The sequence below is a fragment of the Cyprinodon tularosa genome, unplaced genomic scaffold (assembly GCF_016077235.1).
Source record: "Cyprinodon tularosa strain WSP-4 unplaced genomic scaffold, ASM1607723v1 ctg313, whole genome shotgun sequence".
In the NCBI taxonomy this organism is placed as follows: domain Eukaryota; kingdom Metazoa; phylum Chordata; class Actinopteri; order Cyprinodontiformes; family Cyprinodontidae; genus Cyprinodon; species Cyprinodon tularosa.
Genome location: NW_024039023.1, coordinates 180,526 through 450,000, shown reverse-complemented (window position 1 = coordinate 450,000; position 269,475 = coordinate 180,526). Strand labels below are relative to the sequence as shown.

Here is a 269,475-nt window from a genome sequence, read left to right as displayed (position 1 = left end):
ACAAGAAGGCCTACAAACACACTAATGGAATAAAAACAATTGTGTGTGTGTATATATATATATATATATATATATATATATATATATATATATATATATATATATATATATATATATATATCTCATGTCCCCTCTAATTAAAAACTATTGTGATTTTTCTCAAACAAATTAACTAAATAAAATATTTAATTTGTTGTAGGCTGTAAAAACCTACTTTTTACTTGCAGAACATCCGTCACCCCACCCGTGACAACATCCTTTTTTATTTACCAGCTGTCCACACTGATATTTAATGAGGCACTGACTAAAGAAAACACACAAAACTAAGGAAAAGGATATTTACCTTCGTCCGTCTGAGTCCAACATATCTGCGCGGCTGAGAACAGCAGGAGAAGCTGAAGCCATCCGTTCCTCAAAGACATGACTGTAAAATCAGGTGAAAAAAAACCTCAAATGAAGAAAATGAGGACGGGCGCGGTCTGGACTCCGCTCGACGCTTCGTATGTATCCATCTACCGGAAGTACCTGACTTACCTGACAGGTTTCGCATCTGTATGATGTCACCAGGTCATGTGACCAAACACAACAACCGTTTTATTCAGGGGCGGAGCTAGATGGGGGGCCACCCCTGTGGTCACCCCTACCATTTTTCCACTTCTAATACAGATATTGGCAGCAGTAATACTCTTAAGTAGAATATTCAAAACATTTTAATTTTTTAATACATTAACAATTACTTGACAACAAAAACACTTTTGTTAATTATGCACATCAATGTACTAAAATTAAAGACGATAAGTACAGAATTCATGCTCTTTTCAGAACTAGATTTTGTGTTATATGGTGATCATTTACATGATTAGAATATAAACAGAATCAAAGCAAGTATGAAACAATAAATAAATAAAATAAAAAAGAATATTAAAAACAGTTGGACTAAAGAAAATAAAAAAGTTGAACTAATGATGTTTCACTAGAACTGTTTATCTAGAACAGTCGAAGGCTATCCTAAACAAATGTGTTTTTAGTCTTGATTTAAAGGAACTCAGGCTTTCTGCACTTTTACAGTTTTCTAGAAGTTTGTTCCAGATAAGTGGAGCATAGGAACTAAATGCTGCTTCTCCATGTTTTAGTTCTGGTTCTAGGTATGCAGAGCAGAATGGAGCCAGAAGACCTGAGTGGTCTGGAGGGTTGATACACTGATAGCAAGTCTGTGATGTATTTAGGTGCTAAGCCATTCAGAGATTTATAGACTAACAGAAGTATTTTAAAGTCTATTCTCTGAGATACAGGGAGTGTAAGGAGGACTTTAGAAATCCTAGTTAAATAACTATTTCAGTAAAAACGTAGTAAATAATCAATTTATGTAGATACTTGTAAATATCAATTTATGCATAATGATTATTGATACAAGTTGGTAAGTAATGACAATGGAAAGGATTTTTGCCCCAGAACTCTAACCTGAAAGAAGTGTTTCCACCATACCTTTAATCCAGAAAGAACGGATGTTGAAATATATGCGTCTATTTGTTAGGAAAGGCTGTAGGAAAGTATAGCTAGTCTTTATTTAGTTCATTCGTTCATTTTCCTGTTGGAACAGTGTAAATTGACCCTGAGGTTCTGGTGCCTACCCACTTTCGGCCACCCCTTAGTGTACATTGGTTAACGCCTGGCCACCCTTTTAAAAATGTTCTGGCTACACCTCTGCTTTTATCACCTCCTCCAACTTTCCCTTTTTAAGTCGCTGACCTACAGTAAACTTTTTATTGTTTCGTAGTTGTGTCTGCCCCATTGGCTATTTTATTCATTTTATGTCGATGTAACAAAAAACTAAAGTAAAAAATAAAATGAAGTTATGCAATTTCATCAAAGTTTGGCAGCATGTCAGATGAGATTGATTCATTTTTGTATGATTTAAAGGTCATTTTATCTCCTTAATTCGTCGCAGTTGGATTATTTCCCAAATTGGGAGTGTTTATGTTCTCTAAAGACATTTGGATAGGATTTCTGAGGAAACAATTCTGTCATATGACATTCAAACTAGGTCTATTTAACTACCTCCACTTCAGGGCATCTGTGTAAACAAGGAACATGTTTCTGCACCTGAAAAACAGTAAAACAGCACCACCTAGAGGTAATATTGAGAAACTGAACACGTTTGATTCTCAACAGCGTCTCGGACACTTTGCGTCCTTTTTAACTGAAGGTTTTACCTTTTTACACTCAAAAGTTTATAGGTGAATTAGTTTTAATTTGTTGATATTTTTGTGATGCTCCTCATAATTTTTATTTTTTGTTTTGTTTTGCATTGCAGGCTAGTTGATTTGGTACAATAAATGTGTTTAGTTTTAATTGCACAGAGTAGTTAACGTCATTTGATTTTAAGTCATTGACTATAATATACCTACCATTACATTATAGGAATGCATCTTTGCAAATCAAAAGGCAAATCTCTTCTTAAGTTGATTTATTCCAAAGATAATTTTTAAAGCTGGTCACCCCAATGGGTGGTTTATAGTAAATAAAAAAAAAACTCAATTAATATATTAGAAAAATGGAAACAAAACCAAAACCAGCATATAAATAGAGGCCCAAAACTGATGAAAAAAATAAATTAAATAAAAATATTTTGTCCCTTCTGCACAAATCGGCTGTTTTAAGCCTATTGAGAATGTATAACTTAAAGAACTGAGAATAATGTTTTTTTTTTAAGCAATCAAAGTTCTTCAGATGCATCTTTACTTTCTATCTAACGTATTTACTGTAAGTAAAAAGCCATCCGCCAACATATATTTGACCAGCAGGTTTCAGCATCTAACTGCTGTTCGTTTTTAAGAAACCACTTCCTAACGTACATATGTGAGTTTTATTATCTCAAATATATATGTAAAGAGATAAAAACACAAAATCTATATTTGTATATAAGAGAGAAGCTGTGTTTAAAATGAGGCTGATCTTAAAACCATAAATATTTGAAAATGCGGCATTAAATGTACCCGTCTGAGGAATAAATGCAAATGTGGCATGCAAAAAGTAAAGCATAATATCCTGTTGTTTTAAACCCAGTTTATACAATATTTAGCTCAATGTATGCCACAGTTGCACCATCTTGTGAAGATTTCACCTCCTAAAAACAAAGATACCTCAAATGTTTCTAGTCGTACTGGAAGTTTGGTTTCCTGCATTTTAAGGAAATCTTATAGTAAATGCACAACATGCTCGACTTACGGATTAGCCCCAACTTTCAACCTTTGTGTTCAGTTAATGGTCAACTAGCTGCTAATTAAGAAGACAGTCATCAGACCAGCAGTTCCTTGTATTGACTGTCGAGATCTTTTTCTGGATGTAAAACAATAAATTCAGACACAGAATATTGACGGTGACAGGGAAAATAACTTTATTACAAGTTGATTAGACTGAAAATAAGAAACATAAATTTCCTTTCAACCTTGGAGTTGTTATTTTTGGACTGACAGAATGAATTTAATATCATCCATATTGCATCAGTGACTGGTAAAGAGCAAACAGAAGCCGGTAAGGGAGATGGAGGCATCACCTGAGGAGCTGTTCATGATTGGCTTTAAGTTCAAGGTAGCCCTGCTTTGATGATGACTGGTAGATTGATCACCAGCTTTTGGCAGGTGTGGTTGATGCAAACAACATTGGAGACAATTGCTGAAAAGGTGCACAGACATGTTTAGTCATTAAGGAGTCAAGGAAGGTAAAAAGTCTCTGATGCCATCATAGGAAAACAAGCTGAAATACCACAAACAGGCTTAAATTTGAAGGCAACTGAACTTTCGCTCAGCTTTTTTGAAGACGTTTCAATGCCTCTCAAGGAGTCATTGTCAACTCTGTTGGCTCGCACCACAGTTGTCCCCTGGACAGGTCAACAATCTGTCACAGGGCAACTCAGAAACACACAAAGAAATACAACCATGCACACACACACACACCTTAGGACAATTTAGAGATGCAAATCAGCATAACAGTCATGTTTTTGGACTTTGAGAGGAAGCCGGATTATCCGGAGAAAACCCACACAACAGAACATGGAAAGAATAGAAAACGGAACATGCAAATTCTGTGCAGAAAGACCTGGTACTGGGAATCAAATCTGGAAGCTTTTTTCTGCAAGACCACAATGCCACCATGCAGCCTTTATCTAAAACCTTTATAAGTCAATGTGCTCAACAAGTACTAGTCATTAAAAAGGACCTTAAATATCACCAAAACATGACTTACCTATACAAAAACTTTAGTTCCAACACAAATGTGTTGTGTATTCATCCTTTAATTCACACAAAAGCAGGGCACATGCATGAAGTTCAGACATCTATGATAATGTCAAAAGAAAACAACAATGGCCCACTGATATTTTCATTATCCAAATCTCTTATCAAAGACACTATACACAATATCTAACACAAGCAGTGCTGTAAATGATGAAAATATTTTTGCATGTTCCATTACTAAAGAGGAGGACCTTTGTATAACTAAACATAGGAAAATGTTTGTGGAAAAAATGACCATGTCTTGATACCTGTTCAGTGTACTGTAGAGCCTGGCTGTACAGTTGTTTATGTCCCCACACTTAAGGTGATCGAAAACTATTTAAACATACTGATGTTCAGGATAAAATAAGGGAATACAAGCTTTCAAGATGGGTCATATTTACAAAAAATGAATTAATAATAATAATATAACATCACTGATCTTACAATGGATATATTCACATCTGTATCTTAACCTATCCCCTTGGGGAGCAGTGGACTGCCACTGTGCGGCACCTGGGGAGCAATCTGGGATTAAGGGTCTTGCTCAGGGACCCAGAGTACAGGCTGTGGGGATCTAACCGGGTACTTGCAACCTTCTCAGAGCACAAGCACACTGCTCTAACCACTAGGCTGCCCACTTTCCTCTTGAAGAATAACTACAAACGCCAAGGATTTCAAGAGGTCGGTTCTAGATTAGACTTAGACAGATTTATTTTGTCATTTTGTATACACAAGTGTAAACAAAAAGAAATTTCATTTAGATAAGCACCAGTGCGGCCTTGATAAGGTAAGCAGCAGTTGTTGCCAAGTTGCTCCTATTGCCTCCAGCTCCTGAAGCACTCGCTTTTCCTGGCTCAGGGGAGGAAGAGCACAATGCTGATCACGCACTAGATCGAGAGGTTTTTGGACAAGTTTGTCTCACTCCAAATCTGACAGATCCAGGTGGGACAGAGTTTCTTGCTCGGACATATCGTACTATCATGAATCTGAGGGACGAACCCACAGGGGTTCTCCACGCAGGGAGAAAAGACGCCCCGCTCCTGCGCCGAAAGAACCCGTTAAAGTTCAGACACAGGAAAACAAGGACTAGTGGCTCCAGCAGGTCGTCTAACAACTCCAGCTCACTAGAAAGTAGAGATAATTGTAAAAAAGAAAAAAAAAAGTAGAACTTAAAAGTTCGAAATAATTACTCCAGTAAAGTATGGATTGGTAAAATTTCTACTTAAGTATGTTAGTAATTGTACTTGGCACCTCTGCAAGCACGTTACTGAAGCTTCAGAATGTTTATCTGGTGTTCCTTGCAGCTCTTCCCAGGGTGGATTCCCTCACTTTAGCCACAATAAACAATTAATTAACCTTCTGCTTGAAGCTACTTTCAGACATTAAATAATTTTTTTGAAATGGTCTGAAATAACAGCCTGTACGAAGTGTGAGACCGCCAACCGTCCTGGATGATGTGGTTGATATGACCATTGCACCAGACTTTAAACACGTTGCCATTAGCAATTCTCCCTTTGTCATCCCCCTACTGTGGCTATTTTTAACTCTCCACCTCGCTCACCTGTTTCCCTCCCCCTTGATATAATAGTTGCCATTGTTTACCATGAAACAGTTCAAACCAAATACATGATTGTAGCATCCAGTTAATACTGACAAGGCCAAAATTGGTGGTTAGATTATGATTTATTAAAGCCATTCATGTCATCAACCAACGTAAAAGCTACACAATAGCAAATAATAGTATTCATTTTGTCATCTATTTTCATGCATAGCTCATTATATCAGTGCATTTATTTCCATTAACACAACTATTGCATGTTTTCTTTTTAACATTTGAAGTTATTCATATATACTTTGATTAAAGTAACAAACCTTGTTTGAAGTTCAGCTTCGATCGAATGAAGCTGAACTTTAAACCCTATAATCTTGTATCTCATTACATATAAACAGAAGTGACTTTATGCAATGCTTTACATAGGTCATTTATGTTTTCATATGTGTATATACAGGCCTCATGAGGTGGAGCCTTGAATGCAAAACTTGAAGTACAGGTGTAATTAATGAAGGAAATTTCTCGGTTTTGTTTATGTGCAGGATTATATAAATCAAAATGTCTTTGGGCATTTTTATAAAGACTTCCCTGTTTACTACTGCTGAATCTTGAGGTTAATTTTCTTTTAAACCTATGTGTAAAAATGACCCCTCAGCACTCCTTGCCCTGCGTGTGTGACGTACTGGAATTACATGTGTTGTCCTTGGAGAACTTCAGAGCACTGAAGGAGACCTTGCTCCTCTCAACCGTTCTCTGACTCCTGCAGAGAAACGTGTTCTTCACGTGCTCCCTGAAGTCCTCAGAGATGAAGTAGTAAATAAAAGGGTCAATGCAGCTGTTCAGACTTGCTAGGCACAGGGTGGTGATATAAAACCCATACATGTTGTTCTCAGCTTCTTTAAGCAGGAGGATATAGTGCACCAGTAGCATCATGTTACTCGGTGTAAAGCACAGTAAAAACATGACCAGGACGGTGATGATTAAAACCACGGCTTTGCGACGCTTCTGGGCAATGGTAGAATCTCCCATATTGCTCCGCAGAGCCTTCAGCATAAGGATGTAGGATATGATGCATACAACTGCAGGGACTACAAACCCTAGTGTTCCCATTGTCAAAAAGTATCCAGCGGCAATTTTCTTTTGGCTGGGCCTGGTGACATCATGGCAGGTCTTGATCTTCATGTTTGTTATGTTTACTTCTTGATCATACAGGTAGAGAGGGATGGTGGTCAGCCATACCAACATCCATACCGCCACAGAGATGGAAACTGCTAAAACATTGCTCCTTTGCCTCTGGGACATTGGGTAGACCACAGCCCAGTAACGTTGCACACTAATGCAGGCGATGAACGCCATGGAGCAGTACATGTTGGCATAGAAGAACGCCACAAGCACTTTGCAAAGCCCCTCGCCATAGATCCAGTTGTTACCTTTGAAATGGTACGCTATTTTCAAGGGTGTCCAAATGACATAAAGCAGGTCAGCAAGAGCCAGGTTGGCCATGTAGATGGATGAGGGGTGCCTTTTCTTGGTCCTAAAGAGGAATACCCATAATGCCAGGGTATTGGTGGGTAACCCAATGGCAAACACGATGATGTAGATGGTAGGGAGGAAGACTGTTGTTAATGGGCCTTCCAGGGCTTCCATGGTTTGAGCGTTGACTGAATCACCTGCACCTGTCTCTCTGCTAGGGTAGCCGTACACCCGAATTATGTTTGTGAAGTTAACGTCTGAAAAAAATAAACAGATGAACAAACAATAGTTTAGTGGTTGTGCTTAAGTGCTTCTAAAACCTTCACTTTTACACCTCATAATGAGTTTTAACCACAAATGTCAGTGTACTTTATTGACATCTTATGAGCTAGAACAATACTAGTAAATTCATACATTTTAAATTCAACACATTTGAAAAATTAGACAAATACAACCTGAGGATATATAAGACTAGTTTGAAATAATGATTTATTTTAGTCAGGGAAATAAAGCTTAACCTACCTGGACCACTTTGAAGAAGTAACTAACCTCTTAACAAGGTTGGTAAGGTTCTAGTTTGTTTGAGCTAAGCTATGCTTGGCAACAGCAACCGACTTAAAAGGTTTGCAATAACTGGTCCTAAAGACGGCGCTGGGCAGAGGCTGGCCACTGTCTGATCTGGATATAAGGAAGGATGACGAACCGTCCTTTAGGCTTAAATTAAAAAAGACCTTAAAAAGCAACCAGAAACCTCTTTAGATCATTCTTTATTTCATCCTTTGACCACATTATTTTCTCTACAGTATTACATTCTGAATGAAAAAAGCTTAATCTTTGCTGTACTTTTTCAACCTGTTTCACAACCACAACTAGTCCCTTATTAGTTTTTGCTACTTCAGGGTTGAACAAAACTTGTTTGAAAAAGGTGGATGACCTTGTGATCATCTCTGGCATTGCAGAAGCCCAAGTGGGGAAACCCGGAGTTCACTCCCCAAGAGGTGAGGGTGGACAGGCCTGAGGCTGTCCAAGGCAAAACAGGATCTTTGATGGAAGTGGACGAAGTAGGATCTCTGGCAAAAGGCACTTAAAGGAATAGTACACCCAAAACATGATTAGCCTTCATTTTCTACTCACCCCCATGCTGAACAACACTCTGGAGTACTTTTTTGATATCTCAAATGCATCTGGAGATCTGGGAGGCTTCTTGCTGTCTGCTGACATTCAAATAATGGAGGTCTATGGTGCCCGAGACAGAAAGGTCCATAAAAGTCACGACGCTACGGAAGCCGGCAGACCAAACCAGATGAAAGTGTGCATTCAGCGTCTGCTCTTCCAATAATGCAAGCGTAGAAGAAGAAATGTGCCGTTTACCTGTGCAAAGAAAGAAACAACGAAAGAAAAATGTCTGAGGACTTCAGTGTTGAGGAAGAGCATGAGTTCTTTGCCGAGCTGAATGCGCTGGTTTGGTCTGCCGGCTTCCGTAGCGTCGTGAACGCGCATGTGCGCGCTTTCAGGAAATCCTATACACTACTGTTTATGCTCTAAAAACATTCTAAATGACTTCGTTTCGAGTCAATTTTGGATGCTACCCACTCAGGAAACTTGGAATACATTGGACGAGCAGTATGGAGGAATATTGACACGTTTTTTGTGGACTTTTATGGACCTTTCTGCCTCGGGCGCCATGGACCTCCATTATTTGAATGTCAGCAGACAGGAAGAAGCCTCCCAGATCTCCAGATGCATTTGAGATATCAAAAAAGTACTCCAGAGTGTTGTTCAGCATGGGGGTGAGTAGAAAATGAAGGCTAATCATGTTTTGGGTGTACTATTCCTTTAAGGTTCCAAAACAAAAGCAGCTGCATGATGAAAAAAGATCTCTCTTTTTTCAAAATGCTTCATGTAAAAGTTTCTGAATCCCCATTACTGTGACATCATGTCTGCAGAATGTATGTGATAACTCCAAATTTGATGCCTCACACTGCCACAATGAGGCTACCATTTTATATATAGACAGTTTGGGGTTAAGATTAATTACCTGACAATAGAAAACTGAAATACAAACTAACCTTAACCATTATAATGAAAATATATTATAATTTGAGGACACCATAAAAAGAAAAAAAGAGGATATTAGACCTGTCTCTGCAGTGCAAGACATAAAAAAAAGTATTTCGTATAAAATGGTGCCATTTGTAACAGCATCATAATTGTTATTGCAGGTCCCCTCTCATGCTTTTGTTTTACTTAAAGATGTTTTCTGTGATTTCTTCAAATACTTGAAAGCCATTGGATTTTACAGTTAATTACGTTCCTCTTGTAGCCCTACATGGAGAGATTTGCAGGTGAAAAATACATACAGTATATTAGGCTATCTGGCTGCTTCAATTCAATCGTCTGATTTCCAGAAAACATTTCTGTTCAAAACGTTTATAATTTTTTGAACAGAGCATCTTGGTAAACTGCACAGATTAATCAACAAACAACAGTGAAATGTATAAAGCCAGAGTTTTCTTCAGAAATATGAGCTAATAGGGGAAGAATTGTGAGCCGACTTATGAAATATGTACAAAGTTGGGAACAGGAAACAGGTTCATGTTCCAGAACTCTCTATCACATAAACCACTAACAGATTACAGCCAGTCGCGGTCTGTAAAAAAGAAGAAAAAAATAGAAATTTCTTTCAAACAGAACAGCTGAACCATTTAACTTAAATAAACAGGGTGTCGCGGGAAAAAGTATTCAACTATTCATCCTAGTTAAATAAACGGAGATCGATAGATTTCACTCAGTCGGCACATTTATTAATATCTTTGCAAAGAGAGAACAGTCATCATGGCACAGCATTCTGCTCTGTTCTGATCTGGGCAGCGTTCGTTCCCCCCACTTACAACAATGGAAAGTAGTCAGAGTCATAACAAATTACACACACTTTGGTTAACAGTAACATGTGATGAATAAACCTTGAGAAAGAATCTGATTTGTTATGGGAAAAAGCTATGGCTGGTCTACAAACACCAGCCTGTTGAGAAATGTGTGACCTTGAGAGAGAAACAGACTGAGTGAAAACTTTTATAGTGAGTAAATAGGATAAATTAATATATAATAGAAGACAAAAATTTTCTGACAACAGTCCACCCTTTCGATTATAAAAGGATATTATCCTTGAGTAATCGATATTATAAAAAAAGGAAAATTTATGAATATAAGAAAACTAAGAAACTAAAATTGTAAGTATATGTAAAAAAGCTAAAAACTACAAAACTAAAATTGTGAATAAATGTAGAAAAGCTAAAAACTAAAAAACTAAAAATCAAAACTAAAATAAAAAAAAAATCAAAAATCCATAACTGCATTAAGTCGGTGGACAATGTTAAATGATTATATTAGATGCAAAAGATTATGATAGCTAAAATATGTTGCCAATACAAAGAGCCCTGGAATCACATCTTAGTTGGCAAAAATATTTACTCTTTTTCCCCATGATGATACTTTTTATGGTAAAATATCTATTTGCTGAAAATGTAAATTTTTAGTTCTTATCATTTTCAGTTACCCTTTTTGTTTCCCTGGAAAGAGAAAAGTTCAAATTAGTCAAAACAATAGACCCCTTCATCTCTACGAAGTGTAAGTCAAATTATTAATCTGAGTTTCATTAAAAGTAAAAAAAGGACCAATCTCTATGCAAAATGTTAAAATCATAACACAAAGATGTTTCACGCAGATGACGAGTTCAGCTCTTCAGAATCAGGGTCAGTCAAAGCACACATTGAAAAGTTGGAGGATTTAATCTCAGCGCTCCTCTTTCCCAATGGTAGCCAGAGAATTGGCAAAAGTACTCACTTTCCTACTTGAGTAAAAGTACAGATACTTGTGTTAAAAAATACTCTGGTAAAAGTGGAAGTACTGATTAAACTTCTTTACTCAAGTAAAAGTAACAAAGTACAGGCTTGTAAATTTACTTAAAGTATAAAAGTCAAAGTAGAAACCACTTTTTTCATGCCGTTGCCTACATTTTAAATGGATGTCTGCCAATAGGACTAGATCTCCGTTGTGTTCATTTTCAATCATCTCGTCGTCCATGCTACTATGCTAACGCCACCGCCACCAAGCTGCAATGATTTGCCGCGAATGAATACCGCCGAATCTGTCGATTCATCTTGTAGCGGTGCGTCAAATGCAACGTAGATTCCCATCCAATTAGATTGAATTTGGCATTGATGACGTGAAAAATAATAACGGTAACTCCATTGAAATAATTCAAAACTAAAGTAACGAGCCAATTTTTTTAAAATGTAAGGAGTAGAAAGTACAGATATTTGTGTAAAAATGTAAGGAGTAGAAGTAAAAAGTCGCCATAAAAATAAGTAGTAAAGTAAAGTAAAAATATCAGAAAAATCTACTTGAGTACAGTAACGAAGTATTTGTACTTCGTTACTTCCCATCTCTGATGGTAGCTGATCATCAGTGTTAATTCTCTATTCCAGAAATCTCTGCCAATACTGACCATCAGCCATCAGGTGCTCATCTAATAGTTGGACTTTCTTTTGTATTAAGAATCTAATAAAAAAACACTCAGATACCAAAAATGTTCACCTTTCATTAAAATATAACACATTACAACACATTTCCCTTCTCATTCATGTTGTATAATTAAAAATCAAAAAGCCAAAGCTGATGTCAGACATCTTCAGGTGGGCGTCTTCATCTTTCTGTTGATGTTGGTCCCTATGCAGGAACGTGGTCTGCAGAGCAGCTGGTCCTCAACACATCAGGTGGACTACTGATGTGTTAATTAACCAATCAGAGGGGATTATTCTGCCCCTTTATTCTGATTTGCTTTGTTGAAGTTCGTCCTGGTTCCTTCCTGATGAGCTCCGATGAGCTCTGATCACTTTCTTTTGATGACTTTGAGCCACACCTCCTCATGCTGAAGGATGGAAGGACGGCTGAGATGGTCCTCCATCAGGGTCTCCAGGCACCTTGGGATGTGTTATGAAACTCTAAATGTCATGATTACACATTGCTTCTATAAGAACACTCCACCCTTCCTGGCATATTGAGGCATACAGAAATTGAAAAATGAAAAAGAAAAAATAATAGAGTGAAAGAAATAAATGGAGTGAAAAATACAACAGTGAAAAAATTATGCATATACTAAATAAATAAATCAGAAAAATAGGTACCTAAAAGATAAAGCTGCAAGCCATTGATTACAAAGAATTATTACAAAGGTGAAAAAAGGTAAACCATGCCTCATTTGCCAGTTAAATTAGATTTATTTTTATTGCATGATTTAATTACTACTTATATATATATATATATATATATTTTTTTTTTTTAGTCGATTTAAGTGTTTTTCTATTTATTTTTCTATTGAGTATGGGCAACTATCAGTCATACTATCCAAAAAAATCTACACTTTATGGAAGGGAGGCTAGAATTAGTTGTCAATAAAGAAAGCCATTCTAAAAGTTAATTTATCTTTAGTCGGGAATGGGAGAGAGATTTGCCTTCTGACAGGACAATGAATCAGAGGTGTTTCTAATATTTTCAAGTAATGCTGCTCTTATGCTGACACACATACATTATCAGAGGGTTGCCATTTGTAGTACGTCAAAAATTTGCACCCATTTGTTTGTTTATCAGGCCTTTCCCCGGAGAAAGAAAAGGGTAGTTAATTTTTTCAAACTTGTATTTTCACCATGCAATTTATGCGTTTACTAATGTCAAATTGAAAGACTTAATATTTAAATAACAAGTTCAACATGTTGGACAATGAAGGGATTTTCTATTCTATTTTTTATTAAGTTAAAAATAATATTTAGTTTGTTTAACAAAGACTTAAATATTCACTTAAAAGCTAAGGCTTTGCTTGATAATTAAATATTTAATTTGAAACTAAATATTTGATCTGTAAATGAAATCTTTATAACATTTCATTTGTAAATGAAATATTTAGCTTGTCGCGACCCCAGCTGGGATAAAGCATTGTGGAAAATGGAATGGAATATTTAGCTTGCTATATATAGACATTTTTTTTTCTAGTATTATTAAGTCTGCTCTTCATTATCCCCTGAAAAAAAAATAATACAATCTAAGAACAAATTTAAAAAGATAAATCTGGCAAAAATGCAAACTGTAAACTTTTGAGTGAAAAGTTCTTAGTAGAAGTACAAGTATTAATGTTGAAAAAAACGTCTTCATACTTTAAAAAGAGAATACAGCTCCAACTTCAACAAACGTTTTTTATTTCTGACAAGCAATTGAATAAAGTTTGTCCAGCTTCATTTATTTAGTTTATAAGTTCACAATTCTCTTTTTACAGTGCAATTTGAGTCCTATTTGGAAACATGTTCATTGCTTTCAATACATAGATAATCTTCAACCAATAAATCTGCATAATTCAGCTGAATTGACTCAGTAAAGCATCTTGTGAGGACATCCATTGTGAATTTATTTTTGTAATTTATTCTTAATTAAATTGAATTGAAACCCTTGCCTCTAAAAAAAAAACAAAAAAAAACAATAAGTTCTGCACAATATATTAGTGGAATTCAAAATAAATAAAAAGACAAACTTACATATTATAAAAACATATTATAAAGGTGAGTTAGTGGTTGGTTGTAAGAATCAGCTTTTTTCACTTGCAGCTTATTGTAACATCCTTGTTTATGTAAGGCTAATCAAACTCACGTTTTATTGAGATAATGACAAACCTAAAGGAAGGAAAAGGAAAACTATACCTTCGTTCATCAGACATGTCTGCATTGCAGAGAAAAGCAGGATAAGCTGAAAAAATCCCTTCTTCAAAGACATCACCATTAAATCAGGTAAAAATCTTGACTATAGAAAATGAGAATGAGCGCGGTCTGCGCTCAATGCACATTGGTGTGCGTGTGATAGGATCTGATTAAACTATGGGCGTTATGTTTGGATAAGATCACATTCTTAAGACAGATGTTTACAAAGAGAGTTCATAAAAGGCAATGAATACTTCCCTGACTAACACAAGCAGCAGTCTGATGAGCCATTTATGGGGTGTGCTCTCTGCAGCTGTCCAGTAGGAGCTTTAGTCATTGTTCCTTCATCTGGCGTTAGGCTGATATAAAACATTTAGATGTTAAATGATGTAAACCTAAGGAAAATATTAATACAAAACTATGTCAAACACCAAACAGGTGATTCGGTGCTTTGAACTAGCCATAGATTCTGCATTGGAATATAAACCAAACTTGTGTGTCTAATCAACATAATTTTATGTAATTTCAATTTCCTGCTATTTTATTGTTAAGATCTGCTGATTTGAAAAACAAAATGGCAACATTAAGCCGATAAAACTACCTGGTGTTGATTCAGAGTGCCTCTATGTCATAATACCAGCTAATTGGCTTTGATTCTCCTGGATATTTGCACCAATCTGAACCGATATGGGTTTAAAGTATTCAAATGTTAAACTAAGCCTGTAACAATCAGGGTGTTTGCTGAGGATGACTTCAGTAAGATATTTTTTTAAACTGGCGCTGTGAAACATAGGGCAGTTTTGGTCCTGCATACCTGTCTTACTGCCTTCCTGCAGGTGTTCAGCTGGTTATTGACAGGCAAGTTTTCTCTCTTTTTCTGCTTTGCAGGGGGGCTGCAGGCTAAGCTTTTTTGTTTTTCAAGAATAGCAAGACGATGAACATTTTTTCTCTGCTTTCCAATGGAAAGCTTGACATAAGTTCATGTCCAATTTTCTTGTCGGCTTTTTGTGTTTACCATAATTACGATATCATATGAAGGTACAGTGAGAGCTAAACCTTGTTGTCCACAAATGCACTTCTGGAAGTATATTCAAAAATTCCCATAAACACACTCCTAAAGCTTGTTGGCAGCCTTCCCCTAAAGAGCTGAAGCTGTTCTAACTTCAAATGTTGGAACAACATCATATTGAACCTCTGTGCATTAGGAATGGGATGTCATTTTATCTGAGTCAAGGCAGGTGAGCGAATACTTTTGACCATAAAGTTTATATACCTGGCTGTCATCCGATGCATGATGTAACAGTGGACTGTGTTTTTAGTCAGATTGTTGTGTAAAAACTGACAGCCATTTAAGATTAATTGTACTCCTATGCTGTAATTTTTTACTTGTGATATTAATTTTTACTTATAACTGAAGCTTGGGTGCATTTCAATGCTCAGTTTATAATGGTAAACTATCCTGACAGATCTAAAGCTTGTCAGAGTAGAGACCATGGAAATGTAAGGGTTTACAAACTTTACAAATAGATTTAAGGCTGCTTTTGATCCTTCTTTTTGGTGGTAAGAAAAAAAAAATGCTGTACATGCGACAACAAAGAAAAGTACATTGCAGCGGCATAAGAAAGACAATTATACAGTGTAAAAAAGATTAAATGATTGAGGCAAAGTAAAAATAAATGATTAAGAAAATGGATTTAAAGTTTGACTGGGAAATGAACTAGTAATGTTTAGATGACACAGTAAAAGGCCCCTTTAAATAAATGTGTTTTTTAATTCAAAGCAACTAAGCTTTAAATTAAAAACACTACTGAGCTGAACTTCTTTCTTTTTATGCAAAGTCAATCTTAACTAAAAGACCTGAGAGGTCTAGCCGGCGGATACACGGACAATAAGTTTGTAATGTATTTTGGAGCTTAACCATTACTTATTTAAATACTAAGTATTTAAAGTCTATTCTCTAAGAGTCAGGGAGCAAAAGTAATAACAGGCATAAGATTTAAAACCATTTCAGTTTCCTTTGCAATTAGTGCAATCTTCAGTGCTGCTGGTAATGTCAAGACATATATACAAATTAAACAGATACAGTGACTTATTACTCCTGTTCAGTGAGGAGCAAGTGGCTCTTTTTCATGTTTTTGTTCAATTATTACAGGTAATATGTTACATTGTCAAGTTTTATTGTGATTTGTGATAGTGCAGACAATATGATAGGCTAAGTACTGTCTTCTTTCCCAGATATTATTTGCAGTTGTCTTATTGATTTTCAATGATAATCGCTACCTTGATTAATTTGTGCATCTTTAAGTTGTCAATTTCAAATTTTCACCAAAAAACTTGTCTTGCACATGTATTGTACTGTGTTTTTAACTGCAAAATATGGGCAGCTGTGGTTGCCAGGAATTGACAGTGAAATTTAGCTGGTAGAATTAAAATGTTACAATTTTACAGTGTTTTTTTTTATTATTAACTTAGCCTTTAAAAAGTTTTACCACATTGCAGTTGTTTTAAAAGTTTTTTGCTGTGATGTTTTTTTTTCCACATTGTAAAATAAACAAGGAATTACTGTATAAAGAACTGTAATGTATCTGTTGTTTTACAGCAGATATATGTAAAAATCTATGGGCAGGGTTTTTCCTGGCAACCACAGCTGCAAATAACTTATGTGCAAATGTGAATCAGAGGACTTAAGGAGTATAACTTGGTTAAATTTGTCTCACGTATGAAAGGTTCAAAGGAATGTTTGTGTGTTCCTTATGAGGAACTCTGAGCTGCATGCAAGGAGAAGCAGCCATAGGCCTGGTTGATTTAAGCTTTAAGCTTGCACCACCTACAGACAAAACTGAGAAACAGTTTCAACACTTTAAAAGTGTCCTGGGACAAAGAGAGAGCTGTTTTCCACTATAGAGAAATTAGTTTTAAGTTTTTGTTTTCAGGAATTTTGCCAATGTGCCTCATTCATTCTCATATTTTGAACAATATGTGAACCAGAAAATAGATTTCATTAAAGGTATTTCTGATGAAAAGTCATAACCGCATCATTACATGGAAGCATTTCAGTGAATTGTGAAGTATTTTTTTGTTTTTATAAAAATGTAACTAATAATTTATAGCTGAAAAAACGTTTCAAAATCATCTTAGAAAATGTTTTATTACATTAAAAGACAACAATATTAAGACAGAAACCTCAATAAGGTAAAAACAATACATCCATGTACAGTATTCCTTCCTTGGTGCCATGAAAGCCCTCAGCCTGTGGCTCTGCTGAGTTTTTACAAGTTCAGGTTTGCTTTAATTCTTGGCTTTTCCGTTTTTCTCTCATCTTCTTCTGGACAATAACCCAAAATCTGCAGGGTTTAGATCAGAGCTAGTTTGCTAGCCTATAATTCCATTTATCAATAAAGCTGTGTATTAAAGCAAATGTTTAGCAATGTGTGGAGCCGCTGAGTGTCCAGAATTTGTTTAACCCTTTGTACTATTTAGATTATTTTCTCATATTCCCTTTGTTTTATATGCTTGAATCATTAACTTGATTATATTTTTTGCATCAAATATGTTGTGTTCATTTTCTATACCCACTTATCTTTCCAGGGTTGCTGGCTCCCGTCACCTGAATGGTCCTTGTGCAAGAGGGACAAAATTAAGAGTTTTATATTTGTTTCATTCCATTGGAGGCTTAGAAATTGTATTTTTACTTTATTTTCAATTGTTATTCACTACAAATAAAAATCTGACCAGAATGGATCATTCAATTTATTGTTCATTCGGAATTTCCAAGTGAACGAGAGTATGCCTCTTGAAAAACAAATGTTTATTTCTTTGGTTTCTCTAAAGGGGTGAGGTTATTAATACATCTCCTTCTAAATATTGTTTTAAATGCTGTTAAACCAAAGTCACAGCTAATCCATTCTGCGATATTGGTGTGCATCGACATTTAGTTTTGCTTAGCATTTGGACATAATTAACCCAAGTTAAGCGAGTGGACAAAAAAAGAAAGTTTTTCTCGCTTCCTTTTCTATTCAAAAGTACCTTCTTTTAACTTTCCAGTTATTAAAAATTTTCTGACATTAATTATTTTATCAGTGAGTTTTACCAATTTAAATCAAAGTTATATCAAGATATTTTTACATAGATTTATTGGAGTACTATGCACATCTAAGGAACTGTTCTAGACAATGGGATGTGAGTATTCAAGGAAGAGATGGGATTTATCAACCTACATATTTGACCAGCAGGTGGCAGGACTGAGCCATTTTCCGTTTTGTTTTGTTTTTTAAGGTAAAGCTTTTTAATGGAAATATTTTGTATTTGATCAATTATGGACTTTCAAAACAAGACAATGTTGAGTCTAAAATATTTATTAAGAGACACAAAAAACAAAAATCTATACATGCATATTAAAAAGCAAAAAAAGTGTACATTTCTGAAAAGATAAAAACTCAAGGCTGATATCTTTGCACTGTTCCTTAAACTAGACTCATCTTAAAAACTAAATACACAAAAATAAAGCATTAAATGCAACAGCCTGTTTACAAACTTAAAGAAATAGTAAAATTGTATGTACAAAAGTGAATGTAGAGTGCAAAAAGTGAAGTGTATCATTCTAAAGATTTAGCTCTATATATGTCACAGATATTATATCTGCATGTGTAGCTTTCTCCTCCTGAAACCTCAAGTGTTTCTAGTAGTACAAGAAGTTTGTTTACCTGCCATTTAAGTAAATAACTTTCTACTGGCAGCTCAACAAGAAGTGCTAATTTTATACTTTAACTTTACAAATTTCTGTACAGGTGAGATTCAGTTACTAGGGCTCACAAACTGATCATATCACCGATCAGACCAGCAGCTTCTTGTACTGGCTGTCTAGGTTTGCTTCCAACGAGCTTGTTTTGCTTATTGATGAGGTTATTTTGGAGGATTCAGTGCAGCTGGATTTCAGAATGGGTCTGATGCTGGACCTGCAGGAGTCAGACGATGCATGGGTGATGCTTCCACTCCTCTTCAACTTTCCACACTTCAGCATGTTAGACAGCTGTCTCTGACACTGGGAAGAGCCGAAGTAGTAGGCGAGAGGATCCAGAAGGCAGTTCAGGCTGCCCAAACACAGAAACATCAAGTAGAGTCCGTAGAAGCCGTCTTGGGCCTCGCTGACGTCCTTGAGTTCCTTATTAAGCATAAAGTAGTGTGCTAGCAGGAGGCAGTTTGTAGGCATGAAGCACAGCACAAAAATCACCAACACCGTTAAGGCCATCATCACTGCTCTCGTTTTTTTGCGTATACTTCCTGTAAGCCCGTGTGGCACTCTGTTTAGTGTCCAGATAACTTTTGTGTAGGAGCCCACCGTGACAATAAAAGGCAGGAAGAATAGGGAGAAAAAGACGGCAATGAAATACATCTTCAACCAGAAAATCCGCCCAAAGTGTTGGACGTCATGGCAGGTGATGATGTTCAACTGCGGGAGGTAAACGGTCTGGTCGGAGGTGACGAGAGGCACAGAGGCAGCGAACGACAGGACCCACATGGTCACACAGGCTATGATGGCGTTCTTTGGCTTCCTCCAAGTCAGAGATTCGATGGGGTAGACAACTGCAAGAAAGCGGTCTACGCTGATGCAGGCTATGAGAAGGACGGAACAGTACATGTTCCAGTAAAAGCTGGCGGTGACCACTTGGCACAGGTACGGGCCGAATATCCAGTTGTTGCCCCAGAAGTGGTAGATTATCTTGAAGGGAAGCATGAGGCCGAAGAGCAAATCGGCACAGGCCAGGTTCAGCATGTATATCGCTGCGGGCTTCTTGGGACAGATTCCCCGAGCGAAGGCAAGCACAGCGCAGAGGTTGATTGGCACACTGATGCAGCACACCAAGGTGTAGAAGGAAGGCATGATCAACGTGGAAACAGGACCAGTCAGGAATTGAAACGCTTCTTCAGAAAGATAAAGTCTCAATTCTGTTCTGTTCTGTACTGTACGGTTTTGTGGAAGGTCCGGTTTCCCATCTCCATCTATATAATCGGTTGGCAAAGGTATTGGCTCATCTGTGAAAGGACCAGGACCAAGGATAAAGGTTCGTGGTCCCGTGGCTGAAGAAAGAAAGAAAAAACAAATCAAGGACCAAGTTTCATCAAACTGTTTACAATTAAAATAATGAAATATTTACAAGACTCTTCAAAGTTCCGTACATGAACAAACAAAATAGGAAAACACAGAGAGAAAAGTACATTGCTTAGAAGGAAGAAAATGATACGGGAAATGCAAATTAATAATCTAAATGATAAAATCATTATGCTGGCAAAGAATTTTGGGCAATAAAGTAAATTTTTTTAACCAAATTAGTGGAACTAAAAGCTGGTCCTGCATTTTTGGTTCTAGGTATGCAGATAAGCTTGTGGTTGTTATAAAATAAAATGCTTAAATAGTAATATATATATTTTTTAAGAATAATAGGTCTCAACTGAACATAAATTGTTTAATAATCAACAAAAGATTCAGAGGCATTTAGGGAAATTAGTTTCCTAACACATTGCTAATAATGTTTTCAGACAAAATTACAGTTGGTCGTATGTGATTTTACAGTAGGTCCTTTCACATTGGTCTAGATCATGGGTCCCCAAACTAAGAGCTGGAGGATTCAGCGTTCACCTGAACTTTAAACATAGTAAACAAATTTTTATTGTTTCATTTTCATTTCTTTTTTTTTTTAGAAACTCTTATTTTGAAATCTCTAAAAATGCCTAAATGTCCTATATGAATAATATGATGAAATGATCTGTAATTGTTTACTAAAGAACGGCAACATAATCAAATTTCAAACTCTGCTCACTGGTGAGTTGTTCTGTTTACAGAAGATGCTGAGGGCACCCCATGTGGTCCTTAAGGGCCCCATGGTGCCTGCAGGCAAGGCGTTGGCGACCCCTGGTTTAGATGAAGGATGTCAGATCAGTTCTTTAGCACTGCTTTCCTGCACCTTTTCAAACCACCTCGGTTTTAAAACGCCTGAATAAAATAATTAGGTTCCTTTGCATACTGACCATGATGGATATGAGTTTGGCATGATTTTGATTTTAAACATGTTTTGCTGTTTTCTTCTTGACACATTTTCATGCAGAAGCACTTTAAGGCTTATGCTGCGTTCACACCGGGGGCAGCTGGCGCGACAGAAGCAGCGAGTTTACATGCAAAGTCAATGGTTGACGCGCGTCAAGGCGCAGCAAAATGTCCCGCGGCGCGTTTCGAGCAGCAAGCGCAGCGCGTCTGAGCAGCTGAAGCAGCGCGTCGGGCGCGTTTTGGCATCTGACGCGCGCGACGCGCCGCAAACGCGCTGCTGCTCGAGATGGAAAAATTGAATTTTTGCTGCTCGACGCGCCGCGTCAACCAATCAGAGAAGCTGATCTGGGGGCTGGCTGGGAGAGAGACACAGCGCTGATGACACAGACCGCTCTGATTACTCCTCTTAAACAGTTTATTAACGCATAATTAACTTAAAATATATACATCTGCCGGCAGAATATGTTCGCTTTTATTATCCTGATGCCTGCAGATCGGATTATTTAGATGAAAAACACCTACCAGCTGCCTACGTGAACCGCGAGGAGGCGACCCAGCCAGAGGCTGCTGATGAATGGATTCCTTCTGTCGGCGCACCGCCGGTATGTGGGGGTCTGAGCGGCTCCGAAAAGAAATAATATTGGGAGGCAGGATTGTAATCTGGATGAACTGACTGCACTGATGAAGTTTTCAGGTGTATTTTCTCACTTAAAAACATATTAAAACTACTTTATTCCCACTGATCACAGCAAATATAGCTGCAAGGCAGAGAAAGGATAGTGAAGCTCCGCCCAACGCGCGTCAGACCCACTTTTGGACCGCGCAGCGAGAGCAGCAAAGCTGCTTCAGACGCGCGTCAGAATTCACTGGTACAAGCAGCAAAAATGAAGCAGCAGACGCGATTTTGCTGCTTTTGCTGCCCCCGGTGTGAACGCAGCATTAGCCACTAGTTAGAGCTTCTGGCAAATTCTCTCACCATGGTGCTGCTCATCTCACCGTATCACCTTTATGGGAGGAGTCTTTCAGGTGATCTAATAAATGTTTTGTCTACAGATCAAAGTTTTTAAATCAATAAAACTGATGGATATAAAGAACATGATACTACACGGTTTGCAAACAGACATAGTGGTGTTTCAGTGCCTGATGGATGACGGTCTTCTAGGACACGGGTTCTATCACAAGTGGCTCTTTACACTAGTAGTTCCCAACCCCGGTCCTCCAGGAACCCCTGCTCAGTGCTTTTCCAGCACATCTGATTTTAATAATTATATCACCAAGGGCTGCAGAATTCTTTGAATGACTCATTTATGTGTCACCGAGGAGACATCTAAAACATGCAGGACACGGGGATTTCAGGAACAGGATTATGAACTTTTTGCTTTAGACCTTTTTTTATTCATAGCTTTGGTCAAAAATAAATAACCAACTGGTTTTATTTAATAAAAATGTTTTTATTAGTTTTTAAATGGAATAATTGTACAATATTTATTAAACAGAATGACAAAAAAGGAATACCTTTTAGACTAAGATAAAAAAAATAAAGATAAAAATCCACATGCTCTAAAGCTGACGTTCCCAAACATTTTAGTCAGTGACTCTAAAAAAACAACCAAATACCCCAAAATAAATGGAGTAACTTCATAGCAAGTTAATTATATTTGCTTTTTTCAAATAGTTTACACTTACTAGACAGACATTAATTTATTCTACAATTTAACTGTATTTGTAATGATTAATTGATTTTATTAATCAATTGTTCATTTTACATTTTAATGATGCATTAAATGTTTAACATGGGGGAATCGCATCAATTCTTGCAAAAACTTTCTCCCGACCCCAGATTTTAGGAACTTCTGCTCTTGAAGGTGTTGTCAAACTCAGAATCAAATCAGCTCATTAGCCTATCATGTTCAGCTGTAGAAATTAAACTTTTAATTTAATCCTTTCCTTTACAAAGAGCACACAGTTCTTCAATTATGAACTTAATCCCACTTTGCATTTTTATAGCCTCTGTAAACTTTAAAGGAACATAAACATTTAGATCTTTTTTGTTTCTAGGGAGCCCAAAAAATTGCAGTTTGATGAAACCTATTCATCAAACAAACGTTTATTTTAAATCTAAATTCTAATTCATTAATTTGAAATTTAAACTAATAGCCGTTTTTTTTTTTTTTTTTTCAGAATTGAAGCCATCTTATAGTAAAAATCTGGACTAAAGGACAAAAAAAAAAAAAACAGTTCTTGGACTGCAGGTCCCCGACCAAGGGCCACATTCAGTCTTGGAGCGGCCCTGCTCTAATATTAAATACCAAAGGAGAAAAAAAAAAAGAGGGAAAAAAGACAATTACCGATTTAAACAGTGGAGTAGTTTTAATTTGCCTAAGGAGACTGGTTCCTACAACTGTTTTGTTGTTGTTTATTAATCTTTTAAGCAAATAGACGCCAACAATCTAAATACGTTTAACTTTAGTAGAAAACAAACTTTTCTTACCGTTACTTTTTGAAGGCAACGCAGCAGCAGCAGAAAGGAGATAAACAAGAACCCAAAAAGCAGATTTTAGTTCCACGGAAAACATTTTGCTGCTGAATTCCTCAAAGTGAACCTAAACGCCAAACCAGGCTCCAGTTAATGATCGTTCCCAGCGCTCTGCGCTCATTTCCTCGGTGCGTTATCGCTCTCTCTAAATGCTGCAGACGTGTTTAGTTTCCGCCCCGAAGTCCGTCCGGTCCAGAACGCCCTCTGTCCCAATAGACACACATTCCTTTCTAATGATGTCACCTTTCCCGGAACGTAACAAAACTCAGAAGAGAACGGAGCCATTAACAAGACCAAACAAATAATGAAGAAATAAATAAGGCCATTTTCCCCTAAACGCCCTGCTAATTTTAAGGCATTATAACCACAAACTTAGAGCTACTTTGTGTTGGTAAGTGTAGAATATATATATATTTTTTTGTTGTTCCTTTAAGAAAGGACACAGAGCTCCAAAGAGAGAATTTTTAATAGGTTTTCTGGCTATGCACAAAAAAATGGAAAATACTCAAGCAGAAGTCAGAAATATGTTTTAGATACAGCTTATAGTCCAGTCAAAAGCCGATCCTCAATGCAATTCAGAATCTGAGATAGTTTTTATTTGTAAAGAAATAATAAAAAGCTGCATATCATCTTCCAGGCATATGTCCCTCTGTTAGAGAAAGCTCTGTGTTTCCACATTAAAGTCATATGGAAATCATATTTAAATGTCAAATTATTATGGTTTAAACATGTATATAAACAGTGTCGTCCCAAAATTTAGAAAATTTAAAAAGCAAAAGTAAATAACCCAGTCCTTCATTTCACTGTAGACAAGCCATGATCTCCTTCTCTGTTCTTGATTTTTCATTTGAATGAAATAATAGCTGCATGAATCATTACAGCAGACAAGATAGAGGAGAGCAGGAGGCGGGGTTACCAATCTACTTGCTCTGGAGATCAGAGTCCGTTGCTTTTATATGTTGTCACCAAAGTCTCCAGTAGCAGAGAAAAGTAGTTTCATTTGGCACTAGTTGTTTTTTTCTGAAATAAAAGTGCTAGAAGGGTGTGAAAAGTTCCTAAATATAGCAACAAAAGTGCTAAGTTGCAACAATGCTCTTTACACCGTTTATTTTCTGATGGTTTGCTGCTGTCTGTTTGGACCTTTCTGAAGATGTGCAGCAAATGGACTGATCCAATGTGGTGGGCACTGGGGGGCTGAGACACACTTAATATTATAAGTCTTGTGATGGCTTTTTAGCAAATAAAAAAAAAATAAAAAATTAATCTGCACAAATAAGGAATAGTTTTATTAACCACACATGTCATGTTTTATGGGGACCCCAGGAACTTGGGGCCCTAGCCAACTGCCTAGTATTGCCTAATGGTAAATCCTCCCCTGTAACCAGGAAACATGACAACAGATTTTGCTACAAAATTGTAATCTGACTCAGATCAGAGAAGTTGCGTAGAATTACAGAAAGCAGCTGCTTACCAACCAGGCTCACATCTCGTGAAGTGACCACAATTCACATAGAGAAGCATTTTATATAATTCTGGTATGCCACATCATTCCATCATTAAAACATACACATATGCAGATGAGGAGACAATGGCTCTAGCCGTATCAAAATATTACACTTTGTTTTTAGATAAAGAACACCACTCTCTTTCCATTCCATTTTTATGTATGATTCATCATGATATGTCACGTATCAGTATCAATATCGGTATCAGCCAATATTTGAAGCTGTGATATCAATGCAATTCATTTTATTTATATAGCGCCAATTCACAACACATGTCATCTCAAGCCACTTTACAGTTCACCAGATCTTACAATCAAATTGATTAAAAGTTTTCTATTTAAGGAAAGCAATCCCTCACACTAAGCATGCTTGTAGCGACAGTGGAGAGGAAAAATTCCCTTTTAACAGGAAGAAACCTCCAGCAGAACCAGGCTTAGTGTGAGCGGCCATCTGCCAAGTCCGACTGGGGTTCAAGGAGACAGAAGAAAACATACAGAAAGAAGCAGAGAAACAAGAAAAGACACTGTAAAATGCTGACCCGTCTAGGAAACACACAGCCAGGCAGACGTGCTCCCATTCAGCTCTGATGTCAGAGTAAGAACATCCAGCCAGTCACAGTCAGAGAAACAGGACTACACTGAAAAGCAGGCAGATCTTGAACATCTATAAAGAAATGTGTCGATGGCAGCAGCACAGCTGATATTTCTCTCCAGGATGGTGTCACAGCCAAACAGGAACAGATGAGGCAAAGCTACTCTGAGAAAAAGCAGAGCGAGCAGAACGTTAGAGATTGAACTAACAGATTCTGCAGAGTGGAAGAATAGAGATGGTATGAAGCATCCAGAAGTCCTCCAGCAGTCTAAGCCTTTAGCAGCATAACTATAGAGATAGCTCAGGATAACCTGAGCCACTATAACTATAAGCTTTATCAAAAAGGAAAGTTTTAAGCCTATCCTTAAAAGTAGACAGGGTGTCTGCGTCACAGACTTAAACTGGTAGTTGGTTCCACAGGAGAGGAGCCTGATAACTAAAAGATCTGCCTCCCATTCTACTTTTAGAAATTCTAGGAGACACTAGTAAACCTGCAGATTGAGAGCAAAGTGCTCTGTTAGGAACATAAGGAACATTCAGATCTCTGATGCAAGCTGGAGCTTGGCCATTTAAGGCTTTATATATTAATATCATACTGGATATCAATATCGTATCGGAATTTTAAAAGTTGTATTGAAGCAAATACTTTAAAATGTTCTTTGTGTTGAAATAAGATTTATGTGGGGCATTATGTTTGTATAAAGGAGTGCCACATGTTTTCTTAATCTATTTCACCATTAATCAGGACCTCCTGACCTTGCATCAGCAGGATTTTAAGTGCATTCTCTCACTGTGGTTGCAACACTATCCAACATCATTAATATTAAATTAGCAGAGCATACTGTGGGTCCTGCTTATGTTCTGTTCCCAATTAAAAAGTTCAAGATGCTGATAGTGGAGTAAAACACCATTTATGGTGTTTTTAAAAACCAATTATATGTCTTTGAAAGAGGTTTTCCTCTAGTTTAGGAAATTAAGTTTAACACATATTTAGCAGGTAAACTTATATACTTTTCTAAATCCAGATTACATCTCTTCAGACTTGATTTCTGCCTTCAAGCCTCTGATTTGCAGATCAAAACCTGTCATTAGATCCATTTAGGTTTGGACTGAAGCATTACTTTAAGTTTAAGCAAGAGAGTTTTCAAAAAGAACGCTTACCTGTAATAATAAACTTCTTTGTATTTCTCCAGAATGAAGTGAAAATAAGGAATCCAGCAGGCAAAGAACTTGCGTAAGCAGGAAGTCGAGAGGCACTACAATAACAACAACCCATGTAAAATGTGGAAAGACATCAGGGCTATCATGGATTATTCTTTCGCTTTGACTCTCCAAGCATTAGAGAGACTGAACATTTAAAATCAGAAACGCAGAGCAAAATTATTCATAAATGGACAAATCAGTGAGCAAAAAAGGTAGAAGCATAGTAGGATTGAAAGAATATCAAGGTTTCTGACAAATGATAACCACACATTTAATGCAATCTCTTACTTCATCTGTGATGCCTCTGATACACAAAGCAGCTCACTTTACACTTAGATGTGCCTTTAGAAGAAACAATAAACAGATTGTTTTGGTAAATGTTGAATATAGATTTTTATTTTAAAAATATTGAAGCTAAAATTAGATCTATTCTAAATGGCTTTTCAGTACTAATGTGCATCATAATCAAACTAGATACGCAATTAAAATTAGACAATTCAAAGTTCATATAAGATGTTTGAAAATATCCACCTAATACTGAATTATGCATACAATGAACAAATTAGCTAATTAAATTCAAAATTTCCTCAGCTAAAATGAACAATTTAGACACACATATGAATTAATGAAAAAATATTTTATTGTGAAACTCATTCAATCCCATAATATTTCATATTGATTGTATTTGTGGGATATACGAATGTATTTAAATTTATGTAATTTTTGTACAAAAGGTATTTTAAACAATAATGTTAAGGTTTTTGAGCTATGAATTTTATGCCTTTTTTTTTCTTGTTGTTTTTCAGTTACTTCAGCTATATTTCATTTTTTATCTTGTGGTGTAATTTGCTCATGTTGCACTGACAGCTTTTGACTTCTACTCCTTAAATTTATAATAGAAAACTGAACTTTATTAATCTCATATTGGAAAAATGTAACTCTGCATTTAACCCATCCCATTGGGGAGCAGTGAGCTGCCATTGTTCTGCGCCGGATGAGCAGTGTGAGGTGAAGGGTCTTGCTCAGGGACCCAGAGTGGAGGCTGTCGGGGTCAAACTGGGTACTAATCCAATAAGCCAACACTCCCCAACAAAATTATTTGCAATTATCTCTTCTACTACTCCTACTAATTATCTCCACTCCTCACATTTAAAAAAATGACTCATTAGTTTTGTTTCATTTAAGCTCATTTTCGTTATGGCTTGTTGGTATTAAAAAAAAAAATGAAAACCATCAAAATAATTTGTTTCATCCAAACAACTTCTTTGTGGTTGGACTTGGTGCTGCACTGACTTGTTGTTCGCGACATACCACATAAATAGTTTTTGGAGATGATGCAAAAATAAATTTGACACTGTTACCATTAGTTACCATACAGAATTGTAGAAAGATGTTCCTTTAATAGTATAACATTTAAAGCTTCTGTCCTTAACACATTTTCTTGCATTACTTTTAGTTTTATACTTTAAGAAGTTTTAAGTCTCGTATATTTACAATTTTTCTACAGTAAGTATATAGCTTAAGTTGATACTCTAACCTCTTCTAAAGTGTTTTTAAACAGTAGAATGTATACTTCGACTTGAATGGTAATGAGACTTGCTATGATTTATTTTATTTTATTTCATTTTGTTTCTAATCTCTGTAATCTCACAGTGGATGAGATTACAGATAAATCCAACTGGAGTTTAGCTTAATAATGTAAGCGTCATTTCACTATTTCTTTCTGGGTATTGGCGCTCTTGGCCTTTAGAAAAATGTTTTCACAAATTAGCTACCATTAGCCTAGAGTGAATAAAGTTGATAAAGTTAAAGTCTACATTATATTTTGACCGACATCAGAGAAGGGTAAGATTGTGTCGTTATGATATACATTTTTGCAATGAATTATAGTGGCTGGTTGTAGCGAAACACAGACTTTATTCATTTTAAAATCAGGATATTGCCAGATGGGATTCCATCGTTCAATCCAGTATAACGTTATCCATAGATTTCACTACACGAAACACATAATTTAAAATGGGCTTCATTTCCAACATTTGTTCACACTGTATCCAGAAGAGGGCGGAAGGGCGCCGCCCAACTCATCCACTGACCTTGATTAAGACATAAAAAGAAAATAAAATTAAAATGTTTCAAAATATATTAATATATATTTTAGATGTGCAAGATAAATATTTAATCTGTTAATCTGTTTTGTTCATTGTCGGATTGGTGACGTATTTACACCTTGGGGCGCAAAAATCTTTGCGCACATACTCTTGTTAAAAGTTGTACATACACAGTAGGTAGCTCCTCTGCAATGGAAAACACAGCGCCGATGTCACAGTCATCTGTTATGAAGGGCGGCTGATTGACAGGTTTATATACTCATTTAGCTACAAGGCTTGGCTAACTGCATGCAGTGAGGCTAAAGCTTTATTCTGCTTTCTCTGCCTCCTTTTTTTATAACTCAGGATCTGACCCAGCATGGATTAAGGTAAGGTATAACCGATTTAAAGCACTTTTCAGAAAGTTTTATAATGTTGTTTTGGTGTTTTCTTGTGTTTAATTCTGTTGCTCTCTTTGGCTCTTGTGTTGTAACTATTCTTTAGATTTATAAAGAATGATGGAACTGTAACTGTGGGAAATTAAAAGAAAATTAAAAAACAGTCTTAGTGCCGAGCATTTAAGTTACTGTAGAGCTTTCTCTTCTGATAAAGCAAAAGCAAAAGTAGTTTTTTGGTTAAATTAAGGATGAATGACTTTGGTTCCATAAACACATCATTATCTCAGCTACATTTGTAAGACACGTCACAACTTATCCCTGGAGGCCCTTCAGGGATTCCTCTATTTGTTGCAGACAGATAATCATATCAAAACAAATGCTTAAACACAGAGGGACATTTAATATCTTGCAAATTACCACTTAAGTTTATGATTATGGTTTTGTTTGTTTAACCCACAGGGGTATTTTTGTATTTTTTACTCTATATCCCTGTTACATCATGGAACAAGGATGTCGGACCAAACTGTGCTGTACATTTAGTTTCAAAAATGTGTTTATTTATGCTATTGTCACAGGAACAACGTCACTGGACTCCTTCCTTTTTTGTCCATCAAAGTAAAGTGCTTATTTATAGTCTATATAAACTAACTGCCCTCTAACTCTAAACATTTCTAATTATAGCAAATAACTTAGCATGATAAGGATCCCTTCCACCCCTAAATGAAAATCAAGCCCCAGGTCATTAAAAACAGGAGATTTTTATCCTCATGAGTCTGTAACGTTTATTTATCTAAGCCACCAAAAAAACAACAAAAAATGAAAGTGTAGTTTTTTTGGATCCTGAGAAAATGAGGCTGGTTGTTCTCTTTATGTGTGAGAGGAAACATTATTTTCTGAGAGCAGTCAGACTCAAACAAACACAACGGCTCATTTCCCCTGAGAATGTCTCTGACGTTTAAACAAGTACATGACCTCCAAAAAAACAATTTTCTCAAGGCCGCCTGTTGTTTAATTCTTTTTTACATTTTTTTATTAACCTGTTTTTCCCTGTTGCTCCTTCTCACATTCATCCTTATGTGAAAGAAAATACACAAAACCAGAACTTGTTCTGCTCCTTCATAGACCCCACTAGAATCCAGACATTTGTTTTGTCTGCTTTCTCCCTTAGCGTGACAGACTGATGTTAGCCCTGGTGATTGCTGATATATCACCCATGTTACTCATCACTGCAATCCACTGTTAAGTCATTGCATTTTCTCATCCAGACAGGGCATATTCTGGAAACCTATATTTGCTATAATCTTTCTGTTTTGAATGATATTCCCCAAAAGACATCCTCTTTTTGCTTTGTGTGCAAACTCCACTTCAGCCAACTTGACTGCAAACTAATTAGGATAAATTTTACAACAGAATTGCTCTCACATTGTCTTCCCTCTTTCCATGCACATGTTATTAAATATTAAGTTATATTAAAGATAAAAGTTTTTAATGAAAAATATGTTCACATCACATGTCATCTCAAGGCACTTTACAGAAACAAGTCAACCAGATCATACAGGCAGGTTGGTTCAAGGTTTACAATTTATGGAAAACCAGCTGATTGCATTAACTCGTTGACTCAGCAGCAATCCTGCACACCAAGCATGCTTCAGCGACAGTGGAGAGGAAAAACTCCCTCTTAACAGGAAGAAATCTCCAGCAGAACCATGCTCAGTGTGAGCGGCCATCTGCCAAGGCCGACTGGGGTTCAAGGAGACAGAAGCAGACAAACAGAAAGAAGCAGAGATACAAAAGGCAACTGTCAACCAGCTCCACAGGCGCCCCTGTCCAGGAAACACACAGATAGGCAGACAGGCTCCAAGCCATCTCCCATATCAGAGGATGAAAGAGAGCACATACAGTTAGTCACATTCCGAGGAACAGGACTACACTGGAAAGCAGGCAAAGCTCACATATCTACAAACAAAGGTGTTGATGGCAGCAGTACAGCTGATATTTCTCTCCAGGATGGAGTCACAGGCAAATATAAAAAGACCCGGTGTAGCTACTCTGAGAAAAGAAGAGAGAGCATAACGATAGAGATTGACCTTTGAATTAATCCTCCCCTATTTTGCATACCCAAATGGAAAAGCAAATAACTGAGGAACTGTACTCCCAAATTACATTTGTTATACATTATTTGAAAGCGAACACCTTCTAGTTTGCCAAACTGCATCAGCTCAAACATGACTCAAAGTTGTTTTTTTATTCTTGAAAATACTTGGTCTTTTTTGAACAGCAGTAATATAGACATGCTTCAGAATAGGCGTCTCATTGTATTACATTTGTTCTACATAGTGTCAACCTCAAATGCAGAAAATCCTCATTTCTTCTTAAAATAGGTGCATTTGTTCTTGAATTGAAAAAGTAAAAGAGACATTTTGCCAATGGAACAAGACAATTTACATTTAAAACAAGAAAACGTAATTGCATTGTCTTATTTCAAGTGCATTTTATCTAAATATCTTATTTTAAGAGTAAAAATACTTATTGCATTGGCAAATTATCTCATTTACCTACTCAAAAAAGGGTAAATACACTTAATTTAAGAGATTTTTACTTATTTCTAAATCGTTTTTCCAGTGTAAACCTGCAGACTGAAGGCGACGTGCTCTCTTAGGGACATAAGGAACAATCAGATCTCTGATATAAGATGGAGCTTGGCCATTTGAGGCTTTATATGTGAGAAGGAGGATTTTAAATTATATTCTGGATTTAACAGGAAGTCAATGAAGAGATGCCAGGATAGGAGAGATAAGATCTCTCTTTTTAATTTTCATCAGAACTCTGGCTGCAGCATTTTGGATCAGCTGAAGGCTTTTAACTACAGTTTTTGGACCTCCTCATAGTAAAGAATTACAATAGTCCAGCCTTGAAGTAACAAATGCATAGACTAGTTTATTAGTGTTAAAGATAGGCTCTGTGTCAGGGTGCATACACAGATCAAAATATTACACTTCGCTCTTAGCTGAAGGACACCGCTCTCTTTCCATTTCCAAATCTTGTACAGAATGAAGATTCTAACTGCATATCCTGACAGGGGAACTGTCAGGATATGCATTATTGTGGAAAAACATCAGTTCTAATATGCAGCAGCCAATACCAAGGTTATACCAAGGTGTAATAAACACACATCTTCAATGATAATTATCCTAACATCAGCATCATCATTGGACTGGATAAGTTTTCTTTCATTTTGCAATATTCTGCAGATGAAAGAAGGAAATTCTAGAAACCTCTTTGATATTGGATATAAATGACGTCCTGATCAAAAATAACAATAAAACTGTTAACATTATTGTCTGAGATCAGTTAAATCCTATCCAAATGAAGTGACTGAGTTTCTCTGAAAGCAGCATTTTCTGTAGCCGAAAACAGTGAACAATGAGATAAAAGAGCGCTCAGGAATTCATTTCCCGTACACATGTGTGACCTCCTTCCTGTACATGCTGATCCCATGCTGATATGAAAATAAATGTTTTTTCTCTAATATTTGACAATCAAAAGCACAGCTGCTAATGGTACACACCCTGGTGCTCCTAAACTCCCATTCCCTTGTGGGAGGAGGCAGGATACAGAGTGAAACATGAGGTCAGAGTCAAGTTGCAGACACAGCTCCAGTTAGAGGTAAAACCAGTTGGAGTTTTTATATGTCATTACTGAAATGCTTTTTATCCTTTTGGGAAATTTCTTTTTATGTTTCTGCATTCCTGTTTTACATCCACAGAGTTTGATAATGGCCTAGCCCAGGGGTCAGCAGGCAACGGCTTCAGAGCAGCATGCAGCTCTTCAGCCACCGCCTTGTGACTCACTGGAGCCTTTTGAAAATGTATGAAAATGGAAAAAGATGGATTTTTTTTTGGGTTGTTTGTTTCTTTTAATATAGTGTGTAGTTTCTTTTAATAAAACATTCTTTATTTTTTTCTAATGCTATAAAACGTTGTATAATAAAAACATTTAAACAATAAATATAAACATTTCTGTCAATAAAGATGTGTGTCATAGGATGCGACACGTGTCTGTACGGCAAGGTTTGTAATCAAACTGGCGGCTGCATCGTAATTAAATTATAGTGGCTTATTTTCGTTTACATACCCTACTTACCTTATCAGAAGGCTGCAGCTGAAGGCTGCGTTTTATTGCACTGTTTCCCCGATAAGGGTGAAAAAGAGGTTTGTCTTGTTACTGTGGGTTAAAGAGGACTGCATTTTATTTCCATGTGGAGGTTTGAAATAACATGAGTCCTATTATGCACATTGCATGTTTTTTCAAATCCTATAAATAAAATTAACACAAAAAAAAAATCTGTTTTCTGTATTGTATTTCTATAATTCCATCGACGCACGAACACATAATACTATAAAAATGTAATGGAAGTTAAACTTAAAGCACCAAATATCGTACAGCAGATTAGTCACATGGTGTGTCATTTTCTCCAGGAGAAACTGCAATGAAAATAAACATTTAATCACGAATGCTTATTATGTATTTAAGCTTAGTTAGTTATTTTGATAGTGGGATAATATACACTTAGAGCCCTTAGGAGGCTTATATAAGACTTATAATGTTTTTGCGGCTCCAGACATCTGTTTTTGTGGTCCAGTATGGCTCTTTGAACATTTTGGTAAATAAGAACAAAATGCATTGCTGTGTGTTTAATGTTTAAGGAAGAATGTATTTTTACATATTACCAGCTTAACCCCTGCCCTCTTCTGTCTGGCGACTGTTAAAAAACAAACAAAAAAAAGACTCACAAAGGTAAGTAGGAAATGGTTTAATCTCTCTATCAAACATATAACAGATACTGACACCTTTTAAAATAAAGCCAGCTAAGGCTGAATTGTGCATTTTTAATGTGTTAGTTTCGAGTTTGCTGTGGAGTTATGGTAGCTGGATGACTATTTGCTCTCACATCTTGCGAAATGCATTTATCATCTCGTGTATATTTTTCAGGACGTTTTACAAATTAAAAAAAATTCTTTTGAAATTATTTTAAATAACCATTTCCCTGAAAAGTCTCTTACACTGGAAAAAAAATCTAGATAGGTATTTTTTTCTTAAAATAAGTGCATTTTTTCATGAATTGAGGAGAACAAGAACAAGACATTTTAGAAACAAGACATTTTAGATGTGAAAAAAGAAAACACAATTGCATTGTCTTATTTCAATTGCATATTATCTGATTATCTTATTTCAAGAGTAAAAATACTAATTCGATTGGCAAATTATCTAATTTACCTATTCAAATCAAGAGTAAATGCACTTAATTTAAGAATGTTTTTGCTTATTTCTAGATATTTTTTCCAATGTAACACTAAGAAAATCTCACTAGTGGCAGCAGAAAGCTGAAGTTGTCTTTCCTTGCAGTGGACAGAGGAAGACGAGCACACTAAAAGAACAAGCGTATCTCAGCAGAGAGTGTGGCCTTGCCAGCAGCACAGTAATGTTCTATTGACTGAATCAGATACACAAGAAAAGACAAAGTTGCATGCAAATGTTTGTGCGCAAGGAGAATTAGGCAAGCAGAAAGAGAAAATATTTGTTGAACATTTAGTATATTTGAAAGATAACAGAATTGGAACGCAAACATTAAAGCTTTTAGCCCCATTTACACTACCCTTGAAAAACCGATCCAGGCCGAGACCGGTCCGAGCTTGGATTGGTAACCAGGCCAAGCTCAGTTTTGACGACCGTTCACACGTCACACTTATCTCGGTTATCTCAACGCCTCGACTCCTCGCCTCCTAGTGACGATGTGCGGTATTACTGCTAGGATTGAAGGAGGGACTCAAGCAGCTGGTGGCGGTAATGCACCAAACGCTGTTTGTCAACCGCCGTAAAACCCAAGAAGAAGAAGACGAAGGAGGAGGGAATCAAGCAAATCAAAATGGCGGCGCCCGTCACATTCAGAAAGTTATGCTTGATTATTATTGCTGTACTTCCGTGTTTGCGGTGGGTCAGGCGAAGACGGCAACCTTGCGCGGATGTACTTGAGAAAGTCGGCTTTTGGGAAGCCGACTTTCTGGAATGGAGTGTGAATCGGCATGTTCAGCCAGTCGGCGATGACGCGTTCTGCTCATGCGCTCTTGTTATCAGAGAACCGAGCCAGGAAAAAACCGAGCCGAACCCACCTCGGGAACTGGTCTGCAGTTAGCGCGGTCCGGTTATGTTTATCTCGGTTCAGTTCAGGTTGTTTCCGTTCACACACGACAAGTTATCTCAGTTACTGAGCTCGGACCGGTCTCGGCTCAGTTTTTTAAGGGTAGTGTAAACGGGGTAAATGAGTGCAAACAGAAGGAACGCCTGCTCATAAATTGAAAATCTGTGGCCTTAAAGGGATAGTTCGGGATTTTTGACATGAATCTGTATGGCATCCCCATCACCAGTGTCATGCAATCACACTGACTTACCCCTGGCAGCGTCCTGTGAGCAGAGTTCTCGTCCAGCTTTGGTCAAGCCGAAAGTAGTCCAGTAGGTTTGCTAGACCCAGCGAAATAAAACGTTTCTCTTCCCAAAACATTATGTGTTCAAAAGAGTGATATTTTTGCATCCCAAAAACATTGTAGTAGAAAAAGTCCCACGTTGTTATCACTTGGTCCTATTTTCTCTCTGTTCGTATCAGTGCGCGCGACACCATGACCTGACAGCTAGGGCCTACTAACCTGACAACAGCCAGATGCATGTCTCCCTCCGCCCAGCTAGGAGCTAGGCGGAGCGAGACATGCATCTGGCTGTTGTTGAGCTCGCTGTCAGAATGACGGCGCGCACTGATACGAACAGAGAGAAAATAGGACCAAGTGATAACGACGTGTGACTTTTTCCACTACAATGTTTTTGGGATGCAAAAATATCACTCTTTTGAACACATAATGTTTTGGGAAGAGAAACGTTTTATTTCGCTGGGTCTAGCAAACCTGCCGGACTACTTTCGGCTTGACCAAAGCTGGACGAGAACTCTGCTCACAGGATGCTGCCAGGGGTAAGTCAGTGTGATTGCATGACACTGGTGATGGGGATGCCATACAGATTCATGTCAAAAATCCCGAACTATCCCTTTAAGCCTCTTAAATCCACCAAAAAAAAACATCTTTCACTTTACTTTAATAGTAAATTCGATGTTTGGTGACACCTCTATGTTAAACAACTAAATACATTAATGTTTGCGGTATGAAAGATTGGTTATTATTAGATACTCAGCCATATTGTTTTTGTTAGAAAAAAAAGATCAGAAAATATCGGAACAAAATAATTATGATATATTTTTGCTTAAAATGTATTTGAGTAAATCCTTATTTTAGATTTTGGATCCATATGGTTTATACTTTTATTGTATGTACAACAAAAATATGATAAATTTACTAGAAAGTTCTTCAACTTTTGTGGCATGTTAAAGTGGAATGACAGAAAATGGGGTAGAGAGAGGAAGTGGAATATGTTTCAACTGCATTTTTGCACCATAAATATCTATTTATTTTTACACTGCTCTGAACCTTGCATATCAATGCCTTTTGCACCATGTCTCTCCTACACCGTTTACATTTTGATCACTGCTGCACGTTATAAATGGAAATGTTAATTTTTCACTGCAAATCTGCTGCTTATTCACTGTCAGAAAGCTGTATAAACAAAGTTCTGCTTTGTATACACTCTGTGAATACAAAATGACAAGAAGTTTGTCTAAGTATAAGGGAGCACACTGAATATTTATTTCCCCTTTGGGATAAAGTATTTTTGAGTAAAATTCAAAGGTCACTGGACCAGAACTCAAGCTCGGTTCGGCCTCCACTTGGCTTGCATGTGCTGCCCGTTCACAAACCAGGGTTCGTATGGGTGCTGGAAATCCTTGAAAATGCTTGAATTTTGACGTTGTGTTTTCAAGATTTGAAAAGCGCTTATATTTTGGATGATATGCTTGAAAATGCTTGAAATTGTAACTATTTATTTTGCAAAAAATACCTATCTAACTGAATCGTGTGTTTATTAAATGGAGAAATAAAATGTTGGAGAGCCCGAAAATGAAACCTGCGCGCTTATGTGTGACTGCGATCTGCCAGTCTATTTCCATGTGTGACTCCGCCCCCATGAAACCACTACTGCACCATGCCGGGAGGTTGTCGTTGCAATGAACGTTGGCTGGAAGATGAAAAATACAAATTATGGATTAAACGGGGACAAACCCCACGAGTTGCCTCTTGTAAAGTCTGCAAAAAAGATGTGCAGCTTTTCACAATAGGCGAGAGTGCGCTCTTGCGTCACATGAAGAGTAAGTCATAGACTCTTTAAGTAAGCCAACTGAAGTAGCCTAGTACACGTTAACGTTAGCGCCTATTTGTTTACGCTAGTAACTGCTAGCTAGGAATTCACAGGCTAAGTTACTGAGGGACTGAGAGTACGGTGTGATAATATAATGTTGGTATTGTAGTGTTTCCCGCAGCACTATCTTGGCGAGGCAGTCGCCTCGCCAAACTTACTCTACTGCCTCGCCAACGTTCCAAAAAAAAACAAAACATCATTGATAACTCTACGGCTCATAATACTGAATTGCGACACTCTCTGGTTGGTTATATTACTACGCCATGGCAGAGGAGTAATCCCCACCCCCCCCTGCAGTCATCCGCACAAAACTGTTTCCGGCCGACAACTGGTGGTGGTGTAAGGTGCTGGAAAAAGTTTTGAAATGGATCTTGAAAGTGCTTGGAAAGTGCTTGATTTTGACTTTGGAAAAGGTGTACGAACCCTGACAAACACTCCACTCAACATTTATCTTTCAAACTGTACTTGATCCTTTATTACATGCATCCATATTTATCGATCCATGGGAAAAGTATTACAAAGTGCCATATGTATATAACTTAATTATTGTTAATATTGTTATCTGTTAATAAACACTATGTTAAGATACAGTATGATCTACTGTAATAACTTTGAAATCATACCCCAAACATGATATATTTTCTGTCCTACATGCTGTAAAGTGATTGCTCTATGAGAGCTATAATAAACACAACAGACTTATACATTTTCTCGATGCCCTTAAGCAATTGTTTGAATTGAATGAATACCTGTTCTATAGAAAATGATCCCTTCTGATTTCTCAAAGATATCACCATATTGATACAGACTACACAGAATGCTATAGAAAAAGATTTTAATTTAGGGAATCTATATCTTGGAAAAAATGCTTTATCTTAGCTTCTATATAATTTGTTTGCTGAGAATCTATTAGCATGATTTTTCCTTTGATACTGGCTAAAACTAATGTATAACTAAAGTAAAAACATAATCATCCAAACTCCACATCCTAAACAATGAAATGAAATGATAAAACTAATTAAATAAAAGTTACAATAAGATAAAGAAAAAGAATTACATTGATTCCTCAATTCTTGACCTGCATAGAAAAACCTCCATGACAAAATAGAGGAATAACTTAGCTTCAGACATGGCTGCCGCTATTCTAACCCTCTGCCTGGTCAGCTGGATTACATAGATTAAGTCTTACAGGTCTGATCTTACAGGTACAATTTTTTTCTAGGTAACAGATCTTTGGGCTCAGCCTGTCTCAAGAGTGTCCATCGCCTTTGACATACGCATTGTCCATTTTTTAATCAGTTAATGTTTCTGACTCTCACAGCACTGTATCCGTAAACACAGGCTCGATCCAAGTGCATCAGCTATTTAAGGACACATAAGCCCCAATGAAAGTTTGTCCGCAAACGCCATAAGTCCTCTCCAAAGAGTGCTGGCAGTTAAGAAGGAACTTGGACCAGGAATCCAGGATTCTTCCTGCTGCAAATGCAGTTAATATAGGGATCTTATGACATTCCTAGCTGTGCTAGGAGCGATAGAGTTTCCCACGATCTGTTATGTGAAGGACACGTAGGTAGAGCCTGCCTCACGGAGTCAAACAAAAATCTATGATTTCATGACAGGTATTGTATGTGACACATGCTTATTTACACACCTTAATATTTTGGGGGTTTTGTAATGCAGTGTGTCAGCTATTTGCTACATTTGTGCAAATTTTGTTCTTTGTTGTTCTTTTCTAGAAGGCTGTAGTCCAGATTTGACCAGCTTCATTCATGTGTGTGTCTGCCGTGACATGCTAAAGGCTGTCTGGATTCAGCACAGCGGTCCCAGACCTCTTTCTTACCCTGGAGGGTTTTTTAACTGTTGACCCCACCGAAGTTGCTGGGAGCTAGGAAGAGGAGGCAGTAGTTGCTATTTGAGGTATTCGGATCGAGCCAAGAACTGTTGTTTGTGAAAAAGTAGACCAAGGCCCATGATGCATTGTGGGATCACATATAGTTTCAAGTCCCATTTAGTTATTATTAGTCATTGAAATATATGCAGGCAATAAACTGATATTTTCCTTTTTTAAATGGAAGGTTATGTAAACTTTAAAGTACAATTGTATACATGTGGCTAGACTAGGGCTGAAACAATTACTCGTTTGGATAGATTATTGAAATAATCATCAACTAATTCAGTGATCGATTAATTGCGAACTGGAGTTTAGAGACTCTAAAACATTCCTTTAGCTGACAGAACACACTAAGAGCAATAATTATACAAAAATTGTAAAGAAATATATAAACATTTTGCATTTAAGATTTTAAAATGTTAATTTTTTTGTTTGTCAATATGCTCTATCCAGAACTCCTTAACTGGAAAAGATTTAGGTTAACCTCATTTAACATCGTAAAAAATTATCTTTAATAAACCTTTGGCCAAATTTTTGAAAAAACAATCAACAGATTAATCAATTAGGAAAATAATGGTTTGTTGCAGCCATAGGCTACACCATTGTTATTTTTGTTGTTTTTTTTTACCAACATTACTTCCAAACAAATGGCTATCATGTGTGCTAACCATTTGCTGCTAGGAAGAGCTGTTGACCCACAGCTGCCACTTTTTTAGAAGTGCTCTAACAGCAGACATTTTTGACTGGATGTCAAGTAGCTAGGAGAAAGAGATGTCTGTATGTTATACATGTTACCTGCAGGCAGAACCCGATCGAACCCTGAACCTTGTTGCAATGCAGCAGTTCTACCCACTGCTCCACTGAGCAGCCATGTTCTGAACAGTAAAGTATAACTAAGAGAAAATTTTCACGGTTTCAGCCATTCGACATCGGGACCTCACCCTCTCTGAAATTACTCCTCGTCCATTCCTCCTTCATGACTTCTCCTGCAGCATTTCTGCCGTTGAACTTTAACCCCTCTCCACCCGATATCCTCCCTCACTCTCAGTCTCATACATCTTATTCACTCTAACCTTTTCCACCTACAGTGTCAGGGCCCCAAGGGAAAGACTACTTTATTAGTCATGTAAATTCACAACAACAAAGTCTTCTGCCGTAGTTGGAGCCCCAAATACCTTATTTCTTTCATGTCAATAAAAATCTTTCTAATTGCAACTTTGTTTAAGTCTCTCCAGGTTGCATTTGAGTGATGTTTATTTTGTGTAGAAAACATTTATAATTTACAACAAGTGTGTTATTCCCATTGAAATAAGAATCCTTGAATTGAAAGTTGGTTTTGTCTTAAATTACATTAAAAGGTATAATTCTACTAGGAGATGGATTTATTTTAAGACTTCTTACAAATATTAGCAGGATGGCAGTTAGGTTGGCTGTAGATTAATAAGACCTTAAACTGTACCAAAAAACTCTGATTACCTCTGATTTAGAAGGAAGCAGATGCTGGACTCGATATGTCTATTATGTAAAAACTGTGCAAACCTCCTTTACCCACAATGAATATCTACAAAAAACATCTGTGACAAAAAGCCTTGAAGAATGTTTTCAAAAGAAGACTGGGAGTATGAGAAAGGAGGGCGTTTAGAGGCATTATATCTTAAGTAGGAGGACATTTCAAGTAAACATTTCCAGACATTGCTGGATTGCTTTCAGAAAGGGGAGAAGAAGCATCTGTTTTTTGTGGAGCAACACCACCATTAGTCCTCTTCAGCTCAGTGTGTCTGGGGCTGGGAGAAACCCTACAGAAGCAGTTTTAGAATTTCAGAAGCAGCCATCATTGACTTGATGCATTTGTGACAGTTTCAATTAATTAATAGTGTCCTTCAGCTCAGGAACACTACATAATCTATTAGAAAATTAAATTATTATATTTTCTTTATAAAATAAAATCCTTAGCTTTAACTGAGGCCCATTTAATTAACTGTATATGCATTCAATCAATTTTGCATTAATTTCCAGTGTTATTGAATCAATGATACATTTAGAGGTATAGAGGACTATTGTTTATTTCCAGGTGGATCATCTAATTAAGTGGTCCTCCTAATTGTCAATCATTCTGGTGATATGTTTACGTAAGCCCGTCCTATGTGCCCATCCAGTTGGCTATCTTTTTGTGCAAATGCACACTTTCAGGCATATATCTATGGTGAGCTACGATTTCATTGAAGCTCACCTTTCACACCCTCGTTCTTTGAAAATGGCAGAAGGTTGTGAGAGAAAAAGTGTCTAAAAAGTGTATGAGAAGAAAAGAAAGGTCTCAGAAGAGGCAGATATATCCCAGAATGCTTTGCACAGAGAGCTCTCCTCACTAAGCATTATGGGATTTGTCATCAGAGTGGCCCGCTGTTGACATAGGCAGTCGCTACCCAGCAGCGGTGACTAATTACAAAGATGGGGCAGGCACAGCTTGGTGGAGGATCAGTTAAGTGACCAATGGGTAGCAAAAAGCAGTGATCATCTGTCCAAACGGTCAGTTAACTGAGTTGTCTATAAAGTCCACTATGTAGTCCCCACTCTATATAGTGAACGAGGGATTTAGGGGTTAAGGCCGACATTCAAACACAGTAAGCTTGTATGAGCTATTAGAACAGGAACTTTTAAAGTTGCACAGGATGAAATGGACTCCTGCAGGCTCTCACACGAGTTTCATAGGTGTTCCCTCTTGGGAGCGGGTACAGGGTTATGCATGTGCATGTTTTCTAAATGGGCTGAGAAGAAGTTTGTGTTGTGAACAGGTGAACAGATCTTTGGATTGCAAAGCTGGACATGCCAGAAAACCCACAAAATAAGTCAGCTGACTGTAAATAGGAAATTATGCTATCTGATCATGCGCTCTTTGTATCAGAGAACCGAGCCACAACTGAACCGTGCCAAGTTAAACTAGTTCTAGATTTAGCGCAGTTTGTCTGTGTCTGATCATCTTCTGTCTGCCTGTAAGGTTTTTTTAAGTGGAGAGGGCGGGTCTTTTCAATAACTCCCAAAGAAATTCCAGCATAGTGCTTTTATAGGACATTCATGAAAAACGCTCAGAGTGAAAGAAACTAATTCCTTTTTTTGTTGTTGCAATATAACCTTAGAGGCGTTAATGCTGATACAGGCACATATTTTTTAACTTAGCGTATGAACTTTATTTTTTAACTATTTATTTCAAACTTAATTTACAGTAGGGAATATATATCATTGAAGGGCTCATCATATTGGTCAAATGCCAAAATAACATGTACAGAAATGTAGCAGTATCTTGTGCTTCTTGTGCTTCTAGACCTCATGTAGGGATAGGGGAGATTCCATTTGTAAAGGGTTTGCAAGGGATCAAAAATGAGATCTCGCCTTATGAAGGGTTAAACAATTTCAACATAGACATCTTCTGTTGTCCTGTCTGCATTCTTGTCAAGCACCTACCTTGTAAATCATAACAAGAATGAAACTTATCTCATAACGAGGAAAATATCTCTGCTAAGCAAGTCTTGGATGCAATAACATCAAAGAGGTTTGTGTGCTGGGAACATGAGCAACCTGGGTGGGACATAAAGGCCAGGACACTGTTGGTGGAGTAGGCTAGAGAATGAATGAGACTGAGAATAGCCTGATAGTGAGGGAGGAGAGGGAGCGGAGGTAGGTGGTTTGCACCATAAACGTTGGACGCTGGACGTGGATATCATGAAGAAGATGTTGGACAAGGATTAACTTCAGAGGAGGTGCGGTCATGTCATCGATCAGCTGGTGAGGCTGATTAGAGTCTTCCGGTTGTAATTTCCCTTCCAACTTCAGTGCAGTAACTGACAAGTCAAAATTGTGAGCAAATGCGATGATCGCAAAATCAAAAACAACATAAAGCTTTGCAACCAAAAGCAAAACTGAAATATCAATGCTAATTCACTAGAAACCATTCAAAATGTCCCCACTTTCCTTGATGTGCCCTTGGCTGGTCACCTACAATTCTTTTTTAAACATTAATCTTTGTACAAAAATATTCTTTCAGTCATGATTTTTGGACATTAGGATCAAAACAGAAGTGTCACCTCCTGGTCACACCCTGTAATTCAGTGAAATGATCAGAGTTAAAAAATATGGAAGAGGGGTTCACTCCAGTGGCTGGAAGTTGGAGGGGATATTGCTCGGAGTTGCAGGGAAGTGGGCGGCCATTCGGCAGGCATTTGACTGGGAAGGGGCATTTTGAATAGCTGCTACTATATAACTTTGAAAGGCAAAGTTCTAAAGAGTAAATGTAAACTTGTAAGATAGCTACCCTGAGAACAGTAAAAATACTACTGCTAATACTAACAAAGAATATAAATGAAAGTATAATTAATATTTACTATTACAGTTTTTTCTGATTGCTTAAGCACATTTTTTGTAACTATTGGCTATTTTTGCAAAACTCTACACACAAATAAGAAAAACTTTCACCCAATTATCAAAACATTGCAGTTCTCTTGCAAAAGCGAACACAGCTAGATTAACTCTTCACACCTTTGTAAAAATTGTGTTTTCGTATCAAACAGTAAACACAAGCCATCATCTACTAAGCACACAATGTGCCAACTACACACTGATGGTATGAATACAAAACACATCTGGCTTTCTCTTTCTCTGTGTACAGATGTCAATTTGAGGTCATACTTTTGTCATAGTGTCATGTAAACATACAAGGATCCAAATTTCAAGTATTGCTGTTTATTCACACTCATCAAAACCAAGACAAAGTCAGAACACAAAAAAGTAATTTCACAAAAAACAAAAAAACAATCAGCCTACATCATGTCGTCTTTCTGGGTCCGGCCACAAAATTTCGTCCACATCGCATGCGACATCCTCCAGTCCAAGGCACCGGGGAAAATATCTCCTTGAATGCCGTATCCAGGCCTGACATGATGCCTGGTCAATATCTCCACATGCCTCCTCCATTGTCTGTAAAAGGGCTACCTGTTGATGAGGATGACGGTCATACACTTTCCAGCGCCAGGCAGAGAAAAACTCCTCAATGGGATTTAAGAATGGAGAGTATGAAGCAACATATTCTTATTATCAGTGCGTATGAAATCGTACGAAAAGTTAAGCACACTATTTCGAACGTTTTGGACGTTTTTCCTCAAAAAACCACATCAGTGCGCATGCGCTGGCTAACAGAAGAAAAAAGCAGATCCGCGGACGGACGTAAAATTGGGAAAAACAGTGCAATCATCACTTATTCATGTCTCTAACTACGTTGCTTGCTGTTTTATATCTTAGGGTTAGGGTCAGGGTTAGGGCTAATTGTAATTTATATTCTATGTTCGTGAATGGTGCGTCAGATGCGCATGCGTAAAAAACGTACGAAATTACGGTGCATAACTTTTCGTACGATTTCATACGCACTCATAATGAGAATAGGTTGCATGAAGAAATGGGTGGTCTGTAAACCAGTTGCGGACCAAAGCAGCCCTATGGAAATTAACATTGTCCCATATGATGACATATCGGGTATGCTCTGGTCTCTGAACAGTGAGCATGTCATGTAAGGTGTCCAGGAATGCAATAATGTGTGCAGAGCTGTATGGGCCTATGGTTGCATGATGGTAAACAACACCATTTTGGCTTATAGCTGCACACATGGTTATGTTATGTATTGGTTATGTCCAATAATGTTCCTGTCACGTCTCCTGGTTTTACTGAGGTTAAAACCCGCTTCATCTACAAAAAGTAGCTCATGTCCCATGGCATCTGCTTCTAGTTTCATCACTCTCTGGACAAGACAAAACAAATGCATCACATCAGGCCAATGCACAGCACTACAGTATGCGCTTCCAAATTCAGAATCAATGACACTATAGCTTACCTGCACATAGTCATATCGCAGTTGCTTTACATGTTCTGTGTTTCTCTCCAAAGGAACTCTGTAAATTTGTTTCATTCTTATTCTGTGGCGTGCAAGTACACGACTTCATGAAGAAATGCTTATTGCCTATTTTGAAAGATGGTGTCATTATCAATTATTATTATTTATAGTGCTTAGGCTGATTGCAAAGTGAACTAATTATCTAAAACAGTTTTCACATGTGAAAGTGTGCCAGACAGTTGGCAAAATAGTGTTAATGATAGCCATACATGTGTATAATTTTACTAGGAGTGTGTTGGAAATGTGGTAATAGAGCACTGTTGTGCAGTGTATTGTGCCTACAGTTTTGCAAAATGTGTATTACAAAATTGCAAACTAAGTGCAATGCAGTGTTTGTGCTTTTAGTTTTGCAAACTCAGCGAGTGGTGTTGCTATACATATTACAGTTTTTCTCAAATGCTAAAACACAAAAGCCAATCCTCTAAACCAAATGACTAGTTGTCTAAACACATTTACTAAATCTAGCCATCATTTTCCAGTATCATAAACACATTTCACATGAAGACACAATTCACAAAACACAATCCTCCATTCACATAAATCTTAACACATTTTTCCTTGCTAAAACACAAGTTGCAAAAGAACTCTGCTCATATTCTCAAATGAAAGCTTATGTGATGCAAAATGCTTGCCACAGTCAGCAATATTTGAACAAAATGAACACACCTCGCGTCATTCATTACACACAATGACTCAAATTTGAAAACACCTGTTGCTAATGCTGTGACCACATGTATAAAAGCAAGTTCAGAGTGCACAGTTTGCTGAAGATTCCAAACAAACACAATGGATGAAGGCAGAGTCAGGGGCAGAGGTAATCGCGTCAGAGGAGTGAGAAGAGCTGGCCAAGGAGGAAGAGGAGCAGGCCAGGGAGGAAGAGGAGCAGGCCAGGGAGGAAGAGGGGCAGGCCAGGGAGGAAGAGGAGCAGGCCATGGTGGAAGAGGAGCAGGCCAGGGAGAAAGAGGAGCAGGCCAGGGAGGAAGAGGAGCAGGCCAGGGAGGAAGAGGAGCAGGCCATGGTGGAAGAGGAGCAGGCCAGGGAGGAAGAGGAGCAGGCCAGGGAGGAAGAGGAGCAGGCCAGGGAGGACGAGGAGGAGGCCAACAAGGGAGAGAAGGTCCAGGAGGGAGAGCAAGACAACCTCGTACCATCATTACGGACGAGATGCGAGCAACAGTCATTGACCATGTCATTGTCCATGGCATGACAATGGCTGAAGCAGGACTAAGAGTCCGTCCAAACCTGAGTAGGTTCACCGTGGCCACCATTATCAGGGCATTCAGACAACACAACAGGTATTGTACTCTATTGCTTTGTTTGTCACAATACAATTTTACAAGCCTGTGAAAGTAGTCTATTACAGTAGTTTCAAATCAGTTGTTACTGTATTGTAAAACATGTCAATTGACGACAGGTTTCTTTCTTTAGAGTTGAAAGAGTGCCACATAGAGGTGGGCGGGTTGCCATATTTACAGCGGCATAAGAAACCCCCATTGTGGATATGGTTCATGAGAAAAACCTCATCAGACTCCGGGAGATCAGAGACAAAGTCATTGACGATAATGTAAACTTTGAGGGCATTGATGATGTCAGCTTGGCCACAATAGACCGAGTTCTCCGGCAGCAAAAGATGCGGATGACACAAGTCTATAGGGTTCCCTTTGAGCGAAACTCTGCACGCCACAAAGACCTACGTTACGAGTATGTGCAAGTAAGTATAGATCCATGTTCACAGTACAGTTAGTAAACATACTGTGTTGCTCAGTGGCCTACATTACTTCTGGACAATACAGTACGTAATATGCTACCGGATTGACTGTTGCTCTGAACACCTGTGCACTTTCACATTTTCACAGAGGATATTACAGCTGGACGTGATGGCCAGACCTCATGAGTACCTCTTCCTGGATGAGGCTGGCTTCAACCTGCACAAACGAAGGCAAAGAGGCCGTAACATCATTGGCCAAAGAGCCATCACTGAGGTTCCTGGCCAACGGGGGGGTAATATTACTCTTTGTGCGGCCATGGGTTTGGAGGGGCTTGTCCACCGGCAGGCTGTCCTTGGGTCTTACAACACCCAACGTCTCCTAACCTTCCTAGAGGAGCTAAAAAATATCCTCCTAGACCGCCAACAACACCATCCTGGGCCCGAACATCCCATTTATGTGATCATTTGGGACAATGTACGCTTCCACATAACAAACCAAATCAGTGAGTGGTTCACCACCAACAGTAACGACTTTTTAAACGTCTGTCTGCCACCCTACTTCCCTTGCCTGAACCCTATAGAGGAGTTCTTCTCATCGTGGAGATGGAAGGTTTATGACAGACAACCATACACTAGAGAAAACCTCCTGAGGGCAATGGAGCTTGCGTGTATTGAGATCCCAGTGGAGAACTTCCAAGGATGGATCCGCCATTCCAGGGCGTTTTTCCCATGGTGCCTGGCAAGAGACAATATAGCCTGTGATGTGGATGAGGTGAAGTGGCCTGATGCAGCTCAGCGACATGATGCCGCACAGTGATTGTGGTGTAAATACTGTAAAATGAATAAAAAAAAACTTCACACCCCGATCATGTTTTCAAGTGTACTGTTGTGTGCAATAGATTCTGCTTTTGCAGTGAGTTGTGTTACAGTAGTGTACAGAATTTACTATAGATTTATACCCTTCATATGAAACTCACAAATCTAAATGCCCAATCCTCTGCAGAACTCTAAGAAGATCCATAATTGTAAAGTTTCTAAAAATATGCATTGGCAGTAAAGAAACAAAGAACCCTCTCACAAATTGAGCATTGTGTTTTCAATTGTTTTGCTGTAGTGTGTAATGATGTGTATAGTGTTTACATTTTTGAAAGCTTCGAGCTGCTCTTTTGGTGTGAAAGTTTGAGTTTTGAAGGGAGAAGGTGTGGTTGTGTTTATGTAGCTTTAGAAAAGTGTGTTGTGTTTAGACATTGAAGAACATGGACGAAACGTTTGTGAAATGTGTTTTAGCATTTGAGAAAAACTGTAATAGTTTTAGAAATTGTGCTACAAGAATCACGATTAGCGCTTAAGCATTCAGAAAAAACTGTAAAAACCACACTTTGTTACCATATGAAACACACACGTTTCAAATTACTATACTCTGTTTGCACGAGTTACACTCTGCTGTGATAAACCTAAAACACTTTTAGCACTTCTACTTCCCTATGATTAGAGTTGGCTACCATCAACAAAGTTCAAATATAATGTAAATTCACCAAACACTACACAAGATGTTGCAGACTGAAGAAACTCATTTATTTCTCAACACGCCCAAAATGTTGACATGGAGATTCATAATACTGTAACAAAATGTCACTTTACGTATTGTACTGTAAGTTTACTGTAAAAAACAAAACAAAAACTAGACATTGTCTCTTCGCCTAGCTGGATCTGGCCAGAGAATTTCATCAACATCGCAGGCAATGTTGTCATTAGCAAGACACCTTGGAAAGAAACGTCTTGAATGACGGATCCATCCTTGCATTGCTGCTACCTCCATCTGGTCACAGGCCTCCTCCATGGCTTGGATGGGGGGTACCTCAGCCTGGAGACGGAGATCATATACCTTCCACCGTCATGCCGAGAAAAACTCTTCTATAGGGTTGAGAAATGGAGAGTATGGTGGAAGATATAGGACGGTGAAATGTGGATGTTGCTGAAACCAGTTCTGAACCAGAGCAGAGCGGTGGAAAGACACATTGTCCCAGACAACAATGTATTGCATATGATCGATTTGATTTGCTGCTGTTTGTTGTGCAATTGGTCCAAGAATATAAGTATGAGTTCTGCATTGTAAGGGCCCACATGGGCATGGCGGTGGAGGACCCCATTCTGTGTAATGGCTGCACAGAGTGTTATATTACCCCCACGTTGCCCTGGGACATTGACTATAGCCCTGTGGCCAATGATGTTTCTTCCCCTCCTTCGTGTTCTCTTCAGGTTGAACCCAGCCTCATCTACGTAAATGAACTCATGCTGGATCTCCTCTCCATCCATTTGTAAAACTCTCTGAAGAACAGTGTCAGGCAAAATTATGTTCAGTTTAGATCTAGTATACATATTACAGTACAGTAAAAGATTATGAGACAGTATGCAAGATCACAATGCTTAGGTGAATACATACCTCTGCATAATCATGCCGCAGTCGTTTCACCCTTTCGGAATTGTGCTCAAAAGGCACTCGATAAATTTTCTTAATTTGAATATGGTTTTTTATTAGGATGCGTGCCAGTGTTGATGTTGAGACCTGATGGATATTGTTGAAACCGACGTGGTTATTGACAATGTTAGCTTGGAGCTGATTGAGGGTTATATCATTGTTGGCCAAAACCATGTTTACTATCTCCCTCTCATGCTGTTCTGTGAACATAGGAGGCCTTCCCTCCTACAATAATTTCGCAGGAAAAGGTAACAGAAGTGCTGATAGTGCATAGAATACAGTACTGTAGGCAGTTGCTGAAACCGTGCAGATGTTTTTGATATGATGATATTTTTACAATACCTATTTTCCAGTCGAAATGTTCTTATCACACTTAGATTTGGCCGTACTCGCAGTCCAGCCTCCCTCAGCGTCAGGCCGTGGTTGACAATGTGATCAACCAGTGTTGCGCGGATCTCATTTGTCAGATTCAGTCCTCTTTGAGCACGTTCTTGTCTTCCTCTTCCTCTACCTCCAGCATGGCCTCCATCTCTTCCTCTTCCATTGATTCCTCCTCTGTTGATTCCTCTTCCTCCCCTTTCTCCTCTTCCTCCTTGTCCTCCTCCTTCTCCTCCACCTCGTCCTCCACCTCGTCTTACTATTTCTCTGACTCTTTCCATTGTGCTTGAAGACCGATGAACTCACCTGCTGCTTTTTATAGTGCTTATACACCTGATTGGTGTGTCTACAATTAAGCAAACAAGTGTTTGCACACCTAATGACTGTGTTGAATCAATTGGTTGGAAGGTGCGGTAATTTGACAGTCAGTCCTTTGGTATTGCAAGGAAGTGACTTCATAATAGATTTTTGTGTGTAATGTATGTTAAGTGTGTTTAGTGTTTTGCAAATCACTGTGTGTAGAGTTTTGCAACAAGTGTGAGGTTGACAATGTCCTAATAGTTGTGCACATATGGGCTGATGTTTTGCTTCTTGATTGTAAGGTTTTGCTAATAGTGTACTACTTTTAACTTTAGTGTGTAAGCAATCCAAAAAAAACTGTAATAGTTTTAGAAATTGTGCTACAAGAATCACGATTAGCGCTTAAGCATTCAGAAAAAACTGTAATATTTGCTATCTGTTTCATCCTTCAAAGATTGCAAATCCTCTAACTTTTAAACCGAAAAGTTTGTATGGCTAAATTTTCTCCTTTTCATCCTTCAAAACAGTTTCAGGGACTTTGAAACCTGTCAAAAATAGCAACAACAAAAAAATGTTTTGTTTTATCGTCAGCTGAATTGAAATTAGGTGCACTACAAATCCTACCCTACCCTAGATTCTAGAGCTGCATGTGGCTCTTTAGTGAACTATTAACCAAAATATTGAAACTTTTCTATCAACAAAGATTATAGCTTAATCTTTATAAGCAAAGCATGTGACACACGTTTCAGCGCGGCACAGTGCCAGGTGTCTGTTGTAAACAAACCATGAGGTGCACTGTAATTAAATCATACTTGCTTATCATGGTTTACATAGTCTATTTCAAAGGCTGATGTTGCAGGCTGTGTATTATTAGGTTGTTACCCCGATAAGGGGGGAAAAAAGATGCTCATATTGTTATTGTGGTTTGAAGAGGACTGCATTTTATTTCAATGTGGAGGTTTCAAATTACAGGAGTCCTTTTATGCATACTCCATTTTTTAATCCTCAAAATAAAAATAGCACAAAAAAATCAGATTTCTTGTTGTGTTTCTATGATTACATCAATGCAACTTCAAGTTGTCATCTTTTCTGATGGCAGAATTTTTGAAATAATTCAGGGTGTGTTATCTGCTATATGAAAATGACATTATTGTGTAAATTTCTGTGGAATTAGTTTCATAAATGCGGAAGTTTCATTTCAACATTATTGAGAGGAAAACAGACACAAAACACTCCTCCTCCATCCTATTTATATCAGTGCAAAGTCATGCTTTCCTTATTTGGTGATAAAGCATTTTTTATGATTCATTTAGAGTAAATCTTGCTAATGTATAAACTCAAAACTGCTAAAAAAATTATTTTAACTTTGCCAAAACAACATGTATTTTTGGTCAGTAGTTTTCTCTCTCTTTGATTTATGAATTGCTTGAAGGAACTTAGCTGATCACAACACAGATAACCGTCACCCCAGCAGTGGCAGCTGGCCAATAGATGGTCATTGGGTGTTAGGGCGCCGCCCTACACCCAATGACCCTGATTAACGCATTAAAAAAAAAAGAATTATTTTTTTTTTAAATATAATTTCCCTTTAAATTAAAATGTAAAGTATTTTGGAATATATCTATATGTATTTTAGATGTGCAAGATAAATATTTAATCTTTAATGACTCGTGAAGCGTTTATCCATTTTTCATCGGATTGGTGACGTATTTCTGCCCTAGGGCGCAAAAATCTTTGCCCATTGACAGTTGTTAAAAGTTTTACATGCAAAGTAGCTTCTCTGCAATGCAAAGGTAATGGAGAGCTCAGGGTGCAGCTCTCTAAGTACCCGTAAGTAAGTAATGTTTATTTATATAACATCTTTCACAAAGAGGTCACAAAGTGCTTCACAAAGTTACAATACAAATAAAAATACCTTTACAGCCACAAAAGACATGGTCATAAAACAATCTTTTATCTACTAGAATTAAAATTATTTCTTAAACAAATACTTTTTTAGTTCACTCTTAAAAACATCAACAGAATCAAATGAGCACCACTTTTATGTTCAGTACAGGAATTACATGTAATGTTATGCAATAACTTTATATCGGGAAATGAGCACATCACTACCGTCTGCTGCGATGGTGTCATCATCGATGGTGGTGTAATTAAAAATAATTCTATCTTAAGCACAAACGATAACTTTACCTGCAGAAATAAAGTAGCACAGAAAAAGTAGACTAGATCATTTTGCTTTAATTCAGAGCTTAATGGGGTGGTATTTGACCACTGGGTGACCTAAAAATAATCTTTAATATCTCTAAAACAACAGCAGCACTCATTATCTTTTTTTTATTGAATTTTTTCAGTTTTCCAAATAAGCATTTTAAATGCATAAACCTGAACTATATAGGCAATAACTATTCACTCTATTTGCTGAGTTTGTTTCACGTCAGTGGGGTTTCAGCTTCATGCAACCGAAGCCCTTCCTATTTGATGATATGGTCCAGGATGCAAACACTGTGCATCTGAAATGCAGAGTGGTAAACTACCTGCAGGACTCGCTAAAATCACCGCCTTCACTGCATGCGGTCTGAATGCACCATAAAGGCTTTTGATTGTTTTTTGTTTTTTCCCCCCGCTGTTTATAAGATCATAGAAAGGAAATTTATAAACTATATATCCTATTCCTTTTCAACTATGTAGAAAGTCATTTTTGTCTATCATCAACCCCCTAGAGAGAGAGAGAGAGATAGATAGATAGATAGATAGATAGATAGATAGATAGATAGATAGATACATCACTTTCAGATTCAATGTTAAACAAACTTAACTACAAGACCCTTAACTACACTGACATTTTAAAGAGTTCCCATTAAAGGCAGCAAATCACATATTTTTATTCCATATAAACCAAAGAAATGGTCCTAGGTTTCTTTCTCAATATGTGAATATACTGTAGTTCAAACCTCTTTTTGATGATCAGCCTTCTAAATATCTTCAACCACAACTTCTGGAAGGAGATTGGACAGATTGAAACAGAAGGTAATGTTTACTCGTTGGTCCAGGGGAAAGCACAGGGACAGATCCCTGAGAGCAGAGACAGGCATACTGATGAAAGGGACTAGCAAAGGTTTGGAATCCAAGAGTCAGTCCAGATTCAAAGCCAAGGTATCAGAGATCCAGAGACAATCCGAGAGCACAGGTCAGGGCACAGAAAACAGGTTAGAGATCCAAAAACACACTATGAAAGGTCAGATAGGGTTAAGGCAGAGAATGAGGAGGCAGATTCAGGTCAGAATCAGTCAGGTAAGAGGAATGCTGGAAAAAACTCACAGATGGTTCGTAATAATCTGGTACTAGTGACCGGTCTGAGAGCTGGTTATATAATCAGGTGAGCAGGTGACACGGATGGGGCTGATTGGAAACTGGGCAGAGGTTACAGATGTGTAGCATGAAAACAGCACTGGTGCCAAGAATCATAACATATATATACTAAAATACTAAGGGGAACTATTGTATTCGCTGGTTCTTGCACACCTATAAATCTGACATGCAAGGAGCATCACAAGCATGAAGATATTCAAATGCCCAATCCAAATACCTCAAACTGGTAAGGGCACCTAAGTAATGTCGAAAGTTGGTCCGTGGTCATCATAATAAATGATATTGGCGAGAGGAAGAGTCCCCAATTAGTTTAGCATAGGGACCTCCTGATGACGTTAGCCGTCACTAGGAGCTACTCAGTTTCCCAGAATCCTTTAGGTTAAGGGAGGTATACGCACAGTCCACCTCGCAGAGTTATACTGAGTAATTCTGTAGTCCCAATTTTACCAATGCCATTCATGTGCGTGTCCATTGCAGAGTGATGTCTGTAAGGCTGAGGGCTGTCAGAAATCAAAACAAGTCTCATTTTAGACCCAGCAAAAGTTGAAGGAACAGGAGGTTGGTCCACGGAATATCTACACAGAATATTTATCATTTGAGATATTCCGACTGAGCCCAGCTGAAAAGCCTTTTCATTGCCACTCATGTTGCAGTAAGCACAGACATTGGCAAAGCTAATGTCAGTCTAGAGGACAAGCTTTTCAAAGCCAACATAATAAGTCTACTTCTGATAAACTAAATTCTTTGGTAAAGTGGGTTGCAACATGAATTGTTTGTCTTAGTGACTGCTTTAAGAAAAAAAAAAGTAGCCTCCACATTATACAGTATGTGTTTTGGGTGCACTAAATGTTGAATGTTGAAAAGCAAATGTTTAGGTCTGCATAAAGCATGGCCTTAAATGTCATATTTCTCCTGTCAGTTTTAAAAATAGAAATGTATCATCTCTTTACAGCAAATGTTAAACTCTTTAGGGGCTATCTCCTCTTTCTTTCATCTTTTGTCCTGTTTTTTTTCTTTTTCTTTTTCCTTCTTCTTCTTCTGTTTTTCTGCTCTACTTACATTGCAGTGTCCATATGAACTGTAAAACTCCCTGCATAATTATAATAAAGCAATTTATATACATGAAACAAGTGGAGCGGTATGGCAATTGCGATACCGCTACACTTGTGAAAGTAAAATCTGTTGGGCTCCTTTTGGCATCAAGACAATTATTCTTATTGCCACCTTGCCAGACAGGACACTGTAAAAAAAAAAAAAAAAAAAAAAAAAAAACTCTTTAGGGGCTATATTGTATGCCCTGTTAATATTTGCTTTTTTATTTTACCAAATTAATTGGAAGGAATTTTGTTTTACCTATTACTCATAAACTATTTGCATTTCAGAGGAGAATATAATAATCAGGGTTTTCAAAAAAACAAAAAAGGAGTCTTTCTGATGATTGAGTTACATGAATAATGGATTAAAAATGAAAAATATTTTTGTTGTTTTGCTTATATATTTATTTATTTAATAATTTTGTGTCAAAAAGTAGTTTTTTTTTTATTATACAGTAAAATGGTATTTTGTTGTACTTTATTTTTTAACTGATATGTCATTAATTGAAATCGATTAACTACAGATCCTTTCCCATCAGTGCTCAAAATGTTTTCTATTGTTGTTGTTAAATACACACATTAGCATTCTTTGTGTGCTCTACTTGAATATATATTTCGAATACCATGACACTGGTGCTATAAACCAGAAAAAATCATAAAGCTGAGGATCCATAAATTAGCATGACATCAGTTCAGCTAACAGTAAAGATTGCATCAAGACGCTTCGGTGCAGAGTGGCAGTTTTGAAGCAGAAATTAACAGGAAACCACCAGATTATCTGTAATCTTCCGTGAAAATCTTCCGTCACTATAAAGTGTTGCATGTATCAGTTTCTCACTTTGGGTATGTAGATCAGAATTCTATTTTTAGTGTACAGCATCATGAGAAAATATATAATCAATGGTTTTATTCAACATACAATATTAAAAAGAAAAATATCCTGCAAGGGTCATAAAAATGTTTGTCTTCACAAAAGGGAAATGTTGCCATCTCCTGTAAGAATTTAGAAGCTCTTCGTAATTTCAATGTACAACGGAGAAACTAGAAGTAATCATTAAAAAAAAGAAAAAACAAAAACCAAATAATGTTATTGCTAATACAGTTGGACACAATTGATGACTCACTCAGTGCAAGCTTACAGAACTGGCAAAGAGTCCTTGATTGGTGTGGAAACATAACGACAGTTGCCTCCTGTTTTGTGGATGACATGATGTGGATGACTAAGAATTTGCACAGACATGTTCACCAAAGAAATAATAAAATAAAATAAAAATTCAAAATTAAAGGGTAGATTAAAAAAAATGTTAAAAAGACTAGATTAGTCTATCTGAAGGAAATGCGCCTTTATTTGTCGTTTTTGGAGGTTCTTTTTGTTATTTTCTCCATCAATAGCCCCTGGATAACTGTTAACGGAGCTAGAATAGACACCCTGTATGTCTGATGTAAGTGAAAGGTCTAAAATGATCTATAAGAAGACATTAAGATGTTAATTGTGAGATGTGACAAGGGCGGGCATATGTATGTGTTGATATAAAAATTGTTATTGAAAAAAAAAAGTAAAAAAAAAAAAAAAAAAAAGACTAGATTAACCCTGTGGTTCTTACATGTCACTGTAGCGGACAGCTACTAAAAAGTAAATATCTCTTTAATTCTATGGTTTCTATAGTAAAACTGCATATTAGTGTCTAGAATGCTCTCTGCTGCCTGTCTGGCAATGTAGCAATAAGAATAATTGTCTTGATGCCAAAAAGAGGGTGCAACAGATTTTGCATCCACAAGTGGAGCAGTAGGGCTATCGCCATAGTGTTCCACTTGATTTATGCATAAAAAGTCTTTAATATAATTCATGCAGGGAGTATTAAAGATTATATCGACACTGCAAATTAAATAGAACAGGAAAGGAAAAACAGGAAAAAAATGAGAAAAGATGAAAGAAAGAGGAGATAAAAGGGAGATAATGATAAAACATTTTCAGTCTGCTTCATCACCTGTAAAGAGATGTAAAAAGAACAACACAACCAACGGATATAGTATAAGAGATACAATAAATTAACACCTTGATACTATCGCTGAAGTATAAATAGTATAATTTAATCTGACATGTATACTGTGGTAGCTGAAGATAAGAATATTGTTAGGAATCCCTCTTCTCTGGATTAACCCCCACAAGCTGGATTCAAGGATTGACAAGAGCCCCTCAAACATGAGTCCCTCTCCAGTTATATTCAGGCCTCAGTCAAATTTCCTACAGTCCCTGAACTGATCACTGTGATCTCCCCTTCAGACTTTCCAGTTCCGGTTCACCAGTCCAATGAATTCCAGATCCAACTTCTGTTATTCATCTACTTTTAATAAACCTTTTCCCTTGGTCTCTGAGTTGTTCTCTGCATGTGGGTCATATCGCTTAAATCTATAATGACAAATATGGGCTTTCTGTATGGAGGTGAATCTCTAAGTACCTGGAGCCAAGCACCTGTAGTTGTTTGTGAAAGTGCACTTGTGCATGTAAAGTTTATCCGAAGGAAGAATGCTCAATAGTGGTTGTGAAGAACCAAAGACGCATCCCTCTAGAGCAGGCATCCCCAACCTCGGTCCTTGAGGCCCGCTGTCCTGCAGGTTTTAGAGGTTTCCTTGCTCCAGCACAGCTGATTTTAATTGAAAGCTGATTAACAGGCTTTTGGTCTACTGCAGTCATTATAATCAGCTGTGCTAAAGCACGGAAACCTCTAAAACCTGCAGGACAAGGGGCCTTGAGGACAGAGGTCGGGGATGCCTGCTCTAGAGCACCTAGGCGAGCGTCAGGGGACCCAAAGCCCCAGACGCCCAAAGGAACCCCAAGAGCAAGGAGGGGCCAACCCAGGAAATCCAACCCCCACCAAGGGAGGAGGAGGGACTCCCCTGAGGAAATCCCCCGGCCACCGCAGCGCTCCCCTAGGGGAGCCCCACCCCGTGGAGGGAGCCCAGCCGGGCCGCAGGGGGCCAGGCACCACGTTACAGCCGCCCAGAATAAGCCAGTAGCCGCCCGGGCATCCACCCCCAAACACAGAGCAACACCAGTGTACGGGCGAGTCCAAGCGCCAGCCAGCGGAGGGAGGCAGAACAGGGGGAATGGGCTCAGCACTGAGCAGAGACTTGAGATGTTATTGGGAGTGGGAGCAGTTCAGACCCCAACCTGACAAATACAACAAAAACAAAAACAAAAAAACAACCCGGGATTAACAGATGACCCAATAGGTGACCCTAAATTCTGGATGAGGGGGAGGGGAGCGGTGTCACTGCCACACTACTGTTAGCCATCTAGTTCCTGCTTTGGGTGCGGGTTTGGGGGCCGGACCAGACGATCCCCAGGAAAAGCTCCCCCAGGGACGGGCCCCACATGTCCCGCACACAGTGTTGGGCATGTTACTTTGAAAAAGTAATTAGTTATAGTTACTAGTTACTTCTTCCAAAAAGTAACTGAGTTACTAACTGAGTTACTCCACAATAAAAGTAACTAGTTACTAGTAAAAGTAACTATTGCGTTACTTTTGCATTTCTCACCCTCACCACCCAGCCCCCACCTTCTCGCCTTGTGTTTCCAAAGCCAGCTGAATAGAGTGGACAACAAAGACAAGAACCTGCAGAGAGTTTTGCATTTATTGCAACTCAACGTAAATGATATATGGGGGGAACGCTATCTGATGGGCCTCTAAACCCCGTCAGATAGCGTTCCCCCTGCTTAACATGGGGTTTAGGTATCTGATGCGGTGTCAATATCATCAGGCTGCATTACCTCTACTCATGGGTGTGAAGTATTTTGACAGGGCGTTCAGATCTGGTGAGTGTATGAAATGAATAACTGGGGATGTCTAATTCTGAAATCCTGTGTGTTTGGGTTGTCATAGATACTGCAACATCTATCTATCTATCTATCTATCTATCTATCTATCTATCTATCTATCTATCTATCTATCTATCTATCTATCTATCTATCTATCTATCTATCTATCTATCTATCTATCTATCTATCTATCCATCCATCCATCCATCCATCCATCCATCCATCCATCCATCCATCCATCCATCCATCCATCCATCCATCCATCCATCCATCCATCCATCCATCCCGATTTCTCCCTTTCTCCATATGGGCTAACATTTGATCGTTCACGCGATGAGGATGAGATTGGCTGTTAACACCCGTAACAGCCAATCTCATCCTCCCATCTCTCACTACAAGGCGCGCACAAGTCCTATCATGAAAAAAAGGTTCATTGTGCGACCTGAGTAATGTGCAGTAATGGGGTGTCGGCAATGGTAACTGCGTTATAGTTACAGTCAAAGTAATTAGTAATTAGATTACTCGTTACTAAAAAAAGGCAACAGCGTTTTCAGTTAAAGCTGTATGGAGTACATTCTATTCACTTATCACTGCAAGCAAAGAACAAATTTTGTAAATGTAAAATTTAAAACCAAACAAAATATGTTTTGCAAATTTTAAATAAATTGAAAACCAGAAACGAAACTTTAAAAAATGTCTTTATCATAAAAGAGTAATGAGAGTCAAATAGTTTTGTTTTTTTCCAGATCAATTTTTTTCTTAATTCTTTTTCATATTTCTTTTTTTTTATTTAAAGTATTCTTTTTTATATTTTAGTTTTTAAGAAGCCTATTACTATTGGCTTTCCTCTGTATGTTAGGGTGTCTGGGGCTTTGCTTATTTTCCTGTTACAGAGAGGATCTTTGCTGGTGGCTGAGTCGACCATGTTGATGGTATTCCAGCCAAAGAGCTAAACCAGTAAAATCCTTTTTGTTGAAATTTGTCTTCTTGTAAATGTCGACTCTTATTGTTCCAGACAACCAGTGAATCTAAGTGTGTCTCTGATCTTCATGGAAAAGATCTTACCTGTGTGCTGCAGTTTTCATTCTTCATTACCTGCCTGCCTGCTCTCCAGTGCAATGTTGCATGCAAGTACCAATGCTCTCAGATCTCACTCACATTCTCCTGGACCTCTGGGGTACAGTTTGCAAAGCCTGCTGAATCAAACTCCTGCAGATTCATCCTACCTCCCCTTCATCCCTCAAGTAATCAAATCAATCAGTCATCAGTTGTCACTAACCAGCTCCTTCCTGATCAGTCTGCTTTCTCCCCTAAGACCAAACAGAAAATACATCTGACTTCTTGTAGTTCTCTGCTTCCAGATTCGTGTTGCTTTTTGTAAATAAACTTAAAAATTGACTGGGTCTCTCCGTGTTTCCCTGCATGCGGGTCATAAATTACTAAAAAACTACAAACCAATATAACACTGTAAAGAACAGCATTGTGCATAAATGAGTTTAATGAAGGACGTTCACTGAATATGTTAATATTTTTAGTGAACGGTGAACTGAATGGATCAGTTTTGAGAAGAATTAGTGACACTCAATCGTATTCAATAGATAACGACACTTTTCATTGGACAGTGTCAGGTTTTACGGCAGTTATTACATCAAACAGCACGACAGACCATCATCATGTCTACTGCTAGTGTGCATGACTGAGACTCATCTGCTGGTATTTCTGATGCCAGTTTTGTAGCTTGCATGGCAGAGTCTTACAAAGGAAGACTCAGACAGAAACAAAACTCACGTTTTGTGCAAACTGTGCCGACCGGGACTTAATAAACAAGTGCGTATGTCTGCCATGTCCACTTCAAATTTAAAGCGACACATCAAGTTAAAACATCCAAGCTATGTTGGGAAATATCTGCTACTCGACGAGTAATGTAAGCAATAATTTTTTATCCAGATTTTTTCAGCAGACCCTGAACGTTTCTTTATGTTTCTCATGTTCTGTGTAATTTGGCTAAATAAAGGCTTCAATGCACATGACTTATCGAGTACTCTACATTTCTTTCTACATCTTATCACAAACATTTAAAGGGTGAAATATGAGGTTCTATTGTGTAGGCTCAAATTTACTAAATTAACTGGAACTAGCTCATTCATACGTTTGTGAACTTACAGTAGCAGCCATTCAAAATGGCCCTTCCCATTCAGACGCCAGAGTAATGGCAGCTCACTTCCCTCCAACTCCCAGCGAAATCCCCTCCAACTTCCAGCCACTGGAGTGACCCCCTCTTGCCTATTTCTTTTTACAGAGTCCACCCTGTCACTGAATTACAGAGTCAGACCAGGAGATGGTGCTACTCTTAAGATCTTAATGCCCACAAATCATGACAGAATATTTTACTACAAAGATTGTGTTTTCAAAGGAATTGCAGGGGACCAGCCAAGAACCAGCCAAGGGCCCATAATGGGAAGTGGGGAAATTTTCAATGGCCAGTACTGTAGTTCATTTTTGAAAAACTTAACAAAGAACTTGAGATAATTCATTTTCACCTGTGTGAACTGACCTTTGAGCTCGTTCTTTTTTATAATGAACTCGCACAACGTTGGTAACGAGCATAGAAATTAATCATAAAGAGGAGCAAAGATGTATTTGTATTGGTCAGCATGTAGCCTATGCTGGTCGCATTTGTATTGGGCTTGAAGTGAACGCAGTCGGAAAAGAAAGCAATTGGTAAGACTCAATCTTTAAAAAACAGCAAAATTAATTACAATTTAAAAATATAAAATCTTTCAAAAAAAAAAAAAAGAAAATCTGAAACCCAATTTTTCTCTCAAAAACTGTTGCAGTTAGTATTTCTCATGGTCAGGACACTTTTAAACACCAATTTCTCTTGATAAACCCGCCCAGTTTACAAAAAGCTTCAACCACATTTGTAGCCAACCTTCTCTTTATATGCCGTCTATGAAGTCCAGTTTCCTCTGATCTGGGGCCAAGGTTACCTAGGATGGTTTACATTTATCTAACAGGGCAGCTGTTCTAAGAAGTTGTCTAGAAGGACACCACTGGGCCCGAGTGTTATAATGCTGACTGCATCAGTGAAAATCCCAAATTGTTAGGAGATCAATGCTCATAAGGAGTGGATGTGTCTATGAAGTGGTTTGCTTTGGGAAATATATTTAATTCTGCAGCACTGTGTGAAAACAGAACTGAGAGCTGGTAATAAAAAGACACAGGAAACAGATGTCAACAATAGACTCCTAAAAAAAAGAAAGAGCACCACAATAAGTGCCTGCTTTGGAATTTTTGTTGTACTACAGTACTGTAATTTTAAAAAATTTATTTGTTTCTACACAGTTCTTGCATTTATATGATATCAAAGCAGAAAGACTTTATAGTAACAGCCAACTTTCTCATTAATAAAGTTTGACTGTGAAATTAAAGGCTAAGGTTTTTGCTTTCCTTTTGGTATGAATATAAAAATCATCCTGCTTCTGTGAAACAACCTGTTGGAAAATGTGTAACAAAAACAATGCGGTGTACATGAAAGGCTTTTGTTTTTTCTTGAACGATCTTAATAGCTTGACGTAGGAAACAGAAAGTTCTGTCAAATCTGCATGTTTTGTGGTTGAGGGGGAGTTCAAATCTTAGTCACTGTGAGCACACATATATTGGACAAACAGCTTCAATCAAAACACTGAGACATCTGTTACCAGCAGGATGTTAGAGCTCCAATAATAAACTGTCCTTTGATTAGAGAACGCACTGAAATGCAGTGCCTCAGAAAAGGTTTCACATCGCCCATTTAAAAAAAAAACTTTTTTGATGAAGGCAAAGAACAAAGAAGACATAAAGTTCTGAAGAGTTCTACAGATGGGTTAGGTTTTGAATGCATACTCCATGCTTTCAACAACCCTTAGAACTCAATATAAATCCATAATTAGAGTGAGAAAAGATAAGTTGATGTCCTTTATGGGAAAATGGCAAGAAGAAAGATGTTGCTGATTCTTGTCCTCTAAGCTGTAGGAGTCACGACAGAAATATAGAGGAAGGATCTGAAGTAAGATTAGACCAAAATATTCCCTTTTGACCTACAAATCTCAGTAGATAGCTAATACAGCTCATCCTGATTAGACCAATCCTACAATGAAACGGAGCATCAGACTGTGGTGATGCTTCTCTTTACAAGAGACTGCGTGGATGGGCAGTGTTCAAACATTCATAGTGATGTTATAGGACATTTTTTAGAGTTTATACAGCAGTATAAACTCTTATTGCAGAGAGAATTTTTATCAATACTTGCTGGTGGGTAATTTTTTTGTTATCATTTTGTTTTAGACTTTATTTTAGCCAATTTGTTAAGAAAGAAAGCCCCTATCATACATTTACAATAACAATATACTGTAGGTAAAATACTGTGCATGTGTGCAGAGGATATTTTAGGAAATACTAGTGCTAGAAAACCAGAAGCATCTCTCTCACTACCCGATCCATACCGGAAGCACTCATTTGCGCAAGCAGATATTTTCATGATCTTGGCACTGATGACTTACTTAATGGTTCCTTCCATTCACCTGCCTATCTCCTCCCAGTTTCTCATCACTTTTTAGTTTATCCACCTGCTCCTGCCTCTATCTAAGTTATTGCTCTCAGTCATCAGTGCCAGATTATTCGAGCCTTCAGTGAGAGTTCACTAGCATATCTGATGTTGTTCTGATTGCCTGATCCTGACCAGTTCTGCCCTCAGACATTTGAGCCTGTTCCTGTTTCGGATTTGTTTGCCTGACCTGTCTTCTGATTCCTGCTGGTTTCTGCCTGTGGACTGAACCTGGATCTGCCTCCTGATTTCGACTTGGATTCCCCTCAGTATCTCTTCGGATCTCTGATCTTCTGGTCTGGACTCCTGTTAACATATTCGACACTGGCTTGGACTTCGTTTTCTAAAAACTCTTTAGACTTAGACTTTGACATCAGACAACTTTTATTGTCATTTTGTATACACAGAGTGTATAGATGGTATAATGTATTAGACAGTAAATGAGCAGCAGTGATCAAATGTAAACAGTGTTGGAAAAAAAAAAAACATGCTGCAAAATGCATTGATGTGGAAGTCCATCTGCTTGGGTCTGATCGTAAGCCAGTTCAGTTCTTCAGGGTCCCGCTCCTGGAATTCTCTGGGCTGCGTTTGCTGCGTGCTGTTGGTAGCCATCCGGCTGGATTCCACTTCTTCTTCTGGGTACAGATTGAACTCTGAAACCAGGTCAGTGATTCACACTCTCATAATCGCCCTCCATCAGATTAATAATGGAGGGCAAAAATCAGAGATGAATGGGACTCACGACCTGAGCTGCTGTTCCGTTAATAAACGTTTTTTTTGAATCACACTTTTCTGTCTGCTTCGAATGAACAGATATTCAACCAGTTCATCATAGATAATGTAATCATAGTACTAAAAGCATTTATTTCTATCCTTACATCACTAAAGAATGCTAATACAAATATTTAAAACATTTTATGACTTTTCTGAGACAATTCGGTGCTTTTTACTTTTTCTCCATTAAACAGCCTGTCTGGCATCATCTTCCGACATGCTCTGAGCAGTCCGGCAAAATATGATTAAACCATGTTTATTTCTCTATCTAGATTACACACTATGTTGTGTTCACATTATGGAATATATATATACCATAATGTGAACACGAAAGGAAAACATTTAAACTCAAAAATATTAAATCCAAGGCCGAAAAAGTTAGCTGCTGGAAGTAGCAGAAGTCCCATTTCCGGCACAGACAAATTACAAAACAGAAAGGATTTTAATGTATTAATTTTCTCAGGAAATACATTAATATCATGTAATATATAGTTTAGTACGTTTACTGTTTTTAAGGAGGGAAAAATAACGTTATTTATTTATTTTTATTCAAATCAAGGGCGACCCAGATGTATATCTGGTTGCACATGTGCAAATAAGCTGATGGAACAGATTGTGCTTCCGGTATGGATCGGGTAGTGACTACTTGCTGCCTATGATTCTGAAGGAGCTGAACATGGTGACTGACCAAGTTGACCACACTGTGAAGATGATGAGAAATTACTAAGTTCTGGTACAACCAGGGAACAGCCGGGCTCAATTGCTGTTCTGCTGAGGAGCTGCTAGAAGCCTCTGACCCGTGCCAGACTAGTTCTGCCGCTGTCTTTAACTCTAAAACCGGCGGGCCGTGATCCATTTGTTTGGCTGCTGTTCTGACTGTTCTGTTCTGGTATAAGCTATCCTCTGCCTTAAGGGGACACCTGTGCTAAGGATACTGTAAGTGACAAAATTAAGCCCTGCTAGGTTTCCTTATGTTGTCTGCATCAGAATAACTCAAATCTCTTCGAGAGCTGACTGTTGCATGAACGGACTGTATCCCTGGGACTGAACAGCAACTAAACCGAGTTGGATTCCTGAATGACACCAAATCCCTGCCCCCTTCCATGCACCGAGCCAACAACTAAACATCTTTTCCCCTCATTCATCTGATGCTTAATAAATACTCTGCTTGGCTGGAAGATATGTAGAGTAGATATTTTTACATGTGTTTTTTGTTTTTTATCTAAAAGAAGCTTTCTGATTAAACTGCTGATGGTTCTTAAGTTCTGAACATAATGCTAATTTTCACTGAACCTGACTGAATAAATCATGCTGTGTGTTACTATTTGCCTAATTCCCCTTTTTCCATTTGTTTGCCATTAGGCTGCTACAGTTGAACTGCTAGCATTGTTAGTTCCAAGCTGCCCCTATGGTTGTGAAGCCTCCAACCCCCAGAACCGGATATCCTGTGAAGCGGAACTAACCCATTGTGTCCTTTGTCACTACATTTTGTTGGTTTCCTGTGTCACTGTTCATCTTCCACTGTAAGACCGAATGAACTTTATTGTTTGGATTGCATTTGTCTGCATCAATGTTATTCACATTTATCTGCTGCTATTTTAGAGGGCACTTTAAAAACATTAAGCCTAAATGCAAAATGTTTAAAAGTCTTTGAACATTCCTCAGAGACTCTTGAACTGACTCTTAAAAACTCCTTACCCCTTTTTGTTTGCTTTTATTTGCTTTAACTGATTTTCAGTATTGTTTAGAGTTTGCAAAGTGATTAGCTGCAATAATACTGTGATGGTGATTATTGGCCAATAAAGGTACCACTGCATTTAACATTGGCTTTTCTGAATCAGAATTGCTTTATAAATCCCTTGAGGGAAATTATTTTCTTGCAGTGCACCCATTTACAGAAGAGAGAAAAATAAGACTGTAAGTAAAATAGAGTAAAATAAAATAAGACAGAATAAAATAAGTAAAATTATAACCGACACAGTAAAACTACAAACCTCCCTATAAACAGTGTATTACAACCCATCCCATAAACAGTGTAAAATAAGACAAGACAAGATAATATTTGTGGTTATTTTATGCAGTGAATGGAACATTACTCAGGCCAGATGCACCCTACTTTGGTTAATAATTGAATGAACAGAAACAATTTCTGTGCTTGGCACCTACCCGTTCCAGCCGGTGAACAATACCTCCTTAACCACCGACCCTTAACAATCATAGACAGGTTTCAGGTATTACAGGAGACAATCCCCCCCTTTAATGACCGACCCTTAACACACTGCATGAAAAGTGAGATTTTCGTCCCCGTAAACCCCCGTAAACTCCCGCAGATCTGCCTGATTTTCGTCAGTTTCCGAAAATTTGCAACCCGTGCTTGTCCGCGTTTGTCGTGCCACAAATTGTCGGAAACGTACCATGACGTATGTGGAGAGCGATCAGCTGTACTAATGGCCCTAATTAGCATATGAATGCAGCAAACCCGCGCGGCTGGCCAGGTCTGGCTTGAATAACCTACTCAGTATTGGCTGAAACCACTATTCTCAAACAAATGAAATCGCTCGTGATTGGCAGCAAAACCACACGTGGCCACGCCAGGCTTTAATTTTCTTACTGAGTATTGGACGGAACCACTTCTTTTTAAACAAGTAAAGTCGCTCGTGATTGGTTGGCATATATATATTTACATATAAATTTACATATATATATTTATTCATATATATATATATATATATATATATATATATATATATATATATATTTATTTATTCATTCATATATTTATTGATTCATATGGTGTGTATTTATGTTATCCTACACTACTACACAATTATTATGCTACCATCAAGGACATGAATTAATTTATACAGGAAATGAAGATTTGCCAGGAAGCTGTTTATGCAAAGAAAGAGCTTTATTGAAACACACACACACACAACTATATACAACGCATATCCAAACACATGCGTATCTAAAAATTACAACTCCGTGAACGGTCCGTTTGCTTCCTCGGGGTTGGAGGTAACAGGCAGCATTCCCTCCGAGGCAGGTCCGATGTGCAGACGCCTACTGTGCGTGGCCCTGTACTTCGGCATCGCTTCTAACCGGGACTGCAGCTTAACACAGAGTTCAGTGAGATCCGGCCTACGAAATGGCGGCGACCGTACAATCCATCCAGAGACACCGCCGACGACGGCGGACTTCCAGAGTTCCACTTCCTCATCTGCCAGCACACTCTGCCTCGCTTTCAGCAGCTGAAAAAAAAAACAATGAATCAGCGCACTGCGTATGGACACAACACATCTATCAATGCACCTGAAAAATAGTCACCAAATAAAGTCTTACCCTCTTTCATCTGGCCCGACTCCGAGCAGATTGCCTCCGCACGCAGCGTGCTGGCTGGCTGCGTATATCTGAAGCTCCTGCATACCGTCTGAAAATACGTCTTACAGGCAGCTGGAAAACAATTAAATGAGAGTGGTATGAATAAAAAATCAAACGCAAGTCACAGTAACAAGGAAGGAGAAAACATTAAAACAAGTCACTTACACACAATGTCGTCTTTATCAACATCGTGCAAATCTGGACTTGCTGTATGGCTCCGAGCAAATAGGAGGTCTGTGAAAACAAAATGTAAAGCTATGATCGGTATCCATCCGTATCCATTTCCTTTTACCGCAGAATGAAAGCATATTCTTTAAATCTTACCCTTGCTCCGGTTCATAGCGCCTGCAATTAGTCTCCGAGTTGTTAAGACGGCGTACTGCTTCCTGTGAATCACAAAAAATACACTTTAATAAAGCTTGTTCTTGCAAGGCTACTATTAGCCGCTATTAGCCGTAGCTTAGGCTAGTCTGCTTTTAGCTTAGCAGGCAGTAATCGAACATATATTTACCCCTAGCATCTCTTCTTTGAGTTCGTCTTGTTCGATGCAGAGTCGCCATCGGTCCAAGAGGAGTTTTACCCCGAAATCCCCCATTCTCCGCTCCAGACTGCCTGCACAAAGCAAAGCATCCATCCTCCACTGTGGCTGCACACCGCGCCGCTCTGAGTTTCTTGGAGATCGTACAGAGCATGCGCGAGATGAACCAGAGTTTCCGCGGATCAATAAAAATAATTAAAAAATCATTCTTTTTTTTTTTTTTTTTAAATCAAGGCCTTAATTGGCACTAAAATTATTTAAATATGTTTATCGAAGTATTTATAATTCTTTAATAAAAAATGCTTATAAAAACAATTTCGTCAGATATATTATATCGCTCCAGGCGGAGAAAAAGATAGAGGATATATATATACGTATATATGTGTGTGTGTGTGTGTTTACATACATACAGGAGTCATGGAACTGTGCTTGCAGCTCCTTCATATTTCATGTACACTAATAACTTGTGTACATGGTTCTTGTTGATGGCATTAAAATCATTTCAAATAGCATTAAAATAGCATTAAATTAGAGTCACTCATTCCTGTATGAACCCTGTGAGCGCTTAATTTAATATGACATATTAAAAAAATCCCACCATCATCCAGCATATGTTCAGTTTCTGCCCAAATATATATATATATTTTTGTAGATTTTTGTAACGGGGATAAGGATAATTCAAAACTGCTTTTTTTTAATGAACTTGTTCACTACTTCCAAACTAAGCATCTCTTTTCATTCCTGTAATAAGAAGTTTCTTTTGAATGGATTTGATTAAAGTTTAAGTCCCTCGATATAAAATAAATATTTTGATGGAGATGAGAAATCTGCTTCCTCGTTGGTGAATAACCAATAGTTTGGATCCAATCATTTAAATAAACGGTGTTAGTTTTTTGTTTTTTTTATATATATATATATAAGAATTGTGCTATAATTTCTAGTCACCGATCTGTTGCTGCTATATTTTAATTTGACGAACCGGAATTTGTCGATGTTCTTTTTCCTGTTTGGTGCGATTGCAATTGCGGATCTTGACCTGGCCGGACCTTATGACCACAGTGTACCAATCTTCTGATGGCTACTTCCAACAGGATAATGCGCCATGTTATAAAGTGAATCATCTCAGACTCATTTCTTGAAACTTTTCCACTTAAGTAATTGTGAATTGAGCATATTGACAGACAACATTTTATTTTTTATCTTAAATGCAATTTTTTTTTATATAATTACTGCTCTAAATGTATTGCTCTGTCAGCTAAAGATCTGTTTTGGTCTCTATACTTTAATTAAATAAATCAATTCAAGCTAAAATGTAAGAGGCTATACTGAGCCTGATCTCTTTGTATTCTTACCTGTCAGAAAAATGTCACTTGGTGTAAAACCCCCCCTGCAAACCTGGTTTGCATTTGTATAGCTCACAGCATGTTCATTTACATGTTAAAGCCTCCCCTAGAATTCCATGGGGGGGAGGCATGGGGGGAACACTGCTTAAGAAAGTCCACGTCATTTTCTGACAATTTACGGGAGTTTTCGGCGAAGCCTGCAAATTGTCGTAAACTGCCGCTAACCTGAAGTTCCACGACAATCTACAGTGCCGCATATTGACGAAAATCCCACTTTTCATGCAGTGACAATCATAGACAGGTTTCAGATATTACAGGCTAACAATGGAACCAAACGACCCACTCATCGGTTTCCATTTGCATGTTTCCAAGCAATACAAGGCCTTGTCCATATAAAGACTCAAACTCACTGTGGATCCAGACATTTGAATTGAGAAAGCTTCCTGGAGAGGTGGCGAAACGTCTTCAAATCTTGGAAACCAAGTCCAGTGGATTTTTTTTTTACTTTAACGGAATTCTCCTGGAAATCTAAGTGGCAGTCCGCTACATTGTTCCTCAAGGAACCAACCAAACCAAAGCCTGGAATTATATTTAGGCTCATAAATGATGGAAAATTGCTGCATAAATCTTTATTTTATAATGATCATATGGTTTTATCCTCTCATGGCTGCGCCGGGCAGGAGGCGATCCTAAACATCTCTCGACAATTATTTCGACAATTCCAGAATATATGGGGTTAAAAACGCTACAAACCAGGCGACCCCAACGCCTGCTAGACCTACGGTCACAATATGTTTTAAATATAGTCACACTGGATTGTTTAAAAAGCTGCAGAGTGCTACGGACAGAAGAAAACAAAACAGCGGACAAGCAGAGCAGGCCAGGCCGCAGGAAGCGGTGTACTAGGTGGCATAAGATGGACTGCAGAGGCGGGCTAATGGCGAAGCTAAGAAGGAAAACCCACGAGGGGGCATTTTGGACCTTGTTTACTCTAACATCAAAGATGCATTCAGAGCAGTCCCACCTCGGTTCTTCAGATCATCTCTCTGTCATGCTAATTCCTGCAAACAAGCCCCAGCTAACCAGGGCTAAATCGACACAGTAATCAGAGTATGGAGGGAAGGGGCCATGGAGAAACTCCAAGACTGTTTTGAATGCTCTGACTGGAATATGTTCAAAGCTGGAGAAACCTATGACAGCAAAATAGATATAGATGAATATGCCATGGCCCTGCGGTGGAATGGCAACCTGTCCAGGGTGTACCCTGCCTCTTCGGCCATTGACAGCTGGAGATAGGCACCAGCATCCCTCGCAACCCCAATTGGGATAAGCGTGTCAGATAATGGATGGATGGATGGATGGATGGATGGATGGATGGATGGATGGATGGATGGATGGATGGATGGATGGATGGATGGATGGATGAATATACAATGACTGAGTCAGTCTGCATCAACAATTGCACTGAAGACGCCAGCATCACAAAGAACATCACCACCTGAACAAATCATGGATGAATGGGAAGGTTTGGAAATCGCTAAAAGCACTTAAACTCAGCTATCAAGGCTGGTGATAGAGAGGTACTGAGGACAGCACCTGCCAACTTAAACGGTACCATCAGATCAGCGAAGCAGAACCAAAGCCAGAAAATTCAGGATCTTTACCAGCACCAGGAGGATGTGGCAAGGCATACGGGCGATCACAGACTACAACACACCCTCCACCCTGTAGATACAGCAAATGCTGACTTCCTAAATAAACTAAATGAACCAATTAGCACACCAGCAGTGAAAGCTGTTCCACGCCAGGGGGAGGAGACACTTAATCTTGACATAGTTAAAGTCAGAAAAACTCTGAGGAGAGTCTACCCAAGAAAGCCCCAGACCCCGATTACATACCTCTGCGGGTGTATAAGGGGTGTGCACAGACATCTTTAACACCTTGCTGGACCAGTCCATAGTGTCAGCATGCTTTAAGTCTGTCACCATCATTCTGGTCCCAAAAAAGCCTAAGATCACCTCACTAAATGATTACCGGCCTGTCGCACTGACTCCCATAATGATGACGTGTTTAGAAAGGCTGGTTAAAGAACACATCTTCTGCAGTATCGACCCATTCCAGTTCGCCTACCGATGAAACCACTGCACTGACGACGCCATCTTCTGTGCTCTTCACCTGAGAAGAGAAGCACAGCCATGTGCAGATGCTGTTCCTGGACTTTAGTTTAGCTTTCAACACCATCATCCCACAGCATCTGATAGTATAACTGGAACAGCTGGCTTTCAATACACACCTCTGCAATCGGCTGAGTTTTCAGAAAGAGTTTAGTTTTCAGAAGCAGCAAGCTGAGGGCACACCATTTGGTAATTGAGGACCCCTTGGTGTTGGTGACCCCTGGTGTAGAGCATCCAGTTTGTATTACTGTAATTGTGTTACAACTAAGCAAAAAAAATCAGTGTTTAGATGTGCAAATTTGGTACAGATTCATCATGAAAACCCCTCCAGTAGTTATTGCTGCAAAAATGATTTTGCAAATAAAATACTATATATGTATTTCTTTGTTGTTTTTTTTAAATCCATGCGGTGCAAATATTTTTGATGACCTGCAACAGTTCAATAAGTCACACTCTAGCTACAAAGCTTTTGAGAAAATGTTCTATTTGGTTTCTGACGTGCGTAGGACACCTAACACATAACCTAAGGACGCCTTTTAACAAGCTTATCTTCAAGAGGCAGTCATTTTTCCTGTGCATTATGTCATGTTTCCTCTCACAGAAACCGTTGCTTCCTATTCTGTCATTGTTTCCAGTTTAATTTTAAGTTTTGCACTTCACTTCAGAATAGTATTTTAAGCTTTTGCCTAACAGTAAATTATACTGTAGAAAATATATAAACATAAACGTATTAAACTATTGTGAAGAAAAAGATAAACCAAAGAAAATAATAGTTTTTATTTATTTTTACTTCGGCTTAAAAATTCAGCTCTTTCTCAGAGGAGTCACCATGGGTGGAACAAACAGCAGAACAGAAACCAAGAATATAGCTAGATCATTATTGCTGCAGAATCCACATGTATGCTACAGTTCTGTGCATGTTGAGGGGGTGTTTCTCGGACTAACACTCCCACGGGGAAACAGCGAATGACACAAAGAGCAGGGAACTAACAAACAGAAAGCAGTGACATTCCCTTTTGAGAAGAGAGCACTGTTTGTTCTACCGCTAAGCAAAAACATGAGAAAACTTTGGATTCTCCTTCTTCTTTTTGCTCTGTTTATACATGGGACGCTTCAAAAAAATGGTAAGAAATACATTTTTGTTTTAAATTCATTATAAAGTACAGTTTGATTGTGAGGGAAAATATTACTGAATGACACTACCAATATAAGATGCATGTTGCTGATAGACTTTCATGTTAAGAAACTACTTAAAGATATTAACGCATTTACCAGCTTTATTTAAAAAAAAAAATAACAGGAGTTCAGAGTAAAAATTTTAAGTAAACTCTTGGTTTAGACAATTATTTTATAGTTTCTGGCATATTCTGTCCTCTTACCTATTTTTTCTGAGAATAACATCAAATGTAAATGGATCAACCTTTAGTAAACTTCTGTTGTTCTTAATAACTCGATCTGTCTCTATTTATACAGCACTTCTCCTTTAAGGGCAACATAAAGTACTTCAGGTGAAATAAAAAGGAAAGTATGACAAAGGAAAACAGACAACGACTTATGAGAAAGACAAGCCTAAGCATGAAAATAAATATTTTCTGGAATGTGTAATAGAAAAGAATGATGTTCGTGTCATGAAGAGGCTACAACTCCTAAGAAGCTTGGACTCTAAAGTTGTCATAGGACTGATAAAACATAAATCAAGAAGTATAAATAGATACATAATCTATGTATTTAATTCAAATAGCTGGTATGGAAATAATACAATAAAACAAATTATTCAGTACATCCATTTATTTGAATCAATAAAAAGTGAACATCAAAGTTACATTTAATTTCTATTATAGTTAAATGAAATTACCTTTAAAAATCATTTTAATTTCTAATAATCATTTAAACACTGAGGGTGAAAGGTTTGCATTGAAAAACAACAGCAGCCTCTAGAGACGATATCAGCCATCTGCAATCTTATAAGTTATTTTTGTGTTTATTTTTTGAAGTTTTAAAGCAAATACATGTTAGATAAAGCAAAAATTATTATTGAATGTCTGAACAGAAACTCGTTTTGTTGCAGGGAGAAAGACATCAAAAGCCAAGCAAAACAAAACCAAGAGAGATTTCCCCATGCCCAGAGTCTTTAAAGGAGTCCCTCTGACAAAGTCTCCCCTCCAAGGGACACAAGCTCCTAATTCAACTATCTCTCCAGCTCTGGGGTCCATCAACGAAATTGCTGCAGGGTACCTCAAAGGGCCCCTGAGCACCAGAGCTTTCCCCATCATTTATTTGGGGCTGGTAATCGTCGGCATCCCAGCCAACCTCACCATCCTGTGTTTACTCCTGACCAAAGTCAGAAAAGTGTCGTCGGCCATCCTCTACTGCAGCCTGGCTGTCTCTGATCTATTCCTCCTCGTCTCCCTCCTTTTCAAGTCTCACTACCATCTCCTTGGAAACCACTGGGTGCTCGGAGAGGCTGCCTGTCGAGCCGTTACGGCCTGTTTCTACGGTAACCTCTACTGCTCTGCCCTGACGTTGGCCTGTATTGCCGTCAAGCGCTACATGGCCGTGGTGCACCCGTTCATATACAAAACACTACCAAAGCTGAAGAGTACAGCCTTGGTCGTCCTGGCTGTGTGGGGGGTGTTTGTTGCAGCCATCATCCCTGAGCTCTTGGTCCAGCAGACCTTTTGGCTTCCCCAGCTGAACCGCACCTCCTGCCATGATGTGTTGCCTCTGGATTACAACTCTCATGCAGTCCTGCTGTTTTCCAACCTGATTCTGACGGTTCTGTGCCTTCTGCTGCCGATGGTGGTCACCTTCGTGTGCTTCATCAAAATCTTCAGAGCTCTTAACCAGTCACACTATGACTGGGCCATGTACATCAAATCCAGTTCGCTGGTGTTTACTATCTTTCTAGTGTGTTTCCTTCCTGTCGGGGTTCTGCACTTCCTACATTATGTTTGTCTGTTTTTTAATTTAACAGACAGTCTCTACATATACTTTAACACAGCAGTGTGCCTCTGCTGCATCCATGCTTGTCTGGACCCCTTCTTCTTTATCCTCATGTCCAAATCTACTGGCAGTAAAATGTACTTCCTAAGTTTTAAAGGTAAAAGCTTCAGCATATCGATTTAAAAAAAGACTCTGTGTTTAACAAAACTAAGAAACTGTGAAACTCTCTTTTGTGGCTGGTACCCAAAGAGGAAGTACTGTGGTACAGTTTGAAGCACTGGTCTTGAACTTTACTGCTTTAAATATGGCACTTTTTTATATAAATAAATGTTTGCAACAGATTGACGTAATGGAAAGAAGCTGGAAATAAACATGTACATACCCTGATCTTCATGAACTTAACTGATTTGAAGTTAGAATTAGTAAATAAAGTAACTGAACCCAGAAGCAACATTAAAAGATAATTATTTAATAAATAATAAAAAGTTACCAGAGCAAATTGTTCCCCAAATAAAAGTAAATATGACCTAAGCCAAATTTTACTTTCAGTAAAAGTCACTTAGTTACTTTAATGTAACCAATAAGAAATCCTTCTGGTCCATTTCATAAAAGAAAAGATGAGATACAGGCCTTAAGCTGTTAATCAATAATCAACAGCTGCAAAAAATACAAGGAGAAATAAAAATCCTGGGAACAAAATCAACACCTTTGAACCAACGATTGTATAATACGTTAAAATAAATGACCTGTACTTGTATAGCACTTTATGTTGCTTCTCTATTTCTGAGTTATTCAATTACCCATTTAAACTTTATAGACGTTCTAATGCTGACATATGTTAAGTTGTGTTTTAGATTTTAATTTGAGTTACATTGCTCATAAATGGCAAATTTGTGCCTGACATTTATGTAGATAAAAAAACAGACTGTGAAGCATCCTGAGAAGGTCTGGCTCCCAAAGGTCCAGCTCCTCCACTGGGTGCACAATCTGCCCCCCACCAAGCCAGCTGCTTAGAAACTTCTGTCTTTGGTAATAAAGAGATACGCAGCCTGATGGGTTTTTTTTAAGTAAAGCTGGCATGCTAAACACATAAAATAAAAGCTGCAGAGTGTAAGCTAGCTTAGTTGGTCAATAGATTGTCAGATTAGATTTGTCAACACTTATGGCAGAAGATATTTTTTCTATATTTTTGAAATATAAAAGGTCATTAATATAAATGCATAAAATAGGATTTTGAAATAATGCATTTGAAGGAGTTAATACATTCTAACCTTTTTTTTTTTGCTGTCCCATGTCATGTGGCTGCAGTTTCAGATTATTAGAAAACACTTCAAATTTAAAATGCTGGGTTACAGACAGTGGTCATTTGACTAGATCATTTTTTCTATTTTACTACTTAGGTCTAAAGTTTCTACTGCTGCCTTGTTTGTCATTAACTTCTATTGTACCTACATTACTTGCGTCTAAGCCATATGAAGAACTAGTACAATCTACTCATTTTGTTTTTGCTTCACTTGTTTCTTTTGCATTTTTATTTTTGTGAAGCAGTCATTCTACCTTAATGTGAAAGATTATTTTCTTTTGAACCTTACAAAACCTGTTGCCTATTGATTATATTTTAATAAATGGTAAGTTTTGACTTTTCAAAGCTTTGTGGTTTGCTTTAGAATTTGCTGCAAAAGAAACGTAATAAAGGGACACAGCGGACTTTGTGACCCAAGGAGTTGACGCATATGAGTTTTTTAAATGTATTCCTCAGGTCGATATATAGCGCTTGACAATATTAGGGTGGCCATATTTTCATTTGGGAAAACCAGGACACCTTGGAGCGGGGGGGGGGGGGGGGGTTGAAAGGTTTGCTCCGTGATGAGAGGAAATTTTACTTGTTACTAGTTGTTTTAATGGTTATAGAGTCAGATATGTGGCGGTAATGTTTGATTTATCTAAAGGTTTTAATCTGTTACTGTGTAAATGGGTTTGGCTGTAATTTAAGGACAGATTCTACTATATCTGCAGAGTGGGGACTATAAATCTGATAGGAGTTTAATTTTTTTATTGTTGTTTTGCACAATATGCTTAACTAAGTATTTTTTTGTTGTTGAATATTAGAGATTTTGCAGATACATTTTGTAGATACATTGTTTAGACTTACCTATATATTTCTAACCCTTTTATAGAATAGAATAGAAAATCCCTTTATTGTCCCACAATGGGCAAATTTACAGCAGCAGAAAGATTATTGAAAATGGTCACACAAATGTGGATCTTAGAAAAATGTATAAGAATAACATAATAGGGAAGAGTTCAAATATAAAAAATAAAATTCTGTAAAGTGTTTTAACAATACAAAACTGGAGAATTAATAACCAATATGCAGCTATGGACATTTTTACAGTGATGGATATTTGAAAATAGCAGCAACATCAGAGATGTGCAGAATGACAGCAGCATTTTATTTAACTGACTAAGGTTTATATCATTACATTTGATTTGATTTGTTCCTGCTCCCGGTGGTTGGAACCTTTATTCCACTCTGGATTCTTGTGAGTGTAGTTTTTGTTCACTTTAACTTTTTAAAAAATAAATAAATAAACAAACAGTTTTGAAAACCTCGGTATTCATTCTTTTCCTGCTTTGTGTGTCAACTTTCACGGTTGCTAAGCAACAGAGCATACGGCGGTAAAACCCGCTGAAGGGAGAACCTGTTCGAATTCACAGCCAAAACTCTTCCGGCCTCCTTATTTTCAAGGACTTCGAAGGATCCAGTCTAGGTAGACCGCGTCCTTGGAGGATGCGTCCTAGGTTTTCGAACAGAGCCTTAAGAACAGGGCTGCCCGCACTGACGCGGCTCAGGGATTACGTCACACGGAGCGTTGTGCGCAGTGAAATCAGGACATTTCCTTACTTTCTAAAAAAAAACCCGGGACGCCCGGGACAGGACGTGAAATACGGATATGTCCCGGGAAATACGGACGTTTGGTCACCCTAGACAATATCAATGCTACAAGTAATACTCCCTTCATGTAATAGTGCCTTTGTAAGTTGGAAGAAGACGCACCGTTGCTGGCAAAGTCATGTGAACTGGAAGAGCTTAACGCTTTACAGCCACAGGCTCTTATATCGTCATGGACCTAAGGGTTTTCCTCGACTATTTTTCAAACTGCTTGACTACTGGTCATGGCTGAGGCAAGGAAAAAGTTTAAACTTTCCAAGGAGGCTAAAAAGAAAAAACGTGTAAGGGATTGTGCGCAAGGACTAAAAAGAGTCGATCTTGGAAAGAATGGCGCAGGCTGAAAGAAGAAGCTGGATGTAAAACTGATTCTCTTTTCTTAACTTTATTATTTAGACTGGTAAGTTAAAACTTACTATACAGTCATATATATTTTCCTCATTATTTTCCTCAGTTGGCAAAAAGAGCTCCTTGTCAGCAGTTTTGAGTGGTGCTCTAAGGACAATGCTTTGTCAAAGATAACATCTATGCTCCTAGGGCTTAATTTAGTGTAGAAACTCAAGTCGCCCAGATACTGGTCAATACCTGGGGTAGCATCATCAGGGGCAATCACCAGCACCCTTTGTTCTATCTTAGTTTAGTTGCAGGGAATTTGCACCAAGTCATTGTTTAACTTGCCCAAGACATTTCAGCAGAGAGCTTAAAGGAATAGTACACCCAAAACATGATTAGCCTTCATTTTCTACTCACCCCCATGCTGAACAACACTCTGAAGTACTTTTTTGATATCTCAAATGCATCTGGAGATCTGGGAGGCTTGCTGTCTGCTGACATTCAAATAATGGAGGTCTATGGCGCCCGAGGCAGAAAGGTCCATAAAAGTCCACAAAAAACGTGTCAATATTCCTCCATACTGCTCGTCCAATGTATTCCAAGTGTCCTGAGTGGGTAGCATCCAGAATTTACTCGAAACGAAGTCATTTAGAATGTTTTTAGAGCCTAAACAGTAGTGTATAGGATTTCCTAAAAGCGCGTTCACGAGTCTACGGAAACCGCGGCAGACCAAACCAGATGAAAGTGCGCATTCAGCTCGGCAAAGAACTCATGCTCTTCCTCAACACTGAAGTCCTCAGACATTTTTCTTTCGTTGTTTCTTTCTTTGCACAGGTAAACAGCACATTTCTTCTTCTACGCTTTATTGGCAGAGCAGACGCTGAATGCGCACTTTCATCTGGTTTGGTCTGCCGCGGTTTCCGTAGACTCGTGAACGCGAAAATGAAGGCTAATCATGTTTTGGGTGTACTATTCCTTTAACTTCTGTACCTCTGAGCATTGTATCGTCGTCTGGCCGGCCTGCCCTGGCGGCACTCTCCAGAGAGCAGCAGCATTTGTCACGCCATCCGGGCTCAACCTGGACACCTAGTGGAGTCCCCATTTAAAAACACTGGAGGCTGGCTGGCTGATCGTTGAGTTTTACGACAGTGCTGTGGTGCTTGTGGCCACAAGGGGCGCTAGATGTTATAATTAGAGGTATTGTGCCCTTAGGGGCCAAAAGTTACACCGTGGGCCTTTAAGTTTCTGAGTCAAATGAGGGACATTAGCCAACCACAGACAGCCGAAGCTTAATGCAGCAACAGTCGCATAGAGGAGCTCTTCAGAGAATTTATGCTTTGGTACAGAGCTCTTGAGATGAGAAGAAAAAACTAAAATATCGATACACTAAAGGTTTTTCACTTTCTATCACATTACATCCAATGGCTAGATACAAATTTTATTTAGATTTTATGGGATTGATCAACACAAAATTATGCATAGCTATAGCTATAGCTATGAAACTTTTTGCAACCTATATTTAAAAAGTTTTGTGTTTACCTTGCAGCTGTCATAAGAATTGCTCCCCACAGTTTCAAACGTTGCCTTTAAGCAAGAGTTGAATGTGGTTAACATGGTTTGATCTGAGCCATGAATGTCAGACTCATTTTCAGAGTTCAACATCAAGTCATTAGACAGGCCTCCTGGAGCTGTATAATAGAAACTATCAATTTTATCATTTAAAGCCACTGTGTGTAACTTTCGACCCAAATATTAGCTTCATATGAAATATATTAAGAGAGCTAACAAAGCTAAAAGTTGCTCTAAGTCAGCAAACCAGCTGGGATACTGACATGATTAGACATGTTTTTAGATCTCTGATAAAATTAAATCTAAAGGGATGAATGTGGCCTTGTCTTTCCAGGTAATTCCAGGAGTTTTTAATGTACTGCTCCAAAATTTTATTTTGTGGGTTACAGAAACTTTACTGAAAACCTGAAATTCAATGTCTTTGAAAATTATAAGATGACATAGAACAACATTATCTGGGACCTTTGCATGGATTACTGGCATGGAGGTTGTAGCATTGCTATAAAAGCTAAGGTTAGATTCCCAGTGGGGCTCAGCACTAGGAAGCCTAGGCAGAAGTTCAACTGAATAAATTAGATCACCTACCCTAATGCAATCAGAGGCTTGTCCATCTGTGAAGCAGCCAACCAGCATTCAACTGCACCTCCTCGTAATCCAATCAGCATCCAGAATGCAGCTTAAAAGAGCTTCAAATTAACAGTTCAACCTGCTACCCAACAAGCATTTGAGATGAATGGCATGTCAGACCTTGATTCTGATCACCCCGCTTCAACCCTCCTCCATTCCCACATCTCAATATGGCTCCTTCTCCATGCTGGTGCCTTGCCCCTATTGAAGTAATTCCTTGGAATCATACTGTTTTCACAAGGCATCGCCAGCCGATTTGGCAGAGGCCCAACATGTTGAGCCTGGCTCTGCAGGAAATTCCTTCCCAAGGGGAGTTTTTTCTCTCCACTGTCACTCTGTCCTTGTTCATCATAGAGGTTCATATGAACATGTGCCTTGTTCCTTCCATCTCTGTTCCACCACAATTTTCAGGCCAAGGGGGGCTTTATCCCTGTTCTCTTTCAGCAGCTCATGTATATAATCAAAGTACATTTCATTTTTAATGTACCCACCGAGGCCTGAGCACCAGAGTCTTAAAATATAGTTTCAATAAAACTATTCTAATTGCTATCCTTCTTTTGTTAATTTTTCAGGTTGAAATACAATTAACACTAAACCAGATTATGGTATATTCTAAGTGTTGGCAGGATACAAAAACCTGGTCAAAATCAGCATCTCCATAAAGATTATCAACTACACTGCAAAAACGATCTAGAGGTAAGTCAAAGTTTCTTGAATTAAGTGTATTTACCCTTAATTTGAGTATCTAAATTAGATGATTTGCCAATGGAATAAGTATTTTTACTCTTAAAGTAAGATAATTTCATAAAATGCACTTGAAATAAGACAATGCAATTGTTTTCTCTTATTTTAAATCTTGTTTCATTGGCAAAGTGTCTCACTTACCTCCTCAATTCAATAACAAAAACACCCGTGAAAGGGCTGTGAAGTACTTCAAAGTTTTACCCCAAGCATCTCTGCCTGTGGAAACTTCACAGTAGACTTCAAGAAATGTTTCTCTGCCTCTCCACTCTTCTTCAGCCTCTAGAGCCAAATGAGGCCCCGTCCACACGAAGCCAAACCCTGGCCTAAGCGCACAATTTTTTCACCAAACCAGCCTCTCATCCATACGAGGCCGGCGTTTCGGGGGTCTGTAAACGATCTTTTTTTTATTAAGCCTTCAGAGTGGGAAGATTTTGAAACGCCATTTTCGCGTTTCCATCTTTAAGCTCTAACCGCATTTTTTTCTTACACGCATTCGTCATAGCGTCGCCTCTAAACACGCATGTGCGACACAGTATCACAACAACAATGGCGCCGTTGCTGCTCATGCTACTCACCCTGCTGTCGGGCTTACAACAGAATCTTCTTCTTCTGGAATATCTCCAGGAAGAACAGAGCAATATCGACGACATAGTTCAGCACCTGAATTTGACTGAACCACGAAAATGGACCCGCAGGGCAACCATGTATAAATATTAGTGCGCATGCCCAACATTTCGTCGCTTATTTTTGCTTTGGCACCACAGCGCCACTTAGAGGCCTGGCATACATTTTGCAGCGTTTTCATGCATTTGTGTGGACAATCACATTTATTTTACGTCTCCGTCTTTACGACAAACGTTCTGGAAAATATTAGCGTTTCGTGTTCGTTTTGACTTCGTGTGGACTGGGCCTAAGATTTACTTTCCTTCCATCTCAGATGGGGAGTTTGAGACACTGAGGAACATTTCCGTTCTGTTAACTTATTAACCAAAGTAAGATGCTTCTAATGTTGTTTCTGATTAAGGATAGATACTTTCTGCTCATAGTTTCTCTTAATTTAAACTCCTTTTCAGAGTGGTGAAGCTTCTTGAATGGATTTTGCGTGGTGACTTCTCAAGGCAGCTGCTGCTCCATTGCTGGTGCACCTATTCCTACCACACCCTTTTTCTTACACTCAACTTTCTGCAAATATGTTTCGATACAGCCCTCTGTTAACAAACCTTATGATCTAAAAATAAACTTCTGTAGCTTATCCTCCCAGTGAAGTGAGTCAATGATGTCTTCTTGACATGTGTCGAGTCTTTCCCATGATGGTGTAGCCCAGGCATCCCCAAAGTCGGTCCTCGAGGGCCGCTGTCCTGCAGGGCTTAGAGGTTTCCCTGCTTTAGCACAGCTGATTATTATGATTGCAGTTGAGCAAAAGCCCGTTAATCAGCTTTCAATTAAAATCAGCTTTGCTGGAGCAAGGAAATCTCTAAAACCTGCAGGCCCTCGAGGACCGACTTTGGGGATGCCTGGTGTAGCCTATTGTCTTAGACTGAGGGACAAAGCATGGGTATCGAATTCTACTCCTCGTAGGCTGGTTTCCTGTGTCTTACAGATGTGTCTCTGCTTGACTGCATACTCAAGAGGTAATTTAGCTATTTGACTCAGGTGTGTTGGACTAGACACGCCTCTAAATGTCAAAGGACAACAAATGGCCTGCAGCTGGTTCCACAGACCCCTAACCCCATGAATAGAGCAATTGTGTACCACTTAAAGTTGTAGGAAAAAGGCTCTTCCAGCAGTTGCATTTCTGAATTTCCCCAGTGGTCCATGACTTTACACGAGCGAATAAAGTAAATGGGATTGGTCGTTTATCAGGAGTGCGGGATTGTTGTGGCGGAAGGTTCACAAGCAAGTTTGATTGTTGCCGGTTTTTTGGAAGCATCTTGCTAACCAGTTAGCAACTTAGTGCTAGTAGGTTCCCAAGGAGAAATTCCATTGGGGCCAAGTAGCACTAAATTGGTGACTTAGAAACGACACTGTCAAGGAACGCTATGGACAGAGGAAACATGCAAGAGGAGGAGAGTTTTGTGTCGGAGGTCGTGAATGAGTCTCCTCCCTCATACATTTTTAAATTTAGAGGAGGAACGTGGAGACGAAGATGTGGTGGAAGAGAACGCCAGGGCGGCAGAAGCTTGGTTTGGTGTAGAAGGCTTATAGCCGTACATGTTTGAGCCCTTGCCTGCAACGCTGCCAGTTCTGTTAGCTCTACGCCTGCAGAAGACACAGACGTCCATCCCCGTGAACACTGGGACGGAACTCAATGGTAAAGTAAATTATTCTTATTTCTTATTTCAACTGTTACCTATATTAGCCGCGACATATGAATCAAGATGCTATGACTGAGAAAATTTGATTGACAGATGACCGTGGATATATGATAGCCCAAATTTGGGTTTATAGGCTGACGTATAACTAACCGGCCTGCATAAGATAACGGAAAAAAAACACAGATTTCAAAATAGGATTTCTTTTTAGATAGAAATGTTCTAAATTTTGGGACAATATCGTCTGATAAAGAGTACATTTATATACATGTTTAAGCCAGAATGATTTGAAATTTAAATATGACTTCCCTATGACTTTAAAGAGAACTGCTGAAATATTTTCACAACTATAATTTTAATATCTCAGAAACCACAATATTAGAATGCAATAATCTAATGTAATACCGTGGAAGTCTGTCTGGTTGATTGAGTTATAGTTTCAAAGTAAACATGTGAATTATGAGAAAAGGTCTTTTTAATAAACTAACCGTATTCTTCTGGATTAGCTGTGTTCCAGTTTAGTACAGACTCCAAAAAAAAGACTGCAGCACAGTTCAAAGACATTATTTTGTGCTACAGATTTTAATGCCGGTCTCCGTGGTAGTTTGGCACTCTAGAAAAAGAATGAACATCTGCCTCCATCCACCCCTTTTCTGACCAATCAGTCGACAAGAGGGGGATGTCTCTTATGTAAGTGGAAACAATAGCACTGCTTTCCCAAAGGTGGGAAATATGTGCTTTCACATTTTAAAGCCAGCTTTAAGCTTCTGTTAGCTCCAGTAAAAATCAAGACTTTGCTAATAACAAAATAAAAGTGCATGTGTAAAAAATACACAGTTTGGTCAGGTCAAGCGGGAAAGCAAAACCTGACTGACTGATTGTATAAATGCTATTGGATAAATAGTACAGTATAAATCAGCTTATATTTGTTTAAGATGTATTTCTTTAATACTCTTAAAAAAAAAGGATACAAATATGTTTGGTTATTTGAATTGCCTATAGTTTTAGGTCAACTATGTAAGTAAAACATTGAGACATAAAGGTTTAGCTTATGTGGAAGAGAAATCTGACACTTAGAAAATCATAAAGTCATAAAAACAATTTGATGTTGATTGGCAGCTTCAGAACAATTACGTTAAATTGGTTACCTATTTTTCTCCTTATTTTATTATTATTTTACTCTGGAACCTAGATGTCTAAATTGAATGTAACTTTAATCTCTAAATGGGGGTGCTCAGGTGGCTGGGTAGCACTGCTGCCTTGCAGCAAGTTCAATTTTCTGCATGGAGTTTAGTTTCTTGCATAGTTTGCTGGTTCTCCCTGAGCATGCTTGGGTTCTCTCTGGGTACTCCAGCATTCTCCTACAGTCCAGAAACATGACTTTTAGGTCAATTGGCTTACTGTATCTAAATTGTCCTTAGGTGTGAGTGCGTGAATGGTTGTTTGTCCTGTTGCTCTCTGTGTTGCCCTGCGATGAACTGGAAACCTGTCCAGGGTGTACCACGCCTCTTGCCTGTAGACAGCTGGAGGTAGGCACCAGCAACCCCGCTTAGGATAAGCGTGACAGAAAATGGATGGATGGATTTATTCTCTAAATAATAAAACCATAGTCTTTTTTTCTTCCCACCTAGACATATCCAATGCTCTAGCCCATGTTAATGACTTAATGCATCACACAGTACACAGGATGGTTGAATCATGTCCTGATATGTTGGCTGTTAGTGCTCCAACTGTTAACCTCTTAGAATTATTATGATGTGTTTTAAACCCTTTCATGCTTATTTGTCCTTTGTGATACTTTTTCTACCACATTTTTTCCTTCCAATTAACTATCAATCAATAAGCTCTCTGAGAACAGGCAGCCAGCTTTTTTATTAATCATGAAATTCAGGATTACCAACATTATTAGAGGATCTTATAATACCTTTGTGAGTGTCATAAAGATCTATTCTTTTGTTTTGTTCCAGCTTTTATTGTCTTTACACTATCACAAGTACAGAGCAACAAAATGAACTCTGTATTTAACCTGTCCCCCTTGGGGAGCAGTGGGCTGCCATTGTGTGTCGTTCAGGGAGCAGTGTGGTGTTTAGGGTCTTGCTCAGAGAGCCAGAGTGGCAGTCTGTGGGTGTCTGTGGGTGTGGGGTTTGAATTCAGGATTCCAAGCTCTACGCGCTAACCACAAGTTCACCGCTGCCCAATCTAAATATAAGTTTTGAGAAATTCATCATCTTTTCCAATGTTTTTTTTCTCTCTTTTAATGGAGACATAACTCTGAAATTAACCTACACAATTTTCCAAAAGAATCAAGCTGCATGAGACCTTTTAATAAAAGAAATGAAACACGAAATTAGTCTCTACCAGTTGTGTGGAAATTATGCCATCTAGTGGTTCATTTATGTAATAAAAAAGCCTCACAAAAGTTCAAATGAAACTCTTTATTCAGTTTATGATGTCCACCTTTTTACTGCATTCTCTTTTCTTATCAAAATAAATCATATCAAGGACAGGTCATTGTTTTACACACAATTCCACATACTGTTCAACAGCAAAAGCTTTTGAATCTGACAGCTACCATCTGTGGGGATATTGATGCAAGCAAAGAACACGTTTTAAGAATGGAAATTTGAAAAAGTGAAATAAAAAAGAACCAATTTATGTGTAGTTTGTTGGCGCAGTGGTTAGTGCACACAACCCATGTACTGAGGCCTTGGTATGGGTGACCCGGCTTCGATTCTGGTCTGCATGTCAGGCTACTGTGTAGAACAAAAAATGAGCCACTAGTGCCATAAAAATTAATCCAGAAATAAAATAACGAAAGACATTACAATGAAAGACGAAAAAAAACGTTTTAAGAGTAACTTTGCTTTCTTATTGGAATGTATGATTTTTTTTTTTTTCATTTTTAAAATAAACTTCTCATTTTTTTATCGATTTTATATTTTTAAATCTTATTTTTAAAGAAAACATACTTCTCAGGTCTAAAAGTTTGAGTTTCTTTTGCAAATTTCTGTTTTTCAGATCGAGTTTTATGAATCTGAATCTTTTAGAACTCGGGTTTTACATTTTGTAATCTCTTTAATTCTGGGGCAGACTTTTCTCTGGAGCGAGAAGCAGAGACACATTTCTATTCGGTTGCATGGATGTCAGCTACAACATTTTTATTCTTTAAGAGCGAGCATTTGTCTTGGACTGAAAATGAAGAAAATGTGATCTGTAAAAAGAAAGCACGTTACCAAACTGATCTGAAAAAAGTGAAATTTGAAAAACAAAACCATATATACAACTTTTGAAAAACAAAATCTGACATTTTTAAAGGAAAAAAACAAAAAACAAGTAACACATTTGAAAAAAAAGTTATAATAACAAAATCTGAGAAAATTGGTCAGGCCTACTATTTTTGTTTTTTTCAAACTTTTGTTTTTTCATTGCATTTTTTTTCAAATTTCCATTTACAAAATGTGTTCACTCCATCTAAGTTTCTGAACTTGGCAACAACGCTTCTGCGGTTTATAATTAATCGTTCTAAAAACAGATTGGATCAGCCCTGCTGAGAACAGTCGGCGGTACATACAGTCATCTCACTGCTAGCATGCCCTTTCACAATGCTCAAGAAGTCACCTTAGTGATCACCTGTCCACGGCAGATCTGACGGAATGATACATTCACCATTAACCTGGGAAAAACCCCCACAGAGGAACAACGAAGACACAGAAGAATGGGAGGAGGGGGCACACACAACATGAAGACTTCAGTAACAAACATGCAGGATTTTGTTTGTTCAGCACTACTTAGGGTTGGGAAGATGCAAAGGTAAAGCATCAAACACAGCCGAGAGGTCATTTTTGTTCGACCCTAAAAAAATCATATTTAAAACAGGAAACACACTGGATTTGATTATTTAAAAAAAGACACAAACAAGATAAAAAAAAAGCCAACTAACTGCTTTGATTGACAGATACACCAAAGCTGATGGGAATGTTTGAATTGAATTAAACTGAAATACGCAAATAAACAGTTTTGTGTTTTTCATATGTCTGAAAGTTTCAAGTAAGAAGTAAAATGTTTTCTTTTTCCCAAGATGTCATGATGTGTTGAAATCGCAGCTCTGTTGTCGTAGCAGCGAGTATTATGTTCAAAGTTTGCTTTTTGATTGATGTAATTTACAGGACCAGAACTCCTCAGAACATTGCAGGGATTTGTGCTTCATCAGCAGGTCAAACTGGGATCGTAGGGTTATCTCTAAAACTACCTACTTGTTTTTATAAACCAGGGGTGCCCAAAGTGTGGCTGTTTGCGGTGCCTCAGTAATTTTAGGTGGCTCTCGATCGCAGTTCAAAAAATGGCTTAAAGAAGGATTTGCCGTATTAGGCTGCAGTTTTTCTTTCGAAAAATAAAATCACTCTAATATGGAAAATGTAAATTACAACAAATCATTCCCATCTTTTATTAGTCTTTTTTTACTCATTTAATTGCATTCAATTGCAACAGAACAACAAATATCTAGTTACAATGCAAATGCTTTCCCATATCCATATATGGTTCCTATTAGCCTTTCAATCAGGCCTGAAAAAAGTTTCAACAATGTTCATTAATGAGCTCTAAGGTCCTTTGACTTTGCATCACTGCAAAAACTGAAACATGAGTAAGTATTTTTCCTCAGATAAGATATCCCTTCATTTTAGCAGGTAAATAGGAAAACATGTGGATAGAATGAGATGATTTAAACTTAAAATAACAAAAAAAAACACTTCATTATCTTATTTGAAGTTCAAAAATACTCCATTCGCAGATAATGTTATCTAACTGCTTAAAGCAAAGGAAAATACTTTTTTCCAGTAAACATTGCTTATATTTAGAACAGTTTTTTGCAGTGTCATCGTTCCAGCTTATGTCTGTTTTGCTATCTACTTTGTTTCCTGCTGGAAAACACAACATTTGGACAAATTTGATGGAAAGTGACGTCAAAGTCACATCTAATCCATGCTGGTTCCTACTGAAGTCACACTGGCAAAGATAAGTCATTCAGGACCACGTATGAATGTGGGTTAAAGTGACTTGAAAAAGTCAGATAAGGGTCAGGAGTGTTGTTTTAAGAAGCCTGACCTTGTCATCTGAAAGAAGCCTGACACTTTTAAATTTCAAATCTGTAATGATTCGTAGATCATTCTTTACCAGAAATAAGACCAGTTTCCTTGTTTTATCAAAAGATTGTATAATTAATCTATTGTTGAACAGGTAAAAATCAGTAAAATAACTTTTGTTAATTTGAATCAAAAAGTACTTTCAACTCAACATTTTTGGCCCTAATGGCGCTGTCACCCCTTGATTTAGCCAGCGTATGCCTGATGTCCCAGAATCCTCTAAAACACTGGCATATGCTAAACTTTCTAAGTATGTTTAAAATTTTGGGCTTATGCATAGAGTATTCATAACTAGTCCAGAACTTATGTCCAACAACAACCTAACTTACGCATAACGCACGGCAGCTTAATGTCCATGAAAAGTCCCAAGCCAGTGTCCTGAGGGGGGCAGTGATGCGCCTGGAGGTAGAGTCCTGCACGGGTCGAGTTTTACCAACCCGCACCCGCCCGAACCCGTCAGGATGACTATCGAACCCGACCCGTCACCCGCGGATATCTTCAATTCAAATCCGAACCCGACCCATTGATTTTTAACCCGCAACCCGACCCGTTAACACATCAAGTCATAGGCTATGGTACGCTGCGCTGCAGAACAGCGCCATTAACACTGCAGCAGACGTGTATGCACTGACTGTGGCCTTTTTGGAGGGAAGTCCCCACACTGCCAGCAGGGCTTTACGCTACAACAAGGGTGACCCCAGACAGTGCCTGATTAATATAACAATTCTGATGTCCATAACAATAGACACGCATAAAAAAAAAAATCACCAACTACCCGCCCGTACTAAAAAAATATCTGCCCGACGCCCGACCTGTTTATTTTTATTTATGTATTTTTCACCCGCAAAAGAGCATTTTTGGGGGTGACCCGTTGGGTACCCGCGGGTACCTGACCCGTTGCAGGACTCTACCTCCTCTACCTGGAGGTGCCCAGCCAGCATAAAAAGCACATGAAGACTTCACAGTCGTGGTATCAACCAAGCTGCTGTTTACTGCCCGCCAAAATAACGCCGTTACTTTTTTTTAGTAACGAGTAATCAAAATTATTACACTTAATGTAAATATAATGCAGTTATCATTACTGACACTCCGTTACTGCACGTTACTCAGGTCGTACAATGAACCTTTTTTCATGATAGGACTCGTGCGCACCTTGTCATGAGAGAGGGGAGGATGAGATTGGCTGTTACGGGTGTTAACGCACAGAGAGATGGAGAGTGAGGAGGACTCCAGCGAGCTGTGTTTCCCCATCAGATAGTTTCCCCTGCATCTCTGCACAGCGCAGGCGGCACGATTCACCGCGCAAGCGCCAGGAAATGCGCATGCTCGCTAAAGGCGCGTAACAGCCGCGCTGTGCTCGCGCCACAGGGGAACTACGGAGAGCGTGAGCGATCTAATGTTGGATGGATGGATGGATGGATGGATGGATGGATGGATGGATGGATGGATGGATGGATGGATGGACTGGGTTTATAGGCCCATCAGATAGCGTCCCCCCTTGATGTCATTTACTTTAAGTTGCAATAAAAGCAAAACTCTCTGCAGGTCTTTGTCGTCCACTCTATTCAGCTGGCTTTGGAAACACACGGCGAGAAGGTGGGGGCCAGGTGGTGAGGTTACGGGGGTGAGAAACACAAAAGTAATGCAATAGTTACTTTTACTAGTAACTAGTTACTTTTATTGTGGAGTAATTCAGTTAGTAACTCAGTTACTTTTTGGGAGAAGTAACTAGTAACTATAACTAATTACTTTTTCAAAGTAACGTGCCCAACACTGGCCAAAATAAATAAATAAGAAAATACATAGATAAATAAATAAAAAGAAAGAAACAAAGAAAGAAAAAAAAGAAAGAAAGAAAGCCGCAGAAGATTCAGCGTCATGTGAGCGTGAACGCAGGGAGCATCCATCACACTCACCTACAGTATGATAGGGATGATACAGGTTGGATAAGCTAGACACCACGACTTATGAGTAACTTAGAATTAACGTGGTTTAATGATCATATGACTTACCTGCAACTTATGGCCCATGTATGAGCATGTGCTGGCATGGTATTTGTCGTATGTTGACGTGCGCCGCTGTGTTTCAGCATATTTCAGCGTACTTCAGTATTCTCATAATTTATTCAAAACGTACTCATAACTTACGCCAGCTCTTTTGCCAAATATTTCGTACGTCAGGCATACGCTGGTTACGTCGTCAAGGTGTGACAGCGCCTGGACAGACTGCTCTACACTGTGTACTGTTAAACAGTTGCTTCCATTGCACTAAAGTAAACAGAAACAGTCGACCCCTTTAGTAAATACTGTTTGGGCCGGATCTATCAAAGGTTTGCGTGTATTAAAACGTGAGCTATTTCACTGCGCACGCTAAAAAATGTACAAACTGATCTATCAACAGCGTGCTAAAAGCATTTGGTCTTTAAAACGTGCTAAATAGCGCCTCTGATCCATTTAGTACTTTTTTTGCAATGAATATGCAATATGGGGCGTTTACACGCTAAAGTGCGTCTTGTGGGAGGAGAACATGTAAATATATTAATTTAGCACTCGCAAAGTGATTTATCAAACTTGAACGCAATTTTGCTAACGGTATCTGACTCTATATTTAACACGTTTCAAAAGAAGGTGCAAATGGTCTGTATGCGTAATTGCGCACGCATGGCAGCGGTTATTGTCGCAAGAAGGAGACATGGAAATAAAGCAAGGAGACGCAGACAACGCATTTTTCACTCCGTGTAAATATTTTTGCAATGAACGAGGAAACGATCATCAAAACTTATCGTCTATCCAGCATTTCCATTCTGGAGCTGTTGGGGGAACTCCGAATGGATTTGGAGCCAGGCACAAGGAGGACCCACGCAATACCAGATATCACAAAACTCCTTGCAACATTGCACTTTTTTGCATCTGGGTCATTCCAGCGTTCGGTTGCAGCGTGAGCTGGGATCTCCCAATCTCGTTTTTTCAGAAGTGCTGTCCGACGGGGTCGGGGTTCTCCCGCTGCGCCTGTGGAGCAACGTGCCAAATGCTGCGGGGATCTCATCCACAGTCACAGGCCAATACAAAACACCTGTTTTTTTTTTTTGTTTTTTTTTTACTGCAGCACATACCACCTTAGGGAATAAAGGTTGCCAATTTATAAATATATATATATATATATATATATATGTATATGTGTATATATATATGTATATGTATATATATGTATATGTATATATATATATATATTTACTTATTTATTTTTTTTGATGGGGGTCACTGTAAGATTTAAATTTCTTAATGCACTAGTTTGTACAGACTACAAACTACTTTGCCGCAAACCACAAAACGCGCAAAACCATCATTTAAATAGGGCGTCTCCAACAGTTTTGCACCTTCCACCAGTTACGCAATCACTCTTGTTAAATCACCCGCAAACCATGGTTCAGCCCCTCGCGCAAAATTCCACTTTGCGAGCGCAAATTACTGCACGCAAAATTGGATCTTGATAAATCCGGCCCTTTGTGTAGTCGTGAGACCTGACACCATGGACATGGCTGTATGTCAGTTGAGGACGCGAACTAAACCCTCCATACTGTTAAGCACAAGAAACAAAAAAACAAAACAATCAACTCGGTGTCTAAACACTCATGCACCCCACTGTGTACTAACGCCCACACATACAAATAAGGGGCCCCGAAATAACAAGGATAGAGCAGCAAAGCTTCCAGCAAAGGTTTGGAAGAGGAACTGGGCTAGACAGAGAAAGAGGCACGACTTCTGAGAAAGGCCTTTGAGTTTGACGGTGAGCAGCAGCAAGGCAGAGGAAGTCAACACAGGACACAAAGGACCAAGAGACACCATTAGCAAAAAGAGCTGGGAAGAGGGAGCCTTTTTTAGATATCAACAGAAACAACATGTGGTATAAATTCTTTACAGATCCGATTGCGACAAAGAGCGAAGCCCTTTATGGTGAGCCTGACGTCGCAACACACAAAGAGAGGAAGAGAGAGGAAGCATTCAGACAAAAGGACCCTACTCCCTAAGGTCTCCATGTAAACTTTTTTTTTCTTTTAGAAATGTAGCTGCAGAAGTTGCCAGTTTTGACTAAACTACTATTTTATTTACTTAAATCTTTTTTTTCTTCCTTCCTGCAAAAGGCTGCAAAAAGCTTGAAGATCTTCAACCTTTCAGGGAGTTTTCAATGAACATGGAAAACCTATTCCCAGTTTCTAACTAGTATCTGAGATCAGTAAAGAAAAAGTAAACAAAATATATTAGCAGAAAGACGGAACTGATCATAGCTTTTTTATAGCAGAAACATATTTATTGATGCTAGAAGAAGTATTAGATGATCTGCTATAACTTAATTTGCATAAAATGTAAAGGGATTATGATATGGTTCTCAACATCATAATACACCCTGTTAAACATACAGCTAGGTTATTCAAAAAGTTTATGTGCAGAAATGTCTTTTTACTCTGAATTTTTATCATTTATGGTACAAAACATAAAACATTAAGGAAAATGTTGTTTTAAAAAAGTTAATAAATTAAAAAAACTCATAAAAATGTTTAAAACCCTAAAGATCAAAGAGGTGCACACTTATTCTGCCACCATGACTGCAGGTTTATTTTTTTAGGCAGTAACATGCTAAGGAAGGATTGGATGATCTGCTGCAGATGTAGTTGCATAAATCATAACAGGATTATTATTATTATTATTATTATATGGTTCTCATCCACAAAATACACCCAGATAATCAACAAGAAATACACCATTAGGTTATTCTAAGGGTTTATATACATACAGTCTTTTTTCAACTATCTTGAATCGTACCTAAACCATAACTCCGATTTAAAAAAATTTAAAAATAAAAAAAACCTAAAAGTTTAAGGGAATTAATCTCTTCTTATCACAATGACTGCAGGTTTAAATTTTCCAGAATCTAGTGTGGAGATTGGATTACGTTGTTTACTCTATAAAGTGAGAAATGCAACTAAAACGAGGTAAATAAATCATTCTAAATGTTTATCACAACAGACAACTGATCACTATCAATAGAAACTAGGTCTGATTGAATTTTCAATAATTCCACTGAACTTTGATTCAGAACTATTCTCGCTTTTTCGAGACATAGATGAAGGAAAGGATTTAACCTCTGCCCCTCACAGCCAGGCTGAGGAAAGTAGGTAGTCAGGTGGACCTGTTTGTAAAGGTTAACGGTCGAAATTAAATAGGATTAGTGTTTCAGGTCAATTTCAGTTTAAACAAGTAAACTAAACACTAATCAATCATTGCCGATATTGACTCATAGAAAGGCCTATTTCTTGATATATATTTTTCAGTCATAATGCCCAGTCCGAAGTGCAACCTAATAAAACCCCACTAGGTGTCGCACTAGATCATCACCAGGCTTTAGAGCAGGGGTCGCCAACGCGGTGCCCGCGGGCACCAGGGGGCCCTCAAGGACCACATGGGGTGCCCTCTTCGTCTTCTGAAAACAGAAGAACTCACTCAGTGGGTTAAGTTTTTTTTTATTCTGTTGCTCTTCTTTTTAATCATTTATGTTATATTTCATCATGTTAACTATTTCATCATATTTCAGTGGTTTCAAAATGACAATATTAAAAAGAAAATTAGAAATGAATAAAAGAATAAAATAAGAATAAAAATGAGTTTTTATGGATGAGATTTACTGTAGGTGAACACTGATCCCTCCAGTTCATAGGTCAGTATTTGTAGCCCTTCCTATGACTCGGTAGCCATGAAGTAGCCCTCAGCCTTAAAAAGGTTGGTGACCCCGGCTTTAGAACATGTAGCCTTGAATAGAACCACCCCCATTTTTCACCATATGGTAACCAATTGACCTTTTTAACCAACTAGTTACTCTACTAATGCAAAACCAAATCCAAAAGCTAAATTTCTGCATAGTAGATTCCTGAGGTGTGTAGTGACTAGTTACATTTATTTGAGTAGATTTTTGAAAAGGAGTAGTTTTATTGCATCGTAGTTCTTACTTTTACTTGGGTGATATTGCAAAGTATCACTACTGCTACTTAAGTTAAATTTCTGGCTTTTCTGCCCCCTGAGAATAACTTGGGTTTCACAGAGTTAATGAACAGTAAACCGTAGATACTGTCAGTGGAAATCATGTTTGCTGTTTACTTACTCACTGTAAGAATTGGTTTCAGAGGTTGGTTTAGAAAAGGATTTGAAAAATGAAATAGTCATTTTTTAATCATGTGGTTTAATTGAATTTCAATTTAATTCAATTCAGTTTTTTTCCTTTTTATTTTAGTCTTTAAATGACCAGAATTCACATATGACCTCTGAGTAATTGCATCATTTCTAAACATTAAATCAGATGCTTTGATCCTACAATTACTTGGATGACTACTCTTTAAATTCTATATGGAGAAAACTGTTGAAGTAGTGCTAGAGTGAAAGTTAAGGGTACTCCGATAGAAGCTACACTACAAGTAACACAACTGAATAAATGTTTTAGGATATATTTTTGAGATTTAATTCTGAGAATGATAAATTGCTCTGGCTTTGATAAATGAAGGAAGTATAAAACCAGAACAGTTGTCAGTTTGGAGGCTTTTTGGGAGAACTGGCATTACTGATCATCTGTTGGAATTTTAAACTTATCCACATTTACCAAATAAATCTCCCTTTTGTTCTGTTACAAATAACAATATGAAAGATAATACTGCTGTAATTATTGTAAAGATTTATTTGGTTTAAAAAAGCAATTCTTTAAATTAATGCCACTTAATTTTGGTGAAGATTTCTTACTAAGGGGTAACACTTGAAAAAAAAAAACCCGCTGCAATTGAAGAATAATAATTTGGCTTTTTTCTGAAATATTTCCTTGAAATACTGTTAGTTATTTAGTTCCAGTACTTATCGTACATATTTTTTTTTTTGGTATTTGCTCGCACATTTATTTAATTGTAGGCCAATATAGTTCAATAATAAACTATACATACTCAATCTCAAATGAATAAAACCACATAAATTGGACCAAACAAATGAACATACATTGTATTTCATGTATTCATATTTTAGAAGATAATATACTTATTGCAAAAACTTTCTGCATCAGTTGGTCCTAAATTACTTTAAGGTTTAATTGTGGGTGAAAAATGATATTTGTTGTCTTCAAGGATGCTGGTTATTTCCCTCCTTTCATCATTAGTAGATTATAGTACTGGTGGTTTAATAAAAAATGCCCACCTTTTTTCTTCAACTTTCAACTGGTGCTGGTTACCATCAGATGTTTGTATGTATTATTGAACTATAGGTAAAAAATGTTGTTGGCCATCCCTATTTATGCTGACTTCATAATACAGCTGAATGAACGCAGCAAGCGGCTGCACGTATCAGAAACCGGCAAAAGCGCTGCAGAGGCATGAATGATGGAAACTCCGAAACACATAAAAACATGTCACAGAAAATGGAATAACGCTAACTCTAAAATACACGAAATGTTTATGCAAAAGAAAACTGCTGCAATGTATGTAAAGTAAATCTGCTACACTTACAGAAAATAGACCGGAACAAAAAAAATAAATAAAAAAACACAACAAAAAAAGCTGCAAACTCAGTCTAAAAAGAGGGAAGTCAGTCACCTAAAGAAAGGGTGATCGTGATCAGACTCCCAGTTAATAACACGAATATATATTGAAAATATATAAATTTTTCAATATAGTAAAGATTACTGGCTTGTGTTTATAAAGAAAATGAAAGAAAATTTACTTTCTTCTGGGCATCATATTAATGTTTTAGAAAACTCTGCTCCCCTCTGGAGCTTTTTAAACTGTCTTAAACTGAGATTTTGTGTTTCAGAGTTTGCTTCACTCATGTGTTTGCAGCTAGTTTGTCTGTCTGTGGCGCATTTAGCCATTAACTATGTTTTTGCGCCGTTCTGCCCTGGAGAGCAAAACACGAATCAGGAAAGGTTAAAAAAAATACTTCTAAAGCAGAACATACTAAAAATAAAATATCTAATCAGCAGATTCCTTTAGATGATTAGGTTGTTTCAGCGATCAGTTGGATCATTAAACGCAAAGCTCTGCATTAATAAGTCACAGGAGAAAGAGAAGTCATGAAAGCAGTTCCTATTTTGTCAGGACCATCTGAATCTTTGTCTTTGTCTCATATATTTGGTTCTTTTCTCTTCTTGAAAAAAAAGATTGCAATCATTACACACTATATGTTCAGTTAAGATCACAAAAAAGGTGTTTTTTTCCTATAGAGGTGTTTTTTTTTTCCTTTTTTTTAACCAGCCCTGAAAATGTTTAGCCAGATTGACACCACGGAAATATATCGGAAGTTAAGCCTAAGCTCTATTAAATACTTCAAAATCTTAATAAGAAAAATGAAAAATAAATATATATGGACTCAATGTGTTCTTTTTTCTTTTCATAGTTGCTTGGCTATGCAGTCAAACAGCTTTTAACACTCAGAAATGTCTAAAATTTACATTTTTTTTCTTCTAACAAACACTGTGGAAGGTTTGAAAGGTTGTTGGAACTCCAAGCCTTTTGCAGCCTTTGCTCACGCCTCGGTTTGCTTGCATGTTCTGTTGTTAATGAGCTGCTGATTTACAGAGTTCAATATAACAGATATGCCTTTTAAAGAAATGTAAGAGCACCAACAGTTGGGGAAAACTGCTGCATTTGTATGGTAGTTTCTCATACAAGCTTTCTCTGTAGATCTCCAGCTCTGTAATACTGCATTGAACTCTGTACCAGCTATTTTACTCAGAAATAACCAAAGAAAAGTTGCCTGCAGTGTATTTATTTCGTCATGATATTAAGCTTTGTTTGTTTTTTTCTTGGATGAAACACATTTTGACAATGGCAGCAACGACTGGTTTAGCGATATTCAAAATAAACATCAGCTCGAAAAATGAAAGCTCGGTACACTGAGTAAAAACCCGGTAAACCCAGTTTGTTTGGCTGACTTCACATGAGGACGTTGGAACGTGTGTCTGGTAGTCGAAGGCCCACCAGTCCGCCGCAAACCAAAACAGAGGATGCCAGGAGAATAGGGATAGCTTTGGTGATGCCAACCAGTGAGCCAAAAATCAGGTTTCCAAGCACTGCTGCCAGCTTACATATGGCGTTACAGAAGCCAAACCCGGTGCCCCTGAAGATCAAGAGACAAAAGCCAGTTAGAAGTTATTTAGTTGTTAAAAAAACTACATTAAAATGATCCACTGTTCATTCACTCACTCTGTGCTTACCTTAATGAAGACCTAAAAGGTTCCTTAAGTATAATCATATTATACACAATCCTAGGTTTCAATAACTAATTGGTTTAATACAGACAGAAACAGATTTTAATGACATTCTGATCCTAAATGAAAGCTTTTAATATGAAGTAGGCTTAACATTTCAATCAATTAAAGCTTCAGCTTTTACAGGACAACGCATTGCCACTCTGAACTCATCAAAGATGGATGCATGCTCAAGCCCCAAAGCCCCAAGCCCTCACTGGTTTTAATGCCAATCTTTTTGAAAGAGCATTTAAGAGCGTTTAAGAGCATTCTTTGCATACTCACCTCCTATCTGTAGGGTATAACTCAGTGGTGACTACATCTAAGGAGTTCCACGCAGAGATGCTGAGACCGTTGTAGAGGCAGAGCATGAAGATCATCATTGACTCAGAGGTGCCGAACCAAAGGAAGAAGCAGCTGATACCCGATAGAACCATGGAACCTCCTGCAGTAAAGCATGTGGAATACCACTATAGCTTTAGAGGCTATCATACTGTAGATGCAAAGGCTGAAATCCAGAGACCAATGTCAGAGTAAATCCTTTACCTACCCAACATGCTAAGGCGTCCAATCTTGTCCATGAGGAGAGCAGAGACAATATTTCCTGGCAACACAGCCAGCGTTCCCAAGAAGTTGACGAAGTAGACCCAGTAGGCGCTGTAGTCATCGTCAAATGTCATCTGGCAGCCAGTCTTGTTGTGGTGGAAAGAGCTGTTGATCACTCTTGAGTTGGTCAACTTGGCATCGTCAATATCTGAGAAAAGCACCATGTGAAAAGGGCGTGAGTTAACGCCTCTATTGATTAAAATTCCACAGAAATCTGGCAATGTTATGCCTGTTTTATGGGTTAACTTCAAAATTTTGCTTTTATGAGTCACATTTAAAGGTGAATTAAAGATAAAGCTTCTTATTAGTACACAAAATATAGAACAACATGTAAACTGTTTATGCTTCCAGTAAGTCACAGGATTTGTTTTAAGTTTTTGTTAATGGTTTTTAAAAGTATGAATGGGTTAGCTATCTTTCTGAGCTTCTCTCCATGTTTCAGCTCAATGAACAAGATCAGCAAATCATTGGACTTTGGTTGTGCCAAGATCTTTGCTTAAAACTAAAGGGGAACAAGCATCTGTAGCGTTTGTGTCGAGACTCTGGGACTGTTTTTCTCCAAATAATCACAGCCTAGTCGCTTTGCATTTTTAAGTAAATCCCACATTTTTAACTGAAGTTATCCTTATTTTATAATCATTTTTAACTCTTTAAAGCCTGGACCATGCATTCAATTTTCAGAGAATTCTATATTTTTCAAATTAGAGTTATCATTGAACTCTGACAATAAAATAATAAATAAGTTGTATAAGTTGAATTCGATATTTTATTTGCATCGGTTGTGATACATTAGGCATTTCTATACAATCTTTTTTAGATTTTCTGTTCATTACATGTCTAATTTTGTGAGTCAGGGTTTTCAAGAGCAAAAGTATCACACTGATGATGCAGAGGTTGCAAAAAGTCTAAAAGTATCGAATAGGATACAATGATTCTCACTTAGTGTTTCTTTATTTCTCTTTGTATTTTGTGTATATATGTATGTGTATATGGTAATTTTGCTGACATTAACATCTATTTTAACTTTTTTTATCATTATATAAAGTTAAACAAACCCTCCAGCTGCATAATGCTGAGTCATTATACCTCAGAAAACATTCCTGATCTCCCCTCAACATCCCTCCTTTTCTCATTCTTTCTTTGCTCTTTTTATTATTTCATCGCCGTTTTTGAGACAACTTGCTGGGAGCAATGAGACTTCATTTCCCAGGAGACTTTTCAGGCGACTTGACGTGGCCTCACTGTTTCCATGTTCAGCGCTTTCCCTGAGTGCTGGAGGGAGCTGTTTTTCCAGCTGGTGCTCCCACAAGGTCTGATTCAGCTCCACTTCTCTCAGATAATTTCATGCCTCTGCTGCTTTCATTTTGCTTTAAGTGTGTGTGTGTTTTTAAAGCCTTTAAATGACTTAGCAAAACCTAAGACATAAAGTCAAATTAGTTTGATATTTTTACTTTTATGTTGTTTATTTGTACATCATGATGTGATGAATTATTAAAGATGTGTTATTAATGTTTTTTTTACTTTGGCATAAAGGATCAGTGATGTATCAGTACAGCACTACTTTTCAAGAGGTTAAGAAGTTGGATGTTTTTCGGATGCTGAGTCGAAAACGAATTGTGACAAAGAGACAAAGATAGTTCCCTTAGATACGTTTAATTGAAAAAATTCAGTTAAGCTGCAATTACAGCAGCAAAGCTGAAAAAGAATTATTGAGTGAGGCCGTAAAAATCAGTTTTGCATTCAGTTAAAATATTTATTTAAAATACTTTATTTTAAAGTACATTAATAAATTAATTGTTGGGATCTGGAGGTCTGTCCACCTTTTTCCAGCAGAGGGCGTTCTAGGTCTCCTGAAGCTGACTTCCACGCCTGCGGCTCGTTCGCTCATCAGGAGACCGGGATTTAAGGAGGGGCAGAGCAACACTCCAGCGCCAGAGTGTTTTGCCAGTTATGGTTAGCAAGCCTGAGCAAACCTGCCTGTCTGAATCTCTGACTCCCTGATAACCTGACTTGAACCTAATCTGTTTTTTGTCCTCTCTGCTTCTCAGGAAGAACCAGCCCGAAACCTGAAACCTGGAAGAGTTTCTCAGTTTGTAACCAATCTGTCTGTTCTCTGAAGAACCCTGGAAAACCAAATCTGTCAGATACCTGCCTGTCCGCCCTCAGAAGAAGCTGAGAGAGAAGCTCAGATCCAGATCAGTAAGATCACTAACTAAGCCCTGCCTCTGCCTAGCCCCCTTCTACCGCTCTGAACAACCTCTGAACAGGTATAGACCTGCTCTCACTCAACCCACAAGATTACCTGGAAGTCTGCTAACCAATCTGTCCCTCTCTGCAGTGAAACCAGTCATGACCGGACCCGATTAATCCCAGAATCAGTATTCATTTATTGTGATTGTTCAATAAACATTGTGAACTTTTTCCCAGCCTCTGAGTGTTCTGCATGTGGGTTAGATCCCTTAAGACAAACATGACATTAATATAAAAAGAAGAATCACTTATCATCACTGGTTAAAAAAAAAATCTAAAAGTGATCAACAGGGATCTGTTTTTTTTCTCCCTTTTATTCTGTAGTTATAGGGATAAATTTCTTCCAACATATATTTTCATTCCTTTCTACATATTTGCTCACTTTAAGATTTCTCCTAAAATAACCAGAAGTATTTAAAAATCAGTACCTTCATGATTACAATAATGGAAACTGTACAAACTATCCTGGCAGTTTGTGAAAGAGTAATAGTGACCAGAATAGCTGTTTGTGCTACCCTTTATAAAAAATCCTGCCCTTACAGTATGTGTTTGATTCTTTGTTGTTTGAAAGAAAATTTTCACTGGAAAAAATCCAAATCTAGATAAGTCTTTTTTTTCTTAAAATAAGTGGATTTGTTCTTGAATTGAGGATATAAGAGAGAAATTTTGCCAATAGAACAAGACAAGACAAAGAAAAACACAATTATATTGTCTTATTTCAAGTGCCTATTATCGAGTTGTCTTATTTTAAGAGTAAACATACTCATTCCATTGGGAAACTATCTCATTAACCCACTCAAATCAAGGGTAAATAAAATTTATTTAATAAATTTTTACTTATTGCTAGATCATTTTTCCAGTCTGTCCATTCTCCTTTTCTCTCCAGGTTCGGCTCGTCATATCAGTTTTAAGGATGCTTCTTCTCATTTTTAAAAACATTTCATGCTTCATTGTATCTTCTTCAAATCTCTAGCAAAGATCTTTCTTAATCATTAAAAAATAAAAAAATAAGAAAAGATGTACATGTTGCTATTTATTGCAAACCGGCCATTATCCTACTTGTACCTTAAATCTTTTAATTCTAAAATGCTTGTATGAATGACTCCAGAACCAAAAATGCTTTTATTTTCACTTTCAATAATTAACATTCAAAACACTTCAGTTGTAATCAATCTTTTCAAATTTGTATTTCCTCAAGATCTAAATAACTAGTTTTTGTCAGCATTTTGTGTGCATTTTATAGATTATAATTTATTTTAATAACAGTATTACCACCTAAGCATCCTTTATATGCTTCCTCTGGCATTATGATTAAGGGTGTGCAAAATAATCGTCAAATCGATGCATCGCGATTCTAATTTTTGTGATCTACTGCATCGATTCTTGCCTTCAAGAATCGATTATTAAAAAAAAAAAAGAACAAATAAAATACATTAATGGTTGGCGCACATCAGCCAAATCAAGTGGAATACAACTTCCAGTCAAGCAGATGTCGCTGCGGATGTGTTGACGCCCGCTGCTTTGTGTCAAAATCATTTCCGGCCGCGGGATACTGAGACGAGTCATTTGTAAACAAAATATGGAGGAGACTGAGAAAATTCGCCCCCCGGCTCCATCACATTTCAAGTCAGATGCTTTGATGCATTCTGGCTTTAAAAACAAAGAAGGTAAAAATGAAATTGAGACGATGCATGTAATTTGCAAAAGGACCACTGAGGCCATGTAAACGGTACTGATTATCCTTATTATTATAAGTTTGATGAATCCTAAGATCTTTTTGTCAGTGTGTCCACGCCAGTAATAGTAATATTTGATTCCAGTATTTGTTTTCATGGCAACACCTCCAAAAGTCGTTTCAATAAATACAGCTATGTATGAATTCAGTTGCTTTCAGTTATGTATCAATTGAAGACACTATCCAGATCATACCCAGCCAGTCAGCCACTGGTAAGGGCTGTATCTTTTTCTTAGTGTTCAGTGAAAATATCGCAATGCATCGCGATGCATCGCAATATTTCAAGTATCGTGATGCATCGTGATAGAATCGCATCGTGGCATGTGAATCGTGATTCGAATCGAATCATGACTTCTTTGCCAATACCCACCCCTAATTATGATGCTATCACTTGAATGTTTTAGTTTATTTAGCCTCAGGACTCCATATAGGAGGAAATACTGAGTCCCAGAGGAACCTTCCTACATATGTGAAAGATTTCTTTAAACAAAAAAAGCCACAAAAATAAAAACAACTCAATTGCATGCAAATGCCCAAGGCAGCTGTTCTTTATTTCCTTAAGGAGAATAGTAAGATATCTTGGGTTTAGGAGCAGACTCACCGGTGTTGTAAAAGAAAGAGTCCACAAATGTGCAGTTTTTAAAGGAGGATCCTACTGAAGACACATCTTCGAAATAGCAGTTGACAAAAGAAGAGTCTATAAATGTGACTGCCTTGAACTTCATGGCGATGAACCTGAGAGGAGATAGAAAGAACAGTAAAATCCAACAAAGCAGGATTTAGACGGATATGTAACATTGTCCTGTTGCCAGAGGTGCTGATGCAGACTTTTTTCTCCCTTTGAAAAGAACCATTTGTATTTTGCTCATATCACCAAAGGGCAGAATTCCTATTTCCAGTAAAAGCAAAGACACCAAATTTGGTGTTCAGAGTAAATTAGCCCAGTGTATTTGGATTGTTGATTTTAGAAAGTTTACTTTAAAAAAAATTCTACATTTGACGCTCCTTTAATATCTAAACCCACCCTAAAAATAAAAGAACCGTGATAGATTTATAAAACATTTGTATATATAAAACATGTCATGATTAAAAAAGAAATCTGCTCATTTTAAATGCTAATCTTCACATTTCCAAAATAGAAGGAGTTAAACGGAATGATAGTGATTATCATCCACTTTGGCTGAATAAGTCAGAACTTTTTTGGAAAATTTGTCCCACTTCTCAACTTAAGCTGTTAGATGCGTGAGATATTCTTCCACATAAAGCCTGTTTTCTGTCACCTTTTATTGTTTTAATGGCATCATGATCTGAGCTTTGATTAGGTCCAGGTCGTAGGTCTCAAATCTCAGTATGTCTTTGCTGCTTTTATTAGTTTGTTGTGGGTAGCTTTCATGTAGCTTTGTTTTTTATACAGATCAAACTATTTCCTCTAAAGCTCTATCCACATGAAGACAATGTAACCGCAGAGATATTTTCTCCTCTACGCTGTGCATCCAAACGGAGCTGGCATCATGGGAGAGCATAAAAGATAATTTTTGAAATAAGGCCCCAGAGTGGAAAAATCTCTATTTACCTCGCATGCTACTAACAGTAGCTGTCTGAGTGGGAGTGATTCTGCGTCTGTGTCACAACTCTACCAAAGGGCCCGGCATATTAGCAATGTCTTCACTGGTGCTTTTCTAAGCCATCTATAAAAATGGCCTCGTTTGTCCTCGTGTGGATTAGGCCTGATTCACATGGTGGATCCGTGGCTGTTGAGCTGTCCAGGTCGAGCTGCAACAGCATCCTTAAATCATGACATTTCCACCTCTATGCTTCATAGTCGGTTTTAGGCTATTTTCATGGAATGCTCTTTTTAACATTACCCCAAAAAAAAAATAATCTGTTTTGAAATCTAAATTATTCTGTTTAAGCTCATCCATCCATAGAATATTATTCCAGAAGTCCCGCTCATCTAAGTTCTCTGGTTAACTGTATTCTCTTGGGATCTGGAGATCTGCCACCTTTTCTCCAGCAGAGAGCGCCCTGGGTCTCCTGAGCTGAAGCCACCTGCACACCTGAGGCTGATTCATCTCATCAAGAGACCAGCTATATAAGCAGCGGCTTGACTTCCCTTCAACGCCGGAGTGTTGACCAGTTTTGGTTAGCAGAACCTGAGCCAAGCCTGCACATCAGAATCTCTGATCACTCAGGAGAGTAACCATGATCCTAACCAGCCTTTGTCTTCTCTGCTTCTTAGGAAAACCTGATTCAAGTCAGGAGCTCTGGAGGAGCTCATTTTTGGAAACCTGCCTGCCTGCTCTGAGAAACCAAACCTGAAGACCCTCAGTCTGCATCTCCCTGCTAGTTCTCTGGAGAGAACTTGGAGAACAACTCAAGGTCTGAACCTCGCTAGCCTGAAGCCAAGCTCTGCTGCTGCTAAGCTCTCTGCTGAACCCTCAGTCTCTGGACCCAACTGGTTCCCTCTCTCCACCGATCAGTCTGAATCTCATCAGGTACAACTCAGTATCAAACTCTGTCAAGACGTCATAGCTGCCTGGCTAACCAAACTATCCCTCTCTGCAGAGAACTCTGTGAATCCAGTCCCGGACCAGTAACAGAATCAGTGCAAATAATAACTCTGTGTGTTTATACTAGTAAACTGTTGAACTTTTATCCAGTCTCCTGTGGTGTTCTGCATGTGGGTTAAGTCAGTGAGACCCATCATGACATATTCTGGCCTTTATACATTTGTTCAAGGCAGTTTCTTCCTTGAATAAAAGCTAAACTTGTCCGGCTTCTCTCTGACTGTACAGACATGGAAGCTTCACATCAACAGATATAGATTTCATGGTGATGCTTTTAGATTTATCTTTAGACTTTTAGATGGCCAGACCTGAACATCTTGGCAGATCCGTTGAAAATCTTCCACTCATAGACTATTATTCTTAGGAAAACCTGATTCAAGTCAGGAGCTCTGGAGGAGCTCATTTTTGGAAACCTGCCTGCCTGCTCTGAGAAACCAAACCTGAAGACCCTCAGTCTGCATCTCCCTGCTAAGCAGGGCTGATTTCAAATTCTTTCGAGATTTCTCTGAAGTCTTAACCAGACTCAAAAGCTTCATAAATTTTCTTTCTGTTGGCCTCAGAAAGCTCTTTGGATTTCACTGTGGAGTTCACTCACCTGATCAAATGTCTGATGCTTAAACAAGAAAAAACTCTCCCTTAAAATGCTGACTAATTGGCTAAACACACAGAGAACGACAAACAACAGCAATGAATGTCATCGCCATATGATGGTGGCAGCGGTCACGAATCAGTCAGTCTTCATGACATTATAATCGGTTATGACATAGGAGAGATTTTGAAGTATCCTGTGGCAGACACGACATCAGTGATGAAGAGAAGGACGATTTTACAATAGTTATCTGAAATCATGCAATATAGGAAAGTTAACTAAAAACAGCTAAACAGATGTTTTCCGCTATATTGAAATTGGTTATAGACGGCAGTGTGTAGCAAGCTCTTCTCTTATTGGTCAGTCACATAACCACATACAGTAGCTGTGTTTAACTTCATAGTAAATGTCTCCCTATATATATATTTATATATATTTTTAAAAGACAAGCAGTAGGGAGTCCCAGACTTTTTCAATGACTGGGTAATATTTGAGAGAAAGTGTTATTTTCCACTAGGATTCATTTTGAGTTTATCCTTCAGCAAAAAATAAATAATAATAATGTTTGACAAATAAGTAAAAATCAAAAGAGGTAACACTTTTGCAACAAACTATAAGTGTATAGCTTTCTAGTGTTTTTAGGTTCTTTACAAACATGTTAGAATTTATTTTATTTGGTCCCTATCTTCATATTGAATCTTGGTGTGTGAATAAATCGTCCAGAAATAAATATTTCACCTAAATTGGTATTTAGAAACTGTTTTGTTTTAGTTTTAAAAAAATTGACACCTCGGAGCAATCCAGCAGAAAAAACAGAAAACATATTTGTATCTTTACAATCGATGGTAGCTTTACAAACCATCATTTTATTGTATAGTTGTGTATTCTCCTGTACTAAATAACAAACACTACATAATCACCTTCTCTCTGCCCTTTATGTAAGTGAACCTTCTGTTCATAGTGTGAGTACATGTGAGAGAAGACAGCAGAGAAATGGTCTGGCAGTGTGATAAGGCTTTTAATTTCCTGGTGTTTGGAGAAGATAAAGGAGGCAGGATTAATATTACCTGTTGTGGTTGTTTGTGGGAATAACAAATAGTGCTGCTATCCCCCTTCAGGACAAGTATCTTTAATGACAACACTCTGTGCCAAAAGAAGCTCACAGGAGTGTGTTACACGGCAGCTTTTATTTTCTGTGTCTGGAAAACTAGAATTTCAAAGAAATATTTACAACCAAATAAAAGTTTGAGTGCAAATTCAGCTCTTCGGTTAATACTGTGTATATTTCACTAGGGGAACAAACAGTAGATCTCATCTATTCCTCATATTCAAATAGCTTTAAAAAAGACACTTGGAAGAAAGAGAAAATTCATTTTTCAAGCAGGAAAACCTTAAATACCAAACCTTGATTATGATGCAGGAAAATAACAATCAGCCTTTTTACTGCATTTCAAAGTAAATAAAGAAATTAAGCACATTTTCTGACAGAAATAGAAGCTCTGTATTGATTTATCTCTTTAACAGAATGTGCATAACTGAATGTGCCATTTTTGTCCCACTATTATGGAGCATATTACATCTTTGGCTCAAAGGAAGTAAAATCCCAACTCTAATGGAGGATAAAACCCCAGTTTAAAGTTCTGATCAACAGTAGCAGCCCTGCAACCTTTGAAATAACCTTTGTTTTAAATGTTGTTAATAAAGCTTCTTAGATTAGTAATTTCTTTTTGAAGACATGAGGAGTTTAAATAACTAAATAAGCCAAAAGTTTATTCTGTGAATTACCTATAACTGTCAGTGCAGTTTTTAAAATGTTCAGATACAAATAAATAGGATATTTTATCTGATTCAAACACTCTATATATTATATAGAGCGGTTTCTTTCTATAAACCAGGGATTTCCAAACATTTTACCCTGTGACCCCAAAAATAACAGACCGGTGACCTCCTTAAAGTATTCCTTTCTATATTTATTTCAGAATACAGAATGAATGTTTCTTTAGGACATGCTTGTCTAAAGTCGGTCCTCGAGGGCCGCATTCCTGCAGGCTTTAGCTGTTTCCCTGCTTCAGCACAGCTGATTTCCATTGAAAGCTGATTACCAGGCTTTTATTGAACGGCATTAATCAGACTCAGCTGTGCAGAAGCAGAGAAACGAAGCAACTAGCAGGACAGCCGCCCTCAAGGAGCACCTTTGGACAAGCCCGCTTTAGGACCTTTTAATCATTTAATTAAACATCTTAAAAGTCATTATATTGATTTAACTGAGCATTTTTTTTTAAATCTAATTGTACCTCTTTAATATAGAGGTTGACATTGACATTTTACATTTCATTCATGTCATGGATAAATAAATATTACATCTATGAATTTCCTTGGCCAATTATATTTATATGTTTTATGTACCCCAAGTATACCTCAGGAATCAGGTCATAATTGCTACAACCCCCCTGGGGTTCCCTACTCCCACTTTGGGAACCCTTGGTACAAACTGATTACCAAACTAGGACTAAAATCAGGCATATCCAAAGTCGGTCCTTGAGGGCACAGCTGTTTTTCATTGATGGCTGATTAACAGGCTGTTGTTGAACTGCAATCATCAGAATCAGCTGTGCTGAAGCAGAGAAACACTGAAAACCTGTAGGACAGTGTCCCTCGGGGACCGACTGTTGACATGGCTTGGCTAAACACTTATAGAATATATAAAATATGGACCAGCTAAGTAAAAAAGTTAGATTTTTGGCATTTTTATTCATCCCCACTATGTTTTACGTATCCTTGTGAGACATTTGCTGGGAGTGCTAACATCTATACAGATCAGAATTGCAAGGCTGACGATAACTACAGTAAAAGCTCTATTCTATATCCTGATTATAACTTGAAAAACTACAAAATAATGGGAATAAAAGAATAAATCAAAAAACTAAATGAATTCAAATTTGAGTTGGATACAGTGATGGATGCTTCTACCACCACCACAAAGTTTTTGTATTGTTTTTTTTAAATTTACATTTAGTTCCAGATTAAGTTTAATTTATTCCATTTAGATGTATATTTTCTAATGGGTGCACACTTTAGGTAGTATCTGTCTGAATGGTTTACTTACACTTTTTCTTTTTGTTAATGTTCTGCGAATGCAATTCAGCTGAAGGTGGAAGCCAGGAACATAGCATTTCTCCAAAGGACTGAGGGGGGAATTTTGTTTATGTTGACCTAAGTTATTTGGGCTGGCTGCAGCAGAAAGCTGGCAGCGGGGATTTCCAGCACTGCCTACTGGTGGTATGCTGGAGGTCTGGACAGGAACTGCATATTTCATTGGGATCATAATCCTGATGAACTGACTGCACAGAGGTGGACTTTCTTGCTTAAAATGTGTCAAAACTGTTTTTCTAACTCTTAAGGTAAATAAAGCCAAGCTGCCCTCTAGCTTGAAGCTGCAGAACAGGGTCGATAAGCAACCAGAGCACCGAGCATCCAGAGTGAGGTAACGTCAAAGCAACTTGACCACAGTTTGATCCAACCTCTGACCGAGCATCCAAATTTCTGCCTTTACAAGTTTTTGACACCCATAACGCCTTTACTGTAGTGTGAAGCCAGCATAAGAACAATCCACATAGTAGGAGCTATTCGTAATGCTTGTGTCTCTAATTTTTACATTTTTTTTTTTATTTCACACAACAAGAAAAGCTCCTTTAATTTTACTTTTTCCTCTGCATGCATCTTCCTCAGTAATACATCTGTATGGAGTACTGTTTTAAATTGTGGCTGCCTTTTAGAAGTATAAAATGAATCCACTTTGCTTTCCTAAAATCTCCATGGTGACAGCCAGTAGCACATGCAAAACCCTCATTTAAATAGGGTGATCTGCACCACTTTTAAACATATTAAGACTTGTGCAAAAAAATCTTAGTAGATCACCCACTACTCTGCCATTAATTGTTTGTGCTATTTCTTCAATTGCACATCCTTAAACAGATCTTACCCTAAAATAATGCTTGTTGATATATTGTATGTTTTTATGCTTTTATTTTTATGTATTAGATCCAAAAATTCAACCAAAGAACAGACACAAAACATCCATTTACACCAAAGACCAATACTTTTGAGCAGTACACTACTGTGAGTGGAGGAGGACCTCAGCCAGCTCTACCTGTCATTCAGAAAGACTCCATATCTGTGGATCTGGTTCTCCAGGGTAAAGTTGAATGTGAAGTCTTCAATGCGCTCATTGTTGTGAATCTTCACCCTGGAGGCATACTCATCAGCCTGAAGGTGTTTGATGACATCAGGGAACCACACAGACAGTCCATAAAACCTGCAAGATCAAGAGCTTCTGTTGTAAGTTGGTAAAGAGGGAGAAGAAACGTGAGTTTTACTGGAACAATTAGATTAAACGTTTGATAACAAAGATATGCTAAAATCAGGGTGGTTTCATTTCGTAGTTAAAATTGTTTTTCTAATTCATTCTGCTCTTGACTAGAATTCAATTTAATTAAAAAATATTTTATTAATCCTAAAGGGAAATTAAATGTTGCAGTAACTTTTTTTTTTTAATAGTTGTTGTAGGTGTTTATAAGTGTAAGCAAGAAGGATCTTCTGAATCAGTCTGTTTTTACAATGGATGATTTCTCAATTTCTCTGTTGCCTGCAACCGTTTTATAACATTATAGTTTAACTGGGATTATAACTCTGTGGATAAATGTTAACAATAACGTGACGAATGACAACAGAATAAAAGGTTAGGGACATTACAGAGCAGTAGTGGTCAGATCAATGATTCTCTTCATGTATGTGCTTTTTTTCCCCCCTCTGGATTCTGCGATTATTAACATCTTTCAAAAATAAACTAATTTAAAGCTGTCATAGTAAATTGACTGCTGGAGCGAGTGGGAGCCCAGATTGCATTTGGTCTCTCTGAAAAGGCTAATGGGGTAAACTTCAGCCTTTCCCTAGAATCCTGATCAAAATAAAGCTGCTTGGGGAATAACTATATCATGATAAAATATGGAATAACATAAAAAACAGTAGACTGTTATATTTAACTTATCTGAATTAAATTAAATGTTGAAGATTTATTGATATTCTTAATCAATCAGCAATGACCAGGATTTAGTATTAGGGTCCTGTTTGTGGGGTTTGTTTATGTTTTCTTTTTGTTTCTCCTCCCACCACTAGATGGTGCCCCTTCCCCGTTTGGGCCTCCTCTCACACCTGCGGCTCGTTGGGTCACCACCAGAGGAGTATTTGAACTGCGGGCTGTCACCACCTTGGGGCCAAAAGTGTTTGCCAGTATTGGTTACTCCAGCCAAACTGAGATTAGCTTAGTCTAACTATTGCCTTGTCTCTCTGAGTCTAAGCTTTGCCTTTGTCTTTTGTTCTCCGGTAGGATGCTTTCCTGATCCACTGGATAAGCCTGGATCTTCTACCCCCCCTGGAAGGAATTATTAAAGTCACACTAAGCAAGGGGAAACCTCCACCAGATCCGTTCAAGTCTACTTTAGGAAAACCCTGTGACAGCCCGCTCCATTGCTCCTCTGGACCCAAGACTAGTCTGTCTGTCCTCCCTCCAACGAGTTCAACCATCTCAAATCTATACCCCAACAAACTGGTTCCAGGGATAAACCAAGAACCCCCGTTATGTGAGTTATTACAAACCATTCATCAGCCAAGAATAATTTTCCAGGTCGCTCTGAGGACCTCCTTAGTTTTGTCTTTTCCCGCTGACAATCCCCTTTCGTTTCATGTCTTTTGTCTCACTGGTTTCCTTTCAGTCAATAAACTGGTTATCTTTTACCCTGCCTCTGAGTGGTGTTCTGCATGTGGGCAAACTTTTAGGATCCCATCATGACATTTAATATTAGAAAGCCATTGCAGACATGGGGACTTTGTTTAAAAGAAAAATTGAATATGGAGCTAAATGTAGTCATTGGGGAACATGCAATCCAGACAAATTTTATTTAAAGTATTTAGCGGATGAAATACTTTTAATTCTACTTCCAGCAGGTAAAAGGACTCTTTGAAAATCTAAAAAATGTCAATGGGAAGCTCAACACAACAGTCATACTTTTGTCCCAGCTATGGTCAATTTCATAGGCTAACAAATTGGTACACGCTAATTTTGAACAATTCCCAAATCTCTATATTAGTGTATCAGCCCTTTGACTGACACATGGCCTCCCTCCCTCTATGGCTCTGTCCAGCACATTTCAGCACAACCGCTGGTTACACTGAAAGTTGTCAAATTTACACTGAAAGTAGCCCGATACACCAGGGGTGTAACTTAGTGATGAAAGTATGTGGGGACACTTTAAGGGTAGTGGCTGATGGACCTAAAGTTACTCGACACAAATGCTTTCAGTAGGGTTTGTATTTTCTAAAAATTAGCTCAGACATATATTTATTGCATTCCTTCCCATTGTTAAGAACACAAAAGAACAAAAATACACTGATATTTATATTTATGGGTAGTTAGACATTAATTTTTTTTTAAAAAAAAGGATGAATAACAGCTGATTCCGATGCCAACAGCAATATATAATGCCTCCCTACTATGTACAGGATTTCAGTTTCATTCATCCAGCCACCCATCCAGAAAAATGTGGATGGATTGATGGATGTTTTCCCTTTAAGCTACATCAGTGATTATCCTCCTTCAAAAGCGGCAAAATCTAATTTAGAAAATTGTCCCACATATTGTTGAGAGCCAAAGTCTCTGTATTGGAATTATTGGTGGGGAATGTCCCCACCAGTCCTTCAGGAAGTTACACCTGTGCAATATACTGACTCTTAATGAATATAATGGCTGTGGAAACTGTATTTTAGAAACACGTTTACCGTTCGGTGAAAAAATGAACTCTCCATCCTTCAGACTGTCATTGATCCACCCTGAGGCCTTCAGACAGGTGAAAACATGCATTGCCACCCTACCAGCAGACAGAGCGCTAGATTTGAAAGCAGTACACAGGTTCTAAAGGTTTCCCGAACAGCCGATCTTTCAAGATGAAACCAAAAGATGTTTGTTTGGTTTTTTTATCCGGCTGAAGGTTGATCAGAGCAACATCACTCTGGGTCAGCCTGATAGTTTGCATAATAAGGGGATGAACATAGCCTCGAACATGGAGAAAAACGAAACGAAAAAAAAAATAAGAACCAGGATCAATAAGCAAAAAGCAAAAAAAGACAATATAGATGAATAATACCCCCTTCACTCAGTCATCAATACCTCTGGTGAGAACCCTGTTATAAATGAGAGAAATTGGTTGTTTATCTGTATAACAACCAATCTGTAACAATCAATTCTTCCCTTTTTTTGCGTAATAGCATTGTTTGTTTATGTTTAGCCTGGAAAAAGCTGGGGTTGCTTAGTTAATTATGAAGTGGCACTTAACTACTGTATATGGAAGACAACCTGCTGGCATGGAGTTTAAATATTGATACACAGCCTGATTATGTACTTCCATTATTATTCCTCCACTGTCTGCGGACAGCCTGTATTCTAACATTGATTTGGCTTTAGCTGCTTTTAAATAACTTCTCCTCCTTAATGTGGTGGTAAAAAACCCAGTTGTATTTACCTTAATGCTTGCTAATTAGGCTAAATGTTAAATTAATTGCCTCAGGTAACGTTTTGCTTCAGTGAATAGCTGTTAAACCTGCTCTGAGTTTGTTGCAGCTTTGTTTTCAATGGCTTGTAATTCACATAGGGGAGTGATCTTGTAGATCCTCACGTCAGTTGTTTTTACCATCATCACCTTTGAAATATTTAACAACACTAGGCAGCAGTTTTTACTCTATTTAAAACTTGGCAAAACAAAACAAGAAAGCAAAAAAAAAAGCATAATTAGCGTATAAAGCCTATAAATCTGTAAAGAATTTGCTGTAATTTCTGTACCGTCTTATGTTATTTATCTATTTACATAACATCCAATGCATCACAAGTATCTTCCTTTTTTATATAACTTTCCTCAAAAAACAAACAAAAAAAGCTTGAAAGGATCTTATTCAAGAAACACAAGTGAAAACATCTCGGCTTTAATTATTAGAAAGTATATTGGCTGCTACCAGTAAAAACCTTTTCTTTTGGCAGTAAGGTTATCGGTTACTAAACACAGTACATAAAGAACAGAAGTTATGTATTTGTTGCATCCTGAGCAAGATTTTTTTTTTTGGTTCCATCAGTAGGGAGTTAGCATATCCTGTTTGCTGCTGAAAATCAGGAGACCATTTGTCCTAAAACTGGGAATCTGTCTGTGAACGTTTGTATCATGAAAAGTGGTAGCTTCCCTCCTTCCAACAAAAGGAGGAAATAGTGGGTGTCAGAAGGTGGGTCATCCGTGTAAGAACTGTCACTGACTGATATAAAGCATGATAAAGATTGATGAGGGTCCCTAATGGCTGCAAAAAAGCCTGCAGACTTTAGAAATGTGATTTTATATTTGCGTTTCGTGTGGAGGCACGGTTCTGGTCATTTCTTAGGTTGTGAGGAAAATGCATCTAGAAAAATATCGAATTATATTTCTCAACATTCATGGTGATAATATAAGTGGCCATATAAAGCCTTAAATGGCCAAGCTCTAACTTATATCAGAGATATGATTGTTCCTTATGTTCCTAACAGAGCACTTTGCTCTCAATCTGCGTAGAACTGAAGGCAGATCTTTTAGTTTTCCGGCTCCTTTCCTGTGGAAGCAACTACCAGTTTTAGTCCGTGAGGCAGACACACTGTCTACTTTTAAGGCTAGGCTTAAAGCTTTTCCATTTTGATAAAGCTTATAGTTAGAGTGGCTCAGGTTATCCTGAGCATCTCTATAGTTATGCTTCTATAGGCTTAGACTGATGGAGGACATAGGGACCCCTTTTTCATCATCCTACTTCATTCGATCTCTATACTCCCAATATAGGAGATCTGTTAGTTTAATCTCTAATGTTATGCTGTCTTTGCTTTTGCTCATAGTAGCTTCATCTCGCTTAGAGTGAGGGATTGCCTTTGAGTCAATAAGTCGATGCAATCAACTGGGTTTCCTTAGATAGAAAACTAGATAGAAGACTGTATAATCTGATGAACTGTAAAGTGCCTTGAGATGACATGTGTTGTGAATTAGCGCTATATAAATAAACTGAATTGAATTGAATAAGTGATACACTCATTTCCTAAGAGCAAAGTTATTTACAAAAACTGTAAATGAGTGAGGAGGAAGTATTGATTATTAAGTGAAGTATCAACCTAGGGCCATAGATAGCATCATTAAGATGCACAGCACTGCAAAATCATCCCTTACCCAAATGACAACGTAAACCACACCGCTGCCAGTTTCATGGTGTTTTCTTTCACTGGGTAGTCGAAACATCTCATAAACGTCAACCAGATCTGTTAGGATATAAAAAACATGTTTAGAGCACTGAATGATCTGTACACAGCTCAGTTCAGATCGATCAAACTGCATCATACTCCTCTGAGCTCTGTCTTCATCTTGAAGAGGACCTTAAGCACAGGGTTTGCTGACTCGTTCTGCATCTCCACCAGCTCGTCCAGCTGTTTGGGGATTTTTATCCGGTTCACCTGGAGAGGGAGACACTGAGCTGTTGAGCAGCTGATGGAACTTCAACAGATGGGGAGACTCCATGAATCTCCATGAGTCATAGAGAGTGTACTCACAGTGAAGACCCTCTCAGGCTCTCCTCGGGCACGCATGTTGGTGTCATGGATGTGTTTGAGGACCATCCATGCCTCGTCGTGTTTACCCGTCTTGAAGACAGACATGTTTAACAAGTTAAACTCATGAATTACAGCATATCATCCCAGAATTCATCAGGTAGACAAGATTTTTATGTGGTAGGAAGTCTTCTGTGCATAACTTTCGGATTATTATTTTAGCTTAGATATATAATTCTAAGAAGCTGATTTAATGGCAGAAATGAGGGCTGCAAAGTGATCAGTGGCTCAGATTGTTTTTTTTGTTGTTCTTCTTTTAAGGTCACATGTTAAAAACAGAGATGCACTGAATGGATATTAATATCACAATCGGCTCCGATATTTAAGAAAATTATAGATATTGGTAAAAATGGTCCAAGGGGGCAAATGGGGAGGCGTATTTGGTCTATTTCTATAATATATTTATGTTAAAAGTAAAAAAAAATCCATAGATCAGCACAAGAGCTTCCTGCTTTTTTGGAATGTGGGTTTAGATGAATACATTTTGGATTAGTTTTTAACTTATTAAAAGCAATTAACATATTAAAAGCAATTCTGATTCTGAAAACAGTCAATTTGAACCCCTACAGTTTATTTTCTGACTTTATACTAGTTTCAATTAGCCTTTTTGGGACATACATGCACACATTCATGTAAAGATCAACCAATGTATTTTTATTTTATTTTTTTTTTGCCGATACCAATTATTTTGATATCAGTCTGTACTATTCGAATATATTGCTGAAATGTTTAGGCCGATTCTTTCAGCCAATATTGCTTTTTCTTTCTTCATTTAGATTTAAAAAAAAGTGCAGTAACAGATAATGTTATAGAAGCCTTCATTTAAACAAAAATAAACATTAACAAATCAAACAAAACATTACAAATGGAAAGATAATGGAGGGAAGACAAAGTATGATCTTCCCTTTTAAGGCATGTGTACTATTACAAAAATTATTGGGCAAACACATGTGGGTGTCGCTCAATACGATAATATTTGAAAAAAAAAAAACTTTATTGACTTAACTCTACATTAATATATATATTCGTACATCTTTGCAGAGGAGGGTTTATGACAGCATCCTAAAAAATCAACAGTAATGATGATCGAATTAAATCAAGCAGAGCTTTGGTATATGCAGGTATTATATCAGGATCTGCTTATGCTCAAATTTTAGTATCAGAGTCAGATCACTATTTAAAAATGTGAATTGATGCATCCCTAGTTAGAAATGCACTTTCCTGTTGATTTCAGAACAGAAGGACGAGGCCTGCAGTTCTGATCACATTCTGTACCTTTCTGTGGCTTGTCTAATTATTAACTGATCCTAGATCTCCCGGCATCAGCCAATCAGTTCCTTTCTATGACTTCTATGGACCAATGGTTGATTCCAATGTTAGATTCATATATAAATAATAATTACATCTCTCTGTGCAGTTTCTCAGTGCTGGTTCCTCATCTTTTCCTGGCTCCCCATGTGAGTTTTCCCATAAAATTTTCTGGATTTTGGTTCCATGTATTTGCATCTTGGTTTTTGGATTTTTGGCCTAGGTTATTTAATTAAATCTTCAAGAACTCACCTGTGCCTCCTTGCCTCTGCATATTTCGTCAAAACTCAATCAAACCCTGACTACGACCTGGTTGAATATCCGGTGCATGTGCAAATGAGCTGCTGCCACAGATCGTGCTTCCAGTAAAGACTGGATGGGGAACCAGCAATAGCTCTTCCACCAAAACAGGCAAGGCCACCAATAAGGGACTTGATAGTTGGTAAGTGTTTCTACTTTTTTTTTACTGTATAGGAGACTGGTAAGCCATGTAGCACCAGCAAAATGTGTAAACTGCCAATTTATCTAACGCTGTGACCACTGAAAATACACATAAAGCTGCTGTCACACTTAAATGAGCAGATTTGGCTCCTTTCCCATTTGGCAAAAAGCAAGGTGTGACCCCCCACTGGCAAAGTGTGTGGCCCCTGTCAGGCTGGGTTAGCATTAATGATGTCATAGAAATCAGGAAAGTGAACAATGAAGAGGTATATAGAATGGATCCAGCACATAGTACGTCAGTGTGCTTTATTGTTTGGCTCATGTGTTCGCCCCAGTCCCTCTTACCAAATCTGCACCATGCTTATGGGATGCATGCAGAGATAGACTGCAGAAAGCTTCTTGAAGGTGATTTCAACCTGCGTTGCTTGCCGCGTCGTTTGATGCAGTTCGCAGAGGGTCAGTTAGCTGTTTCCTCTGCCACTTAATGCTAATTTTTCAGGTGTTTAAACAGAATTTTTGGCCAGTAGGAAAGGGGTATAAGTCAAACACTTGTGTGTACCCTCCGGGAAATAAAAGGGTTACAAAAATGGCTCTATTTTTTTTTTTTTTTCAGAAAACCATTTAAAATTAAAAGACAATTTCAAAAGATTTGTCTATATTAAACACTGGGTTCATTGTTTTGTATTTCCCTGAAGCACTGTTAAAACAAAGGAAGTGCATTTATCAATTGGTGTACTTTAAGGTCAAAAAAGCTCTAAAACACATATTATTGAAGTGAAAGAGAAAGAGATAAGGAGACAGTCTCCATCTTTAGCATTGGTTCATTGTGTTTGGCCTTTTCGCAGGAGTTTGTGATACATGGATGTGTATATAAAAACATAGCATTGAAACTCATTGACTCCAAGCTTTAGGAGGAAATGTCAGTGCTGCTTGTAGAACATTATTGTGTCATTTTTACCTCCAGGAAGAAGCGGGGGCTCTCAGGCATAAAAGTGAGAGCTACTACTGCAGAGACGCAAGGCAGTGCACAGACCACCACAAACACTCTCCAGCTGTGGAACTGGTAGGCTGATCCCATGCTGAAACTCCACCCTGCATACAGAGGCAGTGATATGGAAAGCCATGAATGTCCTTCTCAGAATAAAACTGTAAATGCAAAAAGAATACTAAAACAATGTTGTGCCATTTGTTTCCTTTTCTTTCACATTTCTACAAATATGAATATACATTTTAAACATATATAGTGCCTTAAGGTATTCAGCCCCCTTAAATTTTTCAACCTTTTGCCACATTTCAGGCTTCATAAAGATCAGGGGCGTGCACACATAGACACTAGGTGGTGCTAAAGCACTAGGAAGTTTGCCCTTTATCAAAGAAAATGCCCTTTTGAAACTCGTTTTTTTTATTATTATTATTAATATTATTAATATTTTACTGAGGTCGGTTTTGAAATGATCTTTTGAAAACCTGAGCCATTAAAAACGACTGAAACAATGCCCCGAAATGACCGACCTACTTGCGCACAAACGACCAGCCTCTCTCTCTTCCTTTGTCACGTGAACTCACTTGGTCGCCCGCAGGGCATGCCAGATGCGCAGCATCATAGCAGTTTTCAGATAGCAGGAACGGTCGCTGACAGGCTGCTTCTCCCGTGCCCCATTAGCCAGGTAATATACAGATCAAGCAGAATCATTTTGTTGTGCATTAAAATGTCTCATTCAGCAGCACCAAACACGCATTTTGCCGACTGGTCACCAGATAAACTAGTTGTCTCCTTGTAAGATGCTATTTTACTTTTTATATTTTGTATCCATATTTTTTATCTTAAGTGTATACATTAGTCTATTTTATTGCATGACTTATACCCACAGTTTTTAGATATTTTTATAATTTTATTTACCTATTCCATATTATATGTTTCATGTTGCACGATTGTACCATAAAAAATTCCTAGTTTGTGAACTCCTTCACTAACAATGGCAATAAACCTGATTCTGATTCTGAAAGTTTTACACTGTAGCCCAAGTCAATGACAGATAACGTGAGGACGACCACATAGGCTACAAATAATTTTGGTAGAGTTTGCAATTGCAAATCTACGGAAGAGGATTAGGGCCACTGAAGAAAAAAAATAAGTTAACTGATTTTTAAATTTTATTTCAGTTTAGTATGGGAAAAAAGTCAAAATGCTGACTTTAATCTCAGATTTCTGAATTTTTTCTCATAATTCTGACTTTTTTCTCATAATTCTGACTTTTTTCTCATAATTCTGACTTTTTGCTGAGAATTCTGACTTTTTGCTCAGTATTCTGACTTTAATCTCAGAATTCTGACAATAAAAAAGTCAGAATTCTATCCTCTTCTGTACAAATCTATGTGTTAAGACAAACGTTTTCTGTTGTATAGGTTTTGTTAGGCAACATAAATTAACACATTTTGGTCTCTTTATTTTCTTAATTGTATATTGATTTAGTAATTGCAGCACAATAATCATATTGAAAAATCTTAAAAGCTGTTCACATTTTATTTTTAAGTGGTTTGTGCAGCAGGTTTTAAAATAGCTATTATTTTGTAGGCTACCATAAGTCATATCCATGTGACAAGACTTCCAGTCATGTTGCCCTAATAGCCCATTATTTAAACTAATGTGGCATATTTGTTAAAGCTATTATTATTATTATTATTATTATCATTATTATCATTATTATTGTCATGGTGGTTATTATTAATATATTGTAGCCAGTCACAGCAGGGAAGCTCTATACCATCAACATCTACCAGGACAGGAGATGAGGAAGAGTTCAGGGAAGACACAGAGACAGAAAAAGACCAGGATGAGGGAGAACAGGGAGATGAGCCAGATGAAAGAAGTATGCTTTAGTCTGTTCTGTTGGTGATGTGACTTTTTTCCATTGAAAACTCACGTTTAGAGAATGTTACTAATAAAAGTCAAATTTCATTCAACATGCGTTTATTTTTTTTATAATTAAGTGTTACACGTGCGCTAAAAAGTGCCCCCCCCCCCCCCCCCCTCCTGAGCACCTGCCCCCCAAAATGTCTGTGCACGCCTCTGATAAAGATATATATATATATTTATTTATTTTGTGAAGAATCAACCAGCAGGACACAACCATGAAGTGGAACTAAATTTATTGGATATTCTAAACTTTTTTAAACAATAAAAAATCTGAAAAATGAGGCATGCAAAATTATTTGCTTTTAGTGCAGCAAACTCTCTCCAGAGGTTCTGTGAGGATCTGCAAAATATCCTGTTGTCATGATCTGCCCTGATAGCTCACCTAAATCACTCATGCCTTTCACCTGCTTAACTCTCTCTAGCTCCCAATTATCACTAATCTAATCCACCTGCAGGTTTCCCTTATATTAGGCTCAGTTCCAGCTATCATGGCTGATCATTGTTTGTTTGTTCCCTGTTTGATTTCTGTTTTTCCGGTCAGTCAGTTTTGTTAATTTTAGTTAGTTCCAGGGTTATTGTCCCTTTTCCAGTCAGGAGTTTATTCTTAAGCCAGTGACCTCAGGCGAGTTATTTCCCTAACCAGTGGTGAGAGTGTTTCAGCATTTACCTAGTGATTCTGTCTTCCTGATTCCGTTCCCTCTCATCCATTGGCCCTGTCTGGTCTACTAGTCTCAACGTCTGTTAGACTCCTGCTGGATTTTGCCCCCAAGGTTTCTGTCTGAGCTGGATGCTCGACACACGGGACGCTGAACCTGCCTTTGCGCTCTGATTAAATCCTGGATCTGTCTGTTCCTGAGTGGGCTGTTCTGTTAAAACCAGAATCAGTAATAGGTTGCGGCCCGCACCTGCAGTTGCTGTGGTCGCAGTTCCACAGCGGTGCGCTTCTGTTCACTTTGTTTTTGTTTTAATAAATGTTTTGAACTTTCCTACTGGCTGTCTCACCTTAAAAACAGGTTTCATAAAACTCCCGTTTTATGAAACCTGTGTTGACCTAAATGGCTGCTGATAAATAGAATTGTGTCTCTGTCTAAATGCACCTGCTCTGTGATCGTCTCAAAGGTCTGTTTAAAGTGCAGAGAGCATCATGAAGATCAAGGAACACATCAACCAAAACTTTAGACCACTTTTAGCAGGTAAATAATTTATTATAGACCCCTGATACTAAGATGTTGCTGTGCTGTCTGTACAAACATGCGGTTGTCCTACTGGACAACATATTCTGTGCTGTTTCAGAAATGAGTGCCACAATTACTAATATTCTATTTTAAATTAATAATAATAAATAAGTGATAACAAGCAATTCATTCTTTTTTAAATGTATAGTAAAAGGCAACACAATCAAATTTATTACTTTATTTCTGCCTCGAAATAACGAGTAAGGTTGAGTCGTTGTTTAAGTGCAGATAATTAAACAGCAGTTTGAAAAGAAGCAGCTGGTCCAACTTGCCTTATAGCAGCAAAGAACAAGAATTAGAAATTAGTCCAGAACTGAACCCGGTTTTGCAGACACTGACTCAAGGGATGCAGTTTCATCTGCTTCTTCCACTAATCCCAAAACATATTAGTTTCTAAGCAGACCCACTTTTTCATTATAAAAAAAGAGATGCTAAATGTTACTGTAGATGATTTCGTCCAACTAGTACCTTCTATAGAGATTTATTGATGCTGCTCTTTGTTTAAAGACAAAAACACAGCAGGCTCTTATTTTCTAGCATTTAATGAGTGTGTACTTGGTGCTCTTGCTGATAAAAATCCAGCCTGTTATTCAAGAAACAAACTTTAGGAGTAAAAAGAAGAAAGTAGTGGTGTAGTTGTTTGTTTCAGAAAGCTGACGGCTCCATTCTCTAAAAGGTCTAAAAATGCCGCATCCTTCGCCTCTCCACTCATTCTGTTCTCGCTGCATCATTAACAGCTGATCATACAATCCATCCATCATCATCAAAACATCAGCAAAGGTTATTCCTATTGAAAACAATGCGCTGTATTATAGCAAAGCCTAAAACAAAATGTTCTCATTCTGGAATAAATGCAAATATGTGAATATATATATAAAAAAAAAAAAAAACATTTTCTAAGCTATCAGGTTCTACGCTTTGTTTTCTTCCTCATCAACATATGAAAAAATGCATCAATATATAAGCTGTTTTATTCAAATTCATCAAAATCATCACTTTTCTTTAAATCTAAAACCTTCATCCATGTAAAAGCGCTTTATTTTAACCTTTATTTAAAAGAAAACCTTCGCCATAATGTCTATCCTTAAAGGGAATTTTATATGAGCTCATTTAAAGGTTCGCCTTAAAGCTGAGAGCACGCCAAGACCTACAGAGAAGAAGTACCTTTTGAAGAGACCTACAAAGGAACCAGACATGGGGAGAGTGGGTCGAAGGACACATCAGTTTTTGTGCTTACTTTAAAAAAAAATTATTCTAAATTTAATCCGCCTGCACAGACCCAAAATAGCTGAAGCAGAGAAATATGCCAATAATCTAGCTGAAATATATCACTGTAAATGCGTGGCCTGTACGGCTGCTGTAGCTTGTACGAGTACAAACCTCATTAGGGGAATTATAGCTATAATGGACTGCAGGGGATGGCTGACTGATTCGGAAACTCAGCAAGATTTATGTCCCGACTGTACAGGAAGTGAGCGCAGCTAAAACACAGTTGGAACGCACGCACAAACACATACACACTGTCCTTGGCCATTGTTCATGTTGTGAGGTTAATGTAAAATCAGGACACCGTTCATAAGAGGAGAGGCAGACGAACCAACCTTTAACACACCGGCTATGTTCTGATTATGGAAATTTGTTTCCTGTGATCATCCCTAAAAAAAAAAAGACAAAATGCTCCTCTTTCTCTCTCTCTTCCTCCCTCTCTCCTACATGCTCTCACACTATTTGGCCTTTGTCCACCAGTCAATGCAGAGAGCACTGCGGCGGAACCTATTACCCACACGTCACTGCATCTTGGAGGGAAAAAAAGTGTTAAAACACTGCCGTCTGATCAATTGACCTCCATCAGGAGCCACTGCAGGCATCCTCGCAATGGCTCGTTCAAATGAAGTCGGGTGGCTTTTAAATGAAGCTCATATGTTCGGTTAAATGGCCAAAACAAACATTTCATCCTTCTGTCCATCTCTGCCTCTGCAAGCGTTATACACTTTCTCAGCCAAAACCCCAGGTAATATGGCTAACATTTTTTTCTTTGGTTCTAGTGCTCATAAGAGCTTTGAAAAAATTAAAGGTGAAGCAGATGCTTAACAGTTGGATCTGGTCAAAGAATATAAGTAGAACACCCTACTGAAGCACAGGGGCTTAGATCTACTGATATTGGATATCAACATGGGGGGACAGAGGCTGAGGAGGTTGGGGTTCCTCCTGTAACTGTTGGGTTGACAGTTTGACCTCTACTCTGTCCGCCTCAGTTGTTAACCAACATGGGCCTGAATGGGTGAATGACTGAATTTAGTGCAAAGTGCTTTAAAAACGCTATATAAATCCAGGGTATATAACATTAAAATACCAAAAATATCAAGTACACAGCTTTATATTTCTATAAAATGCACTTCATACTCTTCTTTTATGTCTAAATAGAGGGGTGAAAGTAGTTTAAATACTTGCTGGCACTAAAAAAAATGCATTGGCTGATATTGTTTTCTTAAAACCTGAATTCAATTCAATTCAGTTTATTCATAAAGCGCCCCTTCACTACACGTCATCTCAAGGCACTTTACAGTTCACCAGATCATGCAGTCAAATTGATTAAAAGTTTCTATCTAAGGAAAACCAGTTGATTGCTTCAACTCATCGACTTAAAGGCAATTCTTCACACTAAGCATGCTTGTAGCGACAGTGGAGAGGAAAAACTCCCTTTTAACCTCTAAACATCCACCTCATTTTGAGTAATCCTCACCTATTTTACATACCCAAATGGAAAAGCAAATAACTTAGGAACTGTATGCCCAAATTACATGTGCAATACATTATTTGAAAGCTAACACCCTGTAGTTTCCAAATATATAAATTGGGTTAGTAGAACACAGACCAACCTGCATCATTTCAAACATGACTCAAAGCTGTTTTTTTATTCTCAGAAATGATAGGTCTTTTTTGAACAGCAGTATTAAATACATTATTTAGAAAAGGCAGGTTTTATTGCATTATATTTGATCTACATCATGTCAACCACAAATGCAGAAGATTTCAGACCTTCTAGCTATAACAGTTCCAGAGCTGTGGGGTATGGAACTTTTGATGTCAGCTTGGAGCTGCGCACAATGGCTCCACCTGCTGGTAAAAAATTTTACCGTTGGAATGTTATGCATGCCGAATTATTACCCCCACTTTAGGTTTTAAAGCTACAGTGTGTAACTTTTAGCGACATCTAGCGGTCAGACTGCAGACTGCAGCAACATGAACATCTCCCCCCCACCGCTTCTCCCCCCCAACAGTACGGCAAGCGTTACGGGACAAAATGTCTTCCACGACGTCCGCATCACCTACCTTCTCAAGTGATGAGGTTTGTTTACATAGATCATTTTACAGATAGTATTTCATTAGTCTGTGTAGGGTATAGATTTCATGTAGACTTTAGATAATAAATATACTTGTTATTTTTTCTACATCGTTGTGACGTTTTGGCGATCTAGCAATCGCTAGTTTTTTGGCTCTGCACTGCCGTAGCGCAAAGATGTCTGCCTCCATGGCTGTGAGACCCGCTCCTATGTAATTATAAATAACGAATTCTAAGGCAACGCAAATATTAAGGTTAAGAGGCTGAGCCCGTAGATGATGATAAATAACATAGTTATGTATAATATATTACATTTCTGACTGTATATCCCTGTAATTATTACACACTGTAGCTTTAAGAGTTTAACAGGAAGGAACCTCCAGTAGAACCAGGTTCAGTGTGAGTGGCCATCTGCCGAGGTCAACTGGGGTTCAAGGAGACAGAAGCAGGCCTTTTATTGGCCATAACATCAATATCATCATCATCATATAATTCAATTCAATTCAGTTTATTTATATAGCGCCAAATTCACAACACATGTCATCTCAAGGCACTTTACAGTTCAACCAGATCATACAGTCAAATTGATACAAAGTTTTAAATATAAAGGCCCACATTTTCATATCAGTGAAACCCTAACTAAATACTTACATCTGATTCAATTTAAATCTACATTATATTGTGTAAAAGTTCCCATTAAATTCTTACTCCAAGTGCAGTTCTGATTCTGCTTTGACAAGCTGACTTTTCTGACATGGGATGAATTGTGACTCAAATTAAATAGAATTAATCTAGATTGTAAACTCTCCATATTGTTGGAGATGCTTGGCTTGATGGCAGGAAACAGAACCCAGGAGCAAGGAGAACCTGTCACTAACTTTTTTACTCAACGTTTTGTTCTTACTTTTAATGCACCATTGTCTTTGGGGTCTGGAATGGCCAAAAATAAGATTTAAACTCAGAGAGACATTTTCACTTAACAAGGATTATCACTAAAGGTACTTAATCAAAGTATTGTCAATACATTGATAGAGTTACGCTTTCATATAATAGTCCCAGCAGAGTCATCGTCCTATTGGCGAGAATTCAAGAGCAGGTTTCATTACATCCTATCAGCTCAGCCCTACAAACAGTAAAAGATTCCTCTTCATGCATCACTTTCCCTCCATTTCAACTCTCTCTCGCTTTTGTTTTCTCTCTACCTCCCTTCAGTCCTCCGCAGTACACCCTCACCTTTCGATTATCTCTGACAGAGGCAACATAAATCAGACTCAGGCTATAGCTCTCATCCCCCGTCTTCCTCCTAATCTTTTTCTCTGTTCTTTTACCCTGATTTTCACCCCTCCGCACCAGATTGATTTTATTTTGCTCGTTTTGCTCTCATCATCTGACACACATCCAATCTGAAACCGTGCAGTGCGACGCTCAAAGAAATTGAGAGGTTCTTTTTTTTTGCTCTGCTTCAGAAATGACTGTAAAATAAACATAAAAGACATTGATTATGCATTAACAACATCAAAGACTTTCCTCTAACTGAGGATTTCACATTGAATGACAGCTTTGTGCTGTAGAGATTTTTGTTTTATCTAATTTATAGTGAACCATAAGGAATATAGAATGCCTTGAAATAAAAAGGTCTTTTTCACATTTTCTTGTAAAATTGCCAGGGTTTTAAAATGCTTAACAAATGCAAATCAAAAAAGGAAGGTGCGCATTTGGAGTTGGTAGCTTTATGCCGTGGGTCAGCATTTCTTTACAGCGACATAAAAAGGTTGATGGGAAGATGGATGGAGCTAAATACAAAAATGGAAGAAAAGCTGTTAGAGACTGGAGCAGAGGTTTCTGCAGGAAAATGGACCCAAATGTGCAGCCAGGAGGGAGCACTTTTTGGAAATGGATATTTCTTTAAACAGGGTGACGCCATGGTTCGCAGTGCTGCCTTGAAACAAGAAGGTTCTGGGTTTGATTCCTGGCCTGGGCTCTTTCTTCATGTTTGCATGTTCTGCATGTGTGGGTTCTCTCTGGGTACTCCAGATTCCTCCCACAGTCCAAAAACAATACTGTTAGGTTAATTGGCTTCTCTACATTGACCTTAGGTGTGAGTGTCTGCATGCATTATGTGTCTCTATGTGTCTCTGCGTTGACCTGTGATAGCCTGTTGACTTATCCTGGGTGGACCCCGCCTCTCGCCCATAGACTGCCAGAGAGGGCCCCACCACGACCCTGACAAGGACTAAGCAATAGAAAATGGATGGATGGATTTATTTATACAAAATGTTTTGCAAAAAACATTTTTGGAAAAAAAAAAAAAAAAAAAAAAATCAAGGAATAAAACTTTGAAAAATGTGTAAATAAAAAAATCGTTTTGGGTGTATGTTGCTGTGTTCTCAGATTTTATTAATTTTTTTAATAATAATAATTTAAAAAAATTCTTAGACTTTAGCTTTTTGTTCTCTATTAATTTTTTTTCAAATTTATCTTTTCATTTGTCTTTTTTTGACTGAGTCATAAAAATTGCATTCTTTTCACATCTGAGGGGAGGGCCTCTCCTCTGGAATCAGTAGCAAAAAGTTGTTTTAGTGGTCAAGAGTGAGCGTTTGCATTTGGTTGAGGTGAAAAGAATATGATCTGTAAAATGAAAAGAATGCAATTCTTATATATCAATCTTAAAAGGAGAACAAAATGTGAGAAAACAGAAAAGTTACTCTCAAAATGGAAGATTTCCCCATTTCATTTTTAGATTGTATAGCTATTTTATTTTTATTTTTTCTCCATTGTTGCAATAATAACAAAACAAATTTCACTCCACAGAGGTACAGTCATTTAAATAAAATATGATTCCTGTATTAGAATTGCTCAGACAAAGTCATGACCTAAATCTTATAAAAAATCTGAGGACACATAAGCCCAGATATTATTTCACTGACAATTTCCATCCCATCCAAGTGAACTTGAACTACGCTGCAAACTTAGTCTGGTTCTATAAAGCTGAGATACACTACTATAGACTTGCCTCTGTAATTACAAAAGAGGGGAAGTTCTTTTATTTTATCTAATAATGGGCTAGTTTGAAAATGGCCATTATTTCAATGCATCCATCCATCTGTTTTGCGTCACTCTTATCCCAGCTGGGGTCGTGAGGGGTGCTGGTGCCTATCTACTGCTGTCAATGGGAGAGAGGTGGGGTTTACCCTCTGGATAGGTCGCCAGTCTATCCCAGGGCAATAAACAGACAAACAGGAAAAACAACTATTCACGCCTAAGGAGAATTTAGAGAAAGACGGAGTACCCGGGGAGAACCCACACATGCAAAGGGAGAACATGTAAACTCCATGCTGAAGGATCCCGGGCCAGGAATCAAACCTGGAAACTTCTTGCCGAAAGGCAGCCCTGGCATTATTTCCTTAAAATGTTAAACTATGTGCACATTTTTGCTGATTAATATTAATCCCATAAAGAAAACCAATCTTCGCAAGATATGTGAATATTTTTGCAAGGCACTGTACATTGCATTCCTGCTATATAGCTTTTTTCCTGTTGCTGTAGTTGTTGGAGCCTCCACCTACTCAACCACCTGCTATCTGTTTTACCCTGGTGGCTTCCTGATTTTTAAATAATCCCTGCACATGGAATGCATTTGCAATGCCCTGTACATTTTATCAGCTATAGGGTAATATATGGACCTCACACTGACATTACAATCCACTAACCTATTTTTGTGTATTCTTGTCATTGGGAACCTCATTAACATTTCATTGTGTAGTAAATGATTTCTGGATCTAAACACACAGCCTCTCTCATCCAGTATGTAATCATGGCTCTCGCTGTAACTCGAAGCTCTCTTTTGATTCTTAACTAATGCAGTGTTATTTTGCTCTGGGTATTTCACATATTTGCAGATCTATAAAAAGTCAAGCAGAGGTTTTACCTCCCCCCTCACGCATATTTACCCTAATGGATTTTATTACAGTGGAAAAAGTATCTACTAGAGTGGAGTAGAGAGTATCATTTGCTTCAGGCAAGCAGAATAAAGACCCAAGAGGATGCTATACTTAGAGACACCATTACATTATAAACAGATTGATGTTATTTACGGTGGAAGAAAGGATTTGTGTTATATTTGCTGGAGCTTTTTTATTTCTGCAGATGAGTAAGGAGCTCAAAGTAAACACTTGCTCTCAAATGTGTTCAGATGAGATATAAAAGGCCAGGCTTAAGTCTGGCAATCTAATGAAGATTTCCAATGTACAGTAATCAAACTGATATGTAATTTAATTAACGAAAGAACAAAATATTCAGCTGGAGTAACCCTTTAAGTATTATTTAAATTAACTACTTTTGATTCAGCTTAATTAAGTCTCAGTATTATTTTGTTACATCACTTATGTCTTAAAGTACAAATAAATATATACAGTCATGACCAAAAGTATTGAGAATGACACAGATATTATATTTTCACATGATCTGCTGCCCTCTGGCTTTCATTTGTGTATGTCAGATGTTGTCATCACATACAGAAATACAATTGCAATCATATTATGAGTAACAAAAGCTTTTCATGACAGAATGAGTTAATGCAGGGAGTCAATATTTGTAGTGTTGACCCCTCTTCTTCAGGACCTCTGTAATTCTCCCTAGCATGCTCTCAATCAACTTCTGGACAAAATCCTGACTGATAGCAGTCAGTTCTTGCACAATCAATGCTTGCATTTTGTCAGAATTCCTAGGTTTTTGTTTGTCCACCCGTCTTTTGATGATTGACCACAAGTTTTCAATGGGATTAAGATCAGGGGAGTTTCCAGGCCATGGACCCAAAATCTCTATGTTTTGTTCCCTGAGCCAGTTAGATATCACCTTTGCTTCATGGCAAGGTGCTCCATGGTGCTGGAAAAGGCATTGTTCATCACCAAAATGCTCTTGGACAGTTGGGAGAAGTTGCTCTCGGAGGACATTCTAGTACGATTCTTTATTCATGGCTGTGTTTTTAGGTAATAATGTGAGAGAGCCGACTCCTTGGCTGAGAAGCAACCCCACACATGAATGGTTTCAGGATGCTTTACAGCTGGCATGAGACAAGACTGGTGGTAGCGCTCACCTGGTCTTCTCCGAACAAGCTGTTTTCCAGATGTCCCAAACAATCGGAAAGGGAATTCATCAGAGAAAATGACTTTACCCCAGTCCTCAGCAGTCCACTCCCTGTACCTTTTGCAGAATATCAGTCCCTGATGTTTTTCCTGGAGAGAAGTGGCTTCTTTGTTGCCCTCCTTGAGAGCAGGCCTTGCTCCAAGAGTTTCCACCCCACAGTGCATGCAGATGCACTCACACCTGCCTGCTGCCACTCCTGAGCCAGCTCTGCACTGCTGGTAGCCCGACCCCACAGCTGAAACACTTTTAAAAGACGGTCCTGGCGCTTACTGGTCTTTCTTGTGCGCCTTGGAGCCTTTGTGGCAACAATGTAACCTCTCTCCTTGAAGTTCTTGATTATGGAAGCAAATCGTAAAGGAAGAGCAGCTGAGTACCAGGAAGAGCGGCTGCTGACGTCACTCTGCTGCCCCCACCACTCAGAATGCTTTTTTGTTTTCGAGTTGAGGACAGTACTTTGCAGGCAGACCATGAAAATGAAAAAGCAATGTCCGCTGTGTTTTCTCCTTGATTATGGCATAAAATGTGCAGTCTTGGAGAAGCAAATGAAAATGCAAATAGGAGGATTGATTACTCATTTCATTTATGAGTCAAACGATGCAGCCACGTTCTTAAAATGAAAAAGTATTTCTGGAAATGCTTTTTCATTTTCAAATTTTTTATTTCAAATTGAATTTTGGTATGTAATTTGCAGGGGTGCATTTTGAAAAATAAATCTCAAATGTCTTTTTCTTTTTCATTTTAATTTAGTAAAAGGATGAGCGGTATTGAAGAAGAAAACGAGAATGCAAATAGGATGATTGATTACTAATTCCATTTATGAGTCAAACAATGCAGCCACATTCTTAAAATGAAAAAGCATTTCTGAGCATGCTTTTTCATTTTAAATATGGTAACGATTTGCTTCCATACTTGATGATGCGATAAATTGTTGACAGAGGTGCAATCTTTCTAGCTGTGATTCTCTTTCCTGTTGGGCCATTTTTGTGTAGTGCAATGATGACTGCACGTATTTCTTTAGAGATACCCATGGTTCACAGAGGAGAAACAATGATGCCAAGCACCAGCCTCTTTTTAAAGTGTCCAGTGGTGTCATTCTTACTTAATCATAACAGATGGATCTCCAGCCCTGTCCTCATCACCAACCACACCTGTGTTAATAGAGCAATCACTGAAACGATGTTAGCTGGTCCTTTTAAGGCAGGGCTGCAATGACGTTGAAATGTGTTTTGGGGGATAAAGTTCATTTTCTAGGCAAATATTGACTTTGCAATTAATTGCTGTTACGCTGATCACTCTTTATAACATTCTGGAGTATATGCAAATTGCTGTTATAAAAACTCAAGCAGTAGACTTTGTAAATATTCATTCAATCATTCTCAAAACTTTTGGCCATGACTGTAGATATATCTACATATATATATTTTTTCTTCAGGCTTCTAGGTGGCAGCTGCTGATCTACAGACCTCTCTATTTGTTTTGATTAGAAAATTAGTGGAGCACCAATAACCGATTTACCCCACTGTATGCTGTGATAGAGCGCTGACACTCACCATAGTGAGGGATGATGGCCCAGGCCATAGCTGAGGCATAAATTCCTCCGATCATCCAGAACATGCAAAGCCAGCTCAGGTGCTCTCCTCTCTTCTCTCTGGCCAGGACCTCGGCAAAGTAGGAGAATACTATCGGCACCGCCCCACCAATTCTGCAAAGAAGTCCAAGGTTATCAGCAGTGCAACTTCCAGGAGCCAGCATTCATTTGTCTAATTTTGCACACTAAAAGTACATTAAAAAACATTTGAATTGAGTATATCAAACTTAAATAAAAAAAGGACAAAGAAAATAGGAACAAACAAAAGAGAATCAGTAAATTATAGAGAATTTTTACGTGTTCAAAGGAGCAGGTAGATGGACTAAGTTGTTCAACTGTTCTCGAACATCATAATTTCAAACACTTCTTAATTCTAGAGTAGTATGTTAACAAGTCAAACAATAAAAAATTGTTAAATCATAAATTACAGAATAAATTTAATAATTAAATTATTGTAACTATCTCTAGCAGGGGTGATTTACCATTAGGCAAAACTAGGCAGTTCTCTAGGGTTTCATGTTCCTGAGGGCCCCATAAACCTCCTTTTACATGTATGGTTTATACAGCTGGTCCTTATTTGTGCACATTCAGGTATACTTTTGATAAAAATCCTTTCGCTAAAATGCCATCAGAACTCTTATAATATTAAGTGAGTCTCAGCTCCCACCCTTCAGTGTTCACCACATTGGATCAGTCCATTTTCTCTGCATGTTCAGAAAGGTCCAAACAAACAGCAAACCATTTGAAAACAAACAGCGGGAAGAGCAGTGTTGCCAACTCACCGCTTTTGTCGCTATATTTAGCAACTTTTCAAACCCCTCTAGTACTTTTATTTCAAAAAAGCACCTAGTGCCAAATCCAGCAACTTTTTCTGCTACTGGAGACTTTGACAACAACATATTAAAGCACCGAACTCTGCTCTCCAGAGCAAGTAGATTTGTAACCATTCCTTCTGCCCTTCTCTATCTTGTCTGCTGTCATGATTCATGCAGCTAATATTTCATGCAAATGAAAAATGGAGAACAGAGAATCAGATCAAGGCTTGTCTACAGTGAAAAGAAGGAATGAGTTATTTACTTTTGCCGTTGCCTTTTTGGAAATACAGAAAGGAGCAATCAGCTACGTGAGCTTAGTGCTTGGAAAACATCTTTCATTCCTTTTGAGACAAGATGAAAAGTCGGCTGAGTACAAAACATAGAGAGGAAAACAGCAAGAAACAAATCATGTGTCTGTTCTATTAAAATGCTTGTATCTGTATAATGGGTCTATTTTATGTATTGTCTTCTCAATTCAGATGGCCCCCCGCCTGTCTTTGCCTAGGGCCTCAAATTTCCTAAATTTGTCACTGATCTACAGGTGCTGGTCATAAAATTAGAATATCATGAAAAAGTAGATTGATTTCAGTAATTCCATTTAAAAAGTGAAACTTGTATATTATATTCATACATTACATACAAACTCATATATTTCAGATGTTTATTTTGTTTAATTTTGATGATTACAAATGACAACAAATGAAAATCTCAAATTCATCATATCAGAAAATTAGAATATTGTGAAAAGGTTCAAAATTGATGGCCCCTGGTGCCACACTCTAATCAGCTAATTAACTCAAACCACCTGCAAAAGCCTTTAAATGGTCTTTCAGTCTAGTTCTATAGGCTACACAATCATGGGGAAGACTGCTGACTTGACAGTTGTCCAAAAGACGACCATCGACACCTTGCACAAGGAGGGCAAGACACAAAAGGTCATCGCTAAAGAGGCTGGCTGTTCACAGAGCTCAGTGTCCAAGCACATTAATAGAGAGGCGAAGGGAAGGAAAAGATGTGGTCGAAAAAAGTGTACAAGCAAGAGAGATAACCGCACCCTGGAGAGGATTGTGAAACAAAACCCCTTCAAAAATGTGGGGGAGATTCACAAAGAGTGGACTGCAGCTGGAGTGAGTGCTTCAAGAACCACCACACACAGACGTATGAAAGACATGGGTTTCTGCTGTCGCATTCCTTGTGTCAAGCCACTCTTGAACCACAGACAGCGTCAGAAGCGTCTTGCCTGGGCTAAAGAGAAACAGGACTGGACTGCTGGTGAGTGGTCCAAAGTCATGTTCTCTGATGAAAGTAAATTTTGCATTTCCTTTGGAAATCAAGGTCCCAGAGTCTGGAGGAAAAGAAGAGAGGCACTTCATCCACGTTGCTTGAAGTCCAGTGTAAAGTTTCCACAGTCAGTGATGGTTTGGGGTGCCATGTCATCTGCTGGTGTTGGTCCATTGTGTTTTCTGAGGTCCAGGGTCAACGCAGCCACATACCAGGAAGTTTTAGAGCACTTCATGCTTCCTGCAGCTGACCAACTTTTTGGAGATGCAGATTTCATTTTCCAACAGGACTTGGCACCTGCACACAGTGCCAAAGCTACCAGTACCTGGTTGAAGGACCATGGTATCCCTGTTCTTAATTGGCCAGCAAACTCTCCTGACCTTAACCCCATAGAAAATCTATGGGGTATTGTGAAGAAGAAGATGCAATACACCAGACCCAACAATTCAGAAGAGCTAAAAGCCACTATTAGAGCAACCTGGGCTATCATAACACCTGAGCAGTGCCACAGACTGATCGACTCCATGCCACGCCGCATTGCTGCAGTAATACAGGCCAAAGGAGGCCCAACTAAATACTGAGTGCTGTACATGCTCATACTTTTCATGTTCATACTTTTCAGTTGGCCAACATTTCTATAAATCCTTTGTTTTTATTGGTCTTCAGTAATATTCAGTAATATGATGAATTTGAGATTTTCATTTGTTGTCATTTGTAATCATCAAAATTAAACAAAATAAACATCTGAAATATATGAGTTTGTATGTAATGTATGAATATAATATACAAGTTTCACTTTTTAAATGGAATTACTGAAATCAATCTACTTTTTCATGATATTCTAATTTTATGACCAGCACCTGTATATCTCAGCACACAGTGCCAGTGATATTACCAATAATAACCAGTAGCATCAATGACTAGTAAGGATGACAGAAATAAAAGCTGTAATAGCTGAGTCATTTTTGGTTTTGGTTACGTGCTGTGATTACCATCTTCTGGAGTCATGCTTTGAAGTATTTCATCTTATACTTCACAGTTTTACCCATAAACAAAAGTATTTGGTATTTTTATCTATTCGTCTGTTATGATTTTGAGCTTTACTGGGTGATTCTGGGATGTCTTTAGATAAATCAGGTTAATGTCATTAGGGAAGAAAATAAACATTAATGAAATAACCTGGTTATTAAATATAATCAGGTATTCAGCTGACATCCTTTGTTGGGCACATAATGTGCTGAACCCTGAAATACTGCAGCAACCTCAGACTATAGCTCAGTCCCCACAGGTACAAGGCATGATGGGTGCATCACTTTCGCTGCCTCTACTCCCATATGCACCTATCTGGACTATTCAGACCACATGACCTTCTTTGAGTTTTCTAGAGTTTGTTAAAGGAAGAAATTTATAAAAAGTTAATTTTGGAAAAAAGTTTGGCTCTCTCTCTTCCTCTGTATCCCAGGTCCTCCCGGCGTGCTGCGTGTGGCCACAAGGAAACCAGCAATGCATGTTTGACGTCACAGAATTACAGAGTTTAATCCAATATAAGACAATGCATAAACTTAGAAGTAAGACAATGCACAAACTTACACCAGAAACTGCAGATCAACTGAGACATACATTCATTTACCTGACATAAATGGAGAGAAGGAAAGAACGCAAAGACAAAGACATCTTTGGAGAGTTGCAAGAGCAAATCTGATTTGTTACTTCTATGTAGAAAGTTTTATCCTCTTGTATTTAATTTATTCAAATAAGGCTGGCTTTTGCTCCTCCAACCAGGAGCTATCTTGGACACTCAGAAAAACTTAGAACTTCCCCTAATTTACGGCCTGGCCTCCAGGAATTCTAAGGTCCTCTGGCTAAGGAAAACATAAGATAAGATTTCACAAAATAGCTGTGGAATGCGGGGCTTCTTTCTGCCATAAATTCTCAGGAACAAACTTAAATTAAGTAATTTGGTTCAAGGAAAGGTTATCTTCACAAACTTGTTCAAAATTAAGAAATATGTTCAAAATGAGAGTGCTCAACATACCTTTTACACATGCCATAAGATTAACTGTATTAAAAACTAAAAATAATAATTTTTCTTTAACAAGTTCAATCTTCTTTCCCCCTATCAAAAAGTAGCCATTTTTCCCTCTTAGCCTTACTGATTAATGGTTTTTCTACAGCTAAAAACAGCTGTTCAGTACCTACACCTAGGGCTTCCATCAAAATGTGCTTGCGGAAAATTCTTTTCAACTGTGAAAACTGGTGCAAATGTGTTAGAACATGCAGAGCAGATCTTCAAAGAAAGTGTAAAGGGATTTGCTTTCCCAATTCAGCAGCAAGCATGTGTTAAACTTTTTCGCAAGTGTACCTTCATCATTATGCAGATCACAATCTGATGGCCACAGTTAAGGGCTGGTTATACTGAAGCAGTGTGTGTCACAGTGAGCGTGAAGTGTGCTATGTAATTCCACACAAGGGAAATCACAAACTAGCTGTGGGTCTAGATACGGCCAAGGTGGTGAGGAAGTGGAAAAAACGCAAGAGGCAAGTGTGCGACAATGGAGGGACATGAGGGCAAAAATTAGCGGGGATCCAGGTGGAAAAAGGGTCCCAGCGTTCTCAGGTACCTCGCTCTTCTAGCTGGTCTAATTCCCTTATTTGCAATCGATAAAAATCAGGGCATAAGTCTATGGTTAAGTACAATCAATTTAACATTTTCACCTTCATCCCCCAGACTTCCTGTCTGCTCAACACCGCAGATTTGTCAGTGTTAAAGAACTAATAGGGAGTTTAGTTGAAACACTTAACATGTTTATATTGGTCCACACTGGACCATAATTGCCACCTCTCCCGAATTACGCGGAAGATTCCCGAGTTTTAATATTATCTTCCTCCAGGCTCCCAATCAATATGTTCTTCCACTGAACTATAGATTTTTCAGTAAAGGAAAAAAGTAAATGCATGGGTGTAATGGATATAGAATAGTCATAGGACATGTCACCTGCACGTTTTAGCTGTTAAAACAGATAAACCCATTATTAGTGTGCAGTAAGAAAAATTTTCGAGCTGTCTTTAAACACACCATGAGCATACGCGTACGCAGAAGTTCTACACTAAATGATGACAAGGTTAAACATATCAATATGTTAAGCTAGTTAAGCATAATTAAAAGCCTGAACTGAACCTCTCACTGCATGAAAAGTGGGATTTTCGTCAATATACGGCACTGTAGATTGTCGTGGAACTTCAGGTTAGCGGCAGTTTACGGCAATTTGCAGGCTTCGACGAAAACTCCCGTAAATTGTCAGAAATTGACGTGGAATTTCTTAGGCAGTGTTCCCCCCATGCCTCCCCCCCATGGAATTCTAGGGGAGGCTTTAACATGTAAATGAACATGCTGTGAGCTATACAAATGCAAACCAGGGTTGCAGGGGGGTTTTACCCCCCCTGCAACCCTGGGTAAGAAAATCTCTGATACAAAGAGATCAGGTATAGCCTCTTACATTTTAGCTTGAATTGATTTATTTAATTAAAGTATAGAGACCAAAACAGATCTTTAGCTGACAGAGCAATACATTTAGAGCAGTAATTATTTTTTTTTAAATTTGCATTTAAGATAAAAAATAAAATGTTGTCTGTCAATATGCTCAATTCACAATTACTTAAGTGGAAAAGTTTCAAGAAATGATTCTGAGATGATTCACTTTATAACATGGCGCATTATCCTGTTGGAAGTAGCCATCAGAAGATTGGTACACTGTGGTCATAAGGTCATAGGTCAGCATACTAAATTGGTATTAAGTGGCCCAAAGTGTGGCAATAAATATCCCCCAAATAGATGGTAGAAATAGATCAGGCTCAGTATAGCCTAATTATAGACTCTTACATTTTAGCTTGAATTGATTTATTTAATTAAAGTACGCTAGATTACTGTGTATGCAAATGTTATGTAAAAAAAAATACACAAAATAATTTACTTCAAAAATTAGTTTTAATCAGAATCAGTTGGCTGTAATGGTTAATTTTTTTTTTTAGATTTCCACTTTTTTTTTTTTTTGTTATTGAATATATAAGAAAACAATAACAATCTCAAATAACAAGTCAATAACAAATATTTCAATACAAGAAGAAATATCACAACTCCTGCTTTTGAAAAATAAAATTAAATGCACAGGCTGGAAAAAAGTATAAAATAAAATAAAATAAATAAAAATAAATAAAATAATAATAGTAGTTAAAGTAAATTAATCAGTGGGGACTACCAACTGAAATTCTTCAATTAACTCAAACAATTTAATTGCATTTAAATTCTGCATCTTTCTCAGACATCTTTTGAAAAGGGAAAGTTCATTTTTGAGAGCAGAGATTGAGAGGGAGCATTTTGCATAGCGACATTTATGGATATAATACTTTGTTACAATTATTAGAATATTAATTAAAAATTCCAAATTTTTTTTCTTTAATGGATAAACCGAATTAAATGTTTTGCCAGGAAATAAAATCTAAATTTATTGTTTTAGAAGATAGAAAGGTTCGAAGTTGATCCCATAAGTTTAATACTTCTTTACATTCATAAAAAAGATGTTTAGTTGTTTCCAATTGAGTTGTACAAAAGCCACAATTCTCAACATTAAACTTAAATCTCTCTCTTAAAAACTCATTTGAAGGATATATGTTATTTATTATTTTAAATTGTAATTCTTTATATTTAGGAGGAATTGGGAATTTCAAATAATTTGTCCTAATTTTGACTATCATAGATTTCTTAAAATTTTGTAAGAGAGCTGTGCTTTTTGTTCTTCCTGGGTACATATTATTTATAGAATATTGATTCAAAAACTTGTTGTTGCATTTATTATCTCTAATGTCCACCTGCTCAAATTCAATCTTATGGAGACAAACAATTGCAATTGCAAACAATTTATAGGTGCATTACCGCCACCTTCCAGAATGGAGCGACGCGAGCTCTTCTCGCGAGTCCTTCCGTATAACAATGACGTCGTATGTGATTGGAGGAGCCTGATGAGCCTTCGGCCCCATCGTCCAATCACGTGTGAGCTTTTGTGCACTACGACTTCTCGCGAGACCAGCATATTAGCAGACATGTTTGTGTTACTATACTCAGAAGAGCTTCATCTCCAGTTACCGTGTTTGTATTTTGTTGTTACGTGAATAATGGCTGCACGACGTCTCGCGTTCAACTCGCCTCCAACTGCTCTTAGTCCACAACTTTCGGCCAGCCCGCAGACTGACGAGAAGAAACTGCTGATTGCTATCAGCGGACTGTCTCGTCAGCTTGCCCAACATACTGCCGACATGAATGAGCGCCTCACTCAGCTGGAGAATTCGATGCACTCCAGGTTGTAGTCCATAGAGGACAAGATGGCGGCTCTGCAGTTAGGGTGGCCATTTCTATAGCACCAAAAAGGAGGACATTGTGCGGCATATCAATAAATTACTAAGGTGTACATAAGAATCGGGTAAAGTCACATTTATAGCACAATTCTTAGTAGTTTAAAGAGGATGCTTGTGTAGCTGAATAGAACAAAATATTAAAGAAATGTAAAAAAGAATTGGTTCCCAGCATTTGTATTTATTTAATACATTGTGGTGTTTAAAAAGTGACCATTTTTTTAACACAATTAATTTGCGCAGAACTGCTGCAATTGATCATAAAGCAGTTGTTTGGAAAAGAAGCTCGAGAAAGAGCTAGAGAATAGGACGATGCAAACTGCAAAAAGTGGCTGGAAAAGAGGAATTCATGACATGGCTGCAGCCTGTCGAGAGTAAAGATGATTTCACCATGTTCTCTATCTATCCATATCTATCTATATATCTATCTATCCATATCTATCTATATATCTATCTATCTATATATCTATCTATCTATCTATCTATCTATCTATCTATCTATCTATCTATCTATCTATCTATATATATATATATATATATATATATATATATATATATATATATATATATATATATATATATATATATATATATATATATATATATATATATATATATATAAACTTGAGTCATGGAACTGTGCTTACAGCTCCTTATTTCATGTAAACTAATAACTTGTGTACATGATACTTGTTGATGGCATTAAAATTATTTCTAATAGCATTAAAAGAGCATTAAATTAGAGCTCCTCATTCCTGTATAAAACCTGTGAACGCTTAATTGAATCTGACATATTAAAAAAAATCCCCATCATCATCCAGCAGATGTTCAGTTTCTGCCCAAATATTTTCTTTCTGTTGTGGATTTTTGTAACAGGGATAACTAGGATCATACATAGTTTGTATGAACTCTGTTTATTCTCTGCTTCCAAACTCATCATCTCTTCATCCATTCCTGCAATAAGAATTTTCTTTTAAAGTTGTGAGATTCACTCTAGAATCTCACAACTTCTTCCTGGTCTGTTGAAGCACCAATAGTCTGCATCCAATTATTTAATTAATTGCTCTTAGTTTTTGGGAATATATACAAACTATGCTCTAATTTCTAGATACCGATCTGTTTTTACTATAATTTAATTTGACAAACCGGGTCTTCTCTACATTCTTTTTTCTGTTTGGTGCGATTGCAATAGCGGGTCTTGATCTGGACGGACCGGAGGGGAGCAAAAAATAGCTCAGCTCCGTATTTTGACGGTGAAGGACGGAGAAGACGTACGTGGGCGGTGACGAGCGGAGGATGTGGAACAGGTCTCATTGATTTACATGACAGACAAGTACTCCGTACGTGAGCGGGGCGGAGCGCTGACGGAGTATGTGGAATCTGGGGGTAAAGGAGGACAAATACATGTCCGGCTGGGTGCAGCGCCGGACGCCGGACAGTGCAATGAAAATCCGGACTGTCCGCCCTAAAGCCGGACATCTGGCCACCCTATCTGCAGTCGAGCAACTTTGCGGGATATACGAACTCGAGGAAGAGAAGACGGGTGCACAACGCCACGCTAGTGGTAAATATATGTTCGATTACTGGTAGCTATGCTAAAAGCAGCCTAGCTTAGCTAGGCAAGCTAAAGACAACCTAGCCTAGCTAGGTAAGCTAAAAGCAGCCTAGCCTAAAGCTTTATTAAAGTGTATTTTTTGTGATTCACAGGAAGCATTATGCCGTCTTAACAACTCGGAGACTAATTGCAGGCCCTATGAACCGGGGCAGGGGTAAAGTTTAAAGAATATGCTTTCATTCAGCGGTAAAAGGACATGGATACGGATGGATACCGACCATAGCTGTACTTTTTTTTTTTTTCACAGACTACAGTCGCCTCACAATGAGGCGGTGACCTCCTATTTGCTCGGATTTGCACGATGTTGATAAAGACGACATTGTGTGTAAGTGACTTGTTTTAATGTTTTCTCCTTCCTTGTTACTGTGACTTGCGTTTGATTTTTTCTTTTTTTTTTTTATTCATACCACTCTCATTTAATTGTTTTCCAGCTGCCTGTAAGACGTATTATGAGACGGTATGCAGGAGCTTCAGATACACGCTGCTAGCCAGCACGCTGCGTGCTGAGGCTATCTGCTCGGAGTCGGGCCAGAAGAAAGAGGGTAAGACTTTATTTGGTGACTATTTTTCAGGTGCATTGATAGATGTGTTGTGTCCATACGCAGTGCGCTGATTCATTGTTTTTTTTTCAGCTGCTGAAGGCGAGGCAGAGTGTGCTATCAGATGAGGAAGTGGAACTCTGTAAGTCCGCCACCGTCGACCTCATGTCCGACGAAGAAGATGGCGTCGTCGGCGGTGTCTCTGGATGGATTGTACGGTCGCCGCCATTTCGTAGGCCGGATCTCACTGAACTCTGTGTTAAGCTGCAGTCCCGGTTAGAAGCGATGCCGAAGTACAGGGCCACGCACAGTATGCGTCTGCACATCGGACCTGCCTCGGAGGGAATGCTGCCAGTTAACTCCAACCCCGAGGAAGCAAACGGACCGTTCACGGAGTTGTAATTTTTAGATACGCATGTGTTTGGATATGCGTTGTATATAGTTGTGTGTGTTTTAATAAAGCTCTTTCTTTGCATAAACAGCTTCCTGGCAAATCTTCATTTCCTGTATAAATTAATTCATGTCCTTGATGGTAACATAATAATTGTGTAGTAGTGTAGGATAACATAAATACACAGCATATGAATGAATAAATATATGAATGAATAAATATATGAATATATATGAATATATGAATATATATATATATGAATGAATAAATATATATATATATATGAATAAATATATATATGTAAATATATATATGCCAACCAATCACGAGCGACTTTACTTGTTTAAAAAGAAGTGGTTCCGTCCAATACTCAGTAAGAAAATTAAAGCCTGGCGTGGCCACGTGTGGTTTTGCTGCCAATCACGAGCGATTTCATTTGTTTGAGAATAGTGGTTTCAGCCAATACTGAGTAGGTTATTCAAGCCAGACCTGGCCAGCCGCGCGGGTTTGCTGCATTCATATGCTAATTAGGGCCATTAGTACAGCTGATCGCTCTCCACATACGTCAGAGTCCGTTTCCGACAATTTGTGGCACGACAAACGCGGACAAGCACGGGTTGCAAATTGTCGGAAACTGACGAAAATCAGGCAGATCTGCGGGAGTTTACGGGGGTTTACGGGGACGAAAATCTCACTTTTCATGCAGTGTCTGTGACATTACTTTCTAGTTACCGTAGTTTGAAATAAATTAACCAAAAATCTTTCATTTCAAGGAAACCTTTTTGCTCACAATTGCTGTTAACATATTAAGAATGGTCACAATAGAGAGAGCCGTGCCAGTGAAGGGATAACAAAATATGTGTGGCATAAAAGTGACTTTAAAGCCAAATGTCACAGTACTTATTGCTGCTTCTCTTCCTAATTCTATCTAAAAAAAAAAAATTGCTTTCCACATGTTTTGATGTTAATTGCCCTAAAAGAAAGAGCAAAGTCAGGGAGGAGATGGACCAGAAGCCAGCAGCAGGGAGAATGATGTAGGGTCTTTACAGTGAGGAGAGATTATACCTTCCTGAGATTATCTATTGTAGGGTTAAACCAAACAGATGTTAGGAAAAGGTTTTCACTGTTATTTCACAGGAAAGGTGAATTATCTGTGAAAACGCATAAAAAAACTTTGAAAAAGTTTTCATTTTTGGAATGCATGAATTTGAAGTTGAAGTTATGTGGCTGTTGCGACTTTTCTTCAAGGCAACAGCCAACTAATCCTTAAAATTAATCCTTCACACAGTTTTTAATTTGATCAACAATACTGACTATTAAATGCATTAGAGTGTAACTGCCTTATTATTTAGTCTCTGATTCTTATTTCAACAATCAAAACTGCTTTTTTTGTCACTGTCCTTAAAAATCATTGAGCGTCAAAGAAAGATTTTCAGAATAGAGGTCCTTTAAAAGGTTTAAAATACAAGGAAAGAAATGACAAATAATTACACTGTCAATACACTGAAAAAAAAACTCTCCCCATTTTCACAATGCAATGATGGAGAGTATGCTCTAGAATGTGTTAAAAATAGATTTTAAAGTGTTACACAGTTAACATTGTGGGAGAGTTGGAACAACAGTCTTCACTCAGCACAACAGTGTTGAATTTATCTAACAGTGTATAGAGTCAATCTTTAACACTACACTCTAGGCAGGGTTGATTATTCACCCATTCATGGCGGCAAGCTATAACTAAGGGCAGAGAGGCTGCCAAACACAAGGTGAATGCAGGTGAAGTGTCCTGGCAAACGACATATATAACTGGGATTCAAATCTACGACCCTCCGATTGGAAGGACCAACTTCTGCATCCTATGTTGTTAGCGCATGTATTTCAAGAGAGTTGTGAGTAGTGTTGTTTTTGACAGCCATCTTTAATCTTAGTCTTCAGGGCGAAAACTATTATAAGTCTTAGTCACGTTTTAGTCCTTACGATATATGATAGTTTTAGTCGGTTTTAGTCCACTAACACTTAAAAAGGTTTTAGTCTAGTTTTAGTCAGTTTTATGTTGCAAAAAAAATATTTACAATTTCAAATAGCAACCAGATTCTTTACCAGACTGACAGCTCTTGCCTAGTGTTGAGAAAATAAATTTTAAATAAGCTAATCTTGATTAAAATGGCCTAAATTGTGGTTTTAAATCAGTGACTTATTCTGGCCTGTTGACCTTTGTTTTGCCTGTGGCTGCAGCGGATGGTTTGCTAAGATCGTTTAAACTGCCCTTTGTCTGTGTCGTAAAACAATATAGTGGAAGTTCTGGCTTTTCACACTCATCTGTGAGAGGCCGTAAACACTGCAGGGGTTTTAGGCTTCAGATAAGGGGTCAGAGATAGCTCCTGGTTGGAGGAGCAAAGGTACGCCTTATTTGAATAAATTAAATACAAGAGGATAAAACTTTCTACACATAAGTAACAAATCAGATTTGCTCTTGCAACTCTCCAAAGATGTCTTTGTACGTCTTTGCTTTCTTTCCTTCTCTCCATTTATGTCAGGTAAATTAATGTACGTCTCCGTTGTTCTGCAGTTTCTGGTGTAAGTTTATGCATTGTCTTATATTGGATTAAACTCTGTAATTCTGTGACGTCAACACGCATTGTTGTTTTCCTTGTGGCTACACGTGGCCGCCGAGAGGACCTGGGATCCAGAGGAAGAGAGAGAGCCAAACTTTTTTCCAAAGTTAACTTTTTAGAAATTTCTTCCTTAACACTAGATATTGCAATAGCTTAGTAAGCTGCCATGAAGTTCATCAATGCTGTGTGCAGAAAACTCGAATTTATAGAATTTAAATAAACTTTTTTTTTTATTCGTGCCCTAAAAAAAGTGTCTCACAAAAGCTGTGTAAATAGCAGATCTAGTTCAGCACATCATATTGGTTAATATAGAAGTCAGAAAAGCTAATAAAATGTACAATAAAGGAATGGTTTTAGACATGCCAGGTTTCCATCACAAAACAAATACTTCCTAAATCTACTATGAATTATGTATTACACACAGATCAATAAAATTTTCCACCACTCAAAAAAAAAAGACAAAGGACAAAAAAAAATTCTTCTTTCTACTTTAGCAATTTTTGCTTCATTTCTTTAATTACTCGGTTACTGAGCAGCAGTAACCGAGGGGTAAATTAAAGTAGATTAAAGTTCATAGGATTTTTGTGTTCAAATACGCATTTCTGCACAAGCAGCTGGAAGAACATAGTTTGTGAGTTGAGAGTGCAGTAAAGGACCACTCCGGGTTATATTCCCCCCTGCTGCTGCTGCCATGATCCATCTGTGGTCATGCAAAATGTACACCACTGCACGCCAGGTGCGCAGCGAGACCAAAGAAGACGCAGAAGCACAGCTGATACTGCTTAGTAGATTACAGCACAATGATGCATTTTAAATGTCTGACTGACCACCCAATAATTTTGATTTCGTCTCGTTATTGTTTTAGTCAAAGACCCATGTTTAGCTTTTCTGTATTTATTATAATTGTGAGAAAAAAGAACCATCAATAAAATAATTTTGTCATCGCCATCGTTGACAAAACCAACACTGGCTGTGAGGTCTTCCTTGCTCACCCAGATCACAGATCTAATCTAGCAGATGTCCCTGGGAGATAGGATAGAGGATTAACATTTGGCCCAACCCAGACTCTACACACCAGAGGTCATGGATTTAAAACATTTATAAATTACCCCATGTTGTCCAATGGAAGTGTCTAAATTCACTTGCGCTGCTTCTACTGTTTCTACGGTGAAGCAATCCAGAGTGTCCATGACCAGGCTACACTAGCCTGACGTAGTCCGACTCAATTCTAGTCAGAATATGAGTCTGATACTGCTCCATTGCTCTGTGATTATGGGGCGTGTTTCAAACGAACCAGGAAAAAAAAATGCCTCTGCACTCAATTGGATAGACCTACAACCAATAAGAGCAACGGAGTGCGTGACGTATGTTAAGCGAGGCATAGTTGTTGTCCACAAAAATCAAAGCGTGCAGTTGCACGCCTAGAATATGAAGATGAGACTTGATCGCGTTTCTCTGTTCCTCTTTTTAAATTAATTTGCTGTCGATATCTTCTAGAACAGACCTAAAAGCAGAATCTACTCACCTAAACTCTCCAGCGGCAGCCATTGTTGTTGTCACCCAAGCGCGCTTTGGTCACGTGGTTGATTACGTTACTGTTGATCATCTGTCCATCATCGTATAAAGCCCGCCCTGACAATTTGATTGGATCGCCAGAGGGTGGGCGATCATACTCGCGCTACTATGGAGCAGAGCCAGACCGAACTTCCCGACCTCAAACTTTGTGGGCGGGACTAAGTTCGGGATGGCACCCAGGCTAAGGCTACACATGATACTAATTATCCAATGAGCTGCTGTCAGTCTGGGTTGCTGCTGCTGCTACTTTTAGAAACAGCAGACAAAGCAGTGGCAAGCGAGGCGATGGGAAAGAAGGAGAAAAAGATGAAAAAAGTGAAAGAAATCGGAAGAACTGTGGTGAACTGGTGAAAGAAAAGTGAAATTGTGCTCAAAGATGACCCTGCAAATTTCAAGTATGTTTGGTTCAACCTGCTGCTGTGAAGCAGGATTCTCCACCATGAACATAATCAAAAATAAATATGGATCCAGGCTCAAAATGAGCTCCTTGATATGTGCTTGAGAATGACTTTGTCTCCATTAAAACACAGGTTTAAAGCCTTGCAGGGCAGCATAAAACCATTGGTGTCAAAAGTACCCACATTTGTTACTTTAGTAGAAGTATAGATACTGCAGTTTAAAAACACTCTGGTAAAAGTTGAAGTATCAACTTGACCTCTTTACTCAACTAAAAGTGAAAAAGCATGTGCTCCAAAAACTACTTAAAGTATAAAAGTATAAAGTAACCTTTAAAAAAAAAACATATATATATATATATTTTTTTTTTTTATCTATTTAAAAAGTCAATGTATAACATGCCTGTATAAACACATAATTTTATTTCAGTGTTAAATGCTTTTTAAAGTAACAGATAATAATTAAAAATGTCTCTGGACCTTTACTGGTTGCTGATTTTCTTAATTCGGACCCCGCAGATTTTTAATTGGTTACCCATGCTCTTCACAGTGACAGTCACTTGCCTCAATCCAAGAGGTTCAAAACCTTTTGGCAAGAGGTTTTGCGATTTTTACATCAACACTTAACAGAGTTGCTTGAATTTAACTCCTTAGATTAACACCAAATTCTTGGACTAGCTGACTAAACAAGTGGTAAATTAATACTGTACTTTGACACACAATGCCATCAGTGGAAATTTAACACATGATTTTGCTGTGTACTGTGTGCCTTCATTGCAAAACGTAAGAGAAAAATATCAAATCAGAAGCCACAAACCTCTTGATTATGTGGCAAGTTTGCTTTTTTATGGCTCGATCTGGGCTTAATAACCAGATGTTATATTTCAGTTTGCTCACTGTAGCAACTGTCTGTGAAACTGTGATTGCTACTGTGTCTGCATCCACCTACTAAAGGTTAATTCATGAGAGGAAAGCTAAAACAGTCTGGGCGGCCGCTAGACAGAGATGTCAATAACATCTGGATGTGCCAGAGCTAAAAGGAATCAATGTCAAAGACAGTTTTGTCAACACTGACTTTTTCTATTCCCTGCCTAACTTTGACCGTTCTTTAAAGACAATTTGTTCCCTCATTTTTTAGCCTAATTACAAAGATTACAGAAACATAATCTGTGCTTTTTCTCCATATGGCTCTTTAATTCTCCTCTTCCCTCCTGTTTTGCTGAGGCGGTTTATGGTGTCAAAGTTAATGAGGTAAAGAAAGGCTTAATGAAACAAGCTGCAGCGCTCAATGACTGTACGTCTGAAGTTTGGAAGCTCAGCATTTCTTTCAAATTCCCCAGCATTAAAAAAAACTACAAAGATCCAAACAGTGCTTATCCGTTTAACGTCACATATGAGCCAGTTTATGTAGCAACAGTGTATCGAGAATCAATGTTTAGTTTAAACCGGAACATCCCTATGAAACACAACCTTAGAAAGATACATAAAATGTCCAAACTGTACTGATAAAATTAGAGAATCATCAAAAGAATGCCAAGAGTGTGAGAAGCAGAAATAAAAGCAAAAGGTGGCTACATTGAAGAACTAGAATAGAATATAAGACATATTTTCAGTTCTTTCACACTTTTTTGTTAAATATTTAATTCCACATGTGTTGACTCATAGTTTTGATGCCTTCAGTGTGGATCTACAATTTTCATAGTCATGAATATATATATATATATATATATATATATATATATATATATATATATATATATATATATATATATATATATATATATATATATATATATATATATATATATATATATATATATATATATATATATATATATATCAGGGATGGAACGGTTTTTGAAAACCGTCCGAACCGTTCGGTTTTACTGTCTCGGTTCGATTCACGTGTGTTTCGTTCGGTTCATGCGCTGCTCCATTTTCTCATAGGTGAAGCGTTTACACTCCAGAGCAGAAGGTGGCGGTACTGCGACCAAACCCAACCACCAGTAGTAACCAAGAAGAAGTGAAGCAGCATAGCCCGGTGTAGCAGAACAAAATCAGTTGTTGTGGAGAATTGTGTGGGAGTGGGAAAGAACAAGAGTTGGAAGACGCGCCAGCAGCACTTTATAGGTCTGCTGTATGGGAGCGCTTTGCATTTAGAGTGACCTACGATGACGCCGGAAAGACAGTTGTGGATAAAAGTGCAACAGTGTGCAAGCATTGTGCAATAGTTTTGTTTATGCTAACAGTAACATGTCATGCTAACACCAAAATCCCTCATACTCCGTCAGCAACCCCCGCTGCGCTCCAGACCGGCTGCTCAAAGCAAAGCCACAGCCTCCACTGTGGCTCCCGTCCGCTCCCCTCTGAGTCCCTTGGAGATGGTAGAGAGCATGCGCGCGATGATTACATTCAAAGCAGCAAAACATACGGAAATGATTCAGGGTTTCCGCGGATCATTTCAAATAATTACAATCCATTATTTTTGGGGGGATTTTTTCATTAATTTCATAAATTTTTATGGGATTTCGGTGTAACAATCAATATATACCGAATCGAACCGAACAGTGGATTTTGTGAACCGTTCCACCCCTAATATATATACATATATACATATATATACACATATATACATATAAATACTAGTGCTGTCAGTCGATTAAATTTTTTTAATCGCGATTAATCGCATCAATGCCTGAGTTAACTCACGATTAATCGCATTTTAATCGCACATTTTTTTCCTGATTGAAAATCATTTAAATACTCTCGATGACATACAAAAAAAATACATACAGGCTAGGTTTGTGCCAATGTTCTTTTTTTAAAATGAAAACAGGTCACAGATACTGATTTATGCCAAAAATAAATATGTAGGCAAAAAAAGGCCCTGAAAACAGGCTGATGTAAAAGTCTTTACAGTTAATACAGTCTTTTGAACAAAGACAAGCATTTTACCCTACTGCTATAAAATTTAGTAGAGTTAACATTAGATGTTAATTAACCAAGATAATAATGAACAATTTTCAATCAATACATCAAAATCAATAGACCGACATCACTAGATGAAGGTAGTCTATGCTCTAGAAAGTTACTTTTCAGCCTCTTAACAAAAATGAGAACACACACACAAGCACCCACACACACACAGACACACACGATACCGACCTGTGGCGTACACAGACGGCAAGAATGCCGTAGCAGATTCCATTTCACCTCAGTAATCTGTTTTCTCAGCGTATTTCAGGTTGCTACTAGTTACCAGACACTCAACTTGTTTGTTGGTGGTGGGGCTTAAAGAACAGGCACTAGCGTCACCCAGTGTATCAGCGTCTTTTTCCCTTGAGGAGCTCCGCTCTGGAAGCCTATGAGAAATGCATACACTGGGGGAAAATAGCCCCGCCTTCCCGCAGGCTGCAGCGGGATGTACTTGGAAAATTGTACCATAAAACCACATAGCGTTAATCTCACGTTAAAAAAATTATCGCCGTTAAAATGGCCTCGCGTTAACGCGATAATAACGCGATAATTTTGACAGCACTAATAAATACATATATATACAATAAAAGAAAATAGCGCTGTTTATCTAATCTTACAGAGCTGGGTCTATAATAATGATGACTTTCACCTTGATATTTTAGCGCAGATGTACATCTGGGGGCGAAAACGGATCAGTCTTCCAACCTGTATAGGTGTACTGTGAAATTACCACATTGAACATGACGTGCTGTTGGAGCCTCTAAAGAATTAGATTTTTTTCTATTTTGCTAAACTATTAATGATACAGACTTAAGGTTATGTGAAAGATCTATTGTTATTTATTTCTCTTATATGACCCTCCTTGTCAGGCCGCCTCCTGCTGTGATGCATGCTCTTATTGTTTGGTGAAGGAGTGAGGAGTGAAACAGTCTTTCTACCACCAATTAACATTTATATTTACATTTTTTGGAGGTCAGCTCTGAGATTATTTCTGTTATTTTTATAAGTAAAGAAAACACCTTTTGAAACCATAAGACTCTCCATGAGAAATGTCAAAAACCTCCTTACTAAAATTTATTCTGCCATTTTTTTTTTCTTTTTTTGGGAACTTATTAGGTTGCAAGAGTAGCTGTAACAAGTAGAAAAACTTCACTGATGACTTGAAGAAAAGCACAAAGTTGGGGGATCCAGCCGATCACTAACAAAGAAAGCAGCCAGTGGGCCGTGAGTAGGATCAGCTGATTGAGCATATCAATGACAGCACCGCTGCGCTACAGAAAAAGAATTGATCACTACAGAAAGCAAAGATGTTGATTTTGGAAAAGGTTTGTGGCAAAGAATGGTCTTTGTTGATTAAATTTTTCAAAAGTGAAGGGATCTATGCAGAGATGGGGGATCTGGGGTCAAAAAGTCATTTCTATGTCATGTTTTTGTTCTTCCCAGCCACTGAACCAGGTGATTCCAATCTGGTTTATCTATGTAAATTGAATTCACCAGGTTCAGTTGCTGGGTAGAACAACAAGTCATTTCAATGTCATGTTGACTCCAGATCCCCCATCTCTGGATCTATGTGATCATTAATGATGTCTGATCCTGAAACTCCGCCTGCATCTGAGAATGTGTTAAACATGGATGCAGGTATAAAGATGCTTCAGGGAAAATTTATTCTTAGGAAGATTCCCAAAGGAAAAGTTGAAAAGACTAAAACTGTTTGCACCTTCTGCAATACAGAATTGCTTTACCGCAGGAGTTCTTCCAGTCTCAAGTACCACCTAAACAATGGCGTAATTATCGGTAAGCAGAATATGCAGTTGCTTAGGGGCCCCGTCACTGACACCTGGTAGGCCCCCTACGCAATTGTGGACTAGGACGTCAATTTGCAAATGTACTGGTGCGAAAAATTCATCTTAAACCCACCTGATATTAAAGCGACTGACCGGACCTTATTTATACCGCAACACATGCCAGATTCAATTACATAGTTACTGCTGCAATTAGGGATGCAAATTATCGATTAATTCATTAATCATTAGTTGATTATCTTATCGATCGACTTTCGATTAATTGATAAGCGGCGTTTTTCACCTGAATTTCAGGACTTCAATAGGGCCTTAATATAATTGAGGTATTATATTACATTAGCCAACATTATGATACCATAATTATATTGTATTATATTATACATTCCTCAAGTAATTATGCATTAGGAGAAGAAAGCAGACACGTTTTTAAGGTAAAACAAAATCTTTAATTTAAAAAAAACCTGGCTCAGTTCTTGCATTTGAAACAGACATAAAAAGAGAATAGAAGAAATTAAATAGAGAGCCAAACAGAATATTATTGAGCCTATAGGTTAGAAAGAAACTGCATAGGCTATTAATTGGGTTATCCTCAACAATCCTAAAATGAAACATCCACAACATATTTCTACCTCAATTTGTATAGGGTTACAGCAAAATAGAATGAAACGTTCACAGGGTCACTGAACACAACAACATAGCATAACATTACAGGGCCTCAAACCAGAACAATCAAATAAAGTGGTGATTCAATATTACCCTCTCCTAACTGAAATGTGGCACATCACAACTTGACCTAGGCCTAGGTTCTATATATTTTTGTTCAAGAAAATTAGCATGTTAACGTGCTCTGGGGTAAGGCGTGTACGTAGCCTGTTTACAGTGAGCCCAGCTACTGAAAACACACGCTCAGAGGGGACTGATGTGCCTGGCGTACACAAATACCGTTTTGCTAGTGTTGCCAGCGTCGGAAACCTCCTTTCATTCACTTTCCACCAGCACGTGGGGCTCGACTCAAGTGGTGCAGGAGGGTCCTTTAAGTACATATCCACTTCACTCTCCACGTCATCTTTGCGGGCATCGGAATAGGTTTCACCCAGAAGTAAACTCATAGCAGATGTAGGCTTAGCCCCATGTCGCTGAGGCCCTGTATGGACAGTGTTACCGTCGTCTCCAGCGGTGGCGGCACCTGCAGTGATGCTGTCGCGTTCAGCTGTAGCCATTTGAAGCAGCGTGGAATGAGCTGACTTCCTGGTAGCTGGAGGAAGAAATCCCAGGTGTTTGTGACGAGGGTCAAGCATTGTTGCGATCATAGGGGTGGATGTGTTGAGGTCATCAGACTGAATCTGTTGAAAATAGAAAGAATAGGCATAGGCCTACAATTACACATATGAAAACGATACAATTGAATGACAATTACGACCTATTTGCATCATTATTTATTTTATTCATCATTATTATTAGTCTATTGGATAGACCCTATAGGTAGTTTTAATAATTAATGGATGCATACCTTCATGCGCTCGCCCAGCGAATCTCGCACTTTTTCCTTGAAGTCTGCGACTTTGGGGCTGTCCTCATCTGAAGCGCTGAGGTGAGTGTTGATTAGACTGAACGTGATGGGGTACGTGTTTGAGATTGACACCTCCGACTCCGCAGACATCACCGTAGTTGCACACTTCAATGTTCCCAACACGGGTGCCATATCTTCCATTAGCTGCCAGTAGTCGTCTCTCAACTCCAGCGTCCTCGCATCTGCCAGTTTTGTCACGGATCGGTCTGATAGCACGGCTGACACAGCCCATCGCTGTTCAACCAGGCGCTCAAACATGTCGCAGACTGAATTCCACCTGGTTTTACAGGATTGAATGAGGCGATGCGGAGGAAGCGACATTTGGTGTTGCTTTTCTTCCAGGGCTTTGGTTGCGATTGTGCTGTGGTGGAAATGTTTGACCAACCTTCCCGCTGCCGCGATTGCTCTGTCTACCCCAGCAGAAGCAAAACCATCATTGACAGCGAGATTCAGGGTGTGCACGAAACACGCTACTGATTTCCAGCTGACTCGTGTAGGATTGTTCGCTTGTACAATATTCCTAGCATTGTCGTGGACACATGCTGTAACGCGGCCGGAAAGTCCCCAAGTCTCCACTATATAATTCAGCTTCTCAGCCAAGTTGTCGGCGGTGTGTCTGTCAGAAATGCTTGTCGTAATCAGGATTGCAGATTTTAACAGCCAGTTTTCGTCGGTGTAGTGGCAGGTAACTGTGATGTAACTTTCTGTTGTGAGAGCCGTCCAACAGTCTGTTGTTAATGCTACAGCTGTAACAGCAGCGAGCTTTGTTTTTAGCTCACCTTTCGTTTTTTCGAACCGAGCTTCGAGGCGAGAAGTTATTGATGTTCTCGAAGGGATGTTGTAACCTGGCTCTATGAACCCAATGAGATCCTGAAATCCTGCACCGTCAACTGTGTTGATTGGCATCAAATCCCTCTCGATCATGCAGCAAATCTTCTCTGTAATGCCCTCCGCCCTTCTCTCATCACACGCTCGCCTTCCAATGGTAGCTGTGATTTTAGGTTGACCAGGTGAACTGGTGGTGCCATGCAAGACAGCAGCATGCACGGTGTTCAAATGATAACTGAGTGAGCTAGTGGAACTGTTGTATTTCAACACCGCATTACAAACAGAACATTTGACTTCTTTGCCTGAATTAACAATATTGAAGTGGTCCCACACCGCACTTCTTTTCGCCCGCTTCATTTCTTCATTTGGTTTTCAACCCTGGTCTCTCTCGCGACACGAGGCGTGTTCTCGTTCTCACGCTGTGTTAAAGTTACAGTAAAGCGCTAGCACCCTCTAGCGGTTAATCGTGATTAATACATTTTGATCGAGCAACCTCTTGATCGACAATTAATCTAAAGTCGATTAACCGTTTGCATCCCTAGCTGCAATTAATATTAATTATTAGATGCTTGTGCTTTAAGCTATGCCTCTTTCCTGAATAGAGCTGGCAGAGCAATTGCGAGAATGAATTTTGCAAACTTTTTGTTTTATTTTCACTTGAAAGCAATTCTGGCAAAGAGGTTGTGTGTTCACTTTGGTTCCTTTCCCTGAACAAGCATGGCAGGGCTCTTGAGGCTATAACTTTTTCTTTGCTTTTCTCTCTCATGAAAGCCCTGTTAGTGCCTTTCTTGGCAAAGTTGTGTGCAACTACAATGGTGTGTTTAACACCAAACACATTCAGCTTCAGGATATCTAGTTTATATGCAAAGTCTATTGGAGAGAGAGTCTAGGGCAGCATTTAGGAGCGTTGGGAGCGGCCAGTCTAGCAGTGTTTCTAGATACGGCCGAGGCAGTGAGGAAGTGAAAACAGGCAAAGGGCAAATTTGTGCAACAACGGAGGGACATGAGGGTGAAAAAGAGCGGTGACCATGATGGAAAAAGGGTCCCAGTGTTCTTGCGCACCGCACTCTTCTAGCTGGTCCATCTTCACGAGTCGTTTTCCACAATGGCGGCCATACAAACAAAACAAGCCGGTAAGGTACCAAACAGGAAATACAGATAGTGTGGAGCGGATGAAGATTTGACCAATCGGAGGCCTCCTGTCTGTGGCACTATCTGCGGTCACCTACAATTTTGGAGCGGTGCACCAGAGTGTCTGCAGAAGGGAGTCGGGGAGGGGCGGGGGATTGGGTGGGGGCGGCGGAGGGGGGGTGCTTGCATGTGCTGTTTGTCAGGAAGACAAACAACACATGCAAGCCGTGATATCTGCTTCTGTATAGCTGTTAGAATAAAACTATGGAACATTAATTTACACAAAGGGATGTCCACCTGTTTTACAAGGAAAGCTGGGAGAATTTATTTTAAATGTAAGAGTCTTCTGATACCATCATTATACCTCCACTAGAATATTTTCTCATTGAACTATGATGAAACGGTTTATAAATACCTACATTGGAAAACCTGACGTGAAGAAATTTGATTTTTATAATCTGGTACTTGCGGTTTTTACCTAAACCTAAAAAAAAATAATAATAATTCTATTCACACAAATTGCAGCGGGAAACCCCCAACAGCATGGCTGACTTTGGAGAGCTTTTACTGGGGACTCCCAGTGCTGTTGACTACTGCTAAGTGTGGGATCTGCTGCTCCATACAACAAAGGAATATTTAACTAGGATGATAATCCCGGTGAGCTGACTGCACTTATGACCTCAAAAGATGTCCGGCTTTCAGACAGGAGCAAGGTACTACTGCTCCCATTAACTTTATTTATTAGTATTTAATATAACCCTTTGGTTTGCTTTTCTAATTAAAACCACCTACAGTGCTTGAGCATTTACCTTTGTGTTTTTCATACAAAAGCTATAAAAATAACTGGTGTCTGCTTTAAGAGCAGCTGTCTTTTTTCTTCCAATAGAAAGTTTTCCTAGCTCAGTGCTTATAGGTTTTGCCTCTTGGATGTAGAAGCTAACGTCAGGCTCATTCTGACTATGGTTCAGAATAACTATGGTCAGCTCACCCTGACCACTTTTAGAAGTCACTTACACTCCACACTGTGGCCAGCCCGACTTAGTTACCAATCCTGCAGCGGGCAAAGTGCATTCGCCGTGCACATGAATAGCCATTTTCCTCTAATCCAGTAGCCAGTTGTTGTTGTTTTTTTTACACTATTCAAGTTAGGGTAAGTTGATGATTGATTTAATTCTGAACTCTTTCCTGTTTATCTCAGAGGTTTAATCCAGGGCTGCTGCTGCGTCCAGCTGAACATTTGGAGTCATTACATCGTGCCACAAAGGCTCTTTTAACATACCTTGGCTAATAAAAGTATACACACTGATTTTAAGAATAGGGGTTCCTTGTGTTGTTACAATAAAGTCACAGCATAAAAATCCATATCATTAAACATGAACAGGTTTCACCAGTGAGTCCCTGAAGTTATCTGCTGCTCATATTTAAATAAAAGGGAACTTAGCTGTTTCAAACTATTTGGATTGGGGTCCACTAATCTGTTTTTTGGCATTACATCAGCTAACATCACTATTACAGCCTCATTTACTCTATGCAAACATACTTTTGGGTAACTAAGATAAAATGGCAAGCCATTTATCAAGAATGCAGTGCCAGAGTGTGTCATTATGTTTTAAATTTTTCTGTTTTCTGTGGTTTGTCTCCTACAGCTTCCTCAGAGGGATGAGGATGGGATGATAACAGTGAATAGATTTCCATGACACTAAGTGTACATTGAAGAGAAAAAGACAGTAAAGCAAGCAAGAGCAGGAAGATGGATCAGTCTGCGAACAACCTCAGAGGGACCTTTAGAATCTCATTTGCACTGAAGATGAAGGGGAAAAAAAGTGGAAAAGTAATGAAAAGTAAAGGTAAAGTTCACTCACCCAAAGCCAGACACCATGCGGCAGAAGAGGAACATACTGTAGCCTTGAACAAAGGAGGAGAGGAAAGCAAAGAAGCCGTTGACGGACATGGATATGAGCAGGCACTGTTTACGGCCCACTTTGTCTGACAGACCACCCCAAAAAAACGCTCCGAACATCATCCCCAGATACACAATGCTGCCTGCAGAGAAGGGGAAAGGACACAAAGAGAAGTAAAAAGACATTTTAAATGTCATCCAATTAATAAGAGGACATATTTATATTACTAAAAAAAAATAAGTGGAAATAAGTTTACACGAAAACATATAGATATCGAGTTTCCATGAAATGCTTAATCTGATTTAGACTTGATATAGCTGTAATGGCTACAAAGAAGGCAACTTGTAACTAATCAATATAAAATGTCATTAGAATTCAAAACACGCAACTTTAATAACTTCTAGAAACAAGAAGAAATGTAAATGTATTGATTATCGATGATGTTTGTCTTAAAGCAGTATAACTTGAAAATTCTTGAATGTTTTTTTTATTTTATTTTTAACAAAGGTGGCGCCTCATGACAAAAAACAGGCGGGGTACACCCTGCAAGGGTCGGCAGTCTTTTACAGGGCAACACAGAGACAAACAAGAGTTCACGCACTCACTCACACCAAAGGGGAATGTAGAGAAGCCAATTAACCTAACAGTCATGTTTTTTGACCCCAGGCAGGGAATCAAACCCAGAACCTTCTTGCTGGAAGGCAGCAATGCTACCCACTGCTCTACTGTGCAAGATTCTTAAACATTATTTGACAGAAAAAGCAGTGTCCCCCACTAGACCAGAGGGTGGCAGCAGCGACTATTGCCAGCTTTATCATTGGAAACAAAAAAATCCTGAAAATTATGCTGAAGACAAAAACACAAGAAAGAGGAGCCGTGCTTTGCTCAAAGTCCCAATCCACTGATCAAAGAAAAAAGAAGAGCGAGCAAAGGTGAGAGCAGAACAGACACCAGAGCCTGTAGATATATGCTGTGCCTTATTTAAAATCTTACGAAAGGATTTTAAGGACATTTTTACCAGAGCAAGGAACAATTCATTTAAATTTCTTAATAATCCAGATCATGTGCGAGTTTTAGCTATGGTGTTGCTTGGCAGAGGTCTGTGCTCTCAGAGTGCTTTTCTAATTTATCTTAGATTTAAGTAACAACCACCAGGGTGTGACATTTTACTTACTTTGTTAAGGTTCTCCCTGACACATTTCAAGAAGCATCACACCTATTTATGTTGGGACAATGTTGCTTGAATATTTGAACACTCTTCATATCAGAGATGTTAGTCAGCATGTATAGGTAAATATCCAAACCTTAGGTTAATCTGCTTTATTTATTTAATCAATAAAATTGTCTTTCTGAGCTTTTATGATCGCTGATCTGCCAAAACATTTTGTGGTGTACAAGCTTCCACAACCCCTTATCATTGATAGCAGACTCAATGTTCTTAGGTGTGAAAAACCCAAAATAGACTCCTTCACACATAATTTATGTCATTATGCAACGTACCACACCCCAGCTTGTCAAATATTGACGCTTGGTCAAAGCCAGCTGCATGTTACATACTAACTCACAGAGGGTACAGTACTTCTCTCATCATATAACGATGTCATGATCTTGGTACTGATGACTGGCTTAATTACATTTCCTTCACCTTTCCAAATCTGCTCATTACCTCTCATCTGATCCACCTGCTCCTGCCTCTGTTTAAGGTGCTTGTATCCAGTCATCAGCCCCCAGATTCTCTCTAGCCAGTGGTGAGAGTGTTTTTAGAGTTCCTTGGTGTTTCCGATTTCGTGATCCTGACCTGTTTTGCCTCTCAACCACTGTGCCTGCCTGTTCCTGCCTGAACAGTTTACCTGATTTGTCTTCACACTCCTGGACCTCTGAGCCTGCCTTTCTGATCTGTTGCCTGACTGGCTTCGGACTCCTGGACCTCTGAGCCTGCCTGTTCCTGTTTTGATCTATTTGCCTGGCCTTGCTTCGGACTTCTGCTTGTTTCTCCAGGGCTCCAGCATCTGGGACACTCTGAGCACCCACCGCATCTTGTTGGCAGCCGACCGGCTGGATCCTACTATGTTCTCTGGCTACGGACTGAAGTTATAAACCAGGTTAGTGACTTACGTTCATAATCATTGTTAGAGTGATAACTATCCTGTGTTTCAACCAGAAGGGTCATAAACGTTTATGACCTCCTGTAGGTCATGAGGCAGAATCACACGGCTGTGTGACTTCCATCCAGCCAGTTGGTCAATTCACACTATCTTGTTACCTGCATCCTCCCAGACAATGATTACTGGCTCTTCTGTTTTAGGCCCGCCTGTTTGATGTTGTAAACTGTTAATAAAAGGCTTTGCCATGAAGGGATCGGTGTGAGAAGGTGATGGCTTTCCAAGCCAGCACTTTCTCTCCACCCGGCACATGCTGACGTCACAAAACCCTGTCTCTGTGTTGATCATTTTCCTTTTAATCTTTTAAACTCACATTTCTCTGGATTAAAACCCAACATTTTTGGTGCTTAAACTCCGGGAGTCAAGATCCAATTGTCCAGGACCGTGCGGGACCAAGGCCAAGAAACTGACGACAGCCGTCCGCCCTTTGCCGGACAGAGCAAATAGGTTGGTCCAGCCCTGCCCTGGACATCTGGTGACGACTCAAGCTGAGGACTGATCTGCACAGAAACGGTACGCCTAAAGTTTTTTATCAACAGTTGGTCTGGGACCAAAATGAAAGCTATAACTAGTTGTAGTCGCTAGAATATTTGACAAACAGGGTTTGTTGTGAGAGATCTGGGATCGGTATTCTGTGCGTTTGGATCTGGGACCCTCTGTGTAAAAGCTATAACTAGTTGTAGTTGCAAGAATATTTGACGAAACCAAGTTTTGTTTACAGGTCTGGGACCTGGGTATTCTGTGCGTTTGGGTCTGGGACCCTCTGTGTAAAAGCTATAACTAGTTGTAGTTGCAAGAATATTTGACGAAACCAAGTTTTGTTTACAGGTCTGGGACCTGGGTATTCTGTGCGTTTGGGTCTGGGACCCTCTGTGTTCAGGCTATAACTGGTTGTAGTTGCAAGAATATTTGACGAAACCAAGTTTTGTTTACATGTCTGGGACCTGGGTATTCTGTGCATTCGAGTCTGGGACTCTATGTTGGTTAAAAAATAAAAAATATTAGGCCTTAGGTGTGTGTGACTGTGTGAAAGTGTGTGAGGAAACAATCGAACCGCTGTGTACTGGACTAAATTCTTTAAAAATGGGACAAGGCAGTAGTAAGAAGGAAATGCCAGGTGATGTTAGATGGATGGTGGCGTGTTGTGGTGGTGACCCAGAGTTTGCCAGAAAGTGGATTGAGAAGGAGGGCTGGGATGGAAAGTTGAGAGTTGAGCCGCTGACAAAGATTCAGCAGAAGGTGGAGATGAAGTTGGTGTATAAATCAAAAAGAAAACAAGCTAAATACAGAAAAGAATTAGAAGAGTTAAATAAGTGGATTATGCAAGCAAAAAATAGGGAAAGCCAAATACAACAGAAGAAGGATAGAAAGACAGCTACAATTGCTGCTGTAAAAGTTAAAGCTGATGAAGAAACTGTTGTATCCTGTATGCTTCCTCAATATCCTGACCCTAATCAAATTCAAGGGGGTGATGGGGTTCAAGCAGTGGCATCAGCTGCGCAGGAAGGTGGAGATAAACCCCATCACGGTAAATATGAACACAGCCATGCCACTGTTCCTCCTCCTGTAGCCCCACCATCGTGTGGTGATATTGGAGGAGCAGGCCCCCTGTCCGTGTCGTCCTCTGTGGATGGTATGGAACTCAGTGCCGCTGACCCTTGTGAGCATGAATTAAGAAAATCAGGGGGGGATGTGAAGCTTGATTCGAAGTGTTACAGGGATGATTATCAAGTGGAGGCCTGTGGAAGGGGCCCATCTGCCCCTATTTATGCAAGATTGGCTGAATTAAAAAAACAAGAACAGGACCAAGATCCTGGGGGGGGGCATGTGCTTTTCCGGTGTTGGAGGTGGCCAACCCTCATTGTGGTCAACGCACGGGACCCCAAGATGGTGACCCACTGGATTGTGGACCCACTGTTCTTGTGTGTGGGCCATGGACAGATGCAGAGATGCGGACTTCCTGTCGAGGTTTACCTCCAGCCAGACAGAACCCAGTTAAATGGTCCGAGGATGTTAAAAATAGATTGAGAAAATTCATGGCAGAAACAGGAAAGCCATGGGCAGAAAAAGAACAAGATGACATTGACCCGCTAACTAAGTGGATGCTGAAGCTTTTCAGCGACAAAACTGTTCGGAAAACATGTAATCTGCCTAGTGCTCCTTTTGTTTCCCCACAGGAAGGCCTGAAGCCTGGAGACCGAGTGCTGATTAAAATCATCAAAAGGAAAACTTGGAAAGCTCCGAGGTGGGAAGGACCCTACATAAAGCAACTAACAACCCCCACCACTGTGAAGATCCAGGAGAGAAACACTTGGATCCACCAGAGTCATTGTAAACTGATTAAAAAATTTCCTCAGCAAAAAAGCCCAGTTACTTTCACAGGGACCCCACGACTAAGGTATAGATCTGTGGTGAAGTCCAGCTTCAAAGGGGTTTGGTTTTTTTAGGACCAATCGTCTCAACGCTGGTGAAGTAACCAACCTAACCCAGTTTTTTAGAGTCCGGTTAGTGGGTGTTTCCTTGGACGGACTGGCAAAGATCTGAAAAACCAAAGTGGTTATGCTGCCCGGTGATGACTGTTGGACCGGTGTTCCTAGGAACTCAAACTGACTGTCTGAAACAAAGGAAGAGCAGGATGATTTTTGATGGATCCACAGAAAATCATCCATACGGTGCCAATATGTGGTGGCAACATGCAAAACATGTTGCTGAAGATTTGAACAAAACAGACTGTTATGTTTATACTCATATTCCTACTTCTATGAATACAATATGAATTGAAAGATGCTGATGTTTTTATGTATAAGAGGAGGGAAATGTTAGAGTGATAACTATCCTTTGTTTCAACCAGAAGGGTCATAAACTTTTATGACCTCCTGTAGGTCATGAGGCAGAATCACACGGCTGTGTGACTTCCATCCAGCCAGTTGGTCAATTCACACTATCTTGTTACCTGCATCCTCCCAGACAATGATTACTGGCTCTTCTGTTTTAGGCCCGCCTGTTTGATGTTGTAAACTGTTAATAAAAGGCTTTGCCATGAAGGGATCGGTGTGAGAAGGTGATGGCTTTCCAAGCCAGCACTTTCTCTCCACCCGGCACACGCCGACGTCACAAAACCCTGTCTCTGTGTTGATCATTTTCCTTTTAATCTTTTAAACTCACATTTCTCTGGATTAAAACCCAACAATCATCCTTCATTAGATTTATGTGGTCCCTAACCTGCATTTCCTCTCTCCAGAGTTTCCTACCTCAGACACCCAACTGCTGCAACTACAGATCTGGTTTTAAATAAATATTTTTTGAATAATCCCACTGTCTGTCTTTCCTGAATACTAGATTATCTTTTCTGAGTTGTGACAAATGATGCCCAGGGTAAATGACAGGTTGAGGATTTTGTGTCACGAGACAGGTACTTGAGGAGTAATACATTTTTAAAAACGTTTTGGCCTACAAAGTTATTTTTGGTAGCTTTAGGAGTTTGTGGTAACATGTGTACTTGTGTTTCTCTCAGGGTTCAGAACAGAGGAGCTAGCTTACTTAAAACCATTTATTTTCCGTAAATATTTTCAGATCTGCAGTGACAGCAAGGATGTCTAAAGCAGGAACCTCTGCAGGAGGAAAACTGCAGGTGCTGTACTCCCAGAGGACGGAGAACAAACAGGAGATCAGATCCGAGCATACAAAGGAAGGTCGGATAATCCAGAGGGTGAGGCCAAAGCATGTCAAGGTTTCAGAATCAGGAGATCAGAGTTCGGAAGAGGTTCCGAAGGAAAATCTAGGTCGGTGACAGAAGTTAACTCCAAATTCAGCAAACAGGCAGAATCCTGTAGGAATCCAAAGACAGGTCACACAAAATTATCAGGTGGGAATAGGCAGGCTCAGTGGTTGAGAAGCAGAACAGGTAATTAGAAACACTAAAGTAATGCTGGCAGACGTTAACCAGTGGCTCGAGAATAATCTGCTGCTGATGCCTGGAAGAAGGCAGGTTAAATAGATACAGGAGCAGGTGACACAAATGAGCATTGATGAGAAAAGTGGCAGATTGAAGCAGCTAAATTGAATGAACAATCAAGCCAGTCATCAGCGCTCAAGATCATGACCGTTTCTTTAGGTTTAGGGGTTTGGGTTAGGGTAAGTTCATGGAACATTTTCCCAAGTTCCTGCCACAAACTGTTATGCAACCTGCACGTAAAAAAAATCACAAGAGGGGTACCCCCATCCCATTAATATCTGAACAACTGAGACTTGACCAAGGGTGAACATTTTAAGAGTGGTGTGAGACTGCATTGCATTATAACCAAATTGCTCAAACTCTGTCAGTGGATCTTGTAATCTTGTAAGAAAGTTGAACTCTGCAATTGACGCTAATGCTAAATATATAAACAGAAAACAGTATGAAATGAAAACTTAAAAGTATCTAAATATCAGAAATGCATTTAACATGAAGTGAAACATGAGAAGGTGTGGCAGATTTTGCAAAGCTTCTAGCCCTGTCACATAAAGATGTATATTGTTTATTGTACATTGTATATCATGCACACATATAGTCTGCAAATAAAAAAAGGTATGGAGTTTAGAGATAAACTTAAAGCTTGTTGTTCCTAGCGATTCAAAGAGGAATCTAAGCTTATAGAGGTCTTGAGTCTTATAAAATAAACCACCCTGTGACTCCAGGCTATGCCACTGTGCATCATCTCTATAATTTTCAACTTCACCAAGATTTTACAATGATACTCATACTCTAATAACAGTCAATAAGTCTGGGTTTGGATGAATTCCAAAGTGCAAAAAAGTTAAGATCAACGTTAAAGCCAAAGTGTGTAACAAATTTACCTTTTTATAAGCAAAACTCTAGTTGCTTTAATAAACACATATTCTGCCTGAAAGCACTCAGAATGAGTTGATGACAGATCTGAAGGGTTTATGTGTTCAAAATGCTTCTCTTATGTACTATATATATGCTAATAAGAAGTCTAATGTGAGTTTCCGCAGCCGATATGCAGATTAAAGGGCATTTGTCAACCTAATTTCAGTTAAATTTTGACATTTTGACCACCAACACCCCAGATTTCACACTATATTTAAGACTGCTACACTTAACATCCACAAATAACATTTGTTTTAACAATAAACAGACTCAAGAGAATCTTTGACTGAAAAACTCAAAAAACAGCAGAAGGAATAAGTCTCATTTGACCAAAACAAAGTTCCAAGAAAAGATGCATAAGAATTAAGCAGCCTGTAAAAATGTATGCTTTTAATGGTTAAACAGATATATGTTTTTGCCATAATTTCATATATAGAGTTTGTTATAAAGATTTGACGACTACAAAATGGCACTGCAGTTTGGAGATGTAGAAAAAGTCTTATTCCATATACATTCTGTATATTCAAGACATAATCCAGCAGTTTTACTGACCAGTATCTGCCATGTTTCTTTGAAACAGAATAACTCTCAGCTGATTGATGTTTGTTAAATTCACAATGTAAGAAATGGAGCTGTAGTTGACTTGACTGTAGTGTTCTAAATTAACGATTTGTCTGCACAGCGTCTTCTCTACGGGAGGTTGAAGGCATTCTCCTCCTGCTCCCTTCCACGGAGGGTGGTCATGGACAGGGGCGAGAGCTGCCAAGCCAGTAAATGGTCCACTTTATTCTGTATGTGCTAATAAAAATGCTAATGCTAGTGGAAGTGGAGATGTGACTGTTTGATGAGGCAGCAAAGAAAATAAGCTGGCAAAGGAAAGGAAGTCTTCTGTTCTTTTTCATTCGCTGTAGTGTTTGTGGTGATGGGACAGATTCACTGAAAGTAGGGGGCCTTATCACGCTGCGCAGGCATGCTGAGAGCGAGCGATTCATTACAGGTGACAGTCACAGGATCTATACACTGCGGCTGAAAAAGGATTCTCCTTCAGGAAGAGGCTGTATGATACGGCATCCTCAGTTATATCAAACTAAATATCAGAAATGTTGCATTCTGCACAAAAACAGCTGACATCTTCTGATTTGTGCAGATACATACGGGAGCATGTTCCGAAAGAGATGCTATCTTGGAGCTCCACCTCGTTTGTTTTATGGCCCCTCTAATGCTGGGCTCGCACATGTAATAAAGGGGGAGGGTGATAGTGATGGGGCATCGGAGACACAGTAAAAAGGCTCCTGAGATTGGATTTCTGATTTCCTGCCAGGTTCAAACTTGGGTCAGACCTTGGAAGCTTTTATGTTAATTTGCATGGCTCAGTTAAAAGCATTTGAGCGTAGAAATAATTGTTTAGTGTTTTATGTAGTAAAGCAAACAAAAAGACATACCACCATTACAGTTTTATAAAGTGGAGCACTTCTCGTTTTTTTATACTCTAAAAGACTATTCTTAACTAAAACGATGGGATCATTAATATACAACACAGTAGGGCGACAGTGGCGTTGAATGTAGGAGTTTGCCCTGAAATCAAAGGGTTGACGGTTCAAGCCCCGACCGACTTTCAGTGTTGTTGTGTCCTGGGGAAAGACACTTCACCTGCATTGTCTACTGATGGTGGTCAGAGGGCCCGGTGGCGCCAGTGTACGGCAGCCCCGCTTCTGTCAGTGAGCCCCAGAGCAGCTGTGGCTACAATGTAGCTTGCCACCATCAGTGTGAGTGTGAATGGGTGAATGAATGTAGTGTAAAGTGCTTTGGGCAAGTCTCCTGACTTGAATAAAGGCGCTATATAAGTACAGGCCATTTAAAGTTCATCTGTAGAGAACAGTTTACTTTGCAAAATAATCTTGGGAAGTAATAGACCATGCTTTTAATTGTCAAATGTCCATTATATAGATCTACTTCATCATTGCAAGTAGTTGACTTTAACACTGTAATCACCAACATTGCATTCTCTCAAAAAAACAGAAGGATCAGTTTTAATGAAAAAGAGAGACTGTTAAAAGGCAGTAGTCTGTCCTTTTTACCTGCAGTATTTGCCGTCCCTGGTAGACATACAGAGAATAATTATATCTAGAATGGATCATACATTTTGAAAGAATGTTCTGTAAAGTCATTGATAGATGTTATACTATAGAGTGAAAAAAATTGAGGAAATAGTCATAGGGAGGTAATAACAAAAGGGGCTTGTTAGATTATTTTAGCAATTTTAAACAACCATTAATTATCTTTATATTTGTCTTAGGTAAACAAGGTCTCCTTTACTACAGGAAGCCATTAGTTAAACCGTCAAGTGATTTGAGTCTGCCTGATCTTACCGAATGGTGGTCAAATATTAAATAAAATGGAAAATTTAATTTAAAATATAATTTTCTATTACAATGTAGAATTCTAAGCTTGATGCAAAATCTAGCTTTATTCGAATCTTGGAAAACAAGTCCAAAGTTAGGCTGATAAGAGGCTCTGATACAGTTTACAATCTTAACCAAATATCCACATAATAGGATCCAGAATTGGAGGCGGACAAACAGTTGGATTTCTCAAAACATTTAATGGAAACAGAACCGCAGTGAGCAGCGGCGGCCTCTAAGCAGGAACCTCTGCAGGAAGAGACAACAGGTTAGTGACCGCGTCTTTCTGGAGGTGGATGATAACGAACGTGTGAGTCACTAACTGTCATGATGGGTTCTCTAAAGTGACCCAAGTATGCAGAACACCACGGAGACACTGGTAAAAGTCCAAAGAGTTTATTAAAGAGCACAAGCACATGAATAATAAACTGAAAACAGTTCAGGCAGGGGGCTGGTTCATTAGGTCTGTGCAGGGAATGGGAAATGGCTGGTAGCTGAGTTATGTGAGGCTAAGCATTAGCTTCAGGCTTAGCCTGGCAGTCCTGGGTTTGAGCTTTCAGCTTACAGCAGAGAAAATCGGGGGAAACACGAAGGATTTCTCAGGCTGAGCATCCAGCTCTCAGCAGGGAACATCAGGGAAAGATCCACGTGGGAACCTCTAGGGAAACTCCACACGGAAGTCTTCAGGTTTAAACCACGTAGGAATCTTCGGGTTGGCTCACCAGGGCAGATTAGCTGGTTAGACCTTCCAAGAGCTTCAGGCTTGAGACTGGTTTCCTGGGATGCTGCTCTCCCTGAGCTGCAGACCAGAGACAGGGTTCCAGTGAGGTTGCTCTTCCTGAGCTTACGAGGAGACAGGAGGTTAAGCTCATCCAGAGCTTTCACGAGAGACAGGATTCCAACTAAGATCAACACTGCGGCGTGGAATCAAGGTCTGAAGTCAGCTTATATACTGTGGTCCTCCTGATTAGTAGATCAGCCACAGGTGTGTGGGAGGTTCAGCTCAGGAGGACCCACGGCGCACTCTGCTGGAGGCAGAGGGTAATCTCCAGAACCTTGACAGTGACTCCAGCCCTAAGGGAAAGACAGAGAGAGCAGAAGAGGATCCTCGGCGCCCTCTGGTGGGCAAGCCTGAGGATCCCAACAGAGCCCCCCCCTCAAGGGCGGATTCCAGACGCCCCCTGAAAAAAAAAAGTCCAAAAAACAAACAAAAAACAACTCACTCAGGGTGGGCGGAGGGGGCACTAGGGCGAGGAGGGCCAGAACCAACAGAAAAAAAGGTCCAACAAACAAAAAACAACCCACCCAGGGTGGGCGAAGGGGGAAACAGGCCAGGAGGGCAGAAAACAAAAACAGAGTCCAGAACAAAAAACGATCCACTTATGGTGGACGAAAACAAAAGAAAACCCAACAACATTCTTGGGCAAAGTCTCTGGTGGCCGGCCGAGGGACCGGCAGCGGGACAGATTCTCAGGTGGCCGGCCGAGGGGCCAGCTGCGGGACACTGTCTCGGGTGGCCGGCCGAGGGGCAGGCTGCAGGACACAGCCTCAGGTGGCCTGCCGTGGGGCCGGCTGCAGGACACAGTCTCAGGTGGCCTGCGGTAGGGCCGGCTGCAGGACACAGTCTCAGGTGGCCTGCCGTAGGGCCGGCTGCAGGACACAGTCTCAGGTGGCCTGCCGTGGGACCGGTTGCAGGACACAGTCTCAGGTGGCCTGCCGTGGGGCCGGCAGCGGAGGCGTAGAAGCTGCTCAGGAGGCCGACCACGGGGCTTGGAACGAAGCAGCGTCTTATAAGGATCACTGCTGGGCCGGAGGCATGGCAGAGGTTCAGGGGGCCGGCCGAGGATCCGGTAACGGAGCAAAGTCTTTGGTGGCCGGTTGCAGGGTCGGAGGCGAGACAGATGTTCAGGAGGTCGACCATGGGGCTGGAGACGAAGCAGCGTCTTGGGAGGACCACTGCTGGGCCGGAGGCACGGTTGAGGTTCAGGAGACCGGCCTAGAATCCGGCTACAGAGAAGAGTCTTAGGTGGCCGGCTGCGGGGTCGAAGGCGACGCTGACACTCTGGGGGTCTGCCACGGGGTCGGCGATGAAGATGACGCTTCGGGGGTCTGCCGCGGGGCCGGAGGTGAAGATGACGCTCCGGGGTTCTGCCGCGGGGCCGGAGGTGAAGATGACGCTCCGGAGGTCTGCCGCGGGGCCGAAAGTGAAGATGACGCTCTGGAGGTCTGCCGCGGGGCCGGAGGCGAAGCTGACGCTCTGGAGGTCTGCCGCGGGGCCGTAGGCGAAGCAGCTTATCAGGAGGATGACGCCCAAGCTTCAGCAGGTACCCCCACGGGGTACCCCGTCCCCTCCTCGGCAGCTCAGGAACAGTCTCAGAAGCGCCCGCCGACTGCGACTCAGGAGGAGGCTCAGAGGAGACCGCAGACTGCGACTCAGGAGGAGGCTCAGAGGAGACCGCCGACTGCGGCTCTGGAGGAGGCTCAGAGGTGACCGCCGACTGCGGCTCAGGAGGTGGCTCTGAGGAGACCGCCGACTGCGGCTCCGGGTCTGGAACTGGGGAGCCCGCCGACTGCGGGTCAGGAGCTGGGGAGCCCGCCGATTGCGGGTCAGGAGCTGGGGAGCCCGCCGATTGTGGCTCAGGAGCAGGGGAGCCCGCCGATTGCGGCTCAGGAGCAGGGGAGCCCGCCGATTGCGGCCCCCGATCAGGAACAGGGGAGCCCGCCGATTGCGGCTCCGGATCAGGAACAGGGGAGCCCGCCGATTGCGGCTCCCGATCAGGAACGGGGGAACCCGCCGATTGCGGCTCCCGCTCAGGAACGGGGGAGACCGCCGATTGCGGCTCCCGCTCAGGAACGGGGGAGACCGCCGATTGCGGCTCCCGATCAGGAACAGGGGAGACCACCGACAGTGGCTCCAACACTGGAACATGCGGGACCACCGACTGTGGTTCCGTCTCAGGAGCAGGCGACACCACCGACTGTGGTTCAGCCTCAGGAACTGGGGAGGCCACCGACTGTGGTACCACCTCAGGGAACGGAGGGACCACCCATTCAGTCTCTGAGGTGGCTTGAGGCGTCGGTGGAGGGTTCTTGGCGATTAGTGGCCTCCGCTGAGGGACTCTTGGAGGCACATTTTCACCAACACTAAATTCTGAAGCCCTCTTAAGTGTATGCTCAGGGGTCTCTGGACGGCACAGAACAGGCTCAGGGGTTTCTAGACGGCACAGAACAGGCTCAGGGGTCTCTAGACAGCACAGAGCAGGCTCAGGGGTTTCTAGACGGCACAGAGCAGGCTCAGGGGTTTCTAGACGGCACAGAGCAGGCTCAGGGGTTTCTAGACGGCACAGAGCAGGCTCAGGGGCCTCTAGACGGCACAGAGCAGGATCAGGGGCCTCTAGACGGCACGGGGCTGACTCAGGGGTCTCTAGACGGCTCAGAGCTGGCTTACGGCGACGCCGTTTCTCACGTCTGGGTTTTATGGAAACTGGACTAATTGGTTCAGAGGCTGACTGAGACCAAAGATTAACTGGAGTGTTAGCGGGTTCCGGTGCGGGTCTAGTTGGTTTATGAAGAGGTAACAAGAAGGGGAACAGATCATCTCTATGCCCGTAGTAGAAGTTCCAGAGTTCCGACTCATGGGAAATGGGGGCTCTGACTGCTTGGATTGAGAGATGTGGATTGATTTTAAGTTTCTTAATGGACGGAGCTAACTGATGATCATGTAAGTGGTGGCTGAACTGGATTGAACTGTGCGGAAATGGACTGAACAGGGCTGTACAGAGCTGTATTGGGCTAGACTGAGCTGGACTGGGCTGGAGTGGGCTGAACTGAACTGAACTGGGTTGGACTGGGGTCCTGGATCTAGATCTAGCTCTGATTCGTGCTCGTAGTCTGTTATCGAGATAAATGGCTGTGTAAATGAGTTCTTCCAGGGTCGCAGGTTCATTAATAGAAGCCAGTTTGTCTCTAATTTCTTGATTTAAGGATCTGATGTAGATGTTTTTTAGCATAGAATCACTCCAACCTGAAACAGCGGCTCTGACCCGGAAGTCTATAGAATATTCTTTGACGGTTCTATTTCCTTGTTTAATGTTAGACAGACCATGAGACTCAGCAGATTTAACAGAAAAAACTAGAGTGAATTCGTTTAAAAACTGTTCAAAAGTACAGGTAATAATGGATCCGGGAGAAAAACAGGTCTCTTTCCATTCACGAGCTTTACCAGATAATTGTGAGAGAATAAAAACAATTTTTCTCTCATTGTCAGGGAAACAGAACTGATTTACATCAAAAAATAATTTGCACTGCCAGAGGAAACTCTTACATTCACTAGATTCGCCGGAAAATAGTGAAGGACGGAAAACAGGAAGTGACGGAACTGGTTCTGACCTTGGAGGCGGGTTTGGCTCCGGAACCGGAAGTTGAGCTGGCGCCATCTTGTGATTCCCCCGAAGCCTTGAAACGATTGTTTTCTTTGACTCGGAATTGGTTTTTAGCTCACGGAGGGTTGAATCGTGTTCCTGGGTGTGATCAGCTTGCTCCTTGGTTAAGCTCCGTGGTGTGTCTGCTGGGTTTGGTGTTTGGCCGCAGTGTTCTGTCATGATGGGTTCTCTAAAGTGACCCAAGTATGCAGAACACCACGGAGACACTGGTAAAAGTCCAAAGAGTTTATTAAAGAGCACAAGCACATGAATAATAAACTGAAAACAGTTCAGGCAGGGGGCTGGCTCACTAGGTCTGTGCAGGGAATGGGAAATGGCTGGTAGCTGAGTTATGTGAGGCTAAGCATTAGCTTCAGGCTTAGCCTGGCAGTCCTGGGTTTGAGCTTTCAGCTTACAGCAGAGAACATCGGGGGAAACACGAAGGATTTCTCAGGCTGAGCATCCAGCTCTCAGCAGGGAACATCAGGGAAAGATCCACGTGGGAACCTCTAGGGAAACTCCACACGGAAGTCTTCAGGTTTAAACCACGTAGGAATCTTCGGGTTGGCTCACCAGGGCAGATTAGCCGGTTAGACCTTCCAAGAGCTTCAGGCTTGAGACTGGTTTCCTGGGATGCTGCTCTCCCTGAGCTGCAGACCAGAGACAGGGTTCCAGTGAGGTTGCTCTTCCTGAGCTTACGAGGAGACAGGAGGTTAAGCTCATCCAGAGCTTTCACGAGAGACAGGATTCCAACTAAGATCAACACTGCGGCGTGGAATCAAGGTCTGAAGTCAGCTTATATACTGTGGTCCTCCTGATTAGTAGATCAGCCACAGGTGTGTGGGAGGTTCAGCTCAGGAGGACCCACGGCGCACTCTGCTGGAGGCAGAGGGTAATCTCCAGAACCTTGACAGTGACTCCAGCCCTAAGGGAAAGACAAAGAGAGCAGAAGAGGATCCTCGGCGCCCTCTGGTGGGCAAGCCTGAGGATCCCAACACTAACCTAGTCCCATGGTGAGGTTGCCTCCAGCTGGTCGGCCGTCGACAAGACATAGCAGGCACCGCCCATAGAGTCCCAGATGCTGTTGTATCGACAGTTGAAGGACAGGCAGGAGATCAGAACCGGCTAGATTAAGGAATGCAGGATAATCCAGAGGCCGAAGCCTAAGCTGGTGTCGGTGATTTGCTCGGTAGTCAGAGCCAGGAGATCAGAGATGCCAAGAGATGTCGAGGGGAAATCCGGAACGGAATCGGGAAACAGTTCCAGGTTCAGTACACAGACAGGCAGAGATCAAGCAGGGGTCCAAAGACAAGTAAGGCACACAGATCAGAACAGGGACGGGCAGGCTCAGAGGTCCAGAGGAAGAACGGGTTAGGATCAGGCAATCAGAAACACAGGTACACAGGTACGCTCAAAGAGTCCCACATATCAAAAAGAATTTAAACAATGTAAGGCATACAATACAGCAAACTATACATTTGTGCATGTATTCTAATACTAATCGGAGCTTAAAATGAATTTAATAATAATAACATTTTGTCATTCATTTGGAAAACCACCACAGCCTGTTCCTGTTCATCTTTCTGTGATGCTAGCTAGGAAATTAAGCGTACTGGTGGACATACAGTAGTGTCCCGGGCTGCTCTCTGTAGTGACAGAACATGGGAGACAAGAGTTAATTGTTCACAACTTAGTTACTTTGTCGGTATATCCTTCTAGCAACTATTTTTTTTTTTTACAAAAAAGCAATTAATGACAAATCTAGGGATGTTTCTCTTTATTTTTGGCTAGTTCAACAGCTTCACATGAGAGGGGTGCTGTCTCACAACAGCAGCAAGAGCTGACACAAGTCTCTCCCTATTTTCCTAATATTCTGTAAAAAAAAAAAAAAAAAAGAAAAGAAATACTTAAGTTAAAACCTTAATGCAATTAAGATTCTTCTTCAGATTTTTTTAAAGAGAGTAAAGAGTTTTTTTATATGCATTTCTTAAAATACAATTATAAACAAAAACAGAGTAAGGTTTAGAAATGTACAGTCCTTGCATTGTTTCTTCTGTTTTGAGAGATACCTTTCTGAGTTCCAGTGAGAAGTATTCTGTAGTTCTATGTGAATGAAAAAAATTATAATCAAAATCTCCAAGGTTACCTTGTAGCTGGTAACTAAAAATAAAACTTGTCCATTCCATCCTGTCTATGGTCCTCTTTGTGGCTCACTTTAAGACATTCTTCATTACAGTATCCAAAGACCCAGTCAAGTTCTGAACACCAGAAAGACTTGCATGGCTTACATGTCACCCCTTAGTTACTCAAACACCAATACAGAAGTGTTTTAATTGATTTTTTTTATTGTATTAATGTTAAACTGAGAGTCTTCAGTGGTCTCCATTCATAGAGGGTTTTGTTATTAACATTAATTAGCTCTTATCTATAAGTATAATTCTCTCCTGACACCTTAGTGTTTGCTCTGTTTTTCTCTCCTCGCAGCCATGCAGTGTACTGGCATGGATGAGAGGAGAGAGCAAGCAGACAGACGGCCTGCATCAGAGGCGAGTTGAGCGCTTATTTCCTCAGCTGGAACATTCAAGACATTTAGTGAGTGCTTTTAGATTCTAACAGCTGAAGGAAACCCCACAGGACCACGTTTGACTGATGGGTGGGCTGAAGCAGGGAATGAGACAAACAAGGAGTGGCAAGAAGAGACAAGAAAAACCCTCTGGGGGAAAGCACAGTCCTCAGATATTAATTACATGTAAACCTGCTGATTTGTTTTTCCCTTCATTGGAGTTAAGTTATGGTTTTTAGCCACTCTCGATGCTATACATGCTCTACCCTGGTATTTATAGCATATACTATAAATAGGCAAGGCTCTCATCCATGAATTCAGTACTTGCACCTGAGTCCACAAATGCAGACAGGTTGTGACTCCAGGAATTAACCAACAGAGTCACTGGAAGCAGGAGATCTGGGGAGACAGACAGTGTGGTGCAGCTCAGCAGAGTTTTCCCCTCCTCTACTGAGCCTGTACCCTAACCTGACTCCGCCAGATGGATTTGCTGAATTTACTCCGCATATCCATCTGGAAACCTTCCGTTGAAGTAATTTTGGGAAGGGGCGAAAATACTGGTTAGCTGATTGGCCTATGTTGGTGATAGACGGGCCAAATAAACCAATCAGATCAACGAAGCATATAACGTACTAACAGAGCGATGACGAAAACACAACCACAAGCCAGGCACAAGCCAATTGATAGATCAAACTCTTGCCTAAACCAGTCGGGAGAAGAGCAAAAACTTCTTTTCCTCTGAGAAAAGCCTCCAGAGCAGTGTTTTGCTCTTCTTTCAGTGAAGAAATAATCTGTAATTCTGATAAAACTTGCTCGATAGCCACGCTAACGCTAGTTTGATCAGCTGAAGCCGCCATGTTCTTTAGACTGAACTGTCGCGCTTCTCGTTGCGTCAAACCTCAACCCGCCTCAAAGCCAACGCTGAGTGGACGTTCGTTTGGTGAACTGCTCCAAATTTTCTTTAACGGAAAGTAGCCAGACTGATCTGCGAGTGAAACCTTGAAAGATCGCAAGATCGGGATGGTCTCACAAGGCTACCTGTCCCCTTAACCAGACAGAAACTCACTCAGTGTCCCTCTCAGCTGAAGTAGAGACACAGGTTCAGGAGGTGACATCATGTCTTCTCCTCCTGGGACAAGCATGTGCGTCCCAGCTCCAACGGTTCTGGATTTGTTGTTCGGGACGGATCACGAACCACCACAGGTGCAGAGGCAGGGAGGGACGAGCAGGTCAAGGACTCGCTGACGTCACAGCTCTCAATTCCCTGCAATGTTCTGTGAGACGTAGATCTATCCGGGTGACCAGGTCCTCCATCTGCTGGAGTCTGAGGGTAATCATGGGTCAAAAGTTCACCCTTTATCATCTCATTAATCCCAGTAAAAAACACTTCTATAAGCCCATCATCATTTCAAGTATAACAGTTAGAAGTTGATAATATACTCTGCCACTGATCAGTACCCTAAGTCCCCTGGAATGCCTCTCTACTGGTAAGACTGGGCAAAAAACTCTCACTTTTTGAGAAAAAGCTCTGTAAGAGTGATGCAAGCTAGAATTGTTCTGCCACTAAGAAGTTCCCCAAAGCTTTGCTTTACCGGCTAATAATGAGAAGAGGTATGCTACCTTAGTCCAAGCAGTAGGATACACAGAAGGCTGAAGCTCAAAAACTCACATTAAGTGAGAAAAGCCCAATACTGATCACCATCGCCTTTGAACAGTTCAGGAGGTGAAAGATTCAGCTCCTGATAAACTGGTCAGACAACAGGTGACGCACAGTAGGAGCTGTAGCTGAAGTACATGCAAAGTCTATGATCGACGCACATGAAGAGATCCTGCAGCGTGTTTAACCACAACAACCAATAAGAGAGAGGCACCGCTATGTGATGTTAGCGTCCTGGTAGGATATGCAGGCACCAATGCGACGAAACTCTCCACAAACAGAACGCCTCTGAATTATCTTGTGACCCCTGATATAATGCTGAGGTGCCTGATAACAGCGTTCTCTGGCTAGATTTAATTAATAAAACCAAGGAGCTCTTTCAAGTTCAGCCACCATTGTTCAAGATACTGACAAAGCAAAGAGCTCCTCCCAACATGAATCAGACTCTTGACCCTCTTGCACAGTTGGATCTCTCTTCTAGCATTTAAGCAGTCTTATTCAACCACTTCTACATATCCAGTGTATTCTCATTATCATTTCGTATGAAATCGTACGAAAAGTTATGCACAGTATTTTGTAGGTTTTTGACGTTTTTTTCGTCGTATTTCATCGTATTTTTATGTCTTGCCTCGAGACAAGATATCAGTGCGCATGCGCATCTTACGTAACCTGACAACAGCCAGATGCATGTCTCGCTCCGAGTGGAGCTGGGCGGAGCGAGACATGCATCTGGCTGTTGTCAGGTTACATCTTACGCACCATTCAATAACATACAATTTAACATACAATTAGCCCTAACCCTAACCCTAACATACAAAACAGCAAGTAACCTAGTGAGAGACATCATAATGTAATTATTGCACTGTCGAAAGCTCGTCCGTTCCAGTTTTACGTCCGTCGGCTGATCTGCTTTTTTCGTCTGGCTGGCTGCGCATGCGCACTGATATGTTTTTTTGAAGTAAACCCACGAAATACTGTGCATAACTTTTCGTACGATTTCATACAAACTGATAATGAGAATATGTTGACATATCAGACCAGATCCAAGTGGGGGTTTACTGAAAACTACTTGGAAACAAAAGCAAAACACATATTTGCTGCCTTATTTTTTTTTTCTGTTATACCATAATGTCCAAAAAAAGTCACTAATTTGTTGTTTTTTTTCGACATAAAGATAGCTTACAACACTTGCAGTAATGCTTCTCACTAATTCAAAGATTTTCGTAAATTTATGAAATAAAAAAATTCCCATTTACTTTATAAATAATTTTAGAACAAACCTATTAAATAAACCTTACATGATCCATATTCATTTGTGCAATAAGCTTATCTATTTGAAACACAAAATCATCCTGTTTATGTATTTAGTATTAGTTAAGTATCTTACTCAAAATTAATGCTAATGAGTTTATATACATTTTAAATACAATTCTGATTTGCATATATGTAAACTTATTATTATGTAATTAAAACAAATAAAGTATTTGTATTAATTTATATCAAGTATGCTTTATTAATTCAAAACACACAAACCTGGAAGTTAGAAATTAATGAATATGCATCATAAATCATCATAAATATTTCTGAGTTTAGAACCTACTTAAAGCAATCATATATTTCAATATTTGATCTAATTAGGCTGCTTTTCCCTGATAGTTCAGATTCTAGTGTTTCAGGAAAACACCCACATCCAAGCCATATGGCGTAGAGCACCAAAGGAAGGGGGGAGGGCAATGTGAGGGAAGGAGTAAAGGCAGCCCTCTCCTCTCTCGTTCTCCCTTCCTTTTCTCCAGGGAGGTACGTGAGTCAGTCTAGCATGGCTAAACTGCAGTAAAGCACAATGCTGCAGAGATTAACCCGAGCCCATATCTTCAGATCACCAGAAAGGCTATGAGACATAGGGAACCTTTAAGAAAGAGTATTAAATGGATTATGGTGTGAGGGTGATAGAAAAGAAAGACAAGAAAAGGAAAAGAAGGAACATCCCGTATCTGGATAGCATCTCATCTTTATATTATGGTGCTGCAAGCACAAGTTCTGTTCATATTTCAAGCAGATCAGCAATGATTGTGCTACTGTCTTAAAATGATCAAAGAAGATTAAGATATAAATGCAAAAATGAAGTGTGATTTAGGAGCATTTCATGGCCAGAACTAAGATGATGATTATGAAAGAAAAAAAGATGATGCAGGGAGAACATTTTTTGGACATTATGATTGTTAAATTAAAATCTTAAAATGGTAAAACAAAAAGTTTCCTCCGAAGGCCATGTTTTCAGGCTTCATCTTATTCTTTTTAAAGTGCTTACATTGTCTTTCCCCTGAGTATCTGTTTAACCCGATTCAAATGTACGCTCACACAGGCTCCCTTATTCCAGCAGATTAGTTACTGTCAGTTATTCCGAAGCCAAAGAGGAAGTTGGAAGCTGAGCAATATTGGTTCAATAATCTGCCATAAAGGCTGATTCACTTGCTTTTAAAAAAAATCTTATCTTGAAATACATTATTTCACCGTTTTATCCAGTTAGAGGTCTTGTTTTTTCATGTGACTAAAGGGCTGGTTATCCTCCCGCAGCAGTGTGTCGCAGTGAGCTTGTCACAGATATTTTTTGATTTATGCCCAATATTGAAACATGGTCTGCACTTTGTTATTCCACATCACAACGCAAGAGGGACAATCATGAAACAGCATTTGGTCTAGATACGGCCGAGGCTGTCAAGAAGTGGGGGCGAGTTTGTGCGACAACGGAGGGACATGGGGGCGAAAAATCCAGATGGAATAATGCTTTTTTTTTTTTTTTCCACAATGGCGGTGCTACAAACAAAACAAGCCAGTAAGGTACAAAACAGGAAATACGCATAGTGTAGAGCGGATGTAGATTTGACCAATCAGAGGCCTCCTGTCTGCTGCACTGTCTGCGGTCAGCTACAATTTTGGAGAGGTACAGCGAAGTGCTTGTGGAAGGGTGGAAGGGGGGGGGGTCACATTTGGATTCAACTCAGAAACCAGACGACCAGGTTTCTGAGTATTGTAGCGGCTGGACGAAGAGGTGCATTATGGGGCACTGTTTTGGGTTGTTTGCTTGTTTATTTCTTTGTTATTCTGTTTGAATGTTGCTCATGTTATTTATTGTTCATATTTGCCTCAGTTCATGCTGTTTTGGGGGTGTGTGTTGAGGGCATGTGAGTTTCACCCTGAGTGATAAGGCTGTTGGGTTTACTGAAGTGTTGTGCTGCATCACTAGCGGAGTTGTTGAAGAATAAATAAACACTGTTGAAATCAGTCAATTAAGCCTGATTATTTGTAACACTCAATGGCGTTACAGTATAAATTAGCCTTAAGACTTTAGACTTAGACAGACTTAATTGTTATTTTGTGCACACAGAGTGTATACAAAACGAAATTTCGTTCAGTACAGCTCTCAAGACATTTTCATTTCTAAAGTGAAGCAGTGATAAAATGTTAACATGGGGATCATATGTACGTAAACATAAGACTGGTTTATGATTTACAGATTCCAGCATTCAGCTCTTTTTTTTTTTTTTCCTAAACCCGATTTATACAACATTCAGCAGTCTAATAGCAGAGGGGATGAAACTGTTTTGGAATCTGCTGGACCTGCATTCAAGTCTCTTCCCAGACGGCAGCAGGGAGACCAGTCCATGGTGGGGGTGTGAGGTGTCAATGATGTTGTTACGGGCTCGGGACACGCAGCGCTCGGATGAAATGTATTTTATGGAGGGAAGAGGAGCCCTGATGATCTTCTCTGCTGTTCTCACCACTCTTCTCACCTTCTTCCAGTCTGAGACGCTGCGGCATCCTCACCAAACAGTGAGACAGCTGGTCAGAACGTTCTCTATGGTGCTTCTGTAGAAGGTGGTGAGGATGGGTGGGGGCAGGTAGGCTCTCCTCATCCTCATTCAGTTAGTTCATGTGCTTTTGTGGCCTTTTGACCAGTGAGGTGGTGTTTACAGTCCTGGTGAGGTTTTCTGTGAATCCTTCAGTTTTGTTTGCAAGAGCTGACAAGTGCATGCATATTTCATTCGCTTTTAAAGCCGCAGTCTGTAACATTGAGGAGAGAGCAGACTTCGACTGAAAATTTGAAGAAAAACAGGTTTCACGCCACTCCCCCACCCTCTCTGCTTCACTCATGCCCCACCTCCAAGCTCCACCCCTCTCACAGCATCTGCGCGGCTACCGCATGCGACCAGAAGGGGGGTGGGGGGGGGGGACTCAGCGTGTGTGAGCTGTGATTGTCACTCCATCAGACGCTCCTCTGGCTGTGATTGGTTGTTTTGACTCGTCCCGAATTATTCTTTCCAGATTGAAATACAGGCAGTAGGCGGGACCAATTGAAGCAGTTTTTTTCACAGGTTACATATCACATGTACTGCTGTCTGGGCATAGGGACAGTTTTAGCAAATATGACAAAAAAGTGATTTTTAAAAACTTACAGACTTCAGCTTTAATCGGTGTAAAGAATTTTGTTCATCAGAGTTTATTTTGAAATGCTTAATAGATAAATTTGTACGCTATTCTATTGATATCCTGTCCAATACAAACGCAGACAGACACAGCTATTTTCCATGGTTCATAATGTTAACTGCTGAACACAAAAAAATTGATATTTTTACTGAGAAGAAATTAGAAAACCTTTGGCACACCCGGTGGCATGTACTGTATGATCAATATGTGGAGAAATGTAGGTGTAAAAGATAAAAGACCTTGTAAAGACAGTAATATTTTGTAAAATAGGGGGGGGGGTGGGGGGGGGTGACAGAAAATATTTTTCTCCAACCATTTTGCCAATAGAGTTTTAAAGACAAAACTTTTATTTGGGATATATTTTCATTTTGAGGATGTCTAAGATCAAGAAATATAGTGAGATGACTGCTGGGTTTAACTCTTGGAAAAAAGTGAATTTCACTTTAATAAAAATGTTGCATGCACTGATACCGTCTCCACGGTAACACTGAGTATTAGGCCCAGACTTAGAGAAAATAAATAATTCAACAAATATATAAATAATAATAATAAAGTCATAAGAATACAACTTCATTCTTGTAATATTACCAGGAAAAAAATGTAACTTTACAAGATTAAAGTCATGATAGACTAGTGTTCAGATTATTAGTTCTTTCAGGAAAAAAAAACATTGAACACTATCTGACCAGCACAGCCAAACTAAACCGAAATCTGAGGTCTCTTTAAATGCTGATAGGCTAAAAGGTTTAATATTCCCTTATTTGTAAAACTAACATCTAGGAATATAACTTCACAAGATTATCAACAGTCCTCATTTCAGTGCAGCAGATGAGAGTAAGAGTGCCCATTAATTACTATTGACTCTTGCAATATTACGACTTAAAGGGGTAATAGAATGCAAAACCGAGTTAACATTGTCATAGATGAACAACGATAGTTCAGTGGGTAACATGGATTTACAGAGAAGTTCAAACCCCATCAACACCTCCTTTCTCTGCAAATCTCACAATTCAAAACTTCCACCATAAAACGGGCGAATTCAAATGAAGCACAGAATTGACTTAAATTCGGGGATGATGCCTTATTTGGTTCTGGCCTGTAATTTTGTCACCCCCCGAAATTGACATGTAGACCAGCTCACAGGTTCACTGGCCCAAGAACATGAATAGAAGTAGATATAAGGTGCCAGTTTAGCTGTTTAGCCTACAGTTGGGTTTATTTACTTTCTCTATTGCAAATAAGCCAGAACCACAGGCGTTAATGCAGGGTTCCAAGCTGCACGGAAAAAAGGTCAAATTTTCACAGTCTTTCTAAGACATGACAGGCATGGATTATTTTTGTCTATCAGAAGATCCCTGCAAAGTTTGATGCTCAGCTGTTCATTTGCTCAAAGCATTTTACTGAAGACAGCTTTCAAAATCTTGGACAGTTCAAAGCAGGATTATTTTGAAAGAAAGAGGAGATAAAAGGGAGATAATGATAAAATATTTTCAGTCTGCTTCCTCACCTGCATAGAGATGTAAAACAACAGCACAACCAACAGACATGGTACAAGACATACAATAAAGTAACACCTAGATACTATCGCTGAAGTAGTATTATTTAATCCGACATGTACTCTGTGTTGAAGATAAGAATATGGGCTTTCTGTATGGAAGTGAATCTCTGAGTACCTGGAACCAAGCTCCTGTATTTTTTTTGTGAAAGTGCACTTGTGCATGTAAAGTTTATCCATAGAGAAATTGCTCAATAGTGGTTGTGGAGAGCCGAAGAGGCGCCCTCCTAGAGCACTGTGTCCAGCGCCAGGAGACCCAAAGCCCCAGACGCCCAAAGAGATCCCAAGAGCGAAGGCACCAAGTAGGGGCCAGCCCAGGAAATCCGAACCCTACCAAGGGAGGAGGAGAGACAGCCCCGAGGAAGTCCTCCAGCCACCGCAATGGCGGAGCCCCCGGGCTCCGCTGGCAGCCAGCCACCCCGAAGTGAATCCCGCCCTGGGCTCCATGGATCCGTGGCTCCTGGGGTGCCCCACCCCCGGCAGGGCCCCCAGCCGGGCCCCGCAGAGCAGCCGCCAGGAATGAGCCAGTAGCCACCCGGGCATCCACCAGTACAGCGGCGAGCCCAGGCGCCAGCCAGCGGAGGGAGAGCAGGATGGGAGGAATTGGCTCTGCACTTGGCAGAGACTTAAAATGTTCTTGGGAGAGGGAGCAGTTCAGACCCCAGCTGGGAGAGAAAAATAAATAAATAAAAACTCACAGTCTCAATCACGCCTTCCCACCCTAGTGCCCCTAGGTTGGTCCCGGGATTATTGGATTCCTTATTGGGTCATCCGATCCAAAGCAGGATTAGCTATACTTCTTATACTGAAACAAGGGGCTGTTCCAACAGTAATGTCCGGGCTACCATCACCGGGTCGGTCACTCCCACTGGCTCCCTGTTTCAACTACGTGCTGTGCTGTAGTCGACCAAAATCCCGGACGATTTTGAAATTCCCCCGGACGTCTTTTTAGGTATGAAGGTAGGACATGTCCAGGAAAAAAAGGACATCTATTCACCCTACTATATCAACAATTAGATGTTTTAGCCTAACCAATGTTACACACCCTATTCAGAGACCTTAACAAGCAGCACCAAATACCCTATAGAATCATTCTATCACCCTTTAAACCTCAGAATATTGCGACTGTTTCTTGTTATACGAGTTCATTCTTTGAATTTTACTATTTTATTCTTACTATGTTACAGCCTATTAAAAACTAAATTCTATATAGTATATATTCTATAGTAAAAAAGGTAAGTATTAGTTTCCCTTGGATAAAACTTAAAATACATGTTTTCTTTGTAAAGGCCAATATGAAAACATGATCCAATTAAATAGTTAGTCATTAAATTTTTGCTTATAAAAAAACCCAATCTGGTCTAGAGGGTTTTTACAAGACTTTCTATCGAACCCTAAAATCCATGAAATTGTGTGACTTCTAATTTATTTGTTTTTTTCACAACTAAAACAAAACCATTACGGAAACTACATCCAGGATTACCTTTAATTCTGTTATATTCCTCTATCTTAATGTATGTGTCTACTTAGAGCTGTCATTTCACTCCAGTAATATGGCCATCGCTGGAACTGGTAAATTTAACACCAATTAAATAGACAAAGCAGTTTGTCACGCCTACTGCTCATTAGTTAATTAAGGGGCTCTTACTGGCAACACCTGGCTCCTTTTCTGCTGAGACACACTTTTCTATATTATAAGAGTTCTGATGGCATTTTAGTGAAAGGATTTTTATCAAAAACCTAATTAATGTGCAAAAATTACAGTATGGGGTCCCCAGGAACTTGGGGCAGTAGGCAATTGCCTAGTGTTGCCCAATGGTAAATCCCTCCTGCTCATGGTATTGAATCTACACAGCTAAAACTCTCAAAATGCATGTAGGGAGTAGTTTAAATAAAGTTGCCCGTATGAGTATTTATTATGTGTGTGCCCATTTGGCAGATTTCTGACTAAAACTGGATAACATTTTTCAGGATGAACTCTTACTTTCTCAGTAATTTATCAGTTCTGCTGTTTACTCCATTAAGAAGAGCTCCCCTGAAGGCACCCTTACCAACCTTCTCAGAGGATCTGTGATAAAAGCATCAATCAGGTCCAGTGTGTACAGTTTGTTCTTCATAAGTTAGCATGTACACACATCCATTATTAATGCTGTGTGTAAACCAGCCTGTAAAATGACTCATTCTTTCTCTTCTTTCCCTGGTGGCTCCCACAGAGCGATGAGTCAGAAACTGGGAGCAGTCTGGGTGAATATTAAATAATCCTGCTTTTGAAAGGGGAGCACTCTCTTTTCAGTCTTTTGTTACAACACCTCAGAATCATAACTAGAAGAAAAACGGTACAGTTTGTTTTGGCATCAGTGTAATGACTCCAGCATCAAATTCGCACTAAGTGTAAACAGAAGAAAAATAGAGGCGCATGTTTAAAGCTATTTTTGACATCAGTGAGAAAATTAGAACGCTAACAACACATTCCTACATGGATACAGAGAACTTTTCCCCAGAGTGGGAGTCAAGACACCTCCTACTCAAATATCAAATACCTGGTGCCATGACAACTCCAAGGCTGCTTCTGCAATATTCAAATTGGGGCTGAAAGTATGACCCATTACTATCTGTTCAGTTCATCTGATTTATAATTCACTTCTTAACTTGCCTGTAAAAAAAAACCTCAATTGTCCTCTGTGCCAGACTTATGTCTGGTCTCCAGCTCTTAAAAAGGCACAGTCTGTCATGAAATGAGGACAGATGGACCCAGTATTCAAGGCGAGACAGTCAGTAGGAAAGTTCAAAAGGTTTATTAAAATAAAAACAAAACAAAAGTGGAGCTGTGGCTCGCGGACACTGCAGGCGGGGGGCGGGGCACCGCCCAATCTCAGACACTCTGGGGCAGAAACACAGGTAAGTGACCACGATCAACTGATAGGAGATTATCTGTGTTGGTCACTTACCTGGTTTAACAGTCCAGACCACAAGTGTCCCGAGTGCTGCAGTCCCAGAGATTATGCTGGAAGCTGATCCTGGTCAGGGATCCAGAACAGACAGAAACCGGCAGGATCCAGATCAGGCAGGAGCAGAAATAGGTGGCAGGATCCAGACTTCCAGGCATCCACAGGCTTCCAGGAGGGTTCAGAGTCTGACTGGGACCAGAAGCATGACCAGGTGGTCACGCACAGGAGCAGACAGGATCAGGTGCAGACAGGCAGGCTCAGTGGAAGAGGGTAGCCGAGACAGGACGTAGGAACCGGAACTTGAAGCAGGACTTTAAACTGGTCTCCTCCCTGGAGCCAGGCTTACTTTGATAAAAACTGAACCTCCCCCCATAATGAGCCAAAAACCCAGAGGACTCCACGGGGGAGGAACAGTGGACAATCAGGAGACAAGACAAACACTAAAACCCTCTTTCCACTGGCTGCTAGGATCCAGGACATGAACCAAATAAAACTGAACAGAAAGACTGACAGAAAGACAAGCAATGATCTGGCACTGAATGCTCAGGCTGAACTGAATATAAACTAGAGAAAACAGGTGAGAGGAATAAATTATAATGAGGCAGGGAGGGAAAAACGACAGGTGAAAGGAATGACTAATTAAGGGAGAGCAAACAGGCCAGATCATGACACAGTCCTGTTGTATACAGATAAAAAAAAGACCAAAAACTATTTGAATATGGTACATATACACCAAGTGTCCAACCTGGTTGTGTTTTGATAGTATTTCTTTTGTCTAAATTGGATTAAATATGCAGCTGCATAATAGAGTACAACCATCCTACACTGTATCACAATGAATGGATTTTTATCACAATGCTCAGTCTTTATTTGCCCTGAATTTGAGCAGGTAAATTAGATGATTTATCAATGATGAGCATTTTTGCCCTTAAAGAGACATTTTATAAATTTTTACTGAAAAATATATTTAAAGTATTTTTATTTGACCTCTTACAACTAAAACATCGTTCGTTGAGCAGACTGACGCCTTGGTAGTTCAAGGCAGATGCATCTATAAGCCTGTAGCCTGATCCTTTGGGTCAGAAGTTACCAACACAGTGTGGATCCGACCACAAGCATGTTAAACGTGTTAAATGGGTCCAACCTTGCAAAAAAAAAAGAAAAACTTTATACCGAAGATGGGTTTTTTGGATACTTGGAAGCGATCGGCATCCAGGTCAACTCACACATCAGTGGCGACTCTACTTTACGTGAAAAGAATAAAAACAAAAACTTTGTCAAGAACGAGTGCAAGCTACGAGAACGAGCAGAAGATAGTTGCAGTTCCGTGTTTTGGCCACAGGTGGCCGTATCATTAGAGAACTTCTTAATTTCTCTCTAAAATAAGAAAATCAGATATTATGCAACTGAAAGATGATAATGTTATTTGTTCCTATTTCATTTCTTTTCCGTACACTGGAATACTTTAAATCCCTTTTAAATCTCTTTAAATCCCTTAACAGATTTGAGAGCTGACACAAGCTTCTTTCTGAAGGTCTCTGACAGCTTGTTGGGTCTAAACAAAATCAGAAGCACCATATACCCAACGTCTGAGATTTAAACAGATCAATAAACCTTTAAAAAGATATACCTCTTTTGAACACCAGCTCTTATTTACCTTTGTGTCATTTCAACAGGGAATTGGGTTGTCCTCCTTATATATTCCTAGTTACTGTTGGGATCCTCAGGCTTGTCCACCAGAGGGCGCCGAGGATCCTTTTCTGCTATCTTTGTTTTTCCCTTAGGGTTGGAGTTACTGTGGGGATCTGGAGATTACCCTCTGTCTCCAGTAGGATGCGCTGTGGGTCTTCTGGAGCTGGAACCTTCCTGCACACCTGTTCCTAATCCTCTTATCAGAAGACCTCAGTATTTAAGCTGCCTTCAGACCTTGATTCCACGCCGCAGTGTTGATCTTAGTTGGTTAGCTTCCTGAGCCTCTGTTACAGAAGATTCTTTGTTATCTCAAGTGTGAGATCAGAATCTAATTCTTCCTTGTCTCTGCCTCACAGGAATCCTGTCTCTTCGTGAAGGCTCTGGATGAGCTTAACCTCCTGTCTCTTCGTGGAAGCTCTGGATGAGCTTAACCTCCTGTCTCCTCGTGAAAGCTCTGGATGAGCTTAACCTCCTGTCTCCTCGTGAAAGCTCTGGATGAGCTTAACCTCCTGTCTCTTCGTGGAAGCTCTGGATGAGCTTAACCTCCTGTCTCCTCGTGAAAGCTCTGGATGAGCTTAACCTCCTGCCTCTTCGTGAAAGCTCTGGATGAGCTTAACCTCCTGTCCCTTCGTGAAGCTCTGGAAGAGCTGTCTCTCTGGCAACCTGTCTCTGGCCTGCAGCTCTGGGAGAGTTGCATCACAGGAAGCCAATCCCAAGCCTGAAGCTCTAGGAAAGCTAACCTGCTAATCTGCCCTGGTGAGCCAACCCAAGATTCCTACATGGTTGAAACCTGAAGACTTCTGTGGAGTTTCCCTAGAGGTTCCCATGTGGATTATCCCCTGTTCTCTGCGTCGAGCTGGAAGCTCAGATCCTTGCTAGCCTAGCTAAGCATACAGCTAGAGGCTTAGCCCCTCATGATCTCTGTTATCCAGCCATTCCCCGTTCCCTGCACAGACCCCAGTGAATCAGCCTCCTGCCTGAACTGTTATTCACGTGCTTGTGCCTTAAAATAAACTCTTTGGACTTTTTACCAGTGCCTCTGTGTGTGTTCTGCATCTTGGGCTTTACTCTAAGAGAACCCATCATGACAGTTACAAATGCCATCTTTCAACACCTTTTAGAGAAACTTCCAAAGTTAATTTAATCAGTCTTAGTATTTATTTCTAAAAAGCTCCATCCTTGTATTTGTTAGTTTAGGAGACAAGTAATAAGGATTTTCATCCAGAGTAGATAGAGTCACATATACATCAATGTGGCTGTAATTTTGTACACAGTTCTCCATATTCAGTAATCTAAATCCCAAGAAAACCATCTTATTCACCTAAATTTCAGCAAGCATGAGCGTTTTAGTCTTCTTTGGAAGACCTATGTGTCTCTTGCTTCACAGTTCATCTGGCACAAACACAAGATGAGAAAGGCAGAGGAAGAGAAAAACTGTCCTTTCAGGGTTCCAAATAAAGGAAACAAATAAAGGAAACAAACCAACCAGAGCACAGAGGATAATATTTCTAAATCAATAGGTGATCTAATTTGCATATTTATGTATAGTAAAACAGTTGTCCATTTAAAGTAGAGATAAACCGATTCAGGGATTTTTAAAGCCCATGCCAATGCAGATTATTGTGAAACCAGTTTAAACAATTCCTTGATTAATGCTGCCTCTATATTTTCGGGCCGATTTTTAAAGCATATAATGCTTTCTCTTCCTCCTTATACATAATTAAATGGGCATGAAGGAGCAGCAATCTCAAGGCATGGCTGCTGAAAGCACCGATCGGCAAACAAGCGCACGTGTTGGCCAGTATCAACATAAAAAAAAGAAATTTGCAATATCACCCCATTTTACCCAGCAGCAGTAAGAAACTGACTTTCTCACTCTAGCCTCTTAAACTGGGTTTGGAGCTACAGAGAAGGGAAGAGTTAAAAGGCGTAGAATCATGCATGCAAGTAGAGCTAAGATTTTTTCCTCAAAATTGTAGCATCTTGCCATAATTTATCTTAGAGAAGCAAGCTTCCACGCTCCTAAGAACAATGAAACAGAGAAGTTAAATATTACAAAGCTTGTGTTTAGTGCAAATGACTATAAAAAGAAAACTTGCCGGTATCAGTTTTAAAATAAATTGTGATTTTGAGTTTTGGTCAAGTTTTTTAGACCTGATCTCTAATTTAAAATAATTTAAGTATAAAACAGACTATATACGGTAGATTATTTAGGAGTGCACATGTGTGCTTAAAAACCTTCCCAAACTAACCCAGCACTTAAATATGTTTTTTGAATGGAGTGATATTTGCAAATATTCCTCTTTGTAAGAACTATGGATTAATCTTGATCTCCATCCTATATAATGTAAAAACACACACACAAAAAGCTTAATCATCCTTAAACATGTGTGGAAGTAACTCAGAATATGGGTTGATGTAGGCAGCATAATTTGTTGTATAATAACTGACAACCACATATGTAGGATAAGCCATTCCATAAACAATACAAAACATTTTCTTTGTATTTATCCCATTGTTTTTTATTCAAATAAATTAAATGCTACAACTGGGGATTTGTGATTTTCTATTTTGATTATTTGTGAAATAATCACAAATAATTATACTAATACTAAACTGAAAACTATTTAGCTTTCAATGCCACCATTTGTTGAACATAGATAATAGTGCATTTGTTGGAGTACACCTACATAATTACAGCCACTTGAAGTGCTTCAGGACAACAAGTGGTGTTATGTTGAACTTCATGTTTGTTTTCATTCAGCCTCCAAAGGCGGGACTTCATAATCTTGTAATAAAGTTAAGAGCTGCATTGTATTGAAATTGTGTAACTGAAAAGTGCTCAACAGATGGAAGGATGAAATTTAATGAAACCATTGAACAGCATGAGGGAGAAGGCTTGCAGTGGTTTTACACATTCATTCAGTATTAGGATGAAACAGTGCTTACCGAGCCATCCGGCGCCAGAGTTTGGGACACACATGTCCGTCTCCGCACTAGGCAGGACGAACCCCACTACAAACACTTCCACACCATCAGACATGAGCGCCAGTCCGAGAACAAAGAAGAGTTGCCACTGGAACCTCCCGTGGCCGCAGTCCTGCATGATCAGCTCATACTGCTGAGCCAATTCCTCTTCATCTGCCAACCTCTCATTTTCAAGTTCCTTTTGACTCTTGAGGCTGTCTGAAACCGGCTGGCCAAGCGCCACCTGCCCATCGCGGGGTTTCCCTTCGTTGTAGGCTGGTACACCTTGATACTCTCCCTCATAGACCTCATCTTCGTCATCGTGACCCTCAGTTGCATCACTGGATGCCCCGTCTTCATCATTGGCTGCATTGTCACCATATTGACCATCTGGCTGAGTGTAAGCATTGTAGTTGTCCTCATCCTCATTTTGGAAGCGATTGTAGCTCCGTTGGGCTGAGTATTCATCAGAGGCATGATCAACAGCTTTGCTGAAATTTTTGGCAGCGTGCCTCTTGGCTTCCTTTGCGATGTCCTTGGCACCTTTGACCAAGGAAGTCCTGTTGTTAGGTGCTTCATCCATCTTTGCAGAGAGTTGGCACTAAATGTCTTATTTCCGTTTTATCACTTTTTTATTGCACAATGTACAGCAAATTAAAAATGTATGTTTTCTTACTGGTACTCTTTTTAGGATGGGAACCAGTTGCCAGGTAACTTATGGTTAAATAGTCCTTTCTAGTTTAATTGGATGGAAACTCTTCGGTCCTGTCAGAACTCAGTACAGGGAGTCTGTGGAGACATAGAAACAAACAAAGAGAAAGTTTAACTTGATAACTCCCACATTTCTTTGATGTAACAGTCTCTGTAAAATGCCTTTAGATGACATGTTGGGAATCGGCGCTGTACAAATAAACTGAATTGATTTGAATTAACAGCTGAGTATTTCTGTTCCACACAGCAATCCAAACCTTAAACTGAAACCTACTAAAAAGAGCAATCTGACAAGAGTAGATTTGCTGAAACTGAAAGGAGGGAGGGAACACATTATTAACCAAAAACACACATAAAAATTTCACAACTTTTTAAGATCTACTCTACTGCTTTCCAACGTGCGCTCGTTGGAAAACAAAATAGATAGTCTCCGACTCCAACACTCTTCAAAAAAGCAGATAAGTACGGGATGGTGCTGTTGGCCTAGAGGGGCTGATGCTGTATCGCGCCGATAGAAAACAAAGAGCTCTGCGTGAATGGAAACTTCTCTGACACTGTTCCCAGACAATCTTTGGCATCTAGAGGGGAAACACAGCCCTCTGCAGGTGAAAATGAGGAGAGCACTCTAAATGCTTTCCTGCCAAATGCTGAAACATCCCCAACCGGCTCCTCCCGGCCCACTCCAGCTTCACACCTTCTCCAGGATCGTCTGTCGCTGCTAAACCTGCCGATGGCACCACTGCTGCTTCAACCACGTCAGTCTCTTCAAAAGGGGGCTACCACCCTCACATCATTGTCATTATCATCCTCTTCCTCCCCTGAGCCAGGAGAAGCAAGTGCTTCAGGAGCTGGAGGCAGTAGTAGCAGCTTAACAATAACTGCTGCTTGTCTTATCAAGGCTGCACTTAAGAGTCTCATGCTCTGCCAACTGAGCTAGTCAGGCTCAATTTCCTGTTTTCCAGGGTGCTTTCAAATCAACAGGAATAATAATATGGTTATTATGTGATCAACTGGATGATGATTATGGATGTATAGATAGATAGATAGATAGATAGATAGATAGATAGATAGATAGATAGATAGATAGATAGATAGATAGATAGATAGATAGACAGACAGACAGACAGACAGACAGACAGACAGACAGACAGACAGACAGACAGACAGACAGACAGACAGATAGATAGATAGATAGATGCTTTTCATCACTTTGTGACAAGTATATCATGTCAAAGACCCTTAACAGTAAAAATCCCAAAGATACGAGAATTTTCGTCAGTCTCCAATCCCCCCACGGTACTTATCAACTCACGAATCCCTTTTCAGATGTAAATGCACCATTAGCGCTGTGGCTGGAGAACAATTCCACCCCCTTCAGTTTCGGTTTCAGCTAAAGTCTCTCTCTTTGAGAGTGTTTTACCTGAGAGCAGGGGGGAATCATATTTGTAATGAAATATAACTAGGTCTACATCATCAGTGTCGCCAACAGCGCAATGATTTCAGCGGAGCCAAAAGCGCAGCGATCAGACGATAACTGATCTGTACAATGAAAATAGCTGCATGAGCTGGAATGCTCAAGAAAGCAAGAATAGTTATACAATAATGACCATTTATACGATAATGACCGTTATTTATTTGGGGGAAAATATAACTCAAGCGATCTCTCCTCTGCTGCAGACATGCAGCCAGCATCTGCTGCAGTAAAGTTGGCAAAAATATTCACAGATTCGGCTTTTCCAGATCAATAACTCAGCAGATGATTTATTCTACAAAACAGACACCAGAGCAAGACAGTGAGCTACAACCGTAGTTTCCTTAAAGGCACACTATGCAACATTTTTCAGTTAATTAATGTGTTCCATGCCGTTTTGGATGATTAAATGAGTCATTTCAGGTTGAACAAAGGTATTCTCGGCCGCCCTGGTGGTCTGTGGTGGAAAAACCGCACTTGCAATTGCAGGAGCACCGACCCGCACCCACAGGCTCAGAAGTCTCGCGAGAGTCGTTCTTGCTTTACGGCGAGAACTGCTACACGCCCCCCGTTAAAAGCATGCTCGTTGCTAGCACAGTGGCGATCTTTGTGCAGTTATCATGGTGGAACCAGCGTGAAAACAGCTAAAGCCCATGTCGGAGCAGGCAAGAAAGAGGAAAAGGGCTCCGGACAGAGAGCGGGGTCGTACACGGGTGAACATCGGGCAAGCTTTTTCAAAATGGCGAGAGCTAAAATAAAAAGAATGCTGCAAGGCTGACGCGGACCTCGCATTTCTGCTGATGCGATTGTAAGTAACATTGGAATGGTTTCTATCTCTCTGTGTGCATGTTCATACTTTCACTGTGTTAGTCATTCGTTGCGTTCGCCTGTCTGCTAAGCTCAAAACAACCGCGCCTGGATTGACGGAGAAACCAGTAGAACAGCTGTGCATATTTACGGCAGTGCACTTTTACTTTCGCGCTCTGGGGGGAGCCTCGCTGGAAAATCAACACCGGTTGCATAGTATACCTTTAAAACGAGTCTCTGGTCATGTCACAGGTTATTTGCATTACAACAAGGACAGTTAGCAAGGTAAGGCAAGGCAAGGCAAATTTATTTGTATAGCACAATTCAGTACAAAGACAATGCAAAGTGCTTTACATGATTAAAATACAGGAAGATAAAACAGAATCAAAGCAAGTAGGGAAAAAAAAGGAAAACTGAAATTCTCTGGGATATCTAGTGTTAACTACACTGACATTTTAAAGAGTTCCCATTAAAGGCAAGGTATGGCAAATTATATATTTTTATTCCATCAAAACCAAAGAAATGGTCCTAGGTTTCTTTCTCAATATGTGAATATAGCTCAAACATCTTTTTGATGATCAGCCTTCTAAATACCTTCATCCAATGTGTTGGACCATTGTTCTTAATTGAAAAGGTGTTTCTCTTTCTATTCTACTAATACAATATGGAAAAGGATAAAAAGAAATGACCAAAACCAAGATTGGCGATTTTTGCTTTTGACAGGACGGTGCTGTAAACTTGTGGACAACGGAATTCAACGTATTTTGTAAAAAAATATATATAGTTTAAGGGATTTAAAAGGAAAACAAACAGAACCTGTAAACTGTAGGCCAATAAATTACATCTATTTTTTTGTTTTTCCAATAAAAACGATTGGTGACGATTACAGAAAAGATGAAATGTCAAGAGTGGGATTTGAACCCAAGCCTTCTAAGGGAGACCAGAAAATTATAAGCAGGTAAAAATTGATACAGTTGACTCTGGCGCCTTGGACCACTCTTCCATTCTGACTCTACATTTGTTAATCACAGTGGATAATATGAGAAGATGACTCAATATTCTATGAGATTTGGCGTATTAATAAATGCACAGCTGGGTAGTATTGCAAAAGCAGCCTGTGGTTGAGCAAGCATCAAGGACAATGTGATGCTATTGATCAAGAGTTTGCACAAAACCAGAAGCTCTTCCACAAAGTGCATATATGCAGTCAATGAGTGGGATGACAAGCCAGACTGCTATTGTAACACATCAAAACTTATTTCCCTACCAAGCACAACACTTGCAAAGTCCACAAAGATTTGAAACACCTAACATGGGACTTGAACCCATGACCCTGAGATTAAAAGTCTCATGCTCTGCCAGCTGAGCTAGTCAGGCTCAATTTCCTGTTTACCAGGGTGCTTTCAGATAACCGGCAATGATAATATGGTTCAGAACGTAACACAAAGCAAAAATGTGATTAACTGGATGATGATGATGGATGGTTTGATGGATGAATGGATGGATGGATGGATGGATGGATGGATGGATGGATGGATGGATGGATGGATGGATGGATGGATGGATGGATGGATGGATGGATGGATGGATAGTTAGATGCTTTTCACCACCTTCAGAGTCAATGTTAAACAAACTTTGTGACAAGTATATGATGTCAAAGACCCTTAACTACACTGACATTTTAAAGAGTTCCCATTAAAGGCAAGGTATGGCAAATTACATTTTTATTCCATCAAAACCAAAGAAATGGTCCTAGGTTTCTTTCTCAATATGTGAATATAGCTCAAACTTCTTTTTGATGATCAGCCTTCTAAATATCTTCATCCAATGTGTTGGACCATTGTTCTTAATTGAAAAGGTGTTTCTCTTTCTATTCTACTAATACAATATGGAAGAGGATTTTAAAAAATGACGAAATCCAAGCTTGGCGATTTTTGCTTTTGACAGGAGGTGCTGTAAACTTGTGGACAGAGGAATTTAACGTATTTTGTAAAAAAATATATAGTTTAAGGGATTTAAAAGGAAAACAAACAGAACAGCTTAGGGGCGGGAAGAAAGGGAAGAAGGGGGAAGAAGGGAAGGAGGAAGAAGGGAAGGGGAGGTATATTATTTTTAGCTAATGTGTAATAAAGAAGAAAAAAGTGACATCATAATACCATTAATTTATCCAAACTATAGTATATTAGTTGTAGCTGATGTGAAATAAAGACGAAATTACGTTTGTTTGAATGGAATAAAAGTTGGCCACCAAAACCTAAATTTTATAATAAGATCACCAACTTGTTTTTTTCTCTTATTATCTATTTTACAAGTTATGCTTCACTTTGATTGGCCGACTTCCATTGTGAGCTCAGACATTGATTGGTTCATAAATGGTGACGGTGTTGTGATTCTATAGTTAAATTCTATTCCCAGCCCGCTGGGAAGTTATGTTTCTGATACTTTAAGATGTTTATTGCCCTCCCCTGTAGGGGTGGTAAAATATCTTATTTAATCAGATGTCATTTCAGCTGTTATATACTGTTTATGACACACAGTCCTACTAACTGTGTGTTAGAACAATAAATGAAAGAGTGATTCGAGCACTAATCATGGTCAAACAGTTATTTCTGCACATACATGGAATAAATTCACCACAACTTCTGTTCAAAATATAAGAGTTTATTAACAAAAATTATTCAGCTCCAAGTCAAACGTATTTCAGTTTAACACTCTCAACTAAGACTAGTAAAACTCAACTAAACTAAACTAACTACTATGTACAAAGAGGAAGGGAAAAACGGTTGAAAAACATATTACAGTTTAAGATGGATTCTGTGTTTGAAACCAAAGTTTATCTGGAAGAATTTGGGATACGATCAAATTAGCTTTTCACTAATTTTAAAGAAATTGGAATGTTTTCAGACCAATTCACAATGCAAATCCATGAGGTGAATAAAACATTATTTGGCCAAATAATGTTTTATTAAATGATTTGCTTAATCAAGAACCAATAACCTTTAGCTAAATGATTCTTTACCCTCTTTGAAATAGCTAGCAGCGAATAGACATCAGGCTTCCACTAAATGACTCTTGGTCAGATTTGGTCATGGAAATGTAATGAGCATTTGAGGAACATAAGAACACTAATGTTACATCAGTGTTTAAATCCTTAGTGAATATAGCTTGTTTAAGCTTTAGCAACAGCTCAACACATATTCCTGTAGCATAGCGTAGCATGCAGTCCATTCTTTAGCATCAACTAGCGTTGTCTTTACTCTGCAGTAAACACACAATATGATTAGCATCATCAAAAGACACATTGCTTGTTCTGTCCCTAATCATGCCAGACCTGCAAACCTTTTTCCATGTCCATTTGGAAAGCTTGAGTTTCATCCAGTTTTGCAGCTCTGCAGCCAGGGACTCATTGTCTCAGTCTCACAGCAGGGGTCCTCTCAGTCTCACACCAGGGCATGCTCCTCGTCCAGTTTGGCTCTGTAAGTTCTGAAACTCAAGAGAAATGTATTGCAAAAGTTCTGTTTGCAGCAGTTAGGTTCTGAAGAGTTCTGACTCATCCTTGATGGTTCTGGGGATCTGGTTCCCCTGGGGCCTGCATCGCCACTGTGGGCCACAGTGGGCCCCAGCTTTGAGCGCAGGAGCAGAAGCAGGCTGGATCAGACGAGGGAGAAAGAGTGAAGAGGCAAAAGAGACAGAGTCCTGTGTGCTCTGTGGTTTTCTCTGGCTTCACGGGGAGGGGGGTAGGTTTTCACACCTCTGGTGGCTCCCATGTGACTTGCCTGTGACTTTGGCTGAAAAGGGGGGGGCTGCAGAAGTCCCCCAGCTGTTATCCACCAAAGCTGTGTTCTCTCCTCTTTCATCCTATCAGGATGAAATATGGACACTGCTTCCCAATGTCCAAAAAGTATGATCATGGCATATTGCACAACAACGGCAAAAGGCCGAGGTCCATTAAGAGCTCGGAGGTTGATAGGCTCAAGCATAGTGACAGACATTGATTGGTTCCATATATCGAGGCGGGTATTGGCGGAATTCCATTGTGAGCTCGGCCATCGATAGGCTCGGTCCATTCTGAGCTGGTACGATATTTGTCAACCGTTCAATGTGAAAATGGAGAGGGGCGAAGCCCGTTGGATGAGAAATGCAGACTAACACGAGCGAGGTAGAGCCATTCAGGCTCAGTTTCCTGTTTTGGAGGGTACTTGAAATTAAATTATCTAGAGAGCTGTTCTAAATGAAATTTCTTTTTGTCTACACTTGTGTATACAAAATAAATCTAAATGTAAGTCTAAGATCTCTTAGACTTATAAAGAATCAAATTAAAATGAAAGTAAGTTTAGATTAATATTGTGGCTGATTGTCAATAGGCTTTACACCTATGTGATTGATAGTAATTTTCCTTGATTCCTGTAGAGCTTGTGGGACAAGAACTGAGTTTCATCTAATTTCACCTCATGCTTTGAAAGTATGTTTGAAGCCTTTCCAGGACTGCAGCCCTCAGAAATGTACTCATAATACACAGTTTGTGCTCAGCTCACTGATGAGCTCTGTTCACACATTATTAGTTTGCTGATGGCGTCACAAGAGAGGGACTCATCACAGACTGTAATGAACTATTGCTTTGGGATGAGGCACCTTACAGTGTGGGATGAATTTCAGCAGAAAACTCCAGCACTATCCAGCAAGATCCAAACATGTTTAAAACCCTCATGATTCAATGGACATCAGACTAACATTCCCTTCAATGTTATTCTCACAACAATCTTCCAATAGTCTGCATTTGGATGAGTCGAGAACTGGTGGAAGATTATAACATATTTTCTATTAGGAATTTTTTAGTTACTTACATTTAAGAGATGTCTCAATCTTTTAGTGGGGTGGGGAGTACAAACAGAATTTTTACATATGCAATTTTTGTTAAGATATGCCTTAAAATATTTATATGAAGGAAGTTATCACAAACCATTCCCACATGTTTAAGACAAGGCTTTGGGTGTTCTAAAATAGAAATTAAAAATACGTGTCCTTTGCTGAAAAGGTTTATTAATAAATTATAACAAGATTTCAGACTAAAGATGTTTGGATATTTTTTGGAGCATTTTGTTTGTTGAGAAGTTTTAGGTTCCAAATTTGAAAGAGATATTTCCATTTGCTCATCATAAAATCTTTATATTTTAACTCAGAAAAGCTTTTTTTTAGGACCACAATATGTCCTAAACATAGACAGGTCAGCATTGACTGGTTCAACTGACCTGTCAAGGCTGACCTGTCTATGTTTAGGACATAGACAGGTCAGTCTTGAACTGTCTAAAGCCTCATTTACACTACCCTTTTGAAACTGTGCCGAGATCCGTCCAAGTACAGTAACCAACTGCTGAGTGTAAACGGCAGGCACAACTGAACCGTACAGTGCCAGACACAACCGAACTGCTCTAAACTGGTACTAGTTCAACAGTAAAAAAAAATAATAATAATGTTAGAACTGTAAATATACAGTCATGGGTTCATATTACTATTTTTTAGTGTATTTAATACTGTTTTTCAAGGCTGCACTTTAAAAAATGAAATTGTCTAGAGCTGTTTTAAACAAAATTTAATTTTGTATGCATTAGTGTATACAAAATGACAAAATAAATCTGTTTAAGTCTAAGTCTAAGTAGGGGGGTTCAGTTCAGGCTCACTTCTCATACAGTATAACAAAGAGCGCATGAGCAGACCGCATCATATCCTTACACTCAGCCTCCGTAATCATGAGATTTCAGACATTCACAAAAATACTAACTTCCCTACCGTGCCACATGATTTCCAGTGATGATTTTGCTTAGTGTAATGACCTCAAAGTTTATCATTGTATCCTGTGTCTTTAAGCCGTGATTAGACTATCGTTGCTGTATCCACTTCCCAAAAGCTAACTCTTTCAAGTAAATTCACCAAAGGCTGTCTTCTTCGCCTGACTCTCCGCAAAAAACTAAATATCACAATTATAACATAATCGTTTCCCTCTAGGAGGCAGTAGTACCGTAGATCGTCCCTAGGAGGCGAAGAACCGTGCTAGCGTGGTGTGTAAACGGTTGTAAGGAACCGAGCTCGGCAGGGTTAACTGATCCAAGTTCAGTCCGAACTCGCTGCAGTTCGGTTTTCAGAGGGGCGTGTAAATGGGGCTTATGTCCTAAACAGGGGCAGGTCAGTCTTGACTGGTTCATCTGATCTACTATAAACACCTACTAGTCTCATTTAGTCAACAGTAGACTTTTAGCATTGATATCTTGCTTGTCATAACTAAATCTTTCATGTTGTTTCAGTGAAATTTGTTCAGCATCTGTAGGGCATGAGTGTAAGGAATTCACTGTCAGGCATGACCTTCCAAATCTTTGCTCTTTGTAGGAAAGGGAAATGGCATCAGAAAAAAATAAACAGACTCAAGACTTAAGGGGTTATTAGTGCCAAAATCTTACGGACAAAAGTATCATTGGTTTCACTTTAAAAGACTGAAAGTTAAGCAAATCCATTAACAGAAAAAGCTATTTTGTGCATGCCATCAGCATTTCTGCCAGAGAAAACTTTGGTCAAGGTGTTGGGACTGTTAATGTGTGAACTAGGCCAGTGTTAGCATTCATTGCATTACCATGTACAAAATTGATACACTATATTGCCAAAAGTATTTGCTCACCTGCCTTGACTCACATATGAGCTTAAGTGACATCCCGTTCCTAATCCATAGGGTTCAATATGACGTCGGTCCACCCTTTGCAGCTAGAACAGCTTCAACTCTTCTGGGAAGGCTGTCCACAAGGTTTAGGAGTGTGTTTATGGGAATTTTTGACCATTCTTCCAGAAGCGCATTTGTGAGGTCGCACACTGATGTTGGACGAGAAGGCCTGGCTCTCAGTCTCCGCTCTAATTCATCCCAAAGGTGTTCTATCGGGTTGAGGTCAGGACTCTGTGCAGGCCAGTCAAGTTCATCCACACCAGACTCTGTCATCCATGTCTTTATGGACCTTGCTTTGTGGTGCACAGTCATGTTGGAAGAGGAAGGGGCCAGCTCCAAACTGTTCCCACAAAGTTGGGAGCATGGAATTGTCCAAAATGTCTTGGTATGCTGAAGCATTCAGAGTTCCTTTCACTGGAACTAAGGGACCAAGCCCAGCTCCTGAAAAACAACCCCACACCATAATCCCCCCTCCACCAAACTTTACACTTGGCACAATGCAGTCAGACAAGTACCGTTCTCCTGGCAACCGCCAAACCCAGACCCGTCCATCAGATTGCCAGATGGAGAAGCGCGATTCGTCACTCCAGAGAACGCGTCTCCACTGCTCTAGAGTCCAGTGGCGGCGTGCTTTACACCACCGCATCCGACGCTTTGCATTGCACTTGGTGATGTATGGCTTGGATGCAGCTGCTCGACCATGGAAACCCATTCCATGAAGCTCTCTGCGCACTGTTCTTGAGCTAATCTGAAGGCCACATGAAGTTTGGAGGTCTGTAGTGATTGACTCTGCAGAAAGTTGGCGACCTCTTCGCACTATGCGCGTCAGCATCCGCTGACCCCGCTCCGTCAGTTTACGTGGCCTACCACTTCGTGGCTGAGTTGCTGTCGTTCCCAAACACTTCCATTTTCTTATAATACAGCTGACAGTTGACTGTGGAATATTTAGGAGCGAGGAAATTTCACGACTGGATTTGTTGCACAGGTGGCATCCTATCACAGTTCCACGCTGGAATTCACTGAGCTCCTGAGAGCGACCCATTCTTTCACAAATGTTTGTAAAAACAGTCTGCATGCCTAGGTGCTTGAATTTATACACCTGTGGCCATGGAAGTGATTGGAACACCTGATTCCAATAATTTGGATGGGTGAGCAAATACTTTTGGCAATATAGTGTATATTATTTATGTTCAGTATTTCAGGTTGCTATCTGAGGGAGCAGACATGTATAAGAAACTATTTAAAACTATACCTAAAATAATTCTTCCTACACTCCTGGCAGCATTGCTCTCACCTCCCTAGACAACTCTTTAAATAAAGGAAACATTAATCAAATAACAGTAAGAAACATAGATCTGGTCATATCTGAAGGTTTTTTTTTATATATATATATATTTAATGTTTCTCTAAGCTTGTACTTACCAAATGGACTTTTGCTTCATCTCTGTTAAATTTTTTTTTCCAAATTTGGATGGAAGTTGCAAAAATATTCAAGTCTGCTTGTGGACGATCTGCTTGTTTTAGGAAATATTGTACTGTTTTTCCTCCGTGGCTGTATCTAAATCTACTATTTATGGTAACTCTTCAATATTTTATTCATCAGAATTCCTGTGGAGAGATTTAAGTTGGAAAAATACCAAGAGTCTGCGAAAGTAATAGTAATGAAATAACAGCAGTACTATTTACTCACTCTCTGCTTCCTCTGCTGAACTGGTAATCAAGCCTAAGCAGTTACACCTGCACCATCTCAAATGAATAGAAGCTCCTGCATCTGGGAAGAGCACATACATATTTCAGGTTCTCCCAGTGGGTAACCGCCATATTCTTGAAAGCAATTTGCATGAGTAGACAATGCAGGCATATTTATTTTGACTTCCTGATCTCAACTTGTCTAATTCTTGTTTCTCCCCTGTCAGATCGGCTACTAATCTCTGGTTAACAAGCTCTTGTTTTGCCAAACGAACAAGTCTGTTTTGCCTCTAGATTTTTCTGTCAAATGTGTATGACCCAAGCCTGGAATTCGGATATGTCTCCTGCCTCAGTTAGTGCTCCTCCTGTTATCGATGCACTCCTGGACTCTGGATTCCCCTCTTGTGACCCTTCTGAAAACCACTGCTGCATGGACTGCTTCTCTGTGTATTGCCCCCTAACTGACTACGGCTCCTGTGCTAGCTTTAGCCCTGTCTAGTACCATCTGTATTTAGATCAGACAATCAGTGCTTTTGTTCCAGCTTCCCTGGCTTGTACTATAAGTCCCTGGGAAGTACCAGCATTAGCTTTTAAATTCATGCAAACAGGTAGACATCAATTTCTAAAGGCAGCTCATGGGACCCTTCAATAGATCCACTGTCCCCATATGGCACAACCGTTTTTCACCTTTCTAACTCCTGATTATCTTTTGAACTGCCCAGTGTTGGTTTCTTTGATGAGTCAAATCATTTGGACAGATCTGAAATCAAACTTTATTTAGAATATCAAAGTACTATAGGTTCAAAGCCTCTTTAATAAAGTGTGTCTTGGATTCGGTTGGTAAAGAGGGATTATCAGGCAACGTCACTCTACGTCACTTCCGGCACCAATGCGCATGTCGCCTGCAGAAAGAGCCGCTAACATGTCTTGTTGTGCTGTCGGTTGCACGAACCGTTTTGATAAAAACAATAAAATGCGCAAGTTTTACAGAATCCCATCAACTCGCACCCCTTTCAAGGCAAACAAGAGACGTCTTTGGTTGCAAGCCATCAGAAGAAGCGATTGGAACGAGCAGATGATTAAAAATGCATCAATCTGCAGCGATCACTTTATATCAGGTAAGTCTTATCTATAAAAAAGCTAAACGGCATCGCTGGTTTTACAAACAATGGTTTTACATACAATTATTAAGTATTACATATATAAACGGGATTAATCAATCGTACAAAACACATTGGAGCATAACTAGCATACAAGCTAATGTTCCTTGATTCAGTCTTATCAAGTTGCAACTCATCGGGTCAGCCATAAGTTTTATCATTAACATCATCACGTTGTCTGGTCTAAACTTCTCTGTGTGTGCTGTCTTTTCAATTGATTGACTAGTGTCTTAAATAAAGGTTGATGATGATTGCGTCAATACATTATTTGTACAGGAGAGGCATCAGACGACATCGACAGCCCAGACTTTGTCCCGTCTATCTTTCCATACTCAATCCAGCCCGGCAAAGACGGTGTTGCAAAACTGGAGCGGTAAGTATCACATCTGTGTGCTTGATTGTTGTCTGATTACAAGCATGACTCCACATAGTATGACTGGAAGTGCAAAGAAAAAATATTGATATATTGTAGCTATATAGGTTACCCCGGTTAAAGGTCAGAGCATGTAGTTTTTATTAGACATCTGATATGGAGAGTTGGGATGACTGAGCATGTGATTTTTATGGACTTGAATTCAGGAGATAACACCTGTGGAACTGTTTTGTTTTTTTGGGGGGTTTTTTGCACTAAATGATTGTTCTCTCCTGTGTGTTTCAGATATAAAAGAAAAAGAAGAAGGGATGCAACCCCCAGCAGGTGTCCAGAAGATGGACATCAGTGTACACCCTCTTCCATCTCTCCAACTGAGTGTGGAATAGAGGCTGGTGCTGATCTATATAATGGTATGAAACCTTATTACTAACCTGACCAAGACGGCCTGCAAACTCATTTGGATTTTTATAAAGGGACGTAGATCTGTGTGTTCCTAAATGTTAACATATTAATTATTGCAGAATAGAATAGTCACTAGTGTACAGAAGAGGTTTAGGGCCACTGAAAAAAAAAAAGTAAACTGATTTGTAAATTTTATTTCACTTTAACATGGGAACAAAGCCAGAATTTTGAGATTAAAGTCCGAATTCTGATTTTTTTCTCAGAATTCTGACTTTTTTCTCAGAATTCTGACTTTTTTCTCAGAATTCTGACTTTAATCACAGTATTCTGACTTTTTTCTCAGAATTCTGACTTTAATCTCAGAATTCTGACTTTATTCTCAGAATTCTGACTTTTTTCTCAGAATTCTGACTTTAATCTCAGAATTCTGACTGAATTCTGACAATTAAAAAAAGTCAGAATTCTGAGAAAAAAGGTGAGAATTCTGAGATTAAAGTCAGAATTCTGAGAAAAAAGTTTTTTCCCATACTATACTGAAATAAAATAAAAAAAATCAGTTAACATTTTTTTTCACTTTAACATGGGAACAAAGTCAGAATTTTGAGATTAAAGTCCGAATTCTGACTTTTTTCTCAGAATTCTGACTTTTTTCTCAGAATTCTGACTTTTTTCTCAGTATTCTGACTTTAATCACACAATTCTGACTTTATTCTCAGAATTCTGACTTTTTTACCATACTATACTGAAATAATAAAATAAAAAAACATTGAACTTTTTTTTTTTTTCCAGTGGCCCTTATCCTCTTCCGTACTAGTGGGATTAATCAGTTAGTAATGTTTATATTTGTTGCGAACAGGTATTTGCCCTGATCACCCAGAATGTAACCATTTGTTTTTTGTAAAGATAAGAATGTAAAATTTGTATTTATTTTTCAGAAGTTATGGTCCCAAAGACTGTCCATGATGACCTCCAGCTGAAGTACAGCCAACTTCATACAGAGTGTGATAACCTGCGTGAGGACATCAACAAACTGAAAACAGAGAATGAACAATTAAAAGAAATGCTCGGGACTGCACAGTTCTCTTTTGCGTCACTGCAGTGTAAAGCAGCACAGGTGCTGTTTTTCACAGGTCTAACCAGTGCCCTCTTTAATTGGGTCCTGCAGACGGTTAAGGACAGTGTTGAGGTCATCCGTGGCTCTCTGACCCTAGAGGATCATCTTTTGGCTGTACTCATGAAACTCAGATTAGGACTCACCAACAAGGATATTGCATTCCGATTTAATGTTAACGAATGTGACATCTCTAAAATCTTAAGAAGTTGGCTGCCTATTATGTCTCAGATTTTGAAACCTTTGATCAAGTGGCCAAGTAAGCATGCTATATTAAAGAATATGCCAAAATGTTTCAAACCTAAATACCAGCGTCTCAGGTGCATTATTGACTGCACAGAAATTTTTATTAATAGACCAACAAATTTAACAGCCAGAGCCCAAACATATTCAAATTATAAGAGCCATAACACGGTTAAGTATTTGGTTGGCATGTCACCTGCAGGAGCAATTACATTTCTGTCTGTAGGTTGGGGTGGGCGTGTTTCTGACAAACAACTTACAGCAGAGTCTGGATTTTATGACCTTCTACAAGTAAATGATGGGATACTAGCAGATCGTGGTTTTACCATTAGAGATGAGCTTGCCTTGCGTGGTGCTACCCTGAGGATCCCTCACTTTACCAAAGGTAAAAAGCAGTTGTCCGCTCAAGAGGTGGAAACATCGAGGCGTTTGTCCAATGTTAGAATACACATTGAAAGAATAATAGGGAGATGGAAAACTTTCCGAATTCTTACTACTGTTATTCCTTTATCACAGGTGGACCTGTTAGATGACATTGTAATTGTTTGTGCAGCATTGACAAACATTTGCAAATGCATAGTCCCTAGAAAATAAATTAAAAGCCCTTAATTGAGTTGTGCCAAAATTAAGGCCTTAATGTTGTTAACATCTATGATTTGAGGTTTAAATGTCATTGAATATTTTTTTTTTTTAAATGACTGCCTAAGTATTTTCACTGCATAAGCTCATTGAACATTCAAAAGCTGTGGTTTAAAACATTTTGCAGCAGTTTTAGTTCAAAATGTGTGTTGTATCCAGTTTGCTTTTGAATATTGAGATTTTTCCTCATTCCTCTGTTGTATGATATATTTGAAAATCTTAAATGAAATATGCAGATATTTTGCTTTGTGTTTTGCCATTGAAAAGAAAACAATTCAATCAGCTGATACCTGTGTAAACACGGTGTAAATATTAATAAAGTATTCAAGAGTCAAGGAAAGAGTAAGGTGTATTTATTCTTGTGCATGTAACCAATAATAAACATAACAATATTAAACAATCTTGTCATAAGATGCACACTGAGAACCTGAGAATACTTTGAATGGTAAGCACAGGTACAGTTACAACTCTATGTTTCAGAGTGCATTTTTTCTAGTTTTTCTCTTTTTTGCACTGATCACAATACCATTCTTTAGCCTTTCTTTTTACTTTTGCACATTCGTAGTGGAAATGCCTATTGCACTTTGCACAGGTGGTCATTTTACCAAATTCTGGCCGTTTACATTTCGAGCAGACTGTAGGTGCTTGCTGTTTTGGGTCCATGCTGCGTGTTAACAGCTCAGGCAGAATACTTTGTCTGAAGAACTGTCCAGCAATAGGAAGGACTGTGTGCAGCATTTCTTCATCCTTGGCAACACGAGTAATGAGTAGTTCCCGCTGTGTCCAAATCACAAAGTCACAGTACTGGACAACACATACAAAGATGTGAAGTTGAACTTGATGGTAGTATTCATGGTTTGTCTTGAGATGGAATGATTTGTCAAGACAAAAGTCAGGGTCCTCATGGCTTCCTTGAAGACCGTTCTTGTATTTGTAGGGGCATTTTATCTCTACAGTTCCTCTACCACAACAGCTACAGTTTGCCACTCCATCTGGTGATGCCCCGAGATGTGGATGTTCTGGATGTACAACAAGACCACAAAGTGCCACATTAAAGTTTTGATGATGTGCTTTCATTGCTTTTGTGTAGGATTTTCTGGCAGTAGGCTCATTGTCTCTTCCCCATTTTATTGCATTTATACCAGATAGATCTTTGTTGTCATAGTGCATTATCTGTTTGACTAAATTTGTTTTAGCTGTCTCAGTTCTAACAGTACATACACGATGTAGGGTGGTGCTAGTTATACGTCCTATTCTGTGTGTTTGCCAAGCCTGTGACTGAGCCTGATTTTTGGTAATGGATTCAAGGTTCACACACTTGTCCTGTGTCATTGTCTTTTTCAGTCTGAAAAACGTCTCATCACTTTTTTCTCTTAATTCATTTGAGGAAACACCTCTCAAATTCTCATCATAAAGAGCTGCCAGAGGTTCCAGTAGGTCTTCGTTCTCAAATTCTGATGCAGTGTCTGTGTCACTGCAGTCCAAGCTAGTGAGCACAGCTGCTTTGGGTGCCAGTGCTTTCAGCTTCTTAATGTGTTCATCTGTCACCTCTAAATACAGAAAAAAGCAGATGTTAGATGGAGCATGCAAACAAATTGTGTAGGACACAACATTGCATTGTCATATAACATAATAACACTATGACCTATTGTAAACAGAGTAAAGTTGTTTTCACTGTAACATCCAGTGTCTAGTGGAACAGTATTTGAAGCCTGTGACAAAACCTTGCTCCAGGTGATAGCAGCAGTTATCAACTTTTAAATATGCTTATGAACAGTTAAATATGATGTAAAATAAATCATACCTTTGACATTGACCTTTCCATGGTTTTTTCTGGCTTGCTGCAGTAAGCCAGTAGCTGTCCACTTTGGCCGTCTGACACAAATTTCACTCAATCTGGCTGCCTTCACTTCTCTTCTGGATGTGAGAAGCCATTGGTTTGTCCCTGAAGTACAAGCCTGCTCCGTCTTTCCAAACCTGACCCATAGTTCGACTTTGAGCATCAGTGCAGCAGCATGACTGCAGCATGACCCAAGGCTGAGAAAAAAAAATATATATATAGCCTAATTTGTTTGGTGATAAAACTACATATGTGCAATGCTCAATAACTGCAGCAAATTAGCTGTGACATGTTTATAACAATATGAGGTTACATAGCAGTGGAAAGCAACTTATAATAATAACAATAATAATAATAATAATAATAATACTTTTGTTGTATTATTCATTGACATACCCAGCCATACAGGTGCAGTTTGCGGTCAGGATGCAGTTATTTTTCTTGTTCACAACCAACCAGACTTTATACATTTCGGTCCTCTTCCCTTGTCTTTGACTTGGCAGCACTTCAGTCTTCAGGGCCACAAAGTTTTCTATGTTGTAATCGTGAAATAGTATGTCCTGAACATGGTTGTCTGTTACATAGCAGTAGGCATCCAGTGTCTTGTAGGACTTCAGGCTCTCCCGGGAATAAACACTTGGTGTCTCGATCAGGTAGGAATGAATGTCCGGCCACTGAATTTTGGGCCATGTTTTCTCATCATTTATCCACTCACCCGCATGTAACGCCTATGGGTCATTCAGACGTATTCCATTAACTAGTGTTAATTTAGCAGCATACCTTATTTTATCACTAGGTGATAAACTTTTGTAGTAAGCTGAGAACATCGCTAGCTAGCACATCGCAACTGCTAAATAACCGTGTATAATCACAACATTCGACCAGATGCTTTAAAGGACCCGGCACTTTTTGCAGTCAAGATGCGCGCCATCCGCCGTGTTGTTAAACAAATAATCCCTCTAAATGTTCATCCGAACATTTGTGGATCCTTGTTCACTTACTTTACAAGTGCCTTTTGCTTAAATTAGGAATTCAACAGGACAATCTAATGAGCCAAACATAGCAAATTTATGTTCTTAAAACTATATCTCATACTGCACATGTATTAGTCTTTCTCTTTCTGCCATTTCTTTGTGTACTTCTGCATTTGATTTAAACACAACAACTACCGATAACTATGTTCTTCTCTCCAAAAAACACACCTGCACGGCAGGCTTTAGAAGACAAAAAACACCACAGAGCAGAGTCATGATGCAGCGGCCCGGTCAGAACAGCAGTAAAATACTGTTCTGTACAGTCACTATTTGTCCTACTGTACTTTGTATTTTTTTCCATAATCATTTTTCATTTTCTCCCGTTCCAATCCGTCACGGCGGGGCCGTGCTGATCCCCGCAATATTAACCCTTCATTTCATATTGATGATTAAAATCATTACTTATTTATTTATAACTATATTATTCTACAGTACAGTACAGTAATTAACAACGTTTATACCATACATTTATTTGTTAAACAAATGCTTGGGCCTGTAAAAAGTTTTTGTTCCTTGATTTCAATGTTGTATGGAGTATTTCATTGTATAATAACTACCGGTCAATCTACGTTCCTACCGTCATCTATGGTCATGAACTCTGGGTCATGACCGAAAGAATGAGATCGCGGATACAAGCGGCCGAAATGGGTTTCCTCCGTAGGGTGGCAATTTGTGATCTTCGGCCACCTGATATTATATCGGTCTTTCAGTTCTTAGTATAGATTTTTTTTAAACAAAACATTTTTACCTAAACCAATGAGGGAAAATGGCCTACCTCTGCACCGACACTTCGACTGATAGCACTGTGGAGCCCTTTTGCTGTATGGGGCAGTGTCATACTCAAGCCCCAATCAACATGGATGCCAAAATAACTAAATTATCAATATCTTCAGATGAACATATACAGCACTTTCTTTTTATCTATACATTTCGTTTTTGATAGCCGGGAAAAAATATAGCAAAATATAGTGATATCGCAATATCGTGATAATATTGTATCGTGACCCAAGTATGGTGACACGTAACGGATCGCAACACCCATGCCAATACTCTTCCCTACTAAAACCCCAATGAGTCTCTATCCTGGTGTTAAAGCATTTAAAAATTACCCTGGCATTACAGCATGAACCATTGGGCAAATAAACTGACTAGCATGCAGTTCTATCTGTGTGCATTTTTTTCAGTCTCTTAAGTCACACTTTGATGCTAAAATAAGACCAAAATGATATGGGATTAAGTTGTTCTTAAATTAGCTATTTGTGATATGTTAATATGCACATCAAATCGGATTCTGGTTTATGATGTGGTTGGAAATACATTTCAGAGGGATTTTCCTTCTATCCTATGACACTGGCATAGTCTCTTAGGTCAACATATCAGTGTTTCTTCTGCTTAAACGCTGCTTTAAGCCCTTATTATTTAATGTGGAGCCCCTCAGCAGTACCCCATTTCTAACAGGGGAATTACATCTCTAAGGCTGACATAGCAGGAAAAATAACAGAGGAATATCCCCTTTTTATAGAAAGCAAAATGAGAACAAAGACTTATTAAGTTTACAAGAGTATCAGAGTATTTAGAATCAAACAGACTATTAACAGACAGAAAGCATGAGGTAAAATACAGAAATATCGTGTTATAGTTATGCTTTAAATGTGCCCACAAGTCCTACCTATCTGCTTTAACCCTGGTGCGTCTCTTGTGTGGAAGAAAAACACTGAGGTCTTTTGACTCTGAAATGGAGCTTGGCAGCTTGATGAATGGCATTTCTGCTCACCTTTGTTGCTCGGCAGGATTAGATAAAACATCAGCGCAGATCTGTCATTGAACATTTAAGCGCCGGGGGCTCAACAAAAAGCTACCCAAGATAGCATGGTGCAATGCAGCAGCAGAATGAAAAGTGTCCTAACTAACTTTGTTCACAGCCAGATGATGGGACACAAACTCCTTGAGGCTATGAAGGCATCTGTGCATAAAGCCAAAGAGAGGATTCTTAGTACTCAGCAGTTTTTGGACAACAGCATCTGTAAATGTATGTTCTATATTAATACATTAAGTAATGATTTGCCGAGGAATTTGTGTACAAAGAAAGATGCAAGACATTTAACAAGTGTTTAGTTTCACTCAGTGTGTGGAGTTAATATGTTTATCTCATCTGTGGTTTTTTGTCATTTGAATCCAATGACAAACAGGAATATGCCCTTTGTTATAGAAGGCCAATGAGAACAAAGACTGTGTTAAATATATTTTAACATAGCTTTTAAGCGTTTTGTTTTTGTACGCTGCCAATGTTCAGAAACGTACATTCTTTTTTATTTTGAAAGAAAAGGAATCTTTAGAGTTAAGAGCTTAACTCCGGTAAGCATTGTTAAAAGCAGACTTAAACTTTACCAAAGCAAATACTTATAGGCATAAACAAGAGGGAAAGGCCAATCTGTGAGCATGTAAAGTCATATTAATCTAATAAAAAGTATATTTCCAATAAGGCTCGTTTTGTGGGGTTAAATTAAATTTTAAAAATAACTAACTTTTTGCAGCCATTAAAAATGCACTTGATTGAGCCCATTTCTCTGTTAAAACTGTTTTAATGGTGTGATGTGATACTGTATTCTTGTCTTTCTGTTTTCATTATCTCTAGAGGGAAAAATAACCATAACAAAAATAAATAACGGCTGAAAAATACTGTTAAGTTTTGTGTAATAATTTCTGCCTCACTTGAACTGAGATACTGACCTAAAATTGAAAAATACATTTCTAATTGGTCTTTAGTACCAGCTTAAAGACTTCATTGCTGCTTTATCTGAGATGCAATCCCACATCATCAGTTATTGTTTATCCCGTTTTCCTCCCAGTCTTATTTTTAGTTTCTATGACCTCTATCAATCTCAAGCTCAACATGAACTCTTTCACCAGTTCCAGTTGCCATTAGGGAATCCGTTGGGATTTGCCAACAGTCAAACAGCCTACCTTTTGGTCACTTTGCAAACCCATTATGTAAGCTGATGTTTCTTTTAAAAAGTGTATATTAACATCTGGCTTCAGTGATTTCATTTCAAATGACTTTTTTCTGTAAATCATAAATACTTTGCTTTTAAAAATCCTGAAATTACAGTTGTAGCATAGGTGTTTAAATCAAGTAGCATGAGCAGGAACTTATTTATTTTGCAGTAAACAATCCCAGTGGGGTTTCCATAGTTTTTTCATGGTAAAATAACTCAAGAAATGTATCTGTAGCGTAATGGGAATGGTTTCTCTATTAAAATTTTTTTTATGTTATTGCTTTTTTTTTTAAATCTTTTATTATTATTTTTCTTTATTTATTTTTTTTACCATGGGTTCATTTTTAGATTGAATTTGGCAAATTTCTGTCCAATGAAAAAGTAAAATTTTCCCCTGAAGTTACATATCTATTCTCCTGCCTGCAATCTTATGAAAACTAATAACAGTGCTGTTCTCTACCTGAATCCTACATGTCTCAGAACAAAAGATGCTCTCTAAGGTATAAATCCAGATATAATTAGTTAGTTTCTGTCGCCACAAATAAAATAGGAAATCAACTTGCTGCTTTGCAGCTCTGAGGACACTTTTAATGATGTGGAGAAAATGCATATTGGTGCGTAACAGGCAGCCAAGTCTGTATAATCCCTCTCCTATCCATTCTCTGTGACTGTCAGTCTATCACCCTCTTTATTCCCTTTTTTTCATCTTTTGAACTTCTTAGTTTCAAAGCCTGAGTCTTGATAGTGGCTAAAAATGTAAAACATCTGCGTCTTCTCTTGACATTTCACTATTCATGATTGGCTAGCCGTTCTTCTTCTTATGGAAATGACCATCAGTGGTGACATTTCCATGTCTTTCAATGCAGTTTGGATACAGCTTCACATCCAGCCAATATTTTGTTTCAGAGCAGCTTTATCTGACACTTTCCCATGAGAGGCAACACCATTTCATCACACAACCTTTGCCATAAATAAATTTTGCTTATGGCCACTTCATTGTAGAGGCAATTCCTTTTACGTCTAATTGTGTTGTTGTGATGGGGGTTATTATAGGTGCAACCTTCTGTTATGATTTTGGTAATCAGCAAAACTCTCCTGAATCAGCAGTCAGAGCAAAGGAGAAATTAGTTCCTCACAGTCACAATGCTTCGCTGACCCTGTCCAGGTACATTAATAAACCACTTCCAAACTTACACTTGGAAAATCAAATGCATGAACACAAACATTTACATCATTGCTAGTTACATGTTCCAGGGCAGAAAGTTCCCCAATTTAGGTTTCCCAATTTCTGTTCCTAAAGTTTAAATTGTCCAGCAGCCGCTGTGAATTTAATTGGTTACACTTTTGCCCATAAATGTGTCAGTTCAATGTTCATATTTGATCATCTAATAAAGTAAATCACTTTAATTCTAGTGTTGAATGTCATGGTCTTCGCACTGATGGCTGGCTTTGTCATTTGCTCACCTGTCCCAGTGGCCCGGCGGCTGAGAAACGCTGATTGTTTCCTCCTAGTTCCTCAGCTATTTAATTCAATTCAATTACTTTTATTTCTATAGCGCCAATTCACAACAAATTTCATCTTAAGGCACTTTACAGTTCACCAGATCATACAGTCAAATTGATTCAAAGTTTTCTATCTAAGGAAAACCATTTGATTGCATCGACTCATTGACTCAAATGCAATCCCTCTCACTAAGCATGCTTGTAGCGACAGTGGAGAGGAAAAACTCAATTTTAACAGGAAGAAACCTCCAGCAGAACCAGGCTCAGTGTGAGCAGCCATCTGCCGAGGCCAACTGGGGTTCAAGGAGACAGAAGCAGGAATACAAAATGCAACTGTAAAAGGCGGCCCCGTCCAGGAAACACACAGCCAGGAAGACGAGCTCTGAGCCAACTCCCATTTCAGACGATGAAGAGAACACAGCCAGAGAAACAGGACCCCATCGGAAAAACAGCCCAATCTCCAACATCTATAAACAACGGTGTTGATGGTAGCAGCACAGCTGGTATTTATGTTGTTTTCCTGCCTTCCATCAGCACTAGATTATTCAAGCTGTTGAGAGAGTAACTCTAGTGTTCGAGTGAGTTTGTTTGTTATTCTGATTCTGACCTGTCTTCCCCCCCGCCATGGATAACCTCTCTCTCGGATTCCTCCCTTTCCTCTGGGATCAGACTGATGGGATCAACTTTGAATCAGTTCAGTGACTTTTGCTCCTAATCGCGATCAGCCTGGCATTCCAGTCACAGACCTGTGTTTTCCATCTCTGCAGAGAATCCCGTTATCCGCCCCCGCTGACGCCCAGCCGCTCGCTGTTCACCTTGGTTTTAAAATAAAGCCTGTTGAAAACCGTCCTGGTCTGTCTGTCTGAATATTGGGTCCTAGTTACTGAGATTATTACATTAAATGCCAGTAATTTGGTAAAACAATTTCTGAAGAAAAACAAAACAAAACACTTACAGCAGTAGTTACAACAAAAATCAACAAGAAAATATGATCATTTTCTTTCTCTAATTTACTGAAAGAATCTATTTTTAGATTAATCCGGGGAAAAAATTAATAGATTATTTTATTAGTAAAATGTTAAATAGCTGCAGCCCTGATATATTTAGCCTTGGCCATCCTACCAGACCATCATAACCAATCGTCAGGGTAACAGCTCTGCTCAGATTAAACTAGGACACCACCAAGGATTACAATAGGGCGATAACCCTGAACAAACACCACTGGTTTTCAAATGGATAAACCAGAAAAATATTATAATTCTGAAACCCCTGAGAAAATTTGTGAACTAGGCACGAAAGCTGGGTCTATGCAGGACAACAAGCAAGTTTAATTAAGTCTCCTAATTCTTTCAAATAGAGCTTAGAAATAAAAACCCTGGAGGTTAATCCTGCCAAGGAATTTTTCATTATATATAATTGTGCTTTTATGCATGGATTCTGGCATGTGTGTCTGTTTGTGATTTAGATCCTCAGGGGACAAAAGTAACATGATAAATACTAACTTTGTTATTTTTCATGTCTTACTGGAGCTAGGACTACCACAATGCTCTATCTGAGGTAAAAGATAATTAATTAAAAGTTAAAAACAAGATGATGCTCCAGTAATATTGTATATTTATTCTGTTATTTAAAATGGAGAAATGATTGCAATCAAAAGAAACCAATGAGTTTAAAACATCAGATCTAACAGATGAAACCTGCATATTCGTAGAACATACTAGATAAAACAAAAAAATAAAATCAAAGCATAAAAATGCATGTTGCATGTATAGAGTCCTGCAGGCAGTGCAGGGTCCTCCCAGATGGCCATGATGAGCATTTACTCATGCACATCATATGAATGGAGCTACACATCCAGCTCTGCAGATGCCACAAAACAGAGTCTCTGAAAAATAACATTAAAGCTGGGCTTCTTCATGCAGAATGAGTTTACTTCTGGACAAACTCAACAATATCAAACCAAATCATTATGCTTTCAGTTTCTCTTTTTCTTGATATAAAAAAACGAAGATAGTATTTTTTTAAAGGCTTAAAAGGCACCAGCTTGGTGAATGGGCACCAGATGTATTGCAAATTGCTTTAACTGAATATTTGATTATGCTGATCGTCTTTCTCAGCTTCTTGTTACATTTTAAACTGCAGTATTTCAGCTGATTTATCTAATTCACTAATTTTCCCCTGAAAAACAGCACAGAAGTATAAACCTAACCTTGTCAGTAGAGGTAACAGATCTGAACTTTAATGGAAAACAATTCCTTTATATTTTTAATTGAATTTTGGGATGAAAGCCTTTCTTAACATCCCAAACAATGTAACTTGAGCACTTCTAGTTTCTCTGAGTGTTTACATATATATATAGAAAAACTGCCTAAGTATTGCCCACTCACATCCTTAAAAGAAGAAGAGTGAATCCAGAGTTTAAGATTAAAAGCAATGTTTGCATGGAACATCAACCTTGTGACCTCCAGGTCCAGAGATATACAGAGTACAAACGAAGGGCAGCAACACATGAATTCATACATGAGCAGCTGCTCTGGCGCAGAGGGAGCTGCAAAACAACTCAGTCCTTAGTATGGGATCCCCCCTTGATGTTCACACACACACACAGACACACACACAAGCACACAGATAGTGAACTGCCTGATTGCTTGTATGTAATAATGGCTGCGAGGGTTTACCAACTGCAGGAGATTGTCCAGCTGCTCTGGGATTTCTGTGTGAATGCTCCACTTTTCATTTCCGTGAAGCTTATTTTTAGTGATGTTCTTTTTAAACAATGTAAACTACTATTTTATCTGCCTTTTTTGTTCTTGATTATAATAAGTTTAATTTCAGAATGGTTTAGAATTGGTAACTACGGAAGCGTGTTGCTGTCATTTGAGAAAGTGAAATTTTCCTAGTTATATTGTATAAACTTGCTAATTATATTGTATAAACGTGATAGTATATTGCACAAATGTGATAATTGTATAAACGTGATCATTATAGTGTATAAATGTGTTGATTATATTATATAAACATGATATATTTTATAAACGTGATAGTATGTTGTATAAACATGGTAATTATATTGTATAAACGTGATAATTATATTTTATAAACGTGATAGTATATTGCATAAACATTATAATTATACTCCTACTCTGGGATCCTGTTTGTGGACTTTTGGCCATCAACCCAGAAATGAAGCTGTAAAAAAACTTTTAATCAAAAAAGTTTTATGAGATAACTTTGCTATTTTCTCCACTTTAATTATTTCAATTTGGGGTTTTTTCCAAGTGTCATTTTTTTCATGTTTTATTTTCACATTGAATAAAAAAAAAAAATACATTTAGTTTTTTTCAATTTGTATTTTTTCCATTTGTTTTATTTCTCTTTTTCAGAATGAGATCCATATTACATTATTTTCCAATTGTTTTACAGATCACACTCTCTTCACTTCTGGAGGAAGGCTTTTCCCTGGGGTGGGGAGCAAACACAAATTTCTTTTGGTGTGCATGAATGTTAGAAATGTCATTTTTATTGTTATTGGTAACTGGTTTGTGTTGGGCTTGAAATGAACAGACTGTAATCTGGAAATAAGTTTGGAAAGAATGCAAAAACTCAATCTGATAAAGGAAAAATATAAATAAAGGATAACTTGAAAAAATATCCTTTAAAAAATTTTTTTTTGACAAATTTTAATTTGAAATCTAAGAAAAAAATAAATGTAAAAAAAGGATTGAGGATTAAAAAAATATTTAAAACAAATTGTATTTAAGAAAACAGCATAGTTACTCTCAAAACATTTTTTCCAGTAGGAAGTTTTTCAAAGTTAAATTTTTAGATTAAGAAAATGTTTTATTTGCTTTCAACAACAATGTAGAAAATTAGCTCAATGAGAATAGGTCTGTCATAGCTCTGCACTTTTTGGTTCTGTTTAAGTTTTCTTTTTGAGTTTTCAGTTATACTTTTTATTCTCGTCTTTCTGTGTTTTCTAGTTTATTTGGTTCCTTTCCATTTTGTGTCATTCTAGTTGTTTTTGGCTATATATTTGAGTGCTTTTATATATTTCTTGATTTCCTCACTGTTGCCACCTTGTGTTTGTTTCCTTTCCCCTTGGCTTCCTTGTAGACGCTTCCATCCACACCTGTTCCTTGTCAGCTCATTAGTCCTGTCTTTGTTCTGTCTCCCATATATACTCTCCCTGTGCAGCTCCTCAGTGCTGGTTCCTCATCTCTGGCTCACCATGAAAGCTTTCCCCTGAAGTTTTCTGGAGTTTTGTGTTTTATTTTGGTTCCTTGGATTTTTGCATGTTGTATTTTTGCCTCAGTTAACTTATTAAATCCTGATCTCTGCATTTGCAATCCTCCACTCCATCATGACAAAGTGTGGATTGCTAAATACAAACACTCACTTTAAAGTTTTAATTTGTGAAACTTGCGCAAAAACCTTTTAATTGTTTATCCCTTAGAGATCCTTAGAGATACATTAAATGTTGATGTTATTGTGACACAATGTAAAAAAAAGTTGAAGTGGTTTGACAGCTTTTTAGAGTTTTTCACTTTAGTCAGTGTAGCGCTGCTTTTGTTTCCTCTAATGCAGGGGTCTGCAACCTGCGGCTCCAGAGCCACATATGGCTCTTTGGACCCTCTCCAGCGGCTCTTAATAGCGGCTAAAATGCATATAAAGAGCTAAATCATATACTATAATATATACCGGTATCAATAGCTTTAGCTTTTTTTATAAGATGGAAAAGAAATGAGATTAAAAGAACCAGAAATATGTTTTAAGAGACATTTTTGAATGAATTAGCTTGAAAATTATACGTTTTAACATTAAAAATATATGAATTGATTGTTTGAGATGGCAACAACTAATTTCCTATACAAGATTTAAAAAAAAAGGTTTTCTAGAAAAAGTCATGGTATATTTTGCGGCTCTAAACAACTTTTATTTGGTAGTACTCTGGGCAAAACGGCTCTTTGGATATGAAAGGTTGCAGACCCCTGCTCTAATGCCTTGTTAACCCTTAGCAGAGGTTACGGATTAGCGGACTGCGGTCCCGATCCGGACCCACCAACTTACTAATTCCGAAACCAACCTGATTTAAAACATTTATAAATTACTGCATGTTGTGCGACGACAGTGTCTAACTTCACTTGTGCCGCTTCTCCTCTTAATATGGTAAAGCCTTCCGAAGCTTCCACCACCTGGCTACGTGTGATACAAGCTGTCAGTCTGGGTCACTGCAGTGAGCCACTGCAGTTAGACTTTTAGGCTACATTCACACTGCAGGCCTTAATACTCAAATTTGATTTTTTTGGTAAAATGCTATTTTTTTTTTTTTTTTTTGTGCTGTTCACATTTCTAATATATGCGACTTGTATGTGATCTACTGTGGGAACTGCATTCATACAATTGCAAGTGTCCTGCATGCACAGTAGATAACGCAATGACGTCACAGGCCAGCGTGCTTTGTGTTTATGGAAGTAAACATGGATGGTAGGGCCGGAACACATCTAGTGATCTTCCACAACCATAAAAACAAAATCTTTCAAGATCGTTAAGATCATGGTTGTGGAAGATCACTAGATGTGTTCCGGCCCTACTGATCTCCGCATTATCATCCAGACCCTGAGCTTTGTTGGGTATTATTGCCGTTCAGGTCCGATAAATGCGACCTGGCCGTTCAGACACAGGTCGCATTTGAAAAGATCAGATTCGTGTCGGATTCAGGACCACATAGCCAAGTGGCCTGGGTTGGATTGGAAAAAAATTGATCTGTGTTGTTCAGATTGTCATGAAAAGATCAGATACAGGTCCCATATAGGCAAAAAAATCGGATTTGGGTCACTTTAGGTTGCAGTGTCAACATAGCCATTGACACTGCAGGAAAACCTGTGGCAAGTCGGGCGATGAGAAAAAGAAAGCAGAGAAAGCTGGAAGAAGCGTGGTAAAAAAAAAAGTGAAATGGTGTGCTCAAAGATGACCCTGCATACTTTTGAGTATGTTTGGCTCAATCTGCTGCTGCGAAGCAGGATTCTGAACATAATCAAAAATAAATATGGATCCAGGGTCAAAATGAGCACCTCGATATGTGCTTTAGAATGGCTTTTTATCTCCATTCAAACCCAGGTTTAAAGCGTAAAGCCCACTTCTCTCATTAAGAAATATATTTATATAAAAAAAAAAAGGTCAGTTCAGGTGTTTTATAAAATATGTGAATCAGAAAATTATTTATATACCAAACTGAGCGATTGTTGTTCTATACTTCAAAAACAATTTAGATTTGAAAATGGGAACATTTTATATATTTTTTTATATTTTCTTATGAAAAAATTCAATGTATAACATGGATGCTTAAAAACCCTCTTTTATTTCATTGTTAAATTCTGTTTAAAGTGACACATTATAATTAAAAATTCCTCCTGAGCTTTACTGGTTCTTGATTTTCGTAATTTGGTGACCCCTGACCTATACCAAAGGTATACCAGGTATTAAAAAATATATTTTTGAAAGCACACACCTGGTCAGTTACAGAGAAGTTTTGGTGGAAGCTTTATGCAAAACTCATCTGTCACTTTCCTCCTCCTCTTTGTTCCACTGCAGCCTGCAGCGCCCCTGGGCGAGAGCACAACATCACTTAGAGGAAGGAGCATCAATCACCAGTAGCGTCTCATAATTAGGTTTCAGGGGTGCTGTCCTGCATCCCTGGGAATCAATCCGCCCAGCTGGAGCTACACCACAGTGTCCACACGGAACAGCGGCTTCTGGCGGACCTGCTCTGCGCATCTTTTACGCAGATCAATCGGAAAGCGCAGCTACCGCCTGCACATGCTTCACGTGCGTTATTCAACCAATGATCCCCTCATTACCTCCTTTTTAACCACAAAGTAGCTCTATCAACCCCAATGTGCCGCATTTCCAACGAAACTTTCACAAATTCAATAAACCGACCATATGGCACAGAATAAACCACAATTAAACAGCATTTAAATAAATAAGGAAACGATAAGCAGCCGGAAAAGTTCTAACCAACTTTCCTGTCAATCATCTCCTTGTTTTACAAAAACATCCGATTAGTAAATTCTTCAATACGTGGTATTTTTGGATTTGTTTATGGATGAGAAATGTTTAAGGACAAAAAAGGTTTTGGTTGAAATTATGCAAGGAGAGGAGATGAGTTTCTATATGCTGAAAATAATCAAAAATGAGAAAATAAAGAAAGAACTGTAATTACTTACAGTTTACAGGGAACCCTGAAAGCATCGCAGCGAGTCCGGTAAGTCTGGTTTTTCTCCTCACTTACACGGATTTAAGCATCGCATCCAGATCTCTGCTTTCTGCTCTTGTGCGATGCAGCGGATTTTTCTGCTGCAGTCCAAGAAAACAGAGAGAGGCTGCGGGGGAAGAGCTGAGTGCGATGGGAGGGAGGGGAGCGAAGAGGAGGGAGGGAGGGAGGAATGGATCTGTAGTAGTAGTTGTGGACAGACTCAGATCAGCAGAAGCAGGTCTGCATTCACTTGATATACTTTAACATCCTCTGATAAAAGCAATGAGAGGATGCGGATAATATGCTGACATTGGAAACAAATGATATTGGAAACAAATGATGGGACTGGAGTGGATCTTAATAAGAAATGTACAGAAACTTCTATAGAAAATAGAAAATCTCACAAAGCAGCTTCATTGGTTCAATTACAAACCCCTATATATGGAGCTCCACAATTGCAAAAGTATTAGTGTTTTGGTTAATCCCAATGGAAAAATAGACACCTTTAAGATTATTGCAAAAATTTTTTTTTACTTTATCAACTATTTTGTTGCGCATTTTAAAGTTTGGCATGATGCTTCATGAGAATAGCAAACTTGAATAATTTGTGCTAATTTTCACAAAACAGATTTTAGGCTCAATTCAGGTTTTTGTCTTTCTTGAAAAAGCAAACGTGCTTAAAGGAATAGTACACCCAAAACATGATTAGCCTTCATTTTCTACTCACCCCCATGTTGAACAACACTCTGGAGTACTTTTTTGATATCTCAAATGCATCTGGAGATCTGGGAGGCTTCTTGCTGTCTGCTGACATTCAAATAATGGAGGTATATGGTGCCTGAGACAGAAAGGTCCATAAAAGTCCACAAAAAACGTGTCAATATTCCTCCATACTGCTCGTCCAATGTATTCCAAGTGTCCTGAGTGGGTAGCATCCAGAATTTACTCGAAACAAAGTCATTTAGAATGTTTTTAGAGTATAAACAGTAGTGTATAGGACTTCCTCGCGCATGCGAGTTCACGAGTCTACGGAAACCGCGGCAGACCAAACCAGATGAAAGTGCGCATTCAGCGTCTGCTCTGCCGATAATGCAAGCGTAGAAGAAGAAATGTGCTGTTTACCTGTGCAAAGAAAGAAACAACGAAAGAAGAATGTCTGAGGACTTCAGTGTTGAGGAAGAGCATGAGTTCTTTGCCGAGCTGAATGCGCACTTTCATCTGGTTTGGTCTGCCACGGTTTCCGTAGACTCGTGAACTCGCATGCGCGCGCTTTTAGGAAATCCTATACACTACTGTTTATGCTCTAAAAACATTCTAAATGACTTTGTTTCGAGTAAATTATGGACGCTACCCACTCAGGACACTTGGAATACATTGGACGAGCAGTATGGAGGAATATTGACACGTTTTTTGTGGACTTTTATGGACCTTTCTGCCTCGGGCACCATAGACCTCCATTATTTGAATGTCAGCAGACAGCAAGAAGCCTCCCAGATCTCCAGATGCATTTGAGATATCAAAAAAGTACTCCAGAGTGTTGTTCAGCATGGGGGTGAGTAGAAAATGAAGGCTAATCATGTTTTGGGTGTACTATTCCTTTAAGCTTAAACATCAGCTGGCTAAACAAAACATTTATTTAAAACAAAAAAAAAAAACAATATTTTACTTTGAAATGTAGTGGAGCGAAAGTTATAATTACCCCCCACCAACAAAAAAATTATTAAATAATTAATTAATTACACAAGTAAGGCAAAGAAAAGTATTTTGTTACATTCCACCACTGGATATAATTGAAATGACATGCACTGATGTTAAGTAACGGGGGGATAAAGTCTTTAAAGGGACTCTCGATTTGTTATGACATTAGATTTTATTTGAAAAATATTTATTTTCGAGGCAAATGCAATAACTTGAACATAATGTATAGGTTTTAGTTTTAATACATTTAAATAAATGAATTTTACACAGATGTGGCCGTGTTCTTTACACTGTAATGCATTCTGGGTAAATCAGGTATGCTAGGTCCTCCAGCACTAGCTCTGTCTAGCCAATCTGGTAATGAGTAACAGCAAACCTTTTCAGTTAAAACTGGAACATGTTGACATTGATGAGAATGTAGAAATCAGAAGAGGTCATAAAGATGTGGCGGACCAAATGGAAGAAGAGGAAAGTTGGCTGAAGAAGTGGGTGTTTGTGTGGCTGCTGCTAGTAGATGCTAACCCAGATAAAGAATGATGCAACAAATAGCTCCAGTTTGTAATTAAAGCTGTTCACGGAAAGCAACAGAATCGAAACATTTTCCCAGATACATCAGGACGGTGTGTTCCATTGACTCAAAGACGCTCTGTTATTTTAAACAGTTGTCCGTTATCTTCTGTTTTGATTTTGTTTTAGCTTCTACTAATGGCGTTAACTCCAGCTAATATAGTAAACAGAAGATCACAGTAGGTATCTCATGTATAATGGTTCATGAGAATTTTGGGGCAGCGACATAGTGACAATGGCTGTGTCCGAAGGTCCGACCTAATCACTGTTTAGCACTGGTGGGCGGTGCATATGGTACCTAGGCCTTCAGTGGACACACCTCTACTCAATCTAATTCTTATCCGTTGACGTCCAAAACTTCCAAATTTGTACTTTTGGAGACCAGTGATGGGTGTCAAGGTGTCATTATCTACACTTTAATCTACACTGCTACATTTTAATAAGATAAACCACCAATAAAACTCAAATATGAAATATAACAAGCTGTCATGATCTGGCCTGTTTGCTCCTCCCTAATTAGTAATTCCTCTCACCTGCCCTTTTCCCTCCCTGCCTCAAGTATAATTTATTCCTCTCACCTGTTTCCTCTGGTTTATATTCAGTTCAGCCTGAGCATTCAGTTCCAGATCATTGCTTGTCTTTTTGTCAGTCTTTCTGTTCAGTTTTATTTGGTTCATGTCCTGGATCCTAGCAGCCAGTGGAAAGAGGGTTTTAGTGTTTGTCTCGTCTCCTGATCGTCCACTGTTCCTCCCCCGGGGAGTCCTTTGGGTTTTTGGCTCTATATGTGGGAGGTTCAGTTTTTATTCCAGTAAGCCTGGCTCCAGGGAGGAGACCAGTTTAAAGTCCTGCATCTAGTTCTGGTTCCACGTCCTGTCTCGGCTACCTTCTTCCACTAAGCCTGCTCATCTGCACCTGATCCTGTCTGCTCCTGTACGTGACCACCTAGTCACACTTCTGGTCCCAGTCAGACTCTGAACCCTTCTGGGAGCTTGTGGATGCCTGGAAGTCTGGATCCTGCCACCTGTTCTGTTCCTGCCTGATCTGGATCCTGTTCCTGTCTGTTCTGGATCCCTGACTAGGATCGGCTTCCAGCATGTCCTCTGGAACTGCAGCACTTGGGGACATTCATGGACTGAACTGCTAAACCAGGTAAGTGACTCACTGAGAACATCATCTTCAGTCAGATGATCATGGTCACTTACCTGTGTTTCTCCTGCAGAGTGTCTGTGATTGGGCGGTGCCCCGCTCCCCATCCTGCAGTGTCCGCAAGCCACAGCTCCGTTTTTGTTTTGTTTATTTAATAAACCTTTTGAACTTTCCTACTGACTGTCTCTCCTGAATACTGGGTCCCTCTCTCCGCGTTTCATGACAGGCCCACAGTCTGCCACTCTGGGTCCCTGAGCAAGACCCAATGGCAGCCCAGTGCTTCCCAAGGGGATGGGTTAAATGCAGAGAGTGAATTTCATTGCTCTTTACTTGTGATGTGTAATGACAATAAAAAAAAAAAACCTGGAAAAAAATTCAATATGGATCTGAATACCCGATAACGTAGAGCATAAAGTATGAAAATAAAATATATCACACTCACCAGATATATTTATAAACAAACTCCATCTTTCTGTCTTTGCAGGAATACTTAAGAGAAGATAAGACTTTGCAACCGCATACATCAAATGTTGCTTGGGTCTGGTCGTGAACCAGTTTTGCAGGTATGCTTTATGCTTCTGCAACATTGGTCTGGAATTTCTAGGAACGCACAGCAGTTTCCCGCCAAAGCACAACGGGGAGCCTATTCGAGAACTCACGAGAACTTCGGCGGGAGTTCACAAGAACTTCATTTTAGCAGAGACCTTGACATTTTTATATAATTTGTCTGAGGCATTGAATAAGTGGCTGTACTTGTGAACCTCCTTGATTAACCTTTCGTTGTAGCTGTCCATTGTAGTTGTTCCTCGGTTTTTAAAAATGGCGCGCCCTGGCACCGAATCGAGAAAGACCACCAGACAGACAGCCGGAAAGGCATACCAAGGACCAATCACAGCGGCTTTTTGTCTGCGCATTTCTGTCTTATAGTCAGGATTTTCTTTTTTTTTTTGACAACGGTTGCAAAACCTCTGCATGGGGGACGTGGTCGTCCACAGAGACAGATTTTAATGGTTGCAGAGGCTATGCATCAGAAGCATAAATTGGCCTTTAGTATCTCCATTTAATATCAGCAATTAATATCAGCCCACCTTTGCTATATGGGGCACAATATAGTGGTTATGCCATTTTAGACATGTGTCCGAACATTTACTGGATAAAAAAGTAGTGAACTCGACACTTCTCACCACTCACTTAGTAGTGATCATCCATGGTCACTAGATTAGCGGATATATCCTAGAATGCTTTGCGAGGAGAGCTTTCCTTGCAAAGCATCATGGGATTTGTTAAGGTGGCAAGAAACAACGAGGCACAGTGCGGGGAGGTGGAGTTACCAACGGGGAGCGAAAAGTAGTGATCATCTGTCCGAATTGTCAATCAACTGAGTTCACTGTGAAGTCCACTAAATAGTCCCCGCTCTATATATTGATCTAGGGTTTTAGGGGCTAGGGCGGATGTTCTGACATAGCTAGTTTCACACCTATCAAACCCCATATAAAAAAAAAAAATTCTCTGGTAATGTTAGCCTTCCTGTGTTTACTCTGTAGGTTCTAGCCCAGTAAGTCATCAATCATCAATCTAGCATATAATTTATGAGGTAATAGCAATATTTCTATGTATGAAGAAAATTACAAATTTAGGCCAGCATGTTCAATACTTGTGGATCCCTTTAGGGGAAATTAATGCTTACAAACCTAATTTACAGGCTCTATATAGAGAGAAACCATCAGCTGGGATTAGAACCCATTTTGGTGAGTTCCTTTCATTATTTGATAATAAATCATATTTTGTTTGTACATATGAATCCCATTCTATGGTTATATGTTGATTAACGACATGGGCTTTCACCACCAGGGGGGAGTTTCCTACAACAATCCAATTACAAGACAAAAAGCTTGTCTAATTTTCAGTTTGTCACTGTCAACAACATCTGTAAGTGGGACCACCAATATGATACAGAGCTGGTTTATCATACTGCAACAAGCTGTTTCTAGTGACAGCTGCAGATATTCCCCTCCCTAACAGCTTTTTTTTATCCAATCTTGAGGAAAAAATCACATCAACTTCAATCAGTGTTTTATTAGAATGAGTAAACCTGAGGTGCTGCTGATGAGCAAAAACTAAAAAAGACACAGGTCCCCAGTTAAAACCTTTCCTTCCAAATTATTGTACACTTCGATCTTGTGCAAACCTCAAATTTGAGCAGTTTTCCTGGAATAAGGACTTCACCTGTTCAGGTTTGTTTAGTTAGATGAATTATGTAGAGTGTAATTTATTTATATGCTTTAGAGAACCCATAATTCAATGCATTAAAACAAAAGAGGTATTGTTTGAAAGATCTGCTTGTATATGCATCAGGATGCACTGCTTTGTTTTCCTTCTAATTATACAGTAGCCATTCTTTGGCTCATGCCTCCCACACTAACACAACTTTGAAAAAGTATTCTTAGAACAACGTAGCTGCTTGTTTTTTGACACAACTTCTAAATCTGAGACCCATATTTTACCCTGGTGCCTCTCTGTGTTCTGTATATTTTTGGCAAAATCCTAAACTCCCACAATGCTCCTCATAAAAGGAAACCTTTTAAAGAAAAGAAGAAAAAAAAAACTTTTTGTAGAGGTTTCAGTTTTAAACAAGGGGTTAAGAAGGGAACCTGCTGCTACACAATTTCCTACTTTACCATGTATGTTTGTTTGTGGAAAAAACAAAGCCATTTAATTCTAAAAATTATAAAATGATTTTTTTTTTTTTTTTTTTTGACTGATGGTTTGAATAGAACATGTGTACTGAAAGCAGGGGCATTGAAATTCAGTGTTCAATGGCATCAGAATGGGGTATGTAACTTTTTATATCCAAAGATTAGCTTTTACATGATATATTCAATTAAATTCAAAACTAATAATGCTAAATGACATTAAATATTGCAGTAATTCACCTGCTTTTTTCAACAAGTTGTTATAGGTGTTGATAAATGAAGGCAGGAGGAATCTCCTGTATTGGTCTGTCTTGCACCGTTGGAAATCCTCTTACTGAAGAAACTCTGTTAATGTTTAAATAGCGTCCATAATGTTCTTCATTTTAAGAAGAATTCATCTTTGTTAGATAATCTCCAAAACTTCTAGAGGAGTTCCTTGAACAGAGCTTTCCTTCTTCTATCAGATTCTTGAGCTTCATAATGTCATTTGTTTTGATGACCATAGAAGATGATGGAGGAATAGATCAATCTCTCTCAAACAGACTGATAGAAGATATTTAGCCTCTTGTTGCTGTAAACATTAAAGGACCTAAGCTTCATGAAGAAGTAATGTCTGCTCTGTCTCTTCTTGTAGACAGCTTCACGGTTGCATCTCCAGTTAAGTTTGTTGTCCGGGGGAACACCAAAGTATTTATACTCCACCTCCACTTCTTCTCTCGTGATGTTAAAAGGTTTCAACTAGTTTTTCTTTCTTCTGAAATCTACAATCATCTCCCTTGTTTTGCTGAAATTCTGGACCAGATAATTGTTTCCTCACCATGTAACAAAGCAATTCACCATCTGTCTGTACTAAACTTCATTTCCATCTTTGATGCAGCCAATGACTGCAGAGTCATCTTAGTATTTCTACTTGATTAGACCGTTCAGTCAAACTGTGGTCTGTTTTTAATTAGTCTCTGATTTAGGCATTTTCTGATGCCTCCACTAGTGTCTTCTAGAGTTTTTGACAAAGTAAATCAGGCTGCATGTCATGATCTCCTGGTTAGGATTTTTGGTTGTGTTCTAAATTTCACTTTGGGTTTTCAGTTATACTTTGATTTATGTTGTTCTGTGTTTTTTAAGTCATTACTTTAATTTACATTGAGTGTTATCTAAGTTATTTTCTAGTTTTATTTAAGCACTACTGTATTTTTTAATTACTCTCCATTCTTGTGCCAGTCTCCTCTCCCCTAGATCACTTCTAGATCCTTCTGTCCACACCTGCTCCCAATCAGTTTGGCATATATACTCCTCCTCTGCAGTCATCAGGTGTGATCAATTTCAGAGGTTGCATTCTCCGAGGACCCGGTCTACCTGGACTGGGTCCTTCGAGGTCTGTGAAAATAAGGAGGCTAGAAGAGTTTGGCTGTGGATTTAAACAGCGCCAGTCTTTTCTGGCTTTCCTTTGCCCTGTGGCCTAGCAACTGTGATATTTGACACACAAAACAGGCAAAGAATGGATACAGAACTTCTCAATACTGTTTTCAGAGCTTATAACATTTTCGAGGAACTTTAGAAGTAGTTGCGTCATCGCAAATATCAGATTTATAGTCCCACCATTGCAAAGATATTGGAATCTTTGCTTAAATGTCTACCAAAACCATTGCAGAGGGACAATTAAAGGCATAGGCAAGCTGCTGTTCCAACCGTTGCATTTCTGAATTCTCCCGAGTGGTGCATGACTTTACGCGGGTGGATAAAGTGAATATTATTGGTCATTTATCAAGGGGGCACTTAGCAACGACACTGTCAAGGAAGGCTATGGACAGAGGAAACATGCAAGAGGAGGAGAGTTTTGTGTCAGAGGTCGTGGATGAGTCTCCTCCGTCATACATTTTTTATTTAGAGGAGGAAAGCGGGGACGAAGATGTTGTTGAAGAGGACGCCAGGGCGGCAGAAGCTTCTTTTGGTGTAGAAGGCTTACAGCCCTACATGTTTGTGCCCTTGCCTTGTGTAACTGGTCTCATCTGCCTGTGTCCTAACACTCCTCAATTATGACACCGATTAACTTGCTTATGCTCTGCGTTGTGAAATGTTATGTGCTGGCTAGAAACAAGCAGAGCAAGATGGCGCCAGTGTTTGAGGCTTGCCGTCTGACTCTCCTCCTGTTTTGTTTCTGTCTCCTGTCAGGTTTTAATTTTATTACAAGTGTAAACTCTCTAATTGTGTATGATCGCCAAACATTGCTGGACATTGGTGCCTCAGCTGGAAACACGTTACTGAGGACGTATAATGCAGAAAAAACTTCGACCCGGCCGTTGGGCATTCCAGCTCACCTGTGTCGTTTCTGGATTTTGCCTTTCTGTTGGAAGCGGGCGCGCCGCCGTGGAAGGCGCAGCGGTCGGCTGGTGCGATTGAAGGCTGCCCTGCGGCGTGGTTTCTCTGCCTCCGCGATGTGTGGTCTGGTGCCTCGCCTTTCCTGTCCATTGCGTGTGTTGGATCCCGTGGATTCCTGTCTGGTTCCTGTCGGTGGAGGCCGGGATGGAGCGTTCCAGTCCCGTGGTCCCTGCGCTTCTCGGCCCTGTAGACGCAGGGTGAATCCTAGCAACCTGCGCCCTCTCTGCCGGGAGTCCCGGACGGCAGCTGATGACGTGGATCCGCCGATTTCTGTCAGGATCGGTTTGGTAAATGCCAGGTCGCTGGCAAATAAAACTTTCGTAATTAGGGATTTCTTTTCCTCTCAAGGATTAGATTTTTTATTTATAACAGAATCATGGACACGTGGCTTGGGTGATTCCAGCATTTTTAATGAACTTGTCCCAGGGAACTGCAGCTATTTTAATTCTCCAAGGATGTCGGGCTCTGGTGGAGGTATAGTGACTGTTTTTAAAAGTAGTTTTACTTGCAAGCAGTTGCCCGTACCCTCGTTTAGTAGCTTTGAGCTGAGCCTATTTGAACTTGGCAGCTCTCACACTGTGTTGTGTGCTGCAGTCTATCGGCCACCAAAGTATAACAAAAATTTTATAAATGACTTTTCTGATTTCTTGGCCGATATCATGCCAAAATATGACCGAGTTCTCATTGTTGGTGATTTTAATATTCATGTCTGCTGTCCGACTTCACCTATGGCTCAGTCATTTCTTAATGTTATTGATTCTTTTAATTTTGTGCAGTCTGTGACTGGTGCTACTCATGAACATGGTCACACTCTTGATTTGGTTTTATCTTATGGTCTACCAGTCTTTAACTTAGAAATTGGTGACTCATTCTTTTCTGACCATATGCCTGTTTTGTTTGAGACAACGCTGTCCCGTGGAAAAGCTAAAACTCGAGCTGCAGCTCGGCTCTGTCGTGTTTTTAACCCTACTACTGCTGGTCAGTTTTCTTCTGTTTTTAATCAGAACTGTACTATTCCAGAGGATGTTGGAAATAACACTGAGGAACTCAGCAACTGGTTTTATTCTACCAGTAAAGCAGCCTTGGATTTGGTGGCACCTCTAAAAATTAGATTTCCAAAATCCAAGCATGAACCCTGGTTAAATGAGGTCACTCGGGCTGCCAGGAGAGACTGCCGCAGAGCAGAACGCAAATGGAGAAAGGACAAATTACAGGTGTCTCTCCAAACATTAAAGGAATGTTGGCGCCGTTATCAAAGGATTGCAAAAGGCAGCCAAAGAAAATACCTGTCGGGTTTGATTGTATCAAATAGTCAGAATCCTGCTATCCTATTTAAAATTATTAACTCTGTTCTAAATGATTCACATAGTGGCTTTATGGAGACCTCACCTGCTGCATGTGAAAACTTCTTACACTTTTTTGATGAGAAAGTTGCTTCTATTAGGGCCCAGATTATCCCCTCTTCTTATGATCCTTCAGTTGTGGTGCCTTGTTCTGGTGTTTTCCACAGCTTTGAATGTGTGAACTTGCAATTATTGCAGGAGGTGGTTAATCACTTAAGGCCAACTGGTTCTCCAGATGATGTTATTTCGCCCCAATTATTTAAAGAAGCTTTCTCTGCTATAGGTCCTTCTGTCCTTGCTCTTGTAAATAGTAGCTTGTCCTCAGGCATTGTTCCTAACGCTCTGAAGCATGCAGTTCTGCAGCCTCTACTTAAGAAACCAGCTTTGGATCCTACTGTTCTGGCAAATTATCGACCTATCTCTAAATTGCCTTTTATTTCAAAAATTCTTGAGAAGGTAGTCTGTAATCAGTTAATGGCCTATCTTAATGGACATAATATATTAGAGGTTTTTCAGTACGGTTTTAAACCATTTCATAGCACAGAGTCAGCCCTTTTAAAAGTTTTTAATGATATACTTTTAGCAACTGATTCAGGTGACGTTGTTGTTTTGGTGCTGTTGGATTTATCATCTGCTTTTGACACAGTTGATCATGTCATTTTACTTTCCCGTCTGGAACAGTGGGTGGGCGTCGGTCACATAGCTCTAGATTGGTTTATATCATATTTGGCTGAACGTACTTTTTGTGTCTGTCTTGATGGCCATAGGTCCCCCTCTGCTCCACTGTCGTGTGGTGTCCCACAGGGCTCAGTTCTAGGCCCGCTCCTTTTCTCACTTTACCTTCTTCCGCTCGGCTCTATTTTAAGAAAACATGGGATTGCCTTTCACTGCTATGCAGATGACACACAGATATACTTACCACTAAAGAATGTAAACTCCACCTCTCTTCGGTCTCTGTTTTTATGTCTTGAAGATGTGAAGGCCTGGGTGGCCCTACATTTTTTAAAACTCAATGACGACAAGACGGACGTAATGATCTTTGGCAGATCCACTGCTGATTCCGTGACTAGTCTTGGCTCCTTGGCTCAGTACGTTAAGCCGGTTATTACAAATTTAGGGGTTAAGATGGATGCTGGTCTTAAAATGGAAGCGCACATCAGAGCCGTTATAAAGTCCAGCTTTTTCCACTTAAGGCAGCTAGCAAAAGTAAAACCCATTCTTTCCAGACAGCATTTCGAAACAGTGATCCATGCATTTGTGACGACACGGCTGGATTACTGTAACTCACTTTATACAGGGGTCAGCGACTTGTATATTTCTCATCTTCAGAGGGTTCAAAATGCTGCTGCACGTCTTTTAACAGGTACACAAAAATTCGACCACATTTCCCCTGTTTTAGCTTCCTTACACTGGCTGCCAGTACATTTTAGGATTAATTTTAAAATTCTTTTATTTGTTTTTAAAATTCTTAATGGCCTTGCTCCTTCTTATCTGTCTGAGCTGTTACATTCTTATACACCCTCCCGTTCCCTCAGGTCAGCTGATCAGTTGCTTCTGAGGGTCCCAAAGACGAAATGCAAGCTCAGAGGAGACCGTGCTTTTTCTGTGGCAGCTCCTAAGCTGTGGAACGATCTGCCTCTGAGCATAAGACAGGCCTCTTCTCTTACTGCTTTTAAGTCCCTTCTTAAGACTCATCTTTTTTCCTTGGCTTTTGACACAATTTGAGACGTTTTACTTTGTTTTATTCTTTTTGTATACTAATATGTATTTTACACTCGTTTTTTTCTCTATTTTATAATTTTATTGTATTTTATGATTGTGTACAGCACTTTGGTCCTGTTCGGTGTATAAAGTGCTTCATAAATAAAGTTGGTATGGTATGGTATGGTGTTCTGATGAAGGAGGGACCCAGACCATAGGTATAGCCAGTTGCTCTTTAATACAGTTATCCAGCCGGATTCTGCACAGACAGAAACAAAACGCTCAGTAACATGCAGCTTCAACACATACACAGGTCAGCATCCCCTCCTCTTAGGCAGCCTAGCGCCAACTGCAGCAGAGCAATGCAAAACAATTCAATCAAAAATAATCTTTACTACCAAGAAAAATAATAAAACATTAAACATGGAAAAAAGTAACAATTCTTACAGAAAACAATAAATCTGTTATAATAATTAATTAAATCCAACATATATTATTAATGCAACCAGCTTAAACAATGATGCTAAGAACTAGATGTACATACCTGCACAGACAGAAACAAAACGCTCAGTAACATGCAGCTTCAACACATACACAGGTCAGCATCCCCTGTTTGAGAAGAGCACATGGGGAAACCCCGTAGCTGTAGCAGGAAAATACTTGCTCTGACCAATAAATACAGACACATATTGAGAAACAAATATGTCATCTGATTTTTTTCCCAGAAAAAGGAACTTTTAAAAACAACTGAAATGTAATTACTTTTAAACATGTTTTATAGAAAAATTTTTAAAAAATTTACAAGCAAAAAATTTTCCCCTCCCTCCCTTGGGCCCAAAAAGCCCCAAAATGAGCATAAAGGGCACCGCTGAGTCTTTACAGACCCGTTTTCCTTAAAGAAACAGAAACAATTTTTCCCATGTAAAAATTAAAAAAATTTAAAGAAAAGCTTTTCTAATGTCAATAAAAAAAAAAGCTATTTCTTTATTAATCGGTTTTTGGTGAAATTTCAAAAACATTTAAAAACCCCGAAAATTTAACAGAAAAATGTTGAAAAAAATGTTCATTAAACCCCCCGTAAAATTTCCCAAAAAAAACCCTGTTTTTTACCCCAAAAAGAGAATTTATAAAAAAAAAGGGGCCAGCCCCAAACCCCCGGCCCCCACATCCTGGCACAAATGAAAAGGCAGCCCTAGTCCGCTCATGCAACTTTCGTCACCCCTAAAAAAGGGTTTCGGGAAAGAAAGAGGTTGATAAAGGGTCTCAAAAAGGTCCCTAGCCCCAAAGCTACGCCTTTTTACGAAACAGTTTTGGGCCCCAAGTAAAACTCCCCGGCCCGTTTTAAAAATTTTTAAATAAAAAAATGGAAAATTAAACCCCTAAAAGTATGGGGTTACATGGAATAATATGTCCTAAAAAAAAACTATGCTTAACTCAAAGGGATTAGCTAACTTTTAAAGATTTTTTAACTCTTCAAAAAAAGGCCCCCTGCCCCCCCGGATTTAAATCTTTTAAAACCGACCTTTTTTAACCAACCGCCCAGCACGGGTTTTAAATGGTCCCCATTGCTCCCAAAAAGTAGCTTCCCGATTTTTTGGGGAAAAAAAATTTTTCCAAAACATGTAAAAACCCCCAAATTGCCAGTTGGGAATCGACCCCTTTCCCTTAAAGTGACCCCGGGAGTGGCAAGGTCAAACTCCCTTTTCATCCCTGTAAACTGCACGGGGGCTTAGCTCAGGGAAACCCGACAGCACCGGTGGGGTTTGGAAACCCAAAGACACGTCAGTCACACCCACGTCCAATAGTGAGTCCCCGGGGAACGAGAGCCCCCAACCCAGTGTTGGGGTGCTGTCCCCTTTAACCCCATCACTGTTGACTGAAAAAAACCCGTTGTTTCCCTAAATTATCTGATGAGGATTGGTAAAAAACCTCAAAAAATCCAGCAAAAATTTCGGTGTACCCCCCTTTTTTTTGTCCCTCACTTTTCCCGAACCCTTATAAAACATGGAAAATTCGGATGCACTTCGAAAAAACGGTGAAACTTTCCTTGCCCTCCCCCCTGTCACCATTTACGCTTCCCTCGCTCTCCCTTTTTTTTGCTACAAAAACTCTGTCACCGCCCCGGAAATGAGTCCCCTTTGGGTGCGCTTGTTTACTGACTGGGAGGGTTTTTGGGTTTTCAGTAAGGGAATTTTTTCTGGAAATATACCGCATTCCCCCAAAGAGGAAAAGAGAGTTTTGGGCCCATTTTGAATCGAAATTCACCCAAAAGAGGGTCTTTAAAAGGGACGGGGTTAAAAACAGAACTTCCACCGGCAGCCCTTGGAATCCCCCCCGAACATAGGTAAAAGGGTGCGTACCAGTCGTCCTAAAACAGTTGCGTTGTAAACAAATGAAAATGCCCGGATTTTTTTGGGGGCCATTTGTTTCCTTTTTAAGAGGAAGGGTAAGAACTCAAACCCAAAGGGTTTCGTTTAAAATCGCTCGGGGGTCACACCTTTTCCCCCATGGGTTTGGGAACCCGTGGTATGGGATTTGGGAAAACCCCCTCCCAAACCTGGAGAATTTCCCTGAATCAGTTTGCTTTCAAAATTTGTCCCCTGGTAAAATTTGTATGCGTTCGGGGAAAACCCTTTAAACACAAAAGAAAATGACCCCAATTTTCTTTTCTAGAAAACCTGCTTCGCTGTCGGTTAGCACAGGGGAAAGCTTTGCCCCCATTTTTGGTGAAATGGTCAGTAACCACCAAAAATCCACGGGAACCGTTGCTTGCCATCCTAGCAGCCCCAAAAAATTAGGCGAACTAACTCCTTTTTGGTCCCAGAGCTTGGGAAAAACTTTTCCAAAGGGGGGGGTGGGGGGGGGGGGGAAAAAACGGGGCCAGTTTGGTTTGGGGGGGGGTTTTTTTTTTTTTTCCTTTTTTTTTTCGGGGAAAAAACCGGGGGGGGGGGGGGGGGCAATTCTCTGAAAAACATTTGCCCAATTTCCCACCACATTTTTTTTTAGGGTCGGGCCCAATAAAAACGCTCCCTACCCAAGAGAAAAAGTGCGGTTTTGCCCTTGGGGGGGCCCCCCTTGCCATTATGGATGCCAGATAATGCTTTGTTTGTAAACAGGGGGAAAACACATAATTTGGAACCTCTTCTGCTTGGTCCAGGGTTCTTTCGTCACTCGTACTTTACACCCTTTCCCGTTTTTTTCCAGCTTTTTCCCATTGATTCAGCTTTGAAAACCCTTTAAATTGTCTAACATCGCCTCTCCGTTTAAATTGGGTTTTTCCCCTGGGGGGGAAAAAAGGGAAAAAAACCTTGAGATGACGCACCCCTGCTCTTGAGGGACTGCGGGGTTCCCTGAATAAGGAAAACTGGAAATTCACCCTTCCCCACCTTTTGCATGTGTTGAGTTTGTTGGGTAAAAACTGCAACGCCCTCGATTCTGCCCCTGAAATCCAGTCACGGGGCCCTAAAAAAAAACAAGGGTTTGGAATTTTTAGCGGGAAGTCATAAAAAACCCTTCAGTGATGGATAACCCCTTGTTTTTTCCCTGTTCTGGCGGGAAGCTAAAACTTGAAGGGTTTGCCACACGATCTTAAATAAACCCCCTGGTCACTTTTTGGGGTGTAAAAAAGCAGATAGGGACTCTTTTCCCAACAACCTGTGTTTGATTGGTGTTAAAAGGGGGGTAGGGAATGGAGATCTGAAAACCACATTTTTTTTCCCCAGCCAGGTTTTTAAAGGTAAAGGGAATAAAAAGCAAGCTTTGACCCCCCACCCGGGTTGCATGCACAAGTTTTGGTTTTGGGCCCGGAAAAAGGGTCGGGGGGTTATTACCGCCCCAGAGGGAAAAGGGTGACGCCCCTTCACCCAAATGACTAAATTTTTTCAAAAGGCGAAATTAAGAGCCTGAACCCCTAATCTGTGACTGGTTTACTTCCGCTGTGTTTAAATCGAGCCCTTGTTTCGCAAATGCAAAAAGGTCCCCGCTTTGGTTTGCCCCTCGGGGAAAATTGTGATAGCATTTGCCCCAAAGGGCCCCCCAAAAAATGCACCCCGACGGAAAAGATAAAGGGTTTTCACCCAAAAATCTGGGTGAGAAAACCCCCATGAAAAATTCCAACAACAGGGGTTTTTTAAACTTATAAAAAGCCTGCCCCCACACCCCTCAGTCCAGTAATTAGTATGAGTTTCCCAAAAAAAACCCCCTTTGTTTTTTTCCTGTCCTTCGCCAGGGCCCCTTCCCCTTTTCTGCCCCCGCGGGTAAGTCCCAAACAGGTGGTTTACCCAATGGGGGGAACATTTTGGGGAAAAAAAGTTATAGTAAAAACACCATACCTAGGAAAGATTTTTACCCTTTTTTTTGATGGTGGTACGCCCTCCCCTTCCATGGGGTCAGAAGGAGCCCTTTTTTGGAGATCACCCCCACCTTGTCGGGGGGCCCTTACAGACAGCCATTCCCATCAAGGGAAACTGCCCCAAAAAAACGCACCCTTTTTTATAAATTTTGGCATTTTTTTGGGAGCCAGCAAAAGATTGTTTCCCTAAAAACCTCTGGAAACCATTAAAATCTCAATGGGGGCCTCATCCTCGGGAGGGGCAAATAAAGGGAAGTATCGAGGTAACACAACAATTTTGTGAAGTTATGCCCCAAAAAATTCCCAAACCCATCATCCGCTTTAAAATGGGGGCGGGGGCTGTTGCAAACCCCCTGTGGCAATGCAATTGTTTTTCATACGCCCAAGGGGGAGTCGAAAAAGGCTGTTTATTTTTTGTCAGGGTTCAGCATTGGAAGTTAAAAAACCCCTGAAGTGGGGCCCCTTTGTGCTAAATTTATGAAAATTCCCCCCCCAAGTGCCCCCAAACAGTCAAAACGGTTTGGGGAAAGGGATGGGCATTTTTGAAACCGTGCGTGCTTTTCAGCCACCTAAAGTCATTGCAGATACAAAACCCCCCCATCTTTTTTTCTTCCCCTCACCAGAAGGGGGGCATTTTCCATTGAGGACTTTAATGATTCACTTTTTCCATCTCAGTCAGAACCCTTTCTCAATTTTTAAAATTTTTGTGCAGGAGGAAATCTGCGGTACGGTAAAACCGGGAAAGGGTCGTCGCGGGTCAGCCGTTCCCGGTGGATGTAAAAAAGCACTTCTGCCCCCGGGCAAGGGGGAAATTCCTTAGAAAAAATTTACGAAAACCCCATCACAATTTAAATGAGTTGGGATTTTGAAAACTTTAAACAAACCTGGGGAAAAGGCCCAAGTAAATACCCCCCAAACCCCTATCCAAAATTTTCCCAAAAAGAAACATCTTTGAGTTTTTTCAGGGAAGGGGCTTTTGGTAGCTGTTCCCTTTGAGAAAAAACTTTTCGGGGGTTGCTGACCCTCACCAGCCATGGCCCCACCCTGGAAAAACCCCCAAATTTCCTAAAACCCCTTTTAAACCTTTAAAAGGGAGACATCTCTAACTTGCTGTTTTTTTTAAAAACACCCTGGTTGTAAGGGGGGTTTTTCCAATCCACTGTCAAAAGGCAACCCATCCAAATCCCCCAAAACAAGGGGGTGTGATGACCCGGGCCCCATAGAGCCCCCGTGGGCCCAGCTTTGAGCTGGAAAGGTTCGAAAAAAGGACAGTGCCCCGGGGGGGAAACCAGGGAAACCTTTGACGGAAGCTTCCCCCAAGATTAATTTGCCCCGGGGCCCTGGGTAAGAGGGTGACTCCCGGGGTTAATTTGGGACAGTCCCAATTTTTGTCGGAAAACTTCCTTTTCCCACCCCCCCCAGGTTCAATTTTTGAAAACATTGAAAAAAAAACTGCCCGATTTAGGGTCAGATTCTTTTTTTCAAATTCCCTTTCCCCCCGAAATTTCCCACCGGGTTTCCCCAAAAACATGCATGATGTTTTTAAATTTCCCAATTTCGATCCCAAAAATCAATAAACATCCCTGACCGGCACAACCCAAAACGTGGGTACACTCCAAGAGATGCCAAAATATTTCCCATCCCAGCTAAAAAAACCCAATGGGCCCCTTATTTTGGGCATCCCCCCACCCCCACAAGAATAATGCTTTCTTTGAGGGTGCTGCTTTTTGGAAGATCCCAGCAGAAACCATTTTTCCAAACCCTTGGTCACTGATACTATGCCAGGGAGCCAGAGCCCAAAGCATGCCTTTGAGCGAAACCCCTGGGGTTTTAATAGGAAAAGGGAAATAAAAAGTTCACTGAAAAAGCTTTAAAAGCTTCGGGGGCTTTGAAGACCACTCTTAAACCCCTTTGGGCCTTGGCAAGGTATCCTAAAAAAGTTCTCCCAAATAAACAGATGTTGGAGAAAAGTTTCTTTTTCAAAAACCCCCCCCAACCCCCCACCCCCCAAGGCATGGGTTTTTTTCCTATTTAACTGTTGGTTTGAAATCCGCAAAACCCTGTTTTTTCAGCCCAAAGGGCAAAAGTGCTTTTTGGCTGAGGGCAATTTCGTTTCCCCGTGACCGGGGAAAGACACCAAAAAAACGAGGTTTTCACGCTTACAGTGACTAAAGGGGTTTTTTTGGTTTCCAGAAAACCCCCAACCCCTAAAGGGCCCTGGGTAAGGGGCTGAAAAGCTGAAACCCCCTGGCCGCTTGTTTTGAGGGTAAATTCCCCTTGTTTTTAGCCTAACCGGGTTCCAATAAGCTCCCAAGGCTCCGCAAACAGTCATTATCTACCCCAGTAGTCAGTGGTGTAGTGGTGTGGGGTTAACCCACACTGACAGTCCGCCTAAAGGGTTTGGGAAACAAAAGGGACTGTAGTCTTATGTATGACAATGAAAATTACCTTTAAAAACCCTTCGGAATTTCTTTGGGGGGTTTGATTTTTCCCTTTTAGTATTTCTGAAAATTTTTTTTTCCCTCATGTGTTCATCTAATTTTTCCTAAAATCTCGTTTTGCTGTCCATTTCTTGCAGATTAAACTTAAAAGGACACTCCAAGAGCTCTTTTCAGGCAAGGGTTTTTAATAAAAAATCATGCCCCTTTAAAGTTTTGGGTCATAAACCCCCCGGACCCTCCCCTTTTTTAAAAAAGGCATTCGGGCTGGCCACATCCCAAAAATTCTATTAAATTTACCCAGTTTTCCCCATTGCACCCTTTTAGGCAATCCAGCGAAATTATTAGAAATCAGCTGAGGCATGTTGGAGAAAGGGTGATTTTAAATAAGTGCTGTTTCAAAATTGTCAAAAAATAAGTTAGGACATGTGCCCAAAGATTGGTAGATTTTTGTTGCGGGGAGTGTAATTCTCACAAAAATCCCCTGTTTTTGCCCACGGGCCTCGCCAAAGTTTTGGGGTTTGGGTTTAAATTGGCCCGAACCCAACCCTCCTTTTAAACCCAAACCCTTTTCCTCCCAACCTGCCTTTTAAAAACCCAACAATCTAACCCACCCCCCAAATATTTTTTCCCTTTCCATCTATCCATTAACCCCAAACTCCTTCCCCATATCCCCTCCCCCCCCCCCTTTCCATTTCTTCCTAACCAAAATTCTTCCCCCTAAAAAACCCCACTTTTTACTAACCTTTCCCCCAAAAATTAAACCCCCCCCCCCAACCCCTTCCCATTTTAATTTTTCCCCTAAAAAAAACCCCAAACTCAATTTTTTCCCAAATAAATTTAACCCACCCCCCCCCACAATAATTTTACATCACCTACCCCCCCCCCCCCCTTTCCTTAACCTCAAACCCCCCCCCCCCCCCATTAAAAATTTAAAACCCCCCACCCCATTAACCCCCCCCCCAAAATCCCCACCCCAATTTCTTTATAAAATTAACCCCCCCCCCCCTTTTAAATAAAAAACACCAAAAACCCCCCAAAATTCAAATTAAAACCCCCCCCCTTCCCCAACTAAAAAAAAAAAAAAAAAACCCCCCCCCCCCCCCAAAAAATTTCTAAAAATTAAACCATTTTTTCCCTTATTAAAAAACCCCCCCAACCCCCCCATTTTCCCTTCCCCCCCCCTTAAAATAAAAACCCCCTCCAAAAATTTTAAAAACCCCAAAAAAAAAAATAAAAATAATTTTCTTTTCCCCCCCCAAACCCCAAATAACCCTTTTCCCCTTTCAACAATAAAAAAATAAAAAAAAAATCAACCCCCCAACCCCCTTTTAACCCCCCCCAAAATGCTCATCCCCCCCCTTTCCATCATTATCCCCCCCTCAAAAACCCCCCTTTTAAAACCACTCCCCCAAAAAAACCCCAAACCCCCCTAAAAAACCTTCCCAAACCCAATAAAACCCCCAAACCTTTCCCCCCCCCCAAAACAAAACCCCCCCTAACCCCCCATTCATTTTCCCACTTTCATACCACCTTTCCCCCCCCCTCCCCCCCTACCCCCCCCCCTCCTCAAAAAACCCCAAAAATCCCCCAACCCCATAAAAAAAAATTTCTTTTCCCCCTCCTAAAAAAATCCCTTTCCCAAAAAAAATAAAAATTCCCCAAAAAAACCTAAAATTTTTACATAAATTAAAAAAAACCAAAAAATTTACCAAAACCCCCCTTTAAAACCCCAAACCTAAAACATTTTTAAAACAACCCCCCCCTTCCCCACCCCAAAACCCCCAAAACCCAACTCTAAAACTCCATCCTTTTCAACAATCCCCCTTTCAAAACCCCTCCCCTTTTAAAACCCTTTAAAACCCCCCCCTGTACCCAAAAATACCACCCCCCCCAAAAATAAAAACCCACAAAAATTAAAACCCCCCAAAAATCCCCCATTTTTTCCCCCCAAAAACCCCAACCCCCTTTAAAAAACCCCTTTTTAATTTCCTTTAAAAATTTTCAAAACCCCCTTTTTAATAAAAAAACCCCAAACAAAAACCCCCCCCCCCCCCATTTTAAAAATCCAACAAACCCATACCCCCCCCCCTCTTACAACCCAAAACCTCCCAAAATAACCCCTTTAAAAATTAACAAATTACCAAAACTTTTCCCCCTTTTAAAATTAAAAAAAAACCCCCCCCCCAATTAACAAAAATTTCCCCCAAACCCTTTTTAATTTAAACAAAAAAAACCCCAAAAATTTTAAACCCCAAATTTTTTCCCCCTTTTCCCAAAAAACCCCCCCCCCACCCCCCCTTTCCCCCCCCCCAAAAACCCCCCCCCAAAACCCCCCCAAACCCCTTTTCCCCCAAACCCCCCCTTAAACTAACCCCAACCCCCAACCCCCCCAAACCAACCCCCTAAAAAAAACCCAATTTTTCTTATTTCCCCCCCCCCCCCTTTCAAAAAAATTTTTATAACTCTAAAATCCCCCCCAACCCCCCCTTCAATTTACCCTTAAAAAAAATTTTTACATTTAACCCCTTTTATATTAAATTTTCCAATTTTTATCCCCCCCAACAAATTCTTTTAAACACAAAAAAAATAAAAACCCCTAAACAAAAAAAAATAAACCTTAAACCCCAATTTAACTTTTTCCAAAGAATAAAAACAAATAAACCAACCCCAAAAAAACCCCCAATCCCCCCAAACCCCATACCCCCCCCCTACCCCTAAACTCAAAACCATTTTAAAACCCCCCAACTTTTTCCATCAATTCCCCCCTAAAACAATTCCAAAATCCCCCCCAAAAAAAACTAACAAACTTTAAAACCCCACCCCAACCCCCCAAACCCCCATTTCCCCCCCCCTTTTTTTTTCCCCCACCCCCCCCCCCCAAAGGATCCCCCTTTACCCCTTCAAAAACCCAAAAAAACCTAAATTTTTTTTCCCCCAACAACCCTTCCCCCAAACCCCCCCCCAAAATAAATTCCCAACCCAAAAAAAAAACCCTTTCCTCCCCTGGAAAAACCCCAAAAAAACTAAATCCTCCCATACCCAACCACTAATTTAAAACTTATTTCCAAAAAAAATTTCCCCCCCCCCAAAATTCCCCCCCACCCCCCAAAATCCCCCCCCCAACCCCTTTTTTTCCCCTATTTTATAAATTTTTCCCCAAAACCCCCCCCTTCCCTTTTTTTTACCCCATTTTTTTAAAACTTACCCCCTCACCAAATTTCCACCCCCCCAAACCCCACAAAAATCCACAAAAATTTAATTTTCCCTTAAACCACAAAAACCCCAAAAAACTTTTACCCAACCCCCCTTATATTTTCAATTTTTCCCAATTAAAATTTTTGGTTCCCCCCACTTTTTTTTTTTAAACTTTTTTAAATTTTAAAAAAAACCCAATTAAGGGCCCCAACCCTTTCCATCATGTAATTTTCGGAAGGGGGTTTCCCAAAAGAAAAAAAAAAAAACTTGTCAAAAGGAATATTAAAACGGGTATTTTTCACCCAAAGGTTTTCAAAAATTTTTGAAAAAGGTAAAAAATTTTATTAAAGATTTCCAAATTTTTTTTAAAAAAGGAAAAATTTTTTTGGGTTTTCTGTTAAACCAAAAAAATTTTAAAAGTAAAAATAGGGTTCCTTTCCCCCCTGAATGCCCTTTTTAAATTTAAACCTTTCCCCCAAATTTTTAAAAACCCCTAAATTTTAAATTAATTTTTTGGGGAATTTTATTTTTACCTAAAACGTAGTAAACCAAAAAAAATTCTGGAAAAAAGGGCGCTAAAACAATTAAACATAATTCCCGGTTTTTCCCCCTTTCTAATTTTTAGGAACCAAGTGAACATCAAAAAAAAAACTTTAATTCCCAGTCCCTCGCCCCCCTTTTAATTTAAAAAAGGGCAATAATAAAATCCCTTTTTTCCCTTTCCCAAAAATTCAATTTTCATATAAAACCCTTATTTGGGGTTTTGCCACAAAAGGAAAACTTTTTAAAGCCCTAAAAATGGGGGTTTTTTACAAAAAAATGAAAGGTACCATCATGGTTTAAGGGGTTTTGATTTTGTTTCCCCTTAAGGGGTTTCCTTTCTTTTAATACAACTTCTTCTTACCCCGGGTTTCAATGTCTTGTTACCCCAAACCCTTTTAACCCACCCCAAAAAAACTTAAATTTTTTGAAATTTTCCACCTTACCCAAATTTTAAGGGAAAAAAAATTTTTTTTCCTGTTTTCCCCCCTTGTTCGCCCTTAAACAAAGGGCCCCTTCCCTTTTCCCAACCCCCACTTTCCCCCTGAAACCCCCTCCTGTTACTCTGGCCAAACCCTAACTGGGGCCCTTCCAGCCCTGGTCATTTAATTCTTTTCCCCCCCTTTTAAGCCCCCCCCCCAGAAACCCCCAACAACCTTTTATTTTCCTACCTTTTCTGTTCTAACTTATCCCCCCACCTTCCCCGGTGTTCCTCGGTTGTATTCCCCCTCACACCTTTCACCCCTTCAAAACCCCCTTGGTTCCCCCAATTCGGGGAACTAGGTGCCTCCACCTCTAAATAAAAATTCCCCCAAATAAAAGGGGCAAATTTCCCCTTTTAAATTGACAAAATTCCTTAAAATTCCCCCCTTGAAATTTTATCCAGGGGCCTCCCCCCACAAAATTCCCCCTGAAGATTATTGATACCCCTGTGCCAAAACAAAGTTTCAATATTATAAAAACTCCCCCTTTTGAATTAACTTTTAAAAATACTTTATTCCAACAATCCCAAAACCCCCAACCCATCCAAACCCCCCCCTCCAAAAAAAAGTGTATTTTGGAAATCCCAACTAATCCCCAAAACCAAAATGATCATTTTTCCCAAAAAAAAAAGTACCCCCCCAAAAATCTCCCCCCTTTTTTTTACTGGCCCCAAAATAAAAAGTTTAAAACCCAAAAAAAAAAAGAAACTCCCCAAACCCCCCAACTGTTAAAAAACCCCAAAACATTTTCCCAATCTAAATCCCTAAGGATCCCCGACCTAAAACCCTCAGGGAAATCTTTAAATGACACAGAAAATTTTTAAATACCCAAAAAACTCTTAAAAAAGGAATTTTAAACTTTCTCCAGAGAAGGGGCTTTTTTTTTATAACCCCCTTTTTCTGGAGAAAACGCCCAATTTTGGGGGCCCGGGGTTAAGCCCCTTTTTCCCTAAAAAAAATGTAAAGGTGTTTATATTTTACCTTCATTTCTGGCCCATCCGTTTTTAAATCCGGAACCAAAAAAAAACCCTTTTTAAAATGATTAAAAGTTCCAAAAAAAGCCAAATAAACCCTATTCCCATTAAATTTTAAAGGTGGACCAATTTTTAATTTTTTAAAAAATAAAATGGGGCCCTCCCCAAAATTTAATTTTTAAATTTTTCGTAAAAATGTTCCCTACAAAAATTTTTTGTTTCCCAAAAGTTAATTTCTACCCCTTTCTAAGCCCAACCTTTTTATTTGGGGTTAAATTTGGGCGTAAAACTAAACCCCCAAAATAAAATTTAAAGGGCCCCTAAAATCCCCCCCCCCCCATTCCTAAAAACCCCCTTTTACATCCCCAGTTAACCTTTTTTTCCCCCTTGGGGGGCCATTCAAGGGTCAATGTTTAAACCCCTGGAAAAAAAAGGGCCCAATGGGAAAAAATAACATGGTTGAGGGCTTGGAATTTTTTAAATACCAAAAAAAACTCAAAAAAGAATAAACCTCTAGGTAAAAATGGGAATGAGGGGGGGTGGCCCAAAATTTGTGTGAAACCCTAGGAAATTTAATCCAGGGTTTTGATTTCCCCCAAAACCCACACTTTTTTCAGCCCATTACCCCTTTCCAAAAAAAAAATTGGTGACTTTAATTTTGTTTTTGTTCGAAAACCAAAGAATCATTTTCACCCCAAAAATTTAAAAAGGGGTTAGTTAAAGGGTAAACCCCAGCCCCCTAAAAAACCCCCCTTCCTTCAAAATTTTGACCCAACTTTTTTGGTTCGGGGGGTTTAAGGGGAAACTTTTTTATTAATTGTGATTTTGTTTTTAAAAAATTTTTAAAAAAAAAAACCCAAAATCGATTCCAAAATTAAAACCACCCCAAAATTAAATAAATTTTATTTTGCTAAAGGTTTTGCAGAAAAAAAAATTTGGTCAATTGTCCTTTAACTATAACTAAATTGGGGAAAAGGGGTGCCAAATTTTTTGTTGCAACCAAAATTTAATTTTTCCCCTGCTTTGATTTGTTTTTTAAAACATGAAGGAAACTTAACAGGAAAAAACCTCCGCCAAAAAACCCCCTTTCTAACCTAAAAAACTAGCTTCAAAAACCCCTTTTGGTTTCTTGTTGCGGTGAAAATTGAAAAATTTGTCCCAAAAAGGGGTTTTAAAATAAAATAAAAGGAATTCCACCCCCCCAAAAACCCAACCCCCCCCCCCCCCGCCCCACCCCCAAAAAAATTTGGCTACTGTATGGGGGGAACCGGCCCACTTGTTTTTGGGAAAAGCGGGCCAGCCTTTTTATTGGGTTCCCTCCCAGTTTTTTACTTTCTTTTTAAAAAGATGAGATTGTTACAGAAAAAGGCCCCCCTAAAATCCCTTTTAAATTTAAAAATGACCCCCTTTTCCCCTTTAAATTTTCCCAAAAATTTTGTTTGTTTTAAAGTGGGGGCCCCTTTAAGAAGAGGCCTAAGGGTAATTATAACCCTCACGAGGCTGCCCCCAGGGATAGCATCCCCCCCAAAAACCATACTTATGAAAATTTTTCTCTTATTTCCTTCAGGGCCCAAGTTGAAAAACCTAAAGGCCCCTTTTTTCCTGTAAAGGTGATGGGGCCTTCCAAACCTTACTAGGATTTCCATTACCCAACCCGACTTAAAATTTGGCAAAAGCCCACTTTTTTAAGGGGAACAAGTAGGGGAGTTTAAAGTTTAAAACAGCTCTGTTTGGTCTTTTTTTTTGGGGGGTTGGGGTGGGAAAATGGCCCCCCATAAGCCCCCGCTATAGAATTCCATGAGGTAACTTTAAAAATTGTTAGGTGGGGGGGAAATTTTTAGAGGGGGATAGGGGACAGCTGACCCAAAAATTGCTTTTTTCCCCGTTTTTGCCGGGCGAGTGTTTGGGGGAAAAGAAAAAGGAGAAAAAACAGGAGGGGGGGAAAAAAAGGGTAAAGGATTTAAAAATTTTTAAAACCCTTAAACCTGGGGTTTTTCCCAAATTTGCAATAATAATGTAAATAATCAGGTTCCCCCTTCTTTATGGACTTCATTTTGGGGCATTGCCCCAAAACTTTCTGGTTCAAAACTCGTTTTTTATGAAAAACAGTGCAAGTGCTTCCTTCTCCCTCCCTTTCTCCTAGGGTTAGTTACCTAAAAGGGCAGCGTACCCCTATTTTATATTTTGAACTCTCCCCTTGCTTCTAGTCAATTTAAAGGGTTTTCCAAGCTCAAAGGGCCAGCATTTTCCTTTAAGCTTTGGGAAAAAAAAACTTGGTTTTGGGCCATTAAAATGGAACTAGGGTAAGGGGTTCCCCAATTTGAATGGCTTTTTTCTACAAAAAAACCCTTCCAGTTTCCCTTTTTTGTGGCCCCTTTGTATTCTTTTTTTGGCCACGGGCAGTTTAACCTTTCTTAACAACCATAAAAATGAAAAAAACCACGGGTTTTCTTTGCTGTACCAAAGGTGAAAAAAAAAAGCTTTAAAAATGATTGTTTTTCCCTTTAACCCCCTAATATTTGGTAAAAAAAAAAAAAATAAAGCCCCTATCACACCAAAAACAATTTTCCCCCCAGCATTAAAAACCAAAAAGGGAAATCGGGGCAAAAAAAATGTAAAATTTTCCCCAATTGGATAAGTTAAAGGGTATTTTTTTGTATAAGGGGTTTGAGAAATTGCGGGAAAAGTATCTGAAAAAACGGTAAAAAAACGTGGGACATAGGGTGAGAAACGTCGAAAAATTTTTGAAGATGCTAAAATTTTCCCCTGAAAAAATGCCAGCGTTATGCCAATAGGGGCCGGCTTTAATTTTTCCAGGAAAGTTATCTGATCTAAATTTTGGAGGGGTTTTTCAGATCAAAAAATGAAAAACCCAAAAAAATAAGAAATTAAACATCAGGATGACAACGGGCCCCAATTTCCCCCCAAAAAAATTGATGCTTTCGGTAAGTTGATGTTTAGGAAACCCATAGAATATCAGGATCAGAACCAAACATATAAACTAATAGCTTAGATTGAAGAAAAAAACTTTTTTTTTCCCCTTAAATTTTTCCTAAATTATGCATATAAAAAAAAAAGTTTGGAACTTTAGTTAAAGGGTAGTAGAAAAAACACCCCATGATTCCCCGGGTAAAATATACATGCTCTATTTGTTTTTTTTTTGCAGCGTATAGCCCCAAAGATTTTTCAGGGCCAGAAAAACCCAGAGTTTCCCAAAAGAGGCCTAAGGGGAAATTTAAAACCCGGGGAAAATCGGGAAAGCAGACCCAAAGGTCTTTTAAGAAACCAAAAAATTCCCCAAAATAGCAGGTTCCTTTAAAGACGGGACAGGCCAAACGATCGGGAAAAAGGGGCCCAATTTAAAAGCCAGAATTTCCAGGGACAGAAACTAGTCAGGTTTCCAGGTAACCCAAAAACAAAATGGATACCTAAAAGGAACCCCTTAACCGCGGCTGTAATAATCTGGAAACCTTGATGGCAGGGAAAAAAAAGCAGTATAAAAGGGGAATTTGGAAAGGGGGAAATCTGAGGGAGGGAGAATAAAACCCTGGGCCCGGAGCTACAGGGGAAGAAATCAACCATTAATTTCATTATCAATGCCAAGATCATGACAGTAATATAAAATGCCCAGTATGCCTTTGAATGAGGTGTTAATTATTTTGTGGTGCGGGGGTTCACAATAAATTTTTATTAGACTCTACTGGTCAAACTAGTAAGCAGAAACAAAACAAATGAAAGAAAAAGAAACATGTACTCACATATGTTCTGAAAATGATACACTGAACTTTATTTATATGAAAGATTTTGTTTTTTTTTCTGTTTAAAGCGATGCGTTTTTCAAACACAGCTGCTGAAATTAACATGTAGTAGATTAAGATGGTTTGGTTACATCTTAGTTTATTGGTAAAAAGTTGGTGTGGCAAGGAACAAAACAGCAACATATAGATACACAAGTGTGGCATGAGCTGATGCCTGGATATGTTCACTGTGCATTTAGAATCTATTTTACTTTTTTGGGAGGCAAAGCAAGTGTAGATGAATAATGTAGCAAATTTTAATATCATCTCCATTTATCTTCAGCTGCCTTTTCTCTAGATGAAAATGTCACCCAAAAGAGCTGTTACCTATTCAGTATTAATTACATTTGTAAAGTTGCTAATGTTTGTAAAGAATCAACTTTAATGTACTGAAATATAATGAAGTAAGGAAATGTTTAACAGTAATTACAAAGTTTGCTTAATTATTTAAGTAAGAAACATTTGTACAATGTTACCCATCATTTCCTTTTCCTTGGATCTTCTCACATTTATCACACCCATGTCTGCCTCTGACAATGCAATAGGTTTTAACCACTGTTATAGTGAAATGTCATTTTAATAGAATCACTGGCCAACAAGTGAATAAAACCAATTTCACAGTCAGGCGATATTCAGCAAAACTTGCTTGTGAGGGCTGTGCTCCTAAGGGTGAAATATTCAGCACAGGGAGACAGCAGAAATATGAAATATTGACTTCTCATCACAAAAATCCACTTTTGATTTATTGTCCGAAGGACTGTTGATGTGTTATAAAAGAACCATGAAACAGAGTCAAAAAAGAAACTACAAGCATTGATCAATGGAAAACAAACTGAAGAAGGACAGTGCGAAGGTGGACATTTGTCACTACTCATTTTCCTGTCCTATCAAAGAGAATGTGGTGATGTGTAAATGTCACATAGTCACAGAAGTGTGAGTTTTGTGCAAATATTAAACATATAGAGCATAACCGGTTTTACAGAGCAGATTCCTTTTAGAAATGGGGGATAATCTTATTATAACAACATTCATGTCATCCTTTAACAACCTCACAGTCACAGTCATGCAACACCAGCTTAATGGAACAAGAGAGGCCTGTCAGTGTCTGTGACTCATTTCTTCAAGACGTCCTCATACATGTGAATGAAATTGAACTTAATCTTACTTTTGTTAAGGTTACAGTGTAATTACAGGGTTTTACTGACAGAATTTAATATATTATGCTTACATATTTTAATTAGAATAATTTACAAAGCGAAAGTGTCAATCCTTATGTTTGTCCTGCATTACAAATTGCTATTTATATTTACACAAGAGCATGTCTCGCATTTAGACAGACATCTTGCCCCAAGGCAGTCAAGAGACGACAAACTAGTTACTGTAGAGATTGCTATTATACTGGAATGTGAGTCAGGCAAGTAAAGAGGGTTGAAGGGAGGCAGTAGATGGCAACAATACACCTAAGAAGCCCGTAGACTGCCTGAAACTTAAGCAGTATTTTGGAGGGTTGTCTCCTGTTTCACCAATGTGGCTCTGGGAGTCGATGTCCTAAAGCTATAGTTGTTACCATAAGGTTCTGCTTGGTAATTATATATAAAACTTTATTTCAATATTTTTTTGGGAAATACATTTGTATGCAACTGACACAGAGACTGAAGGGGAGGTAAGTCCCAGCTTTATTTGCTAGTGGAAAGAGAGCAAAATGCTGATTGTTAGCGGGTCAACCCATGTTTAAAAAAACACACGTAAACCCGGTATTTTCAGTGGGAAAGAGGCTTATGTAGATGGAAGGCAAAACCTATGGTGATTACATAATAATCATTAATATTGGGGCTTAGGCCACCACCAACATTCCCTTCAGAGCAACTGAATTTCCCTTCTGGGATTAATAAAGTATAATTGAATTGAATTGAATTGAATTGAATTGAATTGAATTGAATTGAATTGAATTGAATTGAATTGAATTGAATTGAACTGAATTGAAGTTAATAAGACCAACTCTGGTGGTGACCTCGACCTCATGGTTGTGATAGAGCAAGTTAGTTGAGGCATCCGGGGATGGGGAGAAAAAATAATGGGGAACGGATGCCCCCCAGGGACCCAGCTCCACTACTGACCCCAATATGGACTCTATGTAGCTGTTATTTGGTTTCTCCAATAAACCCACTGGATTGCATAAACAAAGCATAGGTTTGTTTTTTCCGTCTTTCTGATGAACAATTTTTTATTTGAGTGTGTTGTTGGTTTTGAAATTCACTGGTATGTTCCACCTGTGAACCAAAAGACCTCGCATAGGAACATGAGGCTCTCTCTAAGAGTGAGAGGAAGGTTGTAGGTGCCACCAGAAGGCATTTAATTTTACTGAGACGTCGGTAATCTAGAGTGGGATCCCCCCCAGTTATCCAGGTTGGCACCATAGGATTGGTGTGTATCGGGCAGAGTTAAATTACCTGTAGATAATGGGAAAGGTTTTGCAGTTCTATGGTAGTAGAACAAAAGGCAAGGTTCTGGGGAATTGTCAACTGCCCAAGGAGAAATTTTTGATCAAATGCTAACCCAACTGTTTTTAATATTCTTTTTTGTTTCTGCATTTTTTCTATTTTATTTTATTCATTTTTTCCTACTTGCTTTGATTCTGTTTTATCTTCCTGAATGCGCACTTTCATCTGGTTTGGTCTGCCGCGGTTTCCGTAGACTAGTGAACGCGCTTTTAGGAAATCCTATGCTCTACTGTTTATGCTCTAAAAACATTCTAAATGACTTCGTTTCGAGTAAATTATGGACGCTACCCACTCAGGACACTTGGAATACATTGGACGATCAGTATGGAGGAATATTGACACGTTTTTTGTGGACTTTTATGGACCTTTCTGTCTCGGGCCCCATAGACCTCCATTATTTGAATGTCAGCAGACAGCAAGAAGCCTCCCAGATCTCCAGATGCATTTGAGATATCAAAAAAGTACTCCAGAGTGTTGTTCAGCATGGGGGTGAGTAGAAAATGAAGGCTAATCATGTTTTGGGTGTACTATTCCTTTAATCATGTAAAGCACTTTGCATTGTCTTTGTACTGAATTGTGCTGTACAAATAAATTTGCCTTGCCTTGCCTTGCCTTATGTTAAAATTCCCGGCACTTTTGGAATAATGTTTCTAGTCCCTCTGTTATCTCCTATATGTCTGATGCAGCGCTATTCTTTTTTTTTTTTTTTTTTTTTATAAACGCCTAGATTGGATTAACCTCATGCTTCAAGTGACTTCCTTACATTCTGACGTCACTGTTTAGTTGATAGACGTGTGAGTGTTCTTAATGATAGTGCTACAGGCAGGCCGGCTTCAGCATTGTGTGGGGTTAGTCGTCTATCTGGATGGCCTTTGGGGGTTCAAAGCCTTTTTTATCATCAATTTTTGGTAACGGCAGATATTGTGATCATACACCTTTAAAGGCTGAAATCATCCTAACAGTGCTACATCCAATTCCACCAAATAGACTAAAGAATGAACTGCATTAATTTGTTTTTGCTAAAAAGAAAGACCATCTTGTGCTTTTTCAAAAATGCATTACCATCAGCTCTCTTGCTATCCACATCAAAGATTTGTTTTGCTTTTCATAATTACTGCACATCAGTGCAATGCTTCATTGCTCACCCCTGGCTTTATATATGTAAATCAGAAAAAAAAATCTGTACTATTAAAGGAATAAATGTGTTTTGAATCTTATTATTCATTCTTTACCATATGGCATTCTGCATTGCTGCTGGTGATAATCTTTTAAGTGACAAAATACAGTTGATGCTGAACTCATGGGGGTTTTAGTGGCCAAGATTCCAGAGGCTATTCTGCAAAGTTCTCCCAAAGTTAATGAGCTGGGGACTTTGTAAAAAGCTAAAGGGTGTGCTCATGCCAGAAATTGAAAAGATACGTGATGCACGTACACAAGTAGTAGCTTTCAGCATGCTTGCAGTACCTTGGCAAGATTGTATTTACAGTGTCCCTGAAAACAGACGTTTGATCCTCCTGAGCTCTACACACTGCATTTATTTTCTTTAGATACATTTATAAAATTAAACTGTTTAAGACATTTAATCTAAATTAGTGGCTATAATGGATCAATGTAAATGGTTAGGAAATAACATTTTTAGTTACTACTGCAGAGAGACTGCAGAGAGATTTATATCTGTGCTTATGGAAAAATAAGGAAGGAAAAAACAGTCATATGGTTGCATGGGACTTGTGGAAGATGCATAAAGTTTGAGAGAGAAATACTGTCAGCTTTGTTTTGCTTTATCCTTTCTTCCCTGACACCTCAGAACTTATTCACATCACATCGGGATCTCTTTAAAAAAAAATGCAGATGAGAGATGGGGGAAATCAAAGGTTTCTACAAGACGGCTTTCCCTCCCACTCGCTCATGAATCAGACATCAATAAAACATGCATGACTCATAGCTGGGAAGTCCTCGGATAAGGACTCTGGCTGTGAAAGTACATGCAGACCTAAGCACTTTCATGTAGTTGTATCTGACAGGTTTAACCCCTGAAACCAATTGTTTATAAAAGCTTCAAAGACCAAGCAATTATATTAAGACTTGGTGAGCATATAAGACTCTTTAGTTTTATTAGCAATCATGCTGCCAAATCGTATTCATTAGACTCATTTCAGAATTTGCCAAATCATCCACCTTCTTTCTTAAATGAAATAAATTTACTGAATTACAGTTTACAATAGCAACGCTGGGAAGAAATGCATTCAGAATGTAAATAAACAGGAACTCTTTGGTGGATACAAATAAAATACATTAAACGGACATTAGGTAAGAATTTCTCTTCTTTACTGCCTGAAATGGATCACCACATTTACACATGTGTTACTAATGGTGTATTATTACTGATCAGATACATTTTCATTAGCAAATAACGTTATATTAGTTTATAAATGGCTGGACACATCAAATAGTACTAAAGCACTAAAGTGTGATTGAGAGGTGGCCGTAAAGAACATTTTGACACATTAACCCAACCACTGAAAGTCTGCACTACTGCGGCACAATGCAGGACCATGTTTATGCAGCAGCAGCACAAGAAATGGTTTTACCACCTGCAAAAAAGCCAAAAAGAGAAATTAAAATATATAAAACCGGACACATCAAAAAACCAGAAAGCCTTCCCAAGGTGGAAGGAGCTAATGAAGGAAAACAATACTACCTTAAATAGAGAAAAGCTACGTTTTTCCATTTGGCTCCATGTGTTGCTCGTTCTCATAGAAAGCATATTATTGTGGGTTCTTGTGTTTGTCAGGGTTCTGTGTTCCATGCCCTGCTGATTCTTTTCCACAGGTGGCTGTTGTTGACAGGTTGGCGTGGCCCCAGGGGCGGGTTTAGGAAACTTGGGGCCCTAGGCAAAGACAGGCAGGGGGCCCTCTGAATTAAGAAGACAAAACAAAAAACAGACCAACAGATACAGAAATGTTAATATAATAGACATACATTATTTGTTCTACGTTTTGTCCCTATTCTTGTTTTCCTCTGTTTTGTACTCAGCTGACTTTTCATGTCATTTCAAAAGGAATGAAACCAAGCTCGCTTAACCGATTGCTCCTTCCTGTGTTTTCAAAAAGGCGACAGCAAAAGTAAATAACCCAGTCATTCTTTCCACTGTAGACAAGCTATGATCTTCTAATCTGTTCTCCATTTTTCATTTGCATGAAATAATAACTGCATGAATCATGACAGCGGACAAGACAGAGGAGAGCAGGAGGCAGGGTTACCAATCTACTTGCTCTGGAGAGCAGAGTTCGCTGCTTTTATAGTCTCCAGTAGCAGAAAAAAGGCACTAGATTTGGCGCTAGGTGCTTTTTTGAAATAAAAGCGCTAGAGGGGTCTGAAAAGTCGCTGAATACACCTGTGCCTGAGACACGCTTAATATTATAAGCATTCTGATGGCGTTTTAATTAAGGGGTTTTTATTAAAAACATAATTAATGTGCACAAATAAGTAATAGTGTCATGAAACGGTGTTTGTTTGGAGGACCCAAATGCAGAGACCAGTTGGCAGAGGTGAATTAAAGTCGGTTTATTAAGGTTCACAGGTCCAGGGGCAGGAATCAAAGTCCAACAGAAAACAACAAACACACCTGAACCAAGGAGACATCAGGGGTAAACCAAAACTAGGAGCCAGGGAGAGACGAGGTACACAGACAGAAGTTAGACGAGGATCCAGCAAACAGGAACTGAAGAGGGAGGGCTTTTAAAGGGGACAGAGACAAAGAGAGAGCTAACGAGGGGATTGAAAACAGGTGAAGGCAGAACAGAAAACAGAGCAAGGGAGGACACAAGAGGGCAGCAGAGGACAACAAATGGAAAACCAAGAAAAACAGGAACAAACAGACCAAGACTCTGACAAATAGCTGTATGGAAAAGGAGTTTTATGGGGCCCCCAGGAACTTGGGGCCCTAGGCAACTGCCTAGTTTTGCCTAATGGTAAATCCGCCCCTGCGTGGCCCCACACCTGCGGATCATTGGGGCTGCTCTGACTGGAGCTTAAAAGGAGTTTTCAGTCAGCTGAAGGACGCCAGAGTGTTAGACTGTTGTGGTACGCTTAGGCCACTGTCTAGTCGACAGTTCTTCCTTCCTGTGATTTAAATTTATTTCTCTTTGGTAAGGGAGGGTTCTCTGTAAATAATACACACTGAAAATATCATGTTGTTGTAAAGGTTCAGGTGACCTTGTTCACATTAACCACATTAACGGCCTGAGTTCATTTTCAGGTTGACTCATTTTCATCGCCTTCTCTGTGGTGAGTTCAGTGAAGGTTCGCTACTTAAATGAGTAAGTAGGCATCTAAAAAACAATCATGAGCAGAGTAAAACATAAACAATTGTTTCAATATGTCATAAAGGCCTTTTCTTTTTCAATCATTCATTGTTTTCCCCAGAGTGCTTCCCTGACCAGCGTGGTGTGACGACAAAACTGCAGAAAAACTCAGTCATGACTGAGTTTTAGTGCCATTCACAGCCTGTCCATGAGGAAGCCGCTGCTAAGTGAAGATTTCTTCTAAAAGCTGTAGTTAGACTTCAATCAGAATGCCAAATGTGTAAGGGACACCTAGTTCAAGCTTCCTCTTATGTAAGCAGAACTCTCCTGCTGTGGCACAGGAAACTAAACTCATAAATAAACCCAGGCTCATGAATACTTTACCCACTGGATTATGTAAAGCTATTCTGCCTTTTTAAGTTATACATGCTGTGAAGCATAAAACTTAGAGCAGTTAGCCTGCTTTAAATTAACTCCCACAGCTGTTTTTACTAATGTTACAATAAAAGCCTATCAGATATTCTTTTGTTTTAATAAATTGGTTTATTAAAAAAACAATTTACTCCTTCAAAGCACTGAAACCAGGTAGCACTGCTATTTGGGAAATACTATGGAAAGAAGAAGGGTCTAGACATTTCACTTTTTTTATCTTTTATACTTTTATTGTACTTTGGGGTTTAGAATAAATCTTCTGTTGCTAGTAAACAACAGTTTGTGCTGCAGTGTCACTGCAACATTTACTGGGATCTTATGTGATAAATATGCTTGTAAAGTGGTAAGATATATGTTTTCATTTTGTTTTAAGAAAATATTTAGAAAACATTTGTGCACGTCCACATCCTTCCTTATTCTCACTACGTAGAAATTATTTAAGCTATTTGTAGGAGACCATATGTGTTTAGGTTAATCCAGAGGTTCCCAAAGTGGGGGTATGGTATGGTATTCACATGAATTGTGATGTGAATTAAGTAAATGTGGGTCAAAATCAATGATGAAATACATAAATGTGAATATCCAATTACATTAATTAATGTACCAGGATATCAGTAATTTTTTTTTATATTATATGAATGTTGCAGTGCATATACCACTGAATTAGAAAATGCCCAAAAAATAATAAAAAAATCCAATTAAATAATGTAAAATAATCTTAAATTGTGAATTATATAAAAATGCATTTCAAAAGTAATATACTTACTTCACTATATTTGAATAAAGGTTAGAAACCCCTGGTTTTAGTCTCTTTATGTGTTCTGTAGGTGAAGTGGGAAAGTTTAAAGTTGAGTGAGGTTATGAAACTAATTACCAAACTCCCCAAATGAAAGAAAAAGAAAATTTTTTGTTTTATCGTTTTTCATATTTAGAAATTTTACTTCAGATATTTTCTTCATTTTATTCTTAATTGTGTTCACTGCTCTAAGAGATGTACCAATATGAAAGTGCTTTCTAAATGTTTTTTAGTACTATAATTATTATTTTTTTAAATAACTTCTATCATTATTACCTCCAAGTACATGGTTAAGAACCTCATCTTTCTTTTAAAGCGAAATTCAAACTGCCTGTAGAGAGCAGTCTGCTCATTTTAATGCTTTAGTCTTAAGAGACCAAAATGTAGGTTGTAGACATATTGGTATTTTTTATTTTATATAATAAATTGCCTGCCATGAGAAAACATTTAAAGGCACACTATGCAACATTTTTCAGTTAATTAATGTGTTCCATAACGTTTTGGATGATTAAATGAGTCATTTCAGGTTGAACAAAGGTATTCTCGGCCGGCCTGATGGTCTGTGGGGGAAATACTGCACTTGCAATTGCAGGAGCACCGACCCGCACCCACAGGCTCAGAAGTCTCACGAGAGTCGGTCTTGCTTTACGGCGAGAACTGCTACACGCCCCCAGTTAAAAGCATTCTCGTTGCTAGCACAGTGGCGATCTTTGTGCAGTTATGCTACGTTCACATCGGACGCAGCAAAATCGCGTCTGCTGCTTCATTTTTGCTGCTTGTACCAGTTAGTTCTGACGCGCGGCTGAAGCAGCTTTGCTGCTCTGGCTGCGTGGTGCAAAAGTGTGTCTGAGGCGCATTGGGCGGAGCTTCACTATCCTTTCTCTGCCTTGCAGCTATATTTGCTGTGATCAGTGGGAATAAAGTAGTTTTAATATGTTTTGAAGTGAGAAAATACACCTGAAAACGTAATCAGTGCCGTCAGTTCATTCAGATTATTATCCTGCCTTCAATATTTTTTCTGTCGGAGCCGCTCAGACCCCCACATACCAGCGATGCGCCGACAGTAGGGATCCCTTCATCAGCAGCCTCTGGCCTGGTCACCTCCTCGCGGTTCACCACGGCAGCTGGTAGGTGTTTTTCATCTAAATAATCCAAACTGCATATTCTGCCGGCAGATTTCTGCATTTTAAGTTAATTTAGGCGTCAATAAACTGTTTAAGAGGAGTGAACATCAGCGCTGTGTCTCTCTCCCTGCGTCAGATGCTTAAACGCGCCCGATGCGCTGCTTCAGCTGCTCAGACGTGCTGCGCCTGCTGCTCAAAACGCGCCGCGGGACCTTTTGCTGCGCCTTGACGTTACGTTGCATGTAAACTCGCTGCTTCTGTTGCGCCAGCTGCGGTGTGAATGCAGCATTAGTCATTCGTTGCGTTCGCCTGTCTGCTAAGCTCAAAACAACCGCGCCTGGCTTGACGGAGAAACCAGGAGAACAGCTGTGCATATTTACGACAGTGCACCTTTACTTTCGCCCTCTGGGGGGAGCCTCGCTGGAAAATCAACACCAGTTGCATAGTGTAACTTAAAATGGTACTGATTGTTTGACCTTTATGAAGATAATAAATAATTTCTGGGTTTATATTGCCACAGATGTCTTACCATAAAAAACGTCAAAAATCAGATGCTAACTAATTTTAAATCACCAAATAATGAGATTTATGCTATAGGGAGGTTTTCTTTAGCACAGGTGAGCTGGTTTGAATTGATTGAAGCATATTTCAAACTAAAAGGCGAGGCAGGTTTCACCTAAAATCTACTCTGAATTATGCATGAAATCTGTTAATGGTCCTCAGTGTCTAATAATTTTGTAAAAGTGTAAATAACAAAACCAGAGAAATTAGGAACAGTGAATGTGGCAAATTGCAGAATGCTTATGATCCAGTATTCCATTTGAGCAGCTCAAAGGGTAAGAGATGACTTTAAACCAGAGCATATAAAGATTTGAAGCCTACAAACTGATTCTGTATGCTGCTAAAGTCAATGTTGTTTATTTTACCTGAGATGTAATGCATTACACTTTACTGCTGTGCTCTCCCTCTGGCTCTGCAGTACTGCATGGCCTTCTTTGTCCTCATAGAACCTGCCTGAGAGAGTTTGAATACAACATGCCTGATGAGGTGTGAAGGTTGTTTTTTCAGGCCCAATGATGTCGCTTAAGATGCTTCTTTTTTGCAATGCAACTCTTCGATTCATTTTCATGTGCTGACCAAATAGAAGCTACAGTTTTACGTAAAATATATATATATCTTGGCAGGTTTACAGCTATAATACTCTTTCCTTTTTTTTGCATGTGCTTTTGTTTCATAACCTAACAGCTTTAAACTGATGCATCTCATTGTGGTCGACCTGTTTGGTATTTGTTCAGTTATGTTTACAACAAAGGTAAGTAAATTCATTGGTGTTTTTGAAACTGAAAACTTTCTAATACAGAATGGTGCTAGTTGTATAAATGCAATACATCACTTTATGTTTTAAATTTCCCTGAGATACAGCAGTTCATTTTAATTACATTACAATTAGAGACTTTATATGGAGTGATTTTTGTTCCATTGTTGTTGCAAGCAAAACACAGAGTTTAGTAAGTGAAATAAAAAAAAGCTAATGTAATCCAGAATGAAGCTTTAAAAGAGCTTCTTCATTAAAAAAATTTTGAAGATAGCATCGATACTTTCAAATTTCATTTTTGTCTTTCTTTTTTATTACAGATTTTATATTTTCAATGTAATTTCTTTAGATTTTCAGATCCAGTTTTACGAATGACATTCTTTTCATATTGCATTTTCCAATCTCATCACTTCCAGCCCTTTGCAAACATTAACTCTTGATGTACAATGGGTCTTTGCTCCTCACTCCAGAGAAAAGCCCGACCCCAGAAATGAAGAGACTTTGATCTATAAAATGCAATTTGAACAGAATGTGATCAATCTGAAAAATAACATTTAGAAAAGATGATCTGCTAAAAATATAATATTTTCAAATACATTTTTGAAAATAAAATATTAAAAAAGGGAAAAAAAATACAATCTGAGAAAACAGCAAAGTTACCCTTCAAAACTTAAATATTTGTTTTACAATTATTTCCATTTAGAAAACAGGTTCTTTGCTTTTTACAATAATGGAACAAAATTCACTCCATACTTTCACAGTCTTATATTACAGCAATGAATCAAAACCAGAAAAAGTTGTAATTTCCATCATTCAGTGAAGTAGATTCAGAGCTGTCTGTATCTCACTGACATGAATGATCTCTCTGCAGGATCATAACAGACTTAATATGCTGGAATTTCACAAAGCTTCTCCTTCCATATGAAAATTATTTCACTCACCATCATGAAAAAGGCAGGAGTGTGCTGAAATGTTGGACAGCTCCTCCAGCCTTTCATGAAAAACTTTAATTGGTTTAAAAGTAAAACCGTTATCTCTTCTACTGTATCTCATCATCCAAGCAATGATGAATCAATGCATTTTATTATTATCATTGTCTGCCACTTACCCTATTAATTCCTACTCATGCATTTAAAATAGGTTTTTTGTAAAGTATTTGTGGTTGTTGTTATCCTGTTTCTCTGTGAAGTCTATGGTCCTAATTGAAACAAGAGGGATGTCTAGTTATACTTTTTGAGTGCTGGGACCGATTCTTAGTAATGCAGATGATGACTGTAATTTGGTTATAGAGAGAAAAAGTGCTGAGCTGGCAAAGCTTGCCTGTCTGACGAAGGTCAAAGCGTTCCCGTGCCACTGACAAATGAGCTATATATCGTGCTGCTGCTCGCTGCAGTTCTGCTCTGTTGTCTTTCAAACGATGATCTGGAAAAGGAGAGTTATGAGACCTGAAACACAAAGTGCTTCACAGAAACATTAATACCTCTTTAGATTTTACTTTTCGTCACATTTCGACCACATTTGCTTTACTGGAATTTGTGTTTTCTTTCCTTTAACAAAGATCATATTTTTTTCCTTTGGCCAAGTACATGTGGAGTACATAGATAATAGGTGTTGGGAGGTGAAAATAAGCATCACAAACATAGAATAATTTCTGATGATGTTTTCATTTACCCTGTACAGACCTGTGACCTGTCCAGATGGGAACCAGCCCCACTGTGACCCTGATGGATTGATGGATCAATGGATCGATGTTTTTTTTTATTCAACACTCACATTGTCAAGTTTGGTGGATGTTTGTATGGGATCCAGATGCAGAGACGGAAAGGCAGGGATGATTTATTGCAGATTTAATAAAGATGTTGATAGTACAGAAGCTAATAATCCAGAAGAAACAGGCAAGGAAGACTTAGACTTAGACAGATTAATTTGTCATTGTGTTTACACAAGTTTAAAACAAAAAGAACAATTTCATTTTTTTAAAGTGCAGCCTTGAAAAATAGTAAAACAAAATATAAAAACAGTAATATAATATATATATATATATATATATATATATATATATATATATATATATATATATATATATATATATATATATATATATATATATATATATATATATATATATATATATATATATATATATAGATATATAGATATATATATATATATATATATATATATAGATATATATATATATATATATATATATATATATATATATATATATATATATATAGATATATAGATATATATATATTAATGATAAAATATAATAAAATACAATACAATAGCCCATTTTACAAAACATTCAGCAGTCTAATGACAGTTGGGAAGTAACTGTTGTGAAATCTGCTCGACCTGCATCGGATGCTTCGAAGCCTCTTCCCAGAGGGCAGCAGAGAGAACAGTCCATGGTGGGGGTGTGAGGGGTAATTTATGATGTTACAGGCTCGGGACATGCAGCTCTGGGATGAAATGTCTTTAATGAAGGGAAGAGGAGCCCTGATGATCTTCTTTGCTGTTCTCACCACTCTTCTTACTTTCTTCCAGTCTGAGGCACTGCAGCCTCCACCCCACACAGTGAGACAGCTGGTCAGAATGCTCTCTATGGTGCTTCTGTAGAAGGTGAGGAGGATGGGTGGGGGCAGGTGGGCTCTCTTCAACTTCTGCAAGAAGTACATGCACAGTAAACCTGTGCTTAGACTGATGACATCAGAGGTGTTCTGTCCGACCCGGACTGACTGAGGTCTGTTGGTGAGGAAGTTTAGCAGCCAATTTCGAAGGGGTGTATTGAATCCCAGCTGTTTCAGTTTGCATATCAGATGCTGTGGGATGATGGTGTTGAAAACTGAACTGAAGTCCAGGAACATGAAGTCCGCACATGGGTGTTCTTCTCCTCCAGGTGTGCCAGGCTCAGGTGGAGAGCAGCAGAGATGGCGTCCTCAGTGGAGCGGTTTTGTTGGTAGCAGCCATGTAGCAGTATCTTTGCTGAATGGCTGGATTAGGATCTTGTGCTTCTAGACCTCACTGAGGGACAGAGGGGAATACATTTGTAAGGGACATGCAAGTGACCAAAAACACTAACTTGCCCTATAAATGGTTAACATTTTGGTAACGCTTTCTTTACAGTACATCAATAACCATGTAATAACATGGTAATAACACAGCAAGTTACACTACATTACTAGGAAACAAGAGACACTTTAGGGAGAATTTTGGTAAGTGCTCAAATTTTAGGCAGACAGGGTTAGTAATTTCACCGACAGCAATAAATTTTACTAAATTATCTAGTAAAATGCAGTTTATTACTTGGCATATAACCGAAAACCAAACCTAGAATACAGCAAACCAATCTTCTTAAATAAACACTTATTTACATATAACAAGTTACAATTTACTTTGTAAGCCGTTGGTAGGTGGTGGCCAATAATAGAAACTGTTATGTGGTAACTTTATGGCAAATACCCACCAAAAGTATCCATTGCTACAAAGTAACATACAACTTTTATTATTACATGCAGGTAATTACCCACATATATACCTTAATTTTAGGGTAAATACCAAATAAAGTTTTTCCTGTTACCAAGTGATATGGTGTGACGTGCTATGTTATTACCATGTTATTACATGGTTATTGATGTACTGTAAAAGAAAGCACTACCAACATTTAAATTCATTACTGTGCATAAGACATTTTAAGATTTTGGTTGTTTTCAATAAAATAAATCTAAATCAGCAGGTGATGTGCATGATGTAAGTAATAGCCTTCAACTGACTTCTGGCTTTTCTTCATGGAACAAAGGCATTCTCTTTATGACATCTATAACAGCTTGTCTTCATTACAAAGCTCCCCTCAGCTCAGCGGCTCAATGCATCCTCTTCCAGGAGACGAGCTTCAATCTTTAAATCAATTATGGAAATGGCTTAGTAAGTGTACTGTACCATGGCAAAGTCTTTCAGTACAGGACTGAAGGAACTACAAGTGTGAATGACTCAGGGCGAAGTTCTGGCTGGTGTTAATCAGCAGGTAATGACACAGCGGGCCTCCGACCACTGCAGCTCAAAGCTCTAATGGAGAAATACAACAACTGGCTTCATCCTTTATAATAAGAGGCTGAAAATCTTTAGAATAAATAAGCTTGTTTGATGAATATTCAGGCACTTTGCTTAAAATCTCATGTGAATTGTTTTACAGCAACACTGATTCAGCTTTAATACAGCCTAACATCTTAGTCTTTACACAAATATATGCTATTGGACCATAATGACAATTTTGCTTTTTTATTAAAAAAAGGAAAATTCTTTAGGTTTTTTTTCTTTTGGAAATTATTTCTAAAATATGAGCTCTGAAGGGTGGTACAGAGCTCTGTGCTTCATATTACTGCTGAACAACCAATACCACACTGCCTCCTACTGGTCTAACTGTTCACAGTTTTCTTTCATGCATTTCAAGCACTTTGCATTTTGCACTATCCCATTTTGTCCTGTTAAATCCACACTTTAATGCATTTTTTCTGGGATTGTGTGTTATAGAACCACACATATCCGTGCATAGTTTTAAAATGGAGAAATATGCATTTAAACAGTTTTAGAACTTTGAAATGATGAAAAATGCAAACTATTTGATTTAAAATCTCAATTTCCTTTAGTGTTCCTCTGGTATGAAGATAGCTGTCTAATAGGGATTTTAGGGGTTTGTGATTGAAAGTGTTTGATGAAAATGAATGAAGACACCTGGCAGATCAGGTGAATGTTGAGACGTTTAAAGCAGATTTAGCTTGTAAAAATGTCCTAGGCTCGGAGCATCTCAGAAAATGCTGTTCAATCAATAATCTGAGAATAGAAGGAGGAAACTGCAAAGGTGACAAGGAGAGAAAGGGGTCCATGGAAGTTATGGAGGACCTGCAGATATTCTGGATGAATCTGTTGTGTTTGGGGGAAAAAATAGCAATGCACATCAACGACAGTGTTACATGGTGGCAAGTTTCCTTTAAAAGAGACACATTGATGCTAAATAAATCGAGCAATTCTCAAAAGAAAAAGCTAAAAAAAACACAAATTTTGGGGGAAACATACTAGCTAAGACAGAGAACTACAATGAAATAGAGAGAAAAACTGTCAGCCAAGGAGTGGAGCCTCCTTTATCCGTACTGCGAGGGTCAGAACCATCCACACCTGATGGACTTCTCTCCTGCCCTGATCCTGGATCCTTGCTTCCCCGAGCAAAGCGGACCTCTGCTCTCCAGCCTGGACCCACAGAGAATGGTTTTATCGAATATGGACCAGAAAGCCCTTTACCACAGATGCACAAATCAATTACCCAAATACATCTTTAGAACTGGCCGGTCTGCATCTGGACTGAGAAACTTGAGGGAAAAGAACCCCAGTGGAGGTCTTTATACAAGCCTCCAATCAAAAAACAGACTGGAGATCTCCAATGGCAATCACCACAAACTTGTTTTTATCAGTTATTAATCTGGGTGTTTTAAACCTCTGTCCTTTCTGTGGGCTGTCTGAAAATGTGTTTCACTCAAGACTAAAGATGATTTTTAGCCCTTTAATTAGTGTTTTTAGTCAGATCAGGACTTTGACTAGACCTCTCTGAAGTCTCTGACTTTTTTTCTCAGAATTCCGATTTTAATTTCTGAATTCGGACTGAATTCTGACAGCTAACAAACATGTTAGCATCAAGCCATAGCCATATCTGTTTAAGAGATTAAACTAGCTCTGTTGTTTTATTCACCTTCTGCTCTTCTGTTTCTGAAATAGCATCACTGGGGACCCCTCAGACATCTAAAAAAAAAAAAAAAAAACGCCTAATTCCATTGTTTTTCACCAATGTGTTATCAGCCTTTACTGGCACTCCCAGACAACACATCTTTTTCAGTGAGGCTGAGTGCTTCCACATCTCTTCCTTTATGGTGCCCATCTACATTAAGGTTTAAAGTCAGAATTCTGAGAAAAAAAAGTCAGAATTCTAAGAATTCTGAGATTAAGGTCAGAATTCTGACTTTTTTCCCATATTAAACTGAAATAATATTTAAAAATCAGATTTTTTTTTTTTTTTTTTCCAGTGGCCCTAATTACGACGGAGTATTAGGGCCACACATGAAGAGAAAAAATATTTTTGCCATGACGAGATTAAACTCGACATGTCGACTTTAAAGTCGACATGTCGAGTTTAAAGTCGACATGTCGACATTAAACTCAACATTTTGAGAATAAAGTTGAAATGTCATGTTGAGTTTAATCTCGACGTGTCGACTTTAAACTCGCCATTTCGAGAATAAAGTTGATATATCGTGGCGACTTTAATCTCGACATTCCAAAGTTTGGAGAAATTAGCAACCGAGCTCCACAGCTGCAGTCTGCACTTTAAGAGTGAAGGTAGTCTTTGACGTGCTGCAACTGTATAGGATTCTGTGCATGTATCCTGTGCAGCGGTTGGCTCTCTTGAACTAATTTAAATTTTATTGTCGACACGTCGAGATTAAACTCAACTTGACATTTCAACTTTATTCTCGAAATGGCGAGTTTAAAGTCGACAGGGCGAGATTAAACTCAACATGACATTTTAACTTTATTCTCGAAATGTTGAGTTTAATGTCGACATGTCGACTTTAAAGTCGACATGTCGAGTTTAATCTCGTCATGGCAAAAATATTTTTTCTCTTCATATATGGCCCTAATACTCCGTCGTACCTAATCGTCTTGCGTAAACCGGTAAATATTTTAGCTAGAAACTGTAGTCATTTTGTTACATACATATCAGTAGGTGGCAGTAATGTATATTTAAGAGGAAGAACAAGTGTGATAACTATCAGGTGCAAACATAGCTAGAAAAAGTTCAAATGTGTGATAAACCATTTATGTTTTAACGTGCAACCTACACATCATTTATATCCACTTTTTGTGTTTGATAATGTTGCTTTGACAAATACTTAAATTTTAAATTTATTCTCTAAACAACTAATGTTTGTTCTCTGAATCACATAAAGAAAAACATATCCTGAGATTAAAAACAGCCAAACCCTACATGGTTTATACATTGTTGAGTGACAGTAACATGCTAGATAACTGAATGCGGTAAGCCATGAATTTATGGCTGTACTGTAATTTTAAAACGGGGAAAGCAAAGAGTTCGCAAATGACTCTGATACATTGTCAAACCTCTGGGTGGCAGCATCATACTGCTTTGCTTCTGCAGAAACAATGATGTAGTCATAGAAGGTAGGACTTTTAAATTAGCGTCAATGTTTTATCAATAAAAAAGAAAAAAACAATTTAATTTCCTTTGCAATTGCTCTAATTTTTTCACTGAATGGTGCTTCTGATGTTATGTTATGAAGTTTTAATCACTCAAGATAAAGTAAAGCTTGTTTTTTAAATGTCAGTTGACTTTTTAATTAGCATTTAAAAGCTTTATAGCATTTAGTTTTCGCTGATGAGTCAGTCATATATAAATGTATATATAAAGTCATATATAAATATGTAAATAAGGGTGCTTTATGTGCTTCCATGTGCCCAAAGATGGTTATTAGAACAGCTATTATAACAGAAGAAGATCGTTTTGAGCATTTAGTGTGGATCACATGTTAAAATGTAAACTAAAAACAAATATAAAATTATTAGTATTTTAAGTCTTTATTTACTCTCAGTGCCAAAATGCAAAGCGTGGAAAAGAAAACAAGTAATTTATCAGCTGTACAGAAGAGTTAGACAAAGAAAAAGGGGTTTCAAGATTTGGGTTTTCATGTCCTGATAATCCGATTTCCAAAAGCCTTTCATGTCTTCTTTATTTACAAATGATGCAAACTGACTACTCTTCCAAGAATTAGTTTAAGGACATCTTTGTTGGTTCTGCATTGCACAATGTGTATGCAAAAACAGGGGGCGGAGTTTTGATTGTCACTATGTGACTGTTTTATGTGGAATCAGGCCAATCAGATTCCTCTCATTCTACCTTTGATAAATAAAGTAATCCAATCAAAAAGAGACAGCTACGTGCAAATTCTGGTATTAAAATATCTAGTAGAGTTAATAAATAATGGTTCATGGCCACAAAATAACACATTTGTGCAGAAGAAGCCCTTTTCTATATTATATACTTTCTTAACATAAAGTAACTCTGCAATAACTATAAAAATAAGGAATTGTATCCTTCAATTGAGCAAGTAATTATTATAATCTACCAATGGAATAAGTATTTTTATGCATAAAGTAAGATAATTTGATATCAAAAATAAAATAAGGTCATAACGTTGTTTTTCTTGCATTAAATGCAAACTGTCTTAATCCACTTTATTTATCTTACTTAACAGGACAAAAGAAACTTAATTCAAGAGAAATACTACTACTTATATTTCAGGTTTTGCAGTGTATAAAACCAAATCTTTACACTAAGGGTTTAACATTTGTTGTGAAAGGAACCTATTTGCTGTTTAATGTATTTTCACCTGATCTCTAAATAACTCAGGTTACTCATGGTGGCTGAAAACCAAACAAATCTGCTCAGGTTATAGTAGTGATATGCTCACAACATAATTACTTACAATTACAACTTCTCTTTGAAGTACATTTCTTTCTAGGTTATTCAAGTAAATGTGAGTAAATGTAACTAGTCACTAACTGCCTCATGATGGGGAATATATATATATATATATGATGATCAGTTTTGTTTTTTTAATGTCACACTACAAACCACTAACAGAGGATTTAAAGTAGCCTCAATCCTCAATGACCCATATGAGATTGTATTATACAGCAGACATCTGTCATGACTCTGCATGTTTTGGGTTTTCTTTTTTTTTTGGGGAGTTTTCAGTTATACTTTGATTCATGTCATTCCGGGTTTTCTTATTTATTGGTTTTATTTCCATTTTGTGTTATTGCAGTTATTTTTTATTGTATTGGAGTTCCTTGCCCTCTGCTGCCCTCTTGTGTCAGTCTTTTCCCCCCCTAGCTCGCTTCTAGACTCCTCTGTCCACACCTGCTCCCAATCTGCTGATTAGCCTGGTCTTTGACATTCTCCCATTTATATACCTCATGTCTAGTCACTGTTTGCTGGTTCCTTGTCGTTATTGTTTAGTTGCTTTGTCGTCTCCTTGCTCCCCATGTGTTAACCCTGATGTTATTGGATTTTTTTGGTTCTCAGTATTTTTTAGATTTTTTGCTCTGTTGCCTTGGACGTGTAATTAAATCTACAAACTCACCCCAGCCTAATCACCTCTGCATTTGGGTCCTCAAAAACCTCCACTTAACATCATCCCTGGATGCACTTCTTGAGCATCCATTAAAAATTATATTTATTTAATGACATGTGCAAAAAACTTGTTCAGCTTTCCTAATTCTCTCTGGACTGACATGAACAAAAATCCTCCATCCTGCAGAAGCATCTGCTTCCTTCCTTTTTGGCCACTCGGAGCTGCTGATCCAAGAGGAAAACAAGGCTCGGAGGAGGATGTGATTTAATCAGTTTACTGCTCCGTCATCCCTGCCTGAGTCATGATCCTTGACTCTCCTGGCCTCTAAATGAATCACAGATTCTCTGACTGGGAAACAATTTGTATGTCACTATGATTACATCAACTGCCTAAATCCTTTCCAGTCAAACAACAACCCCTTCCCGAGCCAGAGCCGGCATGTTGCCAGGCGACCAGCAGGGTTTTCAGGGCGGTAATGTGTAACAAACGGATTGGCTGCAGGAAACCAGATCTGATTTTACCTGGGAGATGTTGGAGATAAGGGTCTGACCTGCCAGGCCACCTGTTGCTCTGCTCCTATAAAACAAACCCAGATCACTTCCCTCTGTCTGACTCCAAATAGTCTGAACAGGTTTCTGTCAATGATTCTACAAGTGTGAAAAGCAATACTTTACAGCAAATCAATCTTTTCACTACTCTGATATGGGTGAAACCTTCACTTCCTCCCACTCTAACCTCATCTTAATGGAAGTGCAGACCTCCCTGTTGCTCTTATTAGAAGTCTCATGACTTTTCTGAAAACAAGCTAGCCCACAAACCACCCGGCCAAGATAATAATGCTCTCCTTTTCCCTCCTTTAATTTGTTGACATCCACCAGACAAACACAGTGCTGAGTAAATCACCTAAGGATTATCGCATGACTCATGGTTACAGACGGGAACATATGCTATTAATGACGTCCTTATGTCACTGCACTATAGTAGTAGCTATATGATTAGCATCGCAGTTCTATGCAGTATATTGCTACATTTGTCCCACTGAGTTGCTTTATTCAAATGCTTGGTTGTTATCAGATATTTTACAAGGGAATACATGAGAGTCTTCACCATCATGTGGTCCAGTGGCACCACCACCACCATGTCCTTGCTGTCACCAACCACTGATGTCATGGCTGAAAAAATTTGTTTAATTAATATGTTCATATTAATAATTTTTTATTTTATTTAGCAGAATGTAAACTTTTGGCTAAAAAAATGATATATCTGCTCATTATTTGGAGATCCAACAAGAAGCATTGCTCTGAAATAATTACATCTCTGATCTGAAAGCTCCCAAAAAAGAAGTGCTACCGCAGGTTATTCATCTCTGCTGCCACCAAACTCTACAATACGACAATACAACGGCAATAAGTTGTGCAACGTATAATGTGCAATTACTATTTATTTACCCTGTGCAATTTATTCACTCATATCTGATAGCCAGTGGAGTATATATATATATATATATATATATATATATATATATATATATATATATATATATATATATATATATATACACCCATCTATATAAATGCCCATGTAAATACCCTCAACAATTACCCAATATACTAATCCTGTTTAATAAGACTTCACTTGTCATATATATTTTCTTTCAATCTGAAAAACTCACACGAAGAGAAAAGACAATTAGAAGGAATTTATTGATACAATTACTTGGTCTTTAGCGCTCAGACCTAGACAGGAAACATAGCGCTGAACTTTGATAGATATGCATGAGCAGGAGTAAGGAATAGGGCTGTCCAACCCCCCCCCCCCCCCCCCCCCACCAAGCCTGAAACTGGTGGTGGAGTGGAGATAGATGAAGTTCGTCAATCTGTAGACTGCTAATTAGCGAGACGGTGCTGAGCTTTATGGAGAGATCCAGTGGACTGCGTGAGCTGATGCTAGAGCTTCAATCAGGGACCTGGAAGTTTGGATAACACAAGTTGAGAGAACCTGTCAATGATGAGCAAGCATGAAGTGGCAGTGGAGAGGAAAAACTCCCTGAAACCTCTGGCAGAACCAGGCTCAACAAGGTGGTCTTCTGCCGGACCAGCTGAAATGAGACACGGAATGCAGAAAGAGTCCTGGAGTAATGAACTCTGATGAAGTTTTAGCTACGATGGTGGAGGAGGTGCTGGAGGTGGGTTGAAACGGGTCATCTGTTGTAATGTTTGTTGTCCAGATGAACACCAAGGTATTAATACCACTCCTCCACCTTCACTTATTCTTCAATGATTTTAATGGAATTAAACTTGTTCCTCTTCCTTCTGAAATCTACAGTCATCTCCCTTGTGTTCACATTCAGGATCAGATGATTGTTTCCACACCATGCCAGAAAGCAGTTCACCAGCTCCCCGTACTTAGCTTCTTGTGCATCTTTGATATCTCTAATTACTGCAGAGTCATTGCTTACTTTTACAAAGTCCAGTCATGTGCTTTTATGACGAAGATCCTAACAGTGTTTGAGTCAGGAGGTCATGACTTCTGTAGCTTTTGCTTGTGTGTCACATGTGATTGATTCATTATTTCTCTATAAAGTTAATTGTTTTAATGGCTGTCTTTTATTTCAGTCTACGTGTAGCTTTTAAAATATGCCGGTAAGTGCTTACTAAATTAATAATTCAACATAAGATTAAACTGTAAAACTGATGACAGGAACATTACAACAGTATGCTTTAACCAGTTTGATGGAGGTTAAGATGATGTACTGTTAATTAACTTAAAGGATAAGGGAAATAATAAAAAATTGCAAGTATTTTTGAGTTTTTGTCATTCATTTAAAAAAAAAAACTATAACTAAATAAAAAAAAATAAGACACACATTAAGGCAGATATTTCATAGTATGCACTCAGCAGTAAAAAGGGTCATAAAAATTGTGAAATTTGGGGAAAATATAGGCCCCTCCTGCAATTTATCCAGTTAATTAAGAGCAAAAAATGTTGCATCAGGTCATAAAACAGAGGAATATGCTCTGTTAAATAAATGAAAATAAAGTTATACCATCAGAGCAGAGTGCTTGTTGTAAATAAAATTATGAATTAAAAGTTGTATTTATATAGCAGAAGCAAAACTTTGAAAGACTTGATAATGCCAAAATGAGTGTGACACCCATGCATTGGTCAGTATGCAGCATATAAACCATTTCTGTTAAAGATAGTAGATACTGACATTACTTTTTAGAAATATTCATACCTCTTCAATCTTTTTGTGTTTTTCTAGTCGGTCAAACAATAAAATAGATTTAAATTAGTAGTTTAATGTCACAAATTTGGGGAAAAATATTTTTTCCAAATTTAAATTTTGGAAAATTACTAAAAAATTTAAGCAACTTTAAAAATGTAAAATAAAAACGCTAAAATATATTAGTTGCTTACAATTAATGTGCCTTTTAAACAGCCATAAATGTAATAAACATTGAAATCATAATTATTTTGCTCAGTTGGTGAAAACTGCATTAGAGTTAAGAATGCTAAAACCTCAAACAATATGCATTTCACTCACTCTAATTTTAAACTTGTTTGCTTATCTTTGCCGGAGGGGATTAGGGACACTGAAAAAGTAAAAAAAGTTGATGGATTTTTTTTATTTTATTTCAGTTTACAGTTTTTCTGGATTGTTTACACACATTTCTGAAAACATGCCTCGTATTCTCAGAACTCTTCACACAAATCCAACAAACACACACACAATGGGCAAAACCCTTCAAATCTCCTGCAAAATGAAACTTTACATTCAAAACAGTTTTATCTCTTCACAAAAGGCCATTTTGTGTTCAGATGACACACACAAACTATCATATGAACAGACAATTAAAAAAAGCATTTAAACACTGATGTGCTCAGTGTAAAACACCATTCTCCATTCATCATAATGACTTTTTGTTCAGTGTTACACTTACTACGGACATTAAATACATAAGTGCGTTGTAAAATACTTTAGAATATTGTTTTTATACTCAGAACACACAAATATACTGTAACAAACTATTTTTGCCACAAAACAATGTACACAGTGTACATCCCAACCGACACAAAGTTGCACATACAGTGCAGAAGATTTTACTGTATACAGTTACAGTAATAATAAAAAAAACAAAACAAAATAAACTATGCTGCATCCTCTCTTCTGTTTCGGTCTGGCCACAGCACCTCATCTACATCACAAGCAATGTTTTCCCTGGCCAAGCAGCGGGGGAAATATCGCCTAGCATGGCGAATCCAGCCATGAAAAGCATCAACTGCTATATCTCCACATGCGTCTTCCATAGCTTGGAAAAGGGGTATACGCGTTTCTGAATTTAGGTCGTACACTTTCCATCTCCAGGCAGAAAAAAATTCCTCAATAGGATTGAGGAATGGAGAATATGGAGGGAGATAAACAACTGAAAAGCGTGGGGGGTCAGTGAACCAGAGCAGCCCGGTGGAAGCTTACGTTGTCCCAAATGACAACGTACCTGAGCTGCTCTGGGCCGTCTATCTGATCTGGTGGAATGAGTGTGTTGTGTAGGGTGTCCAGGAATGTGATCAGATGGGCAGTGTTGTAGGGGCCAAGGGTAGCATGGTGATGGATGATGCCATGGTGGGTCATCGCTGCACACATTGTGATGTTCCCTCCGTGCTGGCCAGGGACTTCAACAATGGCACGCTGGCCGATTATATTCCTTCCCCTCCTTCGTCTTTTTGTGAGGTTGAATCCAACCTCATCAATGAAGAAGAACTGGTGCTCCACTGCATCCACCTCCAGCTCAAGGACTCTCTGAAACACACATGACAATATCAGAAGTAGACATGGAGCGGTCACTATTGTGAAGCACAATCATTATGATTACAATATAATAGAAAGAAATATGTATGATTTATACAATGTTGACAGTATGCATCAAGGGTGGGAATGTATAGGACGTACTTGCACATAGTTATATCGCAATTCTTTGACTCTTTCTGAATTGCGCTCAAATGGCACCCTGTAGACCTGCTTCATCCTCAGTTTATTTCTGTGCAAGACACGGTCCAGCGTTGATAAACTTACCCTATCAATATTTTGAAATATCTCATTGTTTTCTATTGTTTTTCTTTATATTTGTCGTAAGGTAATG

The 269,475-nt window shown here is 39.1% G+C and overlaps 6 protein-coding genes and 1 non-coding gene across 8 annotated transcripts in view; 2 read left to right on the top strand and 5 right to left on the bottom strand.

Annotated features, from left to right (window-relative positions):
- Positions 1 to 527, bottom strand: part of LOC119788274 (proteinase-activated receptor 2-like) — a 6,257-nt gene extending 5,730 nt beyond the window's left edge. The window contains exon 1 of the mRNA XM_038292506.1: positions 344 to 527. Within this exon, the coding sequence (XP_038148434.1) occupies positions 344 to 422 (79 nt within the window). The 5' untranslated portion in view covers positions 423 to 527. The remainder of the gene's footprint in view (positions 1 to 343) is intronic.
- A 5,938-nt stretch (positions 528 to 6,465) lies between these two features.
- LOC119788272 (proteinase-activated receptor 2-like) lies at positions 6,466 to 14,088 on the bottom strand. The gene is made up of 2 exons (XM_038292505.1): positions 14,049 to 14,088; positions 6,466 to 7,559 (listed from the first exon to the last, which is right to left on the bottom strand). The coding sequence occupies exons 1-2, from the start codon at positions 14,071 to 14,073 to the stop codon at positions 6,481 to 6,483; spliced, it is 1,104 nt and encodes a 367-aa protein (XP_038148433.1). The 5' UTR covers positions 14,074 to 14,088; the 3' UTR covers positions 6,466 to 6,480.
- A 4,223-nt stretch (positions 14,089 to 18,311) lies between these two features.
- On the bottom strand, positions 18,312 to 23,803 carry LOC119788271 (proteinase-activated receptor 1-like). Its single transcript, XM_038292504.1, has 2 exons — positions 23,579 to 23,803; positions 18,312 to 20,123 (listed from the first exon to the last, which is right to left on the bottom strand). Exons 1-2 carry the CDS (start codon positions 23,661 to 23,663, stop codon positions 18,877 to 18,879), a joined length of 1,332 nt encoding a protein of 443 aa, XP_038148432.1. The 5' UTR covers positions 23,664 to 23,803; the 3' UTR covers positions 18,312 to 18,876.
- Positions 23,804 to 46,611: 22,808 nt separating this feature from the next.
- On the top strand, positions 46,612 to 48,514 carry LOC119788297. 2 transcript variants are annotated; one of them, XM_038292549.1, is made up of 3 exons: positions 46,612 to 46,877; positions 47,011 to 47,293; positions 47,439 to 48,514. In XM_038292549.1, the coding sequence occupies exons 2-3, from the start codon at positions 47,084 to 47,086 to the stop codon at positions 48,105 to 48,107; spliced, it is 879 nt and encodes a 292-aa protein (XP_038148477.1). In that variant the 5' UTR covers positions 46,612 to 46,877; positions 47,011 to 47,083; the 3' UTR covers positions 48,108 to 48,514. The 2 variants fall into 2 exon arrangements, with proteins under 2 accessions (XP_038148477.1, XP_038148476.1); XM_038292548.1 differs by having other exon boundaries at positions 46,612 to 47,293.
- A 23,905-nt stretch (positions 48,515 to 72,419) lies between these two features.
- On the top strand, positions 72,420 to 75,389 carry LOC119788265 (proteinase-activated receptor 3). Its single transcript, XM_038292490.1, has 2 exons — positions 72,420 to 72,649; positions 73,594 to 75,389. The coding sequence occupies exons 1-2, from the start codon at positions 72,583 to 72,585 to the stop codon at positions 74,649 to 74,651; spliced, it is 1,125 nt and encodes a 374-aa protein (XP_038148418.1). The 5' UTR covers positions 72,420 to 72,582; the 3' UTR covers positions 74,652 to 75,389.
- Positions 75,390 to 96,915: 21,526 nt separating this feature from the next.
- On the bottom strand, positions 96,916 to 217,462 carry LOC119788294 (synaptic vesicle glycoprotein 2C-like). The gene is made up of 13 exons (XM_038292543.1): positions 217,321 to 217,462; positions 187,392 to 188,198; positions 155,649 to 155,829; positions 130,813 to 130,964; positions 117,581 to 117,714; positions 114,817 to 114,906; positions 114,610 to 114,720; positions 114,440 to 114,528; positions 109,312 to 109,476; positions 102,607 to 102,740; positions 97,965 to 98,168; positions 97,700 to 97,859; positions 96,916 to 97,284 (listed from the first exon to the last, which is right to left on the bottom strand). The coding sequence occupies exons 2-13, from the start codon at positions 187,990 to 187,992 to the stop codon at positions 97,101 to 97,103; spliced, it is 2,205 nt and encodes a 734-aa protein (XP_038148471.1). The 5' UTR covers positions 187,993 to 188,198; positions 217,321 to 217,462; the 3' UTR covers positions 96,916 to 97,100.
- trnak-uuu lies at positions 191,703 to 191,775 on the bottom strand. Its single transcript has one exon. It is a non-coding gene; the product is annotated as a tRNA-Lys (tRNA).
- Positions 217,463 to 269,475: the final 52,013 nt, after the last annotated feature.

Coding starts and splice junctions, on each gene's coding strand:
- LOC119788272 (XM_038292505.1), bottom strand. CDS start 14,073: ATGCAGACATGTCTGATGAACGAAG. Junction 7,560..14,048: donor GACATGTCTGATGAACGAAG/GTATAGTTTTCC, acceptor TATTTTTTTCAG/ACGTTAACTTCACAAACATA.
- LOC119788297 (XM_038292549.1), top strand. CDS start 47,084: ATGGTTCATGAGAAAAACCTCATCAGACTCCGGGAGATCAGAGACAAA. Junction 47,294..47,438: donor TACGTTACGAGTATGTGCAA/GTAAGTATAGAT, acceptor ACATTTTCACAG/AGGATATTACAGCTGGACGT.
- LOC119788265 (XM_038292490.1), top strand. CDS start 72,583: ATGAGAAAACTTTGGATTCTCCTTCTTCTTTTTGCTCTGTTTATACAT. Junction 72,650..73,593: donor TGGGACGCTTCAAAAAAATG/GTAAGAAATACA, acceptor GTTTTGTTGCAG/GGAGAAAGACATCAAAAGCC.
- LOC119788271 (XM_038292504.1), bottom strand. CDS start 23,663: ATGTTTTCCGTGGAACTAAAATCTGCTTTTTGGGTTCTTGTTTATCTC. Junction 20,124..23,578: donor GTTGCCTTCAAAAAGTAACG/GTAAGAAAAGTT, acceptor TTCTTTCTTCAG/CCACGGGACCACGAACCTTT.
- LOC119788294 (XM_038292543.1), bottom strand. CDS start 187,992: ATGGATGAAGCACCTAACAACAGGACTTCCTTGGTCAAAGGTGCCAAG. Junction 114,529..114,609: donor TGAAGACAGAGCTCAGAGGA/GTATGATGCAGT, acceptor ATATCCTAACAG/ATCTGGTTGACGTTTATGAG. Junction 98,169..102,606: donor CTCTTTCTTTTACAACACCG/GTGAGTCTGCTC, acceptor TGCTTTTCTCAG/ATATTGACGATGCCAAGTTG.